General features: G+C 41.9%; 6 protein-coding genes, 1 long non-coding RNA gene and 1 other non-coding gene across 15 annotated transcripts; all 8 read left to right on the forward strand.

The window, feature by feature from the left end:
* The first annotated feature begins 19721 nt into the window (after window positions 1-19721).
* CCAR1 (cell division cycle and apoptosis regulator 1) lies at window positions 19722-60549 on the forward strand. 3 transcript variants are annotated; one of them, XM_075130875.1, is made up of 25 exons: window positions 19722-19854; window positions 21702-21820; window positions 31801-31973; window positions 32666-32710; window positions 33735-33767; window positions 34810-35003; window positions 35809-35923; window positions 36006-36198; window positions 37450-37579; window positions 37862-38023; window positions 38976-39201; window positions 42149-42262; window positions 43463-43629; window positions 44370-44580; window positions 45384-45467; window positions 46348-46533; window positions 48936-49127; window positions 51069-51302; window positions 51669-51780; window positions 53184-53266; window positions 54569-54715; window positions 55015-55135; window positions 55973-56158; window positions 56760-56965; window positions 59655-60549. In XM_075130875.1, the coding sequence occupies exons 2-25, from the start codon at window positions 21748-21750 to the stop codon at window positions 59712-59714; spliced, it is 3447 nt and encodes a 1148-aa protein (XP_074986976.1). In that variant the 5' UTR covers window positions 19722-19854; window positions 21702-21747; the 3' UTR covers window positions 59715-60549. The 3 variants fall into 3 exon arrangements, with proteins under 3 accessions (XP_074986976.1, XP_074986977.1, XP_074986978.1); XM_075130876.1 differs by having other exon boundaries at window positions 33741-33767; XM_075130877.1 differs by lacking the exon at window positions 32666-32710.
* Window positions 43243-43305, forward strand: LOC142072917 (small nucleolar RNA SNORD98). Its single transcript, XR_012669524.1, has one exon. It is a non-coding gene; the product is annotated as a small nucleolar RNA SNORD98 (small nucleolar RNA).
* A 17320-nt stretch (window positions 60550-77869) lies between the features above and the next one.
* On the forward strand, window positions 77870-114590 carry STOX1 (storkhead box 1). 2 transcript variants are annotated; one of them, XM_075130879.1, is made up of 5 exons: window positions 77870-78217; window positions 101915-102067; window positions 106380-108762; window positions 109016-109052; window positions 109874-109998. In XM_075130879.1, the coding sequence occupies exons 1-4, from the start codon at window positions 77914-77916 to the stop codon at window positions 109050-109052; spliced, it is 2877 nt and encodes a 958-aa protein (XP_074986980.1). In that variant the 5' UTR covers window positions 77870-77913; the 3' UTR covers window positions 109874-109998. The 2 variants fall into 2 exon arrangements, with proteins under 2 accessions (XP_074986980.1, XP_074986979.1); XM_075130878.1 differs by lacking the exon at window positions 109016-109052 and having other exon boundaries at window positions 77873-78217; window positions 109874-114590.
* A 2511-nt stretch (window positions 114591-117101) lies between these two features.
* LOC125640543 (nucleolar RNA helicase 2) lies at window positions 117102-146771 on the forward strand. Its single transcript, XM_048859163.2, has 15 exons — window positions 117102-117399; window positions 118647-118916; window positions 120538-120613; window positions 121369-121547; window positions 123934-124051; window positions 124957-125142; window positions 130896-131041; window positions 132167-132316; window positions 137926-138087; window positions 138921-139040; window positions 140717-140790; window positions 141019-141178; window positions 143107-143241; window positions 144895-144939; window positions 146192-146771. Exons 1-15 carry the CDS (start codon window positions 117298-117300, stop codon window positions 146366-146368), a joined length of 2100 nt encoding a protein of 699 aa, XP_048715120.1. The 5' UTR covers window positions 117102-117297; the 3' UTR covers window positions 146369-146771.
* Window positions 146772-147690: 919 nt separating this feature from the next.
* Window positions 147691-152948, forward strand: LOC125640545 (uncharacterized). 2 transcript variants are annotated; one of them, XR_007357806.2, is made up of 3 exons: window positions 147691-150457; window positions 150829-150892; window positions 151429-152948. It is a non-coding gene; the product is annotated as an uncharacterized LOC125640545 (long non-coding RNA). The 2 variants fall into 2 exon arrangements; XR_012669372.1 differs by lacking the exon at window positions 150829-150892.
* Window positions 152949-161998: 9050 nt separating this feature from the next.
* On the forward strand, window positions 161999-184954 carry LOC125640542 (nucleolar RNA helicase 2). Of its 4 annotated transcripts, none has more exons than XM_048859158.2 (15): window positions 161999-162432; window positions 164035-164304; window positions 165770-165845; window positions 168725-168903; window positions 171604-171721; window positions 172797-172982; window positions 175255-175418; window positions 175754-175903; window positions 177221-177382; window positions 178218-178337; window positions 179554-179627; window positions 182006-182165; window positions 183325-183459; window positions 184091-184135; window positions 184689-184954. In XM_048859158.2, the coding sequence occupies exons 1-15, from the start codon at window positions 162013-162015 to the stop codon at window positions 184878-184880; spliced, it is 2451 nt and encodes an 816-aa protein (XP_048715115.2). In that variant the 5' UTR covers window positions 161999-162012; the 3' UTR covers window positions 184881-184954. The 4 variants fall into 4 exon arrangements, with proteins under 4 accessions (XP_048715115.2, XP_048715117.2, XP_048715116.2 ...); XM_048859160.2 differs by having other exon boundaries at window positions 175273-175418; XM_048859159.2 differs by having other exon boundaries at window positions 165773-165845.
* A 12873-nt stretch (window positions 184955-197827) lies between these two features.
* KIFBP (kinesin family binding protein) lies at window positions 197828-220635 on the forward strand. The gene is made up of 7 exons (XM_048857405.2): window positions 197828-198578; window positions 201634-201732; window positions 208719-208798; window positions 208899-209082; window positions 210311-210395; window positions 217323-217432; window positions 219184-220635. Exons 1-7 carry the CDS (start codon window positions 198210-198212, stop codon window positions 220060-220062), a joined length of 1806 nt encoding a protein of 601 aa, XP_048713362.2. The 5' UTR covers window positions 197828-198209; the 3' UTR covers window positions 220063-220635.
* Window positions 220636-277054: 56419 nt separating this feature from the next.
* SRGN (serglycin) lies at window positions 277055-283622 on the forward strand. Its single transcript, XM_048857409.2, has 4 exons — window positions 277055-277170; window positions 277492-277619; window positions 279852-279999; window positions 282650-283622. The coding sequence occupies exons 2-4, from the start codon at window positions 277529-277531 to the stop codon at window positions 282858-282860; spliced, it is 450 nt and encodes a 149-aa protein (XP_048713366.1). The 5' UTR covers window positions 277055-277170; window positions 277492-277528; the 3' UTR covers window positions 282861-283622.
* Window positions 283623-288358: the final 4736 nt, after the last annotated feature.

A 288358-nucleotide genomic window follows, 5' to 3' on the forward strand; every position in this document is an offset into this window, starting at 1 on the left:
CACCAGGTCCTCAACACTCTCACCATGCTGCAGTCATGAGACATTTCAACCAGGAGCATGAAGATTCCCAAGGAGAGGAGAACCCCCCGCTGCCTGCTCAGGTGTAAGTCTTCCGGACAGCAGAGATTCCAGGTCTAAAAAGGCAAAAGCAAGCATCCCCTTTGCAAGGAAATAATTTGTATTCTTAATGGGCAAGTGGTTTTAAAATCATAGTTTACATTTTTTCTCCGTTGCCCTCCTACCTTGAGGAAGTGTTTGCTGGGGTATTTTTCCTGAACAGAAGCTCTCACTGTGCTCAGTATGGGACTCCCTGCAGCATGTTTGGGCATGAGGAGAAGCCTGTTACTTCAATGAAGCCAGGTCTCCAGCTGCAGCAAAATAGGAAATGGGCTTGTCTGGCTTTCAGCCCTGCAGATCCTGACTCTGCCAGAGAAGGAAGCTCGGAATGCAGGCAGCCGCAGAATAGGAATTGTGCCACTCTGCTTCTCAGCCAACAAACACTTGATCTTCCAGGGAAAGAAGCTCAGACCTGAAAGGTGGAGAGGGGGGTCTCTCTCCATAAACTGGCCAGAACAGAGGCATGTAAGGACTCCATTCCCCATGCAGCTGTGTTATCATGGGATTACAGATGGGAAAGTGAAAAAGCCTTTCCCAGGTTCAAAATGGCTCCTGATTTACCAAGTAAAGCCCCATGAGGTAGTAGGTTTCTCCTAAAGTATTCAAATGTGTGCTGGCTTGGGGAAGCAGGCAGACAACCTCCCAGGGGCTCTTCCCACAATCAGGGTACTAGTCCTAGTACCCTCCCTTGACTGTCTCTTGTAAATAGCCGATGGGCAGTACCAAACACATACCAACCCTGATCAAAAAAATCCAAACAAATCCCAAAACACTGTTGACTCTCCGAAGACAGTGGCTTGCATGAAATGTATTAATATTCATAATAATAATGAAATAACTTTCCTCTCAAGCAAAATTAGAAACAGGGTTTCCCATACTCTCCTCCTTTGAGGACATCATAAGATCCAAATGAAGTCTGCTGATTAAAACCAAATGTTAAACTAAAATGTTACATTAAAACAAACACATATTCATAAGTTTGTGAACCAATTGTTGGCTCAGCAGAACCTGTCCTAGTGAAAGGCACAGACACACCTTCAGAAGGTCACTTCCTTCCAAAAGATCCCATAAACAGTCAGAGTGAGAACATGACATTGAAATTTCAAAGCCATTGAGACCAAATGTATTTTCTATACATAGTAAAGAAAATCTATGTGGTGGCAGGTGGCTTTAATAGAACGAGCAGGCACAGGCAAGCCAGCATGCTCCGCTGTATGAAAGCCAACTTTCCATGGCAGCTGGCAGGGGAGCCTCCAGACGTGTGTGTGAAGTAAAGGGGTTGGGTGGAGAAAGAGGATTTTACTGATTGTCCTGCTGCTTTGTGACCTACAGTCCACTACTGCAGAGCAGAGATGTCTCCAGGCTGTATTGCTCCTGTACTACAATATAATTCTGTCCTATTTCCACATAATGGCCTCTAAATAACTAACTGAAACATGTTAGATTTCAATTCCTTGTTTTTTTAAAGAATCCTGTCACTTCTTTTTGATTCCATTGGTATGGGGTTTTTATTCAAGACTTTATCATTTCAGCTCATTCACATTATTAATGTGAATTAATTATTATTAATTATTCATCATTATTATTGATGAAGTGAGCTGTAGCTCACGAAAGCTCATGCTCAAATAAATTGGTTAGTCTCTAAGGTGCCACAAGTACTCCTTTTCTTTTTGCGAATACAGACTAACACGGCTGTTCCTCTGAAACCTGTCATTATTAATCAGAGCATTTGGGAGGATTTGCTCCATAACTGAGGCAACAGCTGGTCCAAATATTAATTGAACCTAGCAGGGTTGTATGCAAAAATCTGTACCTTGACTGTACTTGCACTGCTGTCTGTACTGCAGCTTCCCTGTGAAGACAGCTTCCCTGTCTTCATTGCCCAGAGTAAAAGCCTTCTCCTCTATAGGATAGCCACCATCTTGAGCAGCCTTCCTCTGTTGCCTCATTCTCCTTCAATCTCCCTCTCTCACTTACTTTTCATCTAATTCAAAAATGCATCCAGAACCATGTTGTCTGCTCCTTTTAACTTTTTTCTCTACTAATATATTTATGTTAACTTTGCGGGCTGAGTCATCCCTGTTGTAATTCCATGGAAGTTAGTGGTCAAACCAGGCAATTACTGCAATAATTAATTCTGTGAAATATTATGGGATACAGTTTGTATGAACAATGCTATATAAAATGAAGTCATATGGTATACTGACTTGGAAAATTACTTTGTGGGAAGTGGGTGTAATTTGGAAATCATTGTGTGAAACTTTTAAAGATTATCTGAGCAAGAGAGTTAATTATTTCTACTTCCTCCAGCATTTATTATATTTATTAAAGGTAAGCATACCTTGGCTACTTGGTTCTACCACCTGTCAGCTGTAGGAACTTTGCCAACTCAGGTAACTTGAGTTTTGTTATATCTGGGTGAATATTACATAGTTGTGAGGCAAGTGAGCTTTTCTTATTGTTTGCAGCAAGTCCCCTTGCATTTACCTTTTAACAACAATTGTAGAGAAGGCTGATTGTGCACTAATATATGCGTCTAGTTAAGGATTGCATCTGATTGGCATAAACTAGAGCAGAATGCAGCCACCCTCATTTTTAATACAGAGTTCTTATCTGGGGAAGCTGTGAGTACCAGCTGGCAATGCAGTCTGCTACATCAAGATGGATCACGATGAAACTCACAGCCTCACTGAGTGTAACAGGGTGACTGTCTCCTTAAGGTAGTGAGGACTAGTGGTCAGTCCAACACCTGTTTATAGTGTAAGGGCCTGGGACCAGGAGCCTTGTGGAGTGGGTGGGGCAAGGCTCCCATCTCTCCCAGCCAATCGGGACAAAGAAGTCTGGGAAGACAGCTGTCTCTTCCCTCAGAATGGAGGAGGGGATGAAAAATGGGTGAAGTGGGAGCAGACTTTTCCATCCTTGAGACTGGAGTTATGAAATCTCAAAGAATATATAATTTTTTAGTTGTTACAACAGCTGAATTGGCAGGAGTAACATTAGCATTCAACTGGATAAGGGACATAAAGCCTAGCTGCACCTGTTATCTTTTCAGATTCCCCATCAGCTATCCTGGCAATTAAAGGAGGTACCTCAGAAAGCAGGCGTGATCTAATACATTAAATATTGTTTTTGACAATAGTGCTTCAATATGAACAAAATACTAGCCTGGATTACAGCACACACTGGGATACCTGGCAATGAAATGGCAGATAAAGAAGCAAAAAAAACTTTAAAATGGAGAAATTGATATAGATTCCTTTGAGTAAGGAGGAATTTAAGAGCTTAGTTTTTAAAAGGATTTGAAAAGGAATGGCAAGAATTGTGGATCAAGGAGAAAAGAGGAAGAAGATTCTATGAAGTGTGCCCTAAAGAGAGGATAATGCACTACTCCTGAGTTATGAAGGGATCAGTGAAGTACTTGTATTTATACTGTTAACCAGTCACTGTGGTTTGAACAATCATTTTTATTGATCAGAGACACAAAGATGGGCTATGTAACACATGTAAGGTTAAAGAAGCAGTTGAATCCAGGAAAGAAAGGCTCTTTCTGAAGAATTCAGATGCTTTAAGGTGACAGAATATACTATGCGGGGTTTAGTGACAGTATTGGGAAAGTGGGGTAACATTAAAAAAGCTCTACTATTAGAGCAGGATAAGAGTGTAGTGGCATAAATGTACAGGGAATATCATAGGTGGCAGTTATATTCAGTAGATAGGTCTGCTTCACCGTAACGCATACGAAGAATGGAGGAGACAGCAGTAGGGGAAGGACTGCTACCAGTGGACCTCTTAGCCCAGGGAGGTAAGGGAAAGAATGAAAGAGGCATCTGCTGAAAGAGTTCCTGGAGGAAGCAGCTGGGGAAGCTGCTAGAGGAGGTGCTGAGTTCAAAAACACAAGCCACAAAGAATGAAAATCATGCAACCCACATAGGGTTGCCAACTTTCTATTCGCACAAAACCAAACACCCTAGCCCCGTTCCCTCCCAGAGGCCCCACCCCCTCCCCTAGACTTCCTGTGTAATCTGATCTTGGTTAATAACCCAAGGCCCCTGAAGCCAAGGGGAGACACTATGCAACCTCTGAGCCTTGAAGCCAAAGGGAGGCCAGGATTGAGAAACACGGGACCCACGGAACGAGGTCCGGGCAATGCCTGAACCAAGAGAAGAGACTTCAGGTCAGAGAGCCTTTGTTTCAAGTTTATTTGAATTTACTAAAGCTGAACCCCAGGAGGGAAATTTTGTGTTTAACTCTGGACTGTGCCCTGCAAGAAGAGAAACTGAGGCAGGGTGCCACAGAGACATACTTGGCTAGCAGGAGGCAGTACAGGGCAGGCTCACCCTTTTACACTGTCACACCATGAAGGCAGCTCTGAATTGCATTGTAAAACTCTGTGGGCTGTGGTTCAGCCATCCTGCAGATAGTCTGACTTTCCTTCAGAAAGGAACCCTGTCTATACACTTCTAATTTCAATTTAAAGAAAAAAAGTGACAAGAATAGGATAGATTACGTGATCAGATCACCCAGGAAGTCTTGGACTGAGTCAGGAACCGAACCCAGGTCTCTGGAGTCTAGTCCAGGGCCCTATCTACTATATCATCCTTCCTACCTCCGTGGCATAGTAATAGCCAAAATACCTTTATTGGCTTAGCGGACAGTGAAAAAGTACACAAATATAGATGAAGGACAGGAGGCTTTGGGGAATTTTCTTTTTCTGGTTGAACACGGTCTGGAATTACAGGGGAAAAGAGAAGCATTTCTGTGATAGTTATGCTCACAAACACAAGAACTTAGGAATTGGGCAGTATCTACTTTCACACCAAGGCGAGACAAGGCAAGGCAACCCCTTCCTCCCCAGAATATGCCTGTTGTAATAAAAGTGATCTTTCTAGGGCAAGTTCTGATACCTTTACTCATGCTGATTAGCACCATAATGCATGAGTAGCCCCACTGAAATCAATGACTGAAAGTGGAAAACCCCTCAACATGAGTAAGTGTATCAGAATCTGGCCCACAAATTAGTGCTTTATTAACACCCCACTGGAACGAGTTGAATTGTTAATCTGTAAATTGCTTCTGTGTTTAAAAAAAATACTTAAGAAATAATGGTGGAGTTTATTTAATATTCTATCTAACTCCAGACTTGTAAAGGAGCAGTCTAAGAGTAATGGTGGTGTCATTAAAAGTTTTCCTCTCGTAGATGTAACATAATGGCAGAAATTTTCTGCTCTCCCTTTCTTTACCCCTTATCTCTCCCTGCTGCCTCCAACCCTCTTTTCCTTACACCTGTGCATGGATATGTTCACGATGAATGACAACCAGGGTAGACAAAAACAGAAAAGTAAAGTGCATACACAAATAGGTTTTTATTGCTATCTATGACAGAAGCATGCAGATTTTGACTGGCAGACATGTAAAGAGTGATTCTTAATTCATTGGTTTTGAACAAAGATCACCTACAAATCTAGTGCTAGGCTAACTTATCAAACCTGTAGAAATTTTCCTCTACAAAGCAAAATGTAAGTCATACACTAAAGCAATGTGGTTTGGAGTATAGGATGCATACATGTGTGAAGACACTCAAATAGAAAGTTTTAGAAATGGGTTCCTAACGTTTACAGATATAATAAAGGTAATAAATTGTTGTAATTTGTACTTGTTTTTAAGTTTGTTTTTAAAAATAGCCATGTTTTTTACTTATGTAATGAGGGAAATGGAAGAATGAGCGAAAAGTTTTATGGCCCCTTAAAATACAGGGGGGCAATCACTGCAAGTGGGCTCTTGCAGGGACTGTGATCTGTGTGTACTCCTGTGTTGGGAGATGTAACTCGGAAGGATGCAGCCTGGAAGAAGCAGCTAGGAAAAGTCAGAATTCAAAGAACAAATAAAGTTGCCCTTTAAAAACAAAGCATGGTCAGCAACAACAGAAATTAAAAGGAACAGGGCAACCTAAAGGGATTAGAAATAAATACCACACATTATTTTGGAAAAAGGAGAATTTAAACATCTCACAATTGCCAAAGAAAACAAAGCGTCAAAGTAAATTTCATTAGCCACTCAAATTGAACAGAACATTGAAGCAATTGTTAATCAGCATTTTAAATGCTCTTCTCACCAAAATTAGTGGGAGGCAGTTTATCCATACTAGTCATGCAAATTATCCATCCCAAAAAGGATAAATGCAAAGGTGTAGCCAGAGACACTGTCTACACTGTGAATGGGGAAACCCAAATAATGTAAGCAAATTCCAAGCTAAGACAGCAAACACCATTCTTAGCTTACTCCATTTTGAGACTCTATGGCAGATCATTACATGTAACCTAGTTTCACAGCTCTGAAAAATAAAAGGATAATGTTAAGGGGTTAAACTTCAACAGAGCTTTTGTGATCTTCAGTTCTAATTTAAGATATCTGTGAGTGACAGCCCCACCTAAGACAAAAAGAGCATATTATCTCCCCCAGTAATTTGGACTTTTGTGGGGGAGAGAGTTCCACAAGGTATTATCTGTGTGGGTGGGACAGAAACAACAGAGAAGTAAAGGGAGAAAGCCGATCAGACAGCCTAGAAGCACAGTAATGAGGCCTTGAGTTAAACCTAGGAGGAAAAGCTTTTTGGGTACAGAATGTTGGCTGAAAAGGTAGGTTTGGAACAGCAAAAAGAGGAACTGTCACATGCTATTTGATTCCTACTGTGTTCAGAAAAACAGGACTTTGTATATTCCTTGTAGATAAATCAGGCTGCATAGAAGAAAATACTAGACTCCCTTGTCAGTTTCTGCTCCCAACTGGAACACCTGCTGGGCCCTTATCTTAGATAAGCCACTCAGGTAAAAGGGGCTAACAGTAATTTTACATATGAGTTACAATCCCTAAGCATAATAAGGAAGGTTGAGTTAATGCTGATTTTGTTCTTTTGTCTGTGGCTTCAAGCCAGAAAGGACACACTTTTGTCAAATATTTAATATAATTCCATGTACCAAAATGTTTAACAATGGGTGTTTTATGCATTCAGGGAATATAACGCTTCAGTATATTATGCAATTTAAAGAAAAGCCTCAGATAAAAACTATTGTGCAAGAACACAACATAGTTCATTTGTTCAGCAGATTGTAAACTATTCCTGTTCTTTATGATTTCACGTGTAAAGGAAAAAAATACTTGCCTTAATTTTGATTGATGAAATTCAGGTTTTCCTGGCACTGTAGGATAGCTGGAAATGTATTTGAATCTGTTTTTTTTTCCCCCTGATCTTTTGAAAAAGGTGCATAAATAAACCTATCAACAGCTACAGAGAACAGGTTCCAGTAATAACACTTACGTAGCTAAGGAATAGCACAGAAATGTAACTCCATGTTTTTTTATTTGGGTTACACATCATAAGTGCAGTGAAATAACTAGCTCCCTGTGGTATAGCCAGTAGAGCTAGCTTAGCCTTTTATTTTACTTAGCAGTAACCCAAGCAACCTACAGGCCTGTATCCTGTAAGACACTGGCTTAAGCAGGTTAGCATAAGTGAAGCAGGCCTAAAACTCTTAGCACAGATAAAATGGCCTGACAGTTAGACTAGATTTTGGGAAAGTGGGAATAGCTTGCTTAAGAGGAGAGTTGGTACATAACAATACCAGGCAACCCACTAACCCTTCAGCTCTTCATTGTGGTTATCTACCACTGACCTATCGGACTCATTTGCATGCCAGGGACAGAGCTGGTCCTTTGTCTCTTACCTCCAGATCCCTAAGGAAAGGTGTGAGTATATGAGCATGTGCAAGGAATGTTTGTTTATGTCATTTGGAGCTTTCTTGTCTTTACTGATTGTGTTAATAAAAGTGGCTAAAGCTTTGCTTTGCCATACACTCTGGGATTCCCAAGAGGTTACTGAAAGCGTTTGTTTAAATTCTGTTGTGCCTGATTCTTGGATTAGAACCCTACTCATTAAATTGGTACTAGTTGGTAACCAAAACAATCATTAACCATTAAAGAATCAGGCTACAGTGGTTTGAAAAATGTGTTTTACATCATGGAAGGAAATTAAATTAAAGCACATACTGATCATTGTTACTCTTCATGGCCACAGCCTGACCTGTTAATGTGAAACCATTGATTTCAGTGTTTTGGCAATGCATTTTATAGATTGCCAAATTACGTCCACTAGAACAGGGACATTTCCCCCCATTTTGTCCAAAAATGTTGATTGTCTGTCTGAAAATTACATCTGGTTTGGGTTTTGCTCAACAAAAACTAAGCCTCCTCAATCCATCTCTTATATGCACAGGGTTTCATTGCTGGGAGAGCTGTAGCTGAGGTACCTTGGAATATTCTTATTCTAGATCTCCATTACCACACCAAGGTAATTAGGTAAACGTGGACTTTTTCCAAGGTGACCACTATACACTAGTCATGGCAGAAGTGTTCTGCCATATTATAGCTCCCATACAGTTGAGTTCTACAATCTCTCCTATGGGAGCTGCTTTTCTGAAAAGTAACTGCAAAACAGTTTGTACTCGAATAGGAATTAGGCATGCTTCTGTAAGGGGACTGTTGCCCCCTTACTAACATTCAGTGGGGCTGTTTTGGTTGGCTAACTCCCAGTACCAAAAGGGGAAGGTCTATGGGAAACCAGGACCCTGAGACTGATAGTCCCTAGGAACAATGGGGAGAGGCCAATGCTCCAGGTCAGCCTGAATGACAGGGTGGGCAGGCTAATCAGGGAGTCAGGAGGCCAGGCAGGTCCCATCCTCCGTGTGAGCTGGAATTGCCTGGGTCAGACAGAGTGGGGCTGAGCTAAGGAGAAAGCAGGGGCCCAAGCTAAGCTGGGGAGCAGAGTTGTGCCAGATCCAGAGGGACCAGAAAAGCAGCCCAAAGAGAGCAGACCCTGTCCTGGGAGCAGAGCTGCAACCCCAAAGCTTGAGGCACAGCCCAGAGAAAGCAGACTTGCCCTGGGAGGAAAGCTGCAGCAACCAGAGCCAAAGGGTCCAGAAAAGCAGCCCAGGAAGCAGGTCAGTGCTGGGAGCAGTGTCACAGAAGCAGCCTACAGAGCAAACTTGTCCTGGGAGCAGAGCTGTAGCAACCAGAGGCAGAGAGGCCAATGAAGCAGTCCAGGGAGCTGGAGGCAGAGCAGCAGCAGCAGTGCTGAGGCAGATTGGTGGAGCTGGGGCTGGAGCAGTCCGGAGCTTGGTGCGGTGAGCAGCTGGGGAGAGCAAGGGGGACCCTAGGCAGCGGGCCCAGCACAGGGAGACGCCTCAGCCAAGATGCTCAGGCTTGGATCGTAACCCTGACAGGGCGGGGGCCACACTGGGAAGAAGGGTCCTACCACTTAGAGCCTGAGAGCGTCTGGTCACCACCAGAGCAAGCACCAACCCACAGCATCCCTGCATCACAGCCAGGGCCTGAGAAGAACGCCTGGGACTTACAAGGAACAGACTGTGAACTGCCCTGACGTTCCAGAGACGCTGTTTGTGATGTTCCCTGCCACAGAGCGGGTTGATGTGTTTCCTTTAACCTTTCCCATTTTTCCTTACTCTTTTTAAAATTAATTGTTGATTAAATAACTTACATTTGCTTTAAATTGTATGTAATGGTCAGTGGGTCAGAGAAGTGCCCAGTGCAGAGAGAGTACCCCGGAGTGGGGACACCCTAGCCCCTGTCCTAGGTGACCGCAGCAGGGTTGGGGGTCGAGCCCCCCAGGAATCCTGGGCCCAGCCTTGTTGGGGTTACGAGGACTCTGCCAGACAGGAGAGTGGAAGGGGAGTCCTCAAGGGTAGGGAGGCCACTGGGTAAAGGAAATGGGAGCGAGGACTCAGATCCTTTTGCTAGCCCACTTCACCAGGGTAGTGCAGAAGCCAGGAAAGTTCCCCACAATAGCGGGACTATTCCCCCGCTTACACTTGCCCTTGGCACATATACTCATGCTTCATATCTTGTCCTTATTAAAAACCTGCCCTTGTTGTCAGTTTAAAAAGAAGGATAATCCATTTCACTGGTTCCTTGTGTTGCCCACTGCCTGGAAAACAGGCCCTCATGGTTCAGTAGTGTATGGTACAACTTATGTCAAAAGGCACTGTCAGCTGTTGTTTTATTTGCAGCTGAAATCCCGAAGGTCCACTTAGACTGTAAGACCCTCATGACAGTTGTAACAGATACAGCCATTTCCTGCAATATCCTTGGGAGATCTTATTTAATTAAGTTTAAGTGTCTTTGGGGGGGGGAGAGGGGTCTGTTATATTAAGTGAATTGTTTATGTATTATTGTGGGCCAGGATTGTATGTAACCTCTCGAGGGGGAGGTTTGAGACCAGGAAGTTCAAAGGACTATATTGTGCCAGACAAGAATGGACTTTAGGAACAAAAAGTATTAAGTGGTTTTCCTGGGAGATATCTAGGAGGAGATAAATGCAAATGTCTTATGTGTTTATAAAGTATAAAGGCCCATAAGATTTATCTGGACATCTGAGACAGAATATACCCATGTTCACACTCTATACACTACTATAATAATGTTTGTACAAAGTCTGCCTTCTGAGGTACCTTTTTAACACTCGTAAATTTCTGATCAATAATATTACTCCTGGGGGAATTCTGCATTACTGCGTGTACATAATTAATGAGCCGTGCACGGTTTTTTGGTTTTTTTTTTTGCGCAGAAAAAACTTCTGCCGAAAAGTGGCTGCAGTTCTGCCTTTTGCCCACCAGAGAGTACTGTAGCGATAGAACACAGCAGCAGCTCCCACCCATCTAGGGAAGAGGAAGAGCCTGCCTTTTTCACAGTACCTGTCAGGCTAGGTCAGGAGACAGGGTTATAGGGAGACAGACAACATGGGATGCTGGAGGGGTCAGATGGGACTCATAAGGGCTAGTGTGGGAGGACAGACTAGGTCAGCAGTTGAGTGGGAGTGGAGGTACAGGGCCACATGGTGATGGGGCAGAGAGTGCAGAGCTACACAGGGACAGGGGAGTGTCTGGGTCAGGGCACAGAGACACATAGGGATGGGATACAGAGCCACGGGGCGGGGGATGCAGGGCCACATGGAGATGGGAGGAGTGGGCGTGGAGGGACACGTGGACAGGGGGTGCAAGAACACATGGGGACCAGGGAAGATGTGCCTGATTGAATGGGAGAGGCTAGGGGTCAGCCAGGGTCTCCATGGGGGAAGCTCCCTAACAATCCCTCCCTGCCCCCCAAAGAAACCCGTTCCATACTTTTCCCACCTATAGCCAGCAACCCTCCAAGTTCACACCCAGGCTTTTTCCCAGCAATTTACTTCCCTCTCTCTAAGCTCCTCCGTTATCCCTGACTCCCCCTAGCCTTTGCACTGCTTCAGGAAATACAGTTCTGTATTGTAGTTTAAATGAATTTTTACTCAGAATTCGGTATTAATATGCCTAGTAAGGAATCTATTTGTCAAAAAACATTTCCTGAATCTTTTTTGTTGTCTGTATTGTTACAGACATACTTGCTGACAGGTATTTTGAAATAAATGACCAAAAATAATTGAAACTGGTGTGATTATATTGTGTTATTTTGACAAATAAAATATGCAGAATTTTGCAGATTTTGAAAATATTGTGTGCAGAGTTTTTAATTTTTTGGCACACAATTCCCCCAGGAATAATAATATCATGGCAAAATGCATTTGGCAGCATTATACGAAGTTATAAAACATAAGCTGACATCATGACTAAAAGTATATATATTTTCCAGGTAAGTCTGGGGAGTGGCCAAACCAGTTCCTCAGCCACAAAGGGCAAGTTGATGCCTCAGTCAGGTGTAAACAAGGCTGATGGACCATTACCTGCTAAGTGGCCATTCTTTGGCAGGAAAGCAGGCAGGGTCAAAAATCTACATTTTAGCAAAGAAACACCATGGATTTTCCTTCCACATAGGCTCCTTGTCTCTTAGTTTTCAGCTAGAAATGCTTTTCAAGAGGAGAACTGAAACTATAAAAAAAAGGACAGACACCCCAAGGGACCCCTCTCTCCCTGCCTGCCCATTACCTTCTCTGCACTTTAAAAGACAGAGGAGGCAGCTATTCGACCCTGGGGGAGAGGTCTTGACCTGAAAGAGTTTGGTCAGTAATCTTGCTGGTAGCATGTGGTGAGAAGTTTTGCTTCAATCAATCAAAGTTAAATTAGGCACTAGTAAGTGATTTATCTTTATTTTTCTTGTAACCATTTCTGAATTCTAGGCCTCATTACTTGTACTCACTTAAAATCTCTCTTTGTAGTTAATCAACTTGTTTTACTGTTTTATCTAATCCAGTGTGTTTAAGATGAAGTGTCTGGGTAAACCCCTTTGGGGTAACAAGTTGTGAGCATATTAGTTTAAAGGAATAACAGACTTGATATATTTATACTGTCCAGGAGAGGGCAGGGCAGTACAGGACAAATTTCTGGAGGAAAATTAGGGACTGGGAGTGTGTTGGAGTTACCCTGTAGTAATCTTTAAAGCTAGTAACCACCAAGGTGTGGCTTGCTGACTGTACCACACAAAGTTGTAGCTGGGAGTGACTTTCAGGCTGACAGCTATAGTAGCAAGGCTTTGTAAAGGGCATCCCAGGTTGCAGGGCAGGGGTGACACAGCTACTCGTTGATCTGAATTGTGCCCTGATATGTCACAACATCTAAGGCACATTTTGAAGATATTAAAGATTTATTTAATTACCAAATGTTGCTAACCATGCCATGGGTGGTCAGGCCTAGTGGTGAAGGCAAGAATTTAGCCTATCAGTAAGAGTTGTAACCAGGGTGGGCAGAGTCCAGGAAACAAGCTGAGGGTCAGTACTGGAAAGGCAGAAGCCAAATGCCAGAGCCAGAGAGGATAAATCAGAGTTGTAAGCCAAAGACAGCCAGGGATCAGCATAAGACAGACAGACAAGCTAGATACCAGAACTGGAGGGTCAACTGGAGTCTTAATCCAGAGGTAGAGCAAGGGGCTGAAGATAGAAGTCTGAAGCGAGAGAAGAGGAGACTAGAGCAGGAATAGGGACTTGGAGCAGGAATGGAACAAGGGCTGTACCAAGCGCAAGCACAGCTGTAGCCATGGTACACATTGAGTAGCCGCTGAACTGCTCTGTGGGTCAAGCTTGTAAGCAGTGCTGCTAATCGGGGGCTGAGGCCACTCCAAGAGTTCTAAGGCAATGCAGCTGGGTTCACTGGTTGCCTAGCAATGCAGCTAGTCAGGGAGCAGGCCAGCTGCTGTGCTGTTCCTAACTGGGCTGGTCCCTGACACCAACCCTGTGAGGTTTTTAAAAAAAAAAAAATTTAATTTTTATTTATTTTTCCAAATACAATAAATATGCCAAAATATAAGATTCCCCATAATACACAAAGTAAATAAAGAGGGTTAGGATAAAGAGAGGGGAGGGGAAGCAACATATCTATCTGTAGGTTCTATGTTAAGCATAGACCTCTAAAAAGTCATTTCTGTGGAGTGCCAGTCGTTTGTTAGCTGTGAGATTAGCCATATCACCGAGCCAGGCATCAATATTTGGTGAGGATTAACTTTTCCATTTTTGCAGGATTGATTTTTTTTTAGCTACCACAACTGTATGTTGGAACTATGCTGCTTTGTTACCACATAATCTCCACCTATCAGGTGCATATCCAAGAATTAAATTTAAGGGGGAAGGCTCCAGCTTAGTGCCCAATGTCAAATTGGTCCTCTGACCCACCTCAGACCTGAAATTCTTGATATGGGGGCACTCCCAAAACATATGAGCTAAGGTAGGAATATACCAAGGGAATTGCATTTCCAGGAGCGATCAGCATTTATGAGGCCCATTACTATTAGCCTCTGTGGGGACCAGTATAAAAATACGTTTTGGTGAATAAGCTGTAGTATCAGGTCTATAGTTGCTTTTTTAACATTAGATACAATTGTATTCCATTGGGTCAGAGATGGTTGCTGAAATATGCTTACACGACTGGGAAGCAATTTGACTGGGAATTGCCTATATTCTCAGATAGCATATGGAGTTTCCATGAAAAGGGAGATGCAAACGAAGAAAGCCCACCATACACTGCAGCATCACTAGAAAATCCTGTCCCTGTGCCTGCGGTGAAATGGAGAAGGACAGAAAGACACATCACAACTTTATTTTGCCAGGTTTCAGATGTGCACCACAGAGCCGATGCCTTTTCACAGCAAAAGGACACTACTCTGTGTTTCTCCAAATGCCAAACTGCATCCTTCTCCCACCCGCATTTCTCCTAGCTTGTGCAACATAGCTCAGTGTGGGGAGAGACCAGATACCAGGAACACAGACAATAAAAATTTCATAATCTTCCAAAGTAGAAAGGTCTGCTGTGACTAACTTTTCCTCACTTTTCCTCAAACGGCCAATATATTCCCTTCTGCTTTCAGGATGTAACCCCCATCCACCTCAACCCCACCCCCTTTCTATCTAGCTCCAGTTTGTATTGGGACAGTGTAACATGCTGCTGAAAACACCCAGAGCTCTAAGCCACTGTTACCTCTCTGTCTCAGTATGAGTGAGCTTTGTTGGAGATTATACTGTGTGTAGCTTCCTGCTACACGAGTCTGTATTGCTTAGCAGCAAACTCCTCAAGGCGATCCTGGCCCAAACTTGGCCTATCAGGTAACAATCAGTGAACTCCAGCCCTTGAGCTCCTCAGAGATGTTTCTCTGCAATGCATAGCCTCTATCACTGGGCATTCACAGAAGATATTCATTTTGCTGCTCTTTTAAAGAATCAGTACATTATAGCTTATTAATTGGGTAAACACATCCTTCCCTTCAAACACAGCACAGAATTGGTTTATAATAAAAATAAAACCTGTTTATTAACAAAAGGACATAGGTTAAATGATACGAAACAAAAGGAATAAATATAGAAATAGTTTTTAAAAAAGTTAAAAATATGGTTTCTAATGGCTAAGACATAACTTTAAAAGCTAAGGTTTTTATTCAAAGTTGTTTCCTCACAAATCTTCCTTTCCCAGCAATAGCTGGCTTACTTAACCAGGCTCCATATAGAGTCCAAGGTGCTGGTTTTCCTTGTCTCTTTAGATGAAGGATAATCCAAAGTCTTTTTGTGCATCCTTATATCTCAAAATCTGCCTTTGTTTCAAGGGTCACATTACGCCATTGGAGTTCGGTCACCTGTCTTCTTTGGGGGGGTCAACTCCATCTTGAATAAAATGTCCTCTGCTGTGTTCCCATGTGATGCTTCCTGCTCCAATTTTACACTGTAAATGTTATCTTCATGCAACTTCAGCTACAGATTAATAGCCCATTGAATTAGGCCACACCTCATTTGGCCTCTTTCCTTTGTCTTTAGAAAACCTGTTATTAACTCCCCTGATGTGCCTAGTTTAAACACTTTTCAGTCACAGACTGTAAAGCATAATATCAGTGAGTATCCATGATTCCACACACAGCATTCTCCCATACATTTCACAGTGATATTATTGATGAGTGAGTTATTAGTTTTCAGATGATATCTCACAAGGCATATTGTGTACAAATATAATTGCAGTAGTATTTAGGTCTGAACACAGGGTGCCTAGGGTTGCAGATGATAAAATTGGAGTGGAGGGGGGTGGTAGAAGTACTGAGGCTATATCTACACTACACAGCTTTTAGCGACGCTGCCGTGCAAGCCATGACAAAACTTGGTTTTAAACTTTTAGCTCTTCCATATCAGCATTTAAATGTCCTGAAAAATAAACCTGTTGGAAGTTTCTAAGGTGCACCATAGGGCAGGGGAGGGCAAACTATGGCCTGTGGGGCAGATCCAGCCCAATCAGGGCTTTTAGTCTGGCCCGCAGGATTGCCAGCCCCGTGACACAGAGGGGTAGGGCAGGCTTCCTGCCTGTCCCGGCCCACACTGCTCCCACAAGCGGCTGGCACCATGTCCTGCGGCCCCTGGGTGAGGGAAAGGGCTCCGTGCGCTGCCCTTGCCTGCAGACACTGCCCCCTGCAGCTCCCATTTGGCCAGGAACAGGGAACCGTGGCCAATGGGAGCTTTGGGGGTGGTACCCACAGGTGAGGGCAGCACATGGTGAAGCCGCCGGCCCCCCCCAACCCCAGGAGCCACTGCCGGACATGTTGGCCACTTCCAGGAGCGGCGTTGGGCCAGGACAGACAGGGAGCCTGCCTTAGCTCTGCTGCGAACCGCTGCCACCCTGGAGCTGCTCAAGGTAAGTGGCGCCGGGGCAGAGCCCACACCCTGAACCCCTCCTGCACCCCATACCCAAACCCCCTGCCCTGAGCCCCCTTACCCCCTGCCTTGAGCCCCCATCGCATCCCAACCCCCTGCCCTGAGCCCCCTGACGCACCCCGCAACCCTCCTGCATCCCAACCCCCTGCTCTGAGCCCCCTGCTGCACCCTGCACCCCAACCCCTTGCCCTGAGCCCCTTCCTGCACACCACATCCCCTCCCGCACCCTACACTCCCTCCTGCACCCCAACCCCCTGCCCCAGCCCTACATTCATGGCCCTGCATACAATTTCTCCATCCAGATGTGGCCCTCGGGCCAAAAAATTTGCCCACTCCTACCATAGGGCAAAGACAAAGAAAGCCAGTGGCACTCCACTAATAAATTTAACTAATAAGCTGTATTTCCTGATGATCAGTTTCTTTCCTTTGTTCATTCTCTTCCCATAAATCCTTGTTATCCATCTGATTCTACCACAATACATACAATATTTATTTAACCACATTTTCCCAGTGCTTTTTCCATGCCATTTCTTCTATTTGTTAGCACTAAAGTCACAACAACCAGCTTTAACTTGGAAACAGGAGGATTCAGAGACCAAATAACTCAGTATGAGTCTTGCCCACACCATACATGTAAAGGGCGATGCCAAAAACTTGCGAATGAAGGGGGAGGCTAATTTATATATTTTTTTTAATTTCAAAAAAGAACTAGATAAATTCATGGAGGATAGGTCCATCAATGGCTATTAGCCAGGATGGGTAGGCATGGTGTCCCTAGCCTCTGTTTGCCAGAATCTGGAAATGGGTGACGGGATGGATCACTTGATGATTCCCTCTGGGGCAGCTGGCGTTGGCCACTGCCAGAAGACAGGATATTGGGCTAGATGGACCTTTGGTCTGACCCAGTATGGCCGTTCTTATGTTCTTACCATAGTTCTGGAAATTAGTTATATATCTAGTAAAATCATTGTTCTCTGGTCTGTTGGCTAAAGGGCCTTTTTATGAGTTATTAAATTGACCCCCTCTTATGGGGAGATCATTTAGAGCAATGGTTCTTAACCAGGAGCGCGTGTACCCCTGGGGGTAAATCAACTCATCTCGATATTTGCCTAGTTTTGCCTAGTTTTACATAAAAAGCACTAGAAAAGTCAATACAAACTAAAATTTCATACAATGACTAGTTTATATTGCTCTATATACTTACACTGAAATGTAAGTTCAATATTAATACTCCAGTAGATTTTATTTTATAATTATATGGTAAAAATGAGAAAGTAATTTTTTCAGTAATAGTGTGTTGTGACACTTTTGTATTTTTATGTTTGATTTTGTAAACAAGTAGTTTTTAAGTGAGGTGAAACTTGGGGGTATGCAAGACAAATCAGACTCCTGAGAGGGGTACAGTAGTCTGGAAGGGTTGAGAGCCACTGATTTAGAGGTTTAAGGGGAATTACAATCTTGATTTCCTGCTGTCTCGGGTAGAGTATGACTATAACTATTGCTAATATGCTCAGAGCCCACTTTTGTATTTCTTCTGGATCCTCATCCTGTTCCACCAACCCACAATATTTTGTTCTCTAACTCCAGCCACTTTTCTGTGTATTCTTACAATTATATTTTATTTTATTAATTATTGTACATTCTTTGCCAGGTCACCATCAGTCCCCAGACTTAGCTCTCTGTCTTTGCCCCTCTGGTTACCAGCCCCGCACTGTACTGATCTGATACTGCTCCTCACAGTGACAAACAAGAGGCATTCCTTCCACAGATGCTAATTTGGCACACTGAAAACTATTAGCCTAGAAAATGCAATAAGGGAACTCTGTGAGTGCAAACAGCTCTAATCACATACCCCATGGCATGGCTAGTTTTCAGCTGAAATGTTTGGACCTGTTATTATAATGCTTCATAAATACATTGAAATGCTCCATAACTGAGAAGCATGGTAGGGAGTATTGCTTGTAAACATTGCTTGATCTCTTGAACTGTACCAACTATATTGGGGCCAAGCTCTGCAGTCTTTACTTGGGCTGAGTAGTTCCTCATGCAAGGTAGATGACTTCAACAAGACTACTTAAGGATTAGATTGTGAGTAGCATTATAGGATGAATAAAAAATTTAAATGTATAGAATTATGCTTAACAATGTAAAGATCATTCTAAATCATCAAACTTATTCAGTAGCTAAAATGCAATACAAATAAAGTTCTAAGTATGATAACTTTGCCTCTCTTTGAACCTTAATGAGATAATTTATTTATTTGAACTCTATATTTATCTAGAGTACTTTGTGGACTGTTGCTTGATTCTAGGTACTCTGCCAGAACATAAAGCAGTTTGTGCCACTTGTGAATGTGGAATGTGTCTCTTTGGGATGAAGCCAAAATATACCCTCAGGGAAAAATTCTGGTTGATTCTGTGCCTTTTAAGTGGATTTTGCTCCATCTCCAATTTAAAAATAAATAATCAGCAAAGTCTTTAAGAGTAACATTTTGCTTTTGTAACATCCATGTCTTTTTGGCCTCTTAATGAGATCAGCAGTGTCTTACATTGTTATGATGCTTTTCAGCCCAAAGCAAAGCTTGTCTTCCGTCAAAAGCCCAATTCAAGTAGCTTTTTGCAAGAAATCTCCATGTAAGTCAAACCTTAGCACACACCCCCTCCCGTAGGCTAAGATGTCTGTATAATTTGTGTGGACCATACTGTCCAGCAGTTGCACATACTCATAGCGCCACTCATGTTTCTGTTCTTCCTCCATCCCAAATAGGCCTGTGTGCTGATGCAGCAACAACTGCTGTGAAGTGTGTGTGCACTTCGTGTGGAGTCCCCGTGCACAACTGCAGCTTGATCAGCCCGTCTGCACGGTTAGCTCTGCAGTATTTAGTGCCTTGAATGCTCATGAAGCATATTTCTCTCAAATATTCCTTATCTCAGTACCAAAGTTCCACACAGATGTGATGCCTCATCACTTTTACATTGATATAATGTACATCATTAGTAAAGAATAGTTACACTGAGGTTCTGTAATGAGTCATGTATATAACCAGAAAAGAGTCATGTAGCCTTTGGAGTGTTGGGGCGGGGGGAGCTGTCATAAATTCAGCACAGCTACGGAGAAACCTGCGGGGTCCACCTGAGAGAGAAATGGGCCGGATTCGCTTCGCTTGGCCCAACTAGCCAGTCAGGCGGGATACAACTTACGCTTCTGCCCGACAACAAGATGGCGGTAGCGTCGGCCTTTGAGCCATATGCCCCGAAGCAACATGGCGGCGAAGTGCCTCACCCAGAGCAACGGCCGACGCTCTCTCTCCGCGACCTCCACGGTCAGAGCCCGCCTCTTGGCGCGTGCGTAGTAGCGACGTCTTCCTTGCTGTAGCGGCGGCGACGCTTGCGGAGCACGTGCGGGGGGACGCACGTTTTAATTAAACGTCAGCAGTGGGCGCCGTGGGCCTTTTCCGCTCCGGCCTGGGAGGCATGCGTAGTGGGGAGCCGCGGCAGCGTATGTGTGTGTGGGCTGGATGAGTTTGAAATGGCTCCAGTGAGGCCTAGCCTAGCCTGGCTCAGGTACGGGGGGGGAGCGCGCGGAGTTCGGACGAGAGGCTCCGAAGGGAACGATCGGGTGGTGTGGGGGCCTCCGGGCTGCCCCTGGAGCAGGCCTGTCTAGGCAAGACGGGATCCCTGAGGCGTAGGCCCCGCTCCAGCGTTCAGGCCCCGCATTGTTGGCGGGGAGGAGCTGCTTGCGTCGCCTGGGCCGTTTCTGAGCAGATTCCATCACTCGGAGGCCTTTGGCCTCGCTCGGTGCAGAGGGAAGCTTCCTTACGGCCACCTGCCCTCCGCTTCCCGCACCGAGACTCCCTCACTCGGACTTGTCCCCACCCCCGCCGCCTCACAAGGGCGCGCAGAGACTCCCTCCGAGCAGCGCCTGCCGTGTTCACGGTCTGTGGCTGTTCAGGCTGCAGGCCCAGGCTTCGGGGCTTCGCGCATTGTAGTTACTGTGAGTTGCGGGGAGTGCTCCCTTCCTCCTTAGGCATTACCGGGACTTTGCGGGGTGGCTCTTGGGGCGGGGTTTGTGCAGGGCCCACCGCGGTCGGGTTCTGCTCTATGCCTGGGGCCCCACGGTGCTAACTGTAATACAAATGGCAATGAATAGTAATGTTTGGTAGACCAATTTACGTCCCAACCCTGTACATACGTATGTGAGTCATTCCTGTGAGATCAGTGGGACTGTCTGTACATAATTAAATACATAATTAAATAAAAGTATTAAAGCTTTAGTCATTTTGCACATGACTATTCAAGTTAACAAATAATCTGAATTGAAAAAGTCCAGGTATAGGTGGGGAGCGACAGATAGTTTCTGTAGTGACTGTAACTGACCCGGGGGCTTTTAAAGCTTTCTCTCTAAGCCACAAGAACTGTTTGACTGGATTTACCACTTTTTACTTACTTACGGTGTCTATGCTGCCCCCCCCCCCCCAGGTGTGTTCTTAACTCTGGTTAAAATAGCAGTGAAGGAAAGTACAGCAACTCAAGTTAGCAGCATGAGTTCAAGCTGGCTTTAACTTGCACTCCTAACTCTAGTTAAAAGCAGAATTGCTGTCTGTTCACTTCTATTTTAACTTCCTATTTAAAGGAATGCTCTCTGGATGTTACTTTTGCAATTGTACTACAAAGCAAAAGTGAGTTATGCCCAAAGTTTATATATTGCATGTTCCTACTAACCGTGTTTGGGGAGTGTGTGACTTTGAGCACAAAAATAATTTTTGCTTATTTAAAAATTGTTTTATTCTTCTGTGAAGTCCCCCCCAGACGTCATTAGAAATCTTAGTTTAATTCAGTTTTCAGCTTTTCCTGTACATTTAAATAGTTTTAGTTTTGTTGTCAAGATGAAGGGTTCTTCAACGTCTCAGTGAGACTAAGATCTCATTCCATAATTTCAGGTTTCAGAGTAACAGCCGTGTTAGTCTGTATTCGCAAAAAGAAAAGGAGTACTTGTAGCACCTTAGAGACTAACCAATTTATTTGAGCATGAGCTTTCGTGAGCTACAGCTCACTTCATCAGATGTATACCGTGGAAACTGCAGCAGACTTCATATACACACAGAGATCATGAAACAATACCTCCTCCCACCCCACTGTCCTGCTTGTAATAGCTTATCTAAAGTGATCATCAGGTGGGCCATTTCCAGCACAAATCCAGGTTTTCTCACCCTCCACCCCCCCCCATAATTTGTTAGACTGCACATAGATTTGACAGAGCTCAAAAGCCTTGCATGTTGAACACCAGACTCGTGTATAAAAAGGAATCTTTGACCTAGGAATGGAATAGTTAAATTTGTGGAACATGTTTTAAAATACTATTAATATTAGCTGACATATTTATAACAGTAGCTACTTATTCATTTTAATAGATCACAGTTATAGAAGATTAAAACACTGAGGATTTTGCCTTCCATCATGGCTCAGTTTGGAGGACAGAAGAATCCTCCATGGGCTACTCAGTTTACAGCCACTGCAGTATCTCAACCAGGTCAGTTTGTACATCATTTAATGTTTGAACGCTGACATCTCATTGAATTGCAGATTCTACAGTTGTGCAGAGTTAAGAATGATATAGTGCTAACAGAATATTTTCCAAATAAGTCAGTTAACCTTTAAAGGTTGACTCTTATATTTGAATGACATAATAATGGTGATTAATTAGGTATCTTAGTGAACAACTGAGATCTACACAATGGGTATTTGCTTTTTGCTTATTACTGAATGTATTTGTATATTATAGTAAGTGCTGCTACTTTGAGAATCGCTTGTATAGATTCCTATTTGTGGGATGTGCTTGCAGTCTCTGTGCAAACTGGAGGCTTCTGTCAAAGATCCCTGCACCACAAGTCCCGTTTTGATGTTCAAAAGAGTATTTTTCAATCATCGTGGCCAAATTGCAGGCTAACCTGTTTCAAGCTATGTCAACTGGCTGTATTTTAGGGCGGGACTCTTCTAGATGTAAAGGAGTATAAAGGTTGTGCCTCATTCAGTGTGCAGGATGGATGATGCTCAGTTAATGAGCAAATAAGCAATATTTTGTTTTTCCATTGTTCAGAGTTTGGCTTTAGTTTAGGCCTTATTTACAGCACACTATTCAAACACTGCTCTAAACACGGACTTATTAATTTTGTCATGGGCTTTTCTGTGAAACTCATCAGTATAATATCAGAGTGTTTCATAAACACAAATTAACTTGTCTCCCAAATGCTCTGTGAAATGAGAGGGTATTTTCATCCCCATTTTACAGGTGAGAAACTGAGGCACAGAGTAAGATCAAAAGTATGCACTAATTTATGTTTTCAATTTGAGATGCTTAGGACTTGATTTCATAAGGTACTTAGCATTATAGGTGACTGTATATTCAAGCACAGCTCCCATTGACTTCAGCTGCAGCTGAGAGTGCTCAGCACTTTTACAAAAATGAGGTTCCAGGGTCTCAAGCTGGGCATCCACAAAAAAATAAGGAACACACAGTTAGTGACCATCTCCGAAAACTTTGGTTTAAGAGACTTGCTTAGCATCACACAGGAACTTGGTGGCAGAGGCAGGGTTTGAATCCAGTTCTCCAAGGCAGTATTTAACTGTCTTAACCATGAGATCTTTTTCTTTTGCCGTCATCTGTGTCACTTGTTACACATCTTCCAACTTCTGTCACAAATGAGGCAGGAATTCTGCAGACAAATCTCCTTCACTAAACAGTCCTAATTCAGCCTCAGAGCAGGGCCATCCCGTGCACTGGATGAGGCAGGGGTTCTGTGGAATAATATAGTATGTGATCATGTAAGTGAAGACTCATTCCCCCAGTGCATAGTCACTAGGGGGCCAAATGAAGGTTACATAAACAACCTTTAGTGGGGGTATTTCCTAACTTTTGAGTGCTTGACTTTGCAACCTTAATAATGTTCTTAGTATATTTTTTTGAATGTAATTTCCTGGCTTATTAAAAAAGCAAACTGAAAAAACAAATTCCATCATGTGGCAGTATATTGACACCCACGTGGATTATCACAGTTGGAACGTTAAATTCAGTTGCACAAACCAATGCCATTTGACCTAATGGAGTAACTGATAGAAGATAACATGCAACAGTAGAGGGGGATGAAACCCATTGGCAAAGTATTTGCTGACAGCAGGAGGAATGTTGAGAATCAGAAATCTTTGGTTCCATCCCAGGCTCTATAGGGGAATGTGTTCTGAGGAGCACAGACTTTTCTGCTTGTTCCCCACTCTTGAAGTTTAACCCCCTTTGCCCTGTCCCCTCAAACTTGTCCTGGTCCTTTCTCTTCCCCACACCAGGTTCCTTGTTCCAATCCCATTTTCCTTGCCTACCTCATCCCAATCACCACTCTTTAGGCTTCTCATCCCCATCCTAGTTTCATTACTTAGCCAGTTGCAGTTCCTCCTCTCATTTCCTTGTCCAAGCTCTCTCCCCCTCCAGTCAGACTCTCCCAGCTCTGCTCCCTGTCTCCTTGTCTTCGTCTCATTCCCCTCTAGCTCCTTATCAGGTCTGTTTCTTCCTCCCCTGCCCTTCAAAGCCTATTGGCTCCCAGTTTCCTTCCTTCCCATTTCCCTCAAGCAGCTCCTAGTCTCCTTGATCAATTAATCTTATTTCTCTTCCTTCCTTTCCAATTTAGTCAGTTTCCTTCTGTCCCCCAGTCCCAATCTCACCAGACTTCTTGTCCCTATGTATTCCTTTCCCCTTTGCATTTGATTCAGATGGCTTCCTCCTCCACACTCTGACTGCCAGCAGAGGGAGCCATTGAGAGCACAGGAGAGAGACTTCCTGCATTGTTAAAGTGCTTGGTCCTGCCCTGGTTCGGAGCCTCCATTGCAGGGAAGTACTGAGCTGCCATAGCCTACTTGGCCTGGCACACATTCAGTTGCTCTGTGGGGTTGGTGCATGCACAGAGCTGAAGGAGCTGAGAGGTGAGGGATCATGCTCATTCACTCTGGAGTTGGTACAAGAGCCAACTGGTCAACAGTAGGAGAGGTGAGAGACTTGAACATGCTCAGTGGGGATGGACTCTCCAGAGTTTAGCTGTTAAATTCTAGCAAGCCTTGAACTGAACATGTTTCAAAGGCTTATAACCTGGCCTAATTTGGGTGGATTTTCATGGGAAGGGCAAAAGGCACATTCCAGACTCAAAAGCTTCCACCTCTCAAATTTCAAGTGCCTGCTCCAAAGCATGGAAGTGCTAGTATTTTGAAGAGAAGGTCCCAAGGACTTTTTAATGTGGTCAAAATAAGGTATTTCCCCCATCTTCATTCTCTGTCACATAAAGTTTCAACTGAAACTATTAAAGTTTGGCGAAGTTATAAGCAACTTTTCTTCAATAACCTTCTATGTCAAGATTGCAGCTTGCAACACAGTAAAGATACTTGGTTTCACGGCTTCCTGCATCTAATGGTTGCAAGACTTGGAATAAAGCCTTTCTGCAATGGTTTAGGGTAGATATTATGGTGATGAGCACTACAGAAAATCTTGAGAATGAGTTTCATAGATGCAAGCATATTTGCAGATCCTGGTAATAGTGCTGGACATGTCCCATAAATGCCTGCAAGGGTTTCCTCCTTTTCCATCAGCAGTGATTGTGACACTGGTTAGGTTTTGGCTGCAAACCTTAGTAGGGACCATCTTCGGAACCAAGATTTGTGGATAACCAGTGAAGCCAGATTTTTTATAAACTTCTTTGAATCTAAAACAATCTGATTTTGGCTTGAAAGCTTTTCTTTTTCTAATTAAAGGAAGGTCTCTGTAAATCTTAAACCATGGCTATGTGCTATATCATTGGTTTTCAAACCGTTTGTATTCGTGACCCCTTTCACACAGCAAGCCTCTGAGCGTGACCCCCCCTTCTAAATTAAAAATGGGGGTAATTTAATGGGGGACAATCCCTATGTATCACCTTATGACCCCCAGTTTGAGAACTCCTGTGCTATATTAATTGGCAATGGGAAAATGAATCTTGTGGCACTTGGACAACCCAACTTTGGCAGTGATACACTCTATGTCATCTTGAACCTTGGGCTTTTATACCAACTGGGAATAGTTTTTTTGCAGGCACTTTGGAGGACAGGATTAGAATGCAAAATGACTGTGACTAATTAGAGGATTGGTCTGAAATCAACAAGATGAAATTCAATAAAGACAAATGCAAAGTACTTCACTTAGGAAGGAAAAATCAAATGCACAACTACAAAATGAGGAATAACTGCTGAAAAAGATCTGGGGTTGATGGATCACAAATTGAATGAGCCTTTTCTGCAACTACATTACATTGCTGACTAATATTCCGAGGTATATTAAAAGGAGTATTGTATGTAGGACCCAGGAGATAATTGTCCCACTCCACTGGGCACTGGTGAGGCCTCATTTGGAGTATTGTATCCGTTTCTGGGCTCCACACTTTAGGAAAGATGGAGACAAAGTGGATAGCGTCCAGAGGAGAACAACAAAAACAAAAGGTTTAAAAAACCTGAACTAGGAGGAAAGATTTAAAAAAATGGACATGTTTAGTCTTGAGAAAAGAATATGTGGGGGGACCTGATAAGTCTTCACGCATGCTAAGGACTGTTATAAAGAGTACACCGATCAGTTCTCTGTGTCCGCTGGAGGTAGGGACAAGAAGTAATGGGCTTAATCTGTGGCAAGAGCAATTTGTTAGCTGTAAGGAATTCCAAGAGAGGTTCTGTTAGAGGTTTTTGAAAACCGGCTGCGCATACATTTGTCAGGACTGGTCTAGATTTACTAGTTCCTGCCTTAGTGCAGGGGAATGGACTTGAATGACTTCTCAAAGTCCCTTGCAGCCCTACGTTGTTATGATTTTATAATCTTCTGGGGAGGAGCACTAGCACAGTGGACAGCCTCATTCCAGAGTGTACATTGCTCAGTATAACTGGTCTCTCACGTCTTCAGTGTTAGCCTGCATATTTCAAAAGTGGAGAACACTTCCTTTAGATCGCTTTGCCTCTAAAAGAGAATTCATATTCCTTTCTGTTTTGATCAAGAGGACGTAGTGGTTCAGATTCTTTGAAAGATGCTTTTGCATGTATTTTAGAGTCAGGAGCACCTATATGACTCTTCTTTCATTCTAAATTCAATCCAGAAATCTTAAAAGAACAGGACTTGAGTAACTTTCTTAATTTGCCAATTCCATTGCTGATTTGGTTAAGATTGTCTTCCTTGCTTGGGGAAGAGTATGTGAAGGAAAGGACAAATGGCATGTCTTTTCTGCTTGAGTTTCAATCAGTGTCACTCTCTGGAAGGTTTTGGGAGTAGTTCATCCATCAACTTGTGTTCAAGACCCATGTCCTTTGTGGCTGTTGACGGCCTATGGAGGAGAACTGAGTACATTATTGGTAGTGATTGTCAGCACATCTGAGGGTACTCTTGATGATGGACTGTCACTTTTCCTCTCGAGTAGCGCTCTCCCTCTCTAGTGGTGCTCTTGTGTGGTTCTGTGGGGTCTCATCTCTTCTTGCTTAATGTGCATGTGATGTTGGGAGGAGACATGAGTTGCAATGTCTGCAATATGGTGATTAGACACAGCTTGAGGACTCCATCCCTGCTGACAATATGGTTGATTGCATTACTCAGTGTCTGAGCGAAATTGGAACATGTAATGAGCATCTAGGACCTCCTACTAACAGAAATTGCTAAGACTTTATTTGAAGAGGGCAGTCTTATCACTTTCATTAAAGCATACAGTAGTCTAAATACTCGAGACGCTATTGTTTTGCAGTATAGATTACTGGGAATAATCATAAGATGACTGAGTCAGATACCAGCAATATGTGGATATTTCCATTACAGGTCATACAAATACCATCGTTCACTTATCTCAAGGCCTGCACAGCCAAGATCAATACCTGGATAAAGAGTAGTTGGATGAAGTTAAACCTTGGCATGACTCAGATCACTTTGGAAAGGACAGGCAAAATCTTGGAAGAATATGCTGCCACACTAACATGAGTCTGTGGAGGACATCTGCCCCAGATTTTCAAATTGCAGTGTTCTATACCTTGTTGATGCCTTATACAATCCGGAATCTCATATAGTGACAACTATAAAAAAGCTACTTTTGCTGTGCCCTATCCTATCTGATGCAGTCCAGGCCTTAACCTTCCATGTCTTTGTGACTTTGAGGTTTGATTTATTGTAATGCAAGATAACTTGGTAAGAGAGCACCAACATTGGGGAGATGACTTCTGGTGCAGAAATCAGTGACCTATCTGCTTACTAAGAGGTTGATGAGAGTACATTATCACTGTACTTTGTTCATTTCACTGGCTACCTTTTGAATATGAAGTAAAAATTATGGTGGTGATCCAATAAACCTTATGTGAAGACTTGTGCCCTGAAGTGGGAAACATTTCATTGTGGGCTCGGCTCGGGTAGTACTCGGTTAATGTCCCAATTCAGCTTATTTTATTTTTTTCCACAATCAGCATACTCAGACAGAAAAGTTAACATAGAAGCCCTGTCTCTGATTCAGTATCTTTCATGTTTTCACATCATATTGAAAAGATTTTTTTAAAGGTCTCCTTATTGTCATTACTCTTCTATAAAAACATCCTAAACTTTCTGATACTTGCAATGACAACAGTATTAACTGTAATAAATAAAAACTGTTGGAAGTTGGTGTGTCTCCCATATTTTGTGGTTCTGAACACACATTTTCGTTAAACTTTTTTTCTCTTTCCTGGTCCTGTGAAAGAGAACCACATAAAGAAGAATAACTTAGACTTCTCAGGGGAAACTGAAACTGACTGTACAAAAAAAGTACTGTCAAATGCACAGTCATATGAAATAGAGATTCTTCTTTAGTTTTAGTTACCTTAGGAGTTTCTTTCAACAATACTAAGAAGTCTACCTTCCTGCTCTTTAGATTTGGTGGTCGCAGTCCTTAATGGGATCACTGTTTGAGCCATTTGAAGTTTTTCTTGATATATGTAGAAGGACTGATTTGTTATTGACAGGGAGAATGGATGAAATCCAAGGTCTTTATATGTTGTTCCAGATAAATAAGAATGTCTTCTCACCATCCTGAATTTCTGACTTAAAAAAATCTGGTCTTTTTTTATTTGTTTTTTAAACCTAAATGAAACCTTGTTTTTCCCCTCAAATCCCCAAGAATTACCTGTGGTGGTAGATGGTTATGCAGCCTACATTTTAAATATATTCTTAGTTTCCTTTAGGTAGACCTCACACACTGTTTGTAGCACACGGAGAGAATTCCACAGAAGACGGTCTTTATTTACTCAGATGTTGTCTAACTCAAGAACACTTTACGTACAAACCTACTATAAGGGTACAGATGTCTCAGTAACTAAGTATCTAAGCTCAAACTCCAGTAAATCTAAGGCAGCAGTCTTAATGCATGAGAAATTTCTTCATCTTTGAGATTTATAAATCTCAACAGAAACCCTTGAAAGAGGGTAATAGTATTTTCACTTCAGAGGGGTGGGGTGTTTAGACACAAATTAAACGACTTAGCCAAGTCACAGAGGAATTTTTTGACAGAGTTAGAAATTGAATCTGGATCTCTTGAATACCAATCCAGTGCCTTAGACACAAGACCATCGTTATTCCATGGGTTTTTATGGTTATGTAATGCCCAATAAGTGGGACTCTGTATGTGAGATTTTTGAAGGAGAAAGAGAAGCTACTTAATAGTAAATGTAGTTAGTTGACATGATTTCTTATCTAGATGTGCACTTTTCCTCTTTTTGGAAAGGAACTGGGCGGTGCTGGGGCTCCTTAAGTAATCCTAGGATCAAAGTTTTGGTCCCATGAAGAGGGCATGTTTGTATAGTCCTAACACACAGCTGTTTTTAGAGGCTTCTACTTTGACACTCAAGCTTGCATAGGCATCCTCCAAATATAGATCCACAGAAGACAGTGGTACCTCTCCTTACCTCTCCTTTCTCAGTCAACTTCTGCTGTTTCATCTTGTAGCAAAGACTTAGTTTATTAATAAGGAAATTATTGTAATATTGCAAGTTTAGAATTATTACTTCACTACTTGCTTAATGAAATGAGGATGATGTCTTTTGTTTAAATATACAATTCTGTTAATTTAAGTAAAAATTCTAAGACTGTATTCAATTTATGAAAAGTTAAATGGATTCTGGCCTGGTCTGCTTACCTCTGTAATCTTTAGATGATATTTTGTAGCTCTGAGGATTCCTTTTTACTTTTGCTGTATATTTTTCCCATCATATCATATCTTCACTGTCATAACAAGCCTAGAAGACAAGCTCAAAGGTGGATATGGTTTACTTCAGATCCCATTAATTCCACTCTGAAAACTTAGCCTCCTCTTTCTGTATTTGATTAGTGAGCTGTAATTTGCCATCAGTAATTTAGATAAGAAAAGTAGTTTTGGAACCCGTGAAGTATTTTTCCTACTTGAAACAGTGTTATCTACAGAGGTAGTTCTTTCAGTTTCATTTCTTCTGTTCTGCTTTTACCAGCATGTGTGGTGTTGTGGCAAAATGCCTAACAAAATTTAACTAAAATCAACAAAGATGCAACTCTTTTAATAAAATTACAATGGTACAATTTCAGGTTTTGCCCCTCAAATTTGTATAATAGAAATTACTAAAATCCTGTGAGTTTCACAAACTTTCTAGTTAGATTTTCTTAGGATTGGTTTACGTTAAAAAGTATTGGCATTTATGGTGTCAGTTCATGCTCATGAAACTTTGTGTCTACACATGAAAGTGCTTGAAAACATTCTGAGTACCATTGTAAGTGCACTAGCTACAGCAAGGTTTACAACTGCTTCAACTCTGACCAGTTCAGTTTGACCATTTCAGTACTAGTGTAGAATGAAAGTTTAGCCAATGTAGCTGACAGTATCATTTCATTTGGCTGTCCTAGCAGAATTCCACGATGCTCTTGTGCTCTCTTCAGTAACAATTCAGATGACTGATTCTGTCATCAATGGTACTGAGAGTAGCCCAGGAAAGTGGTTGGTTGATGTATCTATACTCTTCTGGGAGTTATCAAAGCAATCCAGGAGCTGCATGAGGCATACATACCACAATGCTAAGGTCTTAGGGGAAACAGAGAAAGGGGGACACTAGTGAAAATAGACGAAGAATAAATGTCTCTCACCGCTTTATCCCTAAGTAAATCTTAGCTCTCTAACCATTACCTGGTGGTGCTCCCAGGTTACTTCTCTCATCTCTCACTAATGGACAGATATATTTGTTGGGGGTCTTATTGCATTAAGATTGTAGGGAGGGAAGGTGGTTAGGAAAACTCACAGAGCTGTATGGAGGAGTCCATTAGGATGTCTTCCCTCTGATTCTGGACTTCTCCTGTCTCTGGTGCATGTAGCAAAACTCAGAACAGAATGAAATATTAATCCAGCTATAAAAAGTAGCAAAAATCCACTGAAACAAGGAAGTTAAGGTATTAATGTGACAAAATTAAAATTACACAAGTTATTAAAAAAAAACTAGCAAATAATCAAGCTCCTTACCTCCTCCTCTTTGTTGTGGTACTTATAAAAGACTTAAGAAGAGAAGTTAGCAGGATAGCCAGTATGATGCTAGTATGTCACACTGTTACGGAGTATTTTAAACTGCTCCTTTTTCTTGGGATTGTATTTATAAATAGTGGGTGGCAAGCAAATAGGAATAATCCAAATGGTTCATTTGATATAGAGGGGGCTGAATTATAAGTAAATATTTTAAATGATGCATTGTGCTGGTAATGACATCTCTGTTCATGCTCTCATTACTAAAACATGACGTCTTTCATCATCATCTTTATGTCACGGGCACTTTTGTCCTAAATCGGAGCTAAGTCATGAGAGTATATGTGCATGCTCTGTGTGGTACCATGTTCTTGATTTCACCTAGAAAAATGTATCTGAAACAGCACTGTTTGTCAGTCTGGCAGAATTGTGGTGGCTGTCAGTGCTCTGTAACGACCATCAGAAAATAACATTTTTCACTTCGGGGTGCCAGGGCAGAGCTTGCAAGGCTGAAGCTGTCCACCTTTTTGCCAATTGAGCAGCAAAAATCCACAACTAGCCCTTGATGCACAACCGTGACTATTAAGGCGTTGCCATGTAGCAGAATTGCAGCTGCTAGTGCAGCCAACCCCCTTACTGCAGAAGAGCTTGTTAAAGAGGCATGAATTCCAGCAACTTCTTTTGTTGCTAGAATAGGAATTTGGTGGCTGGAGTATTATGGGTGTGGGTTCTATTTATTATGGATTCTAACTTAATATGAGGCAAAGAGTGATTTTTAAATGCTTGCTTTTTAAATATTTGTTGCTATCTAAGGTAGAGAAGGAAGGAAATGGCAGCTGGGAGTCAAGATTCAGGAGTGTCCCTGCCCCTTGAGAGAGTTAGGAGTTGGCCGGGGGAAGAAAGCACTAACACTGATAGTAAGGACCCTTTTCTTGCCCTGATGAGTGTTTTAATGCATAACTGTTCATTCTGTTTTCAGCTGCTCTTGGTGTTCAGCAGCCATCATTGCTTGGAGCCTCTCCTACAATATATACCCAGCAAACAGCATTGGCGGCAGCAGGCCTCACTACACAAACTCCAACGAACTATCAGCTAACTCAAACAGCTGCTTTGCAGCAGCAAGCTGCAGCTGCAGCTGCTGCCTTACAACAGGTAAAGAAAACTGTGTTTTAGGAGTGGTTTCTGCTGACTACACAAACTTTGTAATGTAGAAAACCGTTGGCTCTTCAAGCCTAAAGTAGCCTAACTTGAGGACCAGGTAGAATAAAATTTGTTTGCCTTCCCTGTACAAACCAGATCGATTATTTAAAAAAAAAAAAAAAAAAAATTAAAAAGGGACAGTACTCCTAGAGCCATGAGTAGACTTATCAGTCCATGAAGATAGGCACTGTTTTTGCTGAATCTCATATCTGGGGTAGTGGTGAGTTTAGATTGAGATTCTTAGTGAAATGAGTTTTGCTGACAATAAGCTCCACATTGAAAGTTCCAAATCCTTTACTGAGCCACAATGCATAGTTTAGCAATATTTGACATAATTTCATGTTTTGTGACCTACATATTTAATTATTTTGAGTGGCAGGATTAATGGATGATGTTTGATCATGTGGAACTCTAAGGTGATCCAGGATGAATTTTTAATTCTAAAGATCTTTGTTATAAGAGTAATATATGTGGACTGTATTGGTCAAGTTTTGTATTAGAAGTTACTGAATTTGACAGTGTGTCCTCTAAAACAGATTTAAAGCAATTTATAAATGTTAGATTTTGTATTTGTTTCCTAAGGGATTTAGCAGCCGGCTTGCAGTTTCTGTTTATCAGCTGGCTTGCTTTTGTATGTTTTTCAGCAATATTCACAACCTCAGCAGACGCTCTACAGTGTACAACAACAGGTTTGTCTAATTCTTATTGTGTACATCACAAATAACTTCTACTGTAGTGTGCATGTCTTTGCAGGATTAGTCTTCAGAAACTTCTGCTGACTGAATATTTTCTTTAAGCAAACAATGTAAATACACCGGACCCTCACTAGAATGCAGGATTTGGGATCCATGCATGGTACTGAGTTAACGTGGGAGCCGCATTAAAATGAATTCCAATTAAAGTAATTAAATTTGGGATTCATGGCCACGACCACGTTATATGCAAATTTGAGCTATATAGACGCGTGTTCTAGCGAGGGTACGGCATAGTTTGTTTTTTAATTATAAAAGAGAATTTGAGTCTAAGTTCACATCCACAGAAAGAAACTCCTAAAGTAGGAGTCTACCTTTTGTGCTGCATGGGGAATTTGGAATACTGTGCCATGTATGTACAGTAGAACCTCAAAGTTATGAACACCAAAGTTACAAACTGACCAGTCAACCACACACTTCATTTGAAACTGGAAGTACGCAATCAGAGGTGTTCATAACTGTGAGGTTCTACTACATATGGTTCATGATAAATGCCATGCTCTAAATATACCGTGTAGTTCAACTGCTGGAATGATTTTGTTTAAAGAGGTTCCCTGTTGCATACATTGTTGTCATACCTGAAATTACAGTATTGTGAGAGAATACATGGATTGGTAAATGAGCAGTTGGGAAGGGTTAGGACTGTAAAATTCTCTCTTGAGACACTCCCTCACATGTCGTAAATGTTAGTGATTTATGATGGTGGAACAAGAAAACTGAAGTGTCTATTACTGAGTAAGTTTGGAAATTGTGGTCTTAATGAAATGTACAAATGGACACAGTTGCATAGAAATGCAGACTATGACTACAGAAATGACTGAATTCCAATGCATTCACTGTTTCCACTCAGATAACTAGGTCAACAAAGCAAAAACTATTTTTCCTTAGTTGTAAAGAGGAGGTAAAACCTGTACAGTTTCCTTAAGTATATAAAATTAATTTATAATTTTTTTTATTTAAGTTGCAGCAACCTCAGCAGACCCTTTTAACCCAGGTTAGTTTGGCTGTATTATTTGGTCTTCATTTCCAGACATAGGTAATAGGGCAATGTAAATCTCTGATCTTGGCCATTATTTTTATTTTAACAGTTTTTTAAAGATAATGGTGGATTTCCTGTATATGTGTTGTTACAATGTGTAGTACCTGTGCTGTACTAATATGATAAAGTTTTACTGGTACTGCTTTGTTGTATTGTATACAGCTGTAAAACTTTGCATAGTTTTAGTTTTAATAATTACAGTAAAGATTTGTATCATTCAACCATAGAAGGAATAACTTGTTTTTGCATATTCTCATACAATAATTTAACTTGGACTTCAAGATTTTAAATTTACAGTATTATGACAGTTGGGGAAACTTTTCTTTAGAGAAAGGAATTTAATGCTCTGTATTTTTAGAAACAGATTGCATATACTTTTTTTAAAGGGATCTTACTGATCTTGACAGGCCCAAAATGTGTAATTCTTTAAAGTATTTTTAGTTGATTTTTTAGTGTTAGACCTTCAAAACAATGGGTGTTAAAAATCCATCAGCAAAAACAGAATACTGACTTCGTTACATTCACTTGTGTGCACATCATTCTGCTGACTGTTTTTATGGATACACAAGGAATTGAATTGACTAGTTAGAGTAGAATCTTGTTAGTTCCACACTCTGCTGATTTGCAGAATCGAACCAGTAGGCTGAGTGCAGGAACTGTAAGAATGAAGTCCTATGTAACCCAATAGCTTGAGTGGGTGACCTGCTGACATGTTGTGGATTTTTGAAAACTATGCAGCCTACCTTTTTTAAGGTTGATTGGAGTTCTTTAGTGTCAGGGAATCATCTAAATTTGTTTTAAAGTTAATTGTTTCTTTTAGGAGTAATGTGTGGCTTTGTATGTGCTTTTTGCTTTGAAAAGTAACCCTTTGTTTATAAAGTATTTGTTTAAGAAAGATTCTTCTAAAATTTATCATTTCCTTACTCAAGTAGCCATTCCTTGTGATTGTGTCAGTGGGATCTGAATGCTTATAGAGTTTGTTTTATTTTGGTTATAGCCAACTGTTGCCTTGCCTACCAGCCTGAGCCTATCTACTCCTCAGCCAGCAGCACAGATAACAGTTTCCTATCCAACACCGCGGTCAAGTCAGCAGCAAACCCAACCACAGAAACAGCGTGTCTTCACAGGGGTAGTTACAAAACTACATGACACATTTGGCTTTGTGGATGAAGATGTCTTTTTTCAGCTCAGGTAAGTGCACTTGGCTGTAGCTGTATTCTGTGATGTCATCACTAAGCAATGTTTCAGAATTTAGCTTGCAAATTCTCTGCTACTGGGGACCATTTCTGCAGCTAACATTATCTAGTAGCCTAATTTACGTCTAGCAGCAGTGAAAGTCAGATGGCTGGGTAGGATAGTGCCTGTTAATGCTAGGTTCATAATATGGACTTTTCTTACTCAAACCACCATGGTGGGAAGCTCTTAGGAACCTAAATGAAACTGCAGAACTTGGGAGTAGTGGAGCCAACATAGCATGCAGTTCCTCTGTCTTAACACATGCATTTGAGGCTCTGCTGGTGTGGGACCAGGAAGGGAAATTAATGGCTCTAAGTATACGCCCCATCTGAAGCAGGCATTATTTCCACTGGATTTTCAGACAGAAGTAATGGAATGTGAAAACTCTTTCCTCTCCCCCTCCCCCCTCCGCCTTTGACTTGTTTTCCTCTTGCCCCTGAGTGGAGTATTTAAAGGGAACTCTGGAGATATACCCCTGGGTCCTATCTCCCTTCAACCGTAGAATTTAACTGTCGTAAGGTACAATGTGACCCTAGATACATTTTGTAAGATATTTAAGGTATAAAAACAGCTCCCATATCTTCCTGGTCAGTTTCTGAAGTGGTGTACATGAAGTTGCTGAACCCAGAAGCACAGCTCTGTCTTACTAGTAACTCTTACATTTTCCCCTCATAACTAACTCTTCAAGTATAAAGCTAATTTTTGTAGCTAAACAGAACATGTTCTTATAATACAACTTTTTTAAAAAAAATTTTTGCAGTGCTGTTAAAGGGAAGACACCTCAAGTAGGAGATAGAGTACTGGTAGAAGCTACTTATAACCCCAATATGCCTTTCAAATGGAATGCACAGAGGATTCAGACACTTCCAAATCAGGTATATGTGGTTATCCAATCTAGCTCTTGTTGAATTCTTTTGATTAAGTTAATTGACAATGCATTCCCTCTTTTTCCATTAGAACCAGACTCAAAGCCAACCTTTGCTCAAGACACCTCCAACTGTACTTCAGCCCATTGCACAGCAAACTGCATTCAGCGTTCAGGCACAGCCACAGCCACAATCACTGTTGCAGGCACAAATATCAGCAGCTTCTATTACACCTTTGCTTCAGACACAGCCTCAGCCTTTATTACAACAGCCACAACAGAAAGGTATTCCTCCAAAACATGAAATTTGTTTTTCTCCCTCTTGTGTTGATTTAGGTAATGTTTAAAGCTGTTCAATCACAGGAATGAAGTAACAAAACCAAAGAAAATTAAAATGCACGTAATTGATTGTAGAAAAGCAAGACTGTATCATTTTCCAGGTTGAAACATGGAGTTATGTGAAGAAAGCCATACAGTATGTGGAACTCATCTGTAGTACCTCAACAAAACCTGCTTAGGGAAGTTCCTCTGAACTGCTGCAATTCGTGTGATTTAGAGATTGGTTTTATAATCTAAAAACAAATCCTCCATAAAGTGTAAAAATAGTATTTATGCTCAGCGACAGTATCATGCGATTCAAAGTACAAATGGGAATGTAATTCTTAAAGATCCACTGAAATGTCCTGGAAAACTTAGTTTCTCAAGTTAGGAGAATTCTTATGTTTTACAATTTTTTTTAGTGTATTTGCTACATTCTGCTTATTCTACATCTGGGCAAATAATCCTTTAACATCGTATTTACCAAGAAGATTGTTGTGATGTCACCAGTATAATTATGGTGATATGACTGATAAGTAACAGGAGCAGTGCTCCAAAGGCATTGATTTCATAAACATGTTGCCAGTGCTAAAAATTAGAAAAGAAAAACCATAACAACATCTTAGCAGAAATGATTCCTGAATAAAATATTGTCCTGTATTCCGGCAGGTACCATCAGGACACAATATTTAGAAATATTTTACCAAGTTATGATATTTCAGTTAAGTGTACTATTTTTGGACATCTTTTTATCAAACTATTTGGTGATTGGGTTAAATAAATGCAACTACAAATCAACTGTCCACTTGCTTTTTTGCAGAGAAGAACCCTAGTGAAAGGTCAATAGAAATGTATTTGTTTTTTCCCAGCATATGCTTCGAAACCTGAATATATTCTACTGAGTTGAAGATAGTTCATAAATAATCCATTGCATTTTCTCAGAGTTTTTTAGATGATTAAGCCATTCAAATTTACTGCAAAAATTTAAAAATTGCTGTAAGGTACCTTCTATTTAACACAGCAAAGAAAGGCATCAGAATGGTGGTTTTGGAAACACCTAAGCTATTAAATATGTTGTTTTACAATTGGCTTATTGGTGGACAAAACACTATTAAGTGAATTTTAAAATGATTTAAAAATATTCAATATCAGAACAGTTTAGAACAGGCAATGGTTCTTAATTGTGTTTAAATCCTAAAAATTGTTTTAATTTTTTAGCTGGTTTGTTACAGCCCCCTGTCCGTATAGTTTCACAGCCTCAACCAGCACGAAGACTAGATCCTCCATCCAGATTTTCAGGGAGGAATGACAGAGGGGACCCTATGCCTAACAGAAAAGATGACAGAAGGTGTGTTGTTAATGACAAATCTGCTTATGGAGTTCATCAAATGTTGTTTAATTTTCTGAGAGTAGTTGAGCAGCTTAGTCCTGATAGAGAGATTTGATTCTTTCTTTACTCAGACTATACCATCAATTTGTTTTGGAGATGAAAAGTTCTGTATAAATGCTTCTTGTTGTTTGAGTACACTGTATCTTTGTAGAACTATTGACCTGTGAGAGGCCTATTTTCATAAAATTTGCTCTTGCTTCTAAAATGAGGAATGTTCATACCTTATATATTTTTTTTAAGTCGTGAAAGAGAACGAGAGAGACGTAGGTCACGGGAGAGGTCACCCCAGAGAAAACGCTCCAGAGAGAGATCACCTCGGCGAGAGAGGGAAAGGTCACCTCGAAGACCACGGCGTGTTGTCCCGCGTTACACAGTTCAGTTTTCCAAGTTCTCATTAGACTGGTAAGTTCATTGGCCATCATTTTTTTTTAAGTTAATCTTTATATAGTGATGAATACGGATTATTGTAAAATGCATGTCTGTAGGCTAGCTCAAAAAAACCCCAACAACTATCTTGAACTTTTCCTGAATTTAAACATTGTAAGCAGCTTGCTTCTAGACTACATAGAGAAAGCAGTAACAGATGTTGGAAAGCTGTTTGCCACATGTGTGACTCAGGCCAAACATTTTTTTGGATGTGTTTGATTTTTGAAGATGTTTCAGTTTACATTTTCCACTAACTGAAATGCCTCTATTAGAGGCAAACTGATTGTTCACTTGGGTCACCCGTAGACCTGAGTGATGTGCAATGAGACCGTCCTCCAGTGGCTTTAGTCACTGTATGCCGGGCATACTTCCTGTAGAGCTGATCCTTTATGGGTTTCTGTCAAGTAGGTTTCTCCATCCTTCATAAGCAAATGTGTGGGTAGATTCTCAAGAATATTTTCAGTGAATATAAGTTTGTTCCACTTACAACTTCTTGTCAGTGAAAGCCATCAGAAAGTACTGACACTGAGAGACGTTTATTTATGCACAAAATCTGCATTAGAATAGGGCATTGCCACATCCCTCAGCGCAGGTGGATATTTCTCAATAGCTTTATGCAGTGTTGTAGCTGTGTCAGTCCCAGGTTAGTAGAGACACAAGGTGGGTGAGGGTAATATCTTTTATTGGACCAACATCTGTTGGTGAAAGACACGCTTTCGAGCTACACAGAGGTGTCGTCCTCAGGTCTGGGAAAGGTACACAGCTAAATACAAGATTTGAACTGATTGTTTAGCATAAGTAGTTAGCACATATTCTAAGGGACCCATTCAAGGTGAAGTGACCCTTTAAACATCTTAGTGATTAATTATTTTCAGATTAATATCCTTTATTACTGTACTTTTCAAAATACATTTTCTTGTTGTTTCAGCCCTAATTGTGATATGATGGAACTGAGACGACGTTATCAAAACTTGTACATCCCTAGTGACTTTTTTGATGCTCAGTTTACATGGGTGGATGCTTTCCCTATGTCAAGACCATTTCAGTTGGGGAACTACTGCAATTTCTATGTAATGCACAGAGAAGTAGACCCTTTAGATAAAAACACTGCTGTTCTTGATCCACCAGATGCTGATCACCTGTACAGCGCAAAGGTTTGTACGGCCCCTTATAGTTGAACTTTTCATTAGAAATTTTAGAAAACAAAAGGGGTAAGGTGTCAGAGAGAAGCTTGTGAATACACTTATGGAGTAACATTTTTCTAATTATTTTTGTCATATCTTTATATTTACTTTCCCTAGCAAATAGTTTTTCACTCTGCTCAAATGTTTTTAGTTGAGTCTTGTCTATAATACAGTAAAAGCTCTTTTATCCGGCACTTCACCAACTGGCAAGCTCTATAAACCAGCATTTCTGATCTGCACTGAAAGTCCGGTTTATAGTGCCATTGGAGCAGGGCCGGCAGGGGGCTGGGGCTTGGGAGGGGCTGCAGGGTGTGCTCTGGGAGGGAGTTTGGGGCCAGGAGGGGGCTTGGGACAAGGTGTTGGGGGCCAGGAGGGGCTCGGGGCTGGATTGGTGGGGGGCTCACCTTTGGTAGCTCCCTGCAAGTGGTTCCCCGTGCCTGCTATTGCTGGCGGAGGCACAGCCAGGTGGCTCTGCAGTCCCCCCTCCCCAAGCGCTGACTCCACGGCTACCAGCCCACTGGCTGGGAACAGCAGCCAATGGGAGCTGTGGGGGGCAGAGCCTGCAGACAGAGGCAGCATGCCTACTTGCAGAGCCACCTGGCTGTGCCTCCACCAGGAGCAACAGGAACAAGTAGCTGCTTGCGGGGAGCCACCAGAGGTGGGTGCCCCCCTATCTAGCACCCCTCCCCCACTCCCATACCCCTGCCTCAAACTCTCCTCCCCCCCCCCACTCCAAACCCCTCCTTTGGAGTTAACCGGCATTTTTAATTTACTGGCACCCCCCTCCCCCCGTTCCCCCAGCATGCCGGCTTAAAAAGTTTTCACTGTATTAATATTTAGTATAATAACCTGACTGAGGTTTGAGTGGATGTTAGTTTTCACTTTTCTAGATCTTCTAACTTAAAGGTGACCTGCAGATACTTCAAAAGAATCAGTAACTGTAGGATAATGGTTGATGGTTTAGTAGTTCTATCTTTTGGCCCCTGGTTTGTCTTCAGTGCTGCCACTGTGTGACCTTGGTTACATCACTTAACCCCTTTCTATGCCACGGTTTCTCATCTGTAAAATGGGTGTTATGATGCCTGCCAACCTGAGAGGGGTGTGTTGAAATTAATGCTTGTAAAGGATTTTGAGATCTTTGAATTAAAGAGATTGCAATTTATCTGTTACCAGACAGAATACTTAAACTTAGATATTTACAGCCTTAATGCCATATATCTGTTACTTAACATCCATTTTCTCAAGAGTTTTGCATTTATCTTGAAACGAATAGGTTAGACACCTGTAGAATTCGCAGTATGATTAGTCTCAAGGCAAGAGTAAGGTAGTATTGAGTCACTGATGCAATTAAGATACCCTCTGTTTTGAGGATAAGATGGTTTCCTGGATATCAGTTGTTCTTTGAGTAGTGATACAGCAGTAGAGTTTAGGCTGTTGAATGGCCTTAGTTGTGCTTTTCCATAGTTGTGTACTTGTTTGGTGTGTTTAAATGTAAACTTAACTTTGAATTTCCAAATGTTTGAAAATCTGGGGGATTTCAGAGAAGTACAGCATTCTCAAAGGATTTTCCCATAAATAACTGGTTATAAACTTATAATATATAATATAATGAACTTAATCATGTTTTTTGCCTCAGATTTTCTTCAGGTTTGTAAGATTGCTTAAAAATGTCTTAGTGATGGCAGTCAGTTTGATGCTTATCTTGAGATCTCTCTCCTTCTGATCCCCAGAATAGACTGCACCTCTCATCTTCTGCCACCACAGGCACACCAAATGTTGTCCCCAGCATCCCATTCTTCCTGTTACGGGGAAAAAACTAGCTATTGAGAGAGGGGTGCATTTATTAGGGAGTGGTCTCTAGATGGCTAAATGGGACTTCATTTTCTCTCTAGACTGGTCCCTCCCATATGGCTTCCTTCCTACCTTTCCCCATGTAGTGGTGCTTTCTTTCCCACTGCTCTTAAACTACCTCCCTTCTCAGTTGAGTTCTCGGCCAGCTATTTTATATGTTGGGACAATTGTGAGTCCACAAACTGCATCAGGACCATAATAAATTTTAGAATTTCTAGACCAGTCTGCTCTAGAGTTGCTGTGTTAACATTTTTGTAAGAAAAGTTGTTTCTCTTTTAATCCCTATGTTTCCAAAAAGCCTTGTCTACTTTTCCTTAAACTTCCAGAAAAGTTCTACCCCTGTGTAAAATCTGTCTAAAATTTCACTTGGTTTTAAGAAGTTAGGGCTGAGAGTCAAAATCAGGAATATAGTGGAAACCTTGCTTCAAGCTTAATGATGGAACAACTTTCGTGTTTCCATAATTAATGTTGGTGTAGGAAATAAGTTTGTTAAAACCACACTAAATAATGGTTGAAAGAACAGAGGTGCTATTAGTATCTTAGGCCAGGTTTGTAACAAAATGTGATGACCAAGCATGTTGTGGTGGTGGTCAGAAACAGAGATCCTGATTGAAACTAGAAGTGTGCTCAGTGCCCTTCACTGTGTAGGACATTGAGTACATAATACTACAGTTTGTGAAGGTGTTGAGTAAACATTAGGTTTTCAAGTTACCTTTTGAAATATAGTGTCTTAATTACATATCCTAATAACTCAGTGCTTTTATATAAACATTAAATATGCTGACAATTGCACTAATATAGACAACTTGCTACCAGACTCAGTGTTTCTTGTCTGTTTTGGGTGTCTTAAAGGTCATTAGGATAAATTAGAGGTAGTAGGGTCACTCTTGAATTGGTACTTTCGGGCCCAGTCCTGGAAATACAATGCACATTGTTACTGTTACACACAAGTAGTCCCGTTCACTTCAATGGGAATACTCAAGGGGTTAAGTGTTGGCAAGATTTGGGCATTTTACAGCTGTTCTAGGGTGTCTTAACAAGGCTGGATTAACTGATTTTGTAACAGGTGATGCTGATGGCTAGTCCTAGTATGGAAGATCTTTATCATAAATCTTGTGCCCTTGCTGAAGATCCACAAGAACTTCGTGATGGATTTCAACATCCTGCTAGACTTGTCAAGGTAAAAAATGTATTTCAGCAGGAGATACCATGGGAATCCAAATTGATGGGACAAAGGTCTAAAATTTGTGTATTCAGACGGAAATATCTAGAGAGGCCTAATCAGCAATATACTAATTTTATGTAGTCCTTTTTTCACAAGCATTATTGTGTCTTTCAAGTCTCAGGAGTGAAAAATACCCAGTTGAGTCAACAGTTAAGTAAAAATATTTTTTCTATCCAAGTTGAAATTTAAAAAAGATCCTTGGAGTTAACACGCTGTTGCTGCAGAATATACTATGAAATTTCTAGTGACTGTAAATACTTGTTGTTTTACTCGTAATTGATGGAGGTGCTTGAGCCTGTGGCCTTTAAAACACTCCCATGGCCCTTTTTGCCATAAATAAGCATATTGGACACAGAGTCCAATCTGTATTGCAGTTGGGTAACTTTGATTACTCCTTGTGGGACTGGATGACTGGAGTGGGATCACTTGATAATTGCCCTGTTCTGTTCATTCCCTCTGAAGCACCTGGCATTGGCAAATGTTGGAAGGCAGAATACTGGGCTAGATGGACCATTGGTCTGATCCAGTATGGCTGTTTTTATGGTCTTATTTGGAGAAGGTACAATACTCACTTTCCATCATGAGCTGTGTCCTGTAGTGTTGCTGGATGGTATTTAAAAGCATCTGCTTGTACTTCAAATGTGGTGGCATTTCAGTAGACAAATGAACCCTATAGTTTTATAATCATTTGTACATCAATCAGTAATGCACTTTGGGATTTTTGGATAAAATCTGCTATATAAAAATCAGTCAGTAGTAGTTTTACTAGCTCATTTTTGTAAGACAGTATCTGTTTATTTCTGTTAGAATTGAGACATTTTTACCTTTATCATAAGGTTTGTCTGCATGTTGCCATATTACAAAACTAATGTTCCACAGCATAATCCTCTGCCCATAAAGTAATTTTTGAATGGAAAGTCTTGCAAATCAAGAATGAGTAATGATGTTTTAAACCTATTCCATTTCTGAAATGCTGTGGAAAAAAATTAGCTGAACTCTTTCTTGATTGAGACTTTTAATTTTGGATTTCAGAATAATTCTTTGTCAAAGTTAGATGTATATTTTATGCTCTGTGTACCCTATAGTCTTATTCTCATAGTTTGGGGAACTGTTTTTCCCTATCAGGGAAACATTCAGGAGACTTTTTTTATCCAGTTTTTAGTGGGTATGAAAGGAAAAGATGAAGCTATGGCTATTGGAGGACACTGGTCCCCATCACTGGATGGACCTGATCCAGAAAAGGACCCCTCTGTGCTGATTAAGACTGCTATCCGTTGTTGCAAGGCTCTAACAGGCATTGACTTAAGTGTGTGCACACAATGGTAAGTACCATTCTCCAAAACAGAGCATATTATAGAAATAAGTGTTTTCTGATTATTCTTTAGAACTGTTGTTAAAAACCCAAACCATTTTTTCTTTATTAGCAGCCTGTGATGGTGTAGGTAAACTGCTTGAAGGGATGTTCTCTTTTATAACAAGAGGTTGATTGGTGCCAAATGTGTTCAATAATGCATCAAAAACTAATTAAAAATTCTGAATTTTGTACATGTTATGCTGTAATTTTATAATGGTTGTATGTTGAAAATATTTTCCATTTCATGCATAGCTGGAGAAGATCGTCAAGAGAACTTCATTTCATTATTCTTTTGTAAATAATTAGCTGTTGGTTATATAGCCATATTTTTTCTTGATGAGTTTATTTGTCCTGTGTTGTCTAACACTTACCACTGTGTTACCAATTTATGAATGAAGTTTGTTTCACACTAAATTTAAAAGTGTTTCAACTTTTCCTTTTAATTGAGGATTATATTTCCTAACACAAACTGGCAAGTACATCGCTTTACCTATAGCAGTCAGCATATTGTTCACTCATCCCCATTTTATCTTGGAATGCATTGTACAAATGTGCCAAAAGAGAAAATATGGCTTCCATAACTTTTTCTTTAGATAAACCTCAGATTCTTGCAGCAAAGTTTCTTTACTTGATGTGCTACAAGTGAACTAGGCTCTTTAAAATGTATTGTAGAATTTTTTTTCCAACATGCTTCTTCCCTTGCAACAGGTACCGTTTTGCAGAGATTCGCTACCATCGCCCTGAGGAGACCCACAAGGGGCGTACAGTTCCAGCTCATGTGGAGACAGTGGTTTTATTTTTCCCGGATGTTTGGCATTGCCTTCCCACCCGCTCAGAGTGGGAAACCCTCTCCCGAGGATACAAGCAGCAGCTGGTCGAGAAGCTTCAGGGTGAACGCAAGGAGGCTGATGGAGAACAGGCACTGAACGCTAATCCCTTTTTCTATTTCTGCTTCTCACAGGCACAGGAACACAGGCACAAAATGCACACCACATACTACACAACAAACATACATAGGAGGAACATAACTGGTAACAATGACTGGTAAACCAGCTTTCAGCAGTATAGTGAATGTTTTTTATTTCAGCTAGTATACTAACTTTTAATGTGTGTGCTGATACCACAAATGGAAGTAAATTGTGCTTTTGATGCGCAGAACATTGTTTTTTATCTTAGAACTAGTTGCTGGAATCTGGAACCAGTTGTTGAGTGAGATTCAGTATTAATAGCAGTCTTAAATATTTTGCCATTTTCTAAAATTTCTAAATTTTCTCCGGTGGCCAGTTCTAATTATTGTATTTGGAAATTGGACAAGAATTAGTCTGAAACACTTGAATTTCAGGCCACATGGCTGATCAGCATCTTGGGATATTGAAAGGTCTGACTAAATCAAGAGTGACTATGGATGTTTGAAAATTGGGGCAAGATCACACACTGTATGGTTAGCGGAGACCAGCAGTGTCTGTGTATCCCTGACATTATTTGTGGTGTTATTTATCACCCTTTTGCGTTTCACAGATCTGGCTTTTATTGGCTGATGAGTGGCACTGTGATCAGTTATGAAGTGGTAGAATGTGTGTATGTGGACTTGTCTAAACAATAACTTTAGGAGAAGACTGTCTGAAACATTTGTGACCTTGCCACAGATCAGCAACAGAATTTTAAAATAAAGAAATTACTCTTAAACTTTCTGAATGATGATTTCTTAATTTTATTTGCCAGGATGAAGAGGAAAAGGATGATGGGGAAGCTAAAGAGATCTCTACTCCTACCCACTGGTCTAAACTGGATCCAAAAACAATGAAGGTAACTGTTGAATGTTTTAGGTTTCTTTAATTATACAGTGTATTTTTATTTTTAACATAATTTTTGGTATTAAGAGCTGAAGTTGTGATACATTTCTTCGCTCAGATTTTTAAAACTAGTTCAGTGTTTTTGAAAGTTAAACAGTGCTTCTGTTTTATCTTCTTTCCTAATTTTATAGGTAAACAACTTTTTTACTGTGATATCCAAATATATATGTTGTGTGTTAGTGTCTGTTATGATTCCTATAGAAGAGCCTTAACTATTTCATTGAAAGTCTTCAAACTGGGTACAATTTAAAGAAATCAGATTTATTTTATTTAACTGAAAGTGAAGCGTCTACCGTAATCTGGCCTATATACTTATACTCAAGTGAGATTTCCTACTCAGGGGTTTAGAAGACAGTTAGTTTAGGAAGATAAACAGAGTTCTTCAGTCATGTTTTCTATGGAAATATTTTATTTATGTAACATATATTTTGATGTAAACAGACCTAAAAAGTAATGCCTACAACTTCCTCTGGACCCTTACGTAATTTAACTTTCATAATATATATGATACTCAACAATATACAAAACTATACTCCAGTAGACATAATAGTGAAAAATAAATAAAAGAGCTCTCCAACTTTTTGCTTACCGCTACCAAAATACCTTCTAGAAAAGGGGGAGGGGCTTCAGGGCGATGAAACAAAAAACGTAAGAACTAGTATGTTTTGCAATTAATACCTTTTTTTATATTTAGTTTGTTCCAATGTTGATGAAAAAGGATTTCATTAGCTATTAGACAGTAGGTAATGTTTGCATTTCTGACTTCAGAATGATTGATCATGTATATTGCTATGGCACCGATCAGTACCACTTACACAACTTCTGTTTACTAGGTAAATGACCTTCGCAAGGAATTAGAAAGTCGTACTCTTAGCTCTAAAGGATTAAAATCCCAACTGATAGCCCGACTGACAAAGCAACTGAAAGTAGAAGAACAAAAAGAAGAACAGAAGGAGTTAGAGAAATCTGAAAAAGAAGATGAAGAGGAGGAGGATAGGAAATCTGAAGATGACAAAGAGGTTTGTATTGAGATGTACTTGGTTTAATTTTAAAATGTTATGCAGTGCAGTAGAGGGAAATCGTTAAATCAAGATTTTATAGTTCTCCGCTAGCCGGGCTGGGAAAGGCTTTTTTGCTCTAACTTGAGCTGCTGATTTGTGATGAAACCTTTGTCTAAACGAAGTCATTTGAATTTTTTATCTCCGTAAACCCAACTCAAAAATATAAACTCACTGAAAATAGATATGCTGGAGTTAAGTTATGCCGGAGTTAAGTTATTCAGACCATTTTAAAAGAAACAAACAAACATTGAGGGGAACAGGAAGAATAAATTATTTTGTAAGATTTTAACTTTTTTTAACATTAAGAGCCTCAGGGAGTTCAAGTATATTGGCTCTGCACATTTTTCCTCTTATGGGCATATGCACTTCTGGTGCTACAAGCTTCAGTGAACCATTTTGACAAATGTTCAGAATTAATCCTATAAAAAGCTACAAGACCACAACTACCTTGGTTCCTTTCCATTGTTAGTTGCAGACTGAGGGCTGTCCTTCCATGTCTTGAAAATTAAATTTTAACTTTTGGCCAAATAATAGTAGTTTTTAATTTTCATCGTGTAGTATAGTGGTAGTTTCCATATTCACAATGTAGTTTTGTTCAGGTTTTCTTCTGTTCCCTATGGTGCTGCACAGATTGTCTCTAGTTGGCCTTTGGCCTCAATAAGACAGGCAATTACAATTCATCTGAATAAAAAAATCTGGCTTCCAGGAGTGAGCATTCCTGCTCTCCTGGGATGGTCATTCTGACGACAAAACTCGATGACTCATGTCTGGCAGAAGGCAATTCTCTAGTGCATTATTCCTTGTGCCCTGCTTCTATGTCATGGTGCCAAACGTAATTCATGGTTGGGTGCCAAATAATGAAAAAACATGTAAGAAAAGACATGCAGACATGGTTTCAGCTCTTCCTACTGAAGTAGATCTTAAGAGCTGAATGCTCAAGTCTGTCCTTTTCATAAGCATTTGAAATCATGCTTTAAGCAAAGGACCAATTGGGATGCCATTGGCCCCAGACACTTTGGCATCTTTGTAAAGGTCATCTGTTGGCACCAGAAAACTAGTTGCCTGTTTCTTTGATACCAAAGACTGCCTCAGTGCCCAAAACTGAAACCCTCACTGCCACAGGCATCATTGTTACTGAAAAGCCTGCTCTGAGAAGAGACTTGGTCAGTTCGATGTCTTCCACAGGCCCATCTCTGATGGTTCATTTGGGTAGAGGCCTCAGTTCCTCTTTCCACAGCTCTGGAAAAGATGGTGTAGCACTGAGGAATCGTCTGTACTCCCAAGACCCAATGCTGACTCTCAAAAAAGCAATGAGGCACCATGATTCCAGGGAGTACTTTGGTGTTGGAGACCTTTGTGCTGTGAGTGACTCTGGTCCCTCAGTTTGGAAGGTGACTCCTCTTTCCTTAGTGCCAACCCTGAAAACCTTGCTGATTCCTTCTGCTTTGAGGGATATTTGTTGCATGTCTCTGGCCACTGATGCTGCACTGAGGGACAGTTTCCCCAGAGACGACAGTCTGGTATTTTTCCTTCCTTTAGGTTGAATCAGAAAACAGTATATTAACAACCAAGTTAATCAAATTCAAGTTTGATTAACTTCAGATAGCAATCACATAGTATCTTGGAACACTGAGTAATGCACTGTTTTTAAAAGCAAGCAGAGACTGTGCTTGAGTATTTTTAAACAGCAAAACTTTTATGTTCTTGGCTTAGCAGTTAAAAAGCTAAAATCTGTGCTTTTTGCTGCAAGATGAAATTTACTGCAATCACAAATAAAAATACCATTCTTTTTATATCTTTATTTAATCCGTAGCAGTTGTATCTAGAGTTATTGCATATAACGTGATACCCTGTTTTTAAAAAAAACAAAACCAAATGAAAACCAACCACTTAGCATCTAAAGGTAAATCTGTGCTCTTCATATGCACTGGGGGAAGGTGGTGAATGGAGCTTTTACTCTTCTCATATAAGAAATTTAAGGGCTTAAAAGAGCCCTTGGAATGTCTGCTAACTTGCCAGTTTGAATATCATACCTCTAAGGAACATAATTTGGTCCCGTTCCAGCTATCAAGCAAGTACACTGCAGTTAGCACTGTGTGCTAATAAGGGTTTGTATATTGCTCCTTACAGAGGATGTGGTGCTCCTGCATACCCTGTGGAATGTTGCCTTGGCTAACAGGATTTCTACAGCAGAGGATGACACTGGACAGCATCCCTACTCTCTCTAGGAGCCACTGGCCCACAATCTGTTAATAAATTTCCCAGCACTTAAGCCTTCTATCCATTCTGTGAAAAGCAGTGAGCATTTAAAGCTAATATATGGTTTGAAATTTCATCTCTAAAATGTGTTTATTTTTTAGGAAGAAGAAAGGAAACGTCAGGAAGAAATGGAGCGTCAACGACGAGAGAGACGATACATCTTGCCTGATGAACCAGCAATCATTGTACATCCTAACTGGGCAGCAAAAAGTGGAAAATTTGATTGTAGTATTATGTCTCTTAGTGTTCTTCTGGATTACAGGCTGGAGGATAACAAAGAGCATTCTTTTGAGGTAATTTTGTTTACTTTGTATCTAGTACAGCATAATGAAATGCAATTTTAGTGAGTTTAATGTAGTAGGATGTTGTACTGAGAAATACCAACTTTTCACACCAAATATTTGAATAAATACTTTTTAAATGCAATAGTTCTTAGACTCTGTATTTCTTTTGCAATGAAAGTATTACGTAATATATTCAAATTCTGCTATAACTTACTGCTACAACTGAATCCTTATTTTCATGTTAGCAACTATATCCTAAAATTCTAAATATTAAGGTACTAGTGTAAAAAGAGACAAACTTGAAGTTTAATCCTTAGTCCATACTTGGAAAAACTGTGTAGGTATTGATACCACATTTATCACTGCAGTATGACTGCTCTGTAAATTCTAAAAGAAACACATAGGTTCTAATTTCTCCCTTTTGTTTCTCTCTCTCTCTCCTCTCCCCCCCCCCCCCCGAAAACTTTTTCCTGAGGCTGTAAGGCCAATTGGATGTTTTTTCTGTACTCATGAATATCTTACATAGTGATAAGACAAGAGTATGTTAACACACTACGTGTTCAGAATGTTGTGTCTTGCATATTAGTACATAAGCAGTTCATGGAACTTACATGGTTGTCTATGCTAGTCACTTTCATAGGTACTGTAGTTATTCATCTTTTCTTGGTGTATAGAAATACCTTGGTATTTCAGATACCACATTTTGATAACTGTAGGTAAATATTGTATTGGTTTTATTTAAATGACAAGCATCATGTTCAGACATCTGTAATTACGCTTTCTTTATGTCTGTGCTATTTTAATGAATTTATACTCTTGGGTTGGAATTCGTACTTAATTGTTTTACTAGGATATCTAACTAATATTTTATGACATCTTTAGATCACCATGGTGTTTGCGACATGCACTATACATTTTCAAACCTCTTTAGACTATTTTGTTTTTCCTTTTCCAGTACTCCTCCATCATACCTCAAACTCAGTGGTTTATAATTACCAGGTCTCTGCTTTCCCCTTTCCCCTTTCCCCCAAGGTCAAGTCTACTGATATTTTCCTTATGTTCTTGATATATCTTGATTTTTTTTTTTCCTTAGGCTTCTATTTTTAACTGGCTAACTGGTACTATTTTCCTTGCACAAGTTTTCATACAATCCCTTTTTGTAATACTCAGTCACATCTTGCTTTGTGGACTAATTCACAAGCCTGCTTTTTAGTAAAAATAAATTAATAGTTGTAGCCAATCTTACAATTCTTAAATTATGTACACAGGCTTTCTGTGAAGTAGATATGTGAACTGACTGTTTGCTCGTGGCTTTTGACTGATTTGTGTTTATTTTTGTGTTGTGCTTTGCAAATCTGCATTTTAAAAATAGTTTTATTCACATGTTCTAAATGCCAGTACCATTTTCTTCTATGATACAAAAAGATAGTATTGTCTTTTATTTTTGTGTGGAAATAGTTTGCTTTCTGCAATTAACTTGTTTTTAATTATGCACAGTTTCTTGATTCCTTCTCCACATCCCACACCCCCAAGTTCTTATGCTCTGCATCATTCTTAACTTAAGGAACTGGTGTAGCTTAAACTAAGTATTTGTTACAATAGCAAGTCATAGTATCTGCCTCCTAGTACTATATGAGTGTTTGAATTTGTATAGCAAAACAAAAATTAATCTGGGACCTGAGGGCTGCTCTGTGTGTGTGTGTGTGTATATATATATATAAAAAAGTTTTGTAATTTTAACTTTTCTTTTTCAGATGGCCATATTCAAACAAACTGGGTTTTTTAGATAAACAGTATGTTACTCTGATATAGTGCCATGTTTTGATTAATGTGATATGAATTTTGATAGGGAAGCAGTGATACGGTTACTTAAATGCAAATACAGTTTAACTATATTTTTAAAATATCATACCTCTTTTCACCAGTTGTCTCTTGTGTTTTTTGATTCAGGTTTCATTGTTTGCAGAACTATTCAATGAAATGCTTCAAAGGGATTTTGGTGTCAGAATCTACAAAGCACTGATATCCCTTCCAGAGAGAGAGGACAAAAAAGAGAAAAAGAGCAAAAAAGAAGAGAGAAAAGATAAAAAAGAAGAAAAAGATGATGAAAATGATGATCCAAAACCTAAGAGGAGAAAATCTGGAGATGATAAAGATAAGAAGGAAGATAAAGAGGAGAGGAAGGTCTGCAATTAGTTTATGTAAAAATACATGATGTTGCTTGAATAAGCAATAATCAGTTTACTGTGTTTTACTCTGCAATTTCCAAAACTTCATATTTTTGTGTTAATTTTATTTGTCTGGATCAAGATTGTTCGGATAGAGTAGTTCTTAATCTTTAAGAACTTGACAATTACACATTTTCTCAAGTGTCTTCTTTAAACAGCATTCAGCCGTGTCATTGTAAAATGATTTAAATTCATTAGAAATACTAATTTGGATGAATATATATATATATATTGTATTGAAGTTTTTAATGATGGTGAGATTTTTTTCATTTTGCTATTGCCCATCGTTGGATTGCTTAATTTTTAGGCATTTTCATTACAGAGGGAAGATAAAAGGAAAGATGATACTAAAGATGAAGAAGAAACTGAAGATGACAATAATCAGGAAGAGTATGATCCAATGGAAGCGGAAGATGCTGAAGATGAAGATGATGGTATATTATGTGAAAGTTTTTTGACTTCCTCAACTTTTGTATTGTGTCTGGATATGCTTTTTGAACTTGAGAGCTTTAGAATTAGAAAATACAAAATTAAAGTATTAGTATAATTAGAGACACTAATTTGTTTGTGTTGTGGTAATTCTGAGTGGCCAAAATCAGGATTGAAGCCCTATTGGGTGGATAAAGTTAGGCACTTAAGTTTGAAAATGTTGGCTTGTATTTTTATGCTTTTTCCTGGGCCAAATTATCACAATCCAGGGGTTCTGGCACACCATAAAATAGAGGGTTTCCTTGGCTCTGCGTCCCTTCATTCCCCACTTGAACTGGTGGCTTCTGGTTCCATCTCCTCCCAAAGAAGCAGGAACAGTGGAATGAAACCTCTTCCATTTTCCAGGAGCAGCAGCAGTGGCCCTCTGTCCCCTTGCCCATAGATGTGGGAGAGGATAAGTGGGACTGTCCTATTCTGTACTCTTTTGCCACATGAATGCTCCTTTGTTGGAGAGGTGTAGGCAGAGCCCCTCAGATTACTGTGTCTTGGAGTAAACACCCAGTTGAGATGTATGGGGCAGTTCACACTTCACGGAGCTAGTGTCAGGCTGTCAGCAGATTTGAGCAAACACCATTGCAGCAGTTTACACTGTCAGATTCTTCACAATGAAAGCTAAAAAATAAATAAATAAATTTTCAATTGAAACTTGGATTGGGAGGTGATCCTATGGCCCCCAAGAACTGGGTCTCAAGGTATGGATCTACAGTGCTATATACCTTAAACCAGCCCTGCTTTTGTCAAACTTTTCTCCCTTCTATTTCAGATTTTGATGGTACTATATTGCCTACCTTACAAAAAGCAGTTTATTAAAAAGCTTTTAATAACTCTGTGTTTGAGAACCTAAATGTCACAACCAAATGAACTGACAGTAAAACATCAATCTTCTCTTCTTGCCCTTTTCTCTCATTTGGGTTAATTATTAGGATATAACTTTGAATCTTTGAAACTCTTGAGTCTTAGTAGAGGAAGTTGCATGACTTTCTTCCTCACTCACATGGTGGCACCTGAACTATGTTAAGGTTAGCTTATCTGATGGTCTGTCCAGCTTTCCATGTGAAAACCAGGCCTATGTATGAAAATTTGAATGATATATTGAGATAAAATGGACTTATTTGAGTGCATTGTGTCAAAGTAGGCCAAAAGAAAAAAAAACAAAATTGTATTTTAATTATAATCTTGCAAAATAACATTTTACCTTTCAATTTCATGTTTAGGAAGAGCGTGTCATAATCTGATCACTTTTTTTTGCAAGCTGTATTTTCTTTAAAAATCATACACAAGCATTTGAAATAGTGGTTCTAGATTCTAATTCACTGTGAATTTGCTGAATTCCACTTTTGTTTTTTAGACCGGGATGATGAGGAAATGAACAAGCGAGATGATAGAAGAGAGGGAAACAGACATTGCAAAGAGAGATCTTCTAAAGATAAAGTACTTACTGCCTGTTTTATAACTATACATAGCCTTAATGTAAAAGTAGTACCGGTTAAGGTTGCTCCTTAGTTTTCATTATAAAATCTGTTTTCACTGGTTCATTTCCCTCAAAAACTTTCCTTTTAGCCTGAAACTTTACATCTAAATAAGTTAGAGGGGAGTGCTTCTGATGACTAACTTTAAATATGTTTTCTTCTAAATCTTGTAAGTTATTTTAAATTTTTCTCTCATAATTAACTTTCTCAGGTGGGATACTAATTAGCTTGAAAGACTTGAGAGTAAGTCCTGCCCATCCATAAAAGAGGCGACTGGTCTGACTTTAAGTGCCAATTTGAGGCAGGCAGAAATCCAGTGAAATTGCCTCAATCTATTAAGGAGGGTAGGAAGAAGTGTGGCCCAGCCCAGCCTATGCATTCATGCCACTTATGTTTCTTTTGGACTTTTGAGGTTTCTGTGATTTAATCCCAAATTGGTTCCTTTTTTTGAAGCTGTTTCCATGTTCATGTCTCAGTAAATCAGATGTTCTTTTAATGCAACAAAATATTACGCTATAAACTAACTTTTCCGTTATAATGTCAGGAATCCTTTTGGAAGTCTCCTCAGACACAAAAAAGAGAGCCTCTTCCTCAGAAATAACCATGGCTTTTCTCCACATGCCAAATTCAGAACAATGAAAACTAACCATAATATCGTGAATCTAGGATTTATTTGCCAAAAATCAGAAAGTAAAACAGATTTTTAATCATACCCCTTTTCTCCTCTTAAGCTAAGGAGGTGTAAAAACAATATTAAGCATGCATGCAGGACTGCAGATCAATCCCAGGATCTTATGTGATTCTGATGTTCGTTAATCATAGTTGATGGGTGTTCTGTTTTGAAAATAATTGTCAGTTCAAAGATTTGAGACTGTTTTTGAGGGGGCATTATCTACGAACACACGTGTGTACCATTGGTGCGGGGATGTTTGTCGTTTGATAAAGCCATGCTAGCCTGAGCAAAAGGAAAAAAGAATATTTTCCTGTTTACATGTACAAAAACCTGTCTTCTGTGCTTTAATTCTGTTAAGAATTTTTGGATACAGCTTGTATGAGAGATGTCCTACTAAATAAAGCTATATTATACTTATGAGCCTAATAGGTAAAATACTGGCAATAGTAGTAACTTTGACTCATAAAGTAAATGGTAAAATTGGTAGAGGGAATCTACCTTGTTAACCCAAGCACTCTATTAATTATTTATAAAGACTAGGAAACACTGATATTGTAACTTACTAATTAATATGCAATGTATTCTCTATAGGAGAAAGATAAGACACAGATGATTACAGTTAACCGGGATCTTCTCATGGCTTTCGTTTATTTTGATCAAAGTCATTGTGGATACCTTCTTGAAAAGGACATGGAGGAGATACTGTATACACTTGGACTACATCTTTCACGTGCTCAGGTTCTGTTTTATAATTCTATAGAAATGTATTTTGCAACGAAGCAGGAATGCTGCAGAAAAAGAGTATATAATATATTTAAAGGTTGTTGCATATTCATTGTGGGCAAGTTAGTGCTGTTTAAACAAGTCAGGGAAAAATTTATAAGTTGCAATCAGTAAGCATTTTTGCATTTTAATGCAATCACTTAATATTTTAAATCAAATATTTGTTTTAAAATACTATTCTAAATATATGAAACTATTATAATAGAATTATTCAACAAAGTAACATAATATTGATTTCCTTTGTTATATTTTAGGTTAAGAAACTACTTAATAAGGTAGTACTTCGAGAATCTTGCTTTTACAGAAGATTAACTGATACCTCAAAAGATGAAGAAAATCAGGAAGAGTCCGAAGCCCTGCAGGAAGATATGTTAGGTCAGTGATCCCCAAACTGTGGGGTGTGCCATCTATGGGGGGTGCAGAGAAATGTTCAGATGGGCGTGGTGGGACCCGGGCCAGCCCACGGGGGTGGGGAGGGAGTGCCACCCAGCTCCACTCTACCCCTGGATCTGCTTCTGGCCCCGCCCCCAACTGTGGCTGGCGGGGTAGGGAACACAGACAGGGGTAAGGTGGAGGCACAAAAAAGTTTGGGGACCACTCTGTTATGTAGTTAGTACTAATTTGCCTGGTTGCAAAACTTCACCTAAAATCACTGCTATATTACAGAGATAAGAGTGGATAAAATATTTATTCCCTTAAAGTTACAAGTTCAGCACTTCAAACGAGTAGATCCTGTGAGGTCTGCATAGATCTTGGACAGTTTGCAGAACCCAGGGCTTCTGGCTCCCCATGCTCCCCGCTATGTTTACTGTGCAAACCCTGTATATTGGAACGGGAAAGTGGATGAGCTTGCTGATTATAAAGATTACTTTCCTGTGGGGAACGTATTTGTGGGGAACGATACTGCAGAGGGCAGCCACTCTATCCCTCTCCCTTAGCATGGAATTCAATTCATGCAGCCATTCTTCAATAAACAGGGAGGATGGGAAGAATGTTATGCAAGCGGCTTTCGCTCTTCTCAGGCCCCACACCTGACTCTGCCTGCTTTTTATCTCCTCCCTCACATATGCAGAGAGCACCTTGGTTCTCAAATATTTAGATTAGGGTCTTTTTAGAAGGTTTTGAACACATACTTCATATTCTGGTCGGTTGAAAACTGACCCAATTTTTAATGGTTTTACATATTTTGTAACATTACTTAATTTATTTTAGGCAACAGATTGCTGCTACCATCCCCTACTATAAAACAAGAATCTAAGGGTACAGAAGAAAATGTTGGCCTAATTGTGTACAATGGAGCTATGGTGGATGTAGGGAGCCTCTTGCAGAAACTAGAGAAGAGTGAAAGAGTGCGGTCTGAAATAGAACAAAAACTTCAGTTGCTGGAAGAGAAAACAGGTTTGAGAATGTACTTTGAAGATGTACCATGATTTTTCTGAAATGTTTATTATAAAATACTACATATACAGTACATAACATTCAAACCTTCTTGAATTTGGTTTATGACCCAGTGTTATAAAACAGTTTTGCATTATTAAATGCTGTTTTCCCCCCTATTTCTCTCCCACACTTTGAACTTGCACAGCGAACACTTGATTGGCCAATCAAATAGGTTGGAGTACCATTGTTAGCCATGTTAGTCCTTTGTGGTGTTTGCCTTTTCTGATCAAATTAAGTGCAAATCCATGTCCGACAAAGAACAGACCTGCTCAGAGTTCAGTATTGAATTGCATAAAAAATCAGGTTATTTCACCTGAGGACATTTTCTGGGGAGTGAATTATTTAATGCCCCATGTGGAACAGTATAACGGAGACTATTTTACTTCTCAAACTGCGAGGAGCTTAAATATTAGTTATCACATTTTATTAGTGCTAATGCTTAATACTATCTTTTAAAACATTGTATTAATGTTTTTTCTAGGATGCAGAAAGGAATGGTAAGGGGCATAGTATAAGGTATTTGAGATGACTTGAGATTGTCTGTCTGTCTTTTTTTCAGATGAAGATGAAAAGACCATATTACAGTTGGAGAATTCTAACAAAAACCTGTCTGGAGAGCTTAAAGAAGTAAAAAAGGACCTAAACCAAGTACAAGAGAATTTGAAGACCTCAGAAGATACCAATTTGCAATTTGAGGGCCAGCTGAATAAGACAATCAAAAATTTAGCCACAGTTATGGATGAAATACACAGCGTTCTTAAAAAGGTTAGAATCTTGCAACTCTTCAGTTATATGTATTGCTTTATAAACTAAGCTATTTTAAAATGAGTTTTCAGAATATTCCCAGACACATGTACATATGAATTTGTAGTTAAGGCTCTAAATATGTATTGGTCATTTAAGGGAAAGAAATTTTAATAAGAGTGGTGTAGTTTAAAAAAAAAGAGAGAAAACCAGGAAACTATTTTTAGGTGTAACCTTAACTATGAAAATTAACAGTTCAGGTATCTAAAACCACCATAATTGTGCCTTTATATCACCCACTGGCTGAAATCTGCCTTACACCTTATGTTGAGCAAAAGGATCATATGGGAATCCTTGTGATGTAGGTAGGTAGAGTATTTCCAGAGACTTGCATGGGAGGCATTCTGGTGTGGTGAATAAGGCCTAGAACTCTGGGTGTCAGGAGGCCTGGAATCTAATCCTTCTTGTGACAATAACTTCCTTTGTGGCCTTGGACAAGTAGCTTACATCTGTAAACATCAGTTTCACTTTATTTATAACTGGAGTGATATTTATCTACTTCACTGGGATGTTATAAGGCCTAACTAAATAATGCTTGCATAAATGTAGGCTATTACTGATACTTAGTGGTGTTATTAGAACTGAAAAGTTTCTTGCTTTCAGCTATAGGTTGGTTCAGTGATACCATGTGGCATGTTGGAAGGGTCCATTAAAAATAAAGATTAGGAAACATGCCAGATTTGTTTGATGTACCAGAAAAATTCTACTCTACCATAAAATCATTTAAGTGAAATTTCAGGAGAATTGTAGTTTTGAAGATGAGGGCAGTGGACAAAGTTAGACTTATAAAGGAAAGCTAGCTTCAACTTTATCCATGAAGAGATGGTAGTTTCTCCATAATTTATTTTCACCACAGAAATGTCTCTGTGGGAGGCCTCACAGAAGCTGCTACTTAGATGTAGTGCTGACTTGTGAATCTCCTACTTTACTCCTGGGGGAATTCTGCACCACTGCACATGATTTATGTCCCCCGCAGATTTCTTTGCTTCCCTGCAGAAAAATTACTTTTTGATGGGGAAGCAAAGGGAAGCCACAAGAGTGGTCATGTACCCCTCCCCAGAAGTATGTTTCAGGTGCCCAGGGCAGCTGGCAGAAGGTAAATCACTGAGGCAGGGGACAGGACTGGGGAATATCCAGCTCCCTACCCTGCGCCAGGCTCAACTGCTAGTCCTGGCTGGGGAGGACGAGACTTCCTCATCCCCTTCATGGCATCTGGGGCTGGGTCAGACCCACCCCCAAATTTCTTCCCCAGCTGCAGGAAGCTCTGCAAACTCCCCTCATCCCCACTTCCTGCACTCATCACTCCTCAGCTGCAGGGGGAGGGATCCCTATGCAGGGAGCTGCTCCCCCACCCACCCAGTCCCTGTTCATCCAGACCCTCCCGCCGATCTGCATCACCCCGATGAGCCACCCACACCCAGATCTCCACCCCACCCCGAACCCCAATCAGCTTCACCTGGATCCCCTACTCCCCCAGCATCTGGACCCTCCACTGAGCCCCAGACACCCCTGCTGAGCTGTCTCCCCCCACACCACATCCAGACCCCCCCATTCTGAGCCCCAACCACCTTCACCTGGACCCCCCTGCAGAGTCCCATTACCATAGCACCCAGAACCCCCAACAAGCCCTTGTGCATCCAGAGCCCTCCTGCACCCGGATCCCCCACTGAGCCGTCCGCACCTAGATTGCTCCAAACAGAACATTCTCAACCCACACCTGGATTCCCCCATACTGAGCCCCTCCACACTTGGATCCTGCCTTGCTGAGCCTGCCAGCCCACACCTGGTGCATCTAGCATGGAGGGGGGGGGGGCAGGGGGGTGTTTCTGGGGCAGCCCAGTCCTTGAGCTGTCAGGGTTGGGTGTAGCCTCACTGCTGAGTCAGTGTCCGGGGTCGGGGAGCTGCACAGTGATCTCCCACCTCTGTGCAGCCAGTGGCCTGTGCTCCCCAATGCCATGCTGGAGCCTCCACATTTATGTAACAAATACAATTTGCAGAATTGTGCAGAATTTTGAAATATTGTGTGCAAAAATTTTAATTTTTTGGTGCAGAGTGCCCTCCGGAGTGCTACTTTCAGATGAGAGGAAGATGATCAGTAACTGAATGGACCCAGTCATTTAAAGAAAGTTATTTTTTAACTGTAATTTACATGTTAAAAACAGCATCTTAGATCATTAAAACTGAATTTTAAGAATCCAGTGTGCTTTTCATTGTTCATGATTATTTCTTTTTTACATTTTACTTATTTTTAACAATGAAAATAAACAAGCCAATTTAGTCAGTATTACTTTGATTCTCATATACTGGCATGAGGTAACAGGGTTTGGGTTGCAAAACATTCCACTCTAGATGTTTTTGATTTCTTTAAAAAAAAAAAAAAAAAAAATTCTATGGGGACATAAAACAGGTAATTTAAATAAACCTAATTTTGTGCCTATCTTAATCTGTGGGCCCTTAATTTTTCAGGAAGGAATCGTGTTGCAGCTTAGAAATAATAGTTTTCATAAAACACACCTGACAGTTTAACAAGTAAAACAGTGTACCTTGTTTTCATTGTAAGTTTAGGGCCTTTAAATTGGTTTTCAGCTTAGCTTAGGGATACTGCTGCTAATGGAACTTACACTACTGCCTTTTCCCCCCCTTTTTATAGGATATTGTAAAGAATGAAGATAAAGATCAAAAATCCAAAGAAAATGGAGCAAATGTATGATAAAACTGCTGCTGTTTAGAAGAAAGGTGTTACATAATGTAATATAAATCATGATATCAGAGTGTATGGAAGTGATGCATGTTTGGTTTTTTTTAGTAGTATAAATATCTTAGTTCTAAAAAGATGTATAAAGTTTTATGAATGTGAGTCAGCTTCTGAAGATTGCTTGTAATTCATAGCATTCAATTTATTTAGACACTCCTTGAGAGAAAATAATTTTGCATTGCAAAATGTTTTAGGATGAACTTTGTTACAGTTTTAACCCTAATAAAGTTCATCAACTTAATGGACAGTAGCAAGTATTTAATTACCAAATGGTTTTTCATTAAAGTCTAGTGAAATCAAAATGTTCATTATTTATAGAATTGCCATTTTTAGGGTTTTATTTTTATTTGTCTAATTAGTCTTTTAAAATTCAAATATAAATCATACAATAGCATGTGGCTTAATTTTGCAAGTAAAGATTTTTTTAAAAATGCTTGAATTTTTTTACTTGTCATAACTTTCTTTTCCCTTCCAATTGTAATTTTCTCCCCCAAGGCTGCTCCTATTAAAGCCTCACAATATATAGTAGTTCAGATGAATTAAGAAAGCAATAGAAACCCTCTACGGTGTTGGTAGTAGGGCTGTGGGATTTATATGAAAATATACGGGCCTGTTTTAATGTAAGTCATCTGTGTTCCTTTAACTGTTCTTATTTCCCAATTGATATATATATGCTACTTTTTAAATAACAAATGTGGTGTATTAAAATGTATGGTTGGATACCAGGCCAGTGGATGTCATATAATGCTTTATCTGGAGAAAATTTTAAATTTTCTTTAATTGAATTTGACTTCTTTTGTAGCTTGTGCAATTCCTTCTAAGATTGAAACAGCCCTACAGAAGAATGGATAACTAAATATTAAATTATAAGGGACAGGACAGTTCTTGTTTTGATGGTAACGGTGTGTGTGTGTGTGTGTGTGTGTGTGTGTGTGTGTGTAAAAATTACCAGTGATCTAAATTAAAAGTTGACTTGGCATCTTTGTCAATGCAACGTATCCAAATATGAAGTATGAGAAATCATAGTTTGATGCAACTTTTCAGGAAAAAAAAAAAAAAACGTTGGGGGTAAACAAATTGTTTTTTCTTGCTAGAATGGAGAATTTTAGCCAACTGATTTTATACCTAGATATCCTGAGTAACTAAATACCTGTTAAAAGATTCGAAGTGCCATAATATGTATAAATAACCTACATGGAACTTGTGGTTCCTTAAAAAAATGTATTAAAATGCCTGAAATTGTTTTGTTTAAAAAAAAGTCTTAAATTGGTGCTTTTATCACTTGTTTGTGTTTTGGTTATTTGAAGCCAAACTAGTGCAACGTTTTTAACCATTAAAATAGCATGCAAAAACTCCCCCCTCCCCCCCAGTTTTGTTTCAATTAAGATGAAATAGTATATGCAACATCTTAATACCTTTTTATTATTTTGTTTTAAAAAGCAAAGACCTATAATCAAGACAGGCACTAATTAACTTGCATTAAACACACACACACAGTGAGTAAAAAAGATGAAAAGTCTATTTCTTGCCTTTTTCAGTGTCAGGTTTTATTTAACAAGGACAATAATGAAATCAATTTAAAAACAATCTAATGAAATTTTAGTAGACTTTGATAAAAGCTTCACTGGCTAAAATTCTTCTGTGGCTAAAAATAAATGTTCATACTTTTTTACCTTCGTACAGTTTGGCCAATACAGTATATGTGTCGACTGAATTTTAAAACTAAAGATTTTGCACACTATGCTTTCATAATGAACTGAGAGGAAAAAGTCAGTTTTTGTGTAACTTGTTTTAATTTTTTCAAAAGGAGTGTTTTAACAACTGCTATATAGTATCCTAAAAGTTATTAAATCCATGATTGGGGAAGAAAATGGAACCTTCATAAATACCTCAGAAAAGCTAGTTCACTTAAAATCCATCAAGAAAAGACTAAGGTGGTGATGTGGGTAGGGCTGAAACATCTGTGAGAATAATTTACCTTGGACTTCTAGGGTGCTTCTCATGTGAAGATCTGAAAGCACTCAGAAACATAAAATCATCAAGCCTTATCTCAGTCCTGTGAGGAAGGCAACACAAGATGGTTGACTTAAAAAGAGAAGCATTGTGTCACTGGCCATAATGGTTATAGTCCTCCCTATGCTTTGATGTGACCACATCTATAATACTGTGAACAGTTCAGGGTACTACTTTACCAGAAAGGAAACTGAAAGGCAAGAAGAATGAAAGACAAATTGTTTGAAGAAAAAATATTGCTGTGTACACAGAGGCTGGCCAAACACTGGAGTCCTGGGGGAGGAAAACTGAGGATGAACAGCAGAAAAATGCTTTCTTCCCTAATCTTTCACCAGAATAATCTTTGTAAGGAAAGCAGTGAAAATTGACCTTTGAATTGAGTTTGCTCAATTAGACTGGAAACCATGCAAATGTATTGTAGTGAGCAATCCTCAATTATTGGGGAAATGGGTAAGATCCCAACAGTGAGGATTTGGACACATCTTCCATTCATTGTAATGGAAGGTGTCTGTTTTGTATACTGTACGCTGGGTAATACCATGAGAGGATCCCATGTTTCTAAAACTAAATTGGCTCTTTATTGAAAGAACTATTTACAAAGATGCTGCAACTGCAGCTACCATTCTAGCAATGAGCATACAGACTGACTTAATAGTGCCTCTTCTGCAACCTCTGCTCTTCCAGGTTCCATGCAGGTTGCTACGCCTACATTCAATAGTCGGCTTTAAAGTATCTCGGCCATTGTCCTCTGTATCTCTCATTTCTATGATCTTCATCAAGGAGGGTATATCTGCTGAGGCAGACAGGCTGGTAAAAAGGTGATCATGGTGATCTCTCATTTTGAGAGAGAGAGACACACACACAGAGCTTTAAAGAATGTAGTCAGCAGGCAGGATCCTCAAGCTGTCTGAAATCATTTATCAACAGGTTCCAATTACTGAAAATCCAGTTCATTTGAAGTTCTGGACAGTTTCTAGAAGAAATTTTCACATTCCAAAGCAGTAAATCTAAAGAGACTCTTGCTCTGGGAAGCAGGATAAATCTGGGTCAGTATTATGGTGACCAGATGTCCCGATTTTTGGGTCTTTTTCTTATATAGGCTCCTATTACCTCACACTCCCTGTACCGATTTTTCACACTTGCTGTCTGGTCCCCTTAGTCAGTATGGTGATGCAGCAGTCCAGCAGAGGGAGTCTGAGCCCCACAGAAAGGGATATGTCTGATTAGCCTCCATTATGAATTTTAATGAGCAAATTTAACTCTTGAGTAAGGTCCAAGCTAGCGGATGTCTGTGTATGATAAAAGAATTCTGAATGTTCAGTATATTAATACTGAGATATAAGCTAAGTGCACTAGAATAAAACTCAACTTACTTGTACTATACACTTATTGCAATAAGGAAATTGTAAACATGCATAATTTTCATCTGTAAGGCCACAGTTGTATATACACAAAAATAACTTGTGAACAATTGCCTTTGGCCTACACATTTTGGAGGTTCAGAGGTACACAGAAATAAAATGGAGGAGAAAAAAGCTGAGCTGCAGTAGGAGGGGACAAAGACAAGTGAAGACAGCACATGGATGGGGACTTTAAACCACATTGTTGTCCTTGATTCTGATATACTCTGTCTCAATGCTTGTTGAGCACCACAACAGACTGCTGCGCGTGGGTGACTGTGCCGCTTTCCTTACACCCTTCAGCTCAGCCTTTGGGACTGTAGGCATGCTATTTATGGGTAGGTCCTGTGTATTTTGTGATTCCATGCTGCAAAGTTCACTCTTTGATGTGGAATTGTGCTCCAGAAATAAGATTGTTTGAGAAGATAATCTAAAAAATATGATCTGACTAAACAAATACAGATCTGAGTCTGCAGATGGATTGTAACTACTGCTCTGAGTAGTGAACTTCCCATTCACACTCTAAGGTGTACTAATCCTGACCCTTGAGAAATGACTTTAAATAATATGAATAACTGTTTCACTGCTGATTGGTTGATCAGAAACATTCAGGTAATATTTATAAATATATAAATATTGTACATATTTTTATTATTGCCCCTCTCCCACTTTTTGGCTTTGGGAGCAAAAAAAAGAAATGGAACTAACGTGACATGCCTGTCGTTCTGATTACTTTGTTTCTGTTCTATTCTGTTCCTCCTCCTTCCTCTATTTTTTCTCTTTAGAGTGTAAGTTTTCCATGATAGGGACATTCGTTCAGCACTTCGGGGGGGGGGGGGGGCGGAAGGGCCTTGACTGAGGCCTCTCAACGGTATGTCTGTGCTGTATTGTGGACCCAAGCTCATGGAGTCAGTATTTCAAAGCCCATGATTGAATGTCCACGCTGCATTGTAAACCCAGGTTTATAATTTCTGGACACAGGTCTCTCAACCATACTGCACTATGTGGACCTTCTGACTCATGTCTGGGGCTTGAGCTGCACCCACCTGTAAAATGACAGGGCTTGGATCAGAGTCTCAGCAGCACTTAGACTTTGACTCACCCCCAGAGATGCGTCCTAGAACTTGAGTATTTGCTAAGCCTGAGTCAGATGGATTTGCGTGTGGATGGTTGGGAGGTTTGAGCTCAAACCTGAGTCTGAGTCTGGGTTTACAGTGCTGTGTAGACATATTCAAAGTACTACTATAATAAAAATAGTATAAATAATAAATGCCTCTTTGCCAGTTGCCAAAACCTCCAGCTTTCCCCCAACAAACTTCTACAATACAGTTTATATAGTTATCTATATAAAAATCTGTTTCATTGAAATCATTACAGTAAAATAGTTCAATATCAAAACATGTTGTTGTGCTGAATGTATTATTCATTATTCAATTTAATATCTTCCATAAAGTACGTGTAACATTGTCTATGATCATCCTGATGTTTTTCAGAACTTTGACTATTTTGCTGTTGTTTGAGTCAGGATCTGGAATGCAGAAAACCAATTTTTCTTTTTTCTTGCTAGACTTTGTTAAACCTTTGCTATCTTTAACAGATGTAACATAGGAATAATCCATATTGTATATAGTTAAGGATGTGAAGAAAATGTTCCTTTTCCCTGCTCCCCCCCCCCAAATAGCTGTATGTATATTTCAGCAATCCCCTGCACCCATAACTTGACAATTAATAATACAATTAATAGTTCAGTTCTCCTCTTCCTCCTGCTTTCCAAAAACAGTACAGAAAAATACTGATCATCTGATTTGCTTGCTTAGTATTTGCTGCCATTCAGTTTTTGGCCATCAATGGCAGGTTATTAGCTTGAACAAATAATAGTTTGATACTACAACAAACAACTGTCTCATACTGCAGGTGTTCATGTAGCATTTCACCATGCCATATGTAGAGTTTGTGAAGCACACAACAAGCAACAATAACTGGAAATAGAATTCAGATTACTATCACTTCTATCTGAGTACTTGCATCGCCCCCATCATTGCTGTATATGAGCACTTTCCTTATACTCTGTACTGGAAATAATGAAATCACTCTTCTTTGGCAGCCTGTATGAGAACTAACTTGATTAGTTTAGAGGTTGGTGTAGGAGAGTGAGTGTGGTGTGTAATGAATGTATGAGTTGCAGTAATCAAGTAATCAAGGAGATCATAAATGCATGGATTACACTGGCCATGTCTGTGCCTGATAAATGAGCGCAATCTTCTGGCCAGTCATGGATGAAAGTGAAGTTGGTTTGCTATTTTGGGGGGGGGGGGGTTTGGTTTGGTTTGATTTTTTTGCTACCATGGCTGTTTGAGGATGCAACAGCACTGAGGATTCTAAAAGAACTCCAAGGCTGCTCTCTGATTTAGCAATGGGAGGGCAGATGCATTTGATAGTAGGAGAAATTAATATCTAGCTCTTTTCATCATTAGGTCTCAAAGGGCTTTACAAAGGAGGTAAGTTTAATTATCCCCATTTTACAGATGCGGAAACTGGCAGAGAGAGGTGAATTGCTTTCCCAAGGTCAACCAGCAGGCCAGTGCCAGAGCTAGGACTAGAAACTATCTGCTAGGCTACACTGCACTGTTAGAGTGTAGGTGTTCTTCAGATTATTTCCCTTTTCTTACCAAAATCATCTTTGTCTTGTTTTGGTTCGGTTTTAGTCAGCTGATTTTCATCCAGATGCAGATCTCAGCTACCCATTGAGAAAAATGGGGGATGGTGCTGCTTGTATTTATACATTCTGATAAACAGAGCATGTAATACCGTCTGCAATAGTGCCATCTAGTGACACTAATATTATTTACAAGGGGAACTGTTGCCCTGTTTAGATACCGAACTCCTAGAATCAAGTCAAAATGAGGAACTAATGTAGTCAGTCATAATCTTGATAATTTTGCTTAACTTTTTAAAGATTGGTAACATTTAGCTTGAGGTGTTTTTCAGATTTCACTTTTGGCATCAGTATCTAATGTCTTAACAGAAGGGTTCTTAGTTCAACATCTGCAAGCACCACATGTCCTAGGACTAACTTCAAAGCATGCAATAAAAGTTTTAATTTTCCTCTTTATTGGGCTACTGCAGTTTCATTATTATTAACACATGTGTTTTTTATTAACAAGTTTCCTTTCCACTTCAATGCTTTTTGAGTGCTGAAATTGTTTGTATTAATTTAGGTTTTATTAGAATTGAAAGTTCCAATATTGGTTATTTTAAATGAATATTTTCAGTCAGTCAGACTATGCTAGAGGAGCAATACTAAAAGATAGTATTCTGTCACATAAGAGTCTATAGAAACTAAATTATCGTTATCTTAAAGAATTAATATATTACTTCATTAGAAAGGTTATAGTTTTACAAGTATCCTTTCTGGATTGATGTCTTATCGCACCGTCACCATATCTGGGGCTGTATAGAACACAAGTCAGTCCCTGTCCTGAGAAGCTTTCATTCTAAAAGAGGTAGTGTGACATTTTGGGCTTCATCCAGGCCAGTTAAGGGATTCGGTCACCATCTGCTGCATATCATTTGGCTGTGGAGTTGTGGTCCAGAGCTCTGACTGTAGCAGCCTATCAGCAGCCCACAAGCCTCACCCTGTCTTTGCCCGACCTGATAACTCCTTGCAGGCTGACCTTAGTACTCTTCCAGCCCTGAATTCACCTCAAAATTGTCCTATTGCAAGAACCACCAATCCCTCTCACTGGACCCTCAGAGAGAGGGTGTTAGGTTCTCTGCCTTTACTGTTGTAAAACACTTTAGTTTAGCAAAAAGAAAAGGAGTACCTTAGAGACTAACCAATTTATTTGAGCATAAGCTTTCATGAGCCAGAGCTCACTTCATCAGATGCATACTGTGGAAAGTAGAGAAAATCTTTTTATACACACAAAGCATGAAAAAATGGGTGTTTACCACTACAAAAGGTTTTCTCTCTCCCCACCCCACTCTCCTGCTGGTAATAGCTTATCTAAAGTGATCACTCTCCTTACAATGTGTATGATCAAGTTGGGCCATTTCCAGCACAAATCCAGGGTTTAACAAGAACGTCTGAGGATCGGGGGGGGGGGGGGGACGAAAAAACAAGGGGAAATAGGTTACCTTGCATAATGACTCAACCACTCCCAGTCTCTATTCAAGCCTAAGTTAATTGTATCCAATTTGCAAATGAATTCCAATTCAACAGTGTCTCGCTGGAGTCTGGTTTTGAAGTTTTTTTGTTGTAATATCACAACTTTCATGTCTGTAATCGCGTGACCAGAGAGATTGAAGTGTTCTCCGACTGGTTTATGAATGTTATAATTCTTGACATCTGATTTGTGTCCATTTATTCTTTTACGTAGAGACTGTCCAGTTTGACCAATGTACATGGCAGAGGGGCATTGCTGGCACATGATGGCATATACATTGGTGGATGTGCAGTGAATGAGCTTCTGATAGTGTGGCTGATGTTATTAGGCCCTGTGATGGTGTCCCCTGAATAGATATGTGGGCACAGTTGGCAACGGGCTTTGTTGCAAGGATAGGTTCCTGGGTTAGTGGTTCTGTTGTGTGGGATGTGGTTGCTGGTGAGTATTTGCTTCAGGTTGGGGGGCTGTCTGTAGGCAAGGACTGGCCTGTCTCCCGAGATTTGTGAGACTGTTGGGTCATCCTTCAGGATAGGTTGTATATACTTAATAATGCGTTGGAGGGGTTTTAGTTGGGGGCTGAAGGTGACAGCTAGTGGCGTTCTGTTATTTTCTTTGTTAGGCCTGTCCTGTAGTAGGTGAGGAGTACTTGTGGCACCTTAGAGACTAACCAATTTATTTGAGCATGAGCTGTAGCTCACGAAAGCTCATGCTCAAATAAATTGGTTAGTCTCTAAGGTGCCACAAGTACTCCTTTTCTTTTTGCGAATACAGACTAACACAGCTGTTCCTCTGAAACCTGTAGTAGGTGACTTCTGGGAACTCTTCTGGCTCTATCAATCTGTTTATTTAGTTTAGTTGTAAACAACTTTAGTGTTGTAAAACACTCCTGTCCGTTAACTTTCTAGAAGCACACATTTTACTGAACTTACGTAGCACTGATGCTTTATAATGAAAGCAAAACAAGTTTATGAACAAAAGAGTGTGGGTTAAATGATGCCAAGTAAAAGAGATAAAGGAAAGTGCATAAAGGAAAGTGCAGCCTCAGGATATGTTTGTGACTTTAGGGATACTTAACCTAGTATTTGATAAGCCCTTTGCAGGGAACTGCTATATCAGAACTCAGTTTCACACAAAGATCATTTACTTTTTTTTACTGATCAAGTGTTACATGATTTAGCAATTTGTGATATTTTTAGACTAGTGAAAGGGTTTTTTATTTTTAGAAATTGAATATTTGGTTTAAGATTACCAAAAAAAAATCTGCAGATTAATCGCTGACTGACCATTCCGCTAGTCCTAAAGTTACAGAGCAAAAGGTTGCTATAAATGAGTTTTTACAGTTTTAGGGCTGGGGAGGCAGTGGATAATCCCTAAAATGTCCTTTTCAAGCTGCCTGGATAGAAGTTACACAACCTTCATAGTAAATTAGAGGATTTTTGAGAGAGTCCACTGATATCAAGCACAATGAGGGTACTGGACTGGAAGCTCAGTGCTGGTGATGAAAGAGTGTTGAAAGCTACATGCCATAGCTGCTAGAAAAAAAAAATTAGGGCACTAAAAATTATGCCAAGATTCTGCCATAGGAGACAACTCACAAAGTTTCTTTAAGCCAGTGCTGCATATCCAGAGTATCTGATGAATTATTGTTCCTGGACAGACATGATAGAAGCATGAGGTGCTTGTGGTAAATGCTGAGAGCATCATTTAGATTAATGATTACAACAAAAAGTGAACAATAGCATCTAAGAAGTTGCATTTTCTGTATGAAGACTATTTGTGAAACCTTAATTTCTGCGTCCACTTTTATTTTTTATTATAGAGAAACTATTTGGGGGGGGGCAGGAGAACTCCAACTGAATCACAAAGTAGCCCTTGTGGGATCATAGCAAAAGCTTTGTTATGCTATAGGCAAGTGAATGCCTAAACATTCAGAGGAAGAAATACTTTGGCAATTAAAATGCTTGATTGTGTTTTCTTGTCTTATTAAAGCCAATTCTCTATATTTTCTCTGCGTAGGTGCCAGATACTTCCTGAAAGCCAATCACTGCACAAAATGAAACCAATGAACCAGGAAAGTTGTCTCTTCTTACTGTTTACTTTTTTCATTTGCTTTTTACATTTTTAAAGGAAAGTATCTTACTCTTAAAACATACCCATTTTCACATCCTGACTTAAGTTTTTTGTATCATTTTCTTTCTGTCATGCTGTGGTCCCTCCTTACACACGTTGACTCCCATTTAGCCTTGCTGCTTAAATCCCAAATATCACTGATACATTTGGGTTTACTTTGAGAAAATAGACTTTACTTATAGTTCTGAGTGTTTCTCCCCCCCCCCCCACAGGTACATCAAAAAAGTTGCTGTTCTTAATTTTAAGCTCTTTGTCCCTAAGGCTTGTCCATCTTTTCAGAGACGAGATAAGACACAAAGTAATGTAGTTATCAAACTACAAATCTGTTCATTTCAAGATGTGTGTGTTCTTGAAGATATGGGATCTATCATGGAAGAATAAGTAAGTAGATTCTTCCTCAAGTGGAATCTGACATCAGTAGTAGAAGATTAGTCCATATGGTTCCAATAACAGGTCCTCAGAAACCATTGTGAAAAACCTGCCAGTACTATTAGTGTGATACTTTTAAATTTGTAGAATGTATTGATTTCTTACCACTCTGCCTTTAGTGCCTATCCTAATCATAGCACAATGCTCACATATAGTTAAAATAACCCAAATTTGGGAAGACTGAATAGATCAGGGAATTAGGACTTGTCTGGCTCCTTTGCTTCTCGGTCACCAGTTAAAATCCAAACCAGTTTTGAGCATGACCAAAAATTGTAATTCTATGGCTGTAGAGACTAGGGCCTGAATGTGGGTGGGTCTCAGTCCAGCTCCTGGCCGATAGCTGTCCACTTTTACAAAAGCTACCAGCACACCTGGCCCCCTCACAAAGAGATGGGCAACAGAAAGGAGAATGGGGCACAAGGGCTCACTTTTCCTCTCCACCCCAAACTAGGAAGCCATTCTAGGAATACTGCTTCTCCCACTCCCCATACTCCATAAACAGCATCAGCATTCTTCCAGGACTAGTCTACAAGAGGCCCAATCTCATCAGGCGTAATCACCAGCAACATTAGCCTCTGTATTGTTTTGCTGCCCTTCTGACACCATCTGCTCCAGGAGATAGCTTGGCCTGTTCCTCTTGCCCTACTTAAAAAAAACCCTAAAAATCTCTGCCAGAACCTCTCTCCAACTTCTAGGCCACATGGCAGTGGCCATGGTTGTGGCCATGCATGCAAGATTACACATGTAATGCCTTCAGGCTTGGCTCTGTACAGTATATCTTCCTCCAAACACAGCCTCCACAAACTTTTATCCATGCCAATGTGAGACAAGAACTCACTACTGTGGTGGACGCAGCCCAACAATGACTGTGTCGGAGTTCCTTTCCTCCAGCAAACACCGACTATGATCTTAACAACCAATGCCTCCCTAATTGGTTGGGAAGCGCATCTCCACAATCACACAGTGCAGGGCAGATGACCATTAATAGAATCCACCCTACACATCAATCTCCTAGAGCTATGAGCTGTCTACAACTCCTGTTGACGTTTCTTACCTCTTCTCAAACATCATACCATCAGAATAATGACTGACAATCTTGCCTGTGTTTTTTACATCACCAGGCAGGGTGGAGCGAGGTGCCACTCTTTATGCTCGGTGGCACTTCAACTATGGAACTGGCTGTATCCAGAACATCATCTCAATTTTAGCAGCATACCTCCCTGCACACCAGAATACCACTGCAGACATATTGAGCAGGAGGATCTCCCACAATCACAAGTGGAAACTGGACATGTAAACACTTCAACTCATCTTCAACTGCTGGGGCCACCCCACCATAGATCTGTTTGCCACTCAATGCAACACCTATTGCCCTCAATTCTGTTCCACAGCAGGACTGGGAGACGCATTCCCCATAACATGAGATGCACCACTCCTTTATGCCTTCCCTCCCTTTCCCCTCCTATTCCAAGTACTTCACAAGATACAGGAGGACCAAGCTTATGTCATATTCATAGCTCCAACATGACCATAGTCGGTCTGGTATACTTATCTCCTCCACATGATGGTATGCCAACCAATCTCTCTCCATCTCGCACCGCAGCTCCTTTCACAGGACACATCCTCCATTACAACCCATCCATACTCCACCTCCGCCTCCCACCAAGGTGATGCAGCATGTACTCCGCTACCGGTTATCCTGGACTACACCTTAAATAGACAGGATTATCCACAAGCTCCATTCAGGTACACTTGGCGGCAATCACTACTTTTCACTGCCCTATAAACGATCATTCCATCTTTGCACATCCACTCACAAAACGTTTTCTGCAGGGTCTTCAAAAGCTTTATGCTCATATCTGAGACCAAACCCCTGTCTGGGACCTCGTCCTCCTACATTCCCTGACTAGACCTCCATTTGAACCAATGGCAACTTGTTCTTATGTGCAGCTATCAATGAAAACGGCCTTGTTGCCATCCCTTCTGCCCGGTGAGTTGGTGAAACAGTGGCTCTTATGGCATATCCACCTTACACATTGTTTTATAAAGACAAAGTTACGCTATGCCCACATCCAAGATTTTTACCCAAGGTCCCAACATCTTTCCATCTCAACCAAAGAATACACCTTCCTTGTTTCTTCCTGAAGCCTCACAGCGAACAGCAGGAAGCAGCTCTACACATCCTAGACATGAGACAAGCATTAGCCTTTTACTTAGACAGGACTAAACCTTTCCAAAAATCACCACACTTATTCCTCTCCACCACCAAAAGATCCAGAGGCACTGCTATCTCTAAATAACGCCTTTCAAAGCAGATTTCGCAGTGTATACATTTATCCTATGATAGACAACCTCCTACCTCAATCAGAGCACGTTCCACACCCTCATTATCCACCTTAATAGCCTTTCTCGATAATGTCCCCATTGATGAAATTTGCAAAGCAGCTACATGGGCATCAACTGACACTTTTGTCTATCACTAAGCTATTACACACAAAGCCACAACGGACACTCTCCTAGGACATGCTGTCCTATCATAGACACCCAATGTCGCTCCGAAACCCCAGCCTTCCAATTAGGGACACTGCTTTCTAATCACCTAAAAGTGGAGAACCCAGGTCAATAGGTGGACCATGGGCCAAAGCCAGACCCTTTTGAACAGACCCCAAAATCTTTTCATTTACTTACTATTATTATGATTATTTTATTTTCTATGGATGCTGAACCTTGACTATATCTTTGACCAAGAAATTTGGACCTTGACAAAAAATAATTGATAATCCCTATGATATGGACATCACTTGAAGATGAAGAGAAGGTTACTCACCCTGTGCAGTAAAGGAGGTTCTTTGAGATGCGTGTCCCTATGGGTGCTCCACTACCCTTTCTCCTCCCCTCTGCTTCAGAGTCAAACATACTGTGACGTTCCTCTCTGGTGTTATCTGGACTGGTGATCGGCTAGGTCACTCCAATCCTTGACTGTAGGAGCCAGATTTACTCTACTCTGCTGTGAGAACCCCCAGTCCTGGGCTGTTCACGCACAGCCTCTGGCATGTAAACTGCTCCCAGGTACTTGCAACCAAATGACACTAGCCAATTCCTCCAGTCACAGACACAACTCTAGGAACCTCCATCTTGCAGTGTCCAATTATGCCCACTGGATGCTGCAAGCTTATATGAGTTAGTCATCTATTTCTTTAAGTTGTGTACCAGGCTTGTTATCCCAAGGGGAGCCTCTGACGTGCTTCAAACCAAATGCACTGCTTCAGGTAGAATAAACAAATGTATTAACTATAAAGATAGATTTTAAGTGATTATAAGTCAAAAGATAGGTTAGATTTGGTCAAATGAAATAAAAGCAAAATGCATTCTAAGCCGCTCTTAACACTTTCAGTGCCCTTACAAATTTAGATGCTTCTCACCACAGGCTGGCTGGTTGCTCTTCATCCAGGCTCTCCCCTGTGATCAGAGCTTCAGTCGCTTGGTGTGGTGTTTGTAGATGTAGGTGGAAGAGAGAGGAAGAGCGTGGCAAATGTCTCTCCCTTTTATCATATCCTTTCTTCCCTCTTGGCTTTGCTCCCCCACTTCAGAGTCACGTGAGCATTACCTCATCGCAATTCCAAACTGACCAAAGGAAGGGGGGTGATTCCCTCCAGAGCCTAACAGATTCTTTTGTTGCTGCCTAGGCCAGCGTCCTTTGTTCCTGTGAGGCTGGGCTGGGTTTGTCCCCTACCTGCCCTGATGAGGTGTGAACTGCCTCTCTGCTCTTGGAAAGTTTTTGTCTGGGCTTGCTTTAAGCCATGAGGATACATTTTCAGTCTCATAACTATATATATATATATGACAATATAACCTATAACATTACTGTAACAATTACTATAACACCAATATAACAACCATGCTTTGAAGCCTTCTGAAGACACCTGACATGACAAACTTTGCATTGGATACCACACAATCATTTTACAAGGCTGAACATGGGGGTGCTGGGTGTTCCCCTGAGGTACAGAGCATCACACGTCACACATACATTCTGCCACTGAGAAGGAACTGGAGCAGTCGGACCACAGAGCACTATATGTCCCATTCACAGCATGAGAGGGGAGAGGTGTGAATGTGTGGTCCGATGGGCACTGCTGATGATCTCCGACCCCAGGCACAGGGGGTGCTGCTGCACCTAAAAGTGGAGCACCCATCATAGGCGCCGAGTTTCTAATCTTCTTCGGGGGGGGGACGTGCTCTGCTCAATCCTCACTTCCACTCCATCCTTTCTCTCAAGGCCCCACCCTGCCTCTTCCCACCCTTTCCCTTCTCAGCCCAGTTCTGTCCCCTCCCCTGAGGACGCTGTGCTCTCGCTCCTCCCACCCGAGCGCCTCCTGATGCCACAAAACAGCTGACCTGCTGCAGGTAGTAGGCACTGGGAAGGATAGGGAGGCGCTGATCTGTGGGGCCTGTGGAGGGGCAGGAGGTGCTGGGGGGAGAGGGAGGATCTTGTAGGGGGGCTGCCGGTGCTTGCTCAGCACCCACCATTTTTTTCCCCATGGATGCTCCAGCCCCGGAGCACCCACAGAGTCCGCACTTATGGCACCCATAGAGAGACACATCTCAAATAACCTCAATTACTGCACAGGGTGAGTAATCTTCTCTGTAAGTGACAGTAAATAGGCTCTTACTTTACTTACAAAAGAAGCATTACACAGTTTTCATGTAAAACAGTTAAGCAAGCAGTCTGCTTGCTGCATGTTATGAACAAAGAACTGAGATGTGGAGGGTACCAAGAATCCAAGCTCTGAACAACTTAATTGTTTCCTCAAATTGAAAAATGTTTTCTAAAATGTAGTTTTTTTTATATATTCACCCCTCAAATAAAACAACAGAACAACACTCCCTTATCACTGGTGTGAAGAAGGATTTGTATATGTGGGTGGTTTTTGTTCAATATGCTCTCTTTGTTCCTTTCATTCATATTAACAGAAGGTCATGTGGGTAAATTCCTGCTCTGCTCAACGCCCACTAAGGGCAGAAAAGACTAGAGAACAGTGACCTTGTTTTCTTAGTTACTTTGAGACAGGTTGGATGAGAGCCAGCCATATTTGCATATAAAAAAGCAGAAATTGCTGCCACATGTCACACCCGAGGGATGCACAATTGGAAACCAAAGAAACATGTATTCTAGTCTCAATTAACTAACTGCAATCTCAGTCTGACTTGATTTATGTATAAATTGACAATTTTGCCTGTAAGAGTGGGGGAGATTAATAGGTAATTTTACTATATATTCCTTTTAGTACATCAGAAGGAAATTTGTAACTGAAATGTTTACTATAACTGGGAAAGCTGATTGAACTGTCCAAACCCAGACAAAAGGAGGAACTACATTAGTTTTGAGCCTAGTCTTCTATCAAAAACAGAGAAAACTTTGGAAAACAATTGACGGCCTAATCCAACTCTAATTAGATCACTGCAAAGAGACCCATTTACTTCAACTGCCATTAGACTAGGCCTCTAGTGAGCAATACCTTCCCTTCTGACCCATCTACAGTATCTCTTAAGTTAATACAATTCAACAAGTTGAATATTTTCTTAGCAAAATTAGTATTCTACCACCCACAAATTCATAAATATCTTGGGAATGTGTCCAGGTATACAAGATTGAGCAAATAACCTTAACAATGTCATATTATCTGAAAAAGATATATATTTGTGGTGTGTTTTTGTATCAATTTGATATTTGTCAATTACCTTGTCTTAAAAAAGAGGCATCCCTTTAAGAGAGAAAACCCATGAACCATAATGTTTTCTCACCCTAATATCCTTCCTGAAATAAACATAGTAAACTTTTATGTTTGGATTGGAAGCTCTCAGTTGTCCTTTGGCATCTGTTTGATTTTTTTTCAAACATACTTTCTGTACTGAGGAAAAATAAAAGATTCCTGTCAGACAGAAAAAGGGCTGATAAAGTTGCTGGGATAGGGTGGTTGTAGCTACATTCTCTGATTCTCGACTGTATTCAATTTTATGTCTGCAAGCAGCATACCATTCACTTTTTTTCTTCTTCCTTGGTGATGGATAGCACAAAAGGGCACTTACATAGCCTAATGAAAGTACATGTTACGTAATTATGATCCACTGACAAAAACAGAAGTTGCCTTGTAGTGTGTAGTATGACCCGTGGGGTTGCAAGGTATGGGTGCGGGGGAGGAGGGGTAATGAGAGGTGGCAATGTTTGTATTCTGTGCAATAAATGTATCCTTGCATTTACTTGACATAAATGGAGTCAGTTAATCCTTTTCTTAGTGAATCCACTTCAGAGTAAATTTAGATCCTGTACACAATAAGGGTAGCTTTGTGGAGAGCGAATTAATTTAATGGAAGCTACAACTTAATGTACAACCCCCACTCCTCTCAGTACACTTTACTCAGAATTTAAAACACCAAACAACCCTAACACTACTTTCTAAAATGAAAAGTGTCATTGTCACTTCCTACAATAACAAACTGCTAGTAAGATACACTGTGTGAACAGGATCTAAATTTACTTCAAAATGTTCAAACAAATTTTAAGAGCTTCCTTAAACCACCAACAGCCATGAAATGTAGGGTTAAGGCTGGGACAATGTTGTTAGCTCATAGTTTGGCTAGGTCTAACAACACTAAGCCCCTGATTCAGCTCAGCACTCAGTCCTACCCATAGCCACAAGTACTCTTCTCTCCCAAAACTGCATTTTCTTCCATTTCTTCATAAATAAAAGGAACCTCAGAATACCACAAAGGACCATCTCCCCCAGAATAGTAAACTCAGTCAGGGAGGTTGCTCTTCACCATTTCTTGGCCCCTTCATGCTTAACCCAATTTATTACACTTTAGATTCAACACATCAAGCCAAATTCTTCCGAAGTCATTTAAGGATTAGATTCAGCCCTGACCCAAACCAGTTTCCTATGCACTACTCTTCAATGAGGGCTAGGTGGATGTCCAGTTGGACCATTCAAGCAGTGCTTTTAAAAGTGCAGCTAGAATACTGTACCAGTTTCAAAAATGGCTGAATGATTTGCTGCTCAGACTTTCCAAAATATTTGCTTTGGGACAGAGACACAGTGTGGGAGATTCCAACTTCACAAGTGATTCCTTTCACAAAAGCTAAGAGCATTTGCAAGCAAAGCTTTGATTCAGGCTGTGTGTTGCAAACCTCCCTACTACTGTGTTTATCAAGGACCAGCTGGTGGGGCTGGAGTTAAGCAGATTCTTTAATGAACAAACTTTCTAGGAGGGACAGGGGCGGTGGACAGATACCAATGTGCCTGCCCAAGAAAGAAGCCTATTAGTCCCCACTGCAAGTTTCCCTGGATTTCATGCCAGGACCGGTCTGTAGGGTGATCAGCTCGCAAGTGTGAATTGGGACACTTTTCTGGGGGGAAGGGGGGGGGTTGAGGCTATAGTTGCATATATAAAACAAGGACCCAAATCTCAGATTATCTGGTCACCGTAGTGCTCAGGGAGTGGTCTAAACCTGAGGCTAGATGGGCAAGTGAAGCCCCGCTCTCCCCCTGCAAAGCGCTATCAGCAGGGTGGGTGGGAGCCACCTCTTCTCCCACAGGCCCAGTGGGACCTTGCCTCAGGGAAAGATTTGGGGGGCCTCCCAAGTATCATGGGGTAGCCACGTTAGTCTGTATCCACAAAAACAACAAGGAGTCCAGTGGCACCTTAAAGCCTAACAGATTTATTTGAGCATAAGCTTTCATGGGTAAAAACCTCCCTTCTCCCATGGGACAGGCGAGGTGCTGCCCCCCCCCCCCCGGCTCTGGGTCCTGGACACCCGCCACTCATCGGGCACAGACCCGCCCCCCCGCCGGAGCAGAGCCAGCTTCAGGCGCGGGGCCAGGCCGGGGCTCGCGCAGGTGCCTTCCCGGCTGGCCCTGCCCCCGCGGCGCTGTCCCCGCCCCCTGCCCGCAGCCGGGCTCCCTCCTCGGCAGCTCAGGGGCAGCCGGACAATGCGTAGCCGGAGCCCGCCTGAGCATGCCGCGGCCGCGCCGCGCGGTGCAGCTGGCGCCCGGCTCGCTGGCCCTGGTGCTGCGCCGGCGGCGGGAGGCGGCCGGGGAGGCGAGCGGGGCGGCGCTGTTCCGGGCCTTCCGCCGGGCCAACGCCAGGTGCCACTGGAACGCCGGGCTGGCGCGCGCCGTCTCCCGCGTCTCGCTGCAGGGCTGGCTGCGGGGCGGCGTGCTGCTCCTGCGGGGCCCCGCCGCCCCTCTGCAGCGGCTGCGGGACGCCTGGCTCCGCAGGGCGCTGCGGCCGCCGCAGGGGTTTCTCATCCGGGCAGTGGGTGAGTCTGCGGGGAGCGCTGGGCACCCCAGAGGGGAGGCGTGTCCCCAGGCTGGGCTGCTCTGTTAGGAGGTGCCCCCAAAGGGGCAGGGAGGGCGCTGTCCCCATCGCACGCTGAGGGGTGAGTGAAAAGAAAAGGAGTACTTGGGGCACCTAGAAGGTGCCACAAGTACTCCTTTTCTTTTTGCGAATACAGACTAACGCGGCTGTTACTCTGAAACCCGAGGGGTGAGTGTGGCTGATCACGAAGCAAACCCCCTAAGGGGGCACCTGGAGAGAAAGCAGCTAAACTGGGAGGAGGGTGCCTGCCCTGTGGCATAATCCCACTGGGGGGGGGGAATATTTCTCCCTCCCTTGTCCTCTCTTTCTGGGGCTAGGGAGCCTTCCGTTGGCTTTCTGCTCCCCATTCTCTGTGGCCAGAGACCGCTGGCCTGGCAGCACAGTCTCCTGCTAAATTCGTAATTGCGACACAAACCAAAATATTACAAGTTAAAATGAATCAACCTCCCTGGGTAGATGATGTCTGGTGTGAGGCATGACGTGCCTGTGTTGCTGGAAAAAAGCAGCCAGGTATCAAAGAGGTCTGAAGGATGCTGGTGCATTTTTATTGAAAAGAAGTTGGCTCTGCTTGAGAGAGAGAGGCACTTCACAGGGAGCAGCAAAATGTTCTCAGGCACCTGGAAAATAATGTGCAGTTGTTTAAAATAATTTACATGTATGTGACACTGATGGACTGACCTTTTCTGGGCTAGTGATCTGTTTGTAGATTCAGTAAAACTCCCCTTAAAAGTTTCCTTTACTTAAGTACTTTCCAATGTGGACTCTTGGTCCTGCTAATATGCATGTGTGTAGCCCCAAAGTGGGAGTCACTGTTATTCATCAATATAGGAGTTTGCAGGATCAGGGGTTTCTACAGATTCTGTGATGCCTGTACAAACCAGTACGTATGGACATTAATTTCTATGAATGAAGGAAACTGGCTATTTTTTAAAAAAGGAGGACCTGTAGCACCTTAGAGACTAACAAATTTATTTGAGCATAAGCTTTCGTGAGCTACAGCTCACTTCATCGGATGCATTCAGTGGAAAATACAGTAGGGAGATTTATATACACAGAGTACATGAAACACTGGGTGTTATCATACACACTGTAACAAGAGTGATCATGTAAGGTGAGCTATTACCAGAAGGAGAGAGGGGGAGGAACCTTTTGTAGTGATAATCAGCTGCGCTGCTATGGGTACCCGCAGGGCCCCACAGAATGCCAACATTTTTATGGCTGACTTAGCGCTTCCTCAGCTCTCGTCCCCTAAAGCTCCTACTCTACTTGCGCTACATTGATGACATCTTCATCATCTGGACCCATGGAAAAGAAGCCCTTGAGGAATTCCACCGTGATTTCAACACTTTCCATCCCACCATCAACCTCAGCCTGGACCAGTCCACACAAGAGATCCACTTCCTGGACACTACAGTGCTAATAAGCGATGGTCACATAAACACCACCCTTTCACGGAAACCCACTGACCGCTATGCCTACCTACATTCCTCCAGCTTTCATCCAGACCACACCACATGATCCATTGTCTCCAGCCAAGCTCTACATTATAACCTCATTTGCTCCAACCCATCAGACCGAGACAAACACCTACAAGATCTCTATCAAGCATTCTTACAACTACAATACCCACCTGCTGAAGTGAAGAAACAGATTGACAGAGCCAGAAGAGTACCCAGAAGTTACCTACTACAGGACAGGCCCAACAAAGAAAATAACGGAACGCCACTAGCCATTGCCTTCAGCTCCCAACTAAAACCTCTCCAAAGCATCATCAAGGATCTACAACCTATCCTGAAGGATGACCCATCACTCTCACAGATCTTGGGAGACAGGCCAGTCCTTGCTTACAGGCAGCCCCCCCAACCTGAAGCAAATACTCACGAGCAACCACACAACAGAACCACTAACCCAGGAACCTATCCTTGCAACAAAGCCCGTTGCCAACTGTGTCTACATATCTATTCAGGGGACACCATCATAGGGCCTAATCACATCAGCCACGCTATCAGAGGCTCGTTCACCTGCACATCTACCAATGTGATATATGCCATCATGTGCCAGCAATGCCCCTCTGCCATTTACATTGGTCAAACTGGACAGTCTCTACGTAAAAGAATAAATGGACACACATCAGACGTCAAGAATTATAACATTCAAAAACCAGTTAGAGAACACTTTTAATCTCTTTGGTCACTCAATTACAGACCTAAAAGTTGCAATTCTTCAACAAAAAAACGTCAAAAACAGACTCCAACGAGAGACTGCTGAATTGGAATTAATTTGCAAACTGGATACAATTAACTTAGGCTTGAATAGAGACTGGGAGGGGTTGAGTCATTACACAAAGTAAAACTATTCTCCCCTCCCCTCCCCCACTGTTCCTCACACATTCTTGTCAACTGCTGGAAATGGCCCACCTTGAGTATCTCTACAAAATATTTCCCCCTCCCCCCCCCGCTCTCCTGCTGGTAATAGCTCACCTTACCTGATCACTCTTGTTACAGTGTGTACAGTAACACCTGTTGTTTCATGTTCTCTGTGTATTTAAAATCTCCCCACTGTATTTTCCACTGCATGCATCCGATGAAGTGTGGTGTAGCTCACGAAAGCTTACGCTCAGATAAATTTGTTAGTCTCTAAGGTGCCACAAGTACTCCTTTTCTTTTTGCGGATACAGACTAACACGGCTGCTACTCTGAAATCTGGTTATTTTTTGTTTGTTTAGTCTTCACCTTGGAAAAGGTGTGACTTTGTGTAGTACTTTTAGTTCCATGTATGATACTAATGGATACAACTAGGTTTAACATTAGTACTGTAAACGTTTCCTTTAAGTACCAATATTTACTGTAAGTTTTAAATGAAAATAGTGTCGTCCTGATCCTTCACTTGGATCCATATGGGTAGACTCCTGCACCTGTGCAGAGCCCCATTGAAGTTAACTATTGAAGTGTTAGTTGGTGGGAATATTATTTAAAGATACCCTGAGCAATCTGTTAGCCAATGTGGTCGGAAGCCATCAAAAAGAAAATGACTTGGAGATCTGAGAGTAGGCCTATCTTCATACCAGTGAAATTGACCTGAAAATATTTGTTTAAATAATTGAAAGCTACCCTACTTTTTTTCCAGTGGTGTAGTCCTCTTAGTTTAAATAGGTTGGGTTTTTTTTTGTTTTTTCCTGGTGGATTTATTTGCTTTCACTTTTATTTTGTTGCATATATTTGCTATATTTTTAAAGGAATAACTAAATTAATTGAAAAGTGACATGTTCTCTCTATTTAATGAAGCCAGTGGCTTTTTCAAAAGAACATGGTAAAATGCTGTGAAGAGCATCAACAAGTTAAATCACGAAATTCTGATCCTCTCTCGCCCCAGCCTTTTCTAGTATGCTCAATTAAATCATTTTATAGTTTGTGATTAGAATTTCTGACTTGTGGGACCTAGTACTGATACTGCTAGAGTGGATATAAATGAGCAAGGAAAGAATATAGTGTCCAGCATGAAATCAATGGGAACTTTGCCACTGACTTCAGTGAAGCCAGGATTTCATCCCATCTGTATAAACTACGGGAACTACATGTACATCAAAGGTGATATGTCTATTGTATGCAGCACTGGTTTGACTTTAACTAAAACATTGTGGACACTATTAATTACAATTTAAGCAAAGATTGCCAAGATTTAGTGAAGACTTAAAGGCCATCAAATGGACACAAGACTTTTTATTTTCGTGTGGGTGAAGGAGTATTCTGGAGGAGCTGTTTGTTTCTAAAAAAAGAAAAGGAGTACTTGTTTCTAGTGTGTTTTGGGAGAGAGTGGTAGTCCAATGGGGGAGGTGAACTCAGCAAATTGAGAATGAACTTGTTTTCATTATTGGATAGTAGTAAACATCTACTTAGATCATAAACTCTGTGGACAAGGACTGTCTTTTATTCTGTATTTGTACAGCATCTTGCACAATGGAGTCCTCCTGGTCCATGACTGGAGCACCCAGTTGTTTTAAAAAAATGGACAGAAACTGTTGAATATTCTAATCAGATTGCATTATAAAGAGCAGCATGTAGACCTCAATACCATTTGGCTTATGCAATTAGTTGATATCCAGTTAATTAAACTAGTGGCCCATCTGGTCTAATGAGGTCAGATTGCAATCGTGATTATTATGCATAAAAGTATTGTACCCTGATTATGGGAGTGCTCTTTTTCATTGAAGACCACTCAGAAATATGAGCAAATGCAGAATATGGCAGCCCACTTGTTTAGTTGTGGTTCACACATGGAGCATATTACACTTATGCTCCAGAGACTGCACTGGCTCATGGTTTTTCAGGTTGAATTCAAGGCGTTTGTTTTCATCCGTGAAGCCCTTTATGGTTTGCATCCTGTGTATTTCAAAAAGTTCTTTGTGCTTTAACCTGACAATAGAGAGAAACTGGGAGATGGAGGTGCTAATCCCTACATTTGTATATCTATAGTCTGAAGGCAGGACATCCTCACCGGGGTGCCCTCAGTTCTAGAATTTGCTTAGCCCTTGCACCAAATAGAACCTAAAGTTTTTCACCTGCAGAACATGTTACAAGGCCTATCTATTAGGCTTTTCCTCAGTTGGGGGGAAAAGGATATCAAGGCTGCTGCTTTTTTTTTATTTTATTTTTTTTTAGGTAGGTTGTGGAGTTCTTTGGGTCATTTTTGAAATGGTTAATTAGGATAATTTTTGGCTCTGTGTGTGTGCTTATAGACAGCACTAAATTTGCAAAATGAATATATAAATATCCAAATATGTGATAAGTGAGATACTTAAGTGTAGTCCTTGCTCTGTGTCAAAAATCTACGTGTTTGCTTGCTTGTTCTTTTAATCTGAGTTATTTGCATTTAACCTAATGTCTGAATTTTATGTGTCTATATAAAACACATGTTATTAATAGAAAAATGAGCTCAACATGCTAATTCCTAGTTTAAAATCCTGGGTGTTTTTTTTTTTTTTTTTTTCCTTTTAAGGACCTAGTAAATTTGTTTGGCTTTTCACTTTTTGGTAAACTATCCTCTGTCCTGCTTCCCTTAGCTGTCCTATTATCAGTTTAACACACATTGAGGGGAGGTGGGGAATAATTTTCTTAAGTCTGCATTTACCAAGATAATCAGTTTGGCACCTTTCTCACAGGGACTTTGTGTGTAACCAAAGTTGGCTAGAGATCTCTTAACAGATTCCCTGACCAGTATAACTAGGACCTTTATTCAGTTAAACATGTGATTTCATTAGCATTGATAGAAAAAGGTACTTTATATTCTTAGAAATGAGGTTCTTATTTTGTTATTGAGGGAATCATTCATCAAGTGGGTTACTCTCTGCAAGTAGACTGGTTTCTGTAAGTTAAACTTTTTTGCTCTTGCTAATATCCCTGGCTTTCTATCATTAGCATAAGTATTTAAAGTGAAGTTCTACTTGAAAGTGACTGTAAAAATTGCATTGTGAGATGGGTGTTTGAAATTTTTCTGATCTCAGATTAAATGTGTTCTTATGAATAAAATTGTTATATAATCAGCCCTGAAAATTCAGCTGGCTTCTTTTAAATATCAGGTGTGTTGATAGTAGCCGACAGTACACAAAGGATCAATGAGGCCAGTATCACATCTGACCGCCTTTGACTCCTATAAACCCAATGGATCAGGTACCCAGTTTGGAGCCAGGGGAACTTTGGCAGTTGATTATTGAACCAGAATAAAATCCAATTAATTGTCCCAGAGCTGTGTTAGTACTGCATGTCAACAGTAATAAAACCGGTTTCAGAGTAGCAGCTGTGTTAGTCTGTATTCGCAAAAAGAAAAGGAGTACTTGTGGCACCTTCGAGACTAACCAATTCAGTGCTGAATGAGTCTGATGAAGTGAGCTGTAGCTCACGAAAGCTTATGCTCAAATAAATTTGGTAATCTCTAAAGTGCCACAAGTATTCCTTGTCTTTTTTAGTAGTAAAACCTTACTTCAGGGAGTAAAGTAAGGCTTGGTTTGTACTTAAAAAAATAGGTTGGCATAGCTATGTCTGACTTACTGTGCAGACAAAAGCCCCGGTATAGATTCAGCTACGTTGAGAGAAGAGGGATATTTATGGAGAGTTCCTCCCAAGCCTGAGGGCAGCATGGGAGAAAGCATGGAGCTGTTTGTGAAGATTATGTATGTAAATTTGGTTTGCTATTGACATTGTGGCAGAGGTAGGTTTTTAAAGGGAAAGGCATACCCTTTTGAACTCATCCACATAGACTGTCATCATTTAAATTGCACAGGGAAGCAGCATGAAAGAAAGCACAGAGTTGTTTGTGAAAAGAAGTCAAGGATGGGAACCATTGTCAGAGCAGAGGGGAGGGGTTGATGCAAAGTGACACAGTTGATTAGGTCGGAAGGGGCAGAGTTGTCTAGAACAGTGGTTCTCAAACCGGTCTGAGGCCCCCTGGGGGGCTGCAAAAAGGTTTCAGGGGGGCTGCCAAGCAGGGTCAGCATTAGACTTATTGGGGCCCAGGGCAGAAAGCCGAAGCCCTGTCGCATGGGGTTGAACCCTGAGCCCCGCCACCCGAGGCTGAAGCCAAAGCCTTAGCAATGTAGCTTTGTGGGGGCTCCTGTGGCATGAGGCCACAGGCAATTGCACTGTTGCTAGACCCCTAACACTGGCCTTGGATTTTACATGCAGAAAACCCATTATTGTGACACAGGAGGGCCGTGGAATTTTTATAGCATGTTGGGGACGACCTCAGAAAGAAAAAGTTTGAGATCCCCTGGTCTAGAACCTTGAAGAAGGAAACATGCTTGAGTTTGATGCATAGTAGAAGGGGAATATTCAAAAAGGGGAATGATGTGATAGCTTTTTGATGATTGAAGACTATTAGTATTAATTTGTATTGCGGTATCACCTAATGGCCCCAGTTCAATCTGGGCTCTGTTGTGAAGAAGCTGCACTTTTAACTTGGACCTTTCTTTGTAAATATGCTGGACTGGAGATGCACAAGCTTGATGGTAAGAGCATATAAAAGTGCTACAGAGGAAAAAGCCATTTGGCCCAATAAGCATATTCTCTCTCTTTAAATCTATTATTAGATGTTACTCTACCTCCCGACTTTCTTTCAATTCTCTCTTGCTCCATAGAAATGTCTAGTTTCCTGTCATTTATATCTAGGGCCCTACCAAATTCACGGCCATGAAAAACGCATCATGCACCTTCAAATCTGGTCTCCCCCCATGAAATCTGGTCTTTTGAGTGCTTTTACCCTATACTATACAGTTTTCACAGGGGAGACCAGCGTTTCTCAAACTGGGGAGTCCTGACCCAAAAGGGAGTTGCAGGGGAGTGGCAAGGTTATTTTAGGGAGGTTGCGGTATTGCCACCCTTACTTCTGTGCTGTCTTCAGAGCTGGGCAGCCGGAGAGTGGCAGCTGTTGGCCGGGCGCCCAGCTCTAAAGGCAGCGCCCCGCCAATGGCAGCGCAGAAGTAAGGGTGGCAATACTATCCCATGCCACCCTTACTTCTGAGCTGCTGCCTTCAGAGCGTGGTGGCTGCTGACTGAGGGCCCAGCTTTGCTGGCAACAGTGCAGAAGTTGGCAGTACCATACTATGCCATGCTTACTTCTGTGCTACTGTTGGCAGTGGCTCTGCCTTCAGAGCTGGGATCCCGGCTAGCAGCCACCTCTCTCCATCTGCCCAGCTCTGAAGGCAATGCCACCGCCAGCAATAACACAGAAGAAAGTGTAGCAGTACCCTAATCTCCCCTACAATAACCTTACGACCCCCCTCCCAAGGCTCCTTTTTGGGTCAGGACCCCTACAGTTACAACACAGTGATATTTCAGATTTAAATAGCTGAAATCATTAAATTTTTGATTTTTAAAATCCCATGACTGTGAAATTGACCAAAATGGATGTGAATTTGGTAGGGCCCTATTTATTTCATTTTGTTTCTTTGTCCTTAATTTGCAATTTATTCCATATGTTCAGTATGATTTGATTGAAGTGGTTTCACTTAAAATCTGTTTTTCTGCAGTACATCTTTCCAGCACAGTGATGATATACTAAAAGAAATATTGAATGTTACATAGTTCTTATACGTTGATTTGCACAACCAAAAAAGATCTGATTTTATTATGTGTTTAATGTTTAAAAATAGATTTTATACTTCGGTTGAGGCAACCTAATTTTTCAACTGCAACTCTCTGTAGGGTTTATAAAATAGTAGAGCCAGTTGCAAATTTTTGTGACAAACTGTTTTTTATCAGAAAATGCCCATTGATCAAAACTGAAACTGTCCATAGGAAAGGATCGGTGTTGACTATTTTTTCTCATTTCAAAATAAAGTTGGAAAAATAATTGAAATGTCGCCAGTGGCATTTTTTGATGACAGAGGGAGTTGGTTGCAATTTTGTAACTGTGTCATGCTTCCATTGAGAGAGATGAGGAAAATTAGTCCCCAAGGGAAGAGTTGAATTAATTATATGTTCATTTTAGCACTGCATGGCAACTGTGAATTGGAGAGATGGGGAAAGCATTTTGGTGAAGGACACAAAAGTAAAAGTAGACTTTCAGTCCCTCTTGAAGAAACAAAGCTGCAACTATATTGAGAGTAATTTAATAAATGAAGGGGAGAAAATTCAGTGGTTCTTGCTAGCTCTTATTTGAAATTGCATAGATCTCTTCTGGATGGCCCACTCATTGAAATCGGTTGCCAATGCTGCTGTTCTGCTCGAGTGATTATTTTGGTAGCCCATCGTCTGTCTTCTCTGGCTATTAATTAGAGGTTGCTTCCACAGCATCCCAGCCTGCTGTCTTTCCTCTAATCATCCTATCCAAATATAGTTTGTTGAAAGTGTCTTCTCGATGCCAAAAGTCAGCCCCCTCTTGATTGCTAATCTCAGATGGAAGAGAATGATGGAAAGCCTTGTCAACCCCTCTTGCTTGTTCCTTGCCATCTGCAATGGCAGATCCAGGGAACTACAAGCAGTCCTTCCAATGACAGCAGCAACTTTCTGTCAGAAAGGAAGTGAAGTTGGAAAGCTGCAGACAAAACAAGTTCTAAAAAGTAGCCTTTTTAAAGACCAATATTAGTTTGTCTGTATTTTTTTAATGCAGCATTTTTAAAAAACAATATATTTTGTCAACACAGGATATCACTTTCTAAAGAGAATAAGATGGGTTATTTGAAAGTTCCTTCAGAAAGAGATTCAGTAATGTGGAAAACAAGGAGAATGAACACTTTTTATGCTTCTTTTGTACTATCAATTTGATACCAGCAAAATTCTCACCTGGTATGTCAGGTACATGGTGAGAAAGCATTTCCTTCAAATTTGAGAGAAAATATAGCCTTTTTTTACTAGAGGTTGGAGGTTAGGAGTATTTGAATACTTGAATTAGAGAACCTGCTAACTATACAGCAGTGGACCTGAAATGTTGAAATTCTTCACAAGCAGCCCATTTAGAACATCTAGTAAAAATGCCCTGCACGCTTCATTTAGACCCTGATCCTGTGATCAGATTCACACAAGTGGACCCTTACTGAAGCCAGTGGGACACCACGTAGGCGCATGGGTCTATCCACTTGCAGAATTGGGGCCTTGATTTGACCTGAGGCCTGGTTGGAACACCAGCTGAATGTAAGAAGTTCATCCCACCTGAACTGTATCCCATAGGATGAATGTAATTATTTAATATGTCTACACAAGTTCACTTTACAGTCATAGGAACACCGGTATACTATACCAGCAAAGCACTATGCAGCTTATACTGACAAAGCTGTGGTTTGTACTGGTATAGTAAAGCCCTGGCTCTCGTCTCCTTAAGTGAGCCATGCGGGTCAAAGCACAGTTTTGCCTGTATAGCTGTATCTACACTAAGGGCTTTTGCTGTCACAGCTGTGTTGGTCTTCATACCCTGACTGACAGCTGTTCTGGCAAAAATCTGTAGTGTAGAGCTGGCCTAAACAGAAGTGCTGATATTTGGGAATTGGCATTGTTATATTGGCTGTACATTGTATAGTTTATTTGGCAACTCATGCATGATAGTGTTAACAAACAGTTCTACAAATACTAGCAACCCAGTTACATGGGTGTTTGACTACCTAACGTTTCTGTACCAGTTGCTTATATTTGTATTATTAATATTGAAATTAAACTTGTGTAACTCTGCAAATTTCTTCTCAGAGTAAACTTTGATATTCTTTTAAAACTCATTTACATTTTACACTTTTAAATTGTTGAGAACAAATTATATATTTTTTTAAAGCATCACAAATAAACTGAAGAGAGAGCTCCTAAATAACATGTAAACTATGTATACAGTAATTAATATCAATGTTAGCATCATAATGTCACAACATATTATTATGGAAAGCCTAGGTGAAATTGTTTTTTGAGCAGTGCTCACTAATATTTTGAGACTTTTAGGAAATCTCATGATTCTTGAGACCTTCCATTTGCTGAGTTGTTCTGTAACGTTACACATGGGGGAACACAAACTTAATGAGGATAGCAACTCAGCAGGAGATTGTTTATGTGCTTCTTGGATTCCTTTTTCTTGGATTTCCTTACTGTGCACTTCTTTCATGTCTGTTCCAGACTTTGATCTGTTCTGGTAAACAAGGTTACAGGTTTAAAAATCAAGGTTGATTAGTTTTGTAACCAAATAAGTTAGTGTGTTTTTTTTTCTATGTGCTGACTTGAAAAGTTTTGGTGGCCTAAGAAACATGTTGTATTTTTTATAACTGTATATAGGTAATCAGAATATAAAGAATATTTTCTAATTAATCTCAAATTTTTAAACTGTTATGCCCAAATTTATTGCTCTAGGGCTATTTCCAGTACCCTGAGTCTGAAACTGTGAACTAGTGTGTTCTATTTAGTATTTGATCTCTGATTATTACAGTCATTTCTGTAAATCCTATGCTGCTAAATCTCAGGAAGAATGTCTTGTGTTCTTTGCAAGATGACTTATCTTGAAGCAAGATGGCTTTGAAAACTTATCTGTTGTTAGTTACTTACTCATCTGATGCTCCTAATACCATGACTATGAGAGCCTGTTTTTGATTCCAAAGACTCAGGAGCACTCACAATTCCATTTGAAGTCAGTGGCAGCTCCAGTCCTCAGCACATTTGAAAATCCAGCTCTTCATTTAAAAAAATCCAAACCAATAGAAATATTACCATATGCAATAGATGGCCCATAGCAAAGATTGTCTAACCAATAAGTAATTGTTCCTGTTCATATCACTTCTGCTTGATATGTAGTATAGTGGTTCAATTTAATTTGTCTTGAAATTAAAACAAACAGTTCTACAAAAATGATTGGGGATGGAAAAATTAAAGTGCATGGACAGTCTCTCTGTTGCTGGAAACATCTAGCCCCTAGAAAATGTTTCATTTGTTTAAAGATTCTTCTGATTTCTTTTAAAAAGAAAATGAAATATTGCTTGAATTTTGTTCTTGGTCTTTGAGTTCTTTTACATTGCCATTCAGAAGTTCCTGATTCAGACTTTAGCAGTATTAACCCCCAACTCAGAATAAAAGCTACAGTTTGTACTCAATCTTTTTTATATTGTACAGGTTTGTTTCATTTCCTGGCATGAAAATAAGACTATAGTATGTGGGTTGCAGAATACTGATTTTTTAAAAGTACATATTTACATTATCTTGTGTAAATAAGGAAGCAAAGTTTAAAGTAACACTAGTTAATGCAATCATCAACTATCAACAAATTCCTAAATCTCATTTCAACATTTATTTTGCTAGTCTTAACATGTCTATCTCTCGTTTTACTGGAGGATGCTGACTTTCATGACCAATATGAACAGATGCATTTCAGTTGTGAAAATTGTGAATGTTTGTTGAAGGCCCATGGGAATCCAATAGCTTTTCCAGATGGCTGTTGTTTTGCATGGCCTCATTAACAACATGGTGTAAATGTAACCATACCCTTTCTTTTTTAAATTGGTGTAATCCAAGGGAACTTCACAGTTAACATAGGTCAAAGGTGGTGGTAATGGTTGGAGTTGTGCAAAGCAGGGTAGTCAATGCGATTGCCTGCATTGCCTTGATGTGTAATGATATCTAACAAGATCAACAGGCAATCTTAGACACTTCAGAAACTAACATTAAGGTTGGTGTACTATATTTCTAACAGATTTGGTTTATGAAGACACAAGCAAAACCAGCGTTCCTAAAGCAATGTCATCTACACAGACAGGCACGCTTTTTTGTTAACCCTGTTTTTTTTTTTAAACTGTTTTATTTTATTGTAGTGGATGTGACACATTCACAGTATCCTGAACAAAACATATGGAATTAACTTTACTGAATTAAGTTAAACCTTCTTGAATTAGGATTAATACCTTTGGGGTACATTGTGTTAAAAATGCAATTGTGTATGTGTTGTGGAATTGTATGTATTTTCATGGGAAGGGTAAAGAGGAGACTAGCAGGGGGTTGATTAGGTAAATTCACTCAGGTTGTAATATTTCCAGAAAAACCACCTTTCTGGAAAGAGAGAAGAGGGAGTTCAAAAAAAAAATAGAACTACTCCTCTTGAGCATGTTCAGTGAACCCCTGAAATTTTTACCAGAACCAAATGAAGCCATGCTCCCTTTGACATCACAACACGGATGTTCTCCACTTGGTTTGATCAGGTGGGTTCAGGCAGGAATGGGGACCACTGTTGGGACGGCTTACAGTTTTGGAGACTGATACAGATATACAACAAAATTCTCCTTGAAATGACATTTATATCAGGAACAGAAGAAGATTGTAGGCACAAAACTTCTTTGTAATTTTTTTTTCTTTTTGAAGAGAGCCTCCTCAAATTTTTATCTTTCATTTATAAAAGAAAAATATTCTTTTTTGTTTGTTTTGTTTGTTTGCTGGGAATGTTAACAGATGTTGTCAAGGTTCCTTCCCCACTCTGAACTCTAGGGTACAGATGTAGGGACCTGCATGAAAGACTCCCTAAGCTTATTCTTACCCGGTTAGGTTAAAAACTTCCCCAAGGTACAAACTTTGCCTTGTCCTTAAACCGTATGCTGCCACCACCAAGCGTCTTAAACAAAGAACAGGGAAAGAGCCCATGTGGAGATGTCTTCCCCCAGAATATCCCCCTGAAGCCCTACACCCCCTTTCTTGGGGAAGGCTTGATAATCATAGAATATCAGAGTTGGAAGGGACCTCAGGAGGTCATCTAGTCCAACCCCCTGCTCAAAGCAGGACTAGTCCCCAATGTTTGCCCCAGAACCCTAAATGGCCCCCTCAAGGATTGAACTCACAACTCTGGGTTTAGCAGGCCAATGCTCAAACCACTGAGCTATCCCTCCCCACCAATAATAATAAGGATAATAATCCTCACCAATTGGTACAGGTGAACACAGACCCAAACCCTTGGATCTTAAGAACAATGAAAAAGTAATCAGGTTCTTAAAAGAAGAATTTTAATTAAAGAAAAGGTAAAAGAATCACCTCTGTAAAATCAGGATGGTAAATACCTTACAGCTAATCAGATTCAAAACGTAGAGAATCCCTCTAGGCAAAACCTTAAATTACAAAAAGACACAAAAACAGGAATATACATTCCCTCCAGCACAGCGTATTTTACCAGCCATTAAACAAAAGAAAATATAACGCATTCTCTAGCTAGATTACTTTCCAACTTAAGAGGAGTTGGAAGGCTTGCATTTCTGATTTGTTTCCAGCAAAAGTATCACACAGACAGACAACCCTTTGGTTCCCCCCCAGATTTGAAAGTTTATTGTCCCCTCATTGGTGATTTTGGGTCAGGTCCCAGCTAGGTTACCTTAGCTTCTTAACCCTTTACAGGTGGAAGGGTTTTGCCTCTGGCCAGGAAGGATTTTATAGCACTGTATACAGAAAGGTGGTTTATTTATATTTATGACAGATGTGCTGCTGCCTGATTAATGGAGTGCAACAGAAAATTATCTACAATTATTAACCAACAGGAGCAGCAAAGTTGGGAAGCTGTGCCTCTCTCATACCTCAGTGCATGAAATTCCACATCTGAGATTAGAATTTTTTTTACAAAGAGAAACTAAATGCAAACATATCCTTTTTTTAATGCAATGTGATGTTTAAATTAAGCTTTTGCTCACATGTAATCCAATTAATGGATTGGGTCCTTAATGTGCAAAATTAAATTATAATCCGCGTGCCCTGGTTAAAGTAATTAACAGCTATTACTTGGCCCTTGAACATAATACAAGAAAAATTTATACTTAAGATAAATGTTTTTATAGAACATGTTCTCTCAAGCCCATCTGATGATCAGTTTTGAGTTAAATCAGCTTATTTTTAATAGGTATTGGGCTGCAGAATATGAATTGCCAAGTGATTTAAACCCATTTCAGAATGAAGTTGAATCCCCAACAAAGAGTGGGGAATTAACTTTAAAATGGAACTGGCTTTAGTCATTATCTGCTTCTTTAAATCCTGTGTTAATCCTATACTGATGTTAATGGATGATACTGATTTATTTGCTCCTTTTGACAGGCTTTCCTTTAAAACAGGAGACAGCCATTCTAATCTATTGAAATAAAGTGACTGAGTATAATACCTTGGATGTAAAAGGGTAGAATTAATTGTGTAAATGTGCATCTTTTTATCAGTTTTTGCCACTAATATTGTAACTGGAGATGTTGGAGAAGCTTCACTTTTCTTCTTCAGTATAGACTAGAATAGAGAAATGGTACATGCAGACCAGCCAAACTGATTGTGCTGTCATCAGGCTGTGGGATTTGATTTATTTAATTTGTTCGAATGATCTGGCACAGAACTGGAGTTTTACCATCATTGGTGTAACAGCTGCTCAGACTCTACAGTATGTATAAGTACTTACAATTAAAGAGAAGATACTTCTCAGACCAGAAGTCAAATGTGAGTTCATAATGTAGGCCTCTTTGCTCCGTTCACATTTTTACTCTGACACTCCCTTACTACATTGTATGTGATGGTTCATTTGGAAATATTTAACCTTGCAAAACCACTAAATAAAGCTCAAGGTAAAAATAGGAAATATGTCAGACTGCTGGTGAGTGAGTGGCCTTATTAAAATAATTTTGCCAGCTATTTTGGTCTGAGGGAGCTGTTGTGGTTAAGTGGGTTATATAATCCACCAGCTAAAAATTTACAGAGGAGACTAACTGTGACAACTATGAAGAAGCTAGAAGACAGTACCTTAATCTGGATAAATATGTCAGACGTTTTTTAAAGAGAGATTTTTCTATATCTTTTTTTCAAGAACAGTCCTGTTAGAAGAATGTTTGCCATCTGTATGATCAAGACAGAGCACACTTAGGGATGACTTGCACCAAACCCTCAATAATTTTCATAGAACTTGTCATGGGGAAACTGTCTGAATACTGTGTGCAGTTATTTAATGTAGGTGATGCAATGCTTTCTTAGATTTAGAGTATTACTAATGCAAGAGGAAAGGTTAATAACAGCCAAGATTCATAAAATTATTCAGCAGTGATGAGTCTGTCGAAATGTTTTGGAGTAGGTAATGATGAATAAAACAGAATTTATTTTATTCTAATTTGGCTTCTCGTATATTGATCTATTACTTGGAGTCTAGAGTACAGTGCATATAGAGTATGTAGTTAGCTGTAAGCATCAGGACATGTATCGGACTCTGGAGCAGAAGGTTAGGGAAAAAGGCATATGAAATAGAAATTGTTGTAATTCAACAAGTTCACCCCATTTTAAAATCATTACAATACCAAATAAAACCATGTTGCTAGTTTTGCTTTGCAAAGTTGTATTTCTTTTGCATATCTGGTCTTGATCTGCAGCATTTGTATTCTAATAATTCTAATCTTTCTCAGACTTACTTTTCCATTTTACACTCCCATCACCCACCAACCAAACAGCAGGAAATGTTATGTCCTTCTGGCTAAAATAAGTAAACTGAAACTGCCCTGTGGAATAGGAGAGATAAGGTGGGTGAGGTCATACCTTTTATGGGACTGATATCTGTTGGTGAGGGAGACAAGCTTTCTTCAGACTTGAAGAAGAGCTCTGTGTGGCTCGACAGCTTGTCTCTCACCAGCTGAAGTTGGTCCAGTGAATGATATGACCTCACCCACCTTGTCTCTCTAATATCCTGGGATCAACATGGCTACAACTACACTGTGTACAGCTGTGGAATAGGAGACTAATAGGTGCTGATGCCAAGGAAGAAGAGACAAGAAAATCTCACCGAGGATTTTACAGTCTAAACTAGGGGTTCTAAGGCTGTAGGTTGTGATGTCAAAATAATTCCTCAATGACCTTTTGTGTGGTGGTTATGATGCTGCTTGTCATTCATGCCGCGGTCTTTCAACAGTTCTTTCTAGCCAAAGACTAGAACTTTGAGTTTCAAAAACAGACTACTCGGTCCTCAGAGGCCCCATGTATGCTGGGTCTTACACGGCGTGACCTGATATGTTTTTAAACACCCAGGTTTATCTTAATTATCCTTTTTTAAACCGTTTGATTCCGTCCACTTTGACTAATTGTACTTTAAAACCACTCTAGATTATGCAGTTTATAAACCACCTTAGTGTTTAGAAGTCTAAACCACTTGAGTATCTTTGTATTCAGATGTGGACCCATTGCCAGGTTCAGCAACAGGTAAATGAAGAGGTCATTTCTGTATGTTCCTGACCAGTGGTAAGATGCTAACTTAGAACTGTTCCCTTCCTGGTGGGGTTTTTACTAGGTAGACTGTGCTTCCTGGGCCCAAAAAGGGGAGCTGTCAACCCCTAGCCAAGCTGAGATTGGAGAGGGAAATGAACCAGTTACATCTGGGAAAAGGTGTATACTGCCAGCAAAGCCTGGCAGGTTTTGTTGGACAGAGTAGCCAATATGAGAGGTGGTACATGAGTCCATTATGTCACTGCAGGGCCAAAGCCCCCTTCAGCCAAAGATGGTGAAGGCTTAGTTGTTGAAACAGTGTGGATGAGATGAAAGTTTAACACTTTAAGAACTCAAATCTACATCTGCATTTGATTGTGGCTCACTTGTCATCCACAAAGAGAAGGCCAGCTTATTGGAAAAATTATCCCATGAACTTTGCAGCACAAATGCCAATTCTATAATTACTCCAGTTTAATGGTGTGAAGGTGATGTATTGGTGGAAATAGTAATATGCCCAGTGAAAGAAGGGTGATATTTATCTACATCCAAAAAAAAAAAAGTGAAATAGTTGGAAATACTTCTAACTCTTAGATTCTCTACTGTATATTAGATATATTAAAGGAGCTAGAACCTAGGTTCTCTATAGGCACTAAACACCCTTGGTAGTCAGTTTACTGGGAAAGATAAATCTTCTCATTTTGAAAGTGACAGCATTGTCCCTTCTCTTTTCCTCCATCTGAATCCTCTATACGCTCTTCCTGATGCTTTCTATTAAGCACATTACACCCTCACTGTCACATGCTTTTATATATAAATAAAAATTTTCTGTAAATGAGAAAAAACAGATGTGACCCAAATTAGGTCTTTACCATTGTGATTGTCAAAAAGGTTTGGGGTCTAGCTCCTTTGCTGAGGTATGCAGAGCTTGTGGAATTAGAAGCAGAATTCTTTATGCTATTTTGGAGGCTCATTATGTTGTCAGCTATTGTAGGTGGAACACAGGACCTTGAGCCTCTGTCTTAGTAGGTAAACATGCAAACAAAAAAAAAGCTTCATTTTCTTTTATAATGTCCTTATCTGTATTTGGAAATCTAGTCAAGTGTTCTGTTAATGATTTAGGTGCTTGAAACCAGCTTTGTGATCATTTTTAAAGTATTTAATTGTTGCCCATTGCCATATGTGGTCCTTAGAACACACTCATGTTCTGAAAGCAAGAAATGTGTTTCAGCATGACGTAGTTCTTCTCCTCTTTTTGCACTTTGACAGCCATGCCATACAAATCCATTTGTATTTCTCACATCACTTGTGTTCCTTTTTTGGAGCCTGATCCAAGCCAACTGGAAAGACTCCAGCTGATTTCCGTGATCATGCCCTTTAGATGCTGTATTGATATCTGGCTTCATTTTCACCATATGTGTGTGTGTATTCCAGATGTTTGTAATGAAACTAAGCAGGCTGAGGTTGCTATTATGTGCTAACTAAGAATTCCATGGTAACTGGCTACATGTGTTAGAAGGTAACTCTAAGGACTAGATTTTCAAAAGTTCTCAGCACCTGCAGTTGGGACCAGACTTTCAGGAACTGCTGATGCTGAGAACTTCTGAAAAATGTGGCCCTAAAAGTATAGCACTAGATCACTGGTTTTAAAATCTTTACATAACAGATTAACCTAAAAGGAGCTATTGTTTTTTTCATATTGTGTCACAGTTTATTCTTGTAATAATCAGTAGTTGAAATATAATGTTTATATTTAATATGCATCTTGTTTTAGCACAGATTAATAAGTATGGCCCCAGAAGTCAGTCAGATGTGCTGAGTTGCCACTTCAACAAGAAGTTTTTAAATTTTTAAGTATTATAAACAAATGTAATTTAGTGCTAAAATGCTGAAATTTATTTGTATCTTTTGTTCTCAAAGCTCGTTCGCTCAAAGCTCTTTGTATGCAAATGTGATCCCCCCGCCCCCAGCCCATCAGGAATACAAATTCTTTAATGCAGCAGTACATAAAGGAACTTCTTATACAAGACTAAACTATTACTGTTTATATCAATAAAAACTTGGACATTTCTCAAACCAGGCGTGGCACATATGGTATTTCTTTTATATGACTAATGTACTTAAGCACATTAATTGAATAATTAAATTTATCATTACAACCACTTTCATGTGATGCCCATCCTGTCTCTGAAATAGATAGAACTTTTGAAAGATTTTTAAAAGATGCATTTAAATATAAATCAGTGGTTTTTTTTACATTTTGCACAACTCTCCGTGTTCATTCTTCACCAACACTTTTCCTCTTAAAAAATTTCCTAATACTTTTACCTGTAAATATCATTACTCCTTGATTGTGCATAAAGACATGTCTCTTTGCTGACTTGTTACATTACAGTATACAGCAGTGTTTCTTGGCCTGCAGGCCGCTTGCGGCCCAGTCACCATAGAGCAGTGGCCCATGTGAATCCTCAGGACCATACAGGTTGAGTGTGTGTGTGTGTGTGTGTGTGTGTATGTGTATATATATCTATCTATATCTATATATGTGGATGCGGACCACATAACACAGAGAGCAGCATATATGGCCCACAAGGGTAAATAGATTGAGGACCACATGTCTACAGAAAGGCACAAAACTTGCATGTTAATGGAGTTGTGCCTGTTTATGCTAGGGCTAAACTTAGTCCTTTATATAAAGATGCAGCAAACAGAAAACATCAATAATAGCAGCGTTACCATGCAAATGTTTATGGGATTCATGGAATGTTTAGCATGCTCAGTTTGTTTAACTCTGCATGGTTACTTTTGACTAAGGATAATTGAAATGTTGATCTTGCATTTCACTTGGCTTCTAACATCCATTCTGTGTCGTATAACAGATATCAGTATATCAGGAAATGTGGATAACTTAGTTGTGTTTTTTGTTTCTGTTCAGAATGATTTACTCGTTAATACACCAGGGTTTTGAAATCTAAGGGCTAAATTGAGCTCTGGTGTAAGTAGATGCAACTTCATTAACTTCACTGGAATTATGCTGGTTTACACCAGAACTAAAAGTGGACATAAGTATTTATTTTTAATGCCTAAACAGGCAGAAAAGCTACCATCTGTTATGTACTATTAAAACCCAGTAAACCTCCCAAGTTACAGACATGGAACAAAAAATCCTTTTATGTTGGTCAAGAGTATCTGGAGGCTTTTCTGTTCACTGAGTACTGTTATCTATGGCTTGTATTACAGATGACTTTCCCACATTGTGAGCCAGTACATACTCCAAAAAGATACTCTCAGGTTTCATGTATCCAGGTAATTAGCTGAGTTTGAGTAGACTGGTAAAACCACTTGAAGGTCAATACATGACTGGCAAACTGCCTACTTCGGGGTCAGTAAACATGCTTTTGTAAAAGTTAATCTGAGCAACATGTTTCAGAGTGGTAGCAGTGTTAGTCTGTATTAGCAAAAACAACAAGGAGTCCTTGTGACGCCTTCGAGACTAACAAATTTATTTGGGCATAAGCTTTCGTGGGCTAAAACCCACTTCATCAGATGCATGGAGTGAAAAATACAGTAAGCAATGTATCTATTACAGCACATGAAAAGATGGGAGTTGCCTTACCAAGGGGTCAGTGCTAATGAGGCTGTAAAATAAATAAATATATATATACTGCTTACTGTATTTTTCACTCCATGCATCTGAGGAAGTGGGTTTTAGCCCACAAAAGCTTATGTCCAAATAAATGTTAGTCTCTAAGGTGCCACAAGGACTCCTCATTGTTTCTTTGCAACATGGACATTATGTTGTATTTAAGCAATCAGTAGGATTGGTATGTATTTTACCTGATCGGTGACAGGTTCTTAATTTTGAGTCAAGGCAAGTCTTTTTGTATCTACTACAAGGAAATGGAGACAATTAGTCTTACCAAGAGAAATGTTTGGGAAAGGAAGTGGTGCTTTGTATTCTGCAGAATTTGTAAAGTGTGCCTTTTCTGATGTGTAAAAGGAGCAAATATATTACAAGTTCTGAAGCATAAAGGGATTCATCTTGCTTCCATTGAAGTGAATGTCAAAACTCCCATTGGCTTCAGCAGTGCAGGATCAGATCCAGAGAACACAAAGCACACAAACTATGAAAGGAGTATTTTCCCACACAAATCTAATTTTTTTTGCATATTTCTGTAAAATGAGGATTCTTTATTTAAAATGCATTTTAATAATAAAAATAATAAATCCAACAGTTTAATGAGAAGTAGATCAGTATTTTTGTATTGTTATCCATAATCTCCTCCATGCTTGCTTTAGAAGTATTTAGTTTTTCTGCATATTTTAAATATTTGTTTTATTTCAGTAGTGGAGGAGCACTGTGATCTACACTGAATTAAAATTTGTGTGTTTTCTGGTAGTATCAATCTGTGAATTGCATTATAAATGTGCTAAAAATTCTGCTGCTCTTTCACGCAGTGTGAATATGTAAATTTACATCAGTTATAGAGTGGTGTGTTCTCTCACGGGCGTATGTAGACTGAGGCAGTAATGCACATGAAAATAGTTATCAGAAGGCAGTCACCACATTACATGTGTTTTGCTGTGTTGCCTGACTCTTGCATGGCAACCTGATTCTTGTAAAAAAGACAAAAGCGAAACAGAAAACTCCAACATAGAAATAAGTTGCAAAAAGAGTCTTGTAACCAGAGGGCTTACCTATACTAAAGAACTGAAATGGCCAGCTATTCTAAAAGGCTATTATTGAAGGTTTATTTTCCTTTCCTGCACAAAGAAAGCTTGCAATGATTTATGCACCTGCAAGTTGTATCTTAGCAACATCACTGGGGAAATAATGCTCAGCTTTTTCTAAACACTTTTTGTTGAACATAATCATAAATTGTAAAACAAAGGTCCAGAGCAATTTAATAAAAGTTCTTCGAAGTGCTGCTCCTTATTCCATTTATTTAAGAGATATATTCGGTGTTGAGTGTTTTTCTGGCTACAGTATGATAAGGATCAGATTACATAGTCATCCAACTATCTGTCCGGTTTAGTTAAATTAAGCCTGAATTATTGCTTAACCTGATCTACACAAACTTAGCATGTAAAGTCACACTTCTTCCTCTTGAAAAGAAGATCAACCTCTTTGGCTCTGGAATCATTTCTCTACCTCATAAAGTACCCAATGGGGATTTGCTGTTACATTATGCATGCCTTGGTAGTTAATGGTACTATGGGCTGTATGTGCAATATACAGAAATACCAACAGATGACAAAAGAGAATAATTTATCTAATCAAAAACATAGTTTTATTCAGGGAAATAATATGCTGTTAATCTTACCATGTGTGCAAACCCCCGCTGTATAGTCTTGTTTTTACTTATCACAGTGATGTAAGTATAGGATAGTCTGTTTGTTTAGGGATTGATTGTGGTGGTGGTAGTTGTTTATAGGTTTTTATATCCTACTTATCACTATAGTATCAGAACTCCAGGCAAATGTTAATGTATTTACCTTATCCTTGTCAGGGAAAGGGGAAAGGATTATCATCCCCAGTTTACCGACGGGGAAACTGAGGCTAACTAGTTTGACTTGACCAATGTAGAACCATGAATAGGACCCAAATCTCCTGGTTCACAGCCCAAGGTCTTGCCTACAAGATCATCGTTCCTTGGGCAGCAATCCTGTAAATACTGATGCACATGCTTGATGCACATATAAGTAGTGCCATTTAATTCAACCCTAAAGCAGTTGGTTTAACTGGGACTACTCATGTGTGAAGCATGTACATAAGTATTTGCAGTACTACACTCCATGTAGGTGCTTAGCCGGGCTGTACAAAATGGCAAAAGAAAATCCCTTTTGTGGCTTTTAATGCCATTTTACTGAATGCTGTAATATCCTCTGACTTATTTCCAGAATTTTGAGAGCCCAGAAGCTTTTCAGGTGGAATAATGACTGTAAAGCTCTTTGGGTCATGGAATATCTTGTAGAGGGCTGAGTAATTTGATGATGCTGTATATATGTGTTGTGCTGATGATAAACAATATATAAAGAGAGAAATAAAAACAGAAAGGTTAAGTGCCTTTTCTGAACAGGAACTGTGATCCACTTGATCAGGATGGGCCTGAGAGTCTGGATACCTGGGTCTTGACCCAGACTTGCTGTATGACCTTGGATATGTCACTTCACCTCCCTGAGTCTCTGTTTTCTGTTCGTAAAATGGGGATAATATTTACCTACACTATAGGGGGTGTTTTGAGGAATAGCGTAAATTATACAGTGCTGTATAAGTACAAAATTATTGTTGCAACAGTGGCAGAGATGATAACAGGACTGAGAAATTTTCTGGCTCCCTGCTTTTTGCTCAGTCAACTAGATAATCCTGTTTCTTAGGCTTTCTCTACACATGGGAAATTTACCAGTAATTTTTCTACCAGTTCTAGCAGTGGTTCAGATAAACTGGTCTTAAAATTTGTGTGAGCAACGATGTAGACAATCTTTTGGTATGTCTCTTTTCTCTTCCATCCCAATTTTTTGAAAACTTTGATATACAACTCACCTATTCAGAAAAGTTGCTGGGTGTTTTGCTTTTTGTGTAGCTCTTCAGAGAAACATAGATTCCACATTTTAGTGTATGTAAGCTGTCATTCAGGCAAACCAGAAGTAGTCAAACATCCTTTTTCTGTTTTTAAGTCCCTTCTTAACTCAGCTTATACGCAATTTTACATTGAATTAAAGACACCTAAGATAATCTCATTTTACTTAAAAACCTTTTTTTCTCTTGTTGCAAATATCAGTGCATTACTATCAGCTTGCCAGGAGTCATATTTTTGTTCCTGAAAAATATTCTTCATAATTAGTTACTAAAAGAGCAGGGGAGAGTGGAGGGTAAGGGGGCAGAAGTATAAAAGGGAGGTAGTGGCAGCTTAAGTTCATGTTTAAGTGGCTATAGCATGAATAATAGTAAACTAAACAATATCCCAAATAAGCAGCTTGCTTTCTCTTTTTTTACATTTTAGGTGATGTATCTCCAGTTCACATGAATCCTATTTCTCAATCCCAGTTTGTTCCTTTGGCAGAAATTCTTTGCTGTGCTATATCTGATATGAATGCAGCTCATGTTATTGTTACCCAGGAAACATTAATGGATCAGTTGGTGAAATATTATCCAGGTAATCTGTTACTTTTTCCCTTCAGAAGCTAATAAATTGTAATTCTTATATTGCTGACAGTGCGTGCAAACATTCATTAACAATCTGTCTGAAGCTGGCAAAATGGAAGAATATAAATGAACAGATAATCACAAATTAATTTATACACCCACCCGCACTATCTCTGTAACTCTATGTACAGTTTGGTAAAATGTATTTTATTTTTGTATAGAATTCTTCCGACTAAGTATCACTTTATATTGAGAAATAGAAAGAAAATATATCAGTGGCTGTATGCGAAGGAGGGAGAGCACATGAAAATTGAAAGAGGTACTAAAAGAGGCCAAAAGGTAGAGGTGTGTGAAAGTATGGTTTTCCTAACTGGAGATCCTAAAGCTTTTAATCACCCTCTTTAATGGATGGAAATGTGATATTTGACTTACCTAGGGGGTGTGGGATTGGCTAAGAGGAATCCATGTAAAGGGTCTGTGGCCACAAATAAGATTGGCCTCAATTTCAGGTTTGGTGGCCAAACATTTCTTTGCCCCAAAAAGGAAATTCTAAATTCATCACTCATTCTAAATGAGCATTACTCTTTAATCCTGCATGTCTGACAGGAGAGCAGCAATTTCCCCTGAGCTCCCAGGGTCCGGAGCACCTAATTACAATTTTTTTTTTTTAAAGCCCCATTCTGGTGTTGAGGTTCTCCTGAGACCTTTTCCACTCAGTTCCCCAAGAGTTCAGTCTGATTCCAGTCTTGTCACTCAGATTCCTTAATTTGGCATACAGCAAAGCTATGCTGAGTTGATCAGACTCAAGCATAGGAAGTGGGTATAGGGTGTACCACACATCCAAAGTTACACAGAAAACCTCTTCCTCTATATACATTTACACATTAGACTGCATTTATTATACACTGCATCATCCATTTGGGGATTGTCTTAGTCACTTTGTGGGAACTAATCGCTGTATAGCATGTTCTGTTCACCTGCTGTCCATGTTTGACTTTATTCTTTACCTTATCCTTACACTCCTGACTTTTGCTGTCCATGGTTATCATGTTCTCAGTAAATGGTTCCCTGCATGTTCCCCCCCTTTTATATTAGCTAGTTCAGACATTTTGTCTTTTATCTTATTTACTAAATCTTATCGTTTACTTAGCCTAAATATTCCATTTTCAGCCTGCTGATCTAGTTACTTCCCTAATCCTGTCTTCCAAGGCCTTGTCTACACTACAGGGGAAATAGCGTATATTCAATAGCATAACTCAAATCGATGTAGCTTAGACCTACTTACCATGGGGTCCATGCTACATGATGTCGACGGGAGACGCTCTCCCGTTGACTCCCCCTACTCTTCTTGATCCGGTGGGGTACAGAGTCGACGGGAGAGTGATCTGTTGTCGATTTAGCGGGTCTTCACTAGACCCGCTAAATCAGTGGCTTTCAAACTTTTGTACTGGTGACCCCTTTCATATAGCAAGCCTCTGAGTGCGACATCCCCCCCCCTTATAAATTAAAAACACTATTTTATATATTTAACACCATTATAAATGCTGGAGGCAAAGCGGGGTTTGGGGTGGAGTTTGACAGCTCACGACCCCCCATGTAATAACCTTGCGACCCCCTGAGGGGTCCCGACCCCCAGTTTGAGAACCCGTGCGCCAAATCGACCGCCAATGTATCAATCGCCGCTCATCGATCCCCTGGTAAGTGTAGACAAGCCCCAAGAAAGGAGGCCTCACCCATGTTTAATTACATGTGTCCAGCAGGGCCTACATCTGGTACTCCATGAAAGTTCCTTGGTCTGATACTTGTCATCTCTCCTGACCCTTAGTGCTCCTCTAGTCCTGCTTAGCGTACAGGCTACTCTGATAATCCATCCTGCTTGTTCGCTTGTAATGCAAAAATTAGAGGTTTCTAACGATAGGCTTTTAGTGTGTCACCATAGATTGGGCTAGAGTCCTGCCAAGAACTTGAAATAATTTTAAATTGCATCACAACAGCCCCAGATATGATCTTAGCTCAGATGGAAATAACACTCTACATACTTGTAATAAATGAAGGGATATCTCACTCTGCAGACTGCCATAGATGGTACCGTTTTACTGGAAGCTTTCATTCTCACTAAGCAGGACTGCAGGGGCATGGAATTTATGAAAAACCTAGGATGGCCCCCCAGTTTTCAGTAGATTGTCAGGGACTGTGACCCATCATTGAAAAACATTGATAGAAATGGTAATCAGTAAATCCTAGTGGCAGTTGAAAACTTGGGTTTATTCGTATTTGATGAATTGAAGAAGAGAATTGCTATACCGGATTTAGTTGGGCATCCTATCTCCAACAATAGCCAGTACTACATTCGTCAGAGGAAGATGAAACGGTCCTATAAAGGACCATTGTGTAATAACGTGTCCATAGGGAACTCTTTGTAATTGCTGTCAGTTATGGGGTGGCTGCACAGTTTGTATCTCTTTATAAATATTTTATCCTATTTAATGTAATGAGAATATCCTCAGTTACCTATACAAATGTTTAATCCTTTTAAAAACAACAACAAAATGTGCTAAATTATGTAGGTAGGAACTAGAATCCCAATACAATACTGATTTCCATGAGCATAGCTTGAGGGGACAAATGTTGCTGTTCTTAACACTTTAAAAGTTCCATATCATCATCATCCCCCCCCCCCCATGGTTCCTACTAAATACTGGAACAAATCCAACCAAGGTGTGGCTGCCCCTTTCCTTCCTCCTTTTCAACAGTTGGCTTATCTCACTACTCAGGAGTTGGGGTTGATGAAGATGAACTGTTGTCTGCCCCTTGCATCTGTTGTTGGTGAATTCAAAAGATTGGCTAGTGTATCTTTTTCACTGCCCTCTATTGGAGAGAATTCATAATTGCTGTCATTTACTGGATGGCCTATAGATAAGCCCCTTCATTTTCAGTTTAAACCAGTTTTTACCAAAAAAATTCCCAGGTTTTACAAGAAGTATTATTCATTTTTGTCTGATTTTCACCCTACTTTTGTACCATTCAAATATATAAAAAATAACTTGTTTTATTAGGAAACTACAATACATTGCATGAGATATATGTATTACGATAATACATTAGTATGTGTGTACATGCAAAGCTGCCTGTTGAAGTAAGGCTACGTATTCGTCTACAAGATACACACAATAAACAAACAGGCACGCATGCAAGCTCTGAAGTATATGAGCATCTGAACATACTGATGAATCTCATGCCCACCACATACATATTTCAAGCTGCTAGCAGATAACGGTTTAAAGATTTCACACACTAAAATGGGAAGAAAATGAAAATCTGTATCAAAATACATTTCAGAACACAAGGAAGTACTTGAAAGTTTGAAAAAAACAAAAACAGGATGAAGTTGAGTATATGTGCTGCAAACGTTGTGGCCAAATTATTAAATAGAACTATTAGCCCTATAAATATTTATAAGTCTACAACAGTAAATTGTTTATTCAAATGAAAAGTTTTATTTGGGGAGTAGAGATATATTGTATTCTTAAACTCAGAGGTGGCATTGTGTTTGGAGTTCTGTTTTAGTTCTGCAGCAAACTACATTGATGAATGGAATTCAAAGCATTAATCTATGGAATACTTTCCCTCTCATCTTTCCATCCACCAAAATAAACCCCAATATTTACCCAGAAAAATTAATAGTTTTTTGCACTGATACTCAACTGATTTTGTAGTTGTGGTAATAAATACTGATAAATTTATGGGAAAAAATAAATAATATAAAAACTGAAAGTGAAGGGTCCTACCTCTAGAAGAGCCCTTCATGTCCTTCACAGCTGCAAGAGGATTTCTGTTAGTTCTGTGCATAAACTCTGGATTTATGAAGCACCAGATACTGAGTTCTGTTCATAATTCTGCATCTGTGAAGTTTAGCTCACAGTTGTGACATCTCTGTCCTCTATGCTGCTGTAGGGTTTTGTTTAGTGTATTTTTTGCTGTTGGACAACTGTGTGTTACATTTTTTTTATTCTGGCTCTTAAAGTTGAACACAGTGATGTGTCTTTAAACCATCCAGTTAAGAATGGCATCACATGATCGAAACTGTGAGAGTTTTTATTGTTAAGATTGATTTTTATTGTTAAGATTCAAATTCTTAGTATGTGAGTGGTCTTAGACTCTTTTGTAAACCCTTCATACTTAATCAGTATGCTTCTTGTACGTCTCAGTGATGTCCAAATTTGTTACATTTCAGTAAATTACCGTTCACTTCTAACTTTTCATGATTTTATGTATTAAATTATTTCTGATTGAAATACTTATATACTGTATCTTTATTATAGGTATAACAACTCCCTCACAAGAAATTCTATATAGTGTGCTTGGAACTCTAATTAGAGAAAGGAAGATATATCACACTGGAGAAGGCTACTTCATAGTGACCCCTCACACCTACTTTTTCACAGATAATGTCATGAAAGACCATAAGAAGTTCCTGTTAGAGGATAATTGCCCTCTACTGCCATCCGCTTCTTACCTTGTAAGCATGGAGAGCTCTGCAGATCTAACAAAAGAAAATGTTCCTATGGTGTCTCATTGTAGATCCTGCCATTGTTTCCCTGCTCAGGCTACATTCAGGGAACAAAGACATCAGCAATTAATTAACCATGAGCCTAATGGAAGAGGTCAAAAAGGGTCTGGTGAGTTGAAGCCCTCAGTTCAGAATCAGCCTCTCTCTACATTAGTTGAGACTCATTCATGTGACACAACCAAGTCCTTAACTTCAATGAAAGAAAAAGAAAAATGTAAAAAGTTCGGCCTTAGTCTTTTCTGGCGTAGTAGCACATCTAAAAAAGAAAAACCTAAAAAAAAGTATTCTTCTTTTTCTGCCCAATTTCCTCCTGAAGAATGGCCAGTCAGGGATGAAGATAATTTAGATAACATTCCACGTGACATTGAACATGAAATCATCAAGCGTATTAACCCTGTGCTGACAGTAGATAACTTAGTTAAACACACAGTACTAATGAAGAAATTTGAGGAACAGAAAAAATATATTAGCAAAGGCACCTCAACCGAAATGTTGACAATTCAGCAAAAGCATATTTCAAAAGGGTCTGTTGTTAAAAAGCAAAGTAAAACAGCAAAGTATCACAGGAAAATTCAATCCAGTAAAGAAAAGCAAATAAGAAAAACCCAGAGAAAATCTCAAATCAATGAGGTAATGTCAGAAAATGACAAACAGGAAAAATATGCAGAGCGTCTGTCATCACATGTTACAAATGAAGTTGTAGCTCATGAACAGCTACATGAGGATGGAACAGTTGTTAAATCCCATTTTATATATAAAAAGCAAATTAAGAATCCTTTTCAAGGTCTACCATGTAGAGAGAAATTTTCTACAAAAGGACACAAAGGTCAGAAAAACAGTCAATTTAAGTCCAGGATTCAAAAGCAAGAATGGAATTGTCAAAGGTCAAGGTCTTTGGATTCCTCAAGAACCTTTGACCATGAAGCCATACAATCAAATGCTGAAAAATGCAGTGACAAAGCCAAGCAAAACAAATCATCCCACGTTAACAATTCTTCCCTCCAAGCCATCAAAGGCCATTTCAGTGAATGCTCTAATTATCCACAATGCAGTACTTTACGAATAGATGATAAATGTCATTACTCCAGAGAGAGTAGCCTTTCTGACTATGTCTATAGAGGGGCAAACAAAAAACTTATTGGAGATATTCCAAAAACTCATTTCTCTTACATTGAAGATATGTTTGAGTTTAAGGAAGAAATAAAGTATCCCCTAAGTTCAAAAGATACCCATCAGTGTGACAAACCTGCCATCATATGTGAGCTACTAGATCAAACATCAAATCGTTTTCAGAATTTCAGTCTTTCTAATGATCCTGCTGATGCTAACCAGTTTAAACAATCTGAAGATGGTGCCACTCAAAGACTAAATACTGACAAAAAGAATGAACTAATGTTTAGCAATACTACTACTAAATGGCCTGAGTCTGTTAACCCAGAAAAAAAAGGATTTATTGATGATCAGACTTTGTATCAAAAAGTAGATGATTATGATGTTTGCAGCTCGTTATATCTTGAGGAGGAGGATTACCCTGAATCATATCAACAGCAACTCAGCCACACCATTTCAGAAACAGGAGAATGCAGTAAGGGAATACAACAAATAAGCACTGAACTGTCTCTCAGAAACTGCGGTCTTAATAGTCATCCAGCTGAGTGCAATACTAATGTAAATCAATTAGATTCTTGTGGGCATGAAGGAAATGAATGTCATAGTCTTAGTGGGTCAATGGATAGCTCACAAGAGTGCCAGAAAATTGATCTTGCAGGAGAAAATTGTTTCCATGATCGGCTATCTCAGTTTGTTTACAAACATCATGATGAGGAAGTTGAACTTGCTGAACATGTTCAGGCTTCAGATATTGGTGTCAATATATTTGATTTCTGCAAAGCAAACGACGGTGACTCAGATGCTGAAATTTTGCCAAACACTCCCAATGAAATGAGAGAGAAATCGGCGTGCTCGACACTGGGGCTGCAGACCATGGAAATGAGAAAAAAAATTGGAAAAAAGCAACAGCTTTTTAATAGTATACATACTACTGTTTCAGGGCCGAATGTCCAAAAAGAACCAAGTAACTTAGAAGGAACAGAAAACCAGAGCATTACAGGAGACAGCGGAATTGATTCTCCAAGGTAAGAACACAAATGTCAGTGATGTTCTTCTATTATAATAATAATAATAATAATAATAATCAGATTTAGGAAGAATTGCTGGAATAGATAACAATTGTATTGTCATGAAGAACTCCATTGCTAAAATGCACTACAGAAATACTTCCAACAAGATAGTGCTAAAGTGTCTCTGGTATAAACTACACTAACTAATATTGTATGTAACAATTTTGTTTCTCTGAGGCAGAAAAATATGATTCATTCTGTTTTACAGATTGGGGAATCAAGACGCAGAGAGATTAACCACTTAGGTAGGAGACACTGGCTTTGTGGTTAAACACGGGCCTGGTAATTTGGAGGCTTGGGTTTTGACATAGACCTTGCTGTGTGATGTTTGGTATGTCGCTTAACCTGTGTGTGCCACAGTTACTCCAGCTGAAAACTAGGGATAATAGTTACTTAAAATAGGTGTTTTGAGGTCTAATTAAATCTGGAAAATGTTATTCAGGCCAGTCGGAGTTGCAGATGGATTTTAAGTGTTCTGGGCTCTTGGCCCTGTGCTCATTCCTTTATTGAGGCATCTGTAACCTTTAAGAGACTCTCCTCACTTTTCATAGTTTTTCGCAAATTCACCATAAAAGGTCTTGTGTGAAACAAGCTTGAGTTTCACATGCTTGCCTGTGAAAAAAGATCAGGCTTCCGAATGTTAATAAAAATTTGAAATTTTTGGAAGTTTGAAATTGGAGGAAACTAATTAATTGGCAAAACACTACGTTTAAATTTTTGAGAGAGAAATTCAGCCCCACTCTATAAGTAACATCAAGGTGTCATATGATTCATGACTCTTGACATGATGGCACTGAATGTAGAGAAGACTACTTCTTCTTCATATCCACTATCATTTTGAAAAGCTAGTATGCACTAAGGACCAAATCCTGCAGTTCTTCTTTAGGCAAACTTCCTAATGAAATCAGCATGTGTTTTTGCCTGAGTAGGGACTATAGCATGTGTTCTTTTGGCACATTTTTGGCTTATTAGCTGAGTATTGATAGTTTCAATTCTTAGTGGGTACTCTGATAACCCAGAAATATCTATGTGGCACTAAAAACTAAATAAACTGTTTTATTTTTAGAACACAAAGTCTTACATCTAATAATTCAGCCATTTTGGATGGATTGAAAAGAAGACGAAGTTTCCTACAGAACTTTGAAGGCAAAAATAACAGTGCAAGGAGCGGAAGGATGCTTACACAAAATACATTGTTGCAGTTAACTCCAGTCATGAATGTTTAAGTTTCTTTTCTTACAGAGCTTTGTGAATTCTTTCCTTTGTATAATGTAAATAGCATTACTGTAAATTTTTTAAACAATCAAATACATAAAGATGCATCTAAATCCATGTCTGTTCTTTAAACTTGTTTGAACTAGGGCTGTCAAGCGATTAAAAAATTTAATCTTGATTAATTTATTTAAATATTTTGGGTTTTTTTTTAGATTTTCAAATATATCTCAATTACAACATAGAATACAAAGTGTACAGTTCTCACTTTATATTTATTTTTGATTACAAATATTTGCCATGTAAAAAACAAATAGTTTTTTTTTCAGTTCATCTCAGACAAGTGCGGTAGTGCAATCTCTTTATCATGAAAGTTGAACTTACAAATGGAGAATTATGTACAAAAAAACCCTGCATTCAAAAATAAAACAATGTAAAACTTTAGAGCCTACAAGTCCACTCAGTCCTACTTTAGCCAGTTGCTCAGACAAACAAGTTTGGTTACATTTACAGGAGATAATGCTGGCTGCTTCTTATTTACAATGTCACCTGAAAGTGAGAACAGGTGTTTACATGGCACTTTTGTAGCCGGCGTTGCAAGGTATTTATGTGCCAGATATACTAAACATTTGTATGCCCCTTCATGCTTCAGCCACTATTCCAGACAACATGCTTCCATGCTGATGATGCTCATTTAAAAAAAAAAAATGCGTTAATTAGATTTGTGACTGAACTCCTTGGGGGAGAATTGTATGTCTCCTGTTCTGTTTTACCTATATTCTACCACGTATTTCATGTTATAGCTGTCTCGGATGATGACCCAGCACATGTTCATTTTAAGAACACTTTCACTGCAGATTTGACAAAACACAAAGAAGAAGGTACCATTGTGACATTTCTAAAAATAGTTAAACACTCGACCCAAGGTTTAAGAATCTGAAGTGTTGCCCAAAAACTGAGAGGGATGAGGTGTGGAGCATGCTTTCAGCAGTCTTAAAAGAGCAACGCTGTGATGCAGAAACTACAGAACCCGAACCACCAAAAAAGATGATGAAAAAGAACATGCATCAGTTCACTCTGCTTTGGATAGTTATCAAGCAGAACCCATCATCAGCATGGATGCATGTCCTATGGAATGGTGGTTGAAGATGAAGGGATATATGAATCATTAGCACATCTGGCATGTAAATATCTTGTGAAGCCAGCTACAAAAGTGCCATTCGAACGCCTGTTCTCACTTTCAGGTGACATTGTAAACAAGAAGTGGGCAGCATTATCTCCTGCGAATTATAACCAAACTTGTTTGTCTGAGCGACTGGCTAAAGTAGGACCAAGTGGACTTGTCTGCTCTAAAGTTTTACTTTGTTTTGTTTTCGAGTGCAGTTATGAAACAAAAAAAATCTACATTTGTAAGTTACACTTTCACGATAGAGAATGTACTATAGTACTTGTATGAGGTGAATTGAAAAATACTATTTTTTCATTTTTACAGTGCAAATATTTGTAATAAAAAATATACAGTGAGCACTGTACACTTTGTATTCTGTGTTGTAATAGTAATCAATATATTTGAAAATGTAGAAAAACATCCAAAAATATTTAATAAACTTCAATTGGTAGTTTGTTTAACAATGCAATTAATCGCGATTAATTTTTTTAGTTAATCATGTGAGCTAACTGCAATTAATCGACAGCCATAGTTTGAACATTTCATTTTCGATTCTTGACTTTTAATTAACATTTTAATAAGACAGTTAGTTACTTTTGTTATAGCTATGTGACCATGTTTGTAATAAAAATGTGTAAAGAAAAAGTATGGACTAAGAGTGTACTTCATTCAGGTCAAATTACTAGCCTGACATGATTGTAGGTGGAGCTCCAATAGGAACCATGCAACTACAATCAGTTGACACAAATTTCAGTGACTAAAGGTACTTCCTGTGTGCACCACTGGGCCAACAGAACCCACTAGATACCAGCATACACAAAAGAGTTAAGTAGGAAAAAAGATTTAACATCCTGCCTCACCCTGAAAAAGCCACTTGAGATAGAACACTAATAATACTCTGCTGATTAAAGCCAGTGGACCTACTGGTATAAGACAAACAGGAGTTAGTGTTTCTAAATATAAGTGAAGAGAATATTTTACCGATACAGGATGCACAGGAGAAAATAGACTATATTAGTTCTACTAACTAAAAAGTTTCACTTAGGCCACACCTTATTGAATGTCAAATTAGACTCTCTGAAAGAAGAGGACCTTTTTTCTCTTTAAGTGCTAGAATGGTGGTGACTTAATCTCCTAATTCTAAAGTGGATAAAAATCAATGACTTTTTAAAAAATTGGATTTTTAAATTTAAATACATATTTATGTAAAATAAATCTATTTAAAATTAAATTTGAAATTGACAACCTATATTAAGGCCACTATAATCTATTATCATCTAAATTTTATATAAAAAAATCCAAGCAGTACATATTTGCTGCCAAAGTTTTAAAGGAATTCAGACCACTGATCTGGTGGACGTCACTAGCTAAGACCCTGGAACCATAGTCTCTTGAAGTGCTAAGCCAGCTTTTGACAGCCATAGCCTCTTCTGCAGGTGCAGAGAGAATATTTTCTTTTCAGTTTATTCAGCTAGGTCAGTTCAATTACAAGTTTATTCAAAGTTGAGAAATTGATTCAGAGTTGTAAAAGTAAGAAAGTTTTGTTTCTTCTTCCACTGTGTATAAAAATGAGGTGAGAGGATGAGAGACTAGTTCTTAAAAACTTGGATATGGTGACAAGAAACAATCAGTTTGATACACTAACTACAGATAATACTTCCTTTGTTTAATAAATCCAGTACTGCAAAACATGTTTTGATACTTCCTCCCGCCTCTGCTTCTTCTTCCCTCCACCCCACCCCGTTATGTGTCCAATACATTTAAGGTAGTTTTATTTAACTAATAAAAATACCATTTTAAAACATTGGGTTTTTTAAACTTTTTAATTTAATTCTAATTTTCATCCAAATGCAGCTTGATACAAATCAGAAGTAAAAATTAATCCACTAAATAAGAAATAAATCATTCACCATTTTACATTTTTATATTCTGTCAGAAAAATTAAGAATCTGAATAAATGTATGTTAAGGGGTATAATGTGTTTAAATAAATGCATATAGATACATTATATCCCCCTCATTAGCAAAAACTATGGAACTTAGTGTAAAGGCTATATTTAGTTGAAAATCAACATGTTTTGCAAGGCTAAAATTGGTTCTTTATTCCCAGATCTTTATTCTCAGCACCAGGTTTTAATTCGTGGTTCCCTGATCCTTATTCAAAGGCCAGAATTATTTTAAAGTACATCAATGTAAGAGTCATTGTTTAGAAATTTCATCAAATTAATATGATTGTGATTAAAATTTACATTACTAAACATTAAATAATCAATGGGTTTTGACTGGCTATACATGACAAAATGTGCCTCAGGTCCCCGAGTGGCATGTCCCCACAACTGTGGTACTGTTCTGAAGGAGCTGGGACATGGCACTCGCTGCCCCAAAGCTTCATTCCTAGGAAGTGTGCTGTCATGTGTCATGCTCCCATCCCACTTCCATTTTGTGAATAGTGTTTGAATAAGGTGCTGGGGTTTGTCAGACTGTACATGACAAAATGTGTCTCAAGTGAGCCCAAGTGACATATCCCTATAACAGTTCCACTCTTTTGAAGGAGCTGGGACATGCCACTCCCTAACCCGAAGCTTCATACTTGAACAGCATGTTGCCACGTTACATCCCCACCCCTCTTCTGTATTATACTTAGGGCTTGAATAGAGAGTTGCAATTTGACTGACTCTACATGCCAAACTGTGTTTTGGGTCACCTGAAGTGACATGTCCCTGCATCTCACAGTGTTCTGAAGGACCTAGCACATGCCACTCATTGGCCCCAAGCTTTGCTCCTGAACAATATGCTACAAAAGATCACATTCCCACCCCTCTTCCATATCCTGCAGAGGACTTGAATAAGGAGTTGTGTTTTAACTGACTGTAGATGATGACAAAATAAGTCATGAGTCAGCCCATCCCTCCCAGGTGACACGTCTGCAATCATCAGACTGCACTGAAGGTGCCGGGATATGCTACTCTTCAACCTGAAGCTTTATTCTTGAGCAATGTACTGTCATGTCTCATACCCCTATCCCACTTCCATACTGTAAATGTTGCTTGAATAAGGAACTTGGTTTTATCTGGCTGTTTGTGACAAAAAGCATCTGCCACCATTCGACAAATCTGAAGGAGCTGCGACATGTAATTTTGGGTATGGCTTTTCTGAGTGCTAACCGATATTGTACCTCTTCTTCAATATTGTCTATTTCAGTTAGTAAACATGCAAAAGGCATGTAAAAAACACAAAGCAATATTCAATATTTGTAAATCCATCTGTAATGTTTTCACAAATTGTATGGACAGCTAGAAATTAGGAAGCCTATAAAAATGCTTGCTTGTTCTTTGATAACTTTTGAACAGAAAAAAGGCTTTATCAAATTTTAATTGTGTTAGAAATAAATACATTTGTTGTTAGTGACGTTCTTTTGCTTGTTACACAAGGGAAGTAAGATAAAGAAAGTATGGTTTGGGTTTTTGGAGCTGCTCTTGAGGATCCTGAAAAATATTTGCCTTGCTTCTTGGGTGTTGAATGTGGATTTTTATTGCAAGTCTTACCTTGAGTGAGAGGCTCTGGAATATCTAAATCCACAACCTTGTTAGCTACTATATTCTTAGACTCCTGTTACCGACATGCAAAAGGCTTACTGCAGTTGCCCCACAGTTTAGCTTTAATTGTGAAGTTCATAATTTCCACAAACTCTGAAGCTCTGCAGTGGAGTTTGTCATTTTTCACAATTCTGAACAAGTTTTCAACAATGGTAATATTGTCCCTGGTTAATGGCCATTTTATTGCTTGTAGCATAATGCCACTCCATAATAGTACTAGTGAGACATACTCGAACAGGACTTCCCACAGTTCAGTACTATTATACATCTGGAGGAGAATTTACATTCTCTAGATCATCTTTTCCCAGATGTGTGTGGTGGAATCAGTTTAATAAAAGATGATTTCTGCAAATTGCTCTTTGTTTATTTTCAGTCACCATTTTCTGGTCAAATCCAAGAATGTCTTCAGTGAAGGATATCTGTTGTTTCCATACAGGTTGTGTTACCTCTCTTATTAAGTCCCTGCACTGTCTGGTTAAATGTGCTGTACTGAAAAATCTTGCCGAGCCTGTTAATCATTTTACTACATTCATGCATTGCTTTCCCATTTTTCAATAGTGTACAAGCATACAAGAAAAACTTCTTGACATCAGTGGACACTTACTTTAGCTACATGTCCACATTTTTAATCATATAGCTGCACAAATGTGTAATATTGTAAAATCAACTTGCCGAACCCAGTGCCTGGAAAGCTGCTAGCTATAAGGATCCAAGATTGTGTTTGTTGACAATGCTCTGAAGTATTTGGAAGAGAAATGAGATGCTGCCATTCTTCTCAAACTTTGAAATCCAGCTGAAATACACTGATATATTTTTAAATAGTTTGACCCTTTAAGTAAGGAGCGGATACCACCAATAGGCAACCAGTTTCAGCCTTGACATATTTTAGAGATTACCAACCAATGAGAATCACCTTTTTTTTAGGAAAATAACTGAAAAATACAAGCATAAAACAAGATTAAAATTGATTATTTAAATCAAGGTTTTAAGCTAAAGCTGTTCAGATTGCATACATGGAGAAGTAATGATGACCTCTAGTGGTGAACACTTGTCTATTTTCATGGCCGTTGCATCCCAGTGAAGTGACACTCATTGTGGTCAGATGGCTTCTTTAATAAAGCAACAATATGGGGATAAGGGGGTGGTAATCGAAAAGGTTATACTTAAATAAAATCAAACAATTTTCATTAAATAAATCCTGTATCCTCAGGTATTTAAATGAGAGGTCTGTATTAGCTCCTATTATAAACTGTTTAAGTAGGGATAAAACTGGAAAAACCCACACCAGTAGTGGCTGAGAGTGAACACTAGGTTTTTAATCACTTAGGACACAGTGCTGTTTCTAGAGGACGGGTAGGGGATCTTTATGCTACTGTAGAATTTTTTCTGTCCAATGCGAGTATGCAGAAACTTGACCCCACCAAGCAAGCCCACCTGGTTGGAGTGGCATAGGCCTGCTTTTTGCTTCCCGGTCCTACTCCCTGGACATGGAGGTTGGCTGGGATATAAAGGGATGAGATTCCTGTTACATGGCAGGTTTCAGAGGAACAGCCGTGTTAGTCTGTATTCGCAAAAAGAAAAGGAGTACTTGTGGCACTGATCCACTGAGTAGGGCTCCCACCACTAAGGTACAAAGAAATGGGACAACACCGATAAGCCTGAGGCCATCAAACTGGGCAGCTGCCCGTGCGTGGTGAGTTCCCTTATGGACCTCCCTGGACAGACTGCGCCCCCTTATGACTATCCTGGGACAGGCGGCCGGCCGCGTGCCCTGGGGACCCTCACAGCTAGCCCAGGACAGCTGTCTCCAACAGGCACATGCTGGGAAAGCCCAGCCAGGTGGCAGCCCCAACACTGAGCGCACTGCTCTGACTGCAGCGGGGCCCAGGGCAGGGGGCCGAAAGCCATTAAACAAAACGATAAGCCCCGTAAATGATGGAAACCACTTCAAACCCCGGGGGGGGGGGAGGGGGGGCTCCCGCACCCCAGCACCTCTGCCCAGCCTGCACAGCGAGCAGCACGGCTGGGCAGGAGAAGGTGGCCCGGGGAGGGGCTCAGGGGCTTGTAGCGCAGGCCTAGTGGGCCACGCCTGCTTGCAACGTAGGGTGCGGGCAGCGCCCAGAGATGCAGGAAGCTCGTGAGGGAGCCGCACTCACCTCGCTCTGGGACAGTAACGGCGGCAGCGCACCGCGCGCTGCGTTTGGAACCTTATGGACGCTGTAGCCCCGGTGCATGTTGGGCCTTGTAGTCTTAGTGAGCCCAGGTGCATGCCGGGCTTCGGAGTCCCTACGGCCCTGCGTTCTGCTATGTGACGCTGCTGGCTGTGGCGAGGGTAGGGGGCGTGGCGGGGCGCGGCGCGGCGCGAACCCCTGGAGGGCCGGTCCTCGTGCAGGCCGGTGATGAACGGTTAAGCCGACCCCTTCCTGCGTCTCCCTGCTTGCCGGCCGGCGAGAGGGTTCCGAGGCGGAGTTCGCTTTCCTCGCGCCCATCCCGGCTCCCGGAGCAGCCGGGGGAAATGCCCGAAGCCACCCGGCTCGAAGCCAGCAGCGGGGACGAGGCCGAGAGCCCCATGGAGAGCGGGCCCGCCCCGGAGAGCAGCCGCAGGAGGAGGCACAAGGTACCGGCGCCTTTTGCGTTGTCAGGCTGCGTGCGACAGGGTCCCGGCGGCTCTCTGGGCAGGCGGCCCCGGCCCGTGCTGTGCGGCTCTCGGCTCGGGCGCGCGGCGAGGGCCAGCTTCGCCGGGGCTGCCAGCCTGCCGTGGGGCCGGACTCGTGGGGCGCAGCCTGGCCAGGTTGTGCGGGGCGGGGCGGCCAGTGCTGTCCCTGCTCGGCGTCCCCAGCCTCGCGCTCGCCTGGCGGGGTGGCGGCGCCTCTTGCCCGGGGGGATCGCTGGGGCGTCGGTGGGGCAGCGTTTCCTCCACAGCCCGCTTGTTTCTGTTACCCTGTGGCCGTGCCCCAGGTGGCCGGTCCCTCCCGGGCCCCTCCGGCGCTGGTCCCGGCTGCTTTTCCCATGCTCACTCTCTTCTCCTTGTTTCTCTTGCTCTTTTCCACGTAACTTTCCCTTAGCAGTGTTGCTGTGTTAACACCTTTAGTTTTTGGTGTTACACCCAGGCAGTGTTTCCGTGTGCTGGCATTGTTGTGCAGGAATCGGGACTTGCATTGCACAGCGATGCCTAGAAGCACTAGGACAGTAGAGCCGGATTTGGGGTAAAAATCACATTTTGTCCCTTCATTTTGTATTCTCCTCTGAAAAAAACAAAACTGTGCTGAGGTATGGATCCTGTAGTCTGTTTCGTGACAGATTCTCCTAGGGTTTCTTACTTCTCATATTTTGGTACTGTTTACTGCCAGAAACAGTAGACCAAAGTCAAGTCTGATATGGTAACCCTATGTTTGTACTTCACAACAGAGTATATGCTCACCTTTTTAAAAGGGATGAAGTATTTTATAGTATCTGTTACAAGTAATCTAAAAAAGAGGGTAAAATTTTAGGATTAAACCATGATACTGATCTCTCTGAAGTTCTTTAATGGGTTGCAAACTACTTTGTAAAAAAACATCACAGGTGTATTATGGTTTGAGTTCCAAATGAATGGAAAGTGTAAATTCTTTGCAAATAAAGTCAGAAAAATGCATGATGGGATTCCCCCCCATAACCTGAATGAGTCTGTTTTCATACATACCCGTATGCAAAAGCTGCCTTTGATTTTAACTAATATGAAAACAAGTTTTTACAGATGGATAGAGAGTAACCAATTCCTTTCATTCTTGGAACAATTACATGTTTTTACAATTTCACAAAGCCTTGGGATGGTATGAAAATCTGCAGTTTTATTTTAATTGTGGTTTCTTTATTACTTAATAGAAAGATAAAAAAGAGAGAGAGTCTAAACACCATGATAAATCCAAGAAGAGGAAATCCCGAACAGAGGAAAATGGGCTGTCTGAAGATGACCTTGAACCTCCCAAACTCAAAAAGATGAAGGAGAGAGAGAGAGCAAATGGAGATACTGGGGAAAGAAGCCCAGAGCACAAGAAGAAATCTTCCTCCCTAAGTAATGGAGTCACCCCCACAAAAACACAGTGTAATTTCAGTGAAGCATCAAGTGGAGAGTGTGACAGCGAACCAGAGCAGGTGCAGCTAGACACTGGGTTTTGCTACAGTTAGGTTTAGCTCCTGTATTACAACATGGCTGAGTTTGGAGGAAATTCTCTCTCATAGATTTATTTTTCAACATTTGTTTTTGTGTAACCAATGTAAAGGATATTTAGCTTTTACTTAAATTACAACTCGGGCAGCTGCAAAACTTGAAATGTCTGAATGCTCAAGTTTTGTATTGCAGCGTCATATGTCACAGGAAATCTATTGGTTTAAAATTGCATAGTAATAAGACGTTAAATATGCTGCTTGAAGCAGGACTTCATTTCAAGTTAATGACACACTAACACGGCTTCCTGACTGAGGCAGTTCAGTGCTGTGGGTAAAAATTGCAGTCAGGTAGTACTTTAAGATTCTGTATTAGTCATTCGATATGGATGCAGTTGCCAGGAGTCTATTTTAATTGATCTATCTTGAATATAATTAATGTTTACAATAAAGTAACCTTGAGTTGATTCTAGCTGAAAACTACTGTATATATATGTATATGCTCTGCTCTAAATGTTTGTGCTTGACTTAGTCCTCCAAAATCCCATGAGAAGAACTAGACTGATTTTAAAAACGAAAAATCTTTACTGCAGATTAGTTCCCCAAATTTACCCAACCATAACAAGAGTTTGTGCTTCTAAATGTAATGTGCTTATTGCTGAAAACCTTCTTTTGGAAGGGTGGAGAGAAGCAGTAACTTCCATGTTTTTTTCTGTTGTTTCTTTATAGTTTGTTTTTCCTTGCTTGAGCCCCATTTGATGTGAAGTAGCAATAAGGTTAGTGCTCATTAGTCCTCTTGTGGAGAGAGACTGAACCTTCACAGAAAAATAGGCTTGTGACGTTTTACTTGGTACCCCTCGCAGAGCCCTGAAGTCCCCCGTCCTAGCTTTCCTCAGAATTCTGTGTTGTAGCCACTACATCATCAAAACTGTATTAAAATGGCATCATAATCTGTGGAAGGCATTGATATTAGTGAAATGTGGTTCATGTGCTTAAGGTTTGAAACTAATGCCTTAGCACTGCACCAGTGGTACGCTAATCCAGGGAGTAAGAGATGGCGTGGAATCAAACCTGACTTTTGCTTATTCCGGTACAAATCACTAGCACCGGGCCACCAGTAACTTTGTTTTTAAAAATAAACATCCCTGAATTAAACTGAACAAGTACTGGAAGCCCTAGTTACGTGTAACTTGCATCCATTGAATTTGTAGTGGTTACAACACAGAATTCGGAGGAAAGAAAGCTAGGATGGGGACTTCAGGGCTCTGTGAGGGGCACCAAGTAAAACTTCACAAGCCTATTTTTCTGTGAAGGTTCAGTCCCCCTCCACAAGAGGACGAATGAGTGCCAACCTTGCTATTTCACGTGCATTAGATAGAGAAGATGTGACTTCCTAATGTAAGTTTTAAATCCATTACATGGAGGTCACACAAGGCAGTGGTGTTCAGTAGTTAGAACAAGAGGTTGGATTTCAGGACCTTGCATTGTGGTCCTGAGCCTGCTACTGAAAAGCTGACCTTGGGACAAGTTATTTAACCCTTTCTGCCTTAATTTTCTTACCTCTGAAATGCTCAAGACTTATGTGCAAAGTATTATTTTTACCTAACAGGAACTGACTGCAGAGCAGAAGGAAGGTGCTTTCTCCAATTTTTGTATTTCCAAAGAAACTATTGAGCTTCTTCGAGGTAACTTTCTTGTCATAATAGTTTAATAGTAAAACTGACAGAACAGAAGCATCTTTAATTCTGTTTGTTGATTGTGAGGAAAAAGTAGTAATAACCAGGAAATATGATGTGTCCCCTACCCTTATGTATGCAAACGCTGTTGTCACACTTCTGGTGGTACCCAAATGGCATGTTATCCACATATGTTGTCCCAGTCAGCCCAGCCTTTATGCTAGAACTTTAACTAACATAAACCCAATATCAAGATACTGTGGCTTAAAATTACTTTATTCCATTTACAGAATAAGAATTAATTCCACTGAAATTGAACTAAAAGTTCTTACTTCAATACTAATGAACAAATTTATAACACAATATTTGTATGTAATATTATAACAAGATCAAGTAATTCATAAACTACTGGTTTAAATCAAGCAGTACTCAAGAGATTGAAGAAATGGGTGGAGAGTAGTGCATACATAGGGCAGCATAATTCTTCTCTGGTGGGAAAGTTGCTGGGTAGGAACAGAATAATCAGTATCTCTGGGAAGGCAGTGTTAGCAAATTGGGTGAAGTGAGTCCAAGAGCCTTACTGAACTGGATTCTGAGACTAAGTAAACTAGAGAAAGTGTGCTAGTCCTGCTTTTTCTGGGGATGGTGTCTAGTCTGCTTGTGGTGATCTGCCATGTTCAAGTTTATACACCTCAAGCACCAAACATAATGTACTTATCAGCTCACTGGACCTTTTAGCAAAGTCTTATTCGACTGTCTCACAGCTCGAGGTGTAACGTACCTGTTTCCTGTGCAAGTAAAAACCTTCAAGCACATATATGATGGCAAAGATGTTGTAGCTCAAGCTCGAACTGGAACGGGGAAAACGTTCTCTTTTGCCATTCCCTTGATTGAAAAGCTTCAGGGAGAAATGCAGGCGAGGAAAAGAGGCCGCACGCCAAAGGTAAATAAATGATGCAATAGTGAACAAATTCTGATGTCACATTTACCGTATTTTTCTCAGAGTGGTTCAGGTTTTTAGTCGTCGGTGAAAAAGTATTCTTAAAGTATGTGCCCATGTAGATTTTGCTGTAGGTGTGCATGTGCCTGAGGTCCTGTCTCTTGAACAGCAGTGTCAGTTGGGGCCACACATGCCACCTCATGCTCAAGTAGGAGGGGGTAAAGGGTGGAGTGGCTGCAACCATTCTTCAGTTATTCAAGCAATTGCACATGGGCATTCTACTCTTGAGGTGTGTTTTTACCTCGAGCACTGTGCCACAAGTACTCCTTGTTGTCAGAATGTTTCCCTTAGTAGTAACCAACAGCGCAGCTCAAGCACTCTCCGCTGCCCCCTGCCACTGTGTGCAGGTATAAAGGGCGAAGCTGCATCTGGCGTCCTGAGTTCCTTCTTACTGCCATTGACAGTTGTTGGAATTTGTCTTGCTTCAGCAGGCTCTTTCAGCATCTAGTTGTATATAAATTCCTAGTCTTGGTTAGTAATAACATTTCGTTTATTAAAGTTAGTTTCTCAGGTCGCCAATTTCGGGGTTCCATTTGTCGGTACTGAGGAATGCCTTAGTGACAGGGCTTCAAGCCCTATATTTCATCTAAACTGATGCCCATGCGTTATCCACATTCTAGTTGTTCAAAGGTGTCTGGCTGAGTCTCGCATTAGTGATTGGTGTGAGACTTGTAATGATTTCAAACTGAGGACCAAGAAAGTTAGAGAGGTCAGGCTAAAGTTTCTTTTGATGGAGACCACCTTCAGAGCCGCCTTGGTTGGAAAGAGTGTTCAGCACTTGGGCTTCTGTGAGAAGTGCACGTCCGATGTTGGTTGAGTCCTGGCACCGCTCATCCTCTCTGGTGCACAGAAAGAATCATAGGAGTTCCAAGAAGAGGAAGACAAGCTTTCCCACCAACTCCCACTTGGTGTCTTAATTTTGGGTGAATGAACTGAAATGAAGAAAATATTCTCTTTGCACCTGCAGAAGTGACTACTGCTGTCAAAAGTTGGTTTAGCGCTTCAACAAATTGCAATTCCAGGTGCTTAGCAGTGACTTCCACCAGTTCAGTGGTTTGACTTTCTTCAGAAATTCAGCAGCAAATATGTACTGCTTGAATATTTTTTAATTTAAAATATTTTAATAGATTGTATTAAGTTTAGGTCTTAACACAGGTTGTCATTGCTGTAATTTTCTATGTGAGGTAGCAGTGTCCTTTACAAGCATGTAAAATGACCTTTGTGATTTGATGAGGCCATAGGAATCTTGAACTGTGCTTAAATGCCATTTCTTTAAACCTGCAACAATTACAATAGAGGTGTGTCAAGGTTCCTCCCCCACTCTGAACTCTAGGGTACAGATGTGGGGACCTGCATGAAAACCCTCCTAAGCTTATCTTTACCAGCTTAGGTCAAAACTTCCCCAAGGTACAAAATATTACACCCGTTATCCTTGGAATGGCCGCTACCACCACCAAACTAATACTGGTTACTGGGGAAGAGCTGTTTGGACGCGTCTTTCCCCCCAAAATACTTCCCAAAACCTTGCACCCCACTTCCTGGACAAGGTTTGGTAAAAAGCCTCACCAATTTGCCTAGGTGACTACAGACCCAGACCCTTGGATCTTAAGAACAATGAACAATCCTCCCAACACTTGCACCCCCCCTCTCCTGGGAAATGTTGGATAAAAAGCCTCACCAATTTGCATAGGTGACCACAGACCCAAACCCTTGGATCTGAGAACAATGGAAAAGCATTCAGTTTTTTACAAGAAGACTTTTAATAAAAAATAGAAGTAAATAGAAATAAAGAAATCCCCCCTGTAAAATCAGGATGGTAGATATCTTACAGGGTAATTAGATTCCAAAACATAGAGAACCCCTCTAGGCAAAACCTTAAGTTACAAAAAAGATACACAGACAGAAATAGTTATTCTATTCAGCACAATGCTTTTCTCAGCCATTTAAAGAAATCATAATCTAACACATACCTAGCTAGATTACTTACTAAAAGTTCTAAGACTCCATTCCTGTTCTGTCCCTGGCAAGAAGCAGCATACAGACAGACACAGACCCTTTGTTCCTCTCCCTCCTCCCAGCTTTTGAAAGTATCTTGTCTCCTCATTGGTCATTTTGGTCAGGTGCCAGCGAGGTTACCTTTAGCTTCTTAACCCTTTACAGGTGAGAGGAGCTTTCCCCTGGCCAGGAGGGATTTCAAAGGGGTTTACCCTTCCCTTTATATTTATGACAAGGTGTAAATATACCGACCTAAATGGAAAACCTCTGTGGCTTCTTGACAGACTCCAAGTGAAGGAACATCTATTTTTAACTCTTTCTTCCTTCTGTGTAGGTGTTAGTTCTTACTCCAACTAGAGAGTTGGCAAACCAGGTAGCCAAAGACTTCAAGGACATCACAAAGACACTCTCAGTGGCTTGTTTTTATGGAGGAACGGCATACAATGGACAAAGTAAGTAAGGCTTCTGTTTAATGATTGATCTGGGATTGATTGGTAACATTTGAAACACTGTTCTCTCTCCAAATAAATAATTTTAATCAGAAACTGAAGACTCTTAAAGACACTAAGTAGCCTACTCTGTCCATCTGTGCTAGGAAAACAAGAGGATCCTTAGTAAAACACATAGCTGCCTTCCTTATTCCAGGGGTCTTGGACCTTTTCCAGATTGACTTAGGTGTTTGAGAGAGAGGAGGACATTTCCTGCTATGTGTATATGAAAACGTAGTTGGTCCTGTTTCTTGTAAATAACCTTTGTCTTACAAACATCAGCAAAGTAAATCTCAAAGTGCAAGATGTTAAGTCTTAAAGCTGTCAGTGGAGATGGCATCTTTGCAAGTAGCTGGATCTCTTATGAGAGGATCCTTACATCCAGGAGGATGGAGGAAAAATTCTATATTATGGTAATATTAGTTTTTTATGGATGGTTGTGAATGGATAACTAGGGTGGAAAGAAGACACTTCATTGTTAATGGATTATGCATCATGGGCATAGCTATTGGGTTTGGCAGAGAGGGAGGAGGAATCCTGTTTTTCTGTAGGATTTCAGGAAAGGGGGTGGGTTAAGTGACATTGACAGCAGCGTGAAGAAAAAATATTTCACAATGCTGAGACCATTGTGTTTCCTGTCTATCCTTTTGTCAGTTTTTTTTCATTCCCCTTCTCTTCTATTTGGGAAATGAACTCTGACATAAGACTTCAGTATTTCTCAGCTGTATAAATTTTCTGATCTTTGTTCAACTAGAACATTTATCAATGCAGTATTGCCAAAATAGTGAAAGTGATCCTGTACTTGTAAGCTGCTGCCATTTTCTAAACTCTTCTGCTCTTACATGTATCTTTACTAATTTTTCTTTCAGTTGATCTAATTCGAAGTGGCATTGACATCTTGGTTGGGACCCCAGGTCGAATCAAAGACCACCTTCAGAATGGCAAGCTGGATCTTTCCAAACTCAAGCATGTTGTCCTGGATGAAGTTGACCAGATGTTGGACATGGGCTTTGCTGAACAAGTGGAGGACATTTTACGAGTTGCGTACAAGAAGGGTAAATTCAGAATTTAAGTGAATAGTAAGGAATATCATTACTAATTAGATCACTAAAACCCAGGTGGTTGCATATGGTGTTATAAAACCTGTAAATCAACTATCTTGTGACAAGATTAGTGGCAGTGAAAACAAATGAGTTCTATGGAAACCTACTTGGGATGTCTCTAGGTTGTGTACTATAGATCTGGAAATCATTCTTAGAATCTTCAGAACCTATAAGATGCCACACTCCAGGCATGGTCCAAGTCCATCTGCTAATGGCAGGTAGATAACTTTCCCTGGCACTTATCTATAGGCTGAAATAGAAAGTTGGAGCTCCTAAGCAGTGTCAATGGAAGCTCCCTACTCTAACCCTTCTCAGCATGTTAATGGGGTCTGGACCTCTCATCAGGCTAGTATTTAATCTTGAAGATAAACTCTTCCTCTTTTTGAATCGTTTTTTTTCTCCCTGTATCTGTAATTGATCTGGGATTAGGATTATCAAGCTATCTGGAGTGGCTCACAAACATGGGTGCCAATGTCAAGGCAGACTTACAAACCAGGGCATAAACTGGTTTTGTTCTATAATTAGATTTCACCAACCTAGTGTCAAATGTGAACTCTTCGAGTGCTATATAACAGCATTAGCATGGAGTCACAGACTGTTCCCTTGGGCACTCTGGTGTATCTTGCCATCCAGGTAAGCCTGCCTTTTAATAGATGGTCCCTTACACCAAAAATCACAACAATTTTCAGGTTACTCCCAGTCCTAAAGGACCAGTTACTCACTTACCCTAGATCAATTTTACCCTGGATATCTCAAAAAAGATGACACTTGTAGCCAATCTTGTAATAGACTAACTAAAGATTTATTAATTCCTACTACTTTTTCTTAGTTGTTTATATGATTAAAGTAAGTAAACATACACACAAATTAATTAAAGCCTTAGGTTTCAAAAAGTAATAGAAGCTGCTGTAATGTACTGCCTCTACATGCCTTTTAGGGCTAACCCAAGCTAAGTAGCTTGTGGATCCCTTGATTATACTTAAAATATTGCCCTCTCCAAATTCCAAGCAGCATAATAATACAGTTCCTTCTGGTCAGGGATTTTTATTTCTATACCCCCAAAGTTCAAACTGATGGGAAGAGGGTGTGATGGGTTGCACCCGCCCCCCTTTCAGGGTGTCACCTGATGTACTGGGTTTTCAGTGGACCCACCTGTTCCACCAGCTTGGGCTCCCTCACCTTGTCCTGTTGTGTGTGCATGCATGCGTGTGTGCGCGCGCGCACACACACACACAGGTAGGGACATACCCAGCTGCAGAATGACACCAATACTGAAATCAGTGCTGCATGGGAAGTCTTTCGGGTAGGGAATTGCCCAGCACTCAAGTGCACAACCCCTCTGGAAAATAAACCCAAAATTATATTGTCTTGCACTGTTTAGAGATCTATACAGCGTAAGCTCATGAAATTCGCTCCCTCCCTCAATGTGGAGAAAGATATGCACAGCTTTCCTCGTCCCCTCCGCCTCCCAGTTATGAATTGCACAAAATGTGTTTTAGAATAAACAAAAACAAGTTTATTAACTACAAAAGATTTTAAGTGATTATAAGGGATAGTAAACAAATGAAAGCAGATTACTGAGCAAATAAAACAAAACGCGCAACCTAAACTTAATACGCTAAATTAACTGGTTAATAGTAGCAAATTCTGACCCTAAATGTTGTTTTATGCAGGTTGCAGAGTTTCTTGAAGGTAAACTGCACTGGTTGCAGCTTAAATCTCCAGGTATTCCTTTCACAGGCTAGACTTTCTCGCCTAGGCTCAGCCCCTGTTTCTCCCCCACCCCCCTTCAGCTTAGTTCCTTTGTTTCTTCAGGTTTTTTCAGTAGTCTTCCTTCTTGGGTAGGGAGGCAGTGGAGAAGAACCTAGATTAACTCACTCCCCAGCCTTAAATAGGATTTGAATATGGCAGGATTCCTTTGTTTTCCAGTTTGACTCCCACCCCCTCCTAGTGAAAAAGTACTAGCAGTCCAAAATGGTTTCCAGTAGCAGGGGACATGATCACATGACCTTGCAGTGTCAAAGCAGCATTCCAGGAGACTTCTCAGGAAGGAGGGAGATTAACATCTTCAAAGTCCTATTGTCCTTCCTAATGGCCCATCGGACTGATTGCATACTGTCTGTGGGCATTCTCCAAGTGTAAACACAGTTGTAATTGTTACATAGTTAATATTCCTAACTTCAGATAAAGAAATTATACATGCATACAAATAGGATAATCATATTCAGTAAATCATAACCTTTCCAATGATGCCTCATATGACCCATCTTACATAAAACATTGTGACGTTCCCATCTGGTGTTATCCTGACAGGTGATCTGCTATCCTTGACTCTGGGAGCCAGCCTTACCCTGCTCTGCTGTGAGAATCCCCAGTCCTGGGCTGTTCACGCACAGCCTCTAGCCTGTAAGATGCTCCTTGAATTGTGCAACTGAATGACACTAGCCAATATCTCCGGTCCCAGGCACAACCCTAGGAACCTCTATTTGGCAGCGTCCAATTTTGCCCGCTGGATGCTGCAAGCTTATGAGAGTTTGTTGGTTTAACAAAGAATTGATACGTACCAGGCTTCTTATCCCAAGGGGAGCCTCTGACACACTTCAGACCAAATGCACTGCTTCAGGTAGAATAAACAAACAGATTTATTAACTACAAAGATAAACTTTAAGTGATTATAAGTCAAAGCATAACAAGTCAGATGTGGTCAAATGAAATAAAAGCAAAATGCATTCTAAGCTGATCTTAACACTTTCAGTGTCCTTACAAACTTAGACGCTTCTCACCACAGGCTGGCTGGTTGCTCTTCAGCCAGGCTCTCCCCCTTGATCAGTGCTTCAATCGCTTTGTATGGTGTCTCTCGATGTAGGTGGAAGAGAGAGAGAGCATGGCAAATCTCTCCCTTTTATCGTGTCCTTTCTTCCCCCTTGGCTTTGCCCCTGTGTCCCCTTCAGAGTGGTGAGCATTACCTCATTGCAGTCCCAAACTGACCAAAGGAAAGGAGGTGACTCACTCAGTCCAACAGATGCTTTTTTTGCTGCCTAGGCCAGCGTCCTTTGCTCCTATGAGGCTGGGCTGGGTTTCTCCCATACCTGCCCTGATGAGGTGTGAACTGCCTCTCTGCTCTTGGAGAGTTTTTGTCTGGGCTTGCTTTAAGCCATGAGGATACATTTTCAGCCTCATAACTATATACATGAAATTATAACCTATAACGTTACTATAACAACAGTGTTCAGTGCATCATGAGCCTTCTGAAGACACCCGACATGACAAACTTTGCATTGGATACCACACAATCATATTATAAGGATGAATATGGGGGTGCAGGGTATTCCCTTGAAGCACAGAGTGTCACAAACATATCTTAAAAAGAAAAGGAGGACTTGTGGCATCTTAGAGACTAACAAATTTGAGCATAAGCTTTCGTGAGCTACAGCTCACTTCATCGGATGCATTCAGTGGAAAATAAGTGGGGGGATTTATATAGACAGAGAACACGAAACAATGGGTGTTACCATACACACTGTAACGAGAGTGGTCAGGTAAGGTGAGCTATTACCAGCAGGAGAGCGGGGCGGAAAACCTTTTGTAGTGATAATCAAGGTGGGCCATTTCCAGCAGTTGACAAGAACGTCTGAGGAACAGCCAGGGTGGGAATAAACATGGGGAAAACAGTTTTACTTCGTGTAATGACCCATCCACTCCCAGTCTTTATTCAAGCCTAAATTAATTGTATCCAGTTTGAAAATTAATTCCAATTCAGCAGTCTCTCATTGGAGTCTGTTTTTGAAGTTTTTTTGTTGAAGAATTGCCACTTTTAGGTCTGTAATCGAGTGACCAAAGAGATTGAAGTGTTCTCCGACTGGTTTTTGAATTAATTGGAATTAATTTGCAAACTGGATACAATTAACTTAGGCTTGAATAAAGACTGGGAGTGGATGGGTCATTACACGAAGTAAAACTGTTTTCCCCATGTTTATTCCCACCCTGGCTGTTCCTCAGACGTTCTTGTCAACTGCTGGAAATGGCCCACCTTGATTATCACTACAAAAGGTTTTCTCCCCTGCTCTCCTACTGGTAATAGCTCACCTTACCTGATCCCTCTGGTTATAGTGTGTATGGTAACACCCACTGTTTCATGTTCTGTGTATATAAATCTCCCCACTGTATTTTCCACTGCATGCATCCGAGGAAGTGAGCTGTAGCTCACAAAAGCTTATGCTCAAATAAATTTGTTAGTCTCTAAGGTGCCACAAGTCCTCTTTTTTTCTTTTTGCGAATACAGACTAACGCAGCTGCTACTCTGAAACATATCTTAGTTATGCCATATTCATATCATAAGCATATCTCTATGAAGAATATGGGCCGTAGGGTCACAGAGGGTTTGTGCACATCCCCTCTTCATGGATGTGTGGGGGAGCAATCAACAAAATCTTTTGTCCACTGATGTTACACAATGGTTTGTCTAAGTCTTAGTAGGCATTTTTTGGGCAGATGATGACATCTCTTGTGGTAAACTAGTATTTCACACTTGGTAATGCTTCTCTTCTGACTGAGGGAGATTGGGGGGTTTCTAGTTTCATAGCAAACACTTTTATAGTTACAAAGCAAACACTTAAATATTACCTTTATAACAGGGGTGGCCAAACTGGCTCGTGAGCCACATGTGACTCTTTTACCATAAAGTGTGGCTCACGGAGCCTCCCACTCTTCCCTGGTTCTCCATCTGCCAGACTGGGTCGGGGAGCTCGGGACCTCTGCCTTGCAGTGAGGTGGTGGGGTAGGGGTTTCTGCCCAGTGGGGAGGAGGGTCTTGGGGCTTCAGCCCCATGGGGTGCACCTATTGTAGCTTGGGGCTTCAGCAGGAGCAGTATGGGGCAAGTGTGCCTTGGCTCTTGAACTTCTGAAGATTGTTATATGCAGCTTGGAGGGTCAGTAAGTTTGGCCACTGCGTCTTATAAAATCATAACAGATATAAGTGAGATTAATGCATGCAACAACTCACGAGCATTTCATAAAGTCCAAACACATTCTTATCAACTTAACATCTATTTTAACAGGTGAGCCAGACTGATTTCCAGTTACACATTTGTCAGTGTTCAGTGAGGTCTTGGCATGAGCAGGCACCTAGACTGCCAGTGTCACAAATATTACTTTTGTCTTGTGTGAGTGGCAGAGCAGCTTTCTGAATGGTACTAGTAGTTGGATGTTGCTAAAGGTGTGTTTTTTTTTGTTTTTTTTTGTTTTTTTTTTAAACTTAAAGGAAAAAGTGGTGCTAATGATTTATGGATTGGTCTGGTGGCCTGGTAAGCTATAGTCTGCATAAATACATGGAGTTTTTACCTCCCTTCTTGAACAGGACAGCTGCACGCTTACTATGAGGGTGGAGGCAAAAACACCTTAAGTTGCTCAAAAGAAAGACCCTCTTCTACTTTACTGACATGGATCAGTGTTAACACCCAAGGGAGGTACATTTTAACTCTACTCATCTGGAAGTTGACTCAAAACTGAGCACTTTTCCAGAATGTTTGGGAAAAGAGTACAGTAGCTTAGAGTACCTCTTATCATGAAGACAACACAAATATAATGTCCATATTTCATATAGCTGAGGCTATCACAAGAGTACATCAGGCAAATTTGGCCTGAATCAATATGCCACTTTCATGATCTTGGTATCTAAAATCCTAAACAGATTGTTCTGTTTTTAAGATTCTGAAGACAATCCCCAGACATTGTTGTTTTCTGCAACTTGCCCACATTGGGTATATGATGTGGCTAAGAAATACATGAAATCCAGATACGAACAGGTTGACCTCATCGGGAAGAGGACTCAAAAAGCTGCTGTGACTGTAGAAGTAAGTAACTTGGCTAGTGTGGCATATTTTTATTTCCCTTTTCCTTTTTTCCATGTTGTGTATATTTTATTGTGGTATTAATTTGAAAATACATCACAAATATATCTTTTTTTCTTGGTATAACTTGGAAAGATAGTTTTGAAATGTAATACTCTTTTGGTACAGAAGTTGTTACAGCTACTCAAACTGTTTTTTATAAATGTGGAATGTCTATATTTTTCCTCCTGAAATAGCTGGTGATCTTACTCATGACTAAAGCAAAGTTAGTTATTGAACACCATTCTCTTTGTTGTTACTTTGGCTGTTTCTGGTCTTAGCATGTACCTTTACTTTTAACCCCCGCCCTCCACCCTTAGAAGCAGTAGGCTTTTTATTAATTTAGAAATCACCTAGTCTTCTGGCTGGAAGTATCTGCTTTCATAGTGCCACTTCAAACACTGCAAGGTGTGCCACCATATTGAAGACACTCTTTGATATGCATTCCAATACCACAGTGCTGGACACAGTATAAACACTTAAATATTTAAAAACACAAACTAGTTAAAATGTTCTTTACCTGACGAAGTAGACACTTCCATTTAAACAGTTTTAGGATAAACTTATTTTTGACTGGTCAGTAGGGCACCATATGGTTACTTCAGTAGGACTGAAAAATGCCAAAATCCATTGTCACAAAGAATTGACTTTAATTAAACCATTATCTTCAAAATATGGATTGTTTTCATGTAACGTTCCATAAAGCTCTAGTAAATATCTATATCTATATAAAAAAAATTAAAAATGGGGGGAGGAATTCTGTATACCTGACTCTACTTTGTGGAACTTTGTTAGTTTCTCTCTATGTGGGGAAACTTGTTTGCAACATATCTAATTTTTCATCCTACGACCACACCTTTTTCGGTTAATCATGGTGGGCAAAAAAGATCCATGCATATGATTGCTTTGACATATTTTAATAGTATGTCTAATCTAATTCTGTCTAATCCAAACATGTTCCTCGAAGGATAACATCTTTGTACTTCTATTGAAGTCTACATTTTCAAATATATACTAAATATTTTTAAAACCTGACTTTATTTAAGGTTTTTTATGCCAGTTATAAATGGTAAAATATTTCTTCAACAGCATTTGGCTATAGAGTGTCACTGGTCTCAAAGGGCAGCAGTTATTGGCGATGTCATTCAGGTTTACAGTGGCAGTCATGGACGGACCATAGTCTTTTGTGAGACCAAAAAGGAGGCAAATGAACTGGCCCTGAATGCTTCTATTAAACAGGTATGCTGTCTTAGTTATTTTGCAAGATAGTCTGTTGTTTATCAACATGGGGCTGGCATCAAATCTGCAAGAGTGTAACATTCTTTCTATGGGGACAAGGCAAACTTGGGCTGGAGGTAGCTGAACTATCATGTGGTTTCAGAATTTTGATATAACTACCAAGATCAGCCCAGAGCCTACAGCAGGGATAGGCAAACTATGGCCTGCAGGCCAGAGCCAGCCTGTAAGCCGTTTTAAGCCGGCCCTCGAGCTGCACCACGCGGGTTGGCCCTGTTCTGGCTGGGGTGCTGGCTCGGCGGCCGCACCAACGGCTCGGCCCTGCTATGGTGCTCCAGCCGGGGTGCTGGGTTGGGGGCTGCACCAGCAGCTGGGCCCTGTTCCGGCCGGGGTGTTCGGCCCCACTCCGGCACTCCAATGGGAGCTGCAGGGGTGGTGTCTGCGGACAGGGCAGCGTGCAGAGCTGCCTGGCCACATCTCCGCACAGGAGCTGGAGAAAGGACATGCCACTGCTTCTGGGAGCCGCTTGAGGTGAGTGCTGCTCAGAGCCTGCACCCCTGAGCCTCTCCCCATGCCCCAGCACCTTGCCCCAGCCCTGATCCCCCTCCTGCTCTCCAAACCCATCAATCCCAGCCTGGAGCACCCTCCTGCACCCCAAACCTCTAAGCCCCACCCCAGAGCCGGAGCCTGCACCCCTTCCCCAGCCCTGATCCCCCTGCCGCCCTCCAAACCCTTTGGTCCCAGCCCAGAGCACCCTCCTACACCCCAAACTCCTCATCCCCAGCCCCATCCAAGAGCCTGCACCCCAACCCCAATTTTGTGAGCATTTGTGAGACTTTCAGTACAAACCTTACGTGACAGTCCTTGGTGAACTAGAATGTAAATACCAGACCCAGGGGTCCTTCTAACCCTTATGCGTCCCTGTACCCTCTACCAGCTGGCATCAAGAGGTCCTTGAGTCACTGGGTGCATCTGGTGGCTATTTGAGCAATCCAGCCTCGTATAGAGTGAGTGAAATTAATCTTACTATCACAACCAGATTTCTGAAAGGCCTAGATAGATAGGTTCCTGGCAGGTAGAAACAAACTCCTTGAGATTTCAGTTTAGCATTGTCTGCTCTGTTGGACATTCCTTTTGAGCCTTTAGCATTGTGCACGCTTCTACACCTGGTAGGTAGGTTTCTTAGTAGCCATCATTTCTATTAGGAGAGTGGGATAACTGCGTGCATTCGTCACTGATCTGCTATACACACCTTCTACAAGTTTGAGTAACAGCCGTATTAGTCTGTATTCACAAAAAGAAAAGGAGTACTTGTGGCACCTTAGAGACTAACCAATTTATTTTTAAAAAATAAATAAATTGGTTAGTCTCTAAGGTGCCACAAGTACTCCTTTTCTTTTTACCTTCTACAAGGACAAGGTTCAACTTAGACCACATCTAAATTTTTCTTGAAAGTAGTATCTGATTTCCATCTGAATCAGACTAGGTAGCTTCCAGTTTTCTTCCCAAAGCCACATACTCACAAGGATTAGTGAAGGCTTCACCCCCCTGGATGTTCATCGAGATCTGGCTTTTCATTTGGATAGGACACAGCCCTTTTGAGTTTCTTATGCAGTGTATGAAAGTTCAGTCAGTCACAATTCAGACTCTAACCAGCTGCATCTCAGTATTATGTTGTTAGAGGGAGCCTCCTGATGAATTCATGGCATGCCCAACCAGAGCACATTTTGGCCTTGGCAGCAATGGTGGCACATGTCCTGATTATAGGCATATGTAGGGTGGCAAATTGGTCTTCTGTTCATATATTCACCAGATGTTATGTGCTGTCTGCCACATTGAGAGAAGATGCAACTGTAGGGAGAGTGGTCCTGCAGTCAAGTCGCTTTTCCAATGAGACTCCAAGCTCCACTGCCTGGGATAACACTTGGGAGTCACCTACAGTGTAATGGACATATGCAAGTACTTGAATTAAAAAACGTTACCTTGTAACTGTTGTTCAAGATGTCACATGTATCCATTATACAACCCACCCTTCTTCCCTGTATTGGAGTCTACCAATGGCTTCCAGTCTGAAGAAGCTGAAAGAGGAGTAGGGTAGTCCTGCAGGTTATGCTCTGAAGCCAGGGTATGAGGAGCCTGGCAGTGGGTGGGGCTGCCACTATGCATACCAGTAAGGAAAACTGACACTGGTGCACAGGCCATGCACATACGTTCATCTGCAGCACATTTCAGAGAAGATGAGTAACCTCTTCTGTGACAACAATGAAGGTTCTGATGCATCTTTTGGAAGGTGATTTGTAGTCATGGGAGTTACTCTGATGGCAGTTCATAGTGTGGTTAACGTACTATGACACTGAAACCAGTATTCTGTGCTAGTGACTCTCTGGGATGCATCTCTTGTAAGAAATGTCAGTTACTAGGGCAGGGGTGGGCAAACTTTTTGGCCCAAAGGCCACATCTGGGTATGGAAATTGTATGGTGGGCAATGAATACTCACGAACTTGGGGGTTGGAGGGCGGGAGGGCTCTGGCTGGGGCGGGGTGGGCTCTGGGGTGGCGCTGGGGATGAAGGAGGCTGGAACTGAGGGGTTTGGAGGGCAGAAAGGGATCAGGGCAAGGGGGCTGGGGCATGGGAGGGGGTCAGGCTCCAGGCGGCGCTTATCTCGAGCAGGTCCCAGAAACAGTGCCATGTCCTCCCTCCAGCTTCTATACGGAGGCGTGATCAGAGGTTCCCGGCCAATGGGAGCTGCAGGGGCAGCACTTGGGGTGGGGGTGGCGTGCGGAGTCCCCTGGCTGCTTGTATGCGTAGGAGCCAGAGGGGGGCATGTGCCTCCGCTTCTGGAATCCATGCGGAGTGAGGCAAGACTCCGACCCCACTCCCCAGCTGGAGTTCCAGAGCGGGGGAAGCCCCAGACCCTACTTCCTGGTGGGAGCTGGAGGGTCTGATGTGGCCCCTGGGCCGTAGTTTGCCCACTCTGTACTAGGGGTTACTTCTATTTTGTTACATTAGTTATTAATTATAGGGGTTAATTTGTTTTATTACATTCATTATTTATTAGCTGTTTTATGAGGAATTTGAAATAAACTTAATTTAAATCTGTATTGGGGGGTGAAAAAGGGGGGTTCTCAGACTTTCTAGCATCACAGAATAGTGGTTTTCAGCTCTTATTTCTGAGACTCATGCCATGGCACTTGCTAAGTCTGCAGAGAAATAAAGATAGTTGATTTTAGTGCTGATACTAGCATTTGAGATGTGGGAGATAGTGATACATCAGCTAATTGCCCTGACATTAGTGATGAGTGCTGGTATTGCAGTAAATCCCTTGGTCATAAATATCATTTTAGCACAATTCCAATCTGCATGGGATTGATTTTAATAATTGATTCAATCAGATCCATTACTGCATGACTAGAAAGTAGTATGGCATTATACTTTTTGGGGGGAACTGAGAAGCTTTTACCTGCCACCTGTGTTCAGGAGTGTTTTTCTCCTGCACTATTAGATGACCTCACTAACAGCTAAACCTGAGCATGGAGAATTTTCCTGCATTACTGTTGGTGTTAGTGATATCACCTGTTGCATGGGAAATGCAGAACTCTGATCTTGGCAGGTAAGAAAAGAAATTATTTTCAGATGTTTTTGTTTTAGTATCTTAGTATATCAGAGTGCTGGAGAAATACATACCCATACCCTCTACAAAGCAGCAATTACAATCTGAAATGTAATAATTTTTAAAGAATTTAGGTCCTATAGCTGCCCCGAGTCCTTATCCAGTTTGTGGTTGTCATAAATATAAAGAAAAGGGTAGCATAAAATCCCTCCTTGGCAGCTGTACTGAATCGCTTTACCTGTAAGGGGTTAAGTAGCTCGAATCTCTTTTTTGGCACCTGACCAGAGGGACTAATGAGGAAAGAAGATACTTTCAAATGAGGGGCGGGGGAGAGAATTTGTTTGTGGCTCTCTTTGTTTGTTCTCTCTCTGGATGGAGGGAGAAAAGAACAGGTACAAGCATCTCCTCTTGTACCAAGCAGGTACAACATCTCCTGAAAACATACCTGGAATGATCCAGCTAAAATTACAGAAATTGTAACTAAGGCAAGGACCTGCATTAGGTTATCTTTTATTTTTGTTGTGAATTTTCCTATGCTACAAAGATAGTTTTATTCCTGTTTTTGTAACTGTGAAGCTGAGTCCAGAGGGGAGTCCTCTGTGTGTTAAATCTTTTTATTACCCTGTAAAGTTACCTTCCATCCTGATTTTGCAGGTATGATTTTTACTTTTTTCTTTAAACTAAAGCTTGTCTTTTAAGAACCTGATTGATTTTAGTGTGCTAAAGATAAAGGGTCTAGTTTGTACTCACATTGCTAAGGCAATTAGTTGGTATATTATTCTCAAGCCTCCCCAGGAAAGGGGGTGAAGGGGCTAGCGGGGGGATAGGGATTCCAAGTGACCCTCCCCTGAATTTCTGTGTAAATCCCTTGGTGGTGGCAGCAATACTGTCCAAGGACAAGGAAAGGAATTTGTGCCTTGGGGAAGTTTTTAACCTAAGCTGGTAGAATATAAGCTTAGGGGGTCTTTCATGTGGGTCCCCACGTCTGTACCCATAGTTCTGAGTGTGTGTGTGTGGGGGGGAAACCCTGACAGTGATTTATAATCCTTTTCTGTTCCTGTGTGAAAGACCAAAAGAAAACTGAAGCTACGTCTATACTTAAACACTGAGGCAGCACAGCATTACAGCTGTGTCACTGTAGTGCTTCAGTGTAGATAGTTACTACAGTGATGAGAGGGTCCTTCGGTCAATGAAGTTAATCTGTCCCCCTAGCTACTAGGTGGTAGCTAGTTTGGTGGAAGAATTCTTCCATTGACCTAGTGCTGTCTGTGTGGGGACTTAATTAAGTTGACTGTTGCTCAGCAGTGTGGATTTTTTCATACCCCTAAGCGATGTAGCTGGATCAGTGTAACTTTCTGGTGTAGACCAGCCCTGACTGGACATAGAATGCTGTCAAGTGTACAAAATAAAGAAACAATATTCTCTAAAATTTCGGTTATGTTAATTTTGGGTGTTTGTAATAGGTAAAGAAACTTTCAGGCAGATGCGTGGGTGTCCAAAAGTTATTTTTATTATTTTAAAACTTTTTTTAGTCACTTTTTAAAATCATTTTTATCCTTTAAGAATTATTTTTGCCCTTCTTTTGAAGGAAGCATATGTTGTGTATCTTTCTAGCAAAAAGCAGCTAAATGACATTGATATAGTGGCACAATAGTGTGAATAGCACTGCATTAGAGGTAGCTTTTGTGTTTTATTTTGGGACGTCAACAAAGTGTTGGATAGGGCACTGGACTGGAAGGTGGGACAGGGTTATAGATCTAGCTCTGACATTGACGCTGTGGCAAGATACTTGTTGCTTCCATTTCCTAATCTGTAAAATGGGAATAATGCTTTCCTACCTTTTTGTAAAGCACTTTGGGCTATAAGTGTAAAAAGCACTGTAGAAAAGCTAAGTATTGACGACATAATTTTTTGCCATGTAAACTAAAATATTTCAGCTTTTCAGTATGCTTTCTATAGCATGGTACCTTTTATACGCTGTCATAATAATCTTGTTTTACAGGATTGCCAGTCGCTGCATGGTGACATTCCTCAGAAACAAAGGGAGATAACATTGAAAGGTTTTAGAAATGGTGTGTTTAAAGTTCTGGTTGCAACTAATGTAGCTGCCCGTGGTTTAGATATCCCTGAAGTTGACCTGGTTGTACAAAGTTCACCACCAAAGGTATGAGATGGGTATGTTGTGTCCCTTTTGTAATATATACAGTAGTCCTCCATTTGTTTTCATGTGATAAAGCAGCATTGAATTGTGGTATTCACCACACACACAGTTGTTGTTTTTGTTGTAAGGAAGCTTACAGTAACCAGAGGTAGTCTCCTGATCAGAATACGACTTATGATGCATCAGTTGTACAGTCTGTGGTACCTTTAGGGGTGTTTCTTTTTAAAATGCCTTCTGATGAGCTCTGGCAAGGCTCTAGCTCTGCTTGATGTATTAATCGTCGAGCCAAGTTAACTAAAATCCTGCTCTCCAAAGCAGTGTATAGCGGTAAATTTGAAAAGAATTTGGAGAGGCAGTAGAATGGAATGGCTAGAAAGAGCAACATAATTGGGTGGGAAGAAGAGCCCAGTGGACAGAGAGAGAACTCTGAATGAAGTTAGGGGAATACAGACAAGACCTAGGTTTATTCAACTTAGCTGGGGACATGCTGACTTCTCATCCTGTACGCTGGGGTAAGTGTGGTATGTGTGGTATTTATCTATATGTGGAGGTGCGCAAGAGCAAATTGAAACCTTTGCTTGAATTCCCTATGATGATAGAAGCATAGTGGCATGTAATTGGCCCAGGCTTGTAACTTAAGCTCTGAGCAATATTTAACCTAGGTTTATGGGGATCTTTTTTACCTAGTTTGACTTTAAAAATTTATTTATTTATTTTTTATTTTTATTTTTCAGATACATTAGTGTTAGGGGATGTATTGTAATAAATTGTAATTGCTTCCATGGACCTTTGTTTATACACTAACTACAAAAGTAATAATGGTATTTATCTTGAAGGATGTGGAGTCATATATTCATCGTTCTGGGCGCACAGGCCGAGCTGGACGGACTGGGATGTGTATCTGTTTTTATCAGCGAAAGGAAGAAAGTCAGCTAAGACATGTGGAACAAAAAGCAGTACAGTATCTCTTTAGTCATTGTACACTTTATGTATGTAGTGTGTTAGGATAGCTCATAAAATCCTGCAATCCATGCACTATTTGATGATCAGATTGTTATGAAGCAAACGGGGAGCACTACTCTCTAACTGAAGTATAGCTGGTTTCCCTTTTTTTCCTCTTACTGGGTAATCGCTTTGTCCCTGCATGTGTAATTGGTATATGCTGTTCCACATGGTATCTTTCTCTTTGATGATAAACATTTAAATGTTATGCTTTAGTTTCAAGTTTCACAAGACTCTGAGCACTTAGTTTGTCTACATTTCAAAAAACTTGTGTTCTTAATTCAAGTTATCTGGCCTGAATTAGCTAACTTGAGTTTAAATTGCAGTGAAAACACAGCAACTTGGCTTTTAATTGAGGTAGCAGCTTGGGCTCAAGACAATATGAGAGCATGGGGTTGAACACAAGCTGCCAACCCAAGTTAAATGCCAACCTGTTGTGTCTTCACTGAAATTTAAACCCAGGTTTGGCTAACCTGAGTTAGCTTATATAAGTTAAGAACTGACTTTTTTTTTCTTCAGTGCAAACATATCTAACTGAGTTAAGAGTGAAACTCCTGACATAAAGGCTGTGTAATAGCATATACTTCATTAAAGTAAATTTTAAGTTTGATTTGTTTTAATTTACAATTTTGTTTAGAACTGTTCATGAGGAATCTTTTCATGAGGATTTCAAAATAGACAAAGCGAGTAGTTAGAGATGAAATAGGTGATTTTTGTTATCAAAATCAGTCATTATTGACTGGTAAAGAAGTTTATATTTGTGTGCCAGTGCAAGAAACAGTTGGCATTGCCTTTAGTTCTTGCTTGCTGGCAATGTGAGGTGACTGCCTTCCTTAAACAGCTAACAGAACCTGTGATATGTAGCTAAGACTGAAACTTTTTTTTAAATAAAGCTAGAATATGGTGGTAATTATTCTTTTTGCCCTTTTAAAAATAAAAACCCAGCTCTTGAATGCCATTTTTCCTTTAACCGTGTTTAAGTAAAGAGAACATTTGATCACCCTAATAGTGATGGACTTGAGAGTTTTTGAATCAATGCCACTTGATGAAATTATGTTCAAGAGAGGGTACCTGCTCAGTTTAGATTTAACAGAAACACAGATTTTCAAAAGCTTCCAGTGGAAATAGTTTCCTTCTTTTCAAGAAACATAATTTCCCATAGTCACGTTAACCAAACATTGCAGCATCCTTGAAAATGAGTGAAATAGATTAAACTGACTGGAAAAAAGGTGAAATAGACTAGCCAATTTTCATGGGTAAGCTGAGTGAAATGGGGGAAAAAAGCTGTTGAAATATTTTTCACTAAAATACTCATTTTGACAATCTAAATTGTTACTAGTACAGTAAGACATCCTGTCTCTGTAAATATGAATTTTAACCCAACAGTATCCCCTTAATGAGGTTCTAAGCATGTTTAGTCCAAGGAATTCACATAGAAAACTTCAGGGCAGGCTAACCTCTGTGTCAGAGTGCTTTATAGGAAATGTGCACAATATATAGTTTTTTCCGCTTTCGGCAAAGGAAATTTAAGGATAAATGCTTATTGAACTGAATACCAGCCTTAGTTGAATATAATACAGTTCTGAACAGTCTGTAAACTTCCTACTCTTCCATTTTCTCTTAACTGCAGGGAATTACATTTAAGCGTGTAGGTGTTCCTACTGCAACAGATATAATAAAGGCTTCCAGCAAAGATGCCATCAGGTATGTTCAGTGACCCTTGAGCTTGTCATCATGTCATTCTCATTTATAATAATTCTTTGGATTGTCTCTTGCCATACATTTGTCTCCGATGACCATGAAATAAATTGTTCATGGATATCATTGGTTAAGTTTGAGTCTCTTGCAGTTTCTCGTCTATCCCATAGCTCCCAGATTCCACTGTCTAAATTTGCCTTTTGCCAAGTAACGTTTTTGCTTTTAAATACTTAGGTGTTTGGATTCTGTTCCTCAAACTGCCATTGACTATTTCAAAGAGTCAGCTCAGTGGCTAATAGAGGAAAAGGGGGCAGTTGAAGCTCTGGCTGCAGCACTAGCCCATATTTCTGGGGCTACTTCCATTGAACAGCGTTCCTTGCTCAACTCAGATGTGGTAAGAATATTTAGTTTATTTTTTTTTGAAATCTTGGATTTCAAATATCTGAATGTGGTAACTATCTGACCCAATTACAATCCCTTTTCTAATCTTTTATTATGGAAAATACTTTGGTGAGAACTCTGAATCTAGAGATCTTAGATCTTCTGGATTATTGTCATTGTCCTGGTTTTGAACTTGGTTATAGCATTGAAATGTCAGTGGCGGTGTTCCTCCTAGCCATGGATAAAGATCAGATGTCTGCTGGCTTATTAGATATTTTAATTGAGGTGTAGACTTGATTGCAGACACAGGGCTGCCATGAGGTGGCTTCATTCTTTCTTCATAGATCCCAGCATAGTTTTCTGTAACTTCTGCTGCAGAGGTCCCATCTTACTACCTTCCTGTTTGTTGGAGTTAAAGGGTCATGGAAGGGGGCCTGGATGTAAGTGTTTTGAGCACACCTGTGCTCTTTGTTGCTGTCATCTAACCCAGGGGGTGCAGTTAGTGGGTTTTTTTAATATAGTAGTGATTAGGGCCTGGATGAAAGTGAATCTCAATACAGAGAAAACTGAGGTAATCAGAGGTTGGGGGAAGTAACCAGGGGTTATGGTGCAGATTATATTGACCCCCTCTGAGTGACTGGGAAATAAGACAAGTTCACTATGAGGGTCGTCTTACACTTCCAGCTGCTATTACATGAGCCTACAGTAGCAGTGGCTGGGACCATATGGGTCTAATCGGGAGGTTGATGCTTTTACTTGGATGCACATCTTACTACTGATGAGACTGCAGCACTATGCTTTGTAGGGCTACACCTTAAACAACTCAAACTAAGGCTGTCTATACTACAGACTTCTGCTGGCATAGCTGTGTTGGTGAGGGGTGTGAATGGGTGTGATCCCTGACTGACATAGCTGTGCCAGCCAAAGTCCCTAGTGTAAATGCAGCTATACTTGCAAAGCAGGACTTTTACCAGAAAAGCTATGGTACAGAACACAAGTTTGCCAGTATAGCTGTGTCCACATTAGGAGTGTTTTATTGGTATAGCAGTCAAATAAAATGCTGCTAGTATAAACCTAGCCTTAAACTGGGGTAAAACACAGCCACACACTTAAGTGGCTAGCTTGCTGTGAGCACAGTTCTAATGCTCTGGAATCTGCATTGGCTGACTTAGTTTCCAGTTGGAATTTCAGATATTGGTTGTGACCATAAAGCCCTAAATAGCTTGTCTGCCTACTTGGGAACCACCTCTCTCTCTATGCAGTACTACCACAATTGCCATCACCTGATTGAGCTATCCTGGCATTTGAGTCAGCTGCTGGTAGCTGCTGACTGTCCCTTGACTTGGGAGTTCACATCCCTCTTTGGCCCAAAATAGCACAAACTACTTTATCTCTTGGGACATGCTGCAAAACTCACTTGAGTGGACATTTGAGGCTTGCTTGATTCAAGTGTGGAATTATTTGGGGAAATTAAGGCTTTGTGAGAAGGGGATGTTTAGTGGGGTTGTATTGACTCTGTTAAGGTGTGGATCATCTTCTGCTATTTTAATTGGACTGTGTATTTAATTCTGTCAGGGATGCTTTGAGAGTTGCTCACTGAGGTTTATTTTTATTTCAATATAAAATATACAAAAGATATTACTATTGCAGGTTTTTTATGCATAATTGTTCACTTTCCTTGCATTCAGAATCCTCTCTGCATTGCTTCTGGCAATGCAAACTTTACAGAAGTGATAGTGAAGCTGGAAGTGTTACATATGTATTGATGAGCCAAAATGTCATGTCTATCCACTGTCTGTTAATGTCTTAAAATGTACATATTTGCCATCTAATAACCTTTTATAAATTCTGACTATGCACATTCATTAGATGTATGCTGATCGGTATTCAGGGAATGTTATTTCTTTTTACTGTGAGCATGTACTGCCTTTTATCCTTCAGGGATTTGTAACAATGACATTGCAATGCTCAGAAGAGATAGACAACATAAGCTATGCCTGGCGAGGGCTAAGAGAACACCTGGGTGATGAAATTGATAGGAAAGTGAACAGAATGTGTTTTCTCAAGGGAAAAATGGTAAGATACAATCATCAATCTTTATAGTCTTGCTTACTATACTCTTAAGCTTGTAGATGTGTCGTCTTAAAAGGCAGGAAAAACTTATCACTTCTACAGTTCGAGGTCTGATTTGTCAAGTTACCCTTTCTGTGGCTGAGGAGGGGCTGGATATAGTAATCTTTGAGCTAAGGATGCAGCAGTTTATGGTCAGTGGGATCACTACAATGGTACAAGATATTCTGTTGAACTGAAATGTTGAGGGAGGGGCTTAATTTAATTTTTAATGTAAATATCCAAACAGGTAAACCACTAAAAGTAGTGGACACTGGCATAGGTGCCGACTCCATGGGTGCTTCAGGGCTGGAGCACCCATGGAAAAAAATTAGCGGGTGCTTAGCATGCACCAGTAGCCAAGCTCTCCCCCTCCCTCCCAGTGCCTCCTGCCCACTGACGGCCCCGCTGATCAAGGCCTCCCTCCCAGCGCCTTCGGTATGCCATGGAGTAGCTATTCCAGGGCATGCAGGAGGTGCAGGGAGGGAGGTGGAGGAGCAGGGATGGGGCCTGCTCAGGGAAGAGGTGGGGTAGGGCAGGACCTTGGGGGGAGGGGTTGGGGCTTGGGGGAAGGGGTGGAGTGGGAGTGGGCTTGGGCAGACGGTGGGATCGAGAACCCCCCAGGCAGAGAGGAAGTTTGTGCTCTGCACTGGCATTGTGCTTCGTGCTCATAGTAAATGTCAGACAGATGGCTTTTATTGAAGGGACACTTCTGTCAGTCTTTTAATAAAAGTAACACCTAAAATTTAAAGATTAGAGGAACTTTTTTTTAATCTCTTCAGGTTTACTTTGTGTGCTTGACAACACTGAAGAGCAAGTAGGCATTTTTACCATTTCACCTTTATAAACAATTCGGGGACCTATGCTCTAGTTCTTTGTCTTTGTAAAGTGTGAATTTTTGTGATGTTGCCTTCACTGATTTTTTCTTTTTCTTTTAATACCATTGTTGGTCTGTGAATTGACTACAAGTTATGTTATGAACAATGTGGGGCAACATACACAAGCTTCCTTCTATAACTTGTGACCTACTGTATTAGGATCCTTTCTTCCCTGACTGAAATAAACATTTTCATGAAGTTTACATTCTACATTTGAATATTTAAATCCACAGTAAACTTATATATCTGTCTGCTTAGATCAAACGTTCTTTGTCGAAAAGAATTGACAATTTGAGCCACACGAGACAGTGGACAACATTTTAGGAAAGAGAATAATTTTGGTAAGAAGTAAGAAAATATGTATGGAAAGAAGTGGCTCTGCAGGAAAGAGAATACCTAGGGAAGAATTGGTGAAGTACATGATGAAAAAGCAGGTGTGCTGAACTGCTTAGTGCCTGTGAAATAGTTTGATATCTTGGATGAAAGGCACTATAGGTGTGTAAAACATTGTGCTGCTCCACGTGTCAGTCTTTTTCCAAAGGTAAAATTGCTTTGGCTCCCAAATATTAAACAAGTTAAACTTGACTTCAGAAAGTGAAAATTCACAGATCCCTTTCATTAAACTGTCTCTATTCCCTAAAGGTTGTGTGCTTTAACAAATACTTCAGTGTTACCCGAAACTATGGATTACAAGATCTCGATTTTCTGGAATCCATTTTAAACCTTTTTTTTTTTTTTCCAGGGGGTGTGTTTTGATATTCCTGCAGTGAATCTTAGACAAATACAGGTATTCTCTTAATTTCAGTAATTCTTAATTTATGGTACAGGTTTCCCAACATTTTCATAGTGTGGACCATCTTGTGGATCCCTTCTCCTCCCCATCACTGCTGGCAGACTGAACTCCATAGCCAGAACCAGTTCTCCCCATTACATCAAAAGCAATTCCCTGTCATAAATTAATTTTGCCCCAAATCAAAATGGATCTCCTCCACAAATGATTTCTAAATCCAGTTTTCCTTTTGTCAGAATCGGTTCTCATCACCTCAACTTATATTAATTTCCTTCCCACTTCTACTTATTGCCCCACAGTGTTTTTCACAAACTAAAATGGAGTTCTCTCAGTCCTTCCAGATTAGCTTCTTAATCAATTTTTCTGAATTGCAACTCAAGTTTTTCTTGCTCTTCTCCAAAAACGAATCCCTGACAATCCAATCTGCTGTAATTATTGCTTCTTTGGGGGCCTGGTCTTCCATTTTTTCAGGGTTCCCACTCCAGCCATTTCTTGCCCCATGCAGAGGTCCCCCAATCTTCCTACCTTCATTCAGGATTGCGCCCCCAGTGCTTTCCTAGTCCCAACCCCAGCATTGACGCAGACTAGAGTCTTAAAGTGGGTGCAGGTCCTGGTCCAGAGGTGGGTCTTGGAAGAGCCACCAACACCCCCATCTCCCTTTTTAGCTTCACTCCTGTTTCAGGAGAGAGAGGGAAGAGATGCCACCTCTACTTTTGAGGCTGGTCTATAATACCTTACTGGCAGCTCCCACTTCATGTTGCGGCATCCATTCCTGGCTGGATCTGCACTCAAAGCAATAGAACTATCTCTGGTTTCTCTGGTGTCTGACTAGTAGTGGTCCAGAGTCCTCAAAATAGGAACCTCTGCTTTGCAGGACCCCAAGGGTTCCTTGATGGCATGTGCTTGTATTATTTATTTCAAGTGTACATTTAAGTGGCTGTCTTTATGTACACTTTCATTTTTATAATTGAGACCTAGAGGTTCATGATTTGTTTAACTCATAACTGTTTTCACAAAATCTGGAATCAGATGTTTCCTATGCTTCATATTTTATTTTTAATTCTAGTCCAAACTTTTTAGTTATTTTTAAATACTAGGTTGTATTTGCTACTAAGTAGTTTTTTCTTGCAGTTGCCCAATTTTATAAAACTGTAAAATGTACTGTATTTGCTTTCTTGCAAGTTTTGTCTGCATGTCAGGCTTTTACATGTATAAAGTTCAAATACATATTTAACTTCGTTTTTACCAGGGAAAATGGCAGGATTCAAAACACTGGCATCTGACTGTGGCAACTCAATTACCCGAGTTAGCAGAAACCCAGCGAGAAGGAGGCAGAGGCTTCTACGACTCCAGGAATGGGAGGCGAGGTGGCAGCTTTAATAGAAACAGATTCAGAAATAGAGGCCAGAAACGAAGTTTTGACTGAGCATTTGATCGCTAGCTCTAACAATAAAATTTGCAGAAATGAGACTAAAATATTTTTATCCACATTAAAAAAAGTCATGTTCGTTCTATGTGTGTGCCACTTGCAGAATCTGTCATTCAAAATTTGTTTTTCCAGTATTGCTAGGGATGGCTGTATACAGGACCAATTCAGAGAACAACAGTTCAGTGTATACAAAATTATGCCTTATCTTCCACACAGCTACGTCTAAAGAATATTCATCAAACTCCTCCACAGAGCCTTGTTCCAGGATGTGTCTTTTGCAATCAGAAATCTGGCTTGGGTTTACTACACAGTATATATCAAAATCTCCATTTGAATTGGTCTCCAGTAGTGACTGAAACCTGTCCATTTTCCAAAATAATTAAAATACTATTTCTACATAGTCATTTGTACATAGTGAAGTGATTGTTGGATGAATGGTGTATGTTGCTTCAGCTGGAGAGTGAGTGGGGTATAACCTTGATTCAGTTCCTGTACGCTGCACTATGATAGAATGCAATCATGTAACTAAATACTGTTTTTTTTTCCACAGGGCCCCTGCCTCATTCAGTATACAAATCCATTGCTCCACTGAACATGAATCAGGGCTGTGTAGTGAGTGAAGCTGTTTGTGGGCCTCTTACCTCATTTATGGCAGAAGTCAAAATATACATAGGTTTCAGAGTAACAGCCATGTTAGTCTGTAGTCGCAAAAAGAAAAGGAGTACTTGTGGCACCTTAGAGACTAACCAATTTATTTGAGCATAAGCTTTCGTGAGCTGTAAATTGGTTAGTTTCTAAGGTGCCACAAATACTTCTTTTCTTTTTTTGAAAATATACATAGTAAATGAAGTAAGGGATTGCAGGAAAAGAGGATAGTCTGATGATTGAGGCAGTTGACTGCTGCACCGGTTAACTGTATTTTATTCTCTCTGCTATGGAATACATCTATGATGGGCAGGTCATTTACATTTTCACAATTGGTCACTAATTGTTCCTTGTGTTCTGGGTTTTGATGAGAGGCGTGGGGCCAGATTTGAAGAAGTGCTGAGAGCTCACAGCTGTAACTAAAGTCAATTAGTGTTGTAAAAGTGTTAAGAACGATGACAAAATCAGGCCCTGCCATCTTAAGTTAGCCACCCAAACTTAGTGGGCACTTGATAATTTTGGCCTTATTCTCTACCTCAGGTTTCAGAGTAACAGCCGTGTTAGTCTGTATTCGCAAAAAGAAAAGGAGTACTTGTGGCACCTTAGAGACTAACCATTTATTTGAGCATAAGCTTTTGTGAGCTACAGCTCACTTCATCAAGGGGAAATAGGCTACCTTGCATAATGACTAAGCCACTCCCAGTCTCTATTCAAGCCTAAGTTAATTGTATCCAATTTGCAAATGAATTCCAATTCAGCAGTTTCTCACTGGAGTCTGGATTTGAAGTTTTTTTGTTGTAAAATAGCGACTTTCATGTCTGTAATCACGTGACCAGAGAGATTGAAGTGTTCTCCGACTGGTTTATGAATGTTATAATTCTTGACATCTGATTTGTGTCCATTTACTCTTTTCCAAAGAGACTGTCCAGTTGACCAATGTACATGGATGGCAGAGGGGCATTGCTGGCACATGATGGCATATATCACATTGGTGGATGTGCAGGCGAACGAGCCTCTGATAGTGTGGCTGATGTGATTAGGCCCTGTGATGGTGTCCCCTGAATAGATATGTGGGCACAGTTGGCAACGGGCTTTGTTGCAAGGATAGGTTCCTGGGTTAGTGGTTCTGTTGTGTGGGATGTGGTTGCTGGTGAGTATTTGCTTCAGTAGGGGGGCTGTCTGTAGGCAAGGACTGGCCTGTCTCCCGAGATTTGTGAGAGTGTTGGGTCATCCTTCAGGATAGGTTGTAGATCCTTAATAATGCGTTGGAGGGGTTTTAGTTGGGGGCTGAAGGTGACGGTCAACAAAAAAACTTCAAATCCAGACTCCAGCGAGAAACTGCTGAATTGGAATTCATTTGCAAATTGGATACAATTAACTTAGGCTTGAATAGAGACTGGGAGTGGCTTAGTCATTATGCAAGGTAGCCTATTTCCCCTTGTTTTTTCCTCCCCCCTCCCCCCCCGACGTTCTTGTTAAACCCTGGATTTGTGCTGGAAATGGCACACCGTGATTATCATACACATTTTAAGGAGAGTGGTCACTTTAGATAAGCTATTACCAGCAGGAGAGTGGGGTGGGAGGAGGTATTTTTTTCATGCTTTGTGTGTATATAATAAGATCTTCTAAACTTTCCACAGTATGCATCTGATGAAGTGAGCTGTAGCTCACGAAAGCTTATGCTCAAATAAATTGGTTAGTGTCTAAGGTGCCCCAAGTACTCCTTTTCTTTATTCTCTACCTCAGTTTCCTATCTGTAAAATGGTGGTAAATACCCATCAACTGCTTTCACATATGTGAAGAACAAATTAATTGTTTGTGAAGCACTTTGATACTATGATATGAGCACTATAGAAATGCCCATGAAGAAAGGAATAATTTTTGAGTTATTGCATATGCCTAGTTAACTGTAGGTGTGTATGTACCAGTGCATGGACAGTGGAGAACTTTTATCCCTAGTCGGAGCCCTAAGGTAGCCTCCTCTGTGGTAGCCGCCTTGACCCCCATCTCATTTCCCTCCCAGCTAGTGAGTAGGGTTTTGAACAGAATAGTTTCTGCCCTGTCATCCTGACCATATTACCCTCTTCCTTAAATCTCTCTACTAGCTGCCACTTCTCTGTCACATCAAATACAAGTGTCTGGTCCATACCTTTTAAGGCCCTTTCTAACTCAGTCCAGCCCTTCTTTTCTACTTGCCATCTGCTCTGCCAATAATGCTGTTTTCCAATGGTTACTTGTCTGCTTCTTCCAAATGACTTCCTTTTACTTGGAACACCCTTTCTGAACTTGTCAGTAAACCCCAGACCCTCTTCTTCAAATGCTTCTTCAAGACCCAGTTCTCTGGTGATACTTATGGGAAACTGCCAAATGCTAATGGCTAGGTAGATGAGTTTTGCCTGATGTTTACCTACCTTATATTTTGTGTATTTTTATAATAAAAAAAAGTAAATGGACCAACTTGGAACCAGGTATCTGCACCTATAGTTGGCTTATATCAATGTACATTCTTGTTAGTTTTCCTCCCTCTCCGTCCCTTCTAATTGTTTGTTATAGCTATTTGTAGCTAGTCTGAGGCCTGGTCTACACTACTAGTTTGTCAATTTAGCAGCATTAAATCAAATTAATCCTGCACCTGTCCACACAACAAAGCCATTTTTGTCAACATAAAGGGCTCTTAAAATTGATTTCTGTACTCCTCCCTGACAAGGGGATTAGTGCTGAAATTGACATCGCCATTTCAAATTAGCGTTAGTGTGGACGCAATTCGATGGCATTGGCCTCCGGGATCTATCCCACATTGCACCATTTTGACTGCTCTGGACAGCACTCTGAACTTGCACTGGCCAGGTATACAGGAAAAGACACGGGAACTTTTGAATCTCATTTCCTGTTTGGCCAGGCGAGCTCATCAGCACAGGTAACCATGCAGTCCCAGAATCGAAAAAGAGCTCCAACATGGACTGAACAGGAGGTACTGGATCTGATCACTGTATGGGGAGAGGAATTTGTGCTATCAGAACTATGTTCCAAAAGACAAAATGCCAAAAGTTTTCAAAAAGATCTCCAAGGCCATGAGGGACAGAGGCTACAGCAGGGACGCAACACAGTGCTGCTTGAAACTTAAGGAGCTCAGACAAGCGCACCAGAAAACCAAAGAATCAAACGGATGCTCCAGGACAGAGCCCCAGACATGCCCCTTCTATGCTGAGCTGCATGCAATTCTAGGAGGGGCCGCCACCACTACCCCACCCCTGTCCGTGGACTCCGATGATTGGGCAGTCTCCACCAGGCCTGAGGATTTTGTGGATGGGGGAGATGAGGAGGAGGACGAGCTTGAGGAGAGCACACAGCAGCACACCATTCTCCCCAACAGCCAGGATCTTTTCATCACCCTGACTGAAATACCCTCCCAACCCAACGAAGCGTGAGAAGGGACCTCTGGTGAGTGTACCTTTTTAAATATAATACATGTTTTAAAAACAAGTGTTTTTTAATGATTAAGTAGCCCTGAGGACTTGGGATGCATTCGTGGCCAGTACAGCTACTGGAAAAGTCTGTTAACGTGTCTGGGGATGGAGCGGAAATCCTCCAGGGACATCTCCATGAAGCTCTCCTGGAGGTACTCTAAAAGCCTTTGCAGAAGGTTTCTGGGGAGAGCAGCCTTATTCCGTCCTCCCTGGTAGGACACTTTACTTGCTACTAGCATGGCGTGGTAATCTGGTATGATTGCATGACCATGCCTGGCAGCGTATGGTCCCGGTGTTTCCTGGCATTCAAGTAACATCCATTCTTTATCTCTCTGTTATCCTTAGGAGAGTGATATCGTTCATGGTAACCTGGTTGAAATAGGGGAATTAATTAAGGGGACATTCAGAGGTGGGTGTTCCTACTGGGCTATTTGCCTGTCCCTGAAAAGAAATCCTCCCCGCAGTTAGTCACGTGGTGGAAGGGAGGGGCATTGGCACTGAGCTGTTCACGTTTGGCTAGCAGGGACCTTCCCTGATACCAGCCACACGGTGGGGGGAGGAGTAAAGCGATCATCCCAGAGAATTCGATGGTGGGAGGGGGTTAGTTTGGTTTCTGCTGCTGCACGTTAACATGAAAACCGCAGCACTAAATGGCCAACTCAACAGGCTTTGCTTGGTGTGGGAAAGGAGGGTGCTGTTACGAAGGTTGCAGAAGCCGAAAGACTATGGCTTACCATGGCTGTCTACAAGCTGAATTCTGTTGCCTGGCACTGCGTGTGTGATCTCTAACACCAAAACCGCAGGCACTCAATATATAAGATGCAAAATGCCACCTTGTACCAATATCACATGTGCTATGTAATGTGAATAGTGGTGTTCACTGTGAAAGAGTATAGTCATTTGTTCTGTAAAATGTATCTTCACTCCCTTTTTTCCTTCCCACAGCTGCAAATGTTTCAAGCCTCCCTCCTCCGTCCCAAAGGCTATCTCAGATAAGGCAGCGAAAAAAACGCACGCACGATGAAATGTTCTCTGAGCTCATGCAGTCATCCGGCACTGACAGAGCTCAGTGTTGTACCAATAAAATAAAAACCAGCAGGATCTTATTAAAGGGAAAAAGGCAAAATACCACATTTATTGTGAATACAGAAAGAATCATAGTAAGCAGTTAGTTCTAGTTATAACATTCCATTCAATCTCATATTTATTCACACATTCATTCATTCATACAAACACACACACACACACACACACACACAGGTTCTGCAAGGTTGTTATCATAGTTACCAGCCTTAGAGTTGCTCATGCCAAGCCACTGGCCAGGTGGCCTGGACATGAGGAGGGAGCAGGGCCTTGTCAGATGCTCATCTGATGCTCCTGGAAGTTGGTTTGCAGAATCAGACCCCAAAGTTCTCTTTTTAGAGTCTATTTTTATAGGAATTTCTTCCTATGCCAGTCTATGGGAATTGCTTCATCATGCTGTTGCTGAATCAATCAGCAGATAGCACATTCCTGACGGCTCCAAGATGTTATCTTGTTCTTTGGTTCTCCCATTCTTGAGGCTGTTGGGTGGATTCCAGTCTGCCCTCCGGGGGGTCCTCTGGTTATTTCCACTTGATGCCTTCTTCAGCCGATGGACACTGGATTCTTAGGCTGGCACCTCCCTGATCATTCAGTTATTATGCACACCAAGCATCCATCCACATACATCCCCTATCTCTATTTTAATCACAATTGTTAATACAACAAACGGGCGGGGAGTCTCTGGGTGTTGTTTCTGTTGTTAGAGTATTGCTTTGAGTCTCTCTCTCTGTGAATTGCTTTGAGAACAGACTCTGTCTTAGAATGTACTAACACAATTAGCAGCTTGCAAGTTTCACACATAGAGGGAGAGAAACAGTACCAAAAACCAAGAGACCTCTTAATTAGTAATACCCTGGAGTTTAAACTATGGGGAATCAAACTCATTTGTGATTTTTAATACAGAACTTCTTTAATATGATCCAATATCAGCAGAATGTGTGGAGGGACACAGGAGCACAGTACAGGAAAGCGGCCAATGAACATGAGGACAGGAGGGATGATCAAGATGAGAGATGGTGGCAGGGAGATCAGAGGAGGCAGGATGCAACGCTGGGGTTACTGCGGGATTAAACGGACATGCTTCGGCGTCTGGTTGAGGTTCAGAAACGGCAGCAGGATCACAGACTGCCGCTGCAGCTCCTGTTTAACCATCCTCCCTCCTCCCCAGATGCCCAAGAATGCCGGGCGGGGAGGCTCCGGGCACCCAACCACTCCACCCCAAGTGGACAGCCCAAGCAACAGAAGGCTGTCATTCAAGAAGTTTTGAAGTGGCCTTTTCCTTCTCTCCTTCCTTCCTCCCACGCTCCACCTGGGCTACCTTGTGAGTTATCTCCCTATTTTTATAATCAAATAATAAAGAATACATGTTTTTTAAACGATAATGACTTTATTTCCTTTGCAAGCAAGCTGTGATCAAAGGGGGGAGGGTGAGCGGCTTACAGGGAATTAGTCAAATAAGGGGGTGGGTTTTCATCAAGGAGAAACAAACAGAAGTGTCACACGGTACCCTGGCCAGTCAAGAAACTGGTTTTCAAAGCTTCTCTGATGCGCTGTGCTCTTCTAATTGCCCTGGTGTCTGGCTGCGCGTATTCAGCAGCCAGGCGATTTGCCTCAACCTCCCACTCCACCATAAACGTCTTCCCCCTTACTCTCACAGAGATTGTGGAACACACAGCAAGCAGCAATAACAATGGGAATATTGGTTTCGCTAAGGTCTGAGCTAGTCAGTAAACTGCGCCAGCGACCCTTTAAACGTCCAAATGCGCACTACCACCATTCTGCACTTGCTCAGCCTATAGTTGAACAGCTTCTTACTACTGTCCAGGGTGCCTGTGTATGGCTTCATGAGTCAGGGCATTAAGAGGTAGGCTGGGTCTCCAAGGATAACTACAGGCATTTCAACATCCCCAACAGTTATTTTCTGGTCTGGGAAGTAAATCCCTTCCTGCAGCCGTTTAAACCGACCAGAGTTCCTGAAGATGCGAGTGTCATGAACTTTTCCCAGCCATCCCACATTGATGTTGGTGAAACGTCCCTTGTGATTCACCAGTGCTTGCAGCACCATTGAAAAGTACCCCTTGGGGTTTATGAACTGGCTGCCCTGGTGGTCCAGTCCCAAGATAGGGATATGTGTTCCATCTATAGCCCCACCACAGTTAGGGAATCCCATTAGAGCAAAGCCATCTACTATGACCTGCACATTTCCCAGAGTCACTACCTTTTATAGCAGCAGCTCAATGATTGCGTTGGCTTCTTGCATCACAGCAACCCCCACAGTAGATTTGCACACTCCAACTTGATTCCCGACTGACCAGTAGCTGTCTGGTGTTGCAAGCTTCCACAGAGCTATTGTCACTCGCTTGTGAACTGTGAGGGCTGCTCTCATCTTGGTATTCTTGCGCTTCAGGGCAGGGGAAAGCGAGTCACAAAGTTCCATGAAAGTGCCCGTATGCATGTGAAAGTTTTGGAGCTACTGGGAATCATCCCAGACCTGCAACACTATGCAGTCCCACCAGTCTGTACTTGTTTCCCCAGGCCCAGAATCAGCATTCCACGGCATGAGCCTGCCCCATTGATACCATGATCTCCAAATTGCCGGGGACTGCTGTTTTAGAGAAATCTGTGTCCATGTCCTCATCACTCTCGTCACCGTGCTGCTGTCGCCTCCTTGCCTGGTTTTTCAGGTTCTGGTTCTGCATAAACTGCACGATAATGTGTGAGGTGTTTATAATGGTCATAACTGCTGCAGTGAGCTGAATGGGCTCCATGCTTGCCGTGCTATGGCGTCTGCTTGGGCAATCCAGGGAAAAGGGCGTGAAATGATTGTCTGCCGTTGCTTTCATGGAGGGAGTATTGACTGATGACATTTACCCATAACCACCTGTGACAAATTTTTGGCCCCATCAGGCATTGGGAGCTCAGCCCAGAATTCCAATGGGTAGCAGGGACTACAGGAATGTGGGATAGCTACCCACAGTGCACCGCTCAGGATATCGACGCTTGCCATGGTACTGTGGACGCACACTGCCAAATTAATGTGCTTAGTGTGGACACATGAACTCGACTTTATACAATCTGTTCCCAAAAATCGACTTCTGTAAAATCAGAGTAATTTCGTAGTGTAGACAAGGCCTTAGAGTATAAGACAGCCTTGAAGAATTTACCAACTATCTGTACAGCAACTGGGACAGTAATGGCTCAGTCCTGATTGGTGCTTCTTGTGTACTACTGTAATACTTACATTGAGAGAGGATTTTAGTCGGGGGGGGACACTTTGTCTACTATTTTACAGCAATGATTGTTAATCTCTGGATCAAGCCCTGCTATGGAGGTTGATGCCTTGGGAATACAGTAAAGAGGGAGTAATGCTCGGGGGCATCAAGCACCGAAACTCTATAGCTGAACCACTTCTCATCCTTTCCTCTGTCCGTTACATCCAGCCCTATTCCTCCCCCGCACGCTCTAGGTCCAGGGGAGGGAGTTGCCATCACAGCCTGGTGTGGGCAGGAATGCATGGACCGTGCACCCCTGCCCCACCCATGGCTTAGGCTTCCTACCCAGTGTGCCACAGCACCATGCCAGGCTGCTGAGGGCTCATTTCTGCATCAGAGCCTCTAGATGCTACTGCCAGTGCCAAAGACCAGCCTCTCCACAGCTGGCTTTATGCACTCCAAGATGGCACCATGGCTAGCCTTATTCCTGGCCCCTGCCTTCCTCACCCTTGCTCATTTGGCTTCCCACCTGTCCCCAGTGCTGAGAGGAGCTGCCCCAGGTTGTGGCAGGCAGACCAGGGCCTAGCCATGCTCCCTCCGAGCAGGAGCCCATACCTCCCTCAGACTGCTCCTCTCCATAGCCCTTGGCTTATGGCTTCCTGTGATTCAGAGAGGAGCAGCAGTGGGTGCCAGTAGGGGTTCCAAGTTGGCAGTTAGAGTGGGATCTGGGTCCCAGTCTTGTGACATAGTTCCTGGGGTGTGGTCATGTCATTTTGGTGTAAAGCAAGTATTGGTAAGTGGGCCAGACTTGATTGGTGTTGTGACCTGGCACAGAGGGTCACAATGCTACTGAAATTTAGCCTAGCTGCCTCTCTAGCATTGTGGTGGGGCAAGTGGGCTAAGTTTCAGTGGTGTTGCAACCTTGTGTGCTAAGTGCTGGTGTACCAAGGATTTTAGGTGCCAGAGTAATGTTCTTGACTGATCTGACATTATCACACCCTTGTTGGGAACCAAACACAAATAATGGCACACTCTCTTAGATCTAACTCATGTCTACTTATTATGACTTACCACTCCCACTGGCTACTGTCCTCTTCAGAGGGCAGAGTTAAGGGTTTGTCATGGTGGCGGGGGAGGGTACCTTAACACTATTGCCTGTTTCTCAACAGGTTAGTTTAGTGCCTCTCTCCGTTTCAGAATGACACACGACACCACTGGGAAGCCTTAATTTAATGAAGTTTTGGAGCATTTAATTTTATAGAACTAGATGTGTTAGTTTGGTGTCTGGCAAAGGGATTGATTTCATACATGCACCATGCCTAGCACAGTACAGCTCCACTTTTCTTGATAGAGTGCAGCTGCACTAACGATAATGAAAAGACAGAGAGTTTTGTTTAGCATAGCATTTGACAAAGGCTCAGTGCTACAAAGGTATTTAGGCTCCTAATGACCACTGAAATCAGTGAAAGTAAGGGAGCCCTAATGCCTTTGTGGATCTAGGCTTCACACCGTAGCATTCTGCTTCCCTCAACCCTTCCCTGGATTCTAGCATAGAGCAACACTGAAGAGTGTGAAGGAGGTGGGATCCTAACTAGAGAGGGGGAGTAAGCCTTTTTCTGGCCAGTAAGGGTATATCTACATAGCAATGTAAACACAGGTCTGAGCCCAGGCTCAAGCCAAACTCTCCCGACCCCCGCCCCGACCCCCCCCCCATGTTCTCATTGCAACTGTGCTTATTTAGGGCTTGGACTCAGGGTCTGAGCCAGTGATGAGCTGCCAAAATCTTAACAAGGGGTTCCCTCCTCACCCCACAAGGGGGTCGTTGCCCACCCCTGCCCCCTGGGACTCCTGCCCCATCCAACCCCCCCCACGTTCCTTGACTCCCCCCCCCCCCCCGGACCTCTTCCCTATCCTCCCCTGTCCCCTGACTGCCCCCAGAACCAGGAGGGTCTCGTGGGCCACTGTAGTGGGTGCCCACCCCACCCCTAAGAGCCAGAGGCACCTGCCGGGGGGTGAGGTGGGGAGTCCCGGCGGTGCTTACCTGTGGCAGCTCCCAGGAAGCATCCGGCAGCTCCCTCTGGCTCCTAGGGGCGGGGGAGCATAGCTGGGGGGGAGCAGCTGCTCCCCCACTGATCACATCAAAAGTGGCACCTTGGGCGCCAACTCCCGGGGTACTCCGGGGCTGGAGCACCCACAGGGAAAATTGGTGGGTGCAGAGCACCCAGCGGCAGCTCCCCACCCAGTGCCACGCCCGGTCCTAGGTCACCTCGCCTCCGCTCCGCCTCCTCCCCTGAACACACCGCCCTGCTCTACTTCTCCAAGCCCCCCCTCAGCTTCCCGCGAATCAGCTGTTTGGTGGGAAGCCTGGGAGGGCTGAGAAGCAGGCCGCGGCTTCCAGCTTAGGCTGAGGGTGGTGGAGGTGAGCTGGGTGTGGAGTGGTGCACCCACCGAATTTTCCCCTTGGGTGCTGGAGCACCCGTGGAGTCGGCGCCTAAGGCGCCACTTTGGACTGGTTAAATTTAGAAGCCCTTTTAGAACCGGTTGTCCCTCGCGGAACAACTGGTTCTAAAAGGGCTTCTAAGTTTAACAACTGGTTCTAGCGAACTGGCTCCAGCTCACCACTGGTCTGAGCCCATGTTAAGCTGGCACTTAGGGTCCAAGCCCTATTGCTTTCCTGCGTACATACAGCCACAGCTTGACACAGGTCCTGGAAGTCTTCTGGATGTATCCCACAGTTCCTTGGGGCAACTTTCTTAGTCCTCTATGCTGACAATCTGCAATGAACTCTATTGTGGATGGAAGCCACACCTCCCTTTTGAGGTCTGCATTAACTCATTGTCTTCTGAACTCTGATTTGGAAGCACAATATCAGAGAGCCTGTAGGGTTTTCAATGGAGACTGATTTGATAAAGCTTTTTAAAAAATTAGCTGCTTCCTGGTCACATGAGCACAGCACATATTGGTGAATCATGATGACCCGGTGAGCCAGGATAATGTCCTGCTGGCCCCTGAATCCAGCTTGAGGATTGATTGCAGCCAGCAGCAGGCTCCCAACCAGGATCATGAAGTGATTTTCTTAATGAAACCAGTCCCAGAGCAGCAACAGAATCTCAGTTCCAACTTGGAAAAGCTGTTGGATTTTTCCACCCCCCAGGAAGAACCTGCTGTAAAGCCTGCTGTGAACCTGCTGGAGACAGAAGCTGCCCCAGAGCCCAGTAAAGTGTATGATTCAAATTAACAGATTATTACAGTAACAGGAGGGATTTCTACTTTTAAGAAGTCAAGAAAAAACACTAAGCCCCAGCTATCAGTGGTTGGCCAGTAATGGCAGATTGTATCACAGCATCCAGGCATACCCCCTCCCCTGCCACCATGTGGAGTTCAAAATGGTGAACTGGAATTTCAAACTTCCATACACAGCTGTAAAGGCTATTTTAACTGTTAAGTCACAGAGGTTTGCTATGGTCATTCTTGTTTTCCTTTGAGTATTTGGAAATGTGCCACTCCGCAATCACTCTTCCTGGGTCTATACAGCTGCCTGTAGAACAGTGAACTAAGAGTGTGTGTTTGGGAAACAGTATTCTGTTTCCAAATTTAGTCCATTTCAGTTAGAGGTAATCCATGCAGGGGTGGATTAAAGCTGCAGCTTTCCGAGAGTTTTCCATGCAGCAATATCAGGGTAAGCCATGTGTGCTCTCATAGAGCATCATGTTATTCCATCATGGATTAGGACCCAATCCTGATTGCTGATAGCTGCAAATTTTCCCTGAAGCAGGAACTCCAGATGGTTTGTCACATTGTGGAGAAGAGTGTATTTTCTAGGCCCCCCAATGTATAGCTGATTAGTCCACTCCACTCACGAATGTGCTGTTCGGTCACTATTCATTTGAATACTTCTGCTGCATACATTGCAAGTTTCCCTCCAGCAGCTTGAAATAACATCTCTCTGGGCTACTTGGGCACCACAAGACCTGTCATGTCTTCCAAAATATGAAAGGACTGAAATGACAGAAAACATTCTGCTGTATGGGTCCTATACAAACCCCTACCCACTCACATGCCAATTAGGATATTTTTATGAAGCAGAGTAAAGGTTTTAATTTTAAATTTACCATTGTCTCTGCACTTCTGTAACTACTATGAATAAGGCTGTGTCCACCAGAGAAAGTGTGAGGACTGAAGCATCCCCTTCAGAATATATGCAGGTTCACTTTAGAACTATTTTATTTACTTGACATTCTACAGTTATTAATTCTGTGCTCCTCCACAGAGCTACTTTAAACAATAACTCTGTTTCTTGTCCTATTTCAGGACCCTCAACCTATACTGCCTGGGTTCTTCAGAAACTCCATCCCTGGGCCAACACACCTCATAGACCATTCCAAAAGCACGTTTCCATGAAGAACTCATGGCTGATGTTCTTGCAGGGCAGAGCAGCTGTTCAAGGACCAGAAGAAGAGGGATGAAAGACTGGAAAAATAGAATGGTCACAGGCAGGCAGAGAGGCTGAAGCCCAGCTGGAGGTGCGTGTTTCAGTGAGGGAGCTGGCACATGCACTGCAGTAAGATAAGGGAGGAATATAGAGCCCAACAGAGAGAACTGTTCCAGCAACTCCTGTCTGTAATGGCTGCAAGAGCACCGGCTCCTGCTGCCTCTCACCATGGCATGATGCCCCAGCAACATACACTTAGCCAAGCAGTAGTTTGCACGACTCCATGCAGCGGTGTGGGAGAGGGATGCATTCAGGACTGGGTAAGGCAACTAACCCCTGTGCAGTTTTCTCTCTGGTGGAAACCTCCCTCTCCCCCACCACAAAGTGAGGGCTAAAACTGTAAAGAAGGGAAAGGAGAACTTGGGGGCCAGGAGACATGCAGTGATAGGGGGATTGTGTTGAGTATTAACTATTTCCTGCCCTTTTTGGGGGGCGTGGGATGGGGCTGATTTTGTAATGGCAGTTGGCCTGCCCAAGACAGTGTGAGTGGTTTACTGTTTACATACCTGTTAACAAAGAGAGAATATGTTTTCAAGAAAGTTTATTGCTATCAGTGCAACACATCATACAATCAGGATTTGAGATGAAGGTAAAAACATGTTATGGAGCAATTAAGCATGATAAAACAAACAGTATTCTTCTATTTGCTGCCCCCCACACACATTTATTTTTCATCATGTTGATCAAGCATGACTATCAAGACTATTCCCCCCTCCCCCCCGCAAGAATGAGCCAGTTTTCCCACCCAGCACATTTGTGCAGGTGCTATTTCCCCTCTTCCATTGGGCCATGCAAGTCCATAATGTAAGCACACAAAGCATCCCTTACGTTTGCTGCCCGGGTGCAATCAGCTCCTGCTGTGATAGCTGCACTTTCTGGCTGAGGGTACCGATCCTGTGTTCCCTTGCTGTCAGAGGTCCATTCAGGGGAAAATGGCTCGCCTCTGGCTTCACAAAGGTTGTGAAGAGCACAGCAAGCCACAGTAATGCGGACAGCATTGATGACACTGACATCCAAGCGGGTCTGTAAACACCTCCAACGTGATTTTAATCTGCCAAAAGCGCATTCAACAAGCATTCTACACCTGCTTAGAATGTAATTAAACCTTTTTTTGCCAGGGTCTTTGATATCAGGGTATGGTTTCATTAGCCAAGGCAAAAGAGGATATGCAGGGCCACCCAGAATAACACTGGGGACTGCAACACCATTTATATCAATGTCATTGGGTGGGAATAGTGTCCTAGCCTGTCCACGGATATAGACTCCAGAGTGGCGAAAAACTCTGGCATTGTGAACTTTTCCTGTACAGCCCACATTGACATTCATAAATCTGCCTCTGTGATCCACTAGTGCCTGCATAACAATGGAGTAGTACCCATTGCGATTTAGATACTCATGTGCTCCTTGGGGAGGGCAAGCTATGGGTACATGACTCCCATCAATGGCCCCGGCGCAGTTAGGAAACCCCATTCTCTCAAAGCCAGCAATTACCTCAGGAATATCTTTAATGCCCGCCACCTGGGGGTAAACCACATGCCGGATTGCCTCAGTTACCTCTGCCACCACTTTACCCACAGTTGACTTTCCAATCCCAAACTGGTTGGCAACAGACCTGTAGCAGTCTGGAGTAGCCAGCTTCCACACAGTTATAGCAACCCGCTTCTGGACTGGCAAAGGTGACCTCATGTGTGTCTCTTTATGCTGGAGGATGGGGGTAAGCTGCTCACAAAGCTCCAGAAATGTGGCTTTCTTCATGTGAAAGTACTGGACCCAGTGCTGGTCATCCCACGTCTGCATGACAATGTGGTCCCACCAGTCTGTGCTTGTGACCCTGCACCAAAAGCGGCGGTCTACACAGGGGACATCAGCGGTTATGCCAATTATACTGAGCAACATGTGCCACTGAGAGTCCATGATGTCAGGGTACTCTTCCTCTTCTGCCTCCTCTTCCTCCTCCTCTTCCTGCAGATCCGTCAGGAAATTAGTCAGGAACCTTCGGTGGCACAGAAAACGCCGCTGAACTGTCCACCAGCGCCTCACAGAAGCTCTGCCGGTTTCCTGACATAGAAGTGAAAGCGCAAGTAGGAGGAGTTCATCCAAAGGCGCCTCCTCCATGTTGCTGGCTCTGATGGCTAGGAGTGCACAGACCAAAATGACTGCTAGGCAGCTTGTGGGGGGAGGAAGAAGGGGGGCAGTTCACGTTTCCTATAACGAGCATGGTGGGCAGTAGAGTTTTCCCACAGTACAACATGGTCTAGGGCTAGAGTGTCGACATAAGCAGTGGGAGGAGTGCCAGGCACTCCGGGATAGGGTGACTTTGACTTGGGACTGTGCGCTGCAGTGTGGTTGCCAGATCCCTAGGCTCAAGCCTGAGTCAGAAAATGTTTTAACCTAGGGTTAAAATGCAGTGTAGACGCTCCAACCCAGGGTTCCCTGACACAGGTCAGCTGACTTGAGTTCCAAGAACCCGAGCTGCTGAGTAGCCACAGAGCCTGAGGCACTATCTACACTGCAGGGGGGCGTCTCATGCCCCCACCAGTGTGGGCTCGCGGGGAGGGGGGCATCCCCAGCATCCACCAGCCATAGCTCTGCCCCGGCGGGGGGTGTGGGGACAGCGCAGGGCCGGGGCGGCGCCGCCGGCTCCTTCTGAGCTGCGCCCCACGAGGGGTGACGCGGGCGGCGGGGGAGGGCGCTGGGCCAAGGGGCGGGTGCGCGCGGCGGCCGGGCCACCGAGGGCGCTTGATGGGCGCAGCGTGCCGCAGGCTGCTGTGCGGAGCCGGGCGGCCGGGCGCAGGGGCTGCGGGGCTGCCCCCCCTTCCCGCCCCGCTCGCGCGAGGACCCGGCTCGGCGCGCCCCCCGCTCGGCCCCCGCGCGGGGCTCCGGCTGCTCCAGCCCGGCGCAGCCCCCTTCTCCCTCGGCCGGCGCTGGGGTTGGGCCCGGGCCCCGGCCTTCATCCCCTCGCCTCACTTCCTGTGCGACGGCCCCGGGGCGGGGCTCGTTCCTTTCACCGCGGCCGCCGACCAGCGCAGCGGCTCCCTGCCCGAGCTCCGCGGGGAACAGCCGGAGGAAATGCCCGCAGCCGCCCTCCTTGCAGCCGACAGCGAGCCCGAGACCCCCCGGGAAGGCGAGGCTGCCCGGGCGGGCCGGAGGAGGAAGCACAAGGTACCGGAGATGGAGGCGGAAACATCGGGGAAGAGAAGCCACCTGAGCCGGGACCCCCGGGCGGGGTGGGGGCGCGCGCGGCTGGGTGAGGCCCGATCGCAGCCGGCCGGAGGGAGAACCGGGCCCGGGGGTCCCCGCACAGACCCGTGCTGTGCCGGAGGCTCCTCGTGCTATTCGCCGCTTGGCCTCCATTGCTGCGCCACGTGGGCGCCTCGCGTCCGGATCGCGGTGTGGGCGTCGCCGGGCTGGGTGAGCGGAGAGCCCGGCACCGCTGGTTTGCCGCTGAACAATCAGCGGCGCTCGCCGACCTGCCATCCCGATGGTCTGGCGCATTTCTGCCCCCTTGTCAGTCTCCCCGGGGACGAGAAAGGTGCCAGCCCTGGGCTGTGTCAGGCAAAGAGCGTGTGTGTTCTCTGGCCAGAGGGGCTCCACCGAGCGCGCCCTGTCACCGTCCCCGGAAGGTATCTGGCCCTAGGGTATCTGTGTACTGGGAGGTGTGATTCCCAGCGTGAGTAGAAGGGCTTGGGCTAGCTCTGCTCTAAGTCGGGCTCTATAAATAGCAGTGTGGTCCTTGTGGCATGGGCAGTGGCTTGGGCTAGCCAGCCACCTGAGCTCAGAGCCAGGGGGTTGGGTGGGCTTGGACTGGGGCAGCTTGATCTTCTACACTTTCCACAGTATCCATCCGATGAAGTGAGCTGTAGCTCACGAAAGCTTATGCTCAAATAAATTGGTTAGTCTCTAAGGTGCCACAAGTCCTCCTTTTCTTCTTGTGTAAGCCATTACCTGTGCCCCAATTCCAGGCTGCTGTTTTCAGAGTGTTCGTTTGAGCACTGCTAGTGTGAGTCTATCTACCCCTGCGGTAATCACATCTTTCAGCTGCAGTGTAAATATCCCACCCTTTCAGATTATAGTGTCAGCACATTTATACATGTTAATCCCACCCCATCCCAAATGACATTTTGTGAAATGGAGATCTCTAAATGTCAGTGCCTAGAAGCTTGAGATTTTGGTTTAATATCTTGGTCCAGTGGATAGGATAGGGCATTAGACTGGGACTCAGTAAAGAGTTCTGTTCCTGACGCTGCCACTAATCTGCTGCATGAGGTTGGGTAAATCACATCACCTGGTGCCTCTGTTTCCCCTCCCATCCTTTGTCTGTGGTGTCTGTTTTGATTGTACATGCTTCAGGTTAAGAAAGATATGCCTGTACAGTGCCTAGTAAAATAGAGTTCCAAACTCATTTGGGGCCTGTAGGGGCACCCGTCATGCAAATAATTACATCTGGTAATCATGAGTGAGTAAACAGGTAGGTGCATATGACACTAATTCATCCAGGAAGAATCTGGTTCTCCTCATATTCAATACTTCGATTGCTTGAGGACTGATACTAAATACTAACTGTGACTGAACATTCTCTTACAATATGGGGTGGTTTAATTAAAATGGGGTATGGCCCTGCCGGAGAGATTCTGATGACAAAGGAATCCTGCTCTCCCTGAAGAGGATCAGGCATCAGAGATGAAAAGTCTAAAGACATTTTACTTTTCTTTATATACTTTGTTTTTTTGTCCTTTTCTGTTTGATGTTGTTGTCTCTCTGAAGGATAAAAAGGAGAAGAAATCTAAACGCCGCGATAAATCCAAGGAGCTGAAATCCCAAACAGAGGAAAATAAGCTATCTGAAGATGACCTTGAGCCTCCTAAACCCAAAAAGAGGAAAAAAGTTAAAGTGAATCAAGAGATTGAAGAAAACAGCCCAGAGGACAAGGTGAAATCCTTGTCCATGAACAATGGCATTGTCCACTCAAAAGCTCAGTGTAATTCCAGTGAAGCATCAAGTGCAGAATATGACAGTGACCAAGAGCCAGTAAAGGTACACACTGAAACCCTGAATTTTACCTGCTTTAAAAATGTAATCTACCGGTCTTGCTTGGTGGAAGTGCTCAGCGCTACTAGGAAATATCTTGCTTGTCATCCCTGGTCCTAGCAGAGGATAATAGATTCTGTGCGTGCAGCACAGAATTCACAATCCAGGAGGAGGGGATGCTAAAGTAGCTTTAAGTTTAAGCAGCCTTTAACCTCTCTTGTTTCTGGTCTGGTCTGGTGGGTGGAGCAGCCCTGATATAATTTGGGCTGCCTATGGTACAGCCTGTCCCCAGCTGACTGTGGGCAGCAGCTCTGCCAAGAATCTCTGCAGTGCTGTACAGTCCACATACTCCCACCCCCCCAATCCCTGCCAGGGTTTACAAAAGGGTTCTCATAAAACCGTTTATGGCTGTATTCCTCTGTTCTTGCTCTTCAAACAATTCTCCCCATGCTGGGTTCAGCCTTTGTCCTGCATACAGGGGTCAAAATGCAAGGGGGAAATCTCACCATTGATCTGTAAATCCATCTCCTGCCAAGGAAGGATATATATGGTTTGTTTACACTGGTAAATTTATGATTATACTGGTATAACTCAGTGTTGTTATATCTTATTCTGGAACAAGAGTGTGCACTTAGGGAGTTACACTAGTATAATTAAGACAGTAAATTTTCCTGTGTAGGCAAGTCCATAGCCTTCATGCCAGAAAATATCAGACATTAATCTGATTTTGTGTATCAGGCTGAGAAAGGAATATTACAAAAGGAAAGCATGCCACTTATGGGAATGAGCATGGAGTGCCTTCTGTTGCTCTCTCCTGTTTGATCAGAGTCTTGTTGAGACGTTTCAGAGAGACCTTGCTCCTCTTGTATATATTGCTGGGTCTTGCAGCTCTTCTGTTTATTGCATGTTACATAGGGAAGTATATGTCAATAGTAGAGTGTTTTTGTAGATCACCTGTAGTTTGTTTTCAATTTCTGTAGCAGAAGTTGGGTAGCTAATTTCAAGTTAGTCAATTTAGTGGATAATTTAAATTAAAATATTTATTTGCAAAATCTCTGAGAAAGTTCCATCATCCAGAAATGTTCTTTACTGGATAATATATGCTAATAGTGAATATGTGTTTGTTTTTGTTTCTACTGCATTTGGCAGAACAATTTTCTAATGTTTTCCAGGGGTGAGTTAAAAAATATTAATTAGCAAGAGGAATACAAATAGTCCAAGTGTATACACACAATGTAATAGCAGCCTGAGGTGCAAGGGCCAATGGTGGTTGCCCTGCATTTATCAAGGTTGTAAAATGACTTTGAGGGTCTCCTTTTCCCCCATATACCCAGGGGATCATGGGTGAGACTGTTCTGGAGAAGTTTTTTATTTTTTCTTTTCTTTTGGGTTAAAATGTTGTGGAACTCAGTAGTATAGTAAAATGACTGTCTCCTTGTGCCTAATCTGTTGCTTTATTTTAATTTAACAGCAGTTGACAGAAGAGGAGAAAGAAGGTGCCTTCTCTAATTTCTCTATTTCCAAAGAAACAGCTGAGCTTCTTAAAGGTAACTTCTGTGGAGAAGAAATTTACTAACAAAAAGGTGGTTCCAAATAGATCGCAAGTATCTTTTTAAATAATGTGCCGAAAGCCATTCTGTATTAGTGACACAAGCAGGGATGGAAACCAGAAGGCCTGACTCTCACACCCCACTGTAACCACTAGGCACCTTTGCTCCCATTAATGAGGGTTTCACATTTACACGATTTCAAGTGCAGTCTCATCAAGGCAGATTCATTTCCTCTGTGATACCGTTGCTTCTAGATATAAACTGTGGGAAAACAGTTGCTTTTTTTTTAGGGCTGTCAAGTGATTAAAAAGATTAATTGTGCAATTAAAAAGATTAATTGTGCTGCTAAACAATAATAGAATACCGTTTATTTAAATATTTTTGGATTTTTTTTACATTTTCAAATATATTGATTTCAGTTATAACACAGAATACAAAGAGTACAATGTTCACTTTATATTTTTTATTACAAATATTTGCACTGTAAAAAGCAAAAGAAATAGTATTTTTCAGTTCACCAAATACAAGTACTGTAGTGCAGTCTCTTTATCATGAAAGTTGAACTTACAAATGTTGAATTTTTACAAGAAAAAACTGCATTAAAAAATAAATCAATGTAAAACTTTAGAGCCTACACGTCCACTCAGTCTTACTTCAGCCAATCACTCAGACAAACAAGTTTGGTTACAATTTGCAGGAGATAATACTGCCTGCTTCTTGTTTACAGTGTCACCTGAAAGTGAGAACAGGTGTTCACATGGTACTGTTGTAGCTGGTGTTGGAAGTTATTTATTTGCCAGATGTGCTAAAGATTCGTATGTCCCTTCATGCTTCAACCACCATTCCAGAGGACATACATCCATGCTGATGATGGGTTCTGCTCGATAACAGTCTAAAGCAGAGTGGACCGATGCATGTTCATTTGCATCATCTGAGTCAGATGCCACCAGCAGAAGGTTGATTTTCTTTTTTGTTGTTTTGGGGGGAGGGATAGCTCAGTGGTTTGAGCATTGGCCTGCTAAACCCAGGTGTGTGAGTTCAATCCTTGAGGGGGCCATTTGGGATCTGGGGAAAAAATTGGAGATTGGTCCTGCTTTGAGCAGGGGGTTGGACTAGATGACCTCCTGAGGTCCCTTCCAACCCTGATATTCTGTGATTCTGTAGTTTCCGCATCAGAGTGTTGCTCTTTTAAGACTTCTGAAAGCGTGCTCCACACCTCGTGCCTCTCAGATTTTGAACAGCACTTCAGATTCTTAAACCTTGGGGCCCATTGCTGAGCCTATTTTTAGATATCTCACATTGGTACCTTCTTTGAGTTTTGTCAAATCTGCTGTGGAAGTGTTCTTAAAACAAACAACATTTTCTGTGTCATCGTCCGAAACTACTATAACACGAAATATATGGCAGAATGCAGGTAAAACAGAACAGGAGACCTACAATTTTCCCCCAAGGAGTTCAGTCGCAGATTTAATTAACACATTTTTTTTAACGAGCATCATCAGCATGGAAGCATGTCCTCTGGAATGGTGGCTGAAGCACGAAGGGGCATATGAACGTTTAGCATATCTGGCACGTAAATACCTTGCAACGCCGGCCACAAAAGTGCCATGCGAATGCATGTTCTCACTTTCAGGTGACTTCGTAAATAAGAAGCAGGCAGTAAATGTAAACAAACTTGTTTGTCTGAGTGATTGGCTGAACAAGAAGTAGGACTGAGTGCACTTGTAGGCTCTAAAGTTTTACATTGTTTTGGTTTTGAGTACAGTTACATAACAAAAGTACAATCTACGTTTGTAAGTTACAGTTTCATGATAAAGAGATTGCACTATAGTACTTGTATGAGGTGAATTGAAAAATATGATTTCTTTTATCCTTTTTACAGTGCAAATATTTGTAATAAAAATAATAAGTGAGCATTCTTCTGTTCTGTATTTTGTATTCTGTCTTGTAATAGAAATCAATGTATTTGAAAATGTAGAAAAACATCAACAAATATTTAATACATTTCAATCGGTATTCTATTGTTTAACAGTGCAGTTAATTTTTTGAGTTAATTGACAGCCTTACTTTTTTTTTTCCTCTGATTAGCATTATGTTGTGAGGTTGTCACTTATATTGTCTGTTGTAACTTCTATATCTGTTTCTGCGTACTATTTTCTGAAAAACTATCCCGTTCTATATATGTGCATATTATTTCTTCAGGGGTAGTATTTTAAATTATCTTTATTAAATCTAATTTATAACTGGTTATCTGTCTCAACTTTTAGATCATTTGGCAATTTTGATCTCTTCTCTCTGATCTGCTATCCTAGATTAGTATATTCTGTGAATTTAATCACTACGGAGTTCACATTCTGATCGTTGAGTATTGGTAGAGTTTAAAGCAACACACAGGAATCCATTTTAAACTTTCCTTGTTCTGAAGTCACACCATTAATAATTTGTATGTACTACTGGCCAGTTTTTACCCACCCTAATGTTTTCCTCTTTGTACAGCATCTTTCAAACTTCTGCAAGTTTTAATGTGCTTCTGTGTTTAAAAACAAAAAAAAGTCCCACAACCTTGACTGATATCAAAGTCAGTTGCATGTACTGTTGCTGTTCTGTATCAGACGTAGCAAAAAATGGTCGTTTACCCCAGATATCAAATCTTGCTCCAGAAAAAGATTAAAAAAATGTTTTGCCAAGTATAGTGGAAATGAAAACAAATGTGTATTTACTATTTGCACCCACTGTCAGATGCAGGACTTGCCATGATCTGTCTCATGAATTTGGTTTGCTTTTCATTATCATACAAAAGGGCTTTCAGATGTCTATCTCAGCTTATTGTGGATTCACGGCACCTTTTAATAAAGGTATATTGAACTGTCTTGTAGCTCGAGGAGTAAAGTACCTGTTTTCTGTGCAAGCGAAGACCTTTCAGCCCATATATGATGGCAAAGATGTGATAGCTCAGGCTCGAACTGGAACTGGGAAAACGTTTTCTTTTGCTGTTCCTTTGATTGAAAAACTTCAGGGAGACACACTGGAGAGGAAGAGAGGCCGCATACCAAAGGTAATTTAGCCACTTAAGGACTCACTGATGGCTTAAATTATGGCAATATTTGAAAGTGATTTTTATAATTGTTTTTGGTTCTTATTAAAAATATCCCCTTCTTTCTTCCCACTTACTCCCTTTTTTAAATGCTCCTTCTGATCCTGGAAAACATTCTTCAAAATAGAGTTTACAAAATGACACTTCTTCACAGTATCCTAATGATGACAAAATACACAGCTTTATGATTCTTTGTGATTATGTTGCATTCGTTGTGTAATAGGCTGAAAAGAGGGAGGGCATATCTGCTGTATTCATATGAGCATATACAAATATTCTGCTCTTAGCTGCCTAGTGAGCAGGTTTCTTGTATGGTTTGATACCTCTCCTACTCATAAAAATGAAGCAGACCGGCAAACTGGTGTTATCCCAAATTATTCTTGCCCCTGTATATAAACTACAGGATGACACTTGCTTTTTCCCTCCACATTGGGACAGCTTAAGTTATGATTTCAAGTCCTGGCATAAATGTTCTTTATGCTTCTATTTAAGCACGTGATTTAACTGGTAGTGCACTATAAAGGGGTATTGTCAAGGTTGGTCTGTTTATAGTTAGTCCAACCAGCTTTGTTGTGGTTTGTGGAATAAAAACACATCTCTTCCATCCTTCTACCATGCCTTTAGAGTACACATTATAAAATATTGTCTGAAAGATTTGTAAGAATATTATTCACTGGTTGATATTATCTTTTAATTCTTACGGACTAACAATTGCAATTCATTTGGGAGGTGGGGACAGTGATCGCTCACTAGAGTGCTTCAAACTTCAGTGTTTTATTTAAAATAAATTAAATAGCAGCTCTCTTGTTATCCCAAAATTTTGGTTTATGCACCTTTTTGTCCTTTAATACTGAACTGCGCATTGGTCATCATCGTAATTTTAGAAAATTTATAGATTTAGAGAGCTATCTTATTGTGTACAATTCTTTTACGACTATCTTAATTGTACTGTCCTCAGCAATTAAATCTGGGTGCTGCTCAGGAACAACAAGGCAACCTGATCTAGACAAATGAATACAGGATTGGGAGTCAGAAATTCCTGATTTTTATAATCCCATTTCTGTTGATAACTTATTGTGTAGCCTTGGGCAAGTCACTTGACTTCTTTGCCTCAATTTCTTGATCTGTATTATGAGTCAGACACTTACCTGTCTTTCAGAGATGTTTGAGAATTAATTACTAGTGTGTTAAAGCATTTCAGACTCCTAAATAGCTAAATAAGTGTGAAGTATATTACAGAGACACTGCTGTTATGCAAGAAATATCAATGAAAGTTACATTTTTAAAAGGCTTCATTAGGTGTATTTTATAATTCAAGGCATAATTATGGTGTAACTATTGCTAAACATTTAGTCTGCCTTAATTCATCCTCCTTGGTGGTGGGGAGGAAAGTGTGGCAAAACGAATGGTCTGCACCATACTTCTGAAGAATCTGGAAATCCTAGAGCAAGGGTGGGCAAACTTTTTGGCCTGAGGGCCACATCGAGGTTGCAAAACTGTTTGGAGGGCCGGGTAGGGAAGGCTGTGCCTCCCCAAACACGCTGGCCCCCGCCCCCTGACTGCCCCCCTCAGAACCCCCGACCCATCCACCACCCCCTGCACCTTGTCCCCTGACTGCACCCCCTATCCAACCCCCAGTGCTCCCCATCCCCTGACTACCCCTAGAACCTCCTGCCCCTTATCCGACCTCCCTGCCCCCTTACCATGCTGCTCAGAGCTGCAGGAGCTCACAGCCACACTGCTGCACTCCCTGGCAGGAGCAGCGGGCCACAGCGCTGGCGGCTCAGTGAGCTGATGCTGCGGTGGAGGGGGAACAGCAGGGGAGGGGCCAGGGGCTAGCCTCCCCGACTGGGAGCTCAAGGGCTGGGCAGGACGGTCCCACAGGCTGTAGTTTGCCCACCTCTGTCCTAGAGAGATCTCTCTAATTATATTTTCTGTACACTGTCATTTAGCAATGATACCAGAGTAACTGTTTTTATTAATCATTTTCTTGGTGCTTAAAATCTGGTTATGCTAACCTATGTGTCCTTGAAATGTGATAGCAACAAAATGGACATAGAAAAATAACTATAACAGCAAGAATTAACACTGGATAACTTAGAAAATTCAACTAATAACATGGGCAAATAAATGAATAGTAAATTTAAAGGTAAAGGTTCACATAAGTGTGAGGCACTTTATCTAACCCATTCTGTGGGACATGTGACCCATACAATTGCAGGTGGCTCTCCTTTGATTTGTTCTGTGACCAAGGTTAGTGGAAGGGATCAGACCAGCTTTTAGTAGTGCATAAATCTGGGTTCTGCTAACTTTGGCCCAAGCTTTCTTTGAGGTCCATGGCACTGGATAGCTCGTTGTGGCTCCCAAGTCAACACCAGTGCTAGCTTGGAGAAAGCTATGCCAGTTCTGCTTGTTCGTACTGTTTATGAAAGCCATGATGTACCAGTCTCCTTCTGGTTGAGAGTGTGATCTGAATGATGAGGAGGAGCTTGGAGACCATCGTGCTGAACGTGGCATAAAACCACAGCTGTTTACAAACAGGAGAAAATTCAAGGGGGCAGCGTCAGATCAACTTTGCAGAACAGCTTACCTGATAGGGTGGGGAATTTGATACCAATCACCAAGTGGCTGCATTTCTGATGGTTTTGTCATTCTGTCCAGGTGCTAGTTCTTGCTCCAACGAGAGAGCTGGCAATCCAGGTAGCCAGAGACTTTAAGGATGTCACAAAGAAACTCACAGTGGCTTGTTTTTATGGAGGAACTCCATATAATGGACAAAGTAAGTACATGTTAGAAGTCGCTTTGATATCTGCTGTTATTTCATGAGAATCATTCAGGGAATAAAACTGTCTATTTTCCTTAAGGTTTCACTTCAGTAAAAAACTGAAATTGTTTAAAAAAGAAAAGGTAGTTCAAGTTGGGTCCATCTCTACCAAAAGAATCCTAGGGGATCGCTATCCAAATGTATAATTTATTTTCTTCAGAAGTTATAACATTTGCTTTAAATTTATAAAGAAATAATCTTGTTCCTGAGTGGATGAACGCTGGGGCCAGATGACTGTCCAAGGAAAGCAGAGTGTTCATTTTAAACCCCAAGTGATGGTGTTCCAGTTTAGAGGGTAGTGAAACTGAACAAATCAAACCATTTCTTGTCTATTCATTTGTGCCTGCCATCTTATCATAGAATATCAGAGTTGGAAGGGACCTCAGGAGGTCATCTAGTCCAACCCCCTGCTGAAAGCAGGACCAATCCCCAACTAAATCATCCCAGCCAGGGCTTTGTCAACCCTAACCTGAAAAATATCTGAGGAAGGAAGGATATTGTAATGTTGCTTTCAGCTTCAGTAGTTTGTGGCTCAGATACCTCAAATGTGATTGGAGAGCATGTTACGGAGCTCAGCCTTGAACTTGCCACTTGACGTCAGCACTGTAGAATGACAGCAAGAACTGCAGAAGAAACAATTGGCTAGATTGTCACGTTTTTATTTAAAAAAGAAAAAAAGTGGGAACTCAGTTGGGAGTAGAGAGACTGTAAATTATGATGAAGTCCTGATGGTGTTAAATGTGAATTGAATGAAAATGAAGATTTTGGCAGAAGGCATTCTCGTTAAGTTATCAGTTTTGGTTTTAGGATAGCAATCCTTATAGAAAGCCACAGACCACCGCCAGACTCCTTTTACTTGTGACCTAAACTGATTTAATCCTATCTCTGAAAGTGAAAGGTTTAGGGCATTAAAAACCTAGTCTTTAAATGAGAAGTATTACTGTAAATTGATAGTAGTTTACCAGCCCTAGAAATTCTGTGATCTTTAAGCATTCTTACACATGTGCTGTTTTGCTGCCCTTTCTTCCAGTTGAACATATTAAAAACGGCATTGACATCTTAGTTGGGACTCCAGGACGAATTAAAGACCACCTTCAGAATGGCAAGCTGGACGTTTCCAATGTGAAGCATGTTGTTTTGGATGAAGTTGATCAGATGTTGGACATGGGCTTTGCTGAACAAGTGGAGGAAATTCTAGCATTTGCTTACAAAAAAGGTAAATACTGAATTTTTATGAGTATTGCATTGTCTGCAAAGTAAATTTTTCTGATATATATACGTGTGTGTGTGTGTGTGTGTATGTATGTATGTATTGGAATACTTTTTTGAAGGAAATGGTGGAAGCCTCATCAATTGAAACATTTGAAACTAACATGGTCAAAGCAATAGGAAATATAAGAACATACAGGTGGCCACACTGAATCAAACCAAAGGCCCATCTAGCACAGTATCCTGTCTTCCGACAGTGACCAATGCGAGGTGGTTCAGAGGGCATGTATAAAACAGGCCATTATTGGGAGATCCATCCCCTATCATCCATTTCCAGCCTCTGGCAGTCAGAGGCTAGGAACACCCTAAGAACAGGGTTGCATCCATAACCAGCTTGACTAATAGCCGTTGATGGACCCATGAACTTATCTAGTTCTTTTTTGAGCCCAGTTATACTTTTGGCCTTCACAATATCCTCTGGCAACAAGTTCCAAAGGTTGACTATGTGTTGTGTGAAGAAGTGCTTCCTTTTGTTTTGTTTTTTTGAACCTGCTCCCTATTAATTTCGAGTGACCCCTGGTTCTTGTGTTATGTGAAGGGGTAAATAACACTTCCTGATTCGCTTTTTCCACACCAGTCATGATTTTATAGACCCCCATTGTATCCCCCCTTAGTCATCTCTTTTTCAAGCTGAACGGTCCCAGTCTTTTTAATCCCTCCTCATGTGGAAACTGTTCCATACCTGTACTTGTTTTTATTGCACTTCGCTGTACATGTTCCACTTCTAATATATATATTTTTTAAATGAGGCTACCAGAATTGCATGCAGTATTTGAGGTGTGGGTGTACCAGGGATTGATATAGTGCATCATATTTTCTGACTTGTTATCTATGCCTGTACTAATGGTTTCCAACATTGTTAATTTTTTTGACTGCTGCTGCATATTCAGCAGATGTTTTCAGAGAACTATCCACAATGACTCCAAGATCTTTCTTGAGTGGTAACAGCTAATTTAGACCCCAGCATTTTGTATGTATAGTTGAGATTGTTTTCCAATGTGCATTACTTTGCATTTATCATCACTGAATTTCATCTGCCATTTTGTTGCCCAGTCACCTAGTTTTGTGAAACCCCTTTGTAACTCTTCACAGTCTGTTTTGGACTTAACTATTTTGAGTAATTTTATATTGTCTGCACATTTTTCCACCTCACTGTTTACCCCTATCTCCAGATCATTTGACTATGTTGAACAGCACTGGTCCTGCTACAGATCTGTGGGAGACACCACTATTTACCTCTCTCCATTCTGAAAACTGATCATTTATTCCTACCCTTGGTTTCCCATCTTTTAAGCAGTTAATGATCCCTTCCCTCTTATCCCACGACTGCTTAATTTGCATAAGAGCCTTTGGTGAGAGACTTTATCAAAGACTTTCTGAAAGTCCAAGTGCACTATATTGATTGGATCACCCTTGTCCACATGTTTGTTGACCCTCCTCAAAGAATTCTAATAGATTGGTGAGGCATGATTTCTCTTTACAAAAGGCATGTTGACTCTCCTCCAACAACTTGTGTTTACCTGTGTCTGATAATTCTGTTGTTTACTGTAGTTTTAACCAATTTGCCTGGTATTGAAGTTAGGTTTACTGACCTGTAATTGCCAGGATAGCCTCTGGAACCTTTTTTAAAAATTGTCACATTAGAAGCTGATTTATGTGATAGGCTACATATCACACACATGTTGTAGGAAATGATTTGCATTGATAGAGGATCGACTGTCTAGAGGTAACCTGCATCTCGGTTCCAATGCGTGTTCCTGTCCAGTTGGTCCTGAGGGATCTATAAGAATAGGCTGTGCATTTTGTAGTGACAGCTGCTGAATGTTAAGCTGTCTTATTTGGAATAGGACATCAAGTCTGTTGCATGATAATAGAGTGAATGTGCTGAGCATCATGCTGAAAATAATAGTAAACCATCAGTTGAGTTCCTCCTTTTGTCTTGCTCTGATTCAAATCATTGGGAATTTTGCTATTGACTTAAATGGGGAGCAGTTTTGGTCCCGTTGATACTTAATTTTTTCCCACTTTTAATCATTATACTTTGATTATTGTAGCTGATCAATATTAAAATTACATACTTCTCCATCTCCTGTATACATTTATTAGCCTTCTCAAAATTTTGAAATTTATGCTTATTGCTTTGTAACTAGTCCTTATAACATGGAATCTGTAATGAAACATCAGTTCTTACGTTGTAATACTACTTGGATTATTGATAGTGATGTGTTGTTTCAAAGATTCTGAAGACAACCCCCAAACACTGCTGTTTTCTGCAACTTGTCCACACTGGGTGTATGATGTAGCTAAAAAATACATGAAATCTAGATATGAACAGTTTGACCTTATTGGAAAGAAGACTCAAAAGACGGCTATGACTGTAGAGGTAAGTAGTTTTGTTACTGCGTGGTATAGGTGCTAGGGATACATAGGATGGATAATATGGGTTATGGTTCTGATCTTCAAAAGCTATGATATTACAGTAACTAAAGCTTAATTTTCTTTTGGCAGTGATTAAAATTAACATAAAGCTTTCTGTAAATAATTTTATGTGGGAAAACAAAATTTTTGTTTTCTTGGTTTTTTCATTTATTTTAAATAAAATCCTAAATATTTTAGAGGATTTTTTAATCAAAATGTTGTCTTTGTGTAAAGAAGTTTAGCTGATATCCTGCTGAATGACAGCAGATATAACATTGGCATATTTTCTTTCCCTAACAGCATTTGGCTATAGAGTGTCACTGGTCTCAGAGAGCAGCAGTTATTGGGGATGTCATTCAGGTTTACAGTGGCAGTCATGGACGGACCATCATATTTTGTGAGACTAAAAAGGATGCAAGTGAACTGGCCCTGAATGCTTCTATTAAACAGGTATTGATGTCTGAAGAGGTAGTCATGGTTGTAAATATCAAGGCTAGAAATTCCTGAAATGAAGATGGGAGCTCAGCCATACAAATAGAATTTATTGTTGTAGGCTTCATGTTTTGTCAACAAGGCCGGGTTTTTTTGACATTTCAGAAAGCTGCAAGTTTCTCCTCAACCATAACAATTATAACTTCTTTTTGGCTGCAAGATCCTTGGAGACAGGAATTTTATTTTGTGTCTACTGTATGGTGCAAAACACATTGCTGACGCTATATAATAAGAAATAATAAAGGAATAGACATCACAGCTTATATTAACATGCTGTTTGGATTCCTGGTTCTTACAACCATGCGTCATCTGAATAATGGGTATTTGGGATACAGGGTGTCCTATAAACACAGTATGGCATTTATCCTAGGACTGAAAGGCCTACTCACCCTCTAAAAAATCCTCTTGAGCCATTAATTCAGGCCTTGTAGAGTATATTGAGCAGGCCTTCTGCACGTAGATGAATTTTACCCATAATGAATAATAATCCTGGATTCTTACAGAGCAGATATTGTTTTGATGTTGAATGTTAAAATCAAGGAAAAGAGGGAATGGGGAAGTGCAGATATATTTAGTATTTAGTTAAATGGGGTTTACTGTACAGGCTAGACATGCTTAGTTCTGTGGGCTTGCTTTTTTCTCTCCTACTTGTGCATGTAGAAATTCTGTGTAGTTCATTCACAGTAAACCAGCTAAATATGCTAATAACTTCAACAAGGTTGTAGAGTGACACACACAAACACTTGAGATTTTTATGCTAATATTAACCCTTTGAGGCTAGGTGAGTGTGAAGTTGTGTTGTATTTAATAAATTCTGCTTTTCCATATTGCATTGAGAATTCCCACTTCTGGATCCTGATCTCTTCCCCATTAGACAAATTTAGGCACCACCTCTTTTCTTGCAAATACCAGAGGCAGTTCAGACTTGTCAGTTGGGCTTGGCCATGTCGCTGAAAATTTTGTGCCATGTTCTCTCTTGCCTGTGGGGAGCTCTTCAGGGCAGGGACCTTGGTCTTGATTCTCATCTCATACTCGTTTTATATTTTAAGTTTTTGTGTTTTCAACTGAGTTACACCAGTTAAAGTGAATTAGGATCAGGTCTCTTGTCTTCATATCGGCCTGTAAAGCATGTAGCGCCACGGTTGATGCTATCTACTGCTGTGAACAGTGTTTTGGGGTGGTAAGGAACAGCAAATAGTGCCACCATTGTCAGTGGGTTGCTGCTGCCTAGATACCTCTGTTGGATGAAGTCTTAATGATCTGTTCTTTTGACAGGATGCCCAGTCATTGCATGGTGACATTCCACAGAAACAGAGAGAGATCACATTAAAGGGTTTCAGAAATGGAACATTTGAAGTTCTGGTTGCAACCAATGTAGCTGCCCGTGGTTTAGATATCCCTGAAGTTGACCTGGTCATACAGAGTTCACCCCCAAAGGTAAGAAACGGGTATGCCCTTTTTTTTTTTTTTTTTTTTAGAAAAAATGAGTCAGCCATTTTTTATATGACAAAACAGCAACGGCAGATGATTACTTTATCTGCATCAAATTTTTTTAAAAATGTTGATTTACTGGTGGTATGAATTTAAGATTAGTGCTGCAGTGAGTTTTTTTTTTCTTTAACTGCAGGTGTAAAATTTTCCTGTTGAGCATTTATTTTTTGATTAAATTAAATGTAGGTGTTTGCCCTCTTTTTTTTTTTAATATTATATCTTCTGAAGCCCTTTTTCAATATTTCTAAATCTATTTTGAATTCCATCTATTTTTCCACTGAAATTTCAGATTGTATAAAGCCTTTAGTCATTTAAGTTTATGATACTTCCAGTCTTTTACCTGAATCTGGTGTTACTCTTTCCCTCCAAGGTCAGGAGGGTCACTTCATTTCCAAACAGACTTCCAAGAGCACAGTATAGCATCCCTCTTGGAAACCTTTTATTTCACACAGACTGCTGCATTGCGCGAATCAGATTTGTTTTCCGATTTTGCAAGATTAGTTGCTTTGGGTTTTGTTGTTCCTTTTTTGGCTAGACACTTCCCTCTTTATTTGAACCTTGCTTTCTCTTTTTAATGTTTACTATCTTTTTGGATAGTTAAATCTGTTATCATTAACCCTCCTACAAAATTTCCTTATACAGCAGGAATAAGGGAGCTCTGGGTTTTATTAAAAAAAAACTCTAGAATGCTTTTAAAATTTCTAGATGTTTTGTGAAACCTTCTAGGCCTTTTAATTTTAAAAAACTTAAATGTGTTCATGTTAATTTTTTATTTTTAAAGGATGTAGATTCATATATCCATCGGTCTGGACGCACAGGAAGAGCTGGACGGACTGGAATTTGTATCTGTTTTTATCAGCGAAAGGAAGAAGATCAATTAAGACACGTAGAACAAAAAGCGGTAACCGTCTAGCTTTCTTTGGGGTTTGTTTTTGTTTAATCAGTCATTGAATATCTAAAAATTCACTGTGCGCATATATTCTTGGGGAACCTCATAATCAAGTGCTATGTAAGGCCGCACAGTTCCAACCCAGCAATAGGCAGGGCCTAAAATGGTAATACTAGTCTTTGAAAAGTTTTTACGTACTGTGCTGTGTTGTCTTCTGCAGGTTTTCCTATTCTTCAAATATAACTTTGCCAAGGCTTGTTCATGTGAAACTTTGTGTATATACTTTTAAAACTAGTAGTTGGTGTCTGATAGATTGTGGAACGATTACATGTTCTTTCTGTGAACTACAAAAATCTATTTTTAAAGGAGAACTTGAAAGGCTGTTCTGAAAACAATGTCAAAGCATTGAAGGTACTGAATCAGTAACGTGCAGGCTTTTAAATTTACAAATTAAAATGAAATTCTTGAAAATCCTCTCCTATTTCACTTATTTGCCGAGGCTTGCATTTAGAGTTGTATAATCCCTACAAAGATTAGAGGTAGAAATCCCACTTTTTGCATTTCCTGTTCTGTTTCAGGGTGTCATTAGCTGCTGAAAGCTAAACAGAGAATTTTGAACTCTAGGTTCTTTCTTTTTGGCATGTATTAAACATTCATCTAAGAACTTGACTTACTTCAGGAGTGTTTAATGGAAAGAGGTAAAAATTATATAGTAAAAGCAGAGCCTTGAACCAAGTATTGTCTCAGTTCTCTGGCCTAATTCTGTCCCTCATGCTTTCAGTTTCCTTTGAGGATTAAATACACTTGCACTGTATGATTAAATTGTTTTCAGTGTCAATCCATTGACATTGCACAAACTATTATACTGGCTTTTGGCTAAGATCATTCTTATGTCTAAATCTGATATGTCTTGTGTTGTGGGGTTGGACTCTGATCTAATGAGTCTTTTCCATTTCTAACATCTTTGATTCAAATATGTGATCAAGACACAGGTACTCACACATTAACAAAAATAGGAATAATTTTAATGTGTTATATTTTATACAAGAGAGGCTTTTTATAGTTTTTAAATTGTCATGGTTAAATAAAGATTGAACAAAGGATTTCCTGCTTAGGACTAGTAAGGGAATGGTGGCCTTGGAAACAGGACTTGACGAGAGTTTGGTTCTGTTGCGTATTGTAGGGAAAAGACCTTGAGCTCTAATTCATTTTCTTTTCTCAATTTCAGGGCATTACATTTAAGCGTGTGGGTGTGCCTACAGCCACAGATATAATTAAAGCTTCTAGTAAAGATGCTATCAGGTATGTTCATTATCTGTCCACAGTTACGAGATGTCTTGAACTTGTAGAAGAAAAATATATGGAGATGTTGGACTCAATCCTGTTACATATACAGTCATACATCTCTCTCTCTCATAAAATCAGTTGCCTTACATGTGCACGCTGGCTGATTTTAGTAAAATATTAGCAGTATGCCCCTGTGTATTTCAGCCCCTCACACAGCAAAATGTCCTGTTTAAAAATATATGTGGTTAAAAGTAACTTTAAATTATAACCTACCAAACCTAACTACAAGTAATAGAACAAAAAATTGCTTACATATAGGGAAACTGACTTATTCCTATCAGTTGTTGTTGATTTTTAAGAATTGTTACTATATTTAGTATAACTAGAATACCCTTTTAGTTAATGTATTTGTTGCAACTCACACCCTGCATTCTATATCAGATTCATTATTAGTGTTGCTGTTTTTAGTCTGTTCAGTGTGAGTCCTAGCTTTGTACACATCTAACACCTAGTTGGTGGAAATTGCTTCCAGGTGGCATTTTCCTCATGCTTCCCTGCAGGGACTTGCACAGGAGTAAAAATTTGACCCCTTTTGGGAGGACACATTCTGTGCTCCTGCCAGGACCAGAGGCGCTTGCTGTCGCTCTGGGGACCCTGTGCTCCCCTCTCCTACCCACCCCCACCACAGGATATCCTGTGCTCCCACCACCGGGGACGCTGTGCTCCCCCCTCGACTGGCCCGTTCCTTGCCGGACCCAACCCCAGAAATTCTGCTCACTGGCCCACTACTATTGATTAGGAGGATTGTTGCACCATATCATCTCAGCTGCTGACTGGGGGAGGCAGAGAAGAGGATCGGGTGGATGAGCTCTGGAGAACACGGGTTCCTGGAGGAGGGAATCTGGCTCAGGGCTGCAGCTGAGAGCTCTGCCTGGGTGTGCACTGCGAGCAGACATATGGTACGAAAGGGGGGGGGGGGGGGGAAGATACCCTCCGTAAATGGTGCCCCTGCCCCGGGGCCAGAGGAGCTGTCAGCTCCTGACAGCCCTGGGGGCTGGAGGAACTTTCTCTTCCCCTGGGGCCAGAGGAGTTTTCCAAAGCCAGATAATGATTAGTGGGGTCCGTGCCTGTGCTTGTTGTCATCCCCCCCCATCCCCCCTCATTCACACCCCTGCTTCGCTGTCTTGAAAGCTTTTTCCCCTTCATATTGTGAGTGATGTGTTGATGCTTTCCGTATGTCATTTTCATACAAGAGAAAGGTGGTTTACTAGTCAGTGTCAAATTTGACTGACTTGAACATACATATCTGATACTTGTAAGTTTGGACCCAAATCAGCCTTCAGTTGTGCATCTACAACAGCCACTGAAGTCAGTGATTGCTGCACCTATGTAGGGTCTCCTGTATCCATCAATAACTGCAGCGGTAGGATCAACTAGCCAGCCAAATAGGCCCTTTCTAAATGTAATATCTATGACTCTTAATTAAGATGAATAGGTATAACATTTTATATTTCTAAGAATTTTCTTGACTACAATTTAATAGTTTGTATTTGCTGTATATCAAGAATAAACTTTGCCAGTATAGTATGGTTTAGAAATATTTGTTCAATCTGAGATTGGCAGAGGTTTAATAATATAACTTGAGGGGGTGGATCTGGGGTTGTGACCACCCTGCTCTTCTCATGTTGCTAAATGGGACTGGGAGTTCCAGCACGGAAGAGGTTGAGAACCATTTGTCTAGTGAGCTATTGGTATGCACTGCCGTGTTGGAGATGGCAGGTTTAACCCGTGTTGGAGATGGCAGGTTTAACCTTGCCTCCCCCAGCTTTGCTCCCTGTGTCAGTGGTAAGTGTCAGTGTGTTGAAGCAGCCTGCTCTGAGAGTAGGAAGCGCTTTGCTCAGCTCATCAGTGACACTATGGTGTGCTACAGAAGGGCATTGGTAGATGCTAAACAGAGATCTGTTTATTGCTCTTGATGAAAGGATGATCACTACAGGACCTTCTGTGTGGAGCATAAATCAGGAATCAGCTTCACTGGTGATACAGAGTATTCTTGGGGCAAAGGGCACTCTCTGCATGTGTTACAGCCTTCTCTTGGGTGGTTAGCTCAAGATTTTCCAAGTGACTGGGTGCCAAACTGGGAGACGCCTTAAAGAGGCTAGATTGTCAGAAGATGAGGACTTGCCACTTCCAGAGTATCAGGCCCCTTTGACAGTACCCAAGACAGGTGCACAAAAATTGAAGCACCAACAATAACTAGTCACTTCTGAAATTCTTGGCCTTAACCTTTGCATTAGTCTTAACAAGTTAATAAAATTTCTCACACACAATTGAATTTTGTAATGTTGGCTTTCTGTATATTGACCTATCAAATCTTTGTTGTAAATATGTAGGTTTTTGGATTCCGTTCCTCCTTCTGCCATCGACTATTTCAAACAGTCAGCTCAGCGGCTGATAGAGGAAAAGGGGGCAGTGGAAGCTCTGGCTGCAGCATTAGCCCATATTTCTGGGGCTACTTCCATTGAACAGCGTTCCTTGCTCAACTCAGATGTGGTAAATAATAATGTTGCATGTCACTACTGTGCTCAAAGCACTGTATGAACTAATCCTCCTAACACCTCTGTGAGAGGGGTAAATATTCTATCCATTTTAGAGAGAGAGATTGTGTATTGAATGGTAAGCAGTGTTGTCAGCAAATGTACTGAGTAAGTGTAACAAGACCTGATACCCTTTAGCTCCCTGTGTCTGAAACTGGCCCTCACCATCACTTTCTGGCACTGTTTAGTTATAGAGATTGCTGCCTCCATTCTCCTTAAACGAGGTACTCTCAGGTTGTTAGCCCAGTCCAAACAGAGCTTCCTTGGTTGCTTTCCCAACTAGGTGCCTGAGCTGCAGCTATTGTCGACCTTACATCAAATTCCAGTTTTCTTAACTAAAATCAAATCGTAGTGGCATAGTTCAGAAAACAGAGGAACTTGAAACTAGTGAGTATATTTTCCTTTAACCAGCACTAAGAAAAGGATCCGTAAATTGTCTCCAATCTCAATTACAGAAAAGCGTGATATTATCATGGAAAACTTTAGTAAAGTTTCTTGAGCCAATAGGATGGTTTTTGCTGCTGGCTGAGTCTGTCTTTCTGGAAAATGTTTCAAGTCCCAGCATATTTCAAGGAAAAAGAGTCCAGCAGGTAGTCTCTGGGAGTATATTGTTACAGGGAAGACCCTGTAGAAAAGCTCTGTCTTTCTTTGATGTGGGCAGGGGCTGCCCAACTCCAGTTCATCTTTGTAGGGTAACTGTTTTGAAGTCAGTACAGTAGATTTCATCTTATTACATAGCCATCTGGATTTCCTTTCCTTATATTGGCCTGTACTAAGTTCTCATGTCTCTTCCTTTTGTAATTTTATAAATGGATATTGATGTGCACCTAATAACTGTTCCTCCACTTCCAACAAATATATTCAGTCTAAAGACTGATACCAATGTGTATTTCTAGCTCGACTTCATTTTCTCTTGAAGGCTTTCATTAGCATGCAAATGGAGGGTGCCTTTATTCCAAACAGCCTACTTGTTAGCAGAACAGTAAAGCCTTAAATATTACAGTAGCCACAAAGATTTATATTGGAATTCATATTCGACAGATTGGACGCTGTCTGCCACAATCTGGTTTACTCCTTCATTGTAAACACATTTCACTGGTTGTTTGTTTTTAAAGGGCTATGTGACGATGACGTTACAATGTTCGGTAGAGATGCACAGCATTGGCTATGCCTGGCGAGGACTAAAAGAACAGCTTGGTGATGAAATAGACAATAAAATTACCAGAATGCGTTTTCTCAAGGGAAAGATGGTGAGATGGTTTATCCAATTGTTTTGTATGCTTGGTTTATTTTGGGAATTTAAGGGCATCTTCTCCTTTTAATGCAGGTGTTGGCTTCTACCATGACCACTCAAAGTTGTGTCTATGAGAGGAGGGTGGATTTTTCTACATTTTGCCTCTGTTGTGATCCAATGACAGAGAAGTTAGGAAATTCACTTCAGATGGGAACCCATCGTGTTACACTAATGGGTTGAAATTGCTTCTCTTTCATCAATAAAATAGACAAGTTGTTCTTCTCATTGCCCACACTGGTCTGTACATACTTTGAAATCAGCCACTCAGCGATTTGGCTCAGTTGGGTCACTTTACTCCTTTGTGAAGAGCATTGACAAAGAAGTTGCATTACAGGAAGTTCATGTCCTACCTTTGAACAGATACATTACTTTCGGGAAGTGGGGCTGCTGTCAGTACCAAGCATTTGATTCCTCATTTCTTGGCAAATCTGTCGGAAATAAAAATTTTAGAATATAAAAAGGCACTCTCAAAATAGAGCAGGCACTCTGCTATAGTTGTAGTCTGTTATCGGAAGTTAGTGTTCCAATGTCTCTCTCTTTGGATGCCAGCTTGGAGAGTAAATGAATATTATCTCTGTTGTGTTTAGGGTGTGTGCTTCGATGTCCCTACAGCTGAGCAAAGTCATATACAGGTATGTTCTTCTTGCTGGAGGGCCTTTAGAATCCTTTTGAGGACATTTAAGCCAAATACTGTAGCTGCTAGTTATATGCTTATACTATGGTAGTATAAGGCTTGCAGTTTTTTGCAGAGAGTCTGAAACTTTTGTGCATAAAGAGGGTTGCACATTCATTACAAAATATACTCTTTCCTGCTGCTCTCATTAACTAAACTTATTTTGTTGCTTCTGACTTTTTGCTTGTCTGTCCATTCCCTTCCTCCTCTTTACAAAATCCTACATTGTTGTCTACATAGTGTCTTGGCCTTTTGGCTGCTGCCCGCTCCGCTAACTGAGGGCATTAATAGTAACCAACTTCCCCTGGGGTGGTTCTCTCCTTCGTCCCATGACTGTGAATTGTAAGGGTTTTAAAGACGAATGTTGACCCTTGTCCATAAGATGGATCTGATGAACTAGTTTGGTGAGGATTAGGTTGGTTTTGAAATAACTTCTATGAATATGCAGGTATGCAAATTCAGTTCTTAGCATTTTCATGATTTCTTTAAATGCATTCAACTTGTTTGATCAGGAGCAATGGCAAGATTCAAGACGCTGGCAGCTGTCCATGGCAACGGAGTTACCTGAGCTAGAAGAAACTCCGCGTGAAGCAGGCCGAGGTTTCTCTAACTTCAGGAATGGGAGGCAAGGAGGCGGTGGCTTTAACAAAAATAACAGATTCAAAAACGGAGGTCAGAAACGAAATTTTCACAGAGCATTTTAGTAACTAATTCAGTTGATGTAGCTATGGGACTACATAATGCCTGCTTTGTTGAAATTAAAATCTATTGAACTTTCCCTTTTGTTTTTGTTACTTTGTTAAACCAGTCACTTTTCTGTAAGGTAGGATGGCGACAAAATCTACTTGCTGAAGTGACATAAAGTTCATTTTAAAAGAAGATCTTGCTATTTTCTTCCACTGACTTCCATTCCTGATGGACATGTTTGAAAATGTGTAGCTTTAAAAATATAAGCCAACAATTCACACTTTTGAAGAAATCCCTTTCTGCCTATATGTATTAGGACTGAGTGTCACACTAAGAACCTGCCTCTTTGGGTATGTCTGCACAGCAGCTGTGAATGACTGACTCGCATTAAAACACTAAAAATAGCAGCGTGGAGGTTGCAAAGCCCAAGCTCCAGCCCAAGCCACCACGGTGTTTTTAGCATGAGCCCTACTAGTGCAAGTCTGCCTTCTCAGGCTGGGAGGCTCGCTCTAAGCTGCAGTGTAAGTATACCCTTTAAGAGGCAAATGGTATGGAGTTGATGTACTGATAATGTGAATTTCCTTCGTTACAGTCTCTTCTACTATGCTTATGCTGTGTTAAGTGGACAAATTTGAACATAGCTGCCATAACAGACTTCATCTTTTCATTTTCTTTTAATGTTACAATTTAAAGTCTTTCTTAAAAAATATCCCTGTGGGATAGAGACACATCCCGTCCCCTGCAGGCATTAAAGCTTACTCTGAGAGTTCTCTAATCTGATTCCGTTTTCCCACCATACTGTAGCTTAGCTCCTGCTCTCCTTTGGTGTCTGATGCAATCTGGGTTTTAAATTGACAGCTGTCAAGGTTCTCAGTGAAACTGACTGTTTGCCTAGCCATCCCATCCTCACAAAACAACCACAAAGGTAAAAAAGGTGGATAGTTTTAAAAATCATGGAATCTGAGACTCACCAAGGGGCCCTTGCAGAACATGGTAGAATGAACCCCTGAGTGCTCTGGGGCAGTCCATCAGCATCCTTCCCCATCTGCTGCTGGTCACGCACCATCCTTCCTTCTGCACAAGCAAAAAACATACACCTTGAACTGTGCTCATGCCATCTAGTGGCTCAACAGCAAAAGCAAGCTTCTCTTAGATCTGCAGATCCAGAAAAGAGACATGCCCGTAGCCAAGATGTCCGCCACTGAAGACGACGAGAGCATGCTCACTCTGCTGAAAAAGGTGGCTGGAGGCACCCTCACAATTAAAGCTAGTCGCTATGCTCCAACCAACAGTGTTTGCTAGAATCCTCCTTGCAGGTACTATCAGGTAGGATGTCAGAAGCCAAGGACCCTATTTCCTCAGTAGAAGATCAGATGCAGGGCATGGCTGCCCAAACTGAGAAACACCTCAGAGATGTACAATTAATTAAAGTGAATTAGCTGATCTGGAAAGCAAATCATGCAGAAACAACCTTAGAATCAGAGGGGTTCCTGAGGGAGCAGAACAAGGGAAACCTCTGGAATTTATCCCCAGCCTTTTAATAGAAATTCTCGATCTGCCTGAGGAAGAGCCTGCAGGTCTTTGTTCCCAAAGCCTGCCCCTGGGGCTAAGCCCAGAGCACTGATCATTAAATTTCTCAGGTTTACAACCAAACAATCCATCTATTCAAGGCCACAGGGAAGAACTCTGGGGCAATGGTTTCTCAAGATTTTGCAAGGGATATTGTGGATAGCAGGCAGTTTTGCCAGGCCTACGGGAGAACAAAAAGGGCTAATGTAGTACATGGTAGTTTTCTCCATTGTTTCATGTAGTATCGGGAGGAGTGACCTATTCATTCCAAAAACCTCAGGAGGTGGAGAACTTCATAAATAACCTATAAACTACTTTTGATGTATTTTGTTCCTGATTAGTATAACTGCTGGCACTTTTTCTTTGACAGCTGTGCAGATCTAACTAGTCCCCATTACGCTGACAGCTATGCTGATCTAACTAGCCCCTGTTATGTTTACTCCCCACATACTTTGCCCAGAACTGGGTGTGGTGAAGTTGGAGTCCATATATAAACTGTGTGTTTTCTGTATGGGGGTTTTAAATTATGACAAAACAATATCGAATGGACACGCAGCAAGTGTCATTGCTGAATCCTGAATGCCACAGCTTTGCTAACTGTAAATCATCACGCCTATGATTGCTTTAATGAGCTGCCTGATGCTGAGAGAGTAGAAACATAAAACTCCCTCGTCCAAACCCTCCACTGGTGGGCAATAAGGAATCCTGACTGAATCATTTCCTAACAACCACTAGGTTGTTTTATGTGTGGAAAGCTGGCCTCTCGTAAAGGTAGTGATGTTGAAAAGCTGCTTCGGCTGCTGCACAGAGGAGCTGAGGAATCTGAAGACGCATACACAGACTACAGTGAACAGCAGTGACTCAGGGCTGTCTTCACATTGTTGGGAATCCTGAGAACAGATCTCTGATTCAGATTGTCATGCCATTGCTGGTGGATATCTGCAGCATGGACCTAGGGATGATAGTAAGGGAAGTTTCCATGCTCACTTCTGCTTATCTCCTTACATTGTTGCAAGATTGAAATGTAACCATTAAACACATTTAGTGTGCAAACTACGTGTCTGGGGATGCTGGCTTACCTACATGCATTTCAGGTTGGGGTAATAGTTGTTGGATTAATAGTTTATTGTTTGAAAATGGTTTGAAATATAGGAGATGGCAATTCCAGCAGGAATTACTTGTAATCATTTGGTAGAGAGGGTCCTTGACCCAAAACCCTGCTGAGTCCATTACACCCTACATACAACTCAGAGACTGATATAACCATCAGTGGAATGCTTGTTGTGTTATGGAATATAAACATCAAACCTTCCAGATATTTGTTGGGGATGTATCCTGTGTGCAATTGTTGTTTATAATACTTTTCAAAGCCATTTAAGGGTTTGGATGCTGCGGGGGGGATCCTGGTGAGCAGTGACAAGCTGTCTATGTCTGCCCCTGCTGGAGTATCAGAGCATTTTAGCTATATTTAGCTTGAAGTGTTCTTTCAATGCCTGATAATGGATGACATTGATCCCACGTGTTGCCAAGTATGTGACTGTTCATATGTTATAATTTTTTTCATTTCGTTATGTTCTGTTTGGGTCTCTTTTGTGCCCCCTTTGTAGTGTCTTAACCCACCCCTGTTTCTTCCCCCTTCTTCCCTCCTGATCTTAATACTCAGGAAAATTCCACCCTTCATGACAATGATTTTCATCAAGCTTCTGCAGGTGGCTGTAACTAACAGTGACATCTCCCCCCAATTTTCCTGCACCTACCTTGTTCCCTGGAGGTCTGGCAAGTGGTGAGCATCTAGCAAGATAATGCTAAATCTGTGGAATAAGTGTCCTGGGGCATTTCACTGATAGACTGCCCCTCTCGGGGGGTCCTCTGTGGGGAGTAGAATGAGATGCAATAGAGCACATAACACAAAATCCCATTACTCTTGGTTGTAAAATCACACATGACAAAAAATAGTTCTTAACAAATTTGTCCTGAATCTGTTTTATTTCCTGGAATATAAAGGGACTTAACACTCCAATTAGAAGAAGAAAGTATACTTATTATTTGAGAGGAAAGGCAGATGCAGTGCTTTAGTAGGGGACACCACTGATGAGGCTGCTAAATTAGAATGTGACTGCTTCCCATCCAGATCCAGAGGGCTAGTCATACTCTTTCATAAAGCACTGATCTGAGTCAATTTCAGATGATCAGGGTGGATTCTTAACCCTTAAAGTCACCATAAATGGATCTGAACTAATCATTGCTAATATGAATGAGCCTGACCTTGATGATCCTGAAACCTTTCATAGGTTATTTTACTAAATTGACGGAGAACCCTATTGTAATTGCCGGGGGATTTTAATTAAGGGCTTGAATCTCTGGACAAATCTTACCCTCAGTGTCAAAACAACTAAAATCAGAATGGTTCTGGAATTGCACATTAAAGACCTGGGACTATGTTATACCTGGCAGTTCATACATCCAACAAGTTGGGATTATTCATACCTTTTCCCCAGGATAAGCGTCCTATTCCTTTCTAGGTTTTTTTTTTTCCTCTCTCCAGGGACTTGGTTAATTCTGTAGTTGATTCCTGCATGGATAAAATTACTGTCTCTGATCATACCCCTGTAACTCTTTGAATAGCAACAGATCCAAGTAAGTAACAGCCATGTAGATGGAGATTGAATTCTTCATGTTTATTAGATCCCTATTTCAACATTCTTACTGGAAAATAAATTTGCCTGTTGAAGACAAATGGACCTTCAGCATCTTCTAGCAGACTATTGTGATAGACACCCAAGCCCTATTTGAGAGGTAGAATTATTAGTTTCACTTTTTCCAAGAAGATGGAACATGGAGAAAATATGATGGCTCTTGAGAAAAAAGTAAAAGAGCTTGATTTGTCTTATGCCACAACCCCATCTTCAGATTTGTTGTGATCCCTGATCAATTATCGATATGAACTCAACAAGCTTCACTGGGTACAGGCTGAGTTTGCCCTATTTTGACTCAGGTAGGATTTCTGGGAATAAGGTGAAAAAGCTGGCAAGTTGCTGACATACCATCTAAGATGGGGTGGGCAAACTTTTTAACCCAAGCGCCACATCTGGGTATAGAAATTGTATGGCGGGCCATGAATGCTCATGAAATTGGGGGTTGGAGTGTGGGAAGGGGTGAGGGCTCTGGCTGGAGGTGCAGGCTTTGGGGTAGGGCCAGAAAGGAGGTCAGGGTGTGGGAGGAGGCTCTGGTCTGGAGCAGGAGGTTGGGCTGCGGGCTCTGGGTGGGGCTGGGGGATGAGGGGTTGGGGATGCAGAAGGGTGGGATGGGGATCAGGGCTGGGGCAAGGGGTTGGGGTGCAGGCTCCAGGTGCCTCTTACCTCAAGCACCTTCCGGAAGCAGCAGCATGTCCCCCCCTCCGGCTCCTATGTGAAGGCACAGCCAGGCAGCTCTGCGCACTGCCCTGTTACGAATTATACCTGAGAGGACATGCACACAACTGCTGCGAATTATACCTGAGAGGACATGCACACAACTGCTGCGAATTACACCTGGTAGGACACACACACAAATGCTACGAATTACACCTGGTAGGACACGCACACAAATGCTGCGAATTATACCTGATAGGTCATGCACAGTTCGAATCTAGGCTGAGGCACATAAACAAAGTCCACAACTGCAGAGTTCCCAAAAGACACTAAGTTTATTATGCTCGAGCGTGGTGCCCCCCTGCTAGCCAGGAGGGGACCCTGAATACAGATTATACAAAGGTTATATACTTTTTAGCAAAGCATGTTGCCCTTGTGCATTGGAAACCTTAGCCAATAAACAAACCCTTTTCTTATCTACCACCTATCCCTGCTTGGTGCATTCCTCGTGCTAAACCAGTATGTTAATTACACAGCATGGTCCTAAAGCCATGCATCAGTAACTTTTATTATCAGGATGGGAGGCCTCACATCAAAGGCCAGGAGATAGGGAGTTAGAGACTGACAAAAAACAGATACTGGGAGTCAAGGCAGGCTGGAGACAAGGGGGAGGATTTTCACAGGGATGCAGTATCTAAGGCACACTCCTCCTGGTGCATGATGTGCTTGCTTTTAGACAATGGTGGGCCCCAAACCAAAATGGAGTCACATGTGCTAACTTTTCCTTAACAGCCCCGTCTGCATTGCCCCGTCTGTTCCTAGCCAATGGGAGCTGCAGAGGCAGTGCTTGGGGTGGAGCAGCATGCAGAGCCCCCTGGCTGCCCCTATGTGTAGGAGCTGGAGGGGGACATGCTACTGCTTCCAGGAGCCACGCAGAGTGGGGAAAGCCCCTGACCCCACTTCCCAGCTGGAGCATGGAAAGCCTTGGACTCAACAACGGGAGTTCGAGGGCCGGATGCAGCCCCCAGGCCATGGTTTGCCCAGCCCAATCTAAGACAAAGGGTCTCAGCATGTGGAATGCCAACCATCTGTATAAACATGGTAAATTATGTACATTATCTAAAGGTTATTAATAGGTCTTTAATTTCTATAATATCTGCATAAACTGGATGCAAACCCCTGCACAGATACTTTGAATCAGATTTTTAGAAACATTACCACAAATTATCATAGCCCAACATGGAAATCTTTCTGCTCCCCTAATGGAGGATGAGTTAATTAAGATGATTAAGAATATGAAAGTGAGGAAAGCCCCAGACCAGCTGGCTTGGCTGCCGAATTCTGTAGACACTTCCTTGAACTCCTATCTGACAAGATAACTGAAATGTTTAATGAGTCATTTCCACCCTGAGGGAAGTCCTACTTTCAGTTTGTCCTAAACCAGGAAGTGATGCCATGCTATGTTCTAATTATAGGCCAGTTTCACTTATTAACAGTAATGTTAGAATATTGGCAAAAGTTCTGGTAGTGAGGCTGGAAAAGGGTTGGAGCTCTCTCATACACCCAAATGAAGTTGGGCTTATCAGAAGCCATTGTGGCTCTGATAACCTTTGACAGCTTACTGGTTAGTAAGTGAAATATAATGACCCCAAACCACAAGCCATTTGAGCCTTAGATGCAGAAAAGCCTTTTGATAGGCTGGGCTGGAGGTATGTGTTTTATGTGCTACAAAAATTTAGATTTGGACCCTTTTGTAGTTCCAGGATCCAACTATTATACTCTCATCCAACCTCTTGCATCACTACCAACAATGCACTGGATGCCACAGCGGTTGAACAAGAGCAAGGCCTTATCCTCTGAAGTTTGTTGGTCTTGTAACAAAGAAAAAGGTACCCTGATGCTGTGCTATGGGACTGTCCAAAGAGTCAGGTAGGTGTGGAAAGAGGTGGATGCAAGAGTTTAAACTGCTCAGCTTCAGCAGGTGAATGTCAGCTGAAAATTATATCCTAGGTTGTTTACCTGCTAAGCTGGGTTTAATTCTGCTACAAAGACTTTGGTTCTTGAGGGCTGCAGAGATCACCAAGGGTGCGATTTTACAAAAATTGGAGGAGAAGGCATATGCCCAAAATAAGAACATTGGTATTTGGACCTATTTGAACAGCCAAAGGAAGAATAGCTTCTCACATAAAGAGCAATTATGTGAATCTGAAGAAACGTAGACCCTGGTTCTAGATGCATTTGGATAAAAATATTGAGATGCCTCAAAGAATGTCAGACTCCATTCTACATAACACTTCCTCTCCCTCTCCCCCAACAGTCTTTTTTTCCTCTCCCTACTCATGTATGTCTTCTCTTATTTTGTTACTGTTACCCCTGCCGTAACGTTATATGTAAGTAGTATTGTCCAGTCTTACAGCTTTGACAAGTTGTAAAATTGTGTAATTCCATAATTCTTTTGGCGATCCCGTGAGGTATGAGTATTTGGAAACATACCAGCTGGACTTACCTTTTGTATTTCTCATTGTTTCTTTATGAAAATCAATCAAGAATTAATCATAAAAATTTAAAAAATCATGGAAACAAGGACTTGATATCAGTTGGTAAATTCAGCCTTATCAATAATGTCCTGTCTATGCTAACAAAACTACTGGGTTGCCAGATCCAGTTACAGTGATCCAGTTACAGTGGGTAATGTGCTAATTTGTGGTTTAAACACAGTTCAGCTCTGCTTGTGTAGACAGGACTGAAGTGTGTTTTAACTATGTTTTCTATTCATCTTGCGTACTTGAACACTGCATTACTCCTTTTAGGAAGAAACTAAACAATTCTGAATAGAACAAGGACAATCATTTTTTTAAACAACTTTTTTTTCTTCCTTTTTGGGGCCCTCTCAGCACGAAGTTTATAAACTTGTTAGCTGTAATCCTGCATAAGTACATTGTTTCCAGCAGGATTCTAATAGAGCTTCCCTAACCGACAAATTTGGACAAATTTGTTTCTGCCCACGCTCCCACCCGGTTCTATGAGACTCTCTGCTGAGGTAGGCTGTAGCACAGTTATAGTACAATTCTTAAATAAAAATCTTTGTCAGTGCTGGTTGAGAATCAGTACTATGAGGATGGTGAGCCATAGCCATGTTTTAGAGAGAGAGATGGTTGTCTGGTGTTTCAAATCCATGTGGTTAGAGATAGGCAGCACAATTCAATGGATGGTACACTGGATTGGAAATAAGGGATTGTGGGTTCGGTTTCCATCTTTGATATAGACTTCCTCTATCAACTTGGACAAATCACTGCACCTTTGTACTCACTTTGCTTGCCTTTAAAATTGCAATAATGCTTACTTACCTTTTGCAAAGCATTTGGAGATCTGTGGATGAAAAGAGCTACGTAAGTGCTATGTTTTTGCATTTGCTGTTGATTCTTTAATGTGTCATTTACAGGGAATTAGTGGTATACAAGTTGCCACTTGCTGGAGCTGATAGTGGGGTCCATTTAAATCTTAGTGTATCCTGCCATTTGAGATATTTCCCACCACATCCGAGAGACTGCATCACCTAAATGCTCAAGAGTCTGGGTCTCATGAAAAGAGAGGAGGGATGTTAGTTTGGAAATGCTTGACCAGGACAGAAATATAATGGAGTGTTACAAGGGTTAGGGCAGTGGTGCCCAAACTTTTCCTGTTGCGCCCTCCCTTTACAGTAATGGAATCTATCCGCGTTTTCTTCCCCCCTTACCACTCCCCCCCATTACTGCACAGTTGGCTCAGCAAAGGAGCTTAGGCTGAAGGTGGAACTATATGCCTGGACAAAAGAGAAAATTTAGTCTGCACTCACAACATAAATCCGTACCGACTCAACACTTTTATGAATCTCAAAGAAAGAAAACTGGGTTCTCCAGATGCAAACCATCAGGTCCACAGCCTTCCACATAGTAACCATCCACCTCAAAACACCAGTTTTGATGAGTTGGATGAGGTGTCAACAGACCACTCCCCTTAATTGCCACAGTTGACCAACCTATCCTACCCATTTGGCTACTGCTTTGCCACATTCCACAGCACCTGGTAATGCATAACATTGGACCAATGGGTCTTGGAAATCATTCGCAGTGGGTATTCCATCCACTTTACTTCCCTCTCCCCCTCCCCAATTCCCTTCCCCATCCCTCTTCAGGGACCCTTCTCATGAGAGTTCACTACAACAAGAAGTGTATCACCTCCTCCAGTTAGGAGCCTATGACGCATGACCAGAAAGGGTTAAGCGTCCTGCAGAATAAATTACTCAAATTCAACCCTTAAAAACATATAAGGAGATAATGTTTGTGGTTTTGTGTATTTACATATATATTGTTAGATGTTAACAATGTAATCAAATAGTCCCTGTCTATGCTGTACTCTGTTAATTCAGAGATCAAAAGAACATCTTAGCATTTAAATGAACTGTAAACACAGGATATCACTGTATTCATCTCTCTTTGAAGTACATAGCCAATCATCTATGAATGGTGGGAAAACAGGCAATTGTCTTATGTTAATTTGTGTAGCTAAGTACCGGTGATGGACCTACTTCAAAGTCGCCCTGATTGCCTATTGTAAGCCAAGGGACTCCGACCTGTCAAAGAAGGCCTGAAATTATATAAAAGATCCTTGGGTCCTGATCCTGTCATCTCGATCTGCTTAAGCTTCATCAGGGACGTTTGAGTCACAAGATTGAGATCCCAGTTTAGCGGGAACACCCTGAATATGATATTGGAAATTGAACTATAACCTATGGACTAAATTCTAAAAGAACTCTTTGCAACTACAAAGTTCATCATCTCTGCTATGAATCCGAACCTCAATAAATTGAACTCATGTCTGTATGTATATTAATCTTTTAACCATACTCTCTCTCTTTTCTTTTTTAATAAATTTTAGTTTAGTTAATAAGAATTGTCTGTAAGCGTGTATTTAGATAAGATTTGGAATATTCTTTAACCTGGGAGGTAATGTGTCCGATCCTTTGGAATTGGTAGAACCTTTTCTTTTATATGATGAATAGGATTTTCATTAATCCTCATCATATTTGACTTGGGTAACTAGGTGGAGGCCTGAGCCTGGGTTACTTTAAGGGAACTGTGTAGACTTCTGAGTAACCGGTGAGATCTAACAGAAGCTGTTTTGTGCTGGTTTGGTAAATCTAAGTATTGGAATATCCACCAGCTTTGGGGATTGCCTGCCCCATTCTTTTAGTTCACCCTAATTGAGTGATCTCAGCTAGCTCCTCCAGGACCCTGGTCACATAGAACCGGTACCTCAACATCTACGAGGCAAAGGTTTTTTCTCTTGCTATTTCCTAATACCCAAGAGAAAGGGCGGTTGGAGGTCTCAAGTTTGTCAAAGCTCAAAAATTCAAGATGGTCACTGTAGCAACGACTATTCCAGCACTGGAACAGGGAGTCTGGTTTTCGGCCCTCAATGTTCATATCTCAATCTTACTGTCCCACAGACAGTTCCTCAGATTTACCCTAGGACAAGACCACTACCAGAACAGAGTACTCCCCTTTGGGCTATCGTCAGCTCCAAGGCTCTTTCAGTAGTGGGCTCTTACCTATGCTCTTAGGGGATCATAATCTACCCCTGCCTGGACAATTGCCTCCTCAGAGCCCGCTCCTTCAGCGAAGCCAACCAGGTTACCAAAACTGCAACAGACTTGTTCACAGAACTGGGCCTACAGATCAACACCCAGAAATTAACCCTCATCCTGGTACAATGCCTGGAATTCATAAGGGCTGACCTCAATTCATTACAGGTCAAAGTGCTCCTACCCCCCACAGGTTCCTCTCCTTAATCACACTCAGAGAGACAGTACAAAACAGCCCCCAAATATCAGCCAGACACTGCCTCCATCTCTTGGGGTATATGGCAGCCAGCACAGCGGTGATACCTCATGTCAGGCTTCCCATGTGGTGAAATGAGGTGCAGCTTGGTCTACAGACCAAACAGAGAGACACTAGACAAACCTCTGTCGCTGCTCACCATGGTCAAAAACTCCCTGGATTGGTGGAAAACCCCAGCAAACTTTGCAAACTTTTCGCAAACTTCTCTGTTGTTATTTCTCACCACTGACACATCCCTCATAGGTGGGGTGCACATCTAAATGACTTTACAACACAAGGCAAATGGTCATCCACAGAGACATGCCTCCACATAGAATCATCGGCCTGGAAGGGACCTTGAGAGGTCATCTAGTCCAGTCCCCTGCACTCATGGAAGCATTAAGTATTATCTAGACCATTCCGGACAAGTGGTTGTCTAACCTACTCTTAAAAAATCTCCAATAATGGTGATTCCACAACGTCCCTAGGCAATTTATTCCAGTGCTTAACTACCCTGACAGTTAGAAAGTTGTTCCTAATGTCCAACCTAAATCTCCCTTGCTGCAGTTTAGGCCTATTGCTTCTTTTCCTATCCTCAGAGGTTAAGAAGAACACTTTTTCTCCCTCCTCCTTGTAACAACCTTTTACGTACCTGAAAACTGTTATCATGTCCCCTTTCAGTCTTCTCTTTTCCAGACTAAACAAACCCAATTTTTTCAATCTTCCCCCATAGGTCATGTTTTCTAGACCTTTAATCATTTTTGTCGCTCTTCTCTGGACTCTCTCCAGTTTGTCCACATCCTTCCTGAAATGTGGCGCTCAGAACTGGACGCAATACTACAGTTGAGGCGTAATCAGTGCAGAGTAGAGCGGAAGAATTACTTCTCAGGTCTTGCTTACAACACTCCTGCTAATACATCCCAGAATCATGTTTGCCTTTTTTGCAACAGCGTTACACTGTTGACTCATATTTAGCTTATGGTCCACTATGACCCCCAGATCCCTTTCCAGAGTACGCCTTCCTAGGCAGTCACACACAAACTGCAGCTGAAGTTTACCCTCAAGGTGACTTCCCCTTTTCACATGAACCAACTGATCCACCTTCCGACATTTTACCCTAAGCCTCACTGTGATAAAAGGGAGGCTATACTGCAGACACTAGATGTTAGGAGAGCCCTGGCCTTTTACTTGGATAGGACGAAGGCTTTTAGGAAGTCTCCCAAGATTTTCCTTTCTACTGTGGAAAGATCCAGTGGGGACACACATCTCAAAGAACCATTTTTACTGCACAAAATTAGTAACTTCTTTGTTTCTTATGATATATAACTGAAATCTAGACATTAAACATAGCTTTAAATATTTGTCTTGTTTGTTAAAAATAAAATCTAAATTCTCCAGATTTCTCATTTTCTGTTGTTCAAGTGTGCAATTTGCAATGAGAGCTGCTTGGCCCTACCCTGACATTTTTCCGATTGTTTCTTGAGGTCAAAGAATAAAGAAAAAATGCATTAAAAATAAAAATATTTGCCTTGTTGAGCTGTAGGATGTCATTACTAGATCTAAGAACCCCAGAACAAAATTATTTAAATGGCCTGTGCTCTTGCATTTCCCCGGGGGCCCTTTGGGGTTTAAGAGAGAAATAATAGGGAGGTGGTGTTAATGGGCACTTCTTCTCTTCTAATTCTGTGAAACTTACAACCAGCAAAGGAAGATGCTCACTACTGGGAAAAGCATGTGGGAAATCGTTAGCAATTCATTCCCGGGCCATGTGTGCAGTGGATGGCACCTGACAGACCTCCTGTGTTCCTGTCAGTGCTGCAGCTGCCTTCCCCCAGAGCAGCGGTTCTCAACCGGCACATGTAGAGGTCTTTTGGGAGTACATAAACTCAGCTAGATATTTGCCTAGTTTTACAGCAGGTTACAGAAAAAGCACTAGCAAAGTCAGAATAAACTAAAAGTTTCATACGAGTTTATACTGTGTTGTACACTGAAATGTAAATAGATATTCCAATTGATTAATTTTATAATTAGAGGGTTAAAAAGGAGAAAGTAAGCACTTTTTCACCAACAGGGTGCTGTGACGCGTTTTTATTTTTTTGTGAGCAAGTAGTTTTTAAGTGAGGTAAAACTTCAGGTACCCAGAGGACTCAGACTCCGAAGAGGCATAGAGAAGACAGGAAAGGCGAAGAACCAGTGCCCGAGAGCAGTTCATGGGCGCGTCCTGCGCAGAGCTGGGATTGTGGAAGTGGGACGATCCACCCGCATTTGGCATCTGTTTATTCACCTGTCCCTGGCACTTTTCGAGGCTGCCCCTGAGGCGGGCAAAGGTTGGGCACTGGGCGCCCTGCGGCTCTGAGAACGAGGCGAGGGAGCTCGGCTGAAACGGGCCGACCCTGCTGAGGGTGGGGCGTGGCACGAGCCTTACGTTGGGGTCGGGCGCCATGACAGTAGAGGGCAGACACCCCTAGCGTCCTGATCGCTCGCTGAGCGTCACGTGTCCGCTCTAAAACCCCCGAGCCGCCCAGGCGGTTGGTCGCAGTGGCGGGTGGCGCTGGGCCCGGCGAGGAAGATGGCCGCCCCTGCCGGTTGGGCCTCGCTCTGTGAGAAGTTCCGCAGCTCGCTGAGTCTCTCCAACGTGGAGTCCAAGAAGGACCCGGAGAACGAGCCCTACCGCTCCAAGTACGGCGCCCGGGAGCTGCTGGAGGAGATCAGGCAGCTGCTGGGCTCGGAGGAGGCGGCCGAGGCCGAGGGCGCCCCTGCGGGGGAGGCGGCGGCGCTGCGGGCCGTGCGGCTGGCCGTGGTGGAGTATGAGCTCGGGGTGAACCACACCGAGACCGAGGAGCTCTCTGCCGGCGAGGAGCACCTGCTGAAGTGCACCCGGCTGCTGGAGCGCCACCGCCTCTCCCGGGACTGCGTCTCCCTCTACATTCAGGCCCAGGTAGGGAGCGGCCGCCGCCCTGGGCGCCCCGGGACGTGCCGGGCCCACGAGCTTCTGCCGCGGCTCAATGGGTGGGCGCCCTGTGGGCGAATGGCAGGGCCCTGGCTTGACTCCCCTGGCGGGCGAGGGTTTCACTGAGTTGCTCTCTGGGTCCCGCTGTGGTGACTTATCTCGCCGTGGACGGCGGCCGACACGTCTGGGCAACGGGGGGCTGACTCGCTCCTGGCTCTGGGTGGTGGGAGTATCCAATCGATCTGGAGCATCGTGCCATTTGGGACGCGAAGTAGGTTTGGGCAGATTTGCAGCGTTAGGGTGCTGCTGACCTTAGGCAGCGTAGCACCATAAACCTTGCCCAATCTGGGCCCGTTTTATTTGTGATGCTTAGGATGACCTGAACAGTGTAAGTGGCCGTATGAGCTATTGAAATGCTGAAATCTTAGGCCTATGCTAGTTAATATTCGAACAGTGCTTTGAAAATGTAAAGTTGCATTGCAAAATTGTGATGAGAATTTATTGTTGCAGTTAATCTGTTTGCCTGCTCTTTAACGTTATGGTAATATAATACCATATCTGAGTGAGTAGAGTTTTGCAAATACTATTAATTTCCTTAAAATAACTTCATTCTCCTCTGTATATTCCCTTCAGAATAGTTACCAAATACATATACATTCTTAGAGATGTTCCAGTCTTTACTCAATTTTTATATGTGCTAAAAGAAGCTGTAACATAAGAAGTCTTAAACAGAAGGACTATTCAGATGTCCTTCGGACAGCTGGCTGAGCTAACCATAACAGGCAACCTCACAATAACTATCTCCTTGTGAAGCCTTGCAAAATTATTATAATAGGGGATAGTGGAGTGACTTGACTACCACAAGTCATTTTTTCAAACCGGTATGTAAAGTGGGTTGGTTACCTGAAATTTTCAAGGTTGCATTTGCATGTGGTCACTGTCTTCCAGTGTGACAGCTTGGGTTGGGCTCATAGTCAACACTATAAACCTGTCATTTAAAAGTAACAGGCTTATTTCAGAAACCATTCAAAATGGGTTAGTGTCCCACCAGTAACTAAAAGGGTCGTAACTATACAAGTGTACATCATGCCAGAGGTTTTTTTTTTTTTTTTTAAATTTCTATTGTCTTAGGCCAAGGATTCAGTTCTGCAAAATCACTACAAAAGGTCCCCCCTCCCCCCCGTAGTAATAGCTCACCTTACCTGATCACTCTCGTTACAGTATGTATGATAACACCCATTGTTTCATAATCTCCCCACTGTATTTTCCACTGAATGCGTCCGATGAAGTGAGCTGTAGCTCACGAAAGCTTACGCTCAAATAAATTTGTTAGTCTCTAAGGTGCCACAAGTACTCCTAGTTCTGCTTCTGAATTGGCTTTTTAAAATGGTGCTCGTTTATAACAGACAGGTGCTATCTTCTGGATACACTGTCTTTGTCCTGCTGTTCCTGCCCTTTCTTTTTGCTATATCCAGAGATCTTTCCAATGCTATTAGAAGTTCTGTTGCCAAATGATGCTCTTGTTCCTAGCATTGGACAATGTATGCAAAATAACACAACTAGAAATCATGGTGTCTAACTGGGCTTTTGCACCAAGACTTCAATCTCACAGGCTGTAACAAATCTTGAACATTTAAAGGAAAGCAACATAAATACTGCAGTACAAGCAATAATCTACAGAATTTAGGGGATAGCTGTGTTAGTCTGTATCCGCTAAAACAACAAGGAGTCGGTAACGCCTTAAAGACTAACAGATTTATTTGGGCATAAGCTTTCTTGGTTTAAAAGATAAAAGAGCCAATTCTGTAGATCTGCATCTGAAGGGTTTTCTTTTTTTAAAGTGCTTTTATGTGCTTTCTTTGTACTGACCTCTATTGTGGAAGCACTGGTACAGAGTTTCTTTTATTAGGTCAATTCCTGTGGCCCTGTCTCTGATTTGTGCTCTTCTGCATAGTGCTATACGAGATAATTGATGTCTGATTTTTGCCTGTTACACTGTACATCCAGTCCCATGGACGTAGTGTTTCTCTTTATGAGCACCACACAGTCTGATGCTCCTACAAGAAGGCTAATTTGAGTGGGCCAGCTGCAGAGGCAACTTGATAGAATTCCACTTTTACCCCTCTGAGTCTCTTTAGTTGTATATTAAGACTTACCTTTTCAAGTGAGCAAATATAGAAACAAAATTTAGTACGTGTCCAACTTGGAACGTTTATGAATGCTAAATTCTTCATGATATACTTGGAGAAGCTCTTTGAAATTGGAGAGTCTCCAGAAGCAATGTAAGAAATGTTGCCATGTGAATTATCATGGTTTAGATCTAAAATACCCATCCCTTAACTTCCACTTCTTAACTTTTCTTGCCACCTTTGCCTATCAATGAAGATACTTATTTAAACATCATCTGCTCTTTTCTAGCTCAACTTCTCATCCTATTTTATCCAGCCTTGAAGTCATAATATTGAATATTGAAACTACAATTTGAGGACTTCAATAGCACAGATATAGGTGTGAGGTCTTTTTTTAGGAGTGGTGGGTGAAATTCTGTGGCCTGCATTGTGCAGGAGGTCAGACTAGATGATCATAATGGTCCCTTCTGGCCTAAATATCTATGAATCTATGAATTTCTAACTTCCTGGTCATTTTTATGACAACACTGATGCTATGACTTAATTGCAGGGTGAATCAGAAATAAAACTGTATGAGAGAGAGCATCTGTTTAAACACACACCTGCAATAATAAGAAATAGAGAAAATTATATGCTTATGTATGTTTGGGTCTTTATTTTCATGTTTGCTATAGTGTGATACGGTGTCTTTAAACAATTTAAGGTAAAAACTATGAGCCAGGTATTACACTCCTTTTTCTCTAAAAGCAACTCTTATTGGCTCAAATAGGTTGTGTGTGTGGGGGTGGAATTTAGTTGTGTTTAGAGAACTTTGTTGGGAATGGGAAATACTGGAAAATAACCTTTTTTTTTTTTTCCCTTTCCTCCTTCTTCCACCCCATCTACCGCTTCCCCTCCCCCTTTTACATTTATAGAACAATTTGGGTATCCTGTGGTCGGAAAGAGATGAAATTAAAACAGCACAGACTTACTTGGAATCTGCAGAGGCGTTGTACAATCAGTACATGAAAGAGGTACTGTTAACAGAGCTTATTTTACACATGCACTGCACTATTATTTATTTGTGTTATAGCACCACTTAGAGATGCCAGCCACGACTGGGGATTATGCAGAGTGCTGTAGATGGTAAAAGATGGTTCTTGTTCTGAAAACTGCATCTGTCAGAAGAATATCATTTTTGAGCCTTCACATACAGAGGCATTTCTTGTTAAGTATACATAGTGACTATTTTTTTCTGAAAAACATCTTGGTGAAGCTTCCTACTAGCAGCTACTGTGCTTCTGAAAAGTGACGTGTGTTTGCTAGCACTACGAGGAATTGAGATCTGTGATTCATCATAGCTTCAGTTCTGGTTTAATCAGCAAATGAACTTGGCTTAAATACTAAAATAAGTAAAATATTCAATGTTGGAAGTTATTTAGCCAGAATTAAAACTAGATGGAATCTAGCTTCCGCTATCTCTACTTAACTTCATACTGATAGTACTGCAAAGCCGTGAGAGACTTCAAACCATACCTTTTAGTTAACAAAGAAAAAGATTAATCTTAAATACTCCTGAACTGTCTGCATCGATTTGCTGTGACAGTTTATAGTGCTGCGTTCATTAAGGGCTTGGCTACACTTGCAAGTTAGAGCATATTAAAGCAATCCCGGGTGCCCTAACACCCGACGTGTCCACGCTGGCAAGGCACGTAGAGTGCCTGGACTCTGCAGCTGGAGCACTCCTGGTAATCCACCTCCAGGAGAAGCATAACACTTGCTGTGGCCGGGCTGAAACGCCTGGACATCAGTATGAACGAGGTGTTACGTTACTGTGCTGTGATTGGCCTCTAGAAATGTCCCATAATTCCCTGAAATCAAGTGGCCACTCTTCTCATTGTTATGGAATTGGCTGTAGGAATGAGGATATCCCTTTTCAAAGCTCTGTTTCTGACAGCCGGCATGGCATGCTTATCTGCTCTGGGACAAAGCAAACCATTAGTGTGGAATTCTGTTGGGGTGTGTGGGGAAGGAGGGAGAGGCAGGCGGGAGTGGGAGCTTGGTCTGCTGCTGTCTGAACTTACAAGACAGCATGCTGACACACTCTCAGCACCCCAAAATACACTGTGTCTCCCTACATACACACACCCACACACTCAAATATGAGAAGCATGTCGCAACCGCTTGCGTGCTGGGGTAGCTACCACAGTGCACTGCTCTTTGTTGCTTTACAAGAGTGCGCTTTAATGTGGCCACTCGAGTGCGCTTGAATCTGACAGTGTAAACACACGGCAGCATTTTCCCTGCTGCGATCTCCAAAGGCTGGTTTAACTCCCAGCGCTCTACATCTGCAGGTGCAGCCATGCCCTTAGCTTTCTTTCAGAAAGGCTCTTGTGTGTCTCAGGCAGTCTTGTTAATGACCAAACTCCTTATGCATATTAAACAGCAGCACTTTAACGTGTCTGTGTAGTCACAGCACCAGCACTGGGGGAGAGCTCTCCCAGTACTATTTTTAAAAAAAACAAAACAAAACCCACGTCCATGAGGGGAGTAGCTACCGGCGCTGGGTGCACTGTCTACACTGCCACGTTACAGCACTGAAACTTGCAGTGCTCGGGGTGTTTTTTCACACCCCTGAATGAGAACGTTGCAGTGCTGTAAAGTGGCAGTGTAGACAAGGCCTGAGTTGTTGACTCTGCTGTGTGATAGCAATGGCACAACAGGGCCTTTGTTCTTCTCTTTGAGGCAATTGCAATGTATCAATAGCGCTGCAAAAACAGCTTTCTGCATTATTAATTCACCTTTTGTGACTCTGAAGAAAACCGTAGTACACGGCAATTCAACACACTGGGAGGCGGGGAAATCCCTCCAGTTACAGTTTGGCCTCTCTCTCTCTTTTTACAAATTTTTGGCCTCTGTCTTTGTGAGGACTGAAATTTTTAAAAATGTCTCCTAGTTAACACCTGACACTCATTTCTGGCATTGATGCTGTGTACATGACAACCTGTATTCAGTACTCCTGAGGGCATTCTGCACCAAAATATTAAAAATTCTGCACATGGTATTTTAAAATTCTACAAGTTTTATTTGTCAATAAATAAATGTGGAGGCTCCAGCAGGGCAGTGGGGAGCACAGACCATTGGCTGCACGAAGGTGGGAGATCACTCTGCAGCCTCTCCACTTCTAAGACACCGACTCAGGGTCAGGTGCAGCCTCACCGCTGACACAACACAAGGCCTGGGCCTGTCCCAGAAACACACTGGGGCCTGCCCCTCTGTGCTAGGCACACCAGGTGTGGGGCAGACAGGCTCAACCAGGCAGGATTCAAGTGTAAAGGGTGTGGTGAGAGGGTTCTGTGTGGGACAATCTAGGTGCAGGCAGCTCAGTGCGGGGTCTAGGTGTGGGGGGATCTGCATCCACAGGCGTGGGGGTGGGGTTCCAGGTGTAGGGATGTAGGGAGCTCAGTGGAGAGTGGTCTAGGGTGCAGAGATGGGGGTCTGGGGTTCAGGGGGGCTCCAGATGAAGGGGTTGAGGTTCGGTGGGGTGGGGTTCAGGTATGGAGTGCTTGGGGGGTGGTTCTGGGTGTACAGGGTGAGGCTTGGCAGGAGCATCTGGGTGTGGAAGGTCTGGATGCACAGGGGTTGGGAGGATGGAGGAGCAGCTCCCCATGCAATGACCCCTCCCTCCCACAACTGAGGAGTTACGGGGCAGGAAGCAGGGGAGGATGCTGAGCTTCCTGCAGCTGGGGGAGGTTTCTGAGGGTGGATTTGACACAGCCCCAGCCACTTCTTGCAGGGGAAGAGGAAGTCCCGTCCTCTCCTGCCTCCAGCCCAGCCAGGACTAGCAGTTGATCCCGGCCCAGGGTAGGAGCCACGGGCTGGGGTGTCTCCAGCCCTGCGGTAATTTACCTCTCTGCTGGCTGTTCCAGGTGCCTGAAATGATGTACCTGCACTGCTAGGGAGTGGGGTGTGACTGCTCTTGCAGCTTCCCTTTGCTTCCCTGTCAGAAATTAATTTTTCTGCGGGGAAGTAAAGAAATCTGTGGGGGACATTAATTCTGCACATGCACAGTGGTGCAGAATTCCCCCAGGAGTAATTCAAGGTTTGACCATAAGCATGATCCTGAAGCATATGTAGGTTCTCTCTCTGATGTTGGAAGCTGGATTGCTATCTTTCTTTTCTTTTCTTTTCTTTTTTTTTTAATTAACTCCATGGAGCTCTTCCAATGTTTCTCTGAAAAGACTGAATTGAGATGGAAAGCTGGAATAATAGTCAGTTTGGGAAGATTGTTTTGTGGGGTTAGTTTTAACATACATTTAAAATTTGAGATGGTCTGTGCAGTTGTGTATTTACTGCCTGATTGGTAGGGTCTGAGATTTGAATATTAAATATAACCTACAAAGAACTTTTAAAATCAAGTTTATTCACTTTTTGCTGCTTTATGAGGTGTAAAAAGGGATTGAAAGCTTTCAAGTTTCTTGTGACAGGATTGGAGTTTTAAGATTCTATATCTTGTCTCCAGACAGCTTAACTAGTTTTGGCCAATAAGGCAAAAAGCCCAGAAACTCACAAGAACAAAGGAGACCTGGCAGGATTAAAAGGGATCCCTCTCTCACAAGGAGAAGTAGTTATTCAGAGGAGTGAGACAGAGACATGGGAACCCTGCTGGGATGACTGAAGAAGCTAGGCCTGTCTAGGTCACTATCACAGGATGTTAAGGCTTTTTAAGTAAGATAACAAACACTCTACACACATCTCTTAAAACGCTTTGTTCCTACAGCAAAATAAACAATGCTTTGGTCGCTATTTACATCACTGATCAGACTCCCAAAGAGAAGAACCACAGGTGCTGAGACCAGTTGGACCTGCTCGCTTATCATGGTTGATTCAAAGGGTACTGTAGCCCGGGGCATGGTCTAAGAGCGGGAGAATCATGGAACTCCATCCAGCATAGGTAAAGGTATGAGGCCTGAGATCTGAAGGGTGCACTGGGACTGGAAAGGGGAAAGAGCCGGTGCAGGAAGTCCTGTAACTTTTTAAACTTTAGAAATGTCATCTCTGATCTCCTGGAATTTACTGAAGAATTTGTTGGGAATCTCTGAAGGAATGTGTTATGAGCTCTTGCACCTCAGCTGAACTGGTGGGAAACTTTAATAAATACTTTTTAATTTAAAAAAAAAAAAGTAAATTAGTTATTCTAAACAGGTGTAACCAAAAAGAAAGCATTAAACAAATTGACTCTAAAAATCCTTTCATCCCTGGGTTATTTAACTTTTGCGCTCTTGTGATGTCATCACTTCATTAGCTCTTCAATCACCATCCTTTTCCAGGCTAGACAAAACCTGACTTAAAGACCAGTAGAATAGATATGTATTTTAAAAAAAAACAACCACCACTTTCAGGGTTGTTTTTAATGAAAAAGCAAGTAAAGGCACAAGCCTATTGTACGGTGCGCCCCCCCCCCCCCCCAATTTGTGGGAGGAAAAGGTAGCTATATTACTCCCTCTCCCAGCCCCTGCCCCACTTCTCATGAGGAGTGTTTCTCTGAGCTGCTCCTCCTTTCTCTGCAGAGTCTCTACAGGAGGCAGAGGGAGGTGGATTGCCACAGAGAGAGTTCCATTCTGGCCACGTCTTCAGTTCTAAGTGTAAAGAACAGAATGACTTTAATGTGTCAGTCCTGTTTTGCGTTCATTTCATGAGCGTGGTCCAGATTCCCTCTGTCTCATGGTACGTCTTGAGAATGTAGACAAACCAAGCCTGTTACAGAAGTTCCATTCTTCTTGATATTCTTCTCTTAGCTTGGCAGAGACCGTGTGGCCCAACAAATAAGGCACTGAACTTTGCATCTGGAGATTTGGGTTCTAGTTCCAGCTCTTCCACTGAGCTGTGGAGACCTTGGATTCGTCCTTTTGCCTCTTTGTGTCTGTCTCTGCACCTGTAACAGGAGGGTAGTAATATTTATCCTCCCTTGAGATATATGGATGAAAAATCTATGTCAAGCTAAGTACTGTTATTGCAGGAACATTTATCTGCTGTTCATTTCTGAAGTGATCAGGCAGTAAGCTTGTAAACTACTAAGTACGCTAGTACAGCAAGTTGCACTGCGAAACTGACCTCCGTGGTGAAAATGCTCATAATGTCAAGTAACGTGACTGGCTAATATATTGGCATGCTTAAAAACTTACAGAATGGTAAGTGATATGAGGCAGCCATCTTGGAAGCACATCCACAGTCCTCAGCCAGTGCCACCAGCAATTGAGGCACTGTTGGGTAGGTGTACCAGATTTTCATAAAAAGCAGGCACATACATATCTATGAAGCAAGTTAGGTGCAGACAGACAAAGTTGTGCTGTAAATTGTGTTGGCATGGGTATGGCCCAATTGTACTAGATATAACTGTCTGACAGCTGTCTTATAGGAACAGACACAATGGCAAGATGCTGTATACAGGCCCCTTCTGTATAAACCCCAGAAATCATCTCCATAAACAGAGCGAACAAAAACTATTAATATAGAACAAAACTACATTTACTTCACACACATCTTAAATATTTGTTTAAATCTATCTAAATCAGTACTCAAAGCTATGACTTTCCCCTTTGAAAACTGGTGGAAGAGAGATGCTTTACGCTTTGGTTCAGTCTCTTCAGGAAGCATGGTGTCTCTTTGGAATGAATGTTTTGTTGTTCTCTATTGAACCTAATAAATTGAAATTGATACATCACTGGAGTTTTTCTTTAAAATGAATTGCACTTCACTTGTGGTCATGCAGCTAGATTTGTGTGGTGTCCTTTCACTCTTTGCCTCTTTCTTGTCCTTGTATAGGTGACAGTAGGGACCTGAACTAGCAAATGCTGTGATCTGCACTTTGTTAGAAATGGCGTGCCATATGGGGATTTGATATGCTGGGAACTCAAGCTTTCCTGGCCCCAGGGGAGTATGTAACCCAACTAACTCAGTGTGTTCTTTGTTCCCTTCTTGTGGCTAGACCACAGAGAGAGATTTTGGGTCTATTTCCTCCATGTTAACGGCTGATGACGTGCTATAGCTTAAGCAGTAGAGACTCATGCTTCTAAAGCTTGTTTAAACACAAATGCTGTACTGGTTTAAGTATACTGGTATAAAGTGATACTAGTCCTCTAGTATGGACACAATATCAGCGTAAAGGTGCTTTAGACCAGTATAGCTTTTCCCATATGGGAAGGGGAACAAGCTATACTGGAATAAGGCTCTCTTATACCAATATAAGTGCATCCACACCATGACTTGTACCAGTATAACTATTTTTATTTTTAAAAAAATCCATTCCTAGCCAAAATAGTTTCACCATTTCAAAAATAGTGTGTGGACTGGCCTTAGATCAAGAGATTGTTCATGGGAGTGAACCCGTAATCTCTCCAGGGACATTGTTATGCTTTCACACATGAGTGACATTACTGAGTGACATTACTCTCACAAAGTAGTTCTTTGACTTCTGTGGGACTGCTCCTAATAAAGCAACTCACATGCGTAAATGCTAGTGGGATCAGACCTCATGGTAGGGTCTGCTAGGCATTCTCTATGCTTATTCTGCAGGAAATATTGTGAAGGATACTGTGTGTGTGTGTGCTGGTAGTGTATCTTGGTAAATGAATTCTTTATTTGATATTTGTAGACCTGTTTAATAAATTCTCATGAGATCAGTATGAATCCAGAGTAAATTAGTTTGTCACAATGTAATATTTAAAAAAATATACACAGTTATATATGAGAAGCAGTTTTATAACTCAATAGAAAAAGTGAGGCATACTGTTTGCTTTTTTTCTAAAAACATCTCATGGACTTCAGGAAATCACATTAAATGTAACATTCAGAAGTTCTGTGGAAAATCAACAGTCTAGTGTTAAATTTGGGGTTGAAAAACTGCAAAATGCTCACAGGTCTTTCTGGTCTTGCACTGTGTTTCACACTGCAGCCAGCAGAGGGAGCACAATATCACTAAGTTACAGGTTGTGTACTGGATATACTGCTTATTTTTCAGAATGGGAACCCTCCCCTTGATCCCAGCGAACACTTCATGGCTGAAGAAGAAAAACTTACAGATCAAGAGAGATCAAAAAGGTGGGTGCTGACTAGAGCATACATTTGAAATGAGTATGTGATGGCTGTTTGCTTTTTAAAAATAAATAAATCTAAAGTAAGACCCAAATTGTCTTCCCAGATTTGAAAAAGCCTATACCCATACATTATATTATCTGGCCCAAGTCTACCAACACCTGGAAATGATTGAGAAGGCTGCCCAGTATTGCCATACCACCCTTAAACGACAGCTTGAGTACAGCGGCTACTATCCAGTAGAATGGGCTCTGAATGCTGCTACCTTGTCACAATATTATCTCACTAAGGTAACCATTTAAATGTTCTCTGCTATGGTTATGACTTATTAACCTGCAATCATAAAAGGTAACTACAAAGTCAGAGTTGCCGTTCCAGTAGCTCATTGAGGCATGGTGCCTACTGGATTTTAAAATGTCCTCCTTTAAACACACACACAGACCTCAAATGTCAAACATCTGTCTTAAGGGAGTGCAGTGGTTGCACTTCCCGTGGTAGCATGTTGCTGAAAGTAAGCAGAGGGGTAAATTTAAGAATTAAAGCACAAGTGGGCTCAGTAGTACAAATAATTAATAATAATGGTGGTGTGTGATGTGGTGCTTATGAGATTTTTTTTTAAAGGTGAAACAAAAAGGAAAATATTTTTAAACTACCTGCTAATACTTAGTTCTTATCTAGCCAAAACAAATACATTCAGGCTTGAGTCTTACAATGCACCCTTTAAGTAATTGTTCTTGAATATTTTAGCATGTGCACAAAATTTGTGGAAGGTTGTGTGAGCCAATCATATAATGGATGCTCTGTTTGCCTCCAGAGTCTCTGTACTGTCACTAAACAACTCACTGCTTTGTGAAGTACTTCTGTTTTTATATGAGGCCTTTCCTACGGAAGACAACTCAAATTCTAATGTGTTCTGTAAAACAATTTGGTGCTTTGGAGACTTCTGCAATACCACTCAGTTAAGAATAGAGTTTCAGCAGTAAACTATCACTCCTGTACCTTTTGAGGAGATAAACTGAAGGAATTAACCATCAAGTAACCATCAAGAAGGAATTTAACCATCAAGTAAAGTTCTACTCAATGCGAGAGTAAGGGAATCCGAATCTGACTCATAATGTATGCTCAGTTTATGTTCAGCTCAGGGCTGTATTTTGCCCCACAACACAGTGTTTACCACAGACCCAGGAAATGACAGTAGCATAGGTCAGAGCAGCATGGAAAGAATTTATAATGTTTGTGCTTCAGTCCTGCTATAAAAGGCAGTGACTACCTCTGTGGAGGGTTGTTGGTGGGAAGGTGCTATATTCCATAGTAGATGTAAAAAATCATCTTTCCTTTCAGATTGTACTATATTTTCTAATGACCAAAGGAAAATGTCCTTGAACCTTTCAGTTCTGCAATTTCCCCATCTTCACATGTCCTAACTATACAACTTGAGGGACTTAATTAAGTCTAAAGTAGCAGCTCATTGGCTGTTTTGTACCTATGGTTGAACACTGCTGTTTCTCTCCCCCACAGCAATGCTTTATGGAGTCTCGACACTGTTTAGCAGCTGCTAATGTTATCTTTAGCCAAGCTGGACAGGTTCCTTCTTCAGAGGATAGTAAGTTGTGTGTTTTTTTTTTTTTTTTTGTATTTTTATTTCACTGATAGTTAACTTCAATCAAGTAGCTTGGAAATAAGCATTGTTAGATTGTTAGTATGGATGTTAAATGCTCATATGTTCATCAGTTGGGAGCTCTTAATAGGAGTTCCAGTTCCTTTTGGAGAATTAATTATCTTCCCTTATACCAGTACTACTATTAAACTAAGATTTTTTAAGTTGCATGCACAACAGTTCTTAAGATTTGGTACATGTAAACACCTTGAGAAAAGCTCAGATATTTATTGCTGCTGATTCAGGAATTTCACCAGAGTCAGGTGATACTTTAGTGAGTTTTTTTGGTAAAATTGACCGATGTTAGAAGTTGCCAGGAGGATGGAGGAAAAAACATTGGGGCAGTTCTAAAATGTGAACATCTCCGTCCAGGTGTTTTCAGGAGTATGAGAGAAAATGTCTCACCCTTTAAAAAAGAAAAAAAGAAAATAAATAAAAAATCCTGGCTCTCACATTTACAGTACAGTGTATAATCTGTTTAGAGCAATCCCTAAATGAAAACTGTTAAACAAATCTGATGTGAGAAGACATTTGCTGAGAATAGGTTTAAAATGAAGACTTCAGCAGAAAAGCAAATACATGTAAAACACCCTACAATTTGTCACTCAACATGGTGCAATCTCATTAGATGGTACTTATGAAGTTGTGTCATCATCCCTGACTGACTTTGTATTGGTGTAATGAAATAAACAACTCGTAAATCAACACAATCAAGTGCAATAGAATGTACCTTCCTAAAAAGACAGCCATGCTTCTGAGGGGGCATGGTCATATGACTGTAGCTGTGCTACTTGAAACATCCTACTTCGTTACTTCCTGTAAAACGGTAAGCTTTGGTTTTGCATATCTACAGCACAGCCCTGGGCGTTTCAAATCTTGGACAACTGAAAGCTTCAGATAAATGAGGCTTTAGACTCATGGCAGATTGTGTTAGCATTCAAAGGGGCTGCATTTTTGGATTCTCCTAGCCTGCTGTTGCTGTAGTGAGTGTTAGCTAGTTTTAAAGAGTTCATGCTAATTGGAATGTAGTCCCCTTAGATCCAATTGGCATTGTTATTCAGGGGCAAAATACAGCTGAAGGGAACACAGCCAAGCTTCCTTTAACCAGAGTTCAGTCAGCTGGGTTGCACAGTGTATAAATGTCATCACTTACGACATTTTTTGGAAACTTGAAAAGGACAAAAACCTATATAGAATCACCCTTTATATCTCATCTAGCCAATTTAGCTACATTTTTAGGAGGCAGGCTATGCAAGAGCCATTTTAGATAAGGAGCCCAAGACTTTACGTAATACTGGTTTCAGAGTAGCAGCCATGTTAGTCTGTATTCGCAAAAAGAAAAGGAGTACTTGTGGCACCTTAGAGACTAACAAATTTATTTGAGCATAAGCTTTTGTGAGCTACAGCTCACTTCATTGGATGCATTCAGTGGAAAATACAGTGGGGAGACTTATATACATAGAGAACATGAAATAATGGGTGTTACCATACACACTGTAAGGAGAGTGATCACTTAAGATGAGCTATTACCAGCAGGGGTTGGGGGGGGACGACGGATCTTTTGTAGTGATAATCAAGGTGGGCCATTTCCAGCAGTTGACAAGAACATCTGAGGAACAGGGCGGGAATAAACATGGGGAAATAGTTTTACTTTGTGTAATGACCCATCCACTCCCAGTCTTTATTCAAGCCTAAGTTAATTGTATCCAGTTTGCAAATTAATTCCAATTCAGCAGTCTCTCATTGGAGTCTGTTTTTTGAGGTTTTTTTGTTGAATTGCAACTTTTAGGTCTGTAATCGCGTGACCAGAGAGATTGAAGTGTTCTCCAACTGATTTTTGAATGTTATAATTCTTGACGTCTGATTTGTGTCCATTGCTTCTTTTCCATAGAGACTGTCCAGTTTGACCAATGTACATGGCAGAGGAGCATTGCTGGCACATGATGGCATATATCACATTGGTGGATGTGCAGGTGAACGAGCCTCTGATAGTGTGGCTGATGTGATTAGGCCCTATGATGGTGTCCCCTGAATAGATATGTGGACACAGTTGGCAACGGGCTTTGTTGCAAGGATAGGTTCCTGAGTTAATGGTTCTGTTGTGTGGTATGTGGTTGCTGGTGAGTATTTGCTTCAGGTTGGGGGCGCTGTCTGTAGGCAAGGACTGGCCTGTCTCCCAAGATCTGTGAGAGTGATGGGTCGTCCTTCAGGATAGGTTGTAGATCCTTAATGATTCTTTGGAGAGGTTTTAGTTGGGGGCTGAAGGTGATGGCTAATGGGGTTCTGTTATTTTTCTTTGTTGGGCCTATCCTGTAGTAGGTGACTTCTGGGAACTCTTCTGGCTCTGTCAATTTGTTTCTTCACTTCAGCAGATGGGTATTGTAGTTGTAAGAATGCTTGATAGAGATCTTGTAGGTGTTTGTCTCTGTCTGAGGGGTTGGAGCAAATGTGGTTGTATCGTAGAGCTTGGCTGTAGACGATGGATCGTGTGGTGTGGTCTGGGTGAAAGCTGGAGGCATGTAGGTAGGAATAGCAGTTAGTAGGTTTCTGGTATAGAGTGGTGTTTATGTGACCGTCGCTTATTATCACCGTAGTGTCCAGGAAGTGGATCTCTTGTGTGGACTGGTCCAGGCTGAGGTTGATGTTGGGATGGAAATTGTTGAAATCATTGTGGAATTCCTCAGGGCTTCTTTTCCATGGGTCGAGATGATGATGATGTCATCAGTGTAGCGCAAGTAGAGTGGGGCATTAGGGGACGAGAGCTGAGGAAGTGTTGTTCTAAGTCAGCCATAAAAATGTTGGCATACTGTGGGGCCATGTGGGTACCCATAGCAGTACCGCTGATTTGAAGGTATACGTTGTCCCCAAATGTGAAATAGTTATGGGTGAGGACAAAGTCACAAAGTTCAGCCACCAGGTTTGCCGTGACATGATCGGGGATACTGTTCCTGACGGCTTGTAGTCCATCTTTGTGTGGAATGTTGGTGTAGAGGGCTTCTACATCCATAGTGGCCAGGATGGTGTTTTCAGGAAGATCACCGATGGATTGTAGTTTCCTCAGGAAGTTAGTGGTGTCTTGAAAATAGCTGGGAGTGCTGGTAGTGTAGGGCCTGAGGAGGGAGTCTACATGGCCAGACAATCCTGCTGTCAGGGTGCCAATGCCTGACATGATGGGGCGTCCAGGATTTCCAGGTTTATGGATCTTGGGTAGCAGATAGAATACCCCAGGTCGGGGGTTCAGGGGTGTGTCTGTGCGGATTTGTTCTTGAGCAAATGGTGTAGTTTCTTTTGGTAACCCTCAGTGGGATCAGAGTGTAATGGAGAGTTGCCAAGCAGCCTCTTGTTCGTATTCCGACCTATTCATGATGACGACAGCATCGAAATACTGGGTTGTACTAATCATAGAGGTCTGTCAAGACATCTTAGAATAAATATGAAGTAATTGACAGCTGTGAATTCACACATCTAGATTGCCATGGTCACTTGGCTGTGTTACTGTCTGGATCACTAGGGTGACATTGTGGTCAGAAATGTGGTATGCTTTCACCAAGGAAACCACCCAGAGACTCCAGCCAGTAGGAGTAGAAGCAGCCAAAGATGGAACTGCTGCACTGTGGCAGGGAGGGGTAAAATGGGGCCCAGCCAGAGCCACCTTTCCCTCCCAGAACCTTGCAGTACCCAGAACTGTGCAGGGGAGGCCACACGCTCATGCTCTGGGGCTTGTATCTCTCCTACTGTCCTTTGGGTTGCAGAGAGGAGACGACTCCTGGTAGGAACCAAAGTAGGGATCTTTGGACACTGAGAACTCTACGGTTGTGACTGGACTTCCTCTGCTCTGTGCTGAGTGACTCTCACTCACACCCTCATCTCTTCACCTGAGCTTCAATCCACACTTGATGTCTTACTTTCTTTTCCCCCTTCCCTTCTTGCTGATATCCTCCAAACTAAACCACCTTCTCTTCTCCCGGCTCTCCCCCCCCCCCCCCCCCCCAAAATAGTGGAACTAACATGATGATTGCTGCCATCATGCTGTTCAGTCTGCTTGTGTGTCAGACCCTTTCCTCCACCCTATGTCTGTCTTGTCTATTTAGATTGTATGCTCTTCAGGGCAGGGGCCATTGTCCACTCTGTGTTTGTACAGTACCGAACACAGTGGTGGGGCCCTTTTCTTGGCTGTCCCTTAGTCACCTCTGTTATTACGTGATCATGTTTATTACAGTAAAGTATATGGACAGTGATGGTCTACTTCCAGCACATAATTGAGAGTTGAGAGACAAGGGTCCTCTTTCCAACTCTGCCAAAATCTTCCTCTGTGACTTTGGGCAAATTGCTTAACCTCTCTGTGCCTCAGTTTCTCATCTGTTAAATAGGAAAAATGATACTTCTCTTGTATAGATGAGGAAGCTAATGACTTGAGATCATTGGATGGAAGATGCTCTATAAGTGCAAAGTGATATTTATTACAGCATGCTGGGAATTCCTCCTGTTTTGGTTTTTGGTTTTGTTTTTTTTTCTTCTCCCTTCCTCTTAAGTTTTATATCCTGAGCCACTGTACTATGAAAATCATCATATGGAAAGTTCTGGGATCTAAAACATGGGAATAAGTTCCACTCACTCAGGGCTTGTCTACGCTACCAAGTTTTGTTGCCAAAACTTATGTCGACCCCCCCCCCCCCCCCCAAAACTCAACAAAACAAAAATCGCCAAAGGGTGTTCACGCTTGCTCCCTCTGTTGACAGATCATGTCCACACTGGGGATGCCATCGTCGACCGGGTGAGCAATGCACTGTGGGTATGTATCCCACAGTGCAGTGTTGTGGGGAGGAGGAGCTGATCGCTGTGTATCTTGGGATTCTCTTTGAGTTCTCCCACAGCCCCCTCAGCTGCCTAGAGCAGCATCGTGAGTAGCTCTGTGAGCTCTCCATGTTGAGGAATGGCAAAGCATCACAGCAGTCTGCCTACTGCTGTGTTCCTAGTGCAGGGCAGAACAGGACCATTCCGATTATTTGCTCTTTGTTTCCCCAAAAGGAGCAACACACAGCTATGAAAGGGGAAGGGCGCATGCCTGCAGGGCAGCAGAGATCAAAACACTGAGCAGAACAATCAGGGCAGGCATTGTGGGATACTGGTGGAAGCCAGTTCTGTGGACAAAACAATCCGCAGTGTCTACACTGGTTCTTTGTCGACAATAAAGGGAGGGGAAAAGACAAAAGTCTCTTGTAGGGGTGGAAGTTTTTTGTTGCCCAAAACTGGGTGTTTTTTGTGATGAAAGTCCCATTGTAGTGTGTAAGCTCTTGCTGTTTTGTTGCCAAAAGGCAGTTTTTGACTACAAAACTTGCCAGTGTAGACAAGCCTTCAGATTTTCAAGCTAGGAGCTTTCAGTCAGTGGTATGTCACACTTCTGCATATGAAATGGTTGCAATTCATCAAATCTCTTTTAAAGCAGAAAAGGCTGGATTGATCAGTAAAGGTCTAGAGCAGGGGTCGGCAACCTGCGGCATGTGTACCAAAGGCGGCACGTGAGTTGATTTTTGGCATCTCTCTGCTGTCAGCCGGGGTCCCAGCTGCCGGCCCTGCTCAGCCCACTGCCAGTCTGGGGTTCCAGCCGCCAGCCCCATAAATGTAAAATGCATTATTGGCACGCCAAACCATAAATGAATGAAGACTTGGCACACCACTTCTCAAAGGTTGCCGACCCCTGGTCTAGAGCAGTGGTTCTCAAACTTTTGTACTGGTGACCCCTTTCACATAGCAAGCCTCTGAGTGCAATCCCCCCTAATATATTAAAAACACTTTTAAATACATTTATCACCATTATAAATACTGGAGGCAAAACCGGGTTGAGGTGGAGGCTGACAGCTCACGACTCCCCATGTAATAACCTTGCAACCCCCGTGAGGAGTCCTGACCCCGAGTTTGAGAACCACTGGTCTAGAGTTACTTCACCTGAGTAATTGCTTAAAGAACAGACACCTGCAAGCATGTGAACGGAACATCTAAATTCTGTTAGTAAAACAAAAACAAAACCATCCGCTGTGTACAGTGCAGGGATTCTTAAACTAATGAACAAATGGAGGTCACTTTGAGGCTATTGAGAACTCTCCTCCTCTACCTCTTTCTGCACCCCCCCCCCCCAAAAAAAATAGAATGTAGTGCCTGTGAAAGGTACCAACTTAACAGCACTGGAAGCTGAAGCATCCTTTGTATCCAGAGGACAAGAATGGCGGCATCAGCAGTGCAGGCTTCACCACATTGTCCCACTAATTTGTCTCCACTTCCATTAGAGGTGATGGGATAGTTAAGTTTTAACGTCCGTTCAATCTTTGGTGTCTGTGTTGAGATGTCAACACAGTTGCAAACTGTGATTGTGGTGGGGAACTTGGGGAGGGAAGGAGAGTGTAAGAGTTTGTGGGCTAGCAAGTCTTCCTGTACTTTGGATTGGCCACAGACTTTGCTTCCTCAATTTGACAGTCTCTATTTCACTATAATTCTTAGGGCTGTTGCAAGAGCAAACAGTGTCTTAGTCATGCTAGAGAGCAGCTTTTCTGTTAGTTGTTTTTGAAGGGCAGATGGGCTCTCACTTTAGAACAGAAAACAAATCTGTTTTATTATACTCTGGAAAAACTCCAAACCAGGTGGTCTTCCTGTTACATATCTAAACTGTTTTTAAAGGCAGTACTTGATAGATCCACAGTAATCCATCTTCTGAGTCTGTTAGTTAGGGATTACAACCTTTGCACTCTTAAAACTTTAAAGGAAAGACAGAAAAATATCCTGATCAATGTAAATGATTGTTCTTCCTTTTTAATGTAACATTTGAGCTGGAATACTTCACTTCTCCCCAGCTTTTTATGTGATATGTGTATTTATCAGATGAAACAGAACAAGACCAACAGGATCTTCGACAGAGAAAAGCTGAAATTGCAAGATGTTGGATTAAGTACTGCTTGACTCTTTTGCAGAGTGCTCGGAAATCACTTGAGGTAATCAAAGATTTCTGTTCACAATTGTTTAAAAGTATCAACAAAAACTTCATTTATAAATAACAGGAATAACTTCACAACCAAACATTAAGGATACATAGTTGCACAACCAGTAATCAGGAGACAAATATTTGAACTCTAGGCTGTACATGTTCTAAAAACAGTTAACCCTTGAATAAAGCTGTTATATTACAAATAAGTATGGAGACCGGATAAAAAACAAGCTGTTTGCTCAGCGCTGCTGGTTGATTAATGGAACATAGCAACTTTATAAGCCTCCCCGATCTTTGCCCACAAAGTCCCCTTCTTAGGCTTTAATTCAGCAGAGCACTCAAGTATTTGTTTGAGGCCTTGTCTACGCTACAAAAAATTTTCGGCAAAAGCTGGCTTTTGCCAACAAAACAGGAGGACGTACGCACTAAAAAGCTACCTTTGGTGGCAAAACAAAACTACCTCAACGAGAGGAATAAACCTTTGGCAGCAGAATTAAAGCAATAAAGCATCAGTGTAGACACTGCTGTTTGTTTTGTCCACATAACTGGCTTCCACCAGTGTCCCACAATGCCTGCTGTGATCACTCTGCTCACTGTTCTGATCTCTGCTGCCCTGCAGGCATGTGCCCCTCCCCTTTCAAAAGTCTGGGGAAGTATCTGACAGCTGAGCGGGCTGCTCCCTTTGGGGAACAAAGAGCAAATCATTAATGTGGAATGTTCCTGTTCTGCCCTGCACTAGGAACACAGTGGGGCGGGGGCGGGGGAGGGAGGGGGGGGAGACTGCCGTGATGCTTTGACATTCCTCAGCATGTAGAGCTCCCAGAGCTGTTCAGGATGCAGCTTCGAGCAGCTGAGGAGGTTGTGGTAGAACTCGGAGGGCATCACAGAACCGCAGGCAGGCAGAGTGGTCTGCTTTGGGAGGGACTGCTGTGCCAAGCTGGGGGCTGACGTGTTTCTTTCTTCACCCTCCACCTCAGGATAGGTCAGTCGGCCTGCTATCTCCCCCACCCCAGACGCACCACCCTCTTCTCCCTCCCCTCCCATGCTTCAGTTGAAAAAGTGGCTGACAATCTACTAGGATGCCCCTGGAACGATGGGATTGAGAAACCTGCATCGTGTGACGCTGTACCTGCCCCATGAGGCATTGCAAACCCTTCCCAAAGCACCCTGCAGCCAATTGCACTGTGGGATAGCTACCACAGTGCACTGCTCTCTGTCGATGTAAGAGCTGTTAGTGTGGATGCACTCTGCCGACATAAGGAGCTAGTGTGGACATGCAACAGTAGTTTTATTTAAAGCGCTTTAATTAAAGCGGTATAACTTTTGCCAACAAAACTTTGTAGTGTAGACAAGGACTAAATGTAAGCATGTGGGTAATGTGATCCTTATTCAGCACTTAAGCATTCAAGTAGTTCCATTGACTTCCAATGGGACTATACAGTGCCCATTAAGAAGCTGCTGAAAGTACTTTGTTGAATTGAGGTCTTAAAGGGCTCCAGCTCCATTGTCTGTCTGGATACAAAAACCTCCTGGGGTGGAGACATACATCTAAAATATCCATGTTAAATAAATCTCATGCACTGCAGAGGTAAGATCATAATTTGTGTAATTTAGTGAGCATAAATTTTAATATGCTAGCATGCCAACTCTCTTGTCTTGCTGTTTGTTTGCATTAAGGACTGTAGTTAAAAGCAGCTTCAATACATGTTGTTCTCCGTAGCCACATGTATTTTAAACTAACATGCTCTGTCATTTTAGGATAACATCGGAGAGTTGGATCCAGACAGGCAATCAGAACTTAAAGCTCAAAGGAAAAAAGAGGAAGATGAAAAAGAGAAGGGCAGGAAGAAAGCTGTTCTCTTTGGAACCAGTGATCTATGTGACTCTATATTAGCCACAGAAGAGAAAGTGAGCTGTATATGTCCTTTAGATTTTCAAGAAGCCAGAGAAGTCTTCCTAGTGGGTCAGAATTACGTTCATGAAGCAAAAGAGTTCTTTCAGTTTGATGGCTATGTTACTGACCATATTGAAATTGTTCAGGACCACAGTGCCTTGTTTAAGGTGCTTGCTTTCTTTGAAGAAGACTATGAGAGACGCTGCAAGATGCACAAGCGTAGAATAGATATGCTGGAGCCCATGTACGTGGATTTGAATCCACAGTATTACCTGTTGATCAGTAGGCAGCTTCAGTTTGAATTAGCAGACACCTACTATGAGATGATGGATTTAAAAGTAGCTATTGGTAACAGGCTAGAGGAACTCGACTCTCATACTATAAAAAAAATTAATTCTCTGGCTCAGTTAGCAGTCAAGTACTATGAACTCTTCTTAGATTCTCTGAGGAACCCAGATAAGATATTTCCTGAAAAACTCGAGGATGATGTTCTTCGCCCTGCAATGGTGGCCAAATTTCACATTGCACGATTATATGGCAAGCTTATTACTTCTGATGGCAAGAAACAACTGGAGAATATGCAGACCTCATTGGAATATTACACATTTCTGGTAGACTATTGTGAGAAGCATCCAGAAGCTGTCCAGGCCATAGAAACTGAACTAGAACTCAGTAAAGAAATGGTTGGTCTGCTTCCAACAAGAATGGAGAGGCTAAAAGCCAAACTGTCTCCGTTCCGTTAAACCCTTGTCTTCAGTGAATGGAAATGTGCAATATTAAAATGATCTCTGTCAAACATACTTTGGGACAGTTCCCATAGCTTGTTGTTGCCCTTAGCATTCAGATGTTTGCAGCTATAAGATCCAGATATGTTAGGCACTATAGAACCTTTTTTAAAATTGAGAACTGTCTAGTTTAGTTTCTCGCCCATGCTAATGGTATAAACTCTAAATGTAAAGTGAATGTCTATTTGATGATTTGTATTGCATGCTCTTTATGTAAATACAAACCCTGCCTGCCTGCCTTTCTTCCTCCAGTACGTAATTCAGTTTCTAAATGTAGTGTTGTACTTCAGATGTTTCTTTTAAGGGAACCTTTTGGGTAGCTTGACTGGTCCTAGTTACCTTTAATAAGAATCAGACTTTAGGCATGCATTCTGTCTACTAGACAGGGTTTTAGTCTTTCTAACCCATGCTCCAAAGATTATCCATATGGGAAGGAGCCTGATTGTCCTGTATTTTGTATGTTGATAAGTGACTTTTGTTGCAATTAAACACACCTATTAGAGGCTCAATAAATGGACTTGCTTGACTAAACTTTTTCACTGAGTCCTTCTGATTTAATTTGTATTTTTAAGACCTGATTAACAATAGATCCTGTTCCACTTTTTACAGAAACTAAAATACCATAAGTTTTAACTAGCTGTAAAACTCCATAATCCTGTCTGACTTTTAACGGTTGTACAAATAGGCACCAACATATCCAGAACAGAAAAATAAGAAATAATGATCAAATACACCATGAAAGGTGTGCTGGTTCTATGCCACCTCTGGAGATGCACAGGGCATCCCTCTATTTCAGTGATCTCCAACTGCCAGAACAGAATTTTGACTAACTAGGCATAAGTTACTGCATTGCAATAGCTGTCCTAATTTTCATGAAGGGCCAGCTCAGACCCAGGCCAGCCCGAGGATTGGAAGAGTATAAAGGTGTCTTAAAACTACCTTTGCCTCACCTATTACAGTGTTGCACGGAGAAGAGTTTTTCCTGGATTGAAAGTTCTGGCCCAATATGTGTAAAATGAATAGCCAGCAGCTATCAACTAGTTCCTCAAGTAAAGACAACCCATAGACTGTGTGTTATGCTATACAAAGCACACGGGATCTTTTATAAGGGAGAAGGCAAATATGCCATATTTATTAAAAATACAACAGTTAGCATATGTTTTTCAGTCGTCCCCCCCCCCCCCCCCCAGTTGATGGTTTTTATAGTTACCAGTCTGGATCAATCTAGTGGCCAGCCAGATTGGTTGCAGAGGGGAGCTGGGCTTTGTCGGTTGCGATTCGATGCTCCTGGAGTAGTGGCAAGACGAACCCAAAATCCCATGGCAAAGCACCCTGTTCTTATAGTCCCTTTTTTTTTTTCCCCTCTGTTGAAGTCTATGGATTTTGCTGTGTCAGTTTGTGACCGGTTACTACTTAATTGGTGCATCTTTTGATGTAAACATTCCAATACACCTCTGAGAGGGTTGTCCTGTCCTGGTTCCCATTTAATCAATTGTCCTGTCTTTAGGGGTGCCAGCCTTCACCTCAGGGTTGTCAATTTGCCCGTCCTTCATTATGGATGCGCATTGATGGTTTTCTGGTGTTAAGTCTCTTTACTCCTTTTTCCTTGACCATCTGGCTATAACAATGGCCTTCACGCCTTATCTTTTCCTGATGCATACATTCCTCATTCACACAAACAGTTCTTTTTACAGAGACCTTTGAGAATACAAACAGTGTCCATTTATTTTGAATCCCCCTAACATGGACACAATACAAGATCCTGTCTTTTACTTACTAAACCTTAAAACAAAGAAATGTATATTTAACTAGAGTGCCTAATTTGTAATACATATAGGAAATCATAGTAGACATTACTTATCCTAAAACAAAAGGGTGACTATAATCAGTCATAAGGATTGTTCTCATCTGTCCCTGCCTTAACATCAGTACAGACACTGGCAGTCTTTCAGAAGCATTCCTACCAATGTCCCAGAGGATCATTCCTTTCTGCTATTCAAAAAGGGTGGCTGGTAAAATGAAATCAAAACATACATTAGTACCTCTATTCTTATAGTACAATTATAAAACCCTGCTCCTACAAGTGTACCATCTTGAAAACCATTCTTCCCTAGAAGAGAAGTAGCTAGTTGTGCCAACAGTTGTGTAGATACACAAAATGCACACAGCTGAGGAATTTTCATGTCTTTAGCTACTAAAGGGCTCACGCACTTCATAGCTTGTCTAGGTTGAGCTCATTGCATACACCAGGGCCTCCTTGCATTCCTCCATTGCCCCCCTGAGCTCTGTGTGACCCTCCCATCCCCTTCTGTTTTAGGGACTCCCTGCAGTACCTCCACCATGCTTGGGGCTATGGGTGTGCCCCATTCTCTGTGTCAGGGCTTCTGTGTGCACCCTGTTCCCACTTCCCCTATGCCAGCAGCTCTATCTCCCCCTGTGTCAGGGCCCCCATTTTCACCCAACTGAAGGTTCTGTGTACCTTTAGCACATTGGGGGCCACCATTCTCTTCCCTTCCACCCCCATCCCAACAGCTGTGTGCATGCTCCCATTTCCCGCTCCCCACCACCATTATTATTTATCTGGGAATAAGTCATTGAGGGTGTCAGTATATTAAACTCTTTGGGGAGGATGAGCAGAGATGAGATAATGTTCTGTCATGCTGGAAGGTTTTGATGGTTGCTGTCAACCAGTTTGTAGACAGTAGACAGTTGCAGAGGTGCTTGAAGCTGTGGCTATGCTAAATGCCAGCAATGCCCCTCTGCCATGTACACTGGTCAAACTGGACAGTCTTTACATAAAAGAATAAATGGACACAAATCAGATGTCAAGAATTATAACATTCATAAACCAATCGGAGAACACTTCAATCTCTCTGGTCACTTGATTATAGACCTAAAAGTTGCAATATTACAACAAAAAGACTTCAAAAACAGACTCCAATGAGAGACTGCTGAATTGGAATTAATTTGCAAACTGGATACAATTAACTTAGGCTTGAATAGAGACTGGGAGTGGATGGGTCAATACACAAAGTAAAACTATTTCCCCATGTTTATTCCCCCACTGTTCCTCAGACGTTCTTGTTAACTGCTGGAAATGGTCCATGTCATAAATATAAAGGGAAGGGTAAACCCTTTTGTAATCCCTCCTGGCCAGGGGAAAGCTCCTCTCACCTGTAAAGGGTTAAGAAGCTAAAGGTAACCTCACTGGCACCTGACCAAAATGACCAATGAGGAGACAAGATACTTTCAAAAGCTGGGAGGAGGGAGAGAAACAAAGAGTCTGTGTGTCTGTCTATATTCTGTCTTGGCCGGGGATAGACCAGGAATGGAGTCTTAGAACTTTTAGTAAGTAAACTAGCTAGGTATGTGTTAGATTATGATTTCTTTAAATGGCTGAGAAAAGAATTGTGCTGAATAGAATAACTATTTCTGTCTGTGTATCTTTTTTGTAACTTAAGGTTTTGCCTAGAGGGGTTCTCTATGTTTTTGAATCTAATTACCCTGTAAGATATCTATCTACCATCCTGATTTTACAGGGGGGATTTCTTTATTTCTATTTACTTCTATTTTTATTAAAAGTCTTCTTGTAAGAAAACTGAATGCTTTTTCATTGTTCTCAGATCCAAGGGTTTGGGTCTGTGGTCACCTATGCAAATTGGTGAGGCTTTTTATCCAACATTTCCCAGGAAAGGGGGGGGGTGCAAGTGTTGGGAGGATTGTTCATTGTTCTTAAGATCCAAGGGTCTGGGTGTGTAGTCACCTAGGCAAATTGGTGAGGCTTTTTACCAAATCTTGTCCAGGAAGTGGGGTGCAAGGTTTTGGGAAGTATTTTGGGGGGAAAGACGCGTCCAAACAGCTCTTCCCCAGTAACCAGTATTAGTTTGGTGGTGGTAGCGGCCATTCCAAGGATAACGGGTGTAATATTTTGTACCTTGGGGAAGTTTTGACCTAAGCTGGTAAAGATAAGCTTAGGAGGTTTTTCATGCAGGTCCCCACATCTGTACCCTAGAGTTCAGAGTGGGGGAGGAACCTTGACATGGTGGCATAGTGGTGGGATTAACCTGAAATCATTTTGAGATCCAGTTGAGATTTTTTGAACTAGAAATACAGATTTTAAAAAGGATTTTTTTTTTCCCTTTGGAAAGGAAGTCCAGAAAGCAGCTGAAACTGAAAGCAGCTTGTTTTTTCTCTGCTTTGTGGCCAAGCAGAGACAAAAGGGGATTATCTTTGTGAATTGCAGGTTTTCTTTGCCTGGAGGCAGGGTACTTAACTCCTGCAGGGAAATTCAGTCTTCCAACCCAGAGTTTTTTTTTCCCTAAAAGTAAATAGGGGGTGTGTGTTCTACCCATTTGCTTTTTCTTTGGGCTGGGTAAGCAGGTTTCCAAATAGTTGGAGGTTTTTTGCTTTGATTTGGGCCCAGAGCAGAGACAAGGGAATTGTCTTTTTCTGTAGGCTGACAATCACTATCAGAGAATAGGTATTCTATTCCAGCACAGCAAAATTTTACAGCCAAGTTTTGTTTGTTTGTTTCTGAACCTCGGGTGTAAAGTTAGTTAAAAACAGAGAGGTTAGAATGACAAAATCCGTGGCTTGACTACAGCTGGCATTAGCCAAATTTCAGGCTGAGGAAAAACAAAGGGAACATGAAAGACAGATAGAACTCATGCGGCTGGAGAAGGAGGTACAGGAGGCTGCCCACAAGAGGGAAATGGAGGCAAGGAAGCATGTGGAGGAGGAGAAGGAAAAAGAGAGGAAGCATGTGGAGGAGGTGGAGGAGATAAAGGCGTAGCAGAATATACCAACAAACCCTAGCAATCCTTCTCCAGGTACCACATCCCATTCCAGAAAGTTCCCCACCTACAAGGCAGGTGATGATACTGAGGCCTTCTTAGAAAACTTCGAAAGGGCCTGCCTTGGGTACAGCATCTCTACCGACCAATACATGGTAGAGCTGAGGCCACAGCTCAGTGGACCCTTAGCTGAGGTGGCGGCTGAAATGCCTAGAGAACACATGAACGAGTATGAACTGTTTAAATCCAAGGCGAGAGTCAGAATGGGGATAACACCCGAGCATTCTCGTCGGAGGTTCAGAGCCCTAAGGTGGAAACCAGACGTGTCATTTACCCAACATGCCTACCACATTGTGAAACATTGGGATGCCTGGATATCAGAAGCAAGTGTTGAATCTCCAGTAGATGTGCCCTTCCTAATGCAAATGGAACAATTCTTAGAGGGTGTTCCTGAGGAAATAGAAAGATACATCCTAGATGGGAAGCCCAAAACTGTAATCGAGGCAGGAGAGATTGGAGCCAGATGGGTGGAGGTGGCAGAGAAGAAGAAAACTGGTCGCAGTTGGAGCGGAGACCAGAAGGGACAACCCCAGACCCCACCCTATTACCGGGGGCCGCCCAAAGCCCCACCTACCTCCCAAAGAACCCTCCAGACCCCTTATCGTCCCACCACCCTGTTCTCCAGCAACCCTCCTCGCCCCAGTGACCCGTCAGCTGGACGATGTTTTAAATGTAACGAGCTGGGGCATGTAAAGGCCAACTGCCCCAAGAACCCCAACAGATTACAGTTCATTGCACCGGAATCACACCAGAGGTCCACAGGCCCAGATAGCTCCCAGATACCCTTGGAGCAGAGGGAAACTGTGAGTGTGGGCGGGAAGAAGGTCACCGCGTGGAGGGACACCGGAGCACAAGTGTCAGCTATCCATGCTTCCTTAGTGGACCCCAATTTAATCAACCCAGAGATCCAAGTGATGATTCAACCCTTCAAGTCCAACTCTCTCGATTTGCCTACAGCCAAGTTGCCTGTCCAGTACAAGGGCTGGTCAGGAATGTGGACTTTTGCAGTCTATGATGATTATCCCATCCCCATGCTGTTGGGGGAAGACTTGGCCAATCATGTGAAGCAGGCCAAGAGGGTGGGAACAGTCACCCGCAGCCAGGCTAAACAAGCCGTGAGGCCTAGCTCTGTTCTGGAAACTTCTATCAGGACCCGGTCAGAGGTGATGGACCCGGACCCCAGGCCAATGTCTGCAACAGCAGTAGTGGATCCAGTCCCAGAGTCCCAGACGGAACCAGTCCCAGAACCGGAACCAGCCGAACAACCAACACCAGACCCCGTGTCAGCACTGAATCCAGTACTTGCAACCTCAACACCAGAGGGCCCCACCGACCCTGAACTGGCAGCAGCCAATAACCCGACACAAGAGGCTCAGCCGGAGCCTGAATCCCAACATAGTGCACCAGCGGAGAGCGGTTCACAGTCAACAGAAACAGCTCCATCCCCTATATCGCTTCCAGAGGGACCAAGCCTAGTCCACAATCCAATGAGGAACTGATGTCTCCAGCATCAAGGGAACAGTTCCAGACCGAACAGGAAGCAGATGAAAGCCTCCAGAGAGCTTGGACGGCGGCACGGAGCAACCCACCGCCTCTCAGCTCTTCTAATCGATCCAGGTTTGTTGTAGAAAGAGGACTTTTATACAAGGAAACTCTTTCTGGTGGACACCAGGAAGACTGGCATCCTCAGAGACAGTTGGTAGTTCCAACTAAATACCGGGCCAAGCTCTTGAGCTTAGCCCACGATCACCCTAGTGGCCATGCTGGGGTGAACAGGACCAAAGACCGTTCGGGGGGGTCATTCCACTGGGAGGGAATGGGCAAGGATGTTTCTACCTATGTCCAGTCTTGTGAGGTGTGCCAAAGAGTGGGAAAACCCCAAGACCAGGTCAAAGCCCCTCTCCAGCCACTCCCCATCATTGAAGTTCCATTTCAGCGAGTAGCTGTGGATATTCTGGGTCCTTTTCCAAAAAAGACAGCCAGAGGAAAGCAGTACATACTGACTTTCATGGATTTTGCCACCCGATGGCCGGAAGCAGTAGCTCTAAGCAACACCAGGGCTAAAAGTGTGTGCCAGGCACTAGCAGACATTTTTGCCAAGGTAGGTTGGCCCTCCGACATCCTCACAGATGCAGGGACTAATTTCCTGGCAGGAACTATGGAAAACCTTTGGGAAGCTCATGGGGTAAATCACTTGGTTGCCACTCCTTACCACCATCAAACAAATGGCATGGTGGAGAAGTTTAATGGAACTTTGGGGGCCATGATACGTAAATTCGTAAATGAGCACTCCAATGATTGGGACCTAGTGTTGCAGCAGTTGCTCTTTGCCTACAGAGCTGTACCACATCCCAGTTTAGGGTTTTCCCCATTTGAACTTGTATATGGCCGTGAGGTTAAGGGGCCATTGCAGTTGGTGAAGCAGCAATGGGAGGGATTTACACCTTCTCCAGGAACTAACATTCTGGACTTTGTAACCAACCTACAAAACACCCTCCGAACCTCTTTAGCCCTTGCTAGAGAAAACTTACAGGATGCTCAAAAAGAGCAAAAAGCCTGGTATGATAAACATGCCAGAGAGCGTTCCTTCAAAGTAGGAGACCAGGTCATGGTCTTAAAGGCACTCCAGGCCCATAAAATGGAAGCATCGTGGGAAGGGCCATTCACGGTCCAGGAGCGCCTGGGAGCTGTTAATTATCTCATAGCATTCCCCACCTCCAACCGAAAGCCTAAGGTGTACCATATTAATTCTCTAAAGCCCTTTTATTCCAGAGAATTAAAGGTTTGTCAGTTTACAGCCCAGGGAGGAGACGACGCTGAGTGGCCCGAAGGTGTCTACTACGAAGGGAAATGTGGTGGTGGTGTGGAAGAGGTGAACCTCTCCATGACCCTTGGGCGTATGCAGCGACAGCAGATCCAGGAGCTGTGCACTAGCTACGCGCCAACGTTCTCAGCCACCCCAGGACTGACTGAACGGGCATACCACTCCATTGACACAGGTAATGCTCACCCAATTAGGGTCCAACCTTACCGGATGTCTCCTCAAGCTAAAATTGCTATAGAACGGGAGATCCAGGATATGTTACAGATGGGTGTAATCCACCCATCTGAAAGTGCATGGGCATCTCTAGTGGTTCTAGTTCCCAAACCAGATGGGGAAATACGTTTTTGCGTGGACTACCGTAAGCTAAATGCTGTAACTCTCCCAGACAACTGTCCAATGCCACGCACAGATGAACTATTAGAGAAACTGGGAAGGGCCCAGTTCATCTCTACCTTGGACTTAACCAAGGGGTACTGGCAGGTACCGCTAGACGAATCTGCCAAGGAAAGGTCAGCCTTCACCACACATCTCGGGCTGTATGAATTTAATGTACTCCCTTTCGGGCTGCGAAATGTACCCGCCACTTTCCAAAGATTTGTAGATGGTCTCCTAGCGGGATTAGGAGAATATGCAGTCGCCTACCTTGACGATGTGGCCATATTTTCGGATTCCTGGGCAGACCACCTGGAACATCTACAAAAAGTCTTTGAGCACATAAGGGAGGTAGGACTAACTGTTAAGGCTATGAAGTGTCAAATAGGCCTAAACAGAGTGACTTACCTTGGACACCAGGTGGGTCAAGGAACTATCAGCCCCCTACAGGCCAAAGTGGATGCTATCCAAAAGTGGCCTGTCCCAAAGTCAAAGAAACAGGTTCAATCCTTCTTAGGCTTGGCCGGTTATTACAGACGATTTGTACCGCACTACAGCCAAATCGCCGCCCCACTGACAGACCTAACCAAAAAGAAACAGCCAAATGCTGTTCAGTGGACCGAAAAGTGTCAGAAGGCCTTTAACAAGCTTAAAGCGACACTCATGTCTGACCCTGTACTAAGGGCCCCAGACTTTGACAAACCGTTCCTAGTAACCACAGATGCGTCCGAGCGTGGTGTGGGAGCAGTTTTAATGCAGAAAGGACCTGATCAAGAATTCCACCCTGTAGTGTTTCTCAGCAAAAAACTGTCTGAGAGGGAAAGCAACTGGTCAGTCACTGAAAAAGAATGTTATGCCATTGTCTACGCTCTGGAAAAGCTACATCCATATGTTTGGGGACGGCGTTTCCACCTGCAAACCGACCATGCTGCACTGAAGTGGCTTCACACCGTCAAGGAAACTAACAAAAAACTTCTTCGGTGGAGTTTAGCTCTCCAAGATTTTGATTTCGACATCCAACACATCTCAGGAGCTTCTAACAAAGTGGCTGATGCACTCTCCCGTGAAAGTTTCCCAGAATCAACTGGTTAAAATCATCCTTGAGATGTGGAAAATATTGTTAGTCTTTATGTACTTGGTAGTATATTTAGAGATGCATGTGTCTTATTAACTCTGTTTTCCTAGAGCTCCAGGAAGAAATCCCAGCCAGTGTTTCACCCTAGCTGAGATTTGGGGGGCGTGTCATAAATATAAAGGGAAGGGTAAACCCCTTTGAAATCCCTCCTGGCCAGGGGAAAGCTCCTCTCACCTGTAAAGGGTTAAGAAGCTAAAGGTAACCTCACTGGCACCTGACCAAAATGACCAATGAGGAGACAAGATACTTTCAAAAGCTGGGAGGAGGGAGAGAAACAAAGGGTCTGTGTGTCTGTCTATATGCTGGGTTTCTGCCGGGGATAGACCAGGAATGGAGTCTTAGAACTTTTAGTAAGTAATCTAGCTAGGTATGTGTTAGATTATGATTTCTTTAAATGGCTGAGAAAAGAATTGTGCTGAATAGAATAACTATTTCTGTCTGTGTATCTTTTTTGTAACTTAAGGTTTTGCCTAGAGGGGTTCTCTATGTTTTTGAATCTAATTACCCTGTAAGATATCTATCTACCATCCTGATTTTACAGGGGGGATTTCTTTATTTCTATTTACTTCTATTTTTATTAAAAGTCTTCTTGTAAGAAAACTGAATGCTTTTTCATTGTTCTCAGATCCAAGGGTTTGGGTCTGTGGTCACCTATGCAAATTGGTGAGGCTTTTTATCCAACATTTCCCAGGAAAGGGGGGGGGTGCAAGTGTTGGGAGGATTGTTCATTGTTCTTAAGATCCAAGGGTCTGGGTGTGTAGTCACCTAGGCAAATTGGTGAGGCTTTTTACCAAATCTTGTCCAGGAAGTGGGGTGCAAGGTTTTGGGAAGTATTTTGGGGGGAAAGACGCGTCCAAACAGCTCTTCCCCAGTAACCAGTATTAGTTTGGTGGTGGTAGCGGCCAATCCAAGGACAAAGGGTGGAATATTTTGTACCTTGGGGAAGTTTTGACCTAAGCTGGTAAAGATAAGCTTAGGAGGTTTTTCATGCAGGTCCTCACATCTGTACCCTAGAGTTCAGAGTGGGGGAGGAACCTTGACAGTCCACCTTGATTATCACTACAAAAGGTTTTCTCCTACCCCGCCTTGCCGGTAATAGCTCATCTTAAGTAATCACTCTCCTTACGGGTGTGTATGGTAACACCCATTTTTTCATGTTCTCTGTATGTATGTGTATATATATATATATATATAGGATATATAAATCTCCTCACTGTATTTTCCACTGAATGCATCTGATGAAGTTGTAGCTCAGAAAAGCTTATGCTCAAATAAATTGGTTAGTCTCTAAGGTGCCACAAGTACTCCTTTTCTTTATGCTGAATAGATGACAGGGGGCTCAATGGATTCCTGTTATTTGTCTCCCTTTTGGCTTTCTGATTTTCCCAAAATCAATAGGGTTCTGGCCACTAATGCCTAGAACATTCCCTGAAATTTTGGAATTGATCAGATGTGGTGTTCAATAGTTAGTTGTTACAGACAGATGGAATAATGTCAACAAGTTGAGTGTATGGCTTCACAAGATTGGCCAATAACTAGTCAAGTGTAGCAAGAGATGCCTTTGCCCCACATGTAAGGGCAGAGAAATAGTCTACACAGGCTTTTAGAATGTGGTGAAGTCTCCTAATTGTGTGCAAAAATTCTGGTAAAAGCACTGACCTGTTTCTCTCTGTGGTTAGTGCTAACCAGACACCCTGGAAATTACAGATGGCAGAACTTAAACTTGAGCATATACACAAGTGTGTGGGAGACAGTCAGCTATGTAGATGGACTTACTCAGCCTTCAAGATCTTCCTCCTCTAGTGTCCTACCTTGATTATTCAGTCTTTCCTATGACACTAATGACAGATTTCAGAGTAACAGCCGTGTTAGTCTGTATTCGCAAAAAGAAAAAGGAGTACTTGTGGCACCTTAGAGACTAACCAATTTATTTGAGCATAAGCTTTTGTGAGCTACAGCTCACTTCATCGGATGCATACTGTGGAAAGTGTAGATCTTATTATATACACACAAAGCATGAAAAAATACCTCCTCCCACCCCACTCTCCTGCTGGTAATAGCTTATCTAAAGTGATCACTCTCCTTACAATGTGTATGATAATCAAGTTGGGCCATTTCCAGCACAAATCCAGGTTTTCTCACCCCACCCCCACCCCCACAAACTCACTCTCCTGCTGGTAATAGCTTATCCAAAGTGACCACTCTCCTTACATTGTGTATGATAATCAAGGTGGGCCATTTCCAGCACAAATCCAGGGTTTAACAAGAACGTCTGGGCGGGGGGCGGGTAGGAAAAAACAAGGGGAAATAGGCTACCTTGCATAATGACTAAGCCACTCCCAGTCTCTATTCAAGTCTAAGTTAATTGTATCCAATTTGCAAATGAATTCCAATTCAGCAGTTTCTCGCTGGACTCTGGATTTTAAGTTTTTTTGTTGTAAAATAGCGACAATCATGTCTGTAATCGCGTGACCAGAGAGATTGAAGTGTTCTCCGACAGATTTATGAATGTTATAATTCTTGACATCTGATTTGTGTCCATTTACTCTTTTACGTAGAGACTGTCCAGTTTGACCAATGTACATGGCAGAGGGGCATTGCTGGCACATGATGGCATATATCACATTGGTGGATGTGCAGGTGAACGAGCCTCTGATAGTGTGGCTGATGTGATTAGGCCCTGTGATGGTGTCCCCTGAATAGATATGTGGACACAGTTGGCAACGGGCTTTGTTGCAAGGATAGGTTCCTGGGTTAGTGGTTCTGTTGTGTGATATGTGGTTGCTGGTGAGTATTTGCTTCAGGTTGGGGGTGCTGTCTGTAAGCAAGGACTGGCCTGTCTCTCAGGATTTATGAGAGTGATGGGTCGTCCTTCAGGATAGGTTGTAGATCTTTGATGATGCATTGGAGAGGTTTTAGTTGGGGCCTGAAGGTGATGGCTAGTGGGGTTCTGTTATTTTCTTTGTTGGGCCTGTTCTGTAGTAGGTGACTTCTGGGTACTCTTCTGGCTCTGTCAATTTGTTTCTTCACTTCAGCAGGTGGGTATTGTGTTTGTAAGAACACTTGATAGAGATCTTGTATGTGTTTGTCTCTGTCTGAGTGGTTGGAGCAAATGTGGTTGTATCGTAGAGCTTGGCTGTAGACGATGGATCATGTGGTGTGGTCTGGGTGAAAGCTGGAGGCATGTAGGTAGGAATAGCGGTCAGTAGGTTTCTGGTATAGAGTGGTGTTTATGTGACCATCGCTTATTATCACCGTAGTGTCCAGGAAGTGGATCTCTTGTGTGGACTGGTCCAGGCTGAGGTTGATGTTGGTATGGAAATTGTTGAAATCATTGTGGAATTCCTTAATTCCTTAAGGGCTTCTTTTCCATGGGTCCAGATGATGAAGATGTCATCAATGTAGCGCAAGTAGAGTAGGGGCATTAGGGGATGAGAGCTGAGGAAGCGCTGTTCTAAGTCAGCCATAAAAATGTTGTCATACTGTGGGACCATGCGGGTACCCATAGCAGTGCCGCTGATTTGAAGGTACACATTGTCCCCAAATGTGAAATAGTTATGGGTGAGGCTCTCCTTACAGTGTGTATGATAACACCCATTTTTTCATGTTCTGTGTGTATATAAATCTCCTCACTGTATTTTCCACTGAATGCATCCGATGAAGTGAGCTGTAGCTCACGAAAGCTTATGCTCAAATAAACTGGTTAGTCTCTAAGGTGCCACTAGTACTCCTTTTCTTTTTGCGAATACAGACTAACATGGCTGCTACTCTGAAATCTGTAAAAGTAATTAATTCTATGTGAGATGAACTCTGTATCTTTACCAAGCTGAAAACTCTATTTTCAAGGAGCCTGCGGGAGGCAGGGGCACCTCCCCTACCTTCCTGAATATAGATAGTTTCCCCCAAGGGAAGGGTGAGCTATGAGGAGCACTGCAGTTAGGTTTTTTTTTCCTAAGTGATCTGTACTCTGTCTAATGGTGGGATTCTGAGAGAAGGTGTATTTAAGATATGGGGGAGTTTGAACAAGTGAGTGCTGGAGCCAGAGGCTAGGCAGCTGGACAATACGTTCCAGCTCTCAGAATGGGATGCCATTCAGAGTCTGCTGCACCCTGAGAATGTGCCCAGGGACCCCAAGACTGGGGCAGTAGCTGGGCTCCGTTCAGATGCTGGAGGCTTAAACCACCTAGGGGTCCCAGTGGCTGGTTCCTTCACAATAATCTAGTGAAGTATAGGGGCTTGACCGAGAATTTGACAGCTTTATATTCTGAAGAATTCCTCTTGCTCTGTTTTCAAATATACAACTTTGGATTTATATATGGAAAGTGTTCTTCACTGCTTGGGTTTTCCTTGTTTTGCTTTTGTACCCCCCCCCCCAAAAAAGGGGGGCCTCCTTTAAACAAATACTAGCAGTTGTACAAAACTATGTAGGTTAAAGAAGGAACCATTACACTTATTTTACCTATAACCCAACAAAGGATTTGTAGTCAAATCTGTTTTTGCACTAAATTAGTACACCAGTCAATCCATAATTAATGTTTTCCTACTGTTACTTCAAACAGAATAAACCTAATATCACCCTTCAAGTGTTGTCCAAATGGGCCAGTGTTAAAGTGAACTGCAAAGTAATCAAAATTAAGTTAATGGGAAGTGTATGTGCTGAATGTCCCTTCTAACCAGACTGTGGTGCGTACTGAGGGCAAAAATTGACTTCCTTTTTTTTTTTTACCCTCTGAAATTCTCTCGGTGCTTCATAGGTCTTTGAGGATATCCCCAAATGCATGTCTTAGTGAAAGTACAAAATACCATGGAATGCATGGGTAGCATGAGACATTGTCATCCAAAAAAGTACAAATGCATTCAGGGCTATTGCCAGTGAATTGGGCAACACCCAAGAGAGTATCACAGGAAAATTTTTAGAAAGTGAGTTAAAATTCCTTTAAGTACTGAATGGGCTCTCCTCCACCCCCTGGCATTGCCTGGATGCTGGATTTAACTCTGGTTTTGCTTTGTAATTTTCCTTTCCAGTGCAGGGCAATGTAAGTAAAAAGAGGCTTTTACCCTTTGCTGACTGTTGATCAAAAGCTTGAAGCCCTTTAGCTCAAAGAGCAAGCTGATGTTCCTTGTCAAGAAGTGTAAAATAACCCCATTCCTGCTAGTTTCTTAAATCCTGGTGAATGTTCTTTGAAGTTGCATTTGTGTCTGTAGGCCGGAATCTAAATTTGAAAGGAGATAATCTCCAGAAAATTAGACAAACCAGTGACGCCAGTTCTTCATCTCTTCTAAAGAACATTCAAAATTATGACTAGCAAAGTGTATTCTGCTACAAGACACTGTTGTACCAGATGTCCAGCAACACTCACGGTGTTGCAGTACTTTTAAAAAAAACCACATTTTATTCGCAGCTCTTCTGATACTTTCCATGTGGACAATCACTCTTTAGCATGAATTTCGCTAAATCTCATATTTAATCATCTCAAAACCTTTACTAGATTAGGTGGCAAAGCTCCCTTCAGGAATGTTGAGTTTTAACTACAAAGACTGTGTGAGGTCAGGTGTTTATTTCAAAGATTAATTAAAGATTAGGTTTCTGTGAACTCAATTTAACCTCCTGGGTTTTTGTTCTTTTTTGTGCCTCAAAAATCTTACCAGTTAAACCATCACACTCCTTTCTGCTGGTACTATGATTCTGTTTTTTCTTCCCAAGATAAAACAGGTTTTATGAGTATTATTTATTTTATAAGAAGCTCACTGATTGATTGGTGCAGAATTCGTGTCATGTGTGACAACAAAGACCATCTAAACTGAAAGGCTCTTCAGTTTTTTAATAGTTCAAAACTTATAAGATTTCATTAATTACAGTTCATCTTTCCACAAAGGTCTTTGATATCCTGGATGAAGAGCAACATATACAGTAGGGACATCATTTTATCTGATTACAAATGCACTCCTTTAAGTGAAATGTCCAGTTCTCATAGCAGTCAGTTGCATGTTAAATTTTGTAAAATGGCTTGAATGAAAGCTGTGGGCTTATTAAATTGATGAGAGATCCAAGCAAAGGGCCAAATGTTTTCCTTGTTTTGCAGCATGGCAAAAATTGGGGATTGGTCCTGCTTTGAGCTGGGGGTTGGACTAGATGACCTCTTGAGGTCCCTTCCAACCCTGATATTCTATGAATAAGAGGGTCAGCCTTAGTTAGACACTTTGCTTTCTGAGGGACTAAACAGGACCATTAATGTTACTTAAGCATATTGTTGTGGAGCTAATAATTTTTTTCTTTATATATTATTCTGAAATAAAGCTGCAAATCAAGACTGACTTAATGTGGCAGCCCATTAAACTAACCTTGCTATATTCTTGACATTTCAGAGACCAATACTGTTATGTTAAAATCGAGTGTGTAAACTTGTGGTTAGGAGCTTTGAGCAACTTTCTTTCCTCTTCATTTGCAACATTATAGGTCACTTTGAGCTTGATACAAGCTTGAGTGATTAATTTACGCATTTCCTAATGTTTTTCAAGTCATATTGTTTTCAAAGACCTTTTGCATTTCCTAGTTTTTAAAATAATTCAGTTGACGCATTTGAAATCTTCATTGCAACAGCCAGTCAATGCTGAAATTGGGGATTTTCTTAATGGAATAATTTGCCTGGCTCTGTCACTCTATGAAGTTGATGCAAATGCATCTTTTAAGGCAAATATAGGCTCATGTATTAGAGAGATGGTTCATATGCTCAGTGAATTGAGTAAATACTAAACCACTACACGATGCAATCATGCAATTTCCTCTCAAACTGAAAATTCTCACAGCAGTACTGAAGGCTTGTTTCAGAAAACTAGGTTCTGATCACCGAAGTAGTAAATACAGTGTAAAGTGGTACATGTCAGAACATTAGTCATTCTGTTATATATATATATATATATATATTGATTTAAAGATGTAATTCTCCTTAATTTTTCAGGGTACAGTACATACAAAACACAACAGATGCTTTACAAAGCGATAATTTACCAACTGTTACCAGATGATGGCATCTGAGATGTTGCCGTATTCCCTTGATAGGCAATAAAGTGTCTCGGCTACTGTGGTTTGGTAACTCTGGCTAAATGTCAGTGGTAACTTGTGGAAATACCTCTCTGCCTTTCACGTTTAGGTTACAAGTTTGAATCCTGTCCGTGTTGAGAAATCCTAGAAATTATTACCTATTACCAATGGCTGTTTTGTGACCTATATGAAAATGAAATGACTTTGGTGGTCTCAGTTGAATTCCTAGAAAAGAGATGGCCATATCAAAGAGCCTGCCATCATAATTGGCTTGCATGTTGTCATACTCAGTACAGGACAAAGGCAGAATAGGCATAAAGAACTAACTATCATCTCCTCCTTTAGAGATGGTTGCTCTACATCAGGGTTGAGTAAGCACATGGAAGCACGCACTGACGTTGTTTGTTCTCAAGATGACGTGCCCTACCACTCCCAGTCTGATGTCTATTACAAGCATTACATTCACTTACAAAAATCACTCTCACCCATCTATACGAGTGACAAGAGTCCATACTATGGGCCAAATTCAGATCTCAGTTACACTGATATAAACCTGAAGTTGGTGGAGTTACTCTGGCTTTACAGTGATGTAACAGAGATCCAAATCCACCATGTGAATATTGTATATACTTTTTCACAGTTCATTTTCATTTCTATAAATAATGTTCTGCCATAAGCTGTGACAAACTACATTTACTGAAATGTATATTTACCAGGGGCCAAATTCTGCTCTCAAGTTTGATTCTGACCAACTCCAGTATATGGCCCTATGTGAAGACTTTAGTCCCTATAGTGAAGCCTGTATATAAGAATTACTGGTTAAAAATATTGTGATATCAGTGTTCTACCTTGCTAATCATTTTATCTATTCCTCAGATATAAATGAAAATATCAAAAGAACTTTGTTCAGTGAATAAATTGTAAAAATTCTCTCCTTCCCCAGTCCTTCATTCTCCTGCTTTGTTTGAAAAATTGAACTCTATCCATACTCAAACCAAGCAAAATGCCACATATTAAGGAACTAAGCAGAAGTGGGCCAAAATTCACTGGCCCTGATCCTCGGGTCTGGCCAACAGGATCTGAGCCACCCTGATGCAAGTTAGAGCAGCCCTAGGGGTGCTCTGATTTATGCCATCTGTAGAGCCTGCAAGGGCTAGTTACTCCAGTTCAGAATTGCTAGACCACACAGGTGTTCTAGTCACACTCCTCTCCTAGGCTTTCCACTTATATTGGGGAACTACGGGTGGATTCCCCCACAGTAGTGGAATCCTCAACTGCTAATGTAGTGCAGCTTTATGGACCATTTGCCCTACTGGCATGATACAAAAGAGATGCATCATGAGCCAAGCTCTGGCCCAGGGTTTCAAAAAGTGTCTTAAGGAGCTGTATGTTTGTGTTTCTTAAGAAACTTGCTTAGTAGCAGTTCAGTGGTTCTCACCTCACAAAGGGCGAGGCAGGGTATAATTCACACTTCTGCTGCTTCGGTTTAGCTAGACAGTTTTCTACAGGGTTTAGAGCATTGATTTACATAGAGAAAGCTTTTTGTAATGAGCTCTGTCAACTAAAGCTATGTCATCTGTCTAGACCAGAGGTTTTGTCAGTATAGCTGGGGGTAAGATTCAGAAGTGGAGTCAAATGATCATGGTTGATTATGTGGATATTAAAGAGTTAGCAGCTAGAGAGGGAGAATCTGCACATAATTCAAATAGTCTGGCAAGTACTAGTAATTTGTAAAATAACACCAAAGTTGGAGATGTTTGGAAACTGAAGTTGAATAAAAGAAATATTAATGGGCTAAACAATCTACACAAATGCAGTTACTATGGGAAATAAGCAAGAACAACTAGATGTGTTACTAAGGGCTTGTCTACATTACCTGCTGGATCGACAGGCAGCGATTGATCCAGCAGGGGTTGATTTATCGTGTCTAGTCTAGAGGAGATAAATCGACTGCCGAGCACTCTCCTGTCGACTCCCCCAGAGCGAGAAGCGGAAGCGGAGTCGACAGTAGAGCAGCAGCCGTCGACTTACCACAGTGAAGACACCGTGGTAAGTAGATCTAAGTACATCGACTTCAGCTACATTATTCACGTAGCTGAAGTTGCATAACTTAGATCAATCCTCTGCGAAATGTAGACCAGGCATTAGAGAAAGAAGCTGTGATGGGCATATCTGAAACTGGGGAGTTGATATTCATAGAATCATAAAAATGTAGGGCTGAAAGGGACTTGAGAGAGTTGCACTGAGGCAGAACCAAGTAAACATAGACCATCCCTATACTGCTGTTTGTCCAACCTGTTCATAAAAATCTCCAATGATGGGGATTCCATGACCTCCCTTGGAAGCTTATTCCAGAACTCAACTAACCTTATAACTAGAACCTTTTCCCTAATATCAAACCTAAATCTCCCTTGCTGCAGATTAAGCCCATTTCTTCTTGTCCTGCCTCCATGGACATTGAGAACAATTGGTCACCATCCTCTTTAAAACAGTTCTTAACATAGTTGAAGACTGTTATCAAGTACGGCCTCAATCTTCTTTCTCAGACTTACCAGGCTCTTTTTTTAACCATTCCTCATAGATCATGTTTTCTAAAGCTTCTATCACTTTTGTTGCTCTCTGGACTCTCTCTAATTTAGCCATATCTTTCCTGAAGTGTGGCATCCAGAATTGGATGCAGTACTCTCCAGCTGAGGCCTGACCAGTGCTTAGTAGAGTAGGACAACTACCTTTCATGTCTTACATAGAATCATAGACTTGTAGGACTGGAAGGGATCTCAGTAGATCATCTAGTTCAGTCCCCTGCATTCAAGGCAGGACTACATAACTAGACCATTCCCTGACAGGTGTTTGTCTAGCCTGTTCTGAAAAACCTTTAGTGAAGGAGATTCTACAACCTCCATAGGCAATTTGTTCCAGTGCTTACCTACTCTAACAGTTAGGAAGTTTTTCCTAATGTCCAGCCTAAGCCTCACTTGCTGTGATTTAAGCCTGTTGCTTCTTATCCTATCCTCGGAGGTTAACAAGAACAATTCTTCACCTCCTCATAGCAACTTTTTATGTTTTATTATGTCCCCTCCTCAGACTTTTCCAGACTAAACAAACCCAATTTTTTCAATGTTCCCTCATAGGTCATGTTTTCTAGACCTTTAATCATTTTTGTTGCTCTCTTCTAGACTTTCTCCAGTTTGTCCACATGTCTCCTGAAATGCGGCACCCAGAACTGGACACAGTAGTCCAGCTGAGGCCTTATCAGCGTGGAGTAGTGGGGAAGAATTATTTCTCGTGTCTTGCTTACAACATTTCTGCTAATACATCCCAGAATGACATTTGCTTTTTTTGCAACACTGTAACCCCCAGATCCCTTTCTGCAGTCATCCTTCCTCGGCAGTTATTTCCCATTTTCATAGAATCATAGAATCATAGAATATAAGGGTTGGAAGGGACCCCAGAAGGTCATCTAGTCCAACCCCCTGCTCGAAGCAGGACCAAATCCCAGTTAAATCATCCCAGCCAGGGCTTTGTCAAGCCTGACCTTAAAAACCTCTAAGGAAGGAGATTCTACCACCTCCCTAGGTAACGCATTCCAGTGTTTCACCACCCTCTTAGTGAAAAAGTTTTTCCTAATATCCAATCTAAACCTCCCCCACTGCAACTTGAGACCATTACTCCTCGTTCTGTCATCTGCTACCATTGAGAACAGTCTAGAGCCATCCTCTTTGGAACCCCCTTTCAGGTAGTTGAAAGCAGCTATCAAATCCCCCCTCATTCTTCTCTTCTGCAGGCTAAACAATCCCAGCTCCCTCAGCCTCTCCTCATAACTCATGTGTTCCAGTCCCCTAATCATTTTTGTTGCCCTTCGCTGGACTCTCTCCAATTTATCCACATCCTTCTTGAAGTGTGGGGCCCAAAACTGGACACAGTACTCCAGATGAGGCCTCACCAATGTTGAATGGGGGACTCTACCCTGGGAAGCAGGGACTCTGACAAAGACTTAGGGGTCCTGGTGGAGAATCAGCTGAACATGAGCTCCCAGTGCGATGCTGTGGCCAAAAGAGCTAATGTGATCTGGAGGGGTCAGAGAAGAGCCATGGGAATGATGAAAGGATTAGGAAACCTGCCTGATAGTGACAGATTCAAGGAGCTCGATGTAATTTGTTTGTGTGCAGTTGATTGTTCCTTCCTAAATGGAGTACTTTGCATTTGTCCTTATTGAATTTCATTGTATTTACTTCAGACCATTTTTCCAGTTTGTCCAGATCATTTTGAATTTTAATCCCATCCTCCAAAGCACTTGCAACCCCTCCCAACTTGGGAGAGGTTATTTATGTCAAGTAAACAGATAGAGTGGAGGTAATTAATATTTGCACATGGAGAAGAAATAAATCTCCACGTTTTTATTTTGTTTTTGAGCTCTCGATTTATTTTTTAAACAAAAAATGGAATAAACAACAAAACAACATGTCTGAGAGCAAACTATCAACAAGATCAACTATTTTTTAAATTCACATTTATTTTACAAAGTTAAAAACAAATAAAATCACACATATACTAAAGAAACTCTGAAATGTTTCTAAGAAAAAATCTAGAGGCTTTGTTATTTATTTCTCAAAATAAAAGAAAACTAAAATAAATTACAAACTTAAAAGAAACATTCTACCCTACATATGATACTCTTGTTAGTACACCCCAGAATAATAGTCTTTTTTGCAACTGCATCACATTGTTGACTCAGATTCAATATGTGATCCACAATAACCCCCAGATCCTTTTCAGCAGTACTGCCACTTTGCCAATTATTCCCTGTTTTGCAGTTGTGTCTTTGATTTTTTCCTTCCCAAGTGAAGTATTTTGCACTTGTCTTTATTGAATTTCATCTTGTTGATTTCAGACCAGTTTTCTAATTTGTCAAGGTCATTTTGAATTCTAATCCTGCCCACCAAAGTGTGTGCAATTCCTCCCAGCTTGGTGTCACCTGCAGATTTTATAAGATTACTCCCTACTACATCATCCAAGTCATGAATAAAAATATTGACTAGTTCCAGACCCAGGACTGACTGCTGTGGGACCCCACTAGCTATGCCCTTCCAATTTTGCAACTAACGATTGATAACTACCCTTTGAATAAGGACTTTCAACCAATTGTGCACTCACCTTATAGTAATTTCATCTAGACCACATTTCCCTAGTTTGCTTATGAGAATGGCATGTGGGACTGTGCAAAAGCCTTACTAAAATCAAGCTGTTCCCCCCAATCCACAAGGCCAGTAACCCTGTCATAGAAGAAACTTAGGTTGATTGGGCATTATTTGTTCTTGACAAATCCATGCTGGCTATTCCTTATAACTCTTCTAACTGCATTCAAATTGATTGTTTAATTAGTTGTTCCAATATCTTTCCAGGTATCAAAGTTAGGCTGACTGGTCTATAATTCCCCTTGTCTCCTTTGCTCCCCCTTTTAAAGATAGGTACTATGTTTGCCCTTTTCAAGCCTCTGGGATCTCACCTGTCCTCCGTGAGTTCTCAAAGGTAACATTTAACTGTTCTGACGTTGCTTCAGCTAATTCCTTAAGTACCCTAGGATGAATTTCATCAGGCCTTGCTGACTTGAATACATAGAATCATATGGAGGGGACCTCGAGAGGTCATCTAGTCCAGTCCCCTGCACTCATGGCAGGACTAAGTATTATTTAGACCACGGGTGGGCAAACTTTTTGGCCTGAGGGCCACATGTGGGTATGGAAATTGTATAGCGGGCCATGAATGCTCACTAAATTTGGCGTTGGGGTATGGGAAGGGGTGAGGGCTCCAGCTGGGGGTGTGGGCTCTGGGGTGGGGTCAGAAATGAGGAGTTCAGGGTGAGGGAGGATGCTCCAGGCTGGTACCGATTGGTTCGGAGGGCGGGAGGGGCTGCAGGAGGGGGTCAAGGGTGCAGGCTCCAGGCAGCACCTACCTCAAGCAGCGGAGGCGCGGCCAGATGGCTCTGCGTGCTGCCCGCAGGCATCGCCAATGAGAGCTGCGGGGGCAGCACTTGGGGCAGGGGCAGCGTGTGGTGCCCCCTGGCTGCCCCTGTGCGTAGAAACCAGAGGGTGAACATGCCACTGCTTCCGGGAACCACACAGAGCGGGGCAAGCCATGGACCCCGCTCCCCAGCTGGAGCTCGAGGGCCGGATTAAAATGTCTGGAGGGCAGGATGTGGCCCCCAGGCTGTAGTTTGCCCACCCCGATCTAGACCATCCCTGACAGGTGTTTGTCTAACTTGCTCTTAAAAATCTCCAATGATGGCAATTCCACAACCTCCCTAGGCAATTTATTTCAGTGCTTAACCACCGTGACAGGAAGTTTTCCCTCATGTCCAACCTAAACCTCCCTTGCTGCAATTTAAACCCATTACTTCTTGTCCTATCGTCAGAGGTTAAGAAGAACAATTTTTCTCCCTCCTCCTTGTTGCAACCTTTTATGTACTTGAAAACTGTTATGTCCTCTCTCAGTCTTCTCTTGTCTTTTCCAGACTAAACAAACCCAATTTTTTCAATGTTCCCTCATAGGTCATGTTTTCTAGACCTTTAATTATTTTTGTTGCTCTTCTCTGGACCTTCTCCAATTTGTTCACATCTTTCCTGAAATGTGGCACCCAGAACTGGACACAATACTTCAGTTGAGGCTTAATCAGCGCGGAGTAGAGCGGAAGAATTACTTGTCGTGTCTTGCTTACAACACTCCTGGTAATACATCCCAGAATGATGTTCGCTTTTTTTGCAACAGTGCTACACTGTTGACTCATATTTAGCTTGTGACAGGTTTCAGAGTAACAGCCGTGTTAGTCTGTATTTGCAAAAAGAAAAAGAGTATTTGTGGCACCTTAGAGACTAACCAATTTATTTGAGCATAAGCTTTCATGAGCTACAGCTCATTTCATCAGATGCATCCGATGTAGCTCACGAAAGCTTATGCTCAAATAAATTGGTTAGTCTCTAAGGTGCCACAAGTACTCCTTTTCATTTAGCTTGTGGTCCACTATGACCCGCAGATCCCTTTCCACAGTACTCCTTCCTTGGCAGTCATTTCCCATTTTGTATGTGTGCAACTGATTCTTCCTTCCTAAGTGGAGTTCTTTGCATTTATCATTATTGAATTTCTTCCTATTTACTTCAGGACCATTTTTCCAGTTTGTCCAGATCATTTTGAATTATAATCCTATCCTCCAAAGTACTTGCAGCTCCTCCCAGCTTGGTATCACAAACTTTATAAGTGTACTCTCTACACCATTATCTAAATCATAGATGAAGATATTGAACAGAACCAGACCCAGAACTGATCCCTGTGGGACCCCACTTGTTATGTCCTTCCAGCATGACTGTGAACCACTGATAACTACTCTCTGGGAATGGTTTTCCAACCAGTTATGCACCCACCAGGCTTGTTACCCTGTCAAAGAAGCTAGCGGGTTGGTTTGATATGACTTGTTCTTGACATCTAATTTACCTAAATATTCTTTATCCTGTTATTTCCCTTTTTGGCTTGCATTCCTTTCTCCTTGTCGTTAATATTAAGTGAATTGAATATCTGGTCACCATGAACCTTAATAAGAAAGAATGAATCAAAATAGGTATTAAACACATTTTGATGTAATCAATTATTAGCTCTTTGTCCCTGTTAAGTAGAGGACCTACACTTTCCTTGATTTTTCTCTTGCTCCTAATGTATTTAAAGGATTTCTTCTTATTGCCTTTTATGTCCCTTGCTAGGTGAATCTAATTTTGTGCCGTAGCCTTTCTGATTTTGTACCTACATGCTTGTGTTATCCTTTTGTACTCCTCCTTAGCAATTTGTCCATGTTCCACTTTTTGTAGGATTCTTTTTGATTTTCAGGTCATTAAAGAGCTCTTGATGCAGCCATATTGGCCTCATGCTATTCTTCCTATCATTCCTTCGTATTGGGAGAATTTGAAGTTGTGCCTTTAATATTGTCTCCTTGAGAAACTGCCAGCTCTCTCAGACAACTTTTTCCTTTATATTTGCTTCCCATGGGACCCTACCTGCCAGTTCTCTGGGTTTGTTACAGTCTGCTTTTTTGAAGTCAATTGATCTTATTCTGCTACTCTCATTCCTTCCTTTCCACAGAACCATGGAATCTATAATTTCATAATCACTTTAACCCAAATTGCTTTCCATGTTCAGATTCACAACCACTTCCTCCATATTGGTCAGAATCAAGTACAGGCAGGCAGCTCCTCTATCCCCACTGCTGCTACAGCCTGTCCCTTTCCCAATAAGCCAAAAAGTGAAGCTGACAAGACGCTACCTCATGGTATCATTGAGGTCTAGAACTTAGCAGGATGCCTGTGGGCAACCAGAATATCCAGTTAGAATAGTAAACACTAAAAATGAGCAAGAGGTTTGGAAGGATATAAATCCTCATGCTTCAGCGTATAAGCCAACCTCCAACTACTGGGGATTAGGAGAGTCTTCACAGCGGCCCGTTATCCCATAACTGCCTATTGTAGCTTTTCTTGAAGCTTCATCTGAAGCATCTGGTACCAGCCACTGTCAGTGACTGGATATGGGACTAGATGGATCCCTGGTCTGATCTTGAATGGCATGTCAAGGGAGACTTGGGTTCAATCCCTGCTCCGCCACAGACATCCTGGGTAACCCTGGGCAAGTCACTTAGTCTTGCTGGGCCACAATTCTCCATCTGTAAAATGGAAATAATAGCCCCTCCCTATCTCAGAGGGGTGTTGTGAGGAGAAATGCATCAGTTGTGGGGTTTAGTGTGTGGGTGCAGGTTAATGGCCTGTGATACTCAGGAAGTCAGACTTGGCCCTTAAACTCTGACTCTAAAATGGCTGTTCCTCTGGTTACTTTCTGAAATATTGCTAACTGGAATGTCAGTAAATGGATACAAGCTATAAGGAGAGCTAGAAAGGCAAGATAAGGTGGAATGTTGGCTTTATAGATCTTAAGTATTTACAATATTGAGCTACAATAAGGATTTTGGTGGTTAAATACTTTATGTAAAAGGACTTTAGGAATTAAAAACAAAGGGGGAAAGTGTGGGCATCTCCTGCAGGCCACTGGGGTTGGAGGTCAGAAAGACTGAACAATTCCCAGACCAGTTCTCAAACTACTTATTGAAATCACAGAATGCCGGAGTCCTAGGGTTGTAGATATAGTAGCTGTAAAAGCTGTATTCTGACCAAAAATCCAGTTAAGCGAATATCAAAGAGGTTTCTATGTTGCACAGAAGTCAGCCTTATCATCCAGAAACTCGAGAGTCCAACCAAACAAGTCTGGATCAACTTCTTACCAATACATGGGAACTGATTGAAAATCGTGGAGACATTTGGTACCAGTAATTGCAAGCTACTTGCGTTTTTGATAATGAAGACTGGAACATAGGAATTGCCACACTAGATCAGACCAGTGTTCCATCCACTCTGGTGTGCTCACCCTCCCAGTGATTGCATTTCTGAGGAACATGCAAGAAAATTAGGCAAAGTTTCTTCCTACCCCAGCTATAAAGTTATGTCCTAAAGCAGGGGTGGCCAACCTGTGGCTCCGGAGCTGCATGTGGCTCTTCAGAAGTTAATATGCGGCTCCTTGTATAGGCACCGACTCCAGGGCTGGAGCTACAGGCGCCAACTTTCCAATGTGCCGGGGCATGCTCACTGCTCAACCCCTGGCTCTGCCACAGGCCCTGCCCCCGCTCCACCTCTTCCCACCCTTTCCACTGAGCCTGTCGTGCCCTTGCTTCTCCCCTCTACCTGCAGAGTCTCCTGCATGCCACGAAACAGCTGATCAGGAGGTGCGGGGAGGGACGGGGAAGTGCTGATCAGTGGGGATGCCGGTGGGCGGGAGGTGCTGGGAGCGGGTGGAGGTGGGGAGCTGATGGGGGCTTCTGACGTATTACTGTGGCTCTTTGGTAATGTACATTGGTAAATTCTGGCTCCTTCTCATGCTCAGATTGGCCACTCCTGTCCTAAAGTGTTATATTACTTATGCATTGCTATCCTAGCTAGTGTAACTCAGAATATTATCCATGTAAATAAATGTCCAGTTCTTTTTTGAATCTCATTATGGTCTTTGCTTTAATCATGTCTTATGACAGTGAGTTACATATGCAAGTTTTCCATTGTGTAAAGAAACACTTCTGTGACGAGTTGGGTCACAGAAACCCCCTTGGGGACTGCCCCCTGATGTGCTGGGACTACCTCTGAGACCGTTTTCCCTGCCAGTTTGGGACTTCAGTACCTTGCCTTGTTTGAGCCAGACACACTTGCCTGCTGCAAACACAGATTCAAGTCTGAACCACGTACTCCATAAGCTGCAGGCTAAACTGAAAACAGCTTAAGAAGTGCTCCTGTCTCCAGCACTCAGATATCCAGCTCCCAAATAAATCCATTTTACTCTGTATAAAGCTTATACAGTGTAAAATCATGAATTGTTTGCCCTCTATAACACTGATAGAGAGATATGCACAGCTGCTCCCCCCCGGTATTAATACTTACTCTGGGTTACTTAATAAGTAAAAAGTGATTTTATTAAATACAAAAAGTAGGATTTAAGTGGTTCCAAGTAATAAACAGAACAAAGTAAATTACCAAACAAAATAAAATAAAACACGCAAGTCTAAGCCTAATACAGCAGGAAACTAAATGCAGGTAAATCCCACCCTCAGAGATGTTCCAATAGGCTTCTTTGGCAGACTAGCCTCCTTCTAGTCTGGGTCCAGCAATCACTCACACTCCTGTAGTTACTGTCCTTTGTTCCAGTTTCTTTCAGCCATCATTTGGGGGTGGAGAGGCTATCTCTGGAGCCAGCTGAAGACAAAATGGAGGGATTTCCAGGGGCTTATATAGTTTCTCTCTTGTGGGTGGAAACCCCTCTCTCCCCCTGTGTAGAATTACAGCTACAAGATGGAGTTTTGGAGTCACATGGGCAAATCAGATGTCCATGCATGACTCAGTTCTCTACAGGAATGTTCCCAGGAAAGCTCAGATGTGGATTGGCGTTTGTCAAGGTCCATCGTTAGCCAAGTACTTCCATTTACTTGAATAACCCCTTCACTCTTTTTGACCAAATCTGCCTTAGGTGCTTTCTACAACAAACACTTTAAATACAAGCATAGAGCCAATGCTCATAACTTCAGATATAAAAATGATACATGCATACGAATAGGATGAATACATGTGGTAGACCATAACCTTTGCAAAGATATGTTACATGGCATATCTAGTATAAAACATATTCCAATTATGTCATATTTACACTCATAAGCATATTTCTATAAAGCATTATGGGGTGCAATGACACAACTTCCCTTTATAAATTTTAAAGTACAAGATACAAGTAGTAGAAAGGTATTAGATTTCAGGAAGGCAAATGGGGGAATTAAGAAATCTAGTAAAATGTGATGGGAATAGTAGAATCCACCTAGTAGAATCTGCAAAAGAAGGTTTGGGAATCCTAAAAGACACCATTTTACAGATTGGTAAACTAAACTATTCAAGAGGGGCACAAAGAATCAAGTTACCCTGCCTGGGTTACTGGACAAAGAAGTTTGGGAATGCAAGTAAGCTGGTGATGGGCTTTCCAGAGTCCATATTCTTCTATTGTGCTTTGTGCAAAATTCTCCTTGACATCAATAGGAATTTAAATCTGGCTTGAAGGTAGCTCACAGTCCTCATTTTGTTGCCACAGATCACAAAACCTAATTAAAAATTTAATTCAGCCCTCTCCACAGAATGCATCTGATACCAGTTTAGCCATAGACATCCTTTATTTTTATCTTAATCTTTTATCCATTTTTGTCATTGTACTGAATCTAATGCCTGGAAACCATCTAAGTTAAGTGGAAGTGACTTTTTCGTGGGTTGCTATTTTCTCACGTCTACTGTATCTCTGATAAGTCATATGAGCACTTTAAGCACATGAACAGTAATGTACCTATTTTGAAAATAATGTTTTATACCTGAACTCTTTTTTCATGTTTATTACATTTTCTTGTTAATATATTTATGGTATGAAGCAATCTTACGGTGACAGGAAATAACTACAGAATTCATGCATGTACTTACTAATCCACACAGGGAGTGGAAGATCACAAAACACAATATTACACCCGACTGACCTACTATATAGGCAGTGAAACACCAAGCTACCAGTACCTGCCCGCATGTGAAAGATATAAGTAGTGTCAGTGATAATAGGGAGACAAAAAAATCTGGCCTATGCCTTCCAATTCCATTGAAATACATTTGAATTCGTTGGGTTTTGTTTTGTTTTTTGAGGGACCAAGCTGAAAAAGGATAGAAAATATAAAGACTCTCCTTCCTAAGTAGGGACACTTGTAATGTATGCAAAACACTTTCTGTGAACTCTAAGGTGCCAGAAGTACTCCTCGTTTTTTTTGCTGATTCAGTCTAACACGGTTACCACTCTGAAACTAGTTTTTGTGTTTGTTAGAAGGCCACTGTCATCTTGAGACACGATTTCTCCTGCATCAGGAGCAGAGCTGGTGTAAAGGGGTCATAGAACAATCATGAGTCAGGCCCAGATGTGTTGAAACATGACTTGGTCCAATGGATATTGTAACAGGTCTTTCTAAAACAGTCTCCCAAACACAGATGTGCAAGTTCATTCTAATAGGATTTGGTTGTAGTCCTGCTTCTTGCACACGTTTTCTGATGTTTCTTTCTCCTTCACACGTCATTTTTTTCAAAATGAAAGGATATTTCACTCAAAAACCGGATAGTGAAAATTCATCTCTTTAAACAGGTAATAGATACCTAAAACGCTCCTGTTAAATCGTATAATTTCACAGGTCATTTTACCAGAAAACACACAATAGACATGACAAAATACAGTATCATAGATAGAGGATTAAACAACTGACCAGTGTCTGCTCTAAAATTCAGTACCGCCCAAATTTTACTCAAGGTGTGAAAACAACTGGAATATGTTAATTGAAAGACCTTGATTCAGGCCTATATTTCTATTTCCTTTCTCCCCTCCACCCAACTATTTGTGCTCTTTTCCATCAGATAATATGTCACATTTTGAAATTTTTATATGTCTTTTAGAACTTGTAGCTCTAGAAGTTAAGTAGTTAATCAGATACCAACCTCACCTGACAAACCAAAAGCTATATGTAAACAATGATAGAAGGGTTGTTTTTAACACAGATCAGTGTGTGTTTGTATTTTTAAAGGGGGATGAGAAAAGTGCAGTGTTCCAATGTAAATACATTAGGGAAGGGCCAGATTCACCAAAATTCTTACCAAAAGCTGGGCAGTGCAGTTTAAATATGTTGTTTTGCCTAAGGGAAGACTAGTATTTAAAAGTAGGCAGGGAGATGCAGCTCCCAGCAGGTAAAATTCCAGCTGTCTAGCACATCAACTAGTTCAAGTTGGCTTTCTTTAATTTATTACTATGCTCTTGGGCCATCTGTTTAGTCATAGTCTGGTCAGCTGTTTTTTTCCGTTAGGCTTTTTAATTTGAAATCTTATTTGAAGTCAACAATTTTTTCTTAGTTTAGGAGAGGGAAAGAAGCTTGTTTTCCATTTCTCAGTCTTTGTTCTTACATTTGTGCAGCATAAATTGATAGCATGCTCAAGATCTTGTTTATAACGCCTTTACATATACTACCTCCAAGACAGTGGCTCTAACCAGGAGCAAGTGTAATTTAAAACCCTATTATGGTTAGCAGGTAAAAAGACTTCATCATCTTGACTGAAACACAGTAACTTTCTCAGAAGCTGAGTTATCCTTCAAAAAGATCTGTTTACAAGGCTGATGGCCAGATCTTGTATTGGTTAAAAGTGAAAGAGTGTACTAATCTCTCTTTGGCTCCATAGTTGCTTCCAGCAATTAGGTTACCTAATGCCAGTCTTCTATGTATGTGTATAATATACACAGTAATTAATCTGTCATTTAAAGATACCCCCCCAGGAAGTACTAGAGGAGTGGCTTGCTGATCTAAACTTTGCCTTTAAAACACCTCCCTTTCCTGAAACCAGCCTTTCTGTCTTCTAAGTTAGACAAATTGAATTCCATATAGTTTGTGATTGGGATGTTTTTCACTTGTGGTTCTGTGTGAGACATTAAAGAGCCCATTGCTCTTTTTGTAAGTGCAGAGGATTAGGTGTTTGTCTTTGTGTCTTTAGCCAGATTTCTCTCATCAGTGATTTTATGCAGCATGCTGTATGCTGGTTGTGGTGGCTGCACTTTTTAATGTTGTTCTAGGCATTTACTGTAGATACATAAGAACGGCCATACTAGGTCAGATCAATGGTCCATCTAGCCCAGCATCCTGTCTTCTTACAGTGCCAACGTCAGGTGCTTCAGAGGGAATGAACAGAACAGGCAATCACTGAGTCATCCATCCCCTATTGTCCACTCCTAGCTTCCAGCAGTCAGAGGCGAGGGACACCCAGAGCATGGGGTTGCATCCCTGACCATCTTGGCTGATAGCCATTGATAGACCTTTCGTCCACGAACTTATCTAATTCTTTTTTGAGCCCAGTTATATTTTTGGCCTTCACAACATCCCCTGGCAGGGAGTTCCACAAGTTGACTGCATTCTGTGAAAAAGTACTTCCTTTTGTTTGTTTTGAACCTGCTGCCTATTAATTTCATTGGGTGACTCCTGGTTCTTGTGTTATGTGAATGAGTAAATAACACTTCCTGATTCACTTTTTCCACACCATTCATAATTTTATAGACCTCTATCATATCCCCCCTTAGTTGTCTCCTTTCCAAGCTGAAAAGTGCCAGTCTTTTAAATCTCTCCTCATATAGAAGCTGTTCCATACCCTTAATCATTTTTGTTGTCCTTCTCTGCATCTTTTCCAATTCAATGTATCTTTTTTGAGATGGGGTGACCAGAACTGCACGCAGTATTCAAGGTGTGGGTGTATCATGGATTTATATAGTGGCATTATGAAATTTACTGTCTTCTTATCTATCCCTTTCCTAATCGTTCCTAACACTCTGTTAACTTTTTTGACTGCCGCTGCATATTAAGCAGATGTTTTCAGAGAACTATCCACAATGACTCCAAAACCTCTTTCTTGAGTAGTAACAGCTAATTTAGACCCCATCATTTTGTATGTGTAGTTGGGATTATGTTTTCTAATGTGCATTACTTTGCATTTATCAACATGGAATTTCATCTGTCATTTTGTTGTCCATTCACTCAGTTTTATGAGATCTCTTTGTAACTCTTCGCAGTCTGCTTTAGATTAAACTCTCTTCAGTAATTTTGTATTGTTTGCAAATTTTGCCACCTCACTGTTTACTTCTTTTTCCAGATAATTTATGAATACAGTAGAACCTCAGAGTTACGAACACCAGCATTATGAACTGACCAATCAGCCACACTCCTGATTTGGAACCGGAAGTATGGAATCAGGCAGCAGCAGCGGCCCCCCAAAAAAAAGAGGGGGGGAAAAAGGCAAATACAGCACAGTACTGTGTTAAATGTAACTACTAAAAAAAATGGAAAGTTTAAAAAAAAAGATTCGACAAGATAAGGAAACTGTTTCTGTGTTTGTTTCATTTAAATTAATATGGTTAAAGATAGCGTTTTTCTTCTGCATAGTAAAATTTCAAAGCTGTATTAAGTCTATGTTCAGATGTAAACTTTTGAAAGAACAACTGTGATGTTTTGTTCAGCTTTACAAACATTACAGAGTTATGAACACCCTCCATTCCCAAGATGTTTGTAACTCTGAGGTTTTACTGTATGTTGAACATCATTGGTCCCAGTACAGATCCCTGGGGAAACCACTGTTTACCTCTCTCCATTCTGAAAACTGAAACTTTGTTTCCTGTCTTTTAACCAGCTAATGATCCATGAAAGGACCTTCTCTCTTATCCCATGACTGCTTACTTTGCTTAAGAGCCTTTTGTGATGGACCACATCAAGGGCTTTCTGAAAGTCAGGTACACTATAACCACAGGATCACTCCTGTCCACGTGACTGTTAACCTCCTCAAAGAATTCCAATAGTTTGGTGAGGCATGATTTCCATTTACAAAAGCTATGTTACTCTTCTCTAACAAATCATGTTCATCTGTATGACTGATAATTCTGTTCTTTACTATAATTTCAACCAATTTGCCCGGAACTGAAGTTAGGCTTACCAGCCTGTAATTGCCAGGATCAATTCTGGAGCCTTTTAAAAAAATTGGCAACACATTAGCTATCCTCCAATCCTCTGGGGCAAAAGCTGATTCAAATGGTTTGTTACATACCACACTTAGTAGTTCTGCAATTTCATATTTGAGTCCTTTGGAACTCTTGGGTGAATATCATCTGGTCCTGGTGACTTTTTACTGTTTAATTTATCAAGTTCCAAAACTTCCTCTATTGATACCTCAATCTGGGACAGTTTCTCAGATTTGTCACCTAAAAAGAATGGCTCAGATGTTAAAGACTCTCTCACATCCTCTGCAGTGAAGACTGATGCAAAGAATTCATTTAGCTTCTCCACAATAGCCTTGTCTTCCTTGAGTGCACCTTTCGCACCTGGATCGTCCATGGCCCTACTGATTGTTTGGCAGGCGTCCTGCTTCTGATGTACTTAAAATGTTTGTTGTTGTTAGTTTTTGAGTCTTTGGCTAGTTGCTCTTCACATTCTTTTTTGTCCTGCCTAATTATACTTTTACACTTGACTTGCAAGAGTTTATACTTTACACTTCAATCTGGATAGAAAGTTAGTTGGAACTAAGAAGTTTGAGGTAGAAAGTTAGTTGAAATGCTTTGGAGTTAAAGGTTTTAAAAGATTGTACTTCAAGACACAAAAGGAAAACAACTTACTTCTTTCTATCTGACAGACTCATCTCCTGGTTAACATTTTTTATAGAGATTTGATCACAGTTTTTGAAAAGCTGTTTGACGTTGATCTTATGAACTTCCTGTCATTCACCATCAGTGTTTGGTTTAAAATGTATTTGTGGTTTTCAGGCTCACATCTCTCAGTATGTGCTCACTGCTCATTATTGTTTGGGTTTATTTTCTGTGATGGAGGTGGGATTGGATTTAAAATGTTCTGTTTAATGTAATTAATTTTAATTTATTTCTTATTTGACTGAAAATATCAAGGGTAAGATATTGATAACTTTCCTCACACTGAATAATCTTTATACCTCAAGTTGCTGCATTGAAATCAGTGAGATTATGCATGCTATTCAAAATGAACAAGGGCATCAGAATATGACATTAATTGAAACCAGAATAACAAAGTTCAAGCATTTGCCTTAGTCCAAAACTGTGTTTATTAATGAAATAGAATGACTGTAACTCAAGTGAGTTGTGAAAAGGCTGTTTTTTTTATCCCAGGATTGGAGCCATTTTTACTGATAAATTTGCAGTCCACAGACAAAAGGTTGGTTGATCACCAGCAGGTTGTAAAAACTGTCTTTGAATCGAACTAAGCTGCACACAGCGTACATAGAGAGGAACTCACTCTTAAACGAGTTCAGGTGACTTTAAAGTAACCATATGGTAGAGTCCAACAAAGGGACCACCTAACTTGGTTGGCACTTTCCAGAGAAGGGATGTAATGTAGGAGAGAGGTTGTGTAGATCCAGACAAAGGGAAATAATGTGTTTTTTCATCCAGATTCTCCTGTTTCCTCCCAGATGTATGAATTCCCAAAGGGAAGGATTGTGGAAGCTTTATTTAAGTATATCTGTCACACACACAGCTCTGGGACAGCTCCCCTTGGCTGGCCACTCACCTGGCTGCTGTGTTTGGGCCACCCACACTAGGCCCTGTGTGCTTTTAAGCTTTACTGGGTCTCAGCAGGCTGCAGCACTGTTTCTCCCCTTGTCCTCCCTGGCACTCTTCCTGGGCACAGATGTGTGATGACTGAATGCACCCCTGTATTTATACCCTACACACGATTATAGTAATCTTTGTACACGGCATGCCTTGGGAGGTATCATTTGAAAATTCATGACTTGCTGATCAGTAATATGGTGAAACGCATGTAGTAACATTATGTGTAAAGTTATGAACATAAACTGAAATCATGACTGAAGTCTGTTTCCCAAATAAATCTGGGGTGTAGCTAAAACAGTTTTTCAAAGACAAAGAGCAAGCTGATGCCCCAGCCAGGTGTCAACAAAACTGATAGGCCCCTGTCAGGAGCCATGGGTCTTGAATACTGTTCCACAGGATTCTTAGGCACTGGTAAGTGCTAGCTTCCCATCTGGAGATCTACTAACAGTTTCTCGGACAGAAGCTGAACCCTGACAGAGGATAGTCGGACTCTAGTCCTGGAACCTGACTGGCAGAATGCTGAGGGCCCAGCCTGGCCTGACTCTGGTTACTGGGTCATTGTTCCACTCTCAAGTTTGTCTTGTGCTTCTGATCTCCTGTTATCCTGACCCAGCTGACTCTTGACTCCCATACTGTGGCTATGGACTCTGGCTCTGACCATTAGGTATGACTGCCCATGACCTGGCTTTGACAGCCATCATCTTTCAAGTGGCCCTCTTTGGGAAGAAAGGGGAGTAGGGACAAAGAGATCTGCATCTTAGCAAAGAAACAGCATGAGGTCTCCTTCCTTCACCAGATCCCTTGTCTCTTGGTTCTCAGCTGGAAATGCTTTTCAAAGAGGGGCTGAAACTATAAAAAGGAGGGGCAGACACCCTCCTCTCTCCTTGCTCATCTCATTCTCTGCACCTGGGAAGATAAAAGAAACAGCTGTTGGACTCTGGGGGAGGGGTTCTGACCTCAAAGTTTGGTCAGTGATGCTGTTGGAACCATGTGGTGAGAAACTTTGCTTTAAATCTAACATAGTTTGTTAAAAATGCTTTCTAATGCCTACCTTGTCTTCTTCTTCTAACCACTTCTGACTTATGCCTCATTTCTTATACTCACTTAAAATCTATCTCTTTGTAGTTAATAAACCTGTTTTTATTGTATCTAATCCAGTATTTAAGATGAAGTGTCTGGGTAACTTCATTTAGCGTGGCAAGTTGTGTGTATATTACTCCCTTAAAGCAATAACAGACTTAATATATTTGGACTGTCCAGGACAGGGCTGGGTAGTACAAGACATACATTTCTGAGGAAAAATCTGGGACTGGGAATGTAGGGGGTCACCCTGCAATATAACCAAGGCTGCAAGCCATAAGAACATAAGAGCGGACATACTGGGTCAGAACAAAGGTCCATCTAGCCCAGTATCCTGTCTTCCGACAATGGCCAATGCCAGCTGCCCCAGAGGGAATCATCAAGTGATCCATCCCCTGTCACCCATTTCCAGATTCTGGCAAACAGAGGCTAGGAACACCGTCCCTGCCCATCCTAGCTAATAGCCATTGACGGACCTATTCTCCATTAACTTATCTAGTTCTTTTTTGAACCTTGTTATAATCTTGGCCTTCACAATATCCTCTGGCAAAGAGTGCCACAGGTTGGCTGTGTCTTGTGTGAAGAAATACTGCCTTTTGTTTGTTTTAAACCTGCTGCCTATTCATTTCATTTGGTGACCCCTAGTTCTTGTGTTATGAGAAGGAGGAAGTAACACTTCCTTATTTACTTTCTCCACACCAGTCATAATTTTATCAACTTCTATATCATATCCCCCCTAAGTCATCTATTTTCTAAGTTGAAGACAGTTTACTTTGCTTAAGAGTCTTTGGTGAGGGACCTTATCAAAGGCTTTCTGACAATACAAGTACACCATATCCAATGGATCACTCTTGTCCACATGCTTGTTGAACCCCTCAGAGAATTCTAGTAGATCATTGAAGCATGATTTCCCTTTACAGAAACCATGTTGACTATTCCCCAACATCTATGTTCATACTTGTGTCTGATAATTCTGTTCTTTACTATTTGCCCAACCAATTTGCCTGCAACTGAAGTTAGGCTTACTGGCCTGTAATTGCCAGCATCGCCTTTGAAGCCTTTTAAAAAAATTGATGTCACATTAGCTATCCTCCAGTCATCTGGTACAGAAGCTGGTTTAAATGATAGGTTACATCACACAATTAGTAGTTTTGCAATTTTACATTTGAGTTCCTTCAGAACTCTTGGGTGAATAGCATCTGGTCCTGATGACTTATTACTGGGCAGCATAGTATGGGGAGGAGGTGACCAGCCCTCTGTGGAGAAAGAAGTGGTTCAGAACTATTTAGAAAAGCTGGACGAGCACAAGTCCATGGTGCAAGATGCACTGCATCCGAGGGTGCTAAAGGAGTTGGTGGATGTGATTGCACAGCCATTGGCCATTATCTTTGAAAACTCATGGCAATCGGGGGAGGTCCTGGATGACTGAAAAAAGGCTAACGTAGTGCCCATCTTTTAAAAAGGGAAGGAGGAGGATCCGGGAAACTACAGGCCAGTCAGCCTCACCTCAGTCCCTGGAAAAATCATGGAGCAGGTCCTTAAGGAATGAATTCTGAAGCACTTTGAGTCAAGGAAAGTGATCAGGAAGAGTCAGCATGGATTCACCAAGGGCAAGTCATGCCTGACTAACCTAATTGCTTTCTATGATCAGATAACTGGCTCTGTGGATGAGGGGAAAGCAGTGGACGTGTTATTCCTTGACTTTAGCAAAGCTTTTGATATGGTCTCCCACAGTATTCTTGCTAGCAAGTTAAAGAAGTATGGGCTGGATGAATGGACTATAAGGTGGATAGAAAACTGGCTAGATTGTCAGGCTCAACAGGTAGTGATCAATGGCTCCATGTCTAGTTGGCAGCCGGTATCAAGCGGAGTGCCCCAAGGGTCGGTCCTGGGGCCAGTTTTGTTCAATATCTTCATTAATGATCTGGAGGATGGCGTGGATTGCACCCTCAGCAAGTTTGCAGATGACACTAAACTGGGAGGAGTGGTAGATACGCTGGAGGATAGGGATAGGATACAGAGGGACCCGGACAAATTAGAGGATTGGGCCAAAAGAAATCTGATGAGGTTCAACAAGGACAAGTGTAGAGTCCTGCACTTAGGATGGAAGAATCCCATGCACTAGGGGACCGAATGGCGAGGCAGCAGTTCTACAGAAAAGGACCTAGGGGTTACAGTGGATGAGAAGCTGGATATGAGTCAACAGTGTGCCCTTGTTGCCAAGAAGGCTAACGGCATTTTGGGCTGTATAAGTAGGAGCATTGCCAGTAGATCGAGGGACGTGATCGTTCCCCTCTATTTGGCATTGGTGAGGCCTCATCTGGAGTACTGTGTCCGGTTTTGGGCCCCACACTACAAGAAGAATGTGGAAAAATTGGAAAGAGTCCAGTGGAGGGCAACAAAAATGATTAGGGGGCTGAAGCACATGACTTATGAGGAGAGGCTGAGGGAGGTGGGTTTGTTTAGTCTGCAGAAAAGAAGAATGAGGGAGGATTTGATAGCTGCTTTAAACGACCTGAAAGGGGGTTCCAAAGAGGATAGATCTAGAGTGTTCTCAGTGGTAGCAGATGACAGCACAAGGAGTAATGGTCTCAAGTTGCAGTTGGGGAGGTTTAGGTTGGATATTAGGAAAAACTTTTTTACTAGGAGGGTGGTGAAGCACTGGAATGGGTTACCTATGGAATCTCCTTCCTTAGAGGTTTTTAAGGCCCGGCTTGACAAAGCCCTGGCTGGGATGATTTAGTTGGGGATTGGTCCTGCTTTGAGCAGGGGATTGGACTAGATGACCTCCTGAGGTCCCTTCCAACCCTGATATTCTATGATTCTATGATTACTGTTTAATTTATCAATTTGTTCCAAAACCTTTTCTAATGACACCTCAATCTGGGACAGTTCCTCGGATTTGTCACCTAAAAAGAATGGCTCGGGTTTGGGAATCTCCCTCACTTCCTCAGCTGTGAAGACTGAGGCAAAGAATTCATTTAGTTTCTCTGCAATGGCCTTATCATCCTTAAGTGCTTCTTTAGCATCTCGATTGTCCAGTGGCCCCACTGGTTGTTTATCAGGCTTCCTGCTTCTGATGTACTTACATTTTTTGCTGTTACTTTTTGAGTCTTTGGCTAGCTGTTATTCAAATACTTTTTTGGCCTTCCTAATGATATTTTTACACTTCACTTGCCGGAGTTTATGCTACTTTCTATTTTCCACAACAGGAATTAATTTACACTTTTGGAAGGATGCTGTTTTGCCTCTAACTGCTTCTTTTACTTTGTTGTTTAGCCAGGGTGACAGTTTTTTGTCCTCTTAGTATGTTTTTTTAATTTGAGGTATACATTTAAATTGAGCCTCTATTGTGGTGTCTTTAAAAAGTTTTCATCCAGCACGCAGGGATTTCACTTTTCGTGCTGTACCTTTTAATTTCTGTTTAACTAACTTCCTCATTTTTGTGTAGTTCTCCTTTCTGAAATTAAATGCTTCTGTGGTGGGCTGCTTTGGTGCTCCCCCCTACTCCCCCCCCCAGGGATGTTAAAGCCAGGGTGTGATGGCAAGCTGCAGTTCATGGGTTCTCAAACTTCATTGCACTGTGACCCCCTCCTGACAACAAAAATTACTTCACAACCCCTGGATGGGGGACTGAAGCCTGAGCCCACCCAAGCCCCACTGCCCAAGGTCGGTGGGGGGGAGGAGGGGTGGCCGTGGCCAAAGTCTGAATCTCCACCGCTTTGGGCAGGGGGGCCAAAGCTGAAGCTCAAGGGCTTCAGTTCCTGGCAGGGGACCTGCAACCTGAGCCCTGCCATCCAGGGCTGAAGTCCTCAGGCTTTGACTTTGGCCCTGTGCAGGGGGGGTCGGGCTTCAGCCTGGGGTCCCAGCAAGTCTAAGTCAGCCCTGGGGGTGACACTGTGGGATCCTGACCCACAGTTTGAGAACTGCTGAGTTAGACAAACATATGTGGGTGTGACCTGCAAGCTATTTGTGAGCGGTCCAGGTTGGGAGCAACAACAGTAAGGCATTGCAAGGCACCCCAGGTTGCAGGGCAAGGGTGACACAGTCCCCCACTGGTCTGGATTGCACCCTGGTATGTCACAAGGTGCTCTATTAACTTTCATGGAAATGGCACCTCACGGCCCAGCTGCTGTAGGGCCCCCCAGGCTCCTCAATAGCTTAAGCACACCCGTTCCCAGAATTCCACCTTGTGAGCACACTGGGTTTATAGTTGAACTCTTCAAGGGCATATGCTAGTTAAAGCACAGATATACCTACGCTTTGCATAGTTTATAACAAATTATGCTTTTCTTTAGATAGCACAGATCCAGACAAAATAAAACAGCTGTTCACCATTCCCTTCTAGCTCATCCTTTATCTGGGAGTCCTTGGGGGTGCCTGTCTGTGTTGAGGTAGAATGACAGGCCCTTGCCTACCTGATCAGGCTCTTGTACTGCCTTGATTTCTGCCCCAGAACATGGAGTCTCTCTTTCCCTCCCTCCTCCAGCCAATTTCCTTTGACTTTGATTTATCCACTGTCCAACTTTAAACTTTAAACAAACAATTTTAAACATACAGAGACCTCAGCCTCCATAGTATCGTGGCAAACACACCATTAAAATCCTTTTAATGTTTTATTAAAGATACAGAAAAGAAGGAAGAACAGTTAAAGCATTTGAAATGTGAAGTATTAAGTAAAACTTTTATTTTAATAACATTTCCCACCCTTTTCCTTTAGCTGGAGAGAGTTTTTAGAAGGAAAAAAAATTCTTGTTTGACAGTCTTTTAGATGGTATTAAAGATGACGATAACTGCCATTTGGGTAAAAGAGAAGTTAGTTAAGATGAGCTGAAGCTGCTGCAGTTGCTGCTCTTGTTATTCTGATCCTATTTCCCCTCAGGTGGTCTTTGGGATTCAGCTGGGAGCTGATTGGGGTGGTAAAGTCATCTGGGTCCTTCTCTCTAGCCCAGTTTGGTCAGGGCATCTCTCTGGATCAGGATGACAAGAGCCTGGGCTCCCAGGAGGCGGTTGGGGCAGTAGGTATAATGGTGAAGCTTGCTCTAGCCTCCATTTATTCTTCCCTATTTCCCCCTGCAAAGTTCCTTTCTTTAAGGATTCAAAAGGGGAGTGGTAGGTGGAATAGCCCAACCCCTCATTATTTTGTCCACCAATTAGGCCTAATATCCAATATATCAATTTGGGTTCATTAATTTTGTTTCCACATCTTCTGATTTGGCCAAGCATGATTTTAACACAGTCCTTGAGTTTTATTGGTAGGCTTTTTTGTTTAGACTAATTTAGTCTCTCTCTCTGTTTTTTATTGCACCTGTTTATCACGTTCATTATTGAAAATAACTAGTTTTCATGGTTAATTTCCATGTAGGCAACAGTTATATAGACCAATTATCACAACATCACCCATCAGTCCTAGGGGGCCCTAGTAGGCCAAAATCTTCCTAACTGATATAGCACTATGCACACAGGTGCTTATGCAAAACTTTTGGAAAAAAAACCCACCCCCCTGAGTGACCTAAGTTTTGCCGGCATAAGCACTTGTGTGCAAAATGCTATATCGGCAGGAGACAGTTGATGCTTACCTGTTCATTCCCTCTGGAGCACCTGGCATTGGCCACTGTCAGAAGGCAGGATACTGGGCTAGATGGACCTTAGATCTGTCCCAGTAGGGCTGTTCTTCTGACTTTAAAGTTGATGAGTCTGTGTGTCTATTTTTGGGTGCAAATATATATTGAGATGTTTAAACACTTTCAGAAAATAGCTTCTGAAGTCATTCTGTGTATGTCACTGGTTGTACCAAACCCAAAGCCCTTGTGGAGTTAAATTGTATTCCTGTTGACTTTGGTATATCCCTTTTGCACACAACAGGACTAGTGTTTTTATTCTCTTTTCTCTTCCATCTCTACCTGGCTAAACACGCAAATAGCTGACAATTCTTTTACAAGTGTGCACACACTTCTCAAATGACTATGTCATTAGGATTTAGCTCTAAGGGGAGGATAAGTGCCTCCAAGTTGTTAGTGCCTGCCTTTTGCTGGTGGCCTGAAGGTCTTGTGCTATAAAATTGGCAGACATGCAGGACTTTGCTCCAGGTATCATGCAACAATAGTAGCGAAGTGAGAACCAGGATATTGAAGGGAGTAGGGACTGGAGAGGGGGAAAAGAGAGAGAGAATATGGAAAAGGGAGAGAGCCTAAGAGGTTATTAGGAGTCTGGGAAAACCTGGGGTAGCCTCCATCATTCTGGCCCTGTCACCATTAGCATCGCCAATTCTGCCCATTTCCAGTCCTTAACCTCCAGTCTCTCTCCTTCTGTCCCCAGTCAGTGTCCTCTGTCCTTCCCCACCACCTATTAAATTCTCTTTGCCTCCACCCTTTGCTCCCTACACCTCCCTACCAACAGTAACTGCCACCACCAGTGCTACCTCTTCCCTGCAGAGTTCATGCTGGTTTGGCATTAACAGGAGGAACAAAGACAAGGGTAATCAGAGGCCACCTGAAGCCAGGTGTCACAATAGCCCCCACTCCGACCAGGAGCAGGAATAGATAGCAGATATGTTTGAGTGCCACACATGATACATGACATTTAGCAACCCTAATAAATGTACATGATCAGGAATATAGAGAAAGTACCCTTTATCAATAGACCCAGGAGCTCTAGAAGTTTATGATAAAAGAGAATCTTCTCATTAGTAACCGTTAAGAAATAAGATAAACACTAACTATTACTTCAGTACAGATCTCTTATCAGAAGTCAGTATTTCCCTTTCATGAAGTGATGGCAGTTGGTCCTTTGCAATTGCAGTAAGTGACCTGGTTTGTAGTGTAGAGTATGTTTCCCAGATCTGAAGAAGAGCTCTGTGCAAGCTTGAAAGCTTGTCTCTCTCACCAACAGAAGTTGGTCCAATAAACTATATTACCTCATCCACCTTGTCTCTCTAGATTTATATTAGGCACTTCTGCAATCTGATCCAAATGAATAATACTAAATTATTTATATGGTCTCATAATGAATTGAGAAATAAATAGACCTGAGAATTAGGACCAGGGAGGTGTTTCATAGTTAATCATTTTAGTACTCAAAATGTTTATTCACTACTTAATAGTTATTTCTGGATTTTCAGTAATAACTCCAGACATGCAACAATGAGCCTCAAGTGTCTGCTTGAAGGGTCAGAAATATACAAGAAAAGCAACCCCCTCCCATCAAAACTAATGCCACAGAAAAATGCAAAGCTCTTAATCTGCTTTACATGCGATTTGAAAATGTCAGTTCTTGGGTCCAGCAGTTGTAAGAAGTAGTAATGGGGAAGTATGATGAATTAGTGGGAAAAACATATTTTTGCAAAAGAATATCCAACACATTAATAAAGGGTGATTTTTTTAAAGCTTTGATAAAAGATTTGAAATGCCTTCTCTGAAGTTTATCTCATTAAAAGTGCCCTGTAAGGGTTGTATTCTCAAATAACCGACTCCTGATCCACCTTTTTTCCTCCCTCAGATCTTTTAGGTTGCAGGATTTGATGTTTCTAACATATAAAAAGCCACATATGAAAAGCACACTTGAAATAGCAGTATGCAGCGTTGTTCTAGCTGAATTAGTCCCAGGACACGAGGAAGAGCTCTGTGTAGGTCGAAAACTTGTCCCTTTCACTAGCAGAAGTTGGTCCAATAAATGATATTACTTCACCCATCTTGTCTCTCTAATATCCTGGGAGCAAAATGGCAACAACACTCCGTTCAGCTTTTAAGATTTTTTCTGTCCCTGTGCTCAGATAATGTATTAAATAACAAAGACTATGAAAATGTTATTTCTGTTCCAAGGGTAATATCAGAACTATAATAATTAGTAAACACTTTGAGTGGGACTTTCAAAACACTCATTCTTATCTTAACTCTGGTCATTGAAGTCAGTGGGAATTTTGCCACGGAGTTCAATGGGGATAGTTAGACCAATGCAGAGCACTTTTATAAATTCCACTCTCTGTTCTTAAGAGAACTTAAATAAATGACTATCATGTATAACCTAACCACACACAGCAAGGTCCTCTGTGTGTTTTCAAAACTAGCTGTGCTTCTTTAATTTTCTTCAGTGATTTTGAGACCTTTTATTTTGTGGATAATGATTTTTATTGATTACTAATTAGGAAAGGCTCCCTTCTCCTCCCTCTCCTCCTCCCCCCCCACCAAGTATTTTTCTCTGACAAATGATATCAGGGCAATCACAGAGTTGGCAAGCCCTTGTGTCATGCATTGCTGATGTCACTGGTGCATCTGAAGTCTGCTCTAAGTCTTTGCTCTAAGTAAGCAATGATATTTTATTATAATAAAATCCTTTAGTTTCTTTTAAGTAGTGGTTTCCACCTGTTGTACAACTGTGTCTGGCCTCATGTCATTACTATAACATAGACCAAGACCATCCATTCTAATAGGTCTTTTACATCTCCCAGTTTCTATCTCCCTGAAAATGCAAGTGTGTTTCCTACGACATACTTTGTTTCCTACAATGCATTTTCCAATATTTTGGCCACTGTAATTTTAAAAATTGGAAGCAATGGGGCTTCCATGCCTTGCTTAGAGAATGAAATAAATGGCCCCACAGTAGCATGGGGCCTTTCATCATTAGATAGTGTTGAGTTTGGAATACGCTACATGTAGGTTTTTTCTTTGAGTGATTGCTTATGTGTATTTCACAATAGGCGTGCCTGCTCGCCATGTGCACCGGTGCCGAAAGTTTTCCCCCTAGCAGTACCCATAGGGGGGAGCGCCCCAGCGACACCCGGAGTGGCGCCTCCATGGCACGGTATAAGGGGAGCTGCGCGTTCCCCTCACCCTCAGTTCCTTCTTGCTGCCAGTGAAGGTGCGTCTGAACTACTCTGCTCCAGCTTTGCTGTAGCTAGTCCCCAGAACTGTTTGTTCATTCAGTGTTGGTACCTGTAGTTAATTAGCTGTTTAGTTAGTTCAGTTAGTCAGAGAACCCAGGCCGGGGCATGCCCTGCGCCTCGGGTTTTAAGTCATGAAGCACTTGTAGGCGATCTATGCCAAGGAGTGACCCGCATGCAGACTGTCTGTGCTGTTTGGGAGAAACCCATATCAGCAATTGTTGCAAAATTTGAAGTCCTTTAAGCCTCAGACCAAGAGAGAGAGGGACATTAGGCTCCGGCCATTCTCATGGAGTCGGCGCTGACCCCGACTCCGGCACGCCACTCTGAGCCGGCACCAGGCACTGCGGTGTTGGTGCGCGGCAACCTTCCGGTGCCATCGACCAGTCGGCACCGCTCCCCATCCATAGGGCACGCTAAGAAGGCAGAAAGATGCCTTCTTCGCAGCGGCACCAAGGGAAACCCAGGACAGAGGCTAAACCCGTGCCAGGCAATCCTCGATCCTCACCCGCCTCTAGGCCTTCGACTCATGTAGAGTGGAGTAGCCCGGCCCCTTCAGAGCCGACCTCCCTGGATGTCTGGATGCCATCCACGCCGGAGGCCCTGCAGGCGGCCTGGGTCGTTACGTCCATGCTGGTACCAGGAGCACCGCCGATGTCGGCCCCACACTCCAGGGGCAAGCCGCTGCTGGGATCTCCACTGTCACCCCCAGCTCAGTACCAGTCTCGGTCCAGGGAACATTCCCGATGCCGTTCGCCACCCAGTGACCGTTCAGGTAAAGTCCACGTGGATTGCCCTCGACTCCCACCAGACTGTCTGGTTGGGTTCCATCCGACCGAGAATCTCGGCAACTGAGGGGACTGAGGTAGACGTCGCCAAAGGTCCTTGCCTTGGAGGGGTTATTGCAGCCGGTCACGGCACGGACGTTGACGCTGTTCCCACTTGGAATCCCGCTCCAAGACCCCGCCAAGCCATCTCCTCCTCAGCCCCGGGTGTCCATCACCATCATCTTGCCATCGCGGGTCTGCCCGTCAGAGCCGATCGCAGAGCAGCTGTTACCAATGGTACCAGTCCTCCACATCTGGATCGCGGTCCCGTGGTCTGCGTCATTCCCGGCATCGCCTCTCCTACCGGTCCAGGGACAATGGCAGGTCGTACGTTGGCCGGGCCAGGCCAGCCAGGTTGAACAACAGGCTCCACCGGTGCCGCAGCAGGTGCAGTGGCACCAGGCCCCATGGCCGGCCCAAATGGTACCAGTGGGCACCGTGGCCCCTGATGCAGCCCCCGGTGGGAGCTCGCTTGGTGGCCGGAGCCTCAGAAGGACCATCGGCCTCCCTCTCCAGACCTGTGAGGAAGGAGTCGGTGTGACATATATCCTCAGCACCGTGCCCAGAGACCGACCAGGTGGTGGACCCTCCGGTGCTGGCGGACACCCAGAGCACTGCACCGGCCTCCTCGCCCTCCCTGGATGAGGCAATTACGGCCCTGCCCCCCTCCGTCCTGCAGGAGGACTTTAGGGCCCACCAAGAACTCTTAAAAAGGGTGGAAACAAGCCTCCACCTCCAGGCAGAAGAAATGGAGAAGCCCTTGAACTCCCCATTTAATGTGCTGTCCTCTTCAGCACTGGGCAGGGTGTTCTTGCCTCTCCATGAAGGGGTGGCAAAAATTTCAAATGCCCTGTGGCAAACACCGGCCTCATTGGCCCCCATCTCTAAGAGGGCGGAACGCAAGTACTTTGTACCTGCCAAGGGACACAAGTACTTATACCCACCCGGCGCCCAACTCCCTTGTGGTTGAGTTGGTTAACCAGAGGGAATGGCAGGGCCAGCCAGCCCCTACCCCAAAAAATAAAGACTCACAGAGGCTGGACTCTTTTGAAAGAAAAGTTTATTCATCCTCGAGCTTTCAGTTACGAGTGGCAAACCACCAGGCTCTCCTGGACCGGTATGAGTTCAATCTGTGGGGCTCCCTGCCCAAGTTCGAGGACTCCCTCCAGAAGCGTGATAGGAAGGAGTTCAAAGTGCTAGTGGAGGAGGGTACAGCGGCTGCCAGGGCAACCCTGCAGGCAGCTTCAGATGTGGCGGACATGGCCGCGCAGTCCGGGGCCTCCGCGGTGTCCATGAGAAGAGCGTTGTGGCTCCTGCTCTCTGGGCTGTCCAGCAGGGCACAGACCTCCATGCAGGATCTCCTGTTTGACGGCAAAGCTGTTTGTGGAACAAACGGATACAAAGCTACATGCATGAAAGACTCCCGCACAACCCTCCAGACTCGGGGTCTCTATGTTCCATCTCCAGCTAAATCTAAGTTCAAGCCGCAGCAGACTCGCGCTCAGGCCACCCACCCAAAATACGAGGCCGCCTATAAGAAGTCGCGGGACTATAAGAGGCGCCCTCAGAGGCAGTCTCGACCTGCCTCCCAACCTGGGTTCTCCAAGGGCAAGCAGGTGGGGAAAAGGCAGTTTTGATGGGATGCTCAGGGGCGCCCTGCCAGTTCTCATCAGGGATCCACCCTCAATAAAGCTTCCCTTCTTCAATTTGTTTTGTGCTTTCCTCCTGGAGCAGTTGCAGCTGACCTCAGACCAATGGGTCCTCAAGACCATCTCACAGGGCTACACCCTCCAGTTTACTTCCTCACTGCCCAACCATCCCCTGCCCCCGTCACTCCTGGGGGACCCCTCGCATGAAGCTCTGCTGGAGCAGGAGGTGGGGCGGCTCCTGGGCCTAGAAGCAGTGGAAGTGGTGCCCGGGGAGTTCAAAGGCAAGGGGTACTACTCCCGCTATTTCCTTATCCTGAAGGCCCAAGGGGGACTCAGGCCCATCCCAGATCTGCAACGTCTGAACCAGTACATGGTGAAGCTCAAGTTTCGCATGGTCTCCCTGGCCTCCGTCATCCCCTCCCTGGATCCTGGGGACCGGTACGCTGCCCTCGATCTGCAGGATGTGTACTTCCACATTCATATATTCAAGGGGCACAGACGCTTCCTCCATTTTGTGGTGGGGCAGAATCACTACCAATTTACGGTCCTCCCATTTGGCCTGTCCACTGCCCCCAGGGTATTTTCAAAATGTATGTCAGTGGTAGCGGCCTACCTCAGGCACCGGGGGCTCCAGATCTTTCCCTATCTGGATGATTGGCTGGTCAAGGGCAGCTCCTGGTCGCAGGTGAGGGATCGTGTGACGCTCCTGCTGTCCACGTCCACCGCTTTGGGCCTGTTGGTAAACAACACCAAGTCCACGTTAGTCCCGGTTCAACGCATAGAGTTTATCAGGGCGCTCCTGGATGCCTCATTGGCCTGAGTCTCCCTCCCACTGGACCCAGGTTTGAGGTTCGAGAGCCTGAAGGGGCTCATTGACACGGTCACAAGTTTCCCGGTGACAACATCCAGAACGTGCCTCCAGCTTTTGGGTCACATGTCGGTGTGCACGTACATGGTCCATCGTGCCAGATTCAGGATGAAGCCCCTCCAGCTGTGATTGGCCTCGGAGTTCTCCCAGGCCAGGGACAGGATGGACAAAATCCTCACCATACCCGACTTGGTGATCGCCTCCCTATGGTGATGGTCCGCCCCAAGTAACATGCTCCAAGGGATCCCATTCAGGGACAGGGCCCCATCGCTGGAACTGGTGTCCGATGTGTCAGACCTGGTTTGGGGGGCCCATGTGGGGAATGTTCAGACCCAAGGTCTGTGGTCGGCTCAGGATCTGACCGTACACATAAACGTCAAGGAACTCAGGGTGGTGCGGCTGGCGTGCGTGGCCTTCCGCTCACACCTGGAGGGCAGGGTGGTCAGGGTCCTCACGGACAACACGGCCTCCATGTTCTATATCAACAGGCAAGGCAGGGCCCGATTCTCTGCCGTGAACCCCTCAGGCTGTGGGATTTATGTATAGCCCACAACATCTGCCTAAAGGCCTTCCATCTACCGGGTGCCCGGAACATGCGGGCGGATCACTTGAGCAGGAATTTCTCCTTTCAGCATGAGTGGTCTCTCCACCCGGAAGTGGCTCACAGGCTTTTCCGAGTGTGGGGGACTCCCCAGGTGGACCTGTTCACAACTCGGCAAAACCGGCGCTGTCCCCGGTTCTATTCCAAGGAGGGACTGGGACGGGGCGCTATCTCCAATGCCTTTCTCCTGTTCTCGTCAGGCCAGTTTCTGTATGCCTTCCCCCTGTTCCCACTGATCAGCAAGGTCCTGGAAAATGAAGATGGACAAGGCCCAGGTCCTCCTGATTGCCCCGGCATGGCCCAGGCAACATTGGTACGGGATCCTCATGGGCCTGGCGGTTGCTCCACCGTGGCCGTTGCCGTTCCACCCGAACCTGCTCTCCCAGGACCAGGGCCGCCTCCTCCACCCCAAGCTAGTGGCTCTCCACCTCTCAGCATGGCTGCTCAATGGTTAGGTCGGGAGGAAATGACGTGCTTAGAAGGGGTTCAACGCGTCCTCCTAAAGCAGACGGTCCTCCACATGCCGCACCTACTTGGCAAAGTGGTCCCGGTTCTCCAGATGGGCAGATGCGTGGGGCGTTTCCCTGGTGGCCGCCCCGATCCATCTTATCCTGGACTATCTTTTTCACCTTAGAGCCCAGGGCCTGGCACCCTTGTCAGTCAAGGTGCATCTGCATATCGGTCTTCCATCCGCTGGTGCAGGGTCACATGGTATTCTCCCATGCTATGACTGGCCAGTTCCTCAAGGGGTTGGACTGTCTTTTTCCGTATGCTAGGCCACCGGTCCCGCAGTGGGACCTGAACCTGGTGTTGGCCCGTCTCACGGGGCCCCCATTTGAGCCACTAGCCACGTGCTCCTGGTCCCACCTCTCGTGGAAGGTGGCCCTCCTGGTCGCTATCAGGTCGGCCAGGTGGGTCTCGGAGCTTAGGGCCCTGACCTCCAAGCCTCCATACACGGTTTTTCATAAGGACAAGGTCCAGCTCCTTCCACACCCTACATTCCTCACGAAGATGGTCTCCGCCTATCACATGAGTCAGGACATTTTTCTACTGGTCCTCTGCCCCAAGCCCCACGCATCCAGTGGGGAGCGCTGTCTCCACATGCTCGGTGTGCGATAGGCTCTGGCTTTCTACCTCAAGCGGACCAAGCCATTCAAAAAGTCCTCGCAACTGTTCATCGCCTCGGCTGAGCACATGAGAGGTCGGTCGATCTCCACTCAGCGGCTCTCCAACTGGGTCACTTCGTGCATCCATACCTGTTATGATGTGGCGGGTATCCCCCCGCCACCAATTGTGAAAGTGCACTCGACTCGAGCGCAAGCCTTGTCGGCTGCCTTCTTGGCCCACGTCCCCATCCAGGACATTTGTAAGGCTGCCATGTGGTCTTTGGTTCACACGTTCACCTCGCATTATGTGATCGTCTCCCAAACCAGGGACGCCGCCGGGTTTGGCAGGGTGGTACTCCATCCCAAGAATTTGTGAACTCCTACCCACCTCCAACAGATATAGCTTGGAATCACCTATTGTGGAATTCACCTGAGCAATCACTCGAAGAAGAAAAGACAGTTACCTTTTCTGTAACTGGTGTTCTTTGAGATGTGTTGCTCATGTCTATTCTACATCCCGCCCTCCTTCCCCTCTGTTGGAGTTGTCTGGCAAGAAGGACCTGAGGGTGGGGGGAGAGCATAGCTCCCCTTATACTGTGCCATGGAGGCACCACTCCAGGGGTTGCTGGGGCGCTCCCCCCTATGGGTACTGCTCGGGGAAAAACTTTCGGCACCAGTGCACATGGCGAGCACGCACACCTATTGTGAAGTAGACATGAGCAACATATCTCGAAGAACACCAGTTACGGAAAAGGTCTTTTTGTGTGATGGCTCATATCATAAACAGGAAACAGCCTTTCTTTTTGCTGATTAGCAGTTTTAATATTTTAATCACATGGGTTTTTGTTTTTTCTTATCTGACCTAAGACTTTTTTTATCTAAAAGTTTGAAATGAGAGAGATTGCAAGGTTAGTGAGAACTCTGTCATTGGTATCTTATATCATTTCATGTAACAAAAAACTTTTAAAAAGTTAGCATTTGTAGGAACTTCAAAAACTGCCCAGCCCTTTGCTTGCAAAATCAGGCCTTTTTGGTACATTTGATCATAAAAACTTGCATACCTGCTGTACTCCACCCCGGTCAACTGATGCTTCCTTCTTCTCAACCATCTCTGCTCTCATTCCTGGATTTTTGGTCTCCCTAAATAGATCCTGAAATCCTGGCAATATCTCCAGCAAGTCCTGGTCTACTTCCTCATTCTGCTGGTCTGCATGGTTCACAGAGTTGGCCCTAACCACTGTACTGCACAGTCCCATGGTGCTGTTCAGAAGTATCCCTGCATGGAAGCAAGAGTCACAAGCATTCAGTCCAGCTCATTGTAAAAGGGGCATATTTTTTACCAAGACCTAGACCTACTATTGCTGTCCCTTGTCTTATTATATAGGACCCTCATTCCCATTATCTTTTCAGGGCACTGTGTCTGCTTTGAGTTACACCCCATCTTGACCAGTCACTCAGCCACCTGGTCATAGAATATCTGTCATGAGTTCATTTGGCCCTAGATCCCCTCTTCTCCCCTGATGGCTACCAGCACTTGCACATTGGCTTCAGGCCAGATGGCAACACCTTCATATGAAAATCTCCTCTGAGACAAGCCAGTGACAGAATCAGAGTAAGTTGAACAAGTCAAAGAAGAAGTTGATCGCAGTGAAAATAGTGTGAAACTCAGCTTCACTGTATGTAATAAGCACTGTTTGCACAGGAATCCATCTTCCAGCCAACTTGACCTGTGTGTGGAGTGCAGAAAGTAGACTGGACAGGTGACCTAATAAGAAATGATTGGTGCAGGTAGGATGGTCCTGGAGGTCTATTTGTACCATTAGCTATTGTGCCAGAAATCTCTGCCACCAATGGGGTAGGTGGAGGAGATCATAGTGGTGAGCCATGCTCAAAGGGGGTCTAATCCAAATAGGGATTATTGTGCCTGTTGGGAACATTTTGTGTGTGGATGTGAGGTGTGTTACAGCTATGTTAAGGGGACCACATGGTGTACTAGAATGCCAAATTTCTCTAGTATAGACAAGGCTGTTAGGGGCTATTATGCCATCACTGGACATTTGCCTTATACCTTGTTTCATCATTTACACCTGGGCAAAGTGAATGTAAATTGCCATCATATCAGAATGGTAGTTTTTTACACTCTCGGCACTGACTAGGCTAGATCCTGGGGTGCAGTGCAACTCCACAGAGCAAAAGTTGGAGAAGGATGGTGCAAGGGTGGCTTAAAACTCAGCTTTTCAGCCCCCACACTGTGCTGCAGCTCTGTGGAAGGCCACTCCCCATGTGCTGAGTTAGAGCTAGGTGAGGAGTACTCTAGCTACAAGGGATGGAACAGATAGTTGTAGGTTGTCATGATGCAGGGATGCCACACCTCATCAGAGAGTCTGGCCTACTTTATGCAAGTATAAATTACTACAGGAGGTGCAAGACAGTGGAGAATTGGCCCACGGTGTGGGAAATGTAATACAAGTGATTCCCTTTTATATTAATAGTTGTTAAACACATATGCTCAGTTCTTCTGGTTCTCAGCTGACATGGGGGAAAAAAAAGCAAAACATTCAAATGTTCCCAAGTGACCAGAACTGCCAGCTTTACAGCTACTTTGTGCTGCTGGAATGAACGGGTGACTGGATCCTTATTAATCTCCACCTAGCTGATCCCTCTCTAGAATTATTTTTTCATATGTTCCACCCACCGCTAAATGATTTAGTTTGTACTCCCTTCTCCCCATGGCTTACTCAGAAAACCAAAACAAGTCTGAAGAGAATGAGAGGAGGAGGAGCAGTGAATTCATTTTGTGGGTGACGGTGTTGTTTCAGACAACAACTCCTCTGAATCTTGGTGGTGCTTGGAGTTTTCAGCACAAAGGTGGGAAAGGTACTGAGCTACTATGAGATTCAATACATAACAATGTGCAAGCTTCCTTTAGAGCTTCACACCCTACAATATTTGCCCTTGATTAGTGGAAAGTTGATGTTACTGTAGGAACAATTTCTATGACCTAAAAGAGGTTAAAAGCTGATAAAATTTCAGTGTATATTTTCTTTGTTTCCTACCGATGATGATCACAACTTAAAAAAAAAAAAGTTCATGCTAAAAATAGGAAGTAGCACATACGGCAGTAAGAATAACGGCCAAATGTGGTCAGCTTCTTGAGGTGTGATTCACATCAACAGCCTTTATACATTTTCAGAGGTTCACTGACAGAGGAGTAGAATGCAAACTAAAACAAATGGAACTGTAGTGACACTATTTTCCTAGGCACTTGTGGTTGACATCTTTGTATGATATGTAGGAAAGAATTTGGAGTAAGAAATAAATAAAATGAGTTTAACGCTGAGAATAAATTTCCCTTATGATTGAAAGAGGTTTGAATGCAACAGGAATTCCATATTAAATGGGATACTGTCACGGCCTTACCTTTGCAAGAGGGTTATTATACTGTAGTACTGCAATAACTTTGGGTCTGTTTTTTTCCACTACAGAAAAACATGTTCTGAAGTTTGTAATTCAGTGATAAATCATGAATCTGAAACCTGATGCACACAAAGTTTTTGCCTATATGCAGAGGCTTACTGGAGCGGGGAGGTGGGGTGGTGAGGAGGAAAGTTACTTAAGCTCTCTTTTACTCATGGAGTCATTAAAATAATGTGGCAACTGACAAATATCTTTGCAAATAAACTGGTACAATGAAAAGGAACAGAAAGCTTGGGCTTAATTCTTCAGCATGGTAGCTAAAGTGGTGCAACTTCATGTGTGGATGCTCATAAATAGATTTAAAATATTTTAAATGTTTGTCTGTTTTTCTGTACAGGGCAAGCTAAATGGATCAACCAGTTTTAAACTTCCGTAAGCATATCCCCACAAGGGGTTTCAGCCGTTTAATTAAACTAGTGCAACTTCATGTGTAGACAAGCTTTAACAATGTGGAATTGTGTCCTAAATTTACCACCTCATTAGAAAGTTCATCAAGTAATTCAATTTCAGGAAATAATTCTAGGTCAAAATATGTTATGTCAGAATCGGTTACATAGGTTCGTAGCGAGAAACAACTCTGTCTTCATCAGAAGCTACTAATGTTATGGTGGTTTTAGTGGTGTGAAAATGGAAGTGGGTACTGTATATAAGTGCTTAAGCATTTTAGTGCTTCTGTCCTAATCATTGCTTTCAGAGTCAGCAATCAGCACCTTTTAGTGATTCCCATGTTCTAGAAAAACTATAATTTATTTATGTAGTGAATTAATAATATATTTTTTCAAGTACAATGAACTCTTTTAGCATCTATTATCAGGGATCAAGTCGAAGAGGGTACAGCCTGTATTTATCCAGACAAACCACTTAGTTGATATTTAGAGAGTATGGATAGGGAGAATTGCAACAGAACTCTAGCAAGGCTCCTCAACTTGTGAATATAGCTTCCACTCCTGCAAACATGCACTGTTATAGTTGTGAGTTTTTCTTTACAGTCCCTTCCATGTTGTTGTTGTTGTTGATGACCCTTCATGCTAAATCAGAGTTCTTCAAGTTTTTCCTTCTAAGTTGTTTGTTTTTAATGATCACTGAGGCATCTTCTCTTACTCATTGCTTTTCTCTTTTTAGGTAGCTACCATCTTGTATGGCTTGTGACTTCTGAACTTTATTCTAAATCTCCAAAGAGTAAGGGGGCACCTGAAATCTGTTGTCTTCCAGGAAATGCAAGGGCATGCAGATTGTTTATTGTTACTGTAGGACTTAAGAAATAGGCTTGTGGCATTCAGGTGAAGATCACATTGACCTTCATACAAGAAATGAAATTATGATTATTAATAGGACTTTTGCCCTTCTCTCCCATAGAATTCTTTTGTGCTTTCATGGCTGTTCCCTTTTGAAAGCAGCAATCTGTCAAAATAAACACTATGGTCTGAAAGATCTTTGGGAATATAACTTTAATCCTAAAAAGTCTAAAGCAATTGATAAAATAAGGACTGACATTGGGGCAGACAGTTTTGTGTGCATAAACTGAACATATCTGACACCCTGAGATTCACCCAGGTTCTGAATGCTTCAACAGCATCTATGGTAGTGCTGTAGTATAATAGGCTGAGAGCTAAACTATACTGAAACCCTTTCAAGGTTTGCCCTCTTTTTGAAAAGATACTGTCAAGTATCTAGCTCCAATGAATTGTCCTTATAGCAGGATTCTGAGGCATGTCTTCAGCAGGAAATACCATAGGAAGACTAAGGCTATGTCTACACTAGAGTTGATGTTGGTATAACTTGAATAAATCACCCCCATGAACGACATAAGTTATACCATCATAAGCGCCGGCGCTCACAGGGGCTGGAGTAGTTAAGCCGACGGGAGAGTTCTCGTCTGTTGGCTTAGAGCGGCTGCATTAGAGAGCTTATAGCAGCGCAGTTGCATTGGTGCAGCTGTGCCGCTGTAAACTCTGTAGTGTAGCCATGCCCTAAATCTCATTCACATAAGGGAAAGAGACTCCTTCCTTTGGAAAGCACTAAGGCCTTATCCACATGGGAAGACTTTTCAGTATAGATTTTCCGGAATGCATCCGATGAAGTGAGCTGTAGCTCATGAAAGCTCATGCTCAAATAAATTTGTTAGTCTCTAAGGTGCCACAAGTCCTCTTTTTCTTTTTGTGAGTACAGACTAACACAGCTGCTACTCTGAAACCTATACTGGCAGGGACATGCACAGGAATTTAAATATCACTCGTTTTGGAGGGACATGTTCTGTGCCCCCACCGTGGCCCCAGGGCCGGAGGAGCTGTCAGCTCCTGCCATGGCCCCGGGGCTGGAGATGCTCCCTCTCCTTGCCAGGGCCCTAGGGCCACATGAGCTTGCTGTCGCTGCCCCTAGGATGGAGGAGCTCGCTTTCCAAACCATGGCACTGGGGCCAGAGGAGTTCTCTGCCCCCACCAATTATTGCGGGGGCCCAGGCCCCTGCTTGCCTCCCCTTGTGCATGCCCCTGTATATTGGTATAACTGTAATGAAATAATGTGTCCAACACTTTTGTTTATGCCAGCTTGAACGACTTCCCTTGAATTCTATCCCTTTCCAGTACCTCTTAGATCCCCACAACCGCTGTGGAACACTGCTGGGGTGGTGGTGTGAACAGGACCAAAATGTATTCAACACCAGGTACAGAGAGCCTGATCAACACCTAGTTCTAATATGAGTTAATCATGCTGTCTGAATCCAGAGTTAAACACTGTTTGGCCCTAAGTGACCAGATGTCCTGATTTTATAGGGACAGTCCCGATTTTTGGGGCTTTTTCTTATATAGGCACCTATTACTCCCCACCTCCTGTCCTGATTTTTCACACTTGCTATCTGGTCACCCTATTTGGCCCTGTCCACACCAGTCCTCACCCTAGTTCAGGGAGGAGAGGCCTCAGGAAGAGCCGTGTTTAAATCTGGATGTCAGAAACAGCTCAGTTGCTTGAGTAGACAGGACGCCCTTATAATGCTGTTTGATCAAAGACCTCACCTGCTATGAGTACTTCCAGGGCTGGGCCCTATCCTCTCTCTCTCTCCCCATTTCAAGTCCCACTTCCATTTGTTTTCTTTCTCCCTAACTGCTTTTCTTGCTTTTCCTTTATGGGTGCAATCAGTGCAGATCTTGGCCAGGTTTGATCAACACACACATTTCTTACCCACCTGTTGGAGTGCTAATGCCACAAAAAGAAATTATTTTTCTTTAACTTACAGAGTTCAAATGGGGCTTCCTAATAGAAAGTCTAGTAGTTAGAATCCTTTACATGGTCTCAATTGGTTTTGTAGTCTGCTGTGAGATCAGGAGGCAGGAACTACTAGACCAAATTCTGTGTGACAGATGCAATACACTGGAAATACAGACTATTCAAAGATTATTATATTGAGATGTGACAGGTGCTATTGACACATGGAATATTCAAAGACTATTGCATCACCTTTATATGTTATATGTATCTTTATGGGCTAGTGATTGTATTTCTGGGTCAATAGATGAGCTAAATGGTTCTAAACTAAATTCACCAACTCAGATCACTGTGGGGTAATTAATGCAAATTTTTAGTACAGGTAACAAGTCTGGGAAGTTTCATACCCAGGGGAGATAGCGCATATACCAATTTGTCCTGGTTCAAAAGGCATGGCAAACAAAGAACTGTAAACTATATAAGGAGACTGTCCTGATCTGGGAACTGACATGAAACTGTGATCAATAGTGGCAGGCCATGTGAGAAGTGCCTGAAGTACTTTAATTTGATCAGGGTCCCCATGTGGAAGATGGCTGACTGCCTGGTAAATTAGATCTGCAGATAAACTGTTTATTGTTTTTATTATATGTTTTCTCTGTAATGCTTTTGTTCTGAATAAATAGTACTTTGATTTATGAGAACTGGATGGTCACTGGTTAACTCTGTTATTGCTATTGAGAGAACAGGACTGCAGGTGCTTAACTACAGTGAGACAGGCTAAGAGAAACACAGTGAATTGCAGGAATCTGCAGCCCAATTCCCCAGTCTGGAGAAAGTGCATTGTGGGATCCCTTCCCTGAAAGGTGATGGCAAGAGGCTTGAGACCTAAACAGGGTGCCATCAAAGAGGTCATGCATGGGTCAGAGGTGCAGTTACTTTGGGAATTGTGACATGTTGTTCTAAAACCTAGCTGGCATCTGGGGAACCAGCTGGAAATTTTCAAGGGGAATTTCTACTAAGATTTACTTTATAAATGTACTGAAAAAATTCTCCTCACTGCTGTTATGTAGGTCCAGGCTTCCACCTTCCAAGAAATAAAAAAGCTGTTGGAATACAAATCCTGAATTTAAGAGTTTTTCCAAAGTGAGAGTTTCGCAGACCGTGTAAGCTTCACATTTCACACTGATCCTGTTACAAAGAATAAGCTTATCAAAGCTTGCTTTAGAAAGGGGAAATATACTTGTGTTGCCAATGCAACACTACAGTTGCCTGAAAGTTTGGGATATCAACAAACTGCTACTTTTTTTTTTTTACTAGGAGTGGCAAATGTACACTTGACCTCTAACAGCTGACATATCTGCAGGTACTGTATGTTTAGGGGAAAGCCTGTGTGTAGGCAGGATTGTGTCACATACTTCTGGACCCTCATTTCTAATAGCTGAAATAACATTTTTATTATGGTGCTTCCTGGGAACCCAAACCCACTTTCTTTGCTCTGGCAAAACTTCTCTTGAAGTCAGTGGTGATTTTTGTCTGAGTAAAAACCATGTAATTAGACTCGGCTTTTATTGTAGATGTCTCACTGAATTCAGTCAGGAAGTTGTGACGCAGGTTATGGGTTGGGTTTGAGGTTTTGGAATCCTTTTCTAAAAGTCGATCTCATTGCCTCGTTTTATTTCCTAAGTGTGAAGCCGTGGTGAAGAGTGGTGGAGTGTGGAAGAATGCAAGCCAAAATGCAGACTCGTGTCAGATGTAATGGGAGGATTTTCCTGGCTGTTTGTATAATCCTCTTTATGGGATACACAGCACAAGGTAAAATTGTGAATGGTTGTTATTTCTATAATCCTCTTTCTAAACTGTGTAGCGTAGGCCAAGTAAGTATACTATTGATTTTAAAGAATACTTGTAATTGACCTTGAAGTAGGAATAATAAAACCTATTTTTTATAAAATTAAATCTTTTTTTTGTTAAACTTTCCATCAAGATAAGTTTTTGTATAATGCCAATGATGATAAAATTGTTTTTGGCAAGTGGATCTTTTCTGTCCTCCTTATATAGATGATATGTGTAGTTAGTATTAGTATTTATTATATAAAAAACATTATTTAAATGATGGACATGGCAAGTTGCAGAAGTTCTATATAAATGTCTTAGCCAACTGTTTTTGTAGTGGCTGGAATATATCAACATCATGCTATGATCACAGTAATCTACAGATTTTTCAATCAACTGAGTTTGAAATACAGCAATCTAAAATGGATCTAAATTTCAGGAAGTAAGGACTTCAAGCAGACCTTTATTGGAGTTGTTTCAATCAACAGTGAGGCTAATAAATCACCTGCATATAATATGTAAAATTACAGATTTTACTTTGTAAAAGCAACTATGGTGCCTAATTTTGCCCTCTTTTATACCCTGGCAACCCATTGACTTTAGTGGGTTTGTTTGGACTTCTGTCTGATTGTTGAATGTAAGGTCTTAACAGGTACGCAAATATTTGAGAAGATGCATATTTCTGCTATTATATCTTCACTTGTTTCATGAGGAAATAGGAAATTTGGGGAAGTATGGGGAAGTTAAGGGTTTGATTCAATACAGCAAAAATTACAACACCGTGCACTGTAACAGCTAAAAGGAAATTATTGCTTCACAATGACACACACATTCTGGATGTATTTCTTACAAGAGACATCTAGTTTTCAAGCCACATACGTATATTTCCTGTAGAGATATTATCACAGCGATATTCATTAATTAGATATCTACTGGTGTTTCCATCCTAAATATTGTTTTCTTTGGATGACTATTATCTGAATTTTTTGCACACAAATTACTCAGGGTGTGGTACATATTACTTCTTACATTTATTAAAAACAGACTTTACTTTTAATATACAATAATAGTTTACTAATAATATACAAACAGAAGAAATGACGATGAAAAGGAAAAGGTACTCTGAGAGAGACGTGGAATAATGGCTATACGTATCTCTCCAAACACATTCTTTCTCCTGTAGACGAAATGTGTGCATCAGAAGATTGGAAGAGTGACTCAGTACAGTATGGTAACAGACAATGTTAAAAGGACCTGTAATTATGGAGAAGAGATATTCCCAAAGAACAAAATGAAATTAGACTAAAATACCAAAAGAAGGAGAATATAACATGAGGCTTCAGATGCAATTAGTTAATGATACCAAAAGAAGGATGAAAAGTTTAATCCTAAATGTATTTTTGATGGTTTCAAGTGTTTCGTTTGTTGGTTTATTTTTTGTTTTGCTCCTCTAAAATTTTTTTAAGAAAGCTTTTGCAGCCGAGCCTTAGATGTGAATGTAGGGTAGACATTGTGGGAGGAGAGGAAGTGAAAGAGCATCTGAAAAGTGTTTAGTGAACATCTGCAGCAGCTACTTTCCAAGAAGTCAGTAAATACGCTCTGCAATCTATGCTACAGGGGCTTATTATTAATGGGCAGATCCCACAGGGAGGGTTGGGGAGGAAATCTCTGTGAGGATTCTTTCATGGAGATTGCCTCAGTATTGTTCTGTTGGGGAGGTAGGTTACCTTTGGCAGATTCTGGGGGGATCTGCTGGAGGCTAGGGCAATCCACAGGAAGGCTCTGTGCCTCCACACCAGCTCTGGCACCTGGCAGCTAGAGTGTGCTCGGCACCTCACATTGTTTTTCACATTGTTATGTGCCTTTCCATGCTGTATGTGTCCTTTTCATACATGTCCATTTAATTCTGAAATCTACTCCTTTGTGTTGTCATAAGAGACATGGAAGTTCATCTAGCTGTTTCATATGGAATTTCTTCAGTGTTTGGAAGATGTGCCCATATGGATATAATATGGAATACAGGAATATTACTTATGGATAGTACCGATTAATTTAAAAATGTCTTGTCAGAATTGTTTATGGTTGGGTAATCACTAAATATATACATATAACTATAACTACCAGTTTCCTGATCAGGAGTTCATAAAGTAAAATAGTCCATAATATTGACTACAGTAATTCATACTAATAATGTATGAATAATTTGATCAGGTGTTCCAGTGCAGAAAGCAAGATTCCAGAGAGTAAGATGCAGACCTGACATCTTGTCTGCTAACTGCATTGAAGAAAAAGGACCGTTGTTTGAAATGTCTGAAAGTGGAGCTAACAGAATCCTCCCTCCCAAGGCTGATCCATTTCTGTAAGTAAATGAATTGTCCCTTCAGTATTTATGGTTGGCATCAATAAGCTTTCAGTATTCTTAGCTAAGGCGCTTACATCTTTGACTTTTAATGTACATAAGAACCATCATACTGCTCAGACCCATGGTCCATCGAGCCCAGCGTCTGTCTTCCAACAGTGGCCAATGCCAGGTGCTTCAGAGGGAATGAACAGAACAGGGAATCATTGAGTGATCCATCCCCATCTCATCCACTTCCAGCTTCTGGCAAACAGAGCCTAGGGACACTCAGAACATGGGGTTTCATCTCTTACCATCCTGGCTAATAGCCATTGATGGACCTATCTTTCATGAATTTATCTAATTCTTTTTTGAACCCTGTTATAATTTTGGCTATCTATCTATCTATCTATCTTTAGACTGTTGTGCATTTGATTTTCCTTTGCATGTTGAAAGAGTATTAATTTTTAAGTGATAGTACAAACATGGCTAAGATTTTGACATTTACAATACGCTGGTGTGGATGATGATCATATTTCACTAAAGTCTAAGGAGACAACTGGTATATTGCGTAGGATTTGTCATAGCCAGTCAGATCAATGCCCATTAAATTTGGTATCCCATCTCATGCAGTGACAAATCCTCGGTATTTCTAATGAGGGCACAATCCAACCCCTGTTTTCAGTACACCTAGCCACTTGTGCAATATTATATATGGCGATCCAGAATGGAAATACTGTTTCCTGATGTCTTTGATGGTCAGCATATGTTCTTAAATCTGAGGCTTGAATGCCATTATAAATATTGTTGGTCATAAAATTTCCCTTTAAAGAAATCCATTGATGGTATTTGACCTCCTTAGGAGTCAATTCTCAATTTGACTGCATGCTGTATAAAGTATTTCCTTCTATTGATCTAAATTCACCTGCCATTAAGGGTTAGGACTCTGGCTAATCCTGAGGAATGTAAACTCTTTAAGCAATGGATATAAGGATTTTTGGCCCAAAAGGGCACTTTACCAGGAAAGAAAGGTCTGTGATCCCAGGGAGGAATGGCTGTGTTGGCCTTCCAAGACAAAGGTCTTGTCTACACTACCAGGTAAGTCGACATAAATTACGCTACTCCAGCTACGTGAATAATGTAGCTGGAGTTGACGTAGCTTTGGTCGACTTACTGTGGTGTTTACATCATGCTGTGTCGACATGAGATGCTCTCCCGTCGACTTACTTTACTCCTCTCGTTCCGATGGAGTACCTGAGTCAACTGGAGAACGCTCTGTGGTCACTTTTGCACATTTTCACTAGACCCGCTAAATCGACCCCTGCCACATCGATCCCCGGTAAGTGTAGATATGGTCAAAGCTTCTCCTGCCTATTCCCAGCTGGGAACCACTCCTTTTTTCTCCAGGGCTACCCCTCTTGGGTGCTGCTGATCCTACTACTGCCTCATATTGAGAAAACCTGCATAATACTTTCAAAAGACAAGCTTTGGAACTTAAAATCATAACTTTGCTAGACACTAAAAATCATAATCTTAATAAAGACACTGGATTCATGGCTTATTACAACAATCTGTTACCCACTAACCCCTCTTTTTGTCCTATGACTAGGGATCTTAATGAGCCACTTCACCTTGAATGGTCTCTTAGGGCTTAGCTACACTTGCAAGTTAGAGTGCATTAAAGCAGCCCCGAGCACCCTAACTCCTGAGGTGTCCACATTGGCAAGGCACATAGAGCGCCTGGACTCTGCAGCTGGAGTGTTCCTGGTAATCCACCTCCACAAGAAGCATAAAGCCTTCTGCGCCTCGGCCGAAATGCCCAGGCATCAGTGTGGACGAGGTATTGCATTACTGCGCTGTGATTGGCTTCCAGAAACGTCCCATAATCCCCTGAAGTCAAGTGGCCACTCTTCTCATTGTTTTGAAATCGGCTGCAGGCATGTGGATATCCCCTTTCAAAGCTCCGTTTCTGACAGCCGGCATGCTTATCTGCTCTGAGACAAAGCAAACCATTAGTGTGGAATGCTGCTGTTGTGTGTGTGTGGTGGGGGGCGTGGAGAGAGGGGTCTGCTGCTGTGTGAACTTACAAGACAGCATGCTGACACACTCTCAGCCTCCCAAAACACACTGTTTCTCCCCCCACATACGCATAACACACTCCCTGTCACACTCCATCCCCCCATTTGAAAAGCACATTGCAGCCACTTGCACACTGGAATAGCTACCACAATCCACTGCTCTTTGGAGCATTGTAAGAGCTGCTAATATGGCCATGCCAGTGCGCTGGCAGCTGACAATGTAAACACACAGCAGCATTTTCCTTGCTGCAGCCTCTGAAGGCTGGTTTAACTCCCGGCACTCTACATCTGCAAGTGTAGCCAAGCCCTTAGTTTAGCATACATAGTTCGCACATATTCTATCTGTTTGACCTTGTATTTAGCTGTGACACTCTGAGTACATTTCCGAGACCTGAAGAAGACCACTCTGTAGCTCAAAAGCTTGTCTCTCTCACCAACAGAAGTCGGTCCAATAAAAGATATTACTTCACACACCTGGTCTCTCATTGAGAAAAGGCGCAGTTCAGTGTCAGCTGATGGGTGTTAAGCAGAATGGGACAATCATGTTTGTCCTTATGAGTAAATTGTATTGTGATTTTTCTCCTATATTTCAGGATGAAGAAATTTCAGGAGCAACCTGGTATTTTCTCACTTTATGATGAGGAATCTGGATCTGGGGCTGACGACATACCTGAAATAGAATCAGAATCTGAATCTGGGTCAGGAATTGATTACAATGTTGAGTATCCTAACTTGTCATCGTCTGGCTTGGTGCAAAAAGAGGAGTTGAAGCAGGAATTAACAAATGAAGATTTAATGCTGTAAGAAAGAAGACTTTATCTCTTTCATGACGATTATTTACAGCACTTCTTCTATGTTGTATAATTAAGTGATTAGTCATAGGACAAACAGTTTTATAAAAATTATAATCCAAAAAAAGTGCTTATAATCTTTATTACTTTTCTTTGCTAAAAAAATCTTTCTTAAATGTGACCTTACCTAAATTTATATGTGTATTTTATATCTAATCTTGGGATATTTCTGAAATCATGGGAAGATGGAATCTAAAAGATCCATGATAGTCTTGCTGAAGACAAATATTAGTATAGAGAAGAAAATGACTGGAAAATATGAGGTATGTGTATTCAAGCAGCAATTCAGGAGTCACAGACATACAAAGTAATGTAACTAAAAGTAAACGTCCCCAAACTTTTTCTTTGTTCCCCCTAGATAAATTTCCGTATAAAGTACCAATAAGCTTATTTGTGAAATTAATTGTTTGCTATTATAAAATGTATTCCATATTACACAATAACTAATATAATGTTACTTTAATAATTGGACTTTTTATAACACCCAGTGGGCCTCAATACAATATTAATATAATTTTGGCTGTACCTGTTAGTATAAATGGTGGTCATGTAGGTCCAAGAATCATGGCCCCTTCTACATTCCTTCTGTGTGACTATTATTAAAAGTGGTTAAAGAACAACTGCACTTGTTATATTTTAAATTTCTGGCTGAATATTTTTCCTTATATTTGCATCTACTCAGTTGTAATACTATTAAAATTTTAATGTAACCAAATACTGATTTTTTTTCTTAAATGCTGGAGTGAGTGCTCAAAAATATGGGTGGAAATGAACAATAAACAATTTTGTATTCTAGTAGCCTTCATTAAAAAAGTATCTAAAATACACTATCTGTGAAAAGGTTATAATCTGAGGCACAATAAATCCATGGCTGCAGAAAATACACCAATTTTGAGGATTTAAGATCTTTCCACAGGTTTTACCAGATTTTAAATTATCTTTTAAAATACAATAATTTCTAGCTCCTCCAGTTGTGTGAATTTTGCCACTGACTTCACAAGGAGCAGTATTAGTTTTAGAAAGTGCTAGAGACATTCTCTCTGCTGACCAGGAAAGACCTGGAACTGTTTGCCCTGAAGCCAGGCCAATGCTTTTATGTTTGATTTTGCTACCCTGATAGAAAGAGAATCTTTTTTTGTATTTTATATGAAATAACCCTCCTCCCCGTCACACTCACCTTCCCCAGCCCTTTCACTTGCTAAGTTTTCAGCCCATCCTCAGAAAAATCAGTAGAGTCCTAAAGTTATCCAGAAGGAGATAAAATCTTGTAGTCTACAAGGAAGAACAACATACTTGGTAGCACTGACAACTGTTTAAATTATTAATACAATTTTAACAGGTTGGATGAAAGTTTATAGAACAAGTGTTACCAGTCTTTTTAAGTGTCTCCCATGACGACACCCGCCTTTTAAATAAAATGTAAAAAACTAAAACAACCTCTCTACCCCAGAAATAACATTAGAGATACATGATATTCCGTTTTTAAATACAAAGCCAGGATAGTTTTATAGGCAGTAATATAAAGGTAATATCTGCTGTGTTTACTGGGGTAACTGCTTCATTCAAAGGACCCAATCCAGCAAACCACTTAACTGGGTGAAGAGCCCAAGTCAGTAGAACTACTCATATGCTTGGAAGTCAGGATGTGTTTAAGTGCTTTGCTGGATTGTGGCCTGAGTGCTCAGCACCTTGCAGGATTGAGCCCAAAGACAGCAAAACATGTAGAAGATAACGGTGTATACCAAGTTTCAGGGTAGCAGCCGTGTTAGTCTGTATCTGCAAAAAGAAAAGGAATACTTGTGGCACCTTAGAGACTAACAAATTTATTTGAGCATAAGCTTTCGTGAGCTACAGCTCACTTCATCAGATGCATGCAGTGGAACTTTGTGACTTTGTCCTCACCCATAACTATTTCACATTTGGGGACAATGTATACCTTCAGATCAGTGGCACTGCTATGGATACCCACATGGCCCCACAGTATGCCAACATTTTTATGGCTGACTTAGAACAACGCTTCCTCAGCTCTTGTCCCCTAATGCCCCTTGTCAAGGTTCCTCCCCCACTCTGAACTCTAGGGTACAGATGTGGGGACCTGCATGAAAAACCTCCTAAGCTTATCTTTACCAGCTTAGGTCAAAACTTCCCCAAGGTACAAAATATTCCACCCGTCGTCCTTGGACTGGCCGCTACCACCACCAAACTAATACTGGTTACTGGGGAAGAGCTGTTTGGACGCGTCCTTCCCCCCAAAATACTTCTCAAAACCTTGCACCCCACTTCCTGGACAAGGTTTGGTAAAAAGCCTCACCAATTTGCCTAGGTGACTACAGACCCAGACCCTTGGATCTTAAGAACAATGAACAATCCTCCCAACACTTGCACCCCCCCTTTCCTGGGAAATGTTGGATAAAAAGCCTCACCAGTTTGCATAGGTGACCACAGACCCAAATCCTTGGATCTGAGAACAATGAAAAAGCATTCAGTTTCTTACAAGAAGACTTTTAATAAAAATAGAAGTAAATAGAAATAAAGAAATCCCCCCTGTAAAATCAGGATGGTAGATATCTTACAGGGTAATTAGATTCAAAAACATAGAGAACCCCTCTAGGCAAAACCTTAAGTTACAAAAAAGATACACAGACAGAAATAGTTATTCTATTCAGCACAATTCTTTTCTCAGCCATTTAAAGAAATCATAATCTAACACATACCTAGCTAGATTACTTACTAAAAGTTCTAAGACTCCATTCCTGGTCTATCCCCTGCAGAAACCAGCATATAGACAGACTCACAGACCCTTTGTTTCTCTCCCTCCTCCCAGCTTTTGAAAGTATCTTGTCTCCTCATTGGTCATTTTGATCAGGTGCCAGCGAGGTTACCTTTCGCTTCTTAACCCTTTACAGGTGAGAGGAGCTTTCCCCTGGCCAGGAGGGATTTCAAAGGGGTTTACCCTTCCCTTTATATTTATGACACCCCTACTCTACTTGAGCTACATTCATGACATCTTTATCATCTGGACCCATGGAAAAGAAGCCCTGAGGAATTCCACCATGATTTCAACAATTTCCATCCCACCATCAACCTCAGCCTGGACCAATCCACACAAGAGATCCACTTCCTGGACACTATGGTGCTTATAAGCAATGGTCACATAAACACCACCCATACCGGAAACCTACTGACCACTATACTTACCTACATGCCTCCAGCTTTCATCCAGACCACACCGCACGATCCATTGTCTACAGCCAAGCTCTACGATACAACCACAGTTGCTCCAACCCCTCAGACAGAGACAAACACCTGCAAGATCTCTATCAAGCGTTCTTACAACTACAGTACTCACCTGCTGAAATGAAGAAACAGATTGACAGAGCCAGAAGTGTAGCCAGAAGTTACCTACTACAGGACAGGCCCAACAAAGAAAATAACAGAACCCCACTAGCCATTACTTTCAGCCCCCAACTAAAACCTCTCCAGCGCATCATCAAGGATTTACAACCTATCCTGAAGGACAACCCATCACTCTCACAAATCTTGGGAGACAGGCCAGCCCTTGCTTACAGACAGCCCCCCAACCTGAAGCAAATACTCATCAGCAACCACACACCACACAACAAAAACCTAACCCAAGAATCTATCCTTGCAACAAAGCCCGTTGCCAACTGTGTCCACATACCTATTCAGGGGACACCATCATAGGGCTTAATCACATCAGTCACACTATCAGAGGCTCATTCACTTGCACATCTACCAATGTGATATATGCCATCATGTGCCAGCAATGCCCCTCTGCCATGTACAGTGGCCAAACCGGACAGTCGCTACATAAAAGAGTAAGTGGACACAAATCAGATGTCAAGAATTTGTGATGGGGCAAGGCCAGATGGCTATAGAAAAGTAGTAGGAGATAGATATATTAGCTCCAGGCGAAACAAATCCCTGGTACCAGGATAAGTGAAATGGCAGCTGCTCTATGTCAGTTAAGAACTTTCCAGAAGGCAGGGAGAAGGCTAGGTTGATTGGGACACCTGAAGCCAATCAGGCTGGCTGAAACTAGTTAAAAGCCTCCCAGTTACTCAGGTGGGTGTGCACGTCAGGAGCTGTGGGAGGAAGTTGTGCTGTTGGAGAGGCTGAGTAGTACACACCATATCAGGCACAAAAAAGGAGGCCCTGAGGTAAGGGTGAAGTGGAGCTTGAGGAAGTGAGGGCTGCTGTGGGGGAAGTAGCCCAGGGAATTGTACATGTCATGTTTCTAAAAGGTCAGCTACCATAGCTGATACTATTAGGGTCCCTGGGCTGGAGCTCGAAGTAGAGGGTGGGCCTGGGCTCCCCCCCCCCAACCTTTGCCCCCTGATTATTCACTGAGACTGGGAGACAACAGAGACTGTGCAAGGAAGGATAACTTTTCCTCACCTCCCTCGCTGGCTTATGATGAAAATGGCTCAGTAGACTGTGTCCCTTGTCTCTAGAGAGAGAAGGCTTACATGCAGAGTCACGGTGAGCCTCTGAGGCTAGCGAAATCCACCAGGAAATGCGGGACCCACGGAGGCAAAGACAGAGTTTTGTCACAAATTATAACATTCAAAAACCAGTTGGAGAACACTTCAATCTCTCTGGTCACTTGATTACAGACCGAAAAGCTGCAATTTTTCAACAAAAAACTTCAAAAACAGACTCCAACGAGAGACAGCTGAATTGGAATTAATTTGCAAACTGGACACCATTACATTAGGCTTGAATAAAGACTGGGAATGGGTGTGTCATTACACAAAGTAAAACTATTTCCCCATGTTTATTTCCCCCCCCTCCAATTCCTCACACATTCTTGTCAACTGCTGGAAATGGCCCACCTTGATTATCACTACAAAAGGTTGTTTTTTTTTCACTCCTGCTGGTAATAGCTCACCTTACCTGATCACTCTCATTACATGCATGCATCCGATGAAGTGAGCTGTAGCTCACGAAAGCTTATGCTCAAATAAATTTGTTAGTCTCTAAGGTGCTACAAGTACTCCTTTTCTTTTTGCGGATACAGACTAACACGGCTGCTACTCTGAAACTCTTGTTACAGTGTGTATGGTAACACCCATTGTTTCATGTTCTCTATGTATATAAAATCTCCCCACTGTATTTTCCACTGCATGCATCTGAGGAAGTGAGCTGTAGCTCAAGAAAGCTTATGCTCAGATAAATTCGTTAGTCTCTAAGGTGCCGCAAGTCCTCCTTTTGGAGTATACCAAGTAACATTGCCATGTAGTGCTGAAAGGATAAGCCTACATTTTAACAAGCTAAACTTTCAAATACCCAACATATTCCTCATCTAAAACATGGAATAGAAAATAGATGAGTACTATATCTAAATAAATGGCACATTAACTTCTTTGTATAACAAAGTGTTCACAATTCCAGATGTACTTTTTATATAAATGTAATGATTCTCAACAA

This window comes from Caretta caretta, chromosome 7 (assembly GCF_965140235.1).
Source record: "Caretta caretta isolate rCarCar2 chromosome 7, rCarCar1.hap1, whole genome shotgun sequence".
In the NCBI taxonomy this organism is placed as follows: domain Eukaryota; kingdom Metazoa; phylum Chordata; order Testudines; family Cheloniidae; genus Caretta; species Caretta caretta.

What these genes read in the sequence shown, in the direction of transcription:
- CCAR1 (XM_075130875.1), top strand. Translation starts at nt 21,748, where the DNA reads ATGGCTCAGTTTGGAGGACAGAAGAATCCTCCATGGGCTACTCAGTTT. An exon ending in AGGAGGCTGATGGAGAACAG is followed by an intron (nt 44,581 to 45,383) that starts GCACTGAACGCT and finishes TTTATTTGCCAG; the next exon opens with GATGAAGAGGAAAAGGATGA. An exon ending in TACATCTTTCACGTGCTCAG is followed by an intron (nt 54,716 to 55,014) that starts GTTCTGTTTTAT and finishes GTTATATTTTAG; the next exon opens with GTTAAGAAACTACTTAATAA.
- STOX1 (XM_075130878.1), top strand. Translation starts at nt 77,914, where the DNA reads ATGCCGCGGCCGCGCCGCGCGGTGCAGCTGGCGCCCGGCTCGCTGGCC. An exon ending in GTTTCTCATCCGGGCAGTGG is followed by an intron (nt 78,218 to 101,914) that starts GTGAGTCTGCGG and finishes TTTACATTTTAG; the next exon opens with GTGATGTATCTCCAGTTCAC. An exon ending in GTTGGTGAAATATTATCCAG is followed by an intron (nt 102,068 to 106,379) that starts GTAATCTGTTAC and finishes TCTTTATTATAG; the next exon opens with GTATAACAACTCCCTCACAA.
- LOC125640543 (XM_048859163.2), top strand. Translation starts at nt 117,298, where the DNA reads ATGCCCGAAGCCACCCGGCTCGAAGCCAGCAGCGGGGACGAGGCCGAG. An exon ending in GTGACAGCGAACCAGAGCAG is followed by an intron (nt 118,917 to 120,537) that starts GTGCAGCTAGAC and finishes TTTACCTAACAG; the next exon opens with GAACTGACTGCAGAGCAGAA. An exon ending in CCTTGCTCAACTCAGATGTG is followed by an intron (nt 141,179 to 143,106) that starts GTAAGAATATTT and finishes TTTATCCTTCAG; the next exon opens with GGATTTGTAACAATGACATT.
- LOC125640542 (XM_048859158.2), top strand. Translation starts at nt 162,013, where the DNA reads ATGGGCGCAGCGTGCCGCAGGCTGCTGTGCGGAGCCGGGCGGCCGGGC. An exon ending in GTGACCAAGAGCCAGTAAAG is followed by an intron (nt 164,305 to 165,769) that starts GTACACACTGAA and finishes TTAATTTAACAG; the next exon opens with CAGTTGACAGAAGAGGAGAA. An exon ending in TGAATGCTTCTATTAAACAG is followed by an intron (nt 175,904 to 177,220) that starts GTATTGATGTCT and finishes TTCTTTTGACAG; the next exon opens with GATGCCCAGTCATTGCATGG.
- KIFBP (XM_048857405.2), top strand. Translation starts at nt 198,210, where the DNA reads ATGGCCGCCCCTGCCGGTTGGGCCTCGCTCTGTGAGAAGTTCCGCAGC. An exon ending in CCCTCTACATTCAGGCCCAG is followed by an intron (nt 198,579 to 201,633) that starts GTAGGGAGCGGC and finishes TTACATTTATAG; the next exon opens with AACAATTTGGGTATCCTGTG. An exon ending in CACAATATTATCTCACTAAG is followed by an intron (nt 209,083 to 210,310) that starts GTAACCATTTAA and finishes TCTCCCCCACAG; the next exon opens with CAATGCTTTATGGAGTCTCG.
- SRGN (XM_048857409.2), top strand. Translation starts at nt 277,529, where the DNA reads ATGCAAGCCAAAATGCAGACTCGTGTCAGATGTAATGGGAGGATTTTC. An exon ending in TATGGGATACACAGCACAAG is followed by an intron (nt 277,620 to 279,851) that starts GTAAAATTGTGA and finishes TAATTTGATCAG; the next exon opens with GTGTTCCAGTGCAGAAAGCA. An exon ending in CCCAAGGCTGATCCATTTCT is followed by an intron (nt 280,000 to 282,649) that starts GTAAGTAAATGA and finishes CCTATATTTCAG; the next exon opens with GATGAAGAAATTTCAGGAGC.